Source organism: Pleurodeles waltl, chromosome 9, assembly GCF_031143425.1.
Source record: "Pleurodeles waltl isolate 20211129_DDA chromosome 9, aPleWal1.hap1.20221129, whole genome shotgun sequence".
In the NCBI taxonomy this organism is placed as follows: Eukaryota; Metazoa; Chordata; class Amphibia; order Caudata; family Salamandridae; genus Pleurodeles; species Pleurodeles waltl.
Genome location: NC_090448.1, coordinates 289,484,097 through 289,772,454, shown reverse-complemented (window position 1 = coordinate 289,772,454; position 288,358 = coordinate 289,484,097). Strand labels below are relative to the sequence as shown.

The window sequence follows — 288,358 nt, the reverse complement described above, 5'->3', positions numbered from 1 at the left end:
ACAAGGTGGCCGAAGTATACAACAGTGCCCTGCCCTATCTGGCACTTTGATGCCTTAATGGTGAGGCCTGCTGATTGCAGAGCCTGCAAATCCTTCTCCAGATAGACCAGGTGATCCTGCCATGAGGAGCTAAAGACAGCAATATCATCTAGATATGCTGCACTAAGGCAATCCAAACTAGCAAGGACTTGATTCACCAACCTTTGGAATGTGGCAGGGGCATTCTTTAAGCCAGAGGGCATAACAGTAAACTGATAACGCCCATCAGGTGTAGACAATGCTGTCTTTTCTTTTGCTCCAGGTGCCATTCTAATTTGCCAGTACCCTGCAGTTAAGTTGAAGGTACTGAGGAATTTAGCTGCACACAATTTGTCTATTAAGTTCATCTGCTCTTGGTATCGGGTGAACATCTGTCTTGGTGATAGAGTTGAGACCACACAAAACCTCATCCGTCTCTTCCTATCCTTGGAATGAGGTTTGGGGACCAAAGGCTGTCACATGGTTCAATAACCCTTAAATCCAGCATCTGGTGGACTTTCAATTCGATGCTCTCTTTGACAAGGTCAGACTGTCTATAGATTTTTGTTTTGACAGATAAACTGTTTCCTGTGCCCACATCATAGGTTCACAGGTGGGTCTGTCAAGGGGCCAAAGAGAAAAGCCCAGCAAACTGTTGTAGGAATTGCCTGCAGTCGGCTTGCTGTTGGGCAGTGAGGGTGTCTGAATAGACCACGCCATCAACTGACCCATCTTTAGGGTCATTTGAGAGGTCCGGGAGAGGTTCACTCTCTGCTTCCTGCTCCTCATCAGTAACCATCACCATGGTCACATCTGCCCTGTCACAATAGAGTTTTAGGCCCTTTACATGGATCACCCTCCTGGGTGTCCTACTGGTGCCCAGGTCTACCAAGTAGGTGACCTCACTCTTTTTTCCATGATAGCGTAAAGGCCACTTCATCTGTCCTGAAGTGCCCTGGGAGCCACAGGTTCCAGAGCCCATACCTTATGCCCTGGTTTGAATTCTGCCAGCGCAGCCTTTTGGTCATACGACTGCTGCTGCAGCTGTTGGCTGACCTCACGTTTTTGGATGCCTTTTCCATGTACTCAGCCATCCTTGAGCGGAGGCCAAGTACATAGTCTGCTACATCTTGTTTGAGCTTATGGAGGGGTCTCTCCCAGCCTTCTTTTACAAGTGCAAGTGGTCCCCTTACAGGGTGACCTAACTGAAGTTCAAAGGGGGAAACCCTTACTCCCTTCCGAGGCACCTCTCTGTAGGCAAAAAGCAAGCATGGCAGGAGGACATCACATCTCCTTTTGAGTTTTTCAGGGAGCCCCATGATCATGCCCTTCAATGTCTTGTTGAATTTCTCAACAAGTCCATTGGTTTGTGGATGGTATGGTGTGGTGAACTTATAAGTCACCCCACACTCATTCCACATGTGTTTTAGGTAAGCTGACATAATGTTTGTACCTCTGTCAGAAACCACCTCCTTAGGAAACCCTACCCTGATAAAAATACCAATCAGGGCCTTGGCTACTGCAGGGGCTGTATTAGACCTAAGGGGAATTGCTTCAGGATATCTGGTAGTATGATCCACTACTACCAGTATGTACAGATTTCCTGATGCTGTGGGTGGCTCATGTGGACCAACAATGTCCACACCAACCCTCTCAAAGGGAACTCCCACCACAAGAATTTGAATAAGAGGGGCCTTCGGGTGGCCACCTGCCTTTCTACTGGCTTGGCAGGTAACACAGGAGTTATAAAACTCCTTCACGTTCAGAGACATATTGAGCCAGTAGAAATGGTTGACAAACCTATTCCATGATTTTGTGTGTCCCAGATGCCCAGCTAGGGGGATGTCATGGGCCAAAGTTAGGATAAACTCTCTGAACTGTTGAGGCACTACCACTCTCCTGGCTGCACCAGGTTTGGGGTCTCTGGCCTCAGTGTATAAGAGTCCATCTTCCCAAGGGACCCTCTGAGAGCCACTGACATTTCCCTTTTCCTGTGAAGCTGCTTGCTACCTCAGGCCTTCAAGAGTGGGACAAGTCTTTTGACCCTGGCACAGCTGTTCTCTCGAAGGTCCCCCTGGGCCCAAATGCTCTACCTGATAAGGATCCGGCTCCACTGACTCAGTTCCCTCAGTGGATAAGACTGCTTCCTGAAAAGAGAGGTCTTGTTTCTTTTGCTGCTCAGAAGCTGGTCCCCCAGTCTTCTTGCCTTTTTCTCTTGAAAGGGTGGGACATTATTCCATGCTCCAACACTTCTTGTTCACCCTGTGCTCGGCTTTGTGCTCTTGTTTTTACATACACCATCTCAGGGAATCCCATTATAGTTGCATGGGTTTTGACATCTACCTCAGCCCAAGCTGAGGACTCCAGATCATTCCCTAGCAAGCTTTCCACTGGGATTGCAGACAAGACCACTACCTGTTTCAGGCCAGTAACCCCTCCCCATTAGAAGGACACCATAGCAATTGGGTGGACCTTAGTTACATTGTCAGCATCGGTAACTGGATGAGCTTACTCACCCACATACTGTCCTGGGGAGACCAGTTTTCCTGTCACCATGGTGACACTGGAACCTGTCTCCCTCAGGACTTCTATCTTTGTTCCATTAATCAAGGTGTGCTGTCTGTATGTATGCTTGTTAGGGAGCCATACAGCATGTGTAGCAACATCTACCCCACCCTTAGACACTAAAGTAGCTTCAGTGTGAACCCTGATTTTCTCTGGGCACATTGTTGATCCCACCTGGAGACTGGCTATACCAGTATTAACTGGAGCAGTGCTAAGGGGATTCTTTTTGGGACAGGCCAAGTCTCCAGTTTCATGTCCATTCTGTTTAAAGTTGTGACACCAGGCCTTTTTGGGATCAAAGTTTTACCCTTCTATCCATGTAAGGATTGTGAAAGGGCTCAGGGTCCACCCTCATGTGCAGGTTTTTGGAGCCCTTGAGAAGGCTCTTTACCTTTATCCTTAGGTGTCTCACCACCCATCCCCTGTGGAGGCTTTGTAACCCCTTTCTTTTGGTCACCCCCAGTGGACGTTTTAGTCACCTTTGTCTTGACCCAGTGGTCTGCCTTCTTTCCCAATTCTTGGGGAGAAATTGGATGTAGGTCTACCAGATATTGATGCAACTTGTCATTGCAGCAGTTACTTAAAAGATGTTCTTTCATAAACAGATTATAAAGCCCATCATAGTCGAGCACTCCACTGCCAGTTATCCAACCATCTAATATTTTCACTGAGTAGTCTACAAAATCAACCCAGGACTGGCTTGAGGTTTTGTGAGCCCCCCCCTGAACCTAATTTTATACTCATCAGTGGTGAATCCAAAGTCCTTAACCAGGGTAGACTTCATGAGGTCATAGGATCCAGCATCTGCACCAGTGAGTGTGAGGAGCCTATCCCTACACTTACCAGTAAACAGTTCCCAAAGGAGAGCACCCCAATGAGATGTGTTTAGTTTTCTGGTTGCACAAGCTATCTCAAAAGCTGTGAACCACTTGGTGATGTCATCCCCTTCTGCATATTTAGAGACAATCCCTTTGACCCTATTTAAATTGCTGCCACCATTTATGGGCGCTAGGCCCATTTCTGCTCTCTCCCTCTCTGTAGCTAGGAGCTGTTGCTCTAAAGCTAATCTTTTTGCAATCCTTGCAAAAAGGAAGTTCTCTTCCTTGAGGCTGCCCTCAATGTTCCCAAAGGAACTGGACCCACCTGCGAAAGATCCGAGTCCTGTGAGCACTATCCTTGAAGATATTGGCCTTGGGGTGCTGTTCTCCCTAGTTAGGTGAGGAGAGGAGAGTTAATCCTCTTCATATTTAACGTCTTCCCTATCTGAGGGGAGGTCTTCCTCCAGATCAGGGTGGTACCTTGTATACTCTGCCAACAGTGCCTGGAGCTGGACCTTGGTAGGGTTGGAACCTGTTTTAATCTTTTTCAGTCTGCAGAGGGACCTTAACTCTCCCATCCCTAGACAGAGGTAAGGGGTGAGGCTGAGCTCCACAACTATATCCTCTGAGCAGCTCATTATGTAACTAAAGTTGGTGATTACTTTTAGGAACTAAACCTACTTCTAACTAGAGTAACTTTTAAGTCTGAAAAAGGAATGCTGAAGGAGACTAACCAAGGCCCTAGCAGGGCTTTTAAAAATTTAGAAAAATGTGCCAAATTAAAAAATCAGTTACTGAAGGCAATTTTGGAATCTAGTCATGTGATCAGGTATTGGCTGAGTAGTCCAGCAAATGCAAAGTTGTAGACCCCCACCACTGATCCACCAGTGTAGGAAACTGGCTCTGTATATACTATATCAAGATAAGATATAGGGGGTCATTCTGACTCCCGCCGGGCGCGGTATCCGCAGGGCCGGCGGGAGCCGCCAGAATACCGCTGCGCGGTCACAAGACCGCCGCGGGTATTCTGGGTTTCCCGCTGGGCTGGCGGGCGACCGCCAGAAGGCCGCCCGCCAGCCCAGCGGGAAACACCCTTCCACAAGGATGCCGGCTCCGAATGGAGCCGGCGGAGTGGAAGGGGTGCGACGGGTGCAGTTGCACCCGTCGCGATTTTCAGTGTCTGCATGGCAGACACTGAAAATCATGGTGGGGCCCTGTTACGGGGGCCCCTGCAGTGCCCATGCCATTGGCATGGGCACTGCAGGGGCCCCCAGGGGCCCCACGACACCCCATACCGCCATCCTGTTCCTGGCGGCCAAAACCACCAGGAACAGGATGGCGGTATGGGGGTCGGAATCCCCATGGCGGCGCAGCTGGGCGCGGCTGTACCGCCGCGGTCAGAATGCCCTTGGGAGCACCGCCAGCCTGTTGGCGGTGCTCCCGCGGTCCCCGGCCCTGGCGGTCCATGACCGCCAGGGTCGGAATGACCGCCATAGTGTGCACAGAGTCCAGGGGTTCCTCAGAGGCTAACATGGATAATACTAATGCTCTCTTTAGTGGTAGTGTGGTCGAGCAGTTAGGCTTATCAGAGGATAAGGCATTTGTTGTACACACGCAGGCAATAAATGAACCACACACTCAATAACTAACGCCAGGTCAATTGTTGTATATTGCAAAATGTGTTACTTTATTTCTAGAACCACAAGATTCAGTTTGCAGGTAAGTATGTTTGTAAGTAAGTATCAAACATATGATTCAACACTACTTTGTTTCATTTTGACAAGTTAAAACTAAGTGGTGCTGATACTCTGTGCACACTATGGTCCTTATTACAACCCTGGCGGAAAATTCTGCTGACCGCCATACTGACGGCCGCCAACATACCGTGTCCCTGGTGGAAATCTTCTACGGGTATTATGACCCATACTTAGAAATCCTCCACAAGACAGACACCCAGACAAGTCCGCCACACAAAAGGTCAGGGATAAACTGGCGGTACCAAAACCCACACCGTTAAGCCAAAAGGAATACGCCCACACTATCACGACCCACGAATCAATGTGGCGGTCATTCAACCGCTGTATTCCATTGGCAGTACACACCGCTGGGCTCAAAATACATGCACATTTACAAAACACAACCACATTGGACAATTCAAAATACACTCACCTGATACACATACACACACCACACCCACACACATACACACTATAAAACACCCACCCACATTACCCACGACCCCTTACAACGATGTTTTTGGAAGAAGCAGAGAGACGGAAAAGTTACGACAACACCATCACTCATACACCATCCACGCACATCAAAGAACACACCCCAACACGTCACCCCACACATCACATCAACCATCACCTCACACATCACCCACACCACATCATGGCACCTCAAAGACACCCCAGATTTTCTGAGGAGCTCAGGGTCATGGTGGAGGAAATCATCCGGGTAGAGCCACAGCTATTCAGATCACAGGTGCAGCAGACGTCCATTGCAAGGAAGATGGAGCTATGGCGGAGAATTGTGGACAGGGTAAACGCAGTGGGACAACATCCAAGAACAAAGGATGACATCAGGAAGAGGTGGAACGACCTACGGGGGAAGGTACGTTCCGTGGTATCCAGACACCAGGAAGCCGTACAGAGGACTGGCGGTGGAACCCCACCTCCTCCCCCACAACTGACAACATGGGAGGAGCAAGTCTTGGCGATCATGCATCCTGAGGGCCTCGCAGGAGTAGCAAGAGGACTGGACTCTGGTAAGGCAAACCTTTCTACTGTATCCCACACCCTACCTGCATGCCATCACAAACGTCTAACCCTACCCTCACACCCGTCACCCCAACACCTCACAGATACCCCACTATCACAACCCACACATCCCAATACCAAGCCCTGCATGTGACAACAATGCATGGACACCCATCACAGACCTGCATGGACACCCATCACCACAGCATGTCCAAGGGAGAGACTCACCCAGGGCACACAATCACCACTCACACAAGGGCCACTCACAAAGGATAATGCAAGCACAGAAGTAGAGAGAAACACACCCAGTGCACAAGATGGCACACACAGATATAATAACAATGCATTTACACCCCAACAGGACCCCTACACAATGTCACCAGGCAGGAGGTGCCAGCCATATCCAGTCCCCCCACAGAAGAGGCCCACAGTGACAACAGCAGCTCTCCACGCCTGGATCAAGATGACCAGCCCGGTCCATCATGGACCTCTGGACAGTCGGTTCCCCTGCCACAGTCCCAAACCACCACAGAACCTCCCCCCCTCAGGAAACACTACCACAGCACCCACCCAGCGGGCCAATGCCACTGTCTCCAGGACACGTCAATCAGCAATGTGTCTACCACTACAGGGACCCCAAGCAAACCCACTAACACAGGATGATCAGGGACCTGGGGTCAGTGGCAGTGAGCACACGGTTCAGAGGACAGAGAAACAGGATAACTGGGAAAATGGGAGGACTGCTGTGTGACAGGGGGAGGACAGGCCCAGGGAACCCACTGTCCACGAGGCACTCTCAAACATCATGGGAGCATACCACCATTCCCAGGAGACCATGGGCACGGTACTGGCCAAGTTTCAGGAGACCCAGTGGCTGCAGGAGGAACAGTACCTGGGGATCAGGGAGGACTTGAAGTCCATTAACACCACCCTGGTCACCATTGCAGGGGTGCTGGCAGACATGGCCAACACCATGAGGGAAACAGTGGCATACCACCGCGCCCCTGACACCAGCCCGAACGATGAACAGCCTTCCACGTCTGCCGGCGCTAGTGGACAGGAGGTCCCACCACAGGAACAACAGGCCACCAGCACCCCACACCCTGCAGAAGGAGAACCACACCGCAAACGGTCCCTGCAATCCAGGCACAAGACAGAGAACATTGCCAAGACCCCCGCCAAGAAATAAGACTCTCCTGATTGTCACCCTGCTGTCCCACTATGTCACCCTGACCACCTTGAACTGACATTGCTCCACTTCCTAGGCCCCATTGGACAATGCACCTGTAATACAAAGAGACTGGACTCTACCATGGATATTCCTCCACCATTACCCCAGCCCATTGCACATCCCCCACTACTTATTAGCACTTCAATAAACACCCTTGAATCACAAAACAATCTGGAGTCGGTCTCTACTTTCACCAATGTATTATTACAACCTCTTAGACAAATATCAATGTCAATGTTCATTTGCATATACCAAAGTATGGCAGTTGTTGGGCAGCATAAAAACATGTCAGAAGACAGAATGTGGTACCCAGATCTGTGAAAAGGAAAGCCAAAGTGAACTGTCAGGGTTCATACACGGAGGTAAAAAGACTGACTTATACAATGTCCTACAGTAGTCAGATAAGAGATGAGCAGTGCCAGTCTCTTACCTGTGTCTCATTGGAAGTACTGCATGATGATGTTGTTTCGGTTGTCAATATCTTCTTCCTCTTCCTCCTCTTCCTCACTGTCCACAGGCTCAACAGCTGCCACAAGACCAACATCAGGGCAATCCTCCTGCAGGAAAGGCACTTGGCGTTGCAAAGCCAGGTTGTGCAACATACAGCATGCCACGATGGTCTGGCACACCTTCTTGGGTGAGTAGTATAGGGAGCCACCTGTTAGATGGAGGCACCGGAATCTGGCCTCCAGGAGGCCCAAAGTCCGCTCAATAATCCTCCTAGTTCGCCCATGTGCCTCATTGTAGCATTCCTCTGCCCTTGTCCTGGCATTCCTCACTGGGGTCAGTAGCCATGAGAGATTGGGGTAACCAGAGTCACCTGCAAATATCGAGGGACAACTGTTAGCCACACACTAACCCTTAGGGTCTACCCCATACCCAGACACCTATTCATACTGTGTGGGGATCTTGGGCTCACCTATTAGCCACACACGGTGCCTCTGGAGTTGGCTCATCACATAAGGGATGTTGCTATTCCTCAAAATGTAAGTGTCATGCACAGAGCCAGGATACTTGGCATTCACATGAGAGATGTACTGGTCTGCCAAACACACCATCTGCCCATTCATTGAATGGTAGCTTTTATGATTTCTGTATACCTGTTCAGTCCTGTTGGGGGGGCAAATGCCACATGTGTACCATCAATGGCACCAATGATGTTGGGGATATGTCCCAGGGCATAGAAGTCAGTTTTCACTGTGGGCAAATCCTCCACCTGGGGGAAAGCGATGTGGCTGCGTATCTGTTTCAGCAGGGCAGATAACATTCTGGTCAACACATTAGAGAACATTGGCTGAGACATCCCTGATGCCATAGCCACTGTTGTTTGAAGGGAACCACTGGCCAGGAAATGAAGCACTGACAGGACCTGCACTAGAGGGGGGATACCTGTGGGATGGCGGATAGCTGACATCATGTCTGGTTCCAATTGGGCACACAGTTCTTGGATTGTGGCACGATCAAGTCTGTAGGTGATAATGATGTGTCTGTCTTCCATTGTACACTGGAGGATGACGCCATCTCATCATCTGGCCCAGCAGATGTGCCCTATGGAGGAGAATGGTGAGCAGAGGGTCATGTACCACATAGGTTGCACAAGGGTTTTTGCACTATTGTGATTAAATTGGTGTGTGGCGTTGTCTGTCCGTATTTGTGCCCAAATGTGCTGTGACGCAGTTCGGTGCCCTGCCATTTGCCACCCTGAAATGGCGCCTGCCTGACCTGTAAGGAGGGACAAGGGGAAATGAGGTAACTTCGCTGGCGTTGTGCAGCTTCGCGGTAGGCGGTCGAAGGCCGCCGCACAATTCAGCATTGGTTATCATTGGGCCCTATGGGTTCCAGGAGCCAATGATGATGTACGCCGGCGGTGACGGTACGCACCGCCACGGACGTGACCCCCATTTTCTATTTGTTCACTCACTTGATAACTGACCTTCAACAGGAGAGGACCTACACTGCAAGTGCTGCTGTGACCTCAGTCTGGAAGGAACAATGGCTCGAGTGTCTGGGGATAGGGCCCTGCCTTCACTGTGGAGGAGTTGGAGAGACTAGTGGATGGGGTCCTCCCCCAGTACACGCTACTCTACGGCCCTCCAAACAAACAGGTGAGTAAACTGTGAGCATGATGCGTGGGACATGGAGTGGTGTGGATGGAAGATAAATGTGGGGGGGGGGCTGAGGCCTGCATGTGAGGATGGTGAGTGTATGTGTGTCAGGGAATGGGTGGGAACTGGTGGCCAATAAGTATGACGAACCGGACGGGGGAGTAAGTTCCTTTCATACTTTACCTTTCCTCTAGGTCAGCGCCCACCAGAAGAAAGGTATTTGGCGTGCCATCGCCAAGGAACTGCAGACCCTGGGGGTCTATCATAGACGGAGCACCCACTGCCGCAAGAGATGGGAGAACCTGCGCCGCTGGAGCAAGAAGACGGCGGAGGCCCAGCTGGGGATGGCCTCCCAACGTGAAAGGGGTGCCCGTCGCACCATGACCCCCCCTGATGTTCCGGATCCTGGCGGTGGCATATCCGGAGTTGGATGGGCGCTTGAGGGCATCACAGTAGCCACAAGGGGGTGAGTACAGTCTCATTCAGTTTACTCTGCACGCTTTACCAGGTGTCTGGGTGGGGGATGTGGGCTATGGGTTCCCCTAGACCAGGGCAAACTTGCTAGGGTAGGTCCCTTGTTAGGCAGGCTCTGTGGCACTCCAACCCCAATAGTGGTAGTGGCCATCTACAATTAGTCAGCCTCCTGTGGGTTCCAGGTGTGCAGCAAATGGGGTTAGGCATAGTCCCCCATGGGCAGGTGATTTTCCTACGAACTGTTAGTGCATGGCCTAGTACATAGGGCTGCTCCCTGTGTGTTGTGTCTGCCAACGGTGGTGGTATTACTGGCATTGACCATGTGTCTCCTCTGTCTCCCCCCTCTTTTTGTTTTGTCACCCTGTCCTTGTGGGCATTAGCATCATCTGGTGGAGGAGCAGTGGCACTGGAGCAGGTGGGAGCTGCAACCCACATGGCCCAGGAGGGTGAATGTATGGAGTCTGAAGGCACCAGTGGGACGGAGGGCGAGGGGAGCTCCACGGCGGTGACAGGAGGGGACACCAGCAACAGCAACTCCTCCTCTAATGGGAGCTCCCTTGCGGTGGCGTGCCCCTCTGTGCCCACCGCAACAACAGGTACAGCTGCCACCCTCCCTAGCAGCACCGCCCTCCCAGCAGCCCCTCAGCGTGTTTCCCGTGCCCGCTCACCCAGGAGGGTGGGCATCTCCTTCGCCCCAGGCACCTCAGGCCCTGCCCCAGTCAGCCCTCCTGCCCTCAGTGAGGAGACTATTGACCTCCTGAGATCCCTCACTGTTGGGCAGTCAACCATTTTGAATGCCATTCAGGGTGTCGAGAGGCATTTGCAAACAAATGCATACCTGGAGGGCATTCATTCTGGCGTGGCAGCCCAACAGAGAGCATTTCAGGCTCTGGCATCAGCACTGATGGCAGCCATTGTCCCTGTGTCCAGCCTCCCCCCTCCAACATCCACTACCCAGACCCAATCCCCTCTAACTTAGCCTATCCCAAGCACACCATCAGACCAGCATGCACACACATCAACACACTAAAGTGGCTCAGGCAAACATAAGCAACACACATCCCACAGGCAATCACACAAGCACAGTACCCATGCAGACACACCAACATCCACTGCCTCCACTGTGTCCCCCTCCTCCATGTCCTCCACCTCCCTCCATCCCCAGCACGCCCATCACTCCACACTGTTCACGTGCAATCACCACCCCCACTACCATTCACATGTCCCCTGTGTCCTCTCCCAGTGTGTCTGTAAGCCCTCCTCCCAAAGTATAGAAACGCCGGCACACACCCACTCAACAGCCATCCACCTCACAACAGCCCCCAACCCATGCACCTTCACCCTAACTCAGCAGACGTACACCTCCTACAACCACTACCTCTTCCTCCACTCCCAAACCCCCTCCATCTTCCCGTCCCAGTGTGTCTAAAAAAACCTTTCCTGGCTACCATTGACCTCTTCCCTACACCTCCCCCCCATCCTTCCCCTAGGGCCAGGTTGTCTAGAGCCCAGACCAGCACCTCAGAAACCAAATTGTCGTCCACTGTGGTCCCTGCAAGTCCAGGAGGATTGAAGGGGGCACCCATCAGGGCTGCCAGTGTGCCACCTACTGAGGCCAAGGACCACCCTGTTCCGCCACCTGCCAATGTAAAGAAGGGGCCAGCATGCAGAAGAGAAAAGCCGCAACACCCACCCAGCAAGGCCTCATCCAGAACCAAAGAGGACAGTGCCAAGGTCCCAGCAGCGACTTTGAAGGTGGGGAAGGGACACAAGAGCAAAGGAAAGTCACCTCAGGGCACAGAGTCTCCGGCTGTGCCTTCCTAATGATGTCCATGTATTTAAACATGGCGATGGCCCTGTCCAGATACCTCTCACAGTATATGCTTGCGTAAATTAAAAAGGCAGAGGTCCAGTTATCCATAGTTATTGGAACACGAGGCCTCCTTGCTAATTCCCTCTCCGCTTCCTTAGACCCTTCTTTTGCCTCGATGTCCCTATGCAGTAATTTGAACACATCCACATATTCATGTTTCCATATCTTAGCCTTGGTTTTGTCAGCGACATGTGAGCCCAAGGGCATTGCTAGTCCCATGTAGGGGAGCCTCTTCTTACGTCCTGCCCCACCTTTATCCTCGTCTGACTTTTCCCCACTAACTCCTGCATCTCCGTCTTTACTTCATACCGACGCCCCTCCAGTTCCCATTTGATCCTTTTCACCTGCCTCTACCACACCTGTAGCAGGCCGCACATGCAGTGAATCATCCCCCACACCAATAGATGTATACTGTGCCTCCCCGGCCTTGCCCTTCCGTTCACCCCATGGCGCCCACCAGTCTCCCTTGCCTTGAAAACAACAGCCAGTTGACGTGGCCTCTGGCCTAGGTCTACTCTTGCCACCATCTTTACGGGCAACCTCCTGGCCTTGAGCAGATGTCGAGACCTGCAAAATATGATTAGTAGAGGGTGTTGCGCCGCTCCTGCGCCCCTGACCCTTCTCAGGTCCCCTGCTCACCTCTTTGTCTCACAGGTCCCCCTCTTCCCAATCGTCAAGATCCTCCTCATAGTCTAACTCAATCATCTTGTCCTCATCCACACCCATTCCGTTATCACCACCAGCTGTATCCACCATCCCACATTCCTCATTCAACCTGAAAACCTCCTGGCGCAAACCAGATGTGTGCTTCTCTGGGCCCCACGGTGTAGAGAAGGCCGCTGAAGACCCCTCTATAGCTTCCAACCAACGTCCTGAGGCCGTATTGCGCCCCGTTGGCTTTGCCACCTTCCTCCCACCTCTGACGCTGGCGTTGACTCTCCGCGACGCATCTGGCCGTGTGTGCCAGGTGCTGCTGTCACGCTGCCTGACCCACCGGCCGCACTAGCCTCCTGCCCTGGCTCCTGCTCATGGGGAATCCATACCCAGCTACCCTTATCAGCACTCCGCCCATCTTCCTGGCCCCCACTAAAGCCTACTGATTTTCTTTTAGGCTTTTTTGCCTTCCCCTCAGCCTCCCCCCTCTCCTTGCACAGCCTGGCCCACCTGAATTCCATCTCCACCACCAATTTGCGCTGTTCCTGAATCCTGGCCTCTATATCAACAGACACCCAATCCGCCCTAAGGGGTCGCCCTGTCTCCCAAGACTCCACCCCCCATAACCCACCTCTGACTGCCCCCCCAGCCCAGCCCTAAATGACTCAGCCATGGCCTGTCCTGCCAGGCCAGAGGCCCCTGCCAGAGCGCTACCCTTCTTACCCTTTCCTTTTGTGCCCCCCAGGCTTTGGCCCTTACCACCTTTCCGACTTTTCACTGGGGCCCACCCAGTGTGAGATTTAAGGGCTGTACCAGCCCCCAGGGGTCACCATCCTCCTGTGTGTCCTGTGTGGGCTGCTCCCCCTGCTCAGTATCCTGAGCCAAGGGGCCTGTATCACCCCAGACGGCTCACCTCTCACCAGAACCTCCCACCCCAACTCACCAGACCCTCCCTGGATGCCCTGTGCCCCCCCCCCCATCCATAACCACAGATGGGGGGGTGGACGCGCTGCGTCCCCGCCCCTTTTTTTGCTATTTGGGCATGTCCCTTACTGGGGAAAAGCAAGCGGCAGTTGCAGCTGCCACCCCTTGCGAAGCTGCGTGGGGCGCGTGCATCATGCCTACCCAGGCCTGGTCAAGGACGCCAGGCCTGGGTAGGTCTCCCCTGCCGGCTTCGCCTAAAATGTGAAGCGCGGCACGAACCACGTCTAAATCCTGCCCCGCGGCCATTATTATGGCCGTCAAAAAAACCCTACCGATCGAGCCAAACTTCTCGCAGCGTGACCGCAGGCGATGAAGAGGCCCAATCTCCCACCCCCATAAATACTGCCCCCTAACACCTTCCACTGCCCTGCCCTCAGCCTATCCTAAATCGGGCCTTCTTCTTCCGCCCGAGAGCTCCCGTGGAAAGAATGGACTGCGTCCAGCTTCCCGCGGGCCCCTATTGCCAGATGAGATCCTGTGCTTGAACCACTGGGCACCAACAGCTTCAGCTCTCTTTAACCACTAACCGCCCTAGTGCCCACATCAAGTCACAGGCATCACATATGCAACATCCCTTGGAGGCAACAGAGTGCTGGCACTGAGTTGGGTACATAAATTAGTTTATCTGAACGTAAGCCCACATTGCAAAACACTTACTATTAAGCTCCAAGTGCATCAGTAGTAGTGAAGCTCTCTGTGTGGACGCATCCCTCTGACCCTCGCTGCATCTGAGGTGTGCAGACGCACAGCCAGATGAGGTAGTTGGTGCCTTAACATATCGTTTACGTGAGAGACTCCACTTGCATCTGATGGGTAGAAACGCACTCCAAGGAAATGTTATTAGCGAGGGAGACCTCTCGTTATCGAAAGAAAACCACCTGCCTCGCAGTTGTGCAGACAGAGGGGCATATTTATACTCCGTTTGCGCCGAATTTGCGTCGTTTTTTTCGATGCAAATTCGACGCAAAACTAACTCCATATTTATACTTTGGCGTTAGACGCGTCTAGCGCCAAAGTTCATGGAGTTAGCGTAATTTTTTTGCGTGAACACCTTCCTTGCGTTAATGATATGCAAGGTAGGCGTTCCCGTCTTAAAAAATGACTCCGATGCATATGCGTCGTATTTATACTCCCGGGCAAAAATGACGCCCTGGAGTGGGCGGGTCTAAAAAACCCGCATTAGCGCCGGATTTTAGCGCCTGGGTCAGGGCAGGCGTTAAGGGACCTGTGGGCTCAGAATGAGCCCAGAGGTGCCCTCCCCTGCCCCCAGGGACACCCCCTGCCACCCTTGCCCACCCCAGGAGGACACCCAAGGATGGAGGGACCCACCCCAGGGACATTAAGGTAAGTCCAGGTAAGTATTTTTTTAAAAAAACATTTGTGGCATAGGGGGGCCTGATTTGTGCCCCCCTACATGCCACTATGCCCAATGACCATGCCCAGGGGACAGAAGTCCCCTGGGCATGGCCATTGGGCAAGGGGGCATGACTCCTGTCTTTGCTAAGACAGGAGTCATTTCAATGGGGGATGGGCGTCGTAAAAAAATGGCGCAAATCGGGTTGAGGCGATTTTTTTGCCTCAGCCTGACTTGCACCATTTGTGGACGCCCATACGCCATTTTCCCCCTACGCCGGCGCTGCCTGGTGTACGTCATTTTTTTTAACGCACACCAGACAGCGCCGGCGGCTAACGCTGGTTAACGTCATTGAATAAATACGGCGCCCACATGGTGCTTCAGAATGGCGTTAGCCGGCGCTAATTTTTTTGGCGCAAAACTGCGTTAGCGCAGTTTTGCGTCAAAAAGTATAAATATTGCCCAGACTGTCTTAGGCTGCAGAAAGATTGTTAGTGTTGGAGAGCTCACGACAGGGAACGGGAATCCCCCTGCCTCTCAGTGGTATAGACAGAGTGCATAGAACTCACAACAGGGAACGGGAATCCCCCTGCCTCTCAGTGGTATAGACAGAGTGCATTAGGCTCCGAGTCACTGCGAGGGAAGATAGTTAGCGACGAGTGTCGCACATGAGGTTAAAGGCAGCAGCGCAAGAGGTGTTAGCGCTGAAAATGCCTTTCACTGGCAGCGCTTTCTGTTCAGGGCATCAATCCGCTGGTATTAAAATGTTTGTGAAATATATATTTTAATCCTTGTACTAAACCAACTACTACTGGTAAAAAAAAATCAGATAGAATGAGCTTTCTTTGTCAATCCAGCTCAAAACTAAAGAGAGGGGTCTGGAACATATCTCATACTTGGAAAAGAGATGTTTTTTTGCAGAAATTCGACGGACGCCTATGAATAGCCTCAAAATCTAAATATTTAGTGGCCGTCCATCCTGGCGTTTGAGAGTTTGTTGTGTTTCTGGACGGCTGGCTCCTATTTTTGGCCCCCTTGTCGAAGCACTTACGGATGCGTTGTGTACTTTAGACAAGGCCTGCGGCCCCCTTTGCTCCCTGGAGCAGGAGTCTGGAATCCTAGGTGTTGGGTTAAAGTCAACACACTCTGCAGCAGACACCTAACTTAGTTAACTCTTTCCCCCGCAATGGAAACCGTCCCTCGCCTAGTGGAAGTGAGCACAATGTCTAGGCTGCTTTACCATTGGGTTAAGGGCCTTCTGAGGACTTTTTTTTCTGTGCAAGGGCCTTCACGTGGGGCAACCTTTTTTCCTTGTAGGGACAGTTAGGTGACCTTCGCCCCACAATCCATAGAATGCTTGAGTGTAGAGTTCCACTCCTGGTATAGGTGAAAGAGCTAAGGGATATGAACATATCAGCATCATCTCTAGTAGGTGCATCAATGTCCCCATTCATTCCGAGAATGCACAGCCCAGAGCAAAATATGACTTGGGACTATCTGTCAGCACTTTGATTAGTATCTTGGCATGAGTATTTGCAAATAAATGTGATCTGTAATTTTCATACCTAAAATGACCCATTAGTGGGTAATGGATCACCAATTGTGTTGTTCTGTTGATGTCTCTGTCAGGAGCCATGGATTACCATTCATTACTCGACAGACAGTGGGAACACAATACATCTCATGCTGTTTGGAAACACGTTGGCCATCTTTGATTATAAGTTCTCTCATATTCCACGGCTTCCTTGCCAGACAATGGTGTTACAATGTTGCTGCCGTCAGGACCTTGCTATTTGATTAGACAGTTTGGGAAAACAGAAGTATTCTGAGGATCAAGTTATTTCTGGTAAATCAATTTTTTTAAACGATTTGAACACTGAGCCTAGCAAATTTGGTGTTTAGAGATTGTTTCATACTTATGAACTTTGATTTATTCTTATGAAGTAACAGGAATGAATCTTATACCATGACCACTGAATATTCATGACAGGTATATACGATTATGTGTTAAGGTGAAGGTGATATATAGCAAGTGGTTTGTATATTACTAGTAGCAGAAACTGTTATATATTGCTGACAATTATTAGGCCTGGGAGGTGTTTGCAGAGTTCTGCAATGCAGAACTCCACGAAGTGCAAGAAAAAATCTGCCATGCTATGTGGAGTTCCACGAGCCGCAAAGTTTGGGTAAGCAGCACTGTTTTCTTTGATTTTCAGCATCAGGAGTTTCTCCTGCGCTGTAAAATCAGCACAAACGGCATCACGCAGAGTACAAGAGGGAACTAACTTCTTTCTGCGGCCCTAGTAGATTTTCAACTCAAGCTGCAGCTTTCTCAATGGGAGCAGCAGCTTTCTCAACACGGACGGTCACGACCTGCTGCGACCACCCACATTCAGAAATCTCGCTTGCCAACATATTGATTTCTCTCGCTCGCCAACTTAACGTTGGTGAGCCACGCAAGAGAAAAAACTCAGTTCTGCATCACTTTATGGAGTTTTTCAGAACTTGTGGGCAAAACTCAGTGAACTCACCTGGCAGAGTGGATTTCTTCACCCACCCCTCTTAATTATTGTTCAATTGCACAAAAGACAAGCTAAAAACTAAGCCTACTATAATCAGAGGGCACATATTTAAGAGATGTAAGTTAGTTTCCTAGTCAATAGAGACTTCAGATTCAGGAACAGCTGTCGAAGTGCATAAAGGAATGTATGAGAACTGTGATCTGGGGTGCAATAATGGCGTGGTCAGCAAGTGTAGGGTCAGGGTCAAAGAAGTGGCTAAAAAGAACAAAATATTTGTGGAAATGCCTTTTTTTGGGTAGGACAGCTCTATTGTTGAATACAATCACTTGTCTATAGGTGTAACTGGAAGGTCACTGATTTGAATACTGATCGGTGGACTGGGGAAATGGTAACATATTTTCTGTGCTAAGTGTTCCAAGTCTTGAGAGAAAGCACTGTGAATGAGTGAGTCAGTTTAAAGAATGTATTACTTGCAGTATATGATAGGCTGCACACACTATGAATAAGCTGTAGCAAAATGTGCAAAAAGATTTTTTTTAAATGTATATATTGCTTTCAAAAGTTTTGTTTTTGGTAATATGCTGAAAATATCTTGTGCAAACCCTTTTTGTTGGCTTTCGCTAAAAGAAAAAATTCCAGATTTGATCAATTAAAGCCTATACGACTCCCAAGGAGTCTTTCAATTTGTGGAATAACCAACAGCACATATTTACATTTCCTTCGGCAGCAGGGCACCCTGGAGGGGCTTATTTCTTCTTAAGCGGCCTCTCCCTTCACATTAGAGCAGATCCTTCTTCCACCTTTCAACATGAAAGCAATGTAATTGTTTTCTTAAGAAAAATTACGAGAGCAGTTTTTCGTCAAACAGTTTACTGCCGGCTTGTGTCATTAAAGCACCAGCCGGGCACCAAATATATGGAATGCCGCAAGCCAGAGCTAAGCTTGGGCTAGCGTCGGAAAAAAGACGCTAGCCGGGTGGGGTGGCGGTAGAGGAGATGGAGGTTGAGCGTCAAAAAATGACAGTAGGTTGGTTAGAGGCAAAAAAAAAAATGCTGCTACCCAGCCTAGCGTAATTTCCTGACACACAACCATCCATAACACATGACTCCTGTCTCATAAAAGACAGGAGTCATGCCCCCCACCCAATGGCAAGCTCAGGGGACCAGTGTCCCCTGGGCATGGCCATTGCACCTAGTGCCATGCAGGGGGCCGTGTGTCAGGGACCCTAATGGCACTTAAATTAGTTTTTTACAAATACTTACCTATACTTACCCTACCTACCTGGGATGGGGTCCCCCATCCTCTGGTGTCCCTCTAGTGTGGGTGGGGGTGTTCCTGGGGCGGGCACCTGTGGGCCCATTCCATGGAGTTTAGCCATGGAAATGGGTCCACAGATCCCCTAACACCTGGTCTGACCAAGGTGTTAAATAATGGCACTAAGCAATCTTAGCACCATTATTTGGGTCCGCCTCCCATCCATGCGTCATTTTAGCAAGGGGGATAAATATGACGCTATGGCGTTAGCGTCATTTTTTTGGATGGGAACGCCTACCTTGCATCTCATTGACACAAGGTGGGATCACGCATCCAAAAAATGGCGCTATCTCCAATATTTTGACGCTAGACGGGTCTAGCGTCAAAATATAAATATGGAGTTAAGTTTGCATTGTTTTAGTGCAAAAAAAATTATGCTAAAATGGCACAGAGTATAAATATCTCCCATTGTTCCCTTGTTTCGCTGTATACTTCGCTCTCTGTCCAGGAATATGAGCGTTGCTTCAGAACATTGAGAATTGAAAACACTTGATACTTTTAAGGAATATACTTTTCATTTTAAGGCTAAATTCAGACTTAGGGCCTCATTACAAGTTTGGCGGTCTGACGGTAAGACCGCCACTGTGGTGGCCGCTAAAAGACCTCCAGGTTAGCGGTCATATAGACCACCATATTCCGAGTTAAACAGGCAGGACCACCTAAACCCAGGCAAACTTCTGACACCGCCTCTCTGGAGGGAGTGAAAGTGGTGGTTCCACCACCTGCACTGCCAGCTTGTCAGAAATCCCTTGAACCAATTATGACCCACAAATCATGATAGCGGTTCTCCCATGGTGGGAAACCAATGGCTGTGCAAACGGCATCAGTCAGTGGTCTACACAGAAATACACCTCCGCAGTGGATACTTTGAATTCCACACACCTGACACACATCCACACACCCGACACACCTTCAAACTGCACCATTAAACACACTCCTTCACACCCCACAACCCTTTGCATCAAAAAGGCCATACACAGCAATATAGAGGGTGCACACAGAACTTAGGAACCATAGAATAGGAACCCTGCAGCACACCAGATACCATTCATCCCACACCTGCACATCATCCATATCACACAATTTTTTCACCATACATCAGACATCACCGATCACCCACTCACAACACAGCACCCACACCTCATCACCCATTATTTTTTACCTTATCGTGTTGTATACCACTACTGTGTCCCAACAAAAAACATCTCTGCTTCACAGACAATGAGCTGAGGTTCATGGTGGATGAAATCATCAGAGTAGAGCCACATCTATTTGGAGCCTAAGTCCAACAAACCTCTATTGCCAGGAAAATGGAGATGTGGCAAAAAATAGTCGACAGGGTAAATTCTGTAGGCATCTTTCCACGCACAAGGGAGAATATCAAGAAGAGGTGGAATGACCTAACAGGGAAGATACGTTCCGTAGCCACCAGGCACCAGCTGGCGGTCCTCAAGACTGGCAGTGGACCCCCCTCCTCCCCCAACGTTCACATCATGGGAGGAGGAGGTCTTGGACATCCTGCATCCTGAGGGCTTTACAGAAGAATCTGGGGGAGTGGAGTCTGGTAAGTCACAACACTGAAAATATCACCCTAAACTTCGGTCTTGCATGCTCACTGATCTCCTTTTGACATCTTAACAGTCAACACATTCACCACCCCTGTGTCCAACTGTCCAAATACCCCTCTCTGGCATGCCACATGTCAACTAAACTCACCTGGGGGCACAGTGTCTGTGTAAGGCATCTGTAGTACAGGGACTGACAGCACTACAACTTCCAGCAGGCACTTGTATACCATTAAGAAAACCAGAACAGTGTACCATAATGAAAATAGACTTGCATGTCAACTACACAATCAACTAATCCTACCTGAATGATCCACAATTTTACAGTCTAGGGCAGTGGTTCCCAACCTGTGGTCTGGGGACCCCTGGCGGTCCGCAAAGCCTTCTCAGGAGGTCCGCGAGAGCCTAGAAAATTAAAAAATATTAACAAATATTGACAAATTAGGTCCCCAGCTTCCAGTAATGACTCAGGCGGGGGTCCCCGGATTCCCATGATGATTCAGTGGGGGTCCCTGGGTTCCATTAATGTTAAAGGGGGGGTCCACAGAAATCAAAAGGTTGGGAACCACTGGTCTAGGGCAATGACAGCAATGCTATGGACGTCTGCCAGTACAGTACCACCAACACACAACTACATCTGTGTCTTCTCCTAAAATGGCCCTTTTATCTCCCATCACCCATTGAAAGATACTCACCTGGTGGGAACACACATATCTGCAGTATGCTGTACTAGATGTAACCTGATATATGTGGCCCGGTAGAATCGTTACTCCTATGCTGATGGACAGGTCAGTTTCCACTTTAGATTATGCAGCTGTCTGGGCACTCAATACTGAACTACTGCTCACTGAGAGGTAACATGAACAATATAAAGCTACATAGCAGACAAGATATGAGTCTATCAACAGACATCCAACTGCCAAGCTAATCTGATTTCCTGTACCAAGGTGTATGATATAGGAATTCCCTGTATCCCATATAGCTGTACCACAGATATGAAAACAGGTGTCACTGTCATATAAGGGGATCAAGCAAAGCCTTTCTGTACATGGCTCAAAGCATATCTACCTGTCAAAGTTTGATACCACATGTTGCATTACAATCTTTAACTGTCTGTTCCACTTCTTTAATAGGTCACCTATATGACCATGGAGAGGACACCTGAGACAGCCACTTCCCCTGGATGAAGCCCTCAGTGAGGAGAAAACCCATGGTTGTGAGGACATTGACGATGACTATGGTCCATCTGGGACATATGGTTAGTCTACAACTGTCAGCCTTACCCTGCCTACATCAACCCCTCTCAGCCCTGTTGCATGTACATCCCAAGCAACCATTCATTCCCATAACTGTGTTCCAAGGTCAGTTACAACCATAATGTGCCCCCAGTACAGGTACCGGAGTCAGGACTAGAAAACCTTGACAATGAAGGACCTGGCACTGGGAGTGAGCAAACTGTGCAAAGGGCACCGGCATGTGGGGGTAGGGTGCGTAGGAGGGATGGTGTGGGCCAGCAGATTGAGGTTCATAGGGATAAAACTCACCAAGACACCATCTCCCAAATCTTGGGAGCCTACCAACAGTCACAAGGTGTGATGGGCCAGGTACTTGCCATGATGGGGGAGATAAAGCAGCTGCAGAGGGACAACCACCAGGAAGTCATGCAAAAGTGGGAGGCCCACAATGCTAACAATGCCTCCCTGACAGGGGTGCTGAGAGACATTAATACCACCCTGAGTAGGGTATGTCCACAACAGCAGTCGCCTTCCATTAGCCATGTAACATCAGCCTCTTCTATGTCTGTGGCAGCCAGTGGAATGGAGGCTCTGCAAGGGGAAGGACACGCCTTACCCTGTTGACTGTTTTACAACCGCTTTTCATTTTCCAATGGCACAAGGACACTAGACTTGAGACTCCAAATATTGTAGCAGCTACCCTGATGATTACATCCTTTAATTTTCCTGTGCACTTGTAAATTAACACAACTAAACCACATATCATGTTTGAGAGTCATTTTTCAGCTACATTGAACAGTTAACTGTGAAATTTGTTGCTTAGGCATATACGGACCAAATCTGTTAAGTCCTATCTCACATGTACTATTGAATCTGGGTCATATAAATGTACAGATATACAAATGAACACACTTCTAATCCCATTTATTTCACTTTCCTGCACATAGGTTGACAACATGCCAAATATCACACAGTGCAATACAGCCTCACAATTTAACGTTTCAGCAAAGGTGTGAATAACAAGCACCCCTCAGACTAATGGCATTAGGGACATGTCAGTATTTTTCTATCCAAACAGAGTGGTTCAAAGTGTCATCAGCTAAAGCCTTATCATATACCAATACCATACCTCCCAAATGACCATACCCCATAATACAGACATAGATCAGTACAACTGTCCCCAGTCATGGAACCTTCCACTTATCATGGTCAGGTATCTGCAGGCATGCTACTCACCTATGTCAGTCTTGACACAAATGCACAGTGGCCTGCAATGAGGAAACACAGTGACAGCTGCATGCAAGTTAAATAATATCATCATCAAACCAATGAGAAGGTTGAGGTTATGGATTTCACAGGATGACATGTGTCAGAGAGACATGACCACACATATGACACAATTGAACCCAGATAACATGGCACTCAGGTCTAATGTGTGGAACAGTACACCATAATCCCACTGTCCTGACAGTCTCGGGCACTGAACTCAGACACCGCCAATATGATACCATACAGTACCTGGATCTATCCATGTCACTTCACATGTCAGACCTGAAAATCCCACCTGCCTGTGACACAATTCAGAATTGACCAAATGAGGATGACCTTGTAAAGAAATATGCAAAGAAAAAATGTAATACAAAAGATGTAGGCAGGCAATTGTAATGAACACCGATAAAGACATGTCCCAAATACAATAGTAACACTGATTGTGCAGCATGACAAACATTAACAAAGGAGATCATCACGATAGTCACAACTCCATGTACAATTTTACATGCACACCTGAGCAACTAATGAGCGGCCTGATGGTCATAAAAAGACCCTGTTCAAACATCTCTATGCCCCCAATAACGCATTAAGTCAAGTATTTTACAGAACAACACATACCTGCAGTCAGTTGAAGTACTGATTTATGAGCTCTGCCTGGCTGTCTCCACCTTCATCATCATCACAGTCATCCTCACTTGTCAGTTCTGCATTCTCACCCGCTGAAACTGCTGGCTCCCCTCATCTGGAATATATGGGATCTGACATGTCTGGGCAAGGTTTTGGAGCATGCACAGGCAACAATGATTTGACACACTTTGCCGGGTGAGTAGAGGAGGGCTCCACAAGACTTATAAATGCAACAAAATCTAGCCTTTAGGAGCCCAAAAGTCAGCTCTGCGACATGTCTTGTCCTTCAGTGGGCCTCATTGGAGTGAACATCCCCTGGTGTGTTTGGGTACCTCACTAGTGCCAACAACCAGGGACGATTTGGGTAGCCAGAATCCCCTAAAAGGAATTATTATATATGGGCAAACATAAATCATTGACATCCTCACAGTTGGCTGCAGACATAAGATACTGCCACACATCACATATATAACTTACCAGCCAGCCATGCCCTCTCTGTGTACCATTGTGTCATCAACAGTGGATATTGCTGTTCCACCTCATGGACTGAACTTGGGTACTTTGCACATATATGGGAAATGTAGAGGTCTGCCAAACAGACTACTTGGAAATTTATGGAGTGGAAGTTCTTCCTGTTCTGATACACCTGTTCATTGCCATTTGGGGGAACCAATGCTACATGGGTACCATCAATGGCTCCCACCACATGTGGGAAGTGTGCCAAAGCATAAAAATCAGCTTTCACATGGACCAAATCTTCATGTTGTGGAACTCGGATGTACCTGCCTAGTGTTTCAACAGTGCTGAGAGGACATCCTTCAAGACCAAGCTGAACATAGACTGTGGCATCCCTGCAGTTAGAGCCATGGTATTTTGAAAGGAGCCTGTGGCTAGGAAGTGCAGCACTGAAATGACTTGTACAATAGGTGAAATGCTATTGGGATGACGAATGGCAGGCATCATATCTGGCTCCAAATGATGAGAGAGTCCATGATTGTCTGTTTATCCAGGCAGTAGGTCTGCTAGTGGACGGTACACTGGAGGTTGTCTGACCCTTCTCATTCCAGGGTAGCTAGATAAAGGAATATAAGAAGGTATGTCTTTCAGTCATTGTGTCTATTGTAAGTGTGAAAACACATATGTCATACATGATGCTTGGACATGCATATGAAATAGTAAAAACATGGACAGTGGACATACCTAGGGAAATAATGGCTTATTGCTGCAATGTCATCCCCTTACCTCGATTATGACTTGGAAATAGACAGGCATGTCACTGAAAGTCTCAGTAATAATTACATTCTTACCATGTTTCACGTATAATAGACACTAATGCCTTCTATCCAATTGCCATGAGGTTGCAGACTATGCCACTACTGATACATTACTCACATATCATGAATGGTACAACATGTCTATTATTTCAAGTTTTAAATACATGGTTGCTTAAAGTCAGCACTAAAAACTATGGTGTAGATATATTTCTGACTTCATGACCCATCTGTAATTTAACCTTTCCGACCATCTAAGTACCTTAAAATGGCAACGGCCTGACCTACTGTCCTGGACATTAGGAAATGACCTACTTCTGCCGACGGAAATCATCATGACGGTAGGCGGATACAACTGCGTTGGATATTGCCATTGGAACACATAGCTGCTTTTGGCAGTCTTGGGCCAATGGCGATGTCTGCCGGCAGTGACAGTGTCATACTTCATCTCTCACTTAACTCCTGATACTGCTGGCAACAAGAGCTCCACGACTTGAACTGCTGTAAACGGCCTCTGGAAACAATCATGCCACGTACTACAGGTAAAAGGGCCCTGCTTTCTCACCCAAGAAGCTGGAGAAGATGGTAGAGGAGGTCATACCCCTGTAGCTTTATGGTGCACCAGAGGAGCAGGTAAGTGAACCATGTGCACAAACATTTCATTAGCTCAACTATACTTTGTTATACTAAGCAAAGGCTGATGGGCAATGTTTCTGATGGTGTCTTTAAAGTCTGTAGGGTGATAGAATTGGATGTGTACTTGGTCATGTACTTATGTTTGGTGACAGATTTTGGGTCCTGAGACATTGTGGAGAGTGTTTGATGTAAGTTCTTTGACCCACGTTGTGACTGTTGCACAAGGTTAGTGGAGTTGGTATAACAGACTCCTCCAGAAATACCAGATTTGTAAATGTGTTGGGTGTCTGGTCATATGTGATAACATGACAGCTGGTGGTGGAGATGCATGTTGTCTGCCTGTTTCCACATCACATCTGGCCTGACTGCATATGCTCATCTATCAGTGGATGGGATTTTAAAGACAGTATGTGTTTGTTTCGTTGTACTAACTAGTTAGCAACCCTGCCTGTTTTAATAGGGTACATGTGGACATGACATACTTTTTTATCTATGTCATCTATGCAGGCCAATACCCATCAGAAGAAGAAGGGGCTTTGGTGTGCCATCGTCAAGAAAGTGTGGACCCTGGAGGTCCACAGCCATTAGAGCGCCCACTGTCAGAAGAGGTGGGAGGACCTGAGACGATGGGCTCAGAAGACCGCAGAGGCCTAGCTGGGGATGTCCTCCGAACGAGGACAGGGTGACCATCAGACCATGACCCCACTAAAGGCCCGCATTTTGGCGATGGCCTACCCTGACTTGGATGGGCATTTGAAGGCAGCACAGCAGCCACAAGGGGGTGAGTACAGACCTAACTCATGTTTGTCCCTTTACCAGGTGATTGAGTGAGGGAACAGAATGTGGGCTCTGACAATGTGGTAAGTGCAAAGTGTCACAGATCTCTTGTGTACTCTTGTGTATACAGTAGCCATCTATAGCACACAGCTGTGCACAAACAAATGTATTTAGAGGCTTGTTACTCAACTATGTTGTCCCCTCAGTACAATAGCATACTATAGTGCACGTGACATTGTACCACTATACAGCATTTTATACTCTGGTGATTGTTAATACCCACCAAAAGGTCAATCCTCCCAATGTCATGGTGGTAAGGTGTGTAAGTCCCCGATCTCTATCCTCTGGAATGTCTTAAGACTATATGCAAAATAGAGTCAGACATATTCAAGTCATCTCTAGTTTTCTAAACCTTTCTGATAAGTGACAGCAGCATGTGAGACGGCGATGTCCATCTGACATGTCACATGAATACAAAGTTAACATCTTCACACCTGTTACAGCCCCTTGGTAAGTGAGGAATGTAAATAGACATTTGTGAAGTTTCATCAGAGTAGACAACATCCATGTTGTATACCATTGAGGTGTTCCAACATTTCTACGGGTACACATATATTGGTATCAGAGGCTAGGAATGTTACTACCTTGCTAATGTTCTGTTAGTGGAAAGTGGCCACACAGCATTGTCCTTGGGCATACTGTTGTAGGCATGACACATAGGCAATGGTACCCTATTCACAGGAACTTTCTTGACAGCTAGATATCAGCATCATGTATCAATTGAAAGGTACAGTAATGAATCAGCATTGGAAATAGTTATGTCTACTTGCTGTTGCTACCAAGGTTGTGGCAAATGATTCCTGGCTGTTTGGGAACCTAATTTTGGCAATTACGCCTATGGGGTGCAGGTGTGGTAGTTCAAATACACATGTGAGTAGTATTGTAAGTGTATGTAGGCTTGCATCATGGTAGGTGTACCTGTCATGTTAGCAACACATGTGCTTTGGCCCTGAGAATCCTCCGCAGACAGATGTAAGGCTTGCCATGTCTGATGTATGGGTAGCGATGTACCCACTCAGTCAGTGGCCCATTGATGGACCAATTGCCTGGTAGGTAGGTCTGATTGCCATTTTCTGCACAGTATAGTAGTCCATATGTGAGGTACAACTATGATTTTGAAACTTTACTGGCAGTACCAGGGGTGTTGGTGAACAGGATGTAATAAGACATATGTATACTGTATGATGGAAGTGTTATCTTGTGAATGTGATGATCATACTTGACTTTCTGTTTTTCAGCAATAGCACCGTTAGGTGAAGGAGATGGAGCACAGCTGAGTGGGGAAGCTACTGACCACATCACCTCCAGTCACAAGAACACTGACAGAGAGGGACACAGTGGCCCGGAGGGTGAGGGGAGTGCCATGGGGAGACAGGATCCACTACATCTTCTTTGGAATCCTCCTCCATTGGCCACTCTCTAGTGGTGGAGACCCATCTGGGACTACCCCAGTACCATCTCTGTCTGCCACCCCATTCTATCACCACCCTTCCTGTAGCTCCCCACCCTGTTGACCGTGCCCGTCCTTGCAAGAGGGTGGGCATCTCCTTCACCGCAGGCACCTCTGCCCCAGCCCCTGTTAGCCCTGATGTCCTCAGTGAGGAGGCTATTGACCTCCTGAGGTCAATCTCTGTGGGTCAATTGACCATTGTGAATGCCATCTAGGGACTGGCAACTCAAATCCAACAGAACAATATGTTCCTGGAGGGCATTCATGGTACACTGGCTGGCTTACAGAGATCATTCATTTCAGGCTCTGGCTTCCACACTGAAGGCAGCCAGTCACTTCTTGTCTACCGTCCCCCCTCCAGTTTCCTCTTCCCAGTCCGAATCTCCCCTTCCCTGACCCAGCCAAAGCACACAAACAGACAGCCATGTATCCACCTCAACATCCAGGTGTAGCGCAGACCAACATAAGCACCACAAGACACCCCATTGGCACGCACACAGACAACATCCACCTGCAGACACAGCAACAGTCACAACCTGCCCTGACACCCCAACCACCCCTAGCATCACAATACAAACAACAGACAAACCTATAGACACCACACCAACATTCACTGATCCAGCCACCACACCTATCCTACCCTCAGACAGCACCCCAGCAGACCCTTAAACATCCACCCCAGTCACCACACCTGCAGACACCACTGACACACCTACATGCAGCACATCCACCATACCTGCAATCACCATCCAAACAGACATAACCACGGCATCCCCCAGCACCCCTACCCCTCTCACACCAAGACACATAAACGCCCTTACTCACCCACCCAACAGACACCCACTGCCCACAAGCACACCTCCCACAAACATGCACCCAAGACATCCACATTTAAATGTCACACAACCAATCCCACACCCTCCACACCCAAAACCCCTTCTGATGACTGTCCCCTTCTGTCAAAAACGTTTTCCTTTCCGAGTATGATCTTTTCCCAACTCCCCACCCTCGTGACACCCCTAAAAAAACTGTTTCCCTCTCCCAAGCCTAAGCCCAAACCCCACACCACCACCACCCAAGGATCCCTGAGGTGCCTGCCTGCCCCCTTGATGCCCCTACCTGTGGTGGTTACATGGCAGTCAGGAGTCAAGTAGGGTCATTGTTTGTCACCTTTAGTGCTGTTTTTTGTACAATCGACTGGCCCATGGCCTTGGACAATCTTATTCAATTCCATTATTTTCAAAAAATTAAACCAACCAGTTTTTGGTTTTCTGGTTATATCTTTGTCCTGCATTTCCTTTCCTATGTTTGAGTTGTTCCTGGCTGACATTGTTTGTGTGGCAGTATTTGTGTGTGTGTGCTGCTTGATACTTCCAGTATTGTCTGAGCAGTCTGTGACGTTGTCTGCAGTGCTTTTATCCCCCAGGGATAGGATGTGTTTTGTGTGATGGGTATGTGTATGTAGATGAAATGTTGTCATAGTGGTGTGTTGTTTTAGTGTTGAAATGGGTTTGTTGTAGTGCTGTATGGCTTTGTGTGTTTAGACTGTTTGAGTCTGCGTGTATTGTGCATGGAATAATAGGTTTGGTGTACTGTGTGTGTGTGTGATGTATATGTCGATTGCTAGGTTGTATGATGTTGTAATTGTGCGTGTTTCATCACAGATGGTTGTACATTGTGTTGTATGTGTGTGGAGTCCCTGGCCAGTGTCGGTTGTGAGTGTTTGACATGTGTTTATATTTGTGCGGTTGTGGTGTTGTTGGTACAAGTTTGTATGTTGTATGTGAATTTGTGAGGCTGAGCCTATGCTGTTTTTACATGCATGAATGTGTGTTATTAGCTTCTGGTGCGTGTGTGCTGGCTGGAGTGTGCCTGCTGTGTATGTGTGGGTATATTTGTTGCTGTATGTGAGTGTGTCACTGTACTATTACATGCGAGTATAGCCTAGCACACCCCTCCCTATGTTAAGCTATGTAACAGTTCAAATTTATACATTTTACAAATGTAACAGGTGAGTGTGTGTACTTAAGCGTGTTGTCTTCCTCGTCGATGATGATTCCATTGTCGTTTTGCGAGCAGGAACGGGAGCAGGGGTTGACACCTACTTGTGGTTCCATGGTGGCTCCAGACGAGTATGGCTTCCTGGAGGTGAGTGTCTCATTTTATACTGTTCGTTTCCGCCGGGTGTTCTGCCTGGTGGCGGAAATCTTGGCGGTGTGCAACCTCATAATGAGTCCGGCGGAAACCTGGTCTCTGCCGGACTGGTGGTGGCTTGAATCAACTGCGGCGGTCTGACCGCAATGACAGTGCCGGCAGTGTTTTGGCGGGATTCTGCATGCATCAAGGCCAATGTCATAATTTAGCTTTCTTCTCTGCAAGCCTGTTAATGATAGATCAATATGATTTTTTTTTAAATGTGATTGAAGGAAAGATTTAAAATATATTTGCACCTTTAACTTCATGATTCATGTACAATTACTTAGACTGGAGCTTGATTAGTCCAAGCTTTAATCTAGGCCCTTGCTAACATACTTCAGTAGGGCTACGCATTGGTGCATGCTTCCAGCCTGGTTTTAAAATCCCTTCTCAGAGAAGAGTTGTTCCATGAATAGAGCAATTACACAAGCTTTAAGATAAATTTTAACAGAGCTTTAGAGAATTTTGATTGTAATACTGCTGCGCTTAGGACGAGGACACCTGGGTATCTTCTATTATTTCTCAAAACCCAATCGGTGTGCTTTAGTTACTCGCTGGATATGAACCACTCAGTATCTTTGACATTGTGCTATTTAATATGTTCTGAAATTTCTTTTGGCATGCTCCAGCCTTATCTTTATTTTTGAATTGCACATAATGTCAGATGATTCATGATGTCACTTTGTTTAGGGAAAGTTCCACTGAAGAGTGAAATGGAAAGATGCAGTAACAACCCCCCAGAATCCCCTCTCTGTGATCTCTGTCAAAGAAGCATGCCAAATATATTTAATGTATTGCACTCATGTCCTGCCTTAAGAGAAGTACTATAAAGGTATTTAAGTCAAATTTTAGATAGATACAACAGGGACACACATCATGCCCTGATGCCCTTGCTCATGAATTCTCCTAAAAAACAAATCTGTTTTAGCGTTTGCAAATTATGAAAGTCTTATCTACCTCTATCTTAAAGGAAATGGGATTTTATGAAAAATCAGTTGTCTTAATTATTTATTGCTTTTAACCAATTATTGATGTGCTGGTTCACCAGTAATTGAAGACAAACAACATCATAGACCTCAGAAGAGGTCACAATCAATTTAAAATAAAAAAAAATATATATGTGGTTTCTCATGTTGCCTTTAGATATCTTACTCAACCTGCATATTGCAGAGCTGAGTGGAACAATGAAAGAAAACAACAAGTCATAGTAATGATATCCAGTGTTTGTGTTTCCTCTCATCCCGTTCCACTTTCCCTGCTTCTGTTAATGGCCAGTATATTATTATTGTTGTGGTTAGTGGTGGGTGCAGTGATCGACAGAAGAGTGCATCATTCCCTTTGGATCCAGAGCACAAGGTTTTCACCTCCTCAATTAGGAAAGCCACCAATGTCCCAAAGAGCACATTTAAAATGGATAATCTGCTATTGTATCAATCAGCCTTATTTCCTAAAGTGATCTCTACCCAAGACTTGTGTGTTAATTTTAACGGCTATTTTATGGTAGAGATTAAGACTATCAGAAGGGAGATTTCTGAGTCTTCTATTCTCTTGCCCCATCAGGTTCCACCTGCAACTGTCATCTCAGCTTCTGACTCAATTTCAAGCAGCAGTGAAGTTAGCTTTTCCAAATTTCCCTTGACATCCACCCAGGAGGTTGTGAAGTAAATGCAAGAGGTGCATTCAGGTTCTCCAGCAGACCTACGCATATCAGGTATAGTCACACACTTGGCCCCAGTGTTCACCTCCCCTTCCTGTAAGTAGTTAACCATTCTCTTGTGGTAGGTGTGATTTATCTGCCTTTGTAACAAGCCACTATTATTCCACTTTTGGATACAGAAGTCCTGATTCATCTTTATGTGGGGGCTATTGACCAATTTCCCTTCTTCCTTTTTGGAGTAAGGTTCCTGACAAGCAAGTGGCAAGAAACATAAAGCTTTTACTCCAAACCCAACCAATATTGGCAGACTCATAAGCAGGGTTTGCCATCATGCTTGCCCTTTTAGATGACCTCCATATGCAAATTGACGGGGGAAATACTTCCAACCTGATTTTGCTGGCTCGCTTGGTGGCCTTTAATAAAGAGGACCATGTAGTTCTTCCCTGTTATTTGGAGGCTGCCGTTAGTGGTCTGACTTTAAAAAGGATTAAGTTATTTTAGGCAGATTGAACTCTAGTGGTACTACTTGGGCTTTCACCTTTCAAATAGTTCCTTGCAACTTGGGGGACCTACATGGGTCATCCACCCTACTCTAATTACTATTATATGTGTGTGGCATATAGCTAGAGGGCTATGGGATTAAGGGCTTTATGTACGCAGATGACACCGAGATTCTGTTTAAGCTTGAAAACAACAAGTGATCTTACACATCTTTTCATCAACATAATTGGTTCATCATGGATTGGATGAAATCTGCTTACGCTGAATGAAGATAAAACAGAAGTTGGTGGTCAATTACTGTGGTGATTTCTAGTAGGGCAATTATTGGCCTCTGGATCTGGGTGACTCTTCACCAGCCCATCTGGTAGTAAAATGTGTGGGAGATGCAAACCTGTCAATGATGAAACAAGTATCTGCCACTGTCAGCATATACAGTTACTAACTGCAAATTTTACACAACCTAGCAGGTTACTGGGACATGGACAGCAGAAGTCTGGTTGCTCATGAACTAATTGCCTCCAGAGTTGACTAAGCCAATGTGGTCCTATTCTTATACCCTGTGTATTTAATAACTAAACTTCATGTCATATGAAATGTCACTGCCTGCTTTGTGGATGGTGCAACAATATATAGTCATGCTCAAAATCTGCTGGCCCAACTTCATTGGCTACCCCATCAATCAGCAAATAAAGTTCAAGATCCTCTGCACAGCTCAAGAAGTGTTACTGGAAATAGGCTGACATTTTCTTTTGTAGAACCCCATCTCAAGCTTCATCCCTACGAAGTGCTTGAAATCTTCCAAGAAGAACTACTCCAGATCTCTCATTATTCGAAGGCTAGAAGCAGTGGTTCATCTTTTTCAGTCGCAGCACCGAAGGTTCGAAACTTTTAGCCACAGTTTAAGAAGACTAAGATCATTTTTTTAAATTTTTAGATGACTGCTGAAAACCTGATTCTTTCCCAAGTGCTTGGTTAGGCAATACACTCGCCACAGCACCTTGAGACCTGTCGGTGAAAGCACGTTCTATAGATTCAAAATAGGGTATAAAGCTAGTGTTTCCTGGATTATCTCTAGCTCTTTAGCTCTTCATTGTTCTCAGCTTCTTCACATGTTACGTGTGGGGAATGGTGTTATAAGAGCACAGAATATTGTATATAATTGGTAACTGGACTGGGAAGATCTCCTCTTGTAGCAGAGGTTTTTCACTGCCTAAGATTATTCTCTGCCAAATTTGCCATCCTCAGGTATTGCTGCCTCCCTAACTTGTGGCCGGAAATAACATGTTCTTGTTGTGTTGCATTACCCAGTAGTCTGTGACATAAATGTTTGAAGGAAGATGCTAATTTCTATGTTAAGTTTGTTGGTTGTGAGAAAGTCACTTGCACAGTTCTGACCACCTCTGATACCAGAGATGGCTTCTTCTTGATAGCTGCCCTGCAAGTGGTGGTGGTGATGCAAGTAGTTTGCTCATAGTTTTGCCTTTCATTGTTCAGCTTCCGCTGTATAAATATAAGTTGTCCATGGAAGGTCAGTATTATGTTGTATTCACTGTGGACAGTTAGGCCCTGATTCTAACCCCGGCGGTCTTCGACCGCCGGGGCGAGGGTCGGCGGGAGCACGGCCGACAGGCCGGCGGTGCCCCGCAGGGCATTCTGACCGCGGCGCTTTGGCCGTGGTCAGAAAGGGTAAACCGGCGGTCTCCCGCCGGTTTACCGCTGCCCTCAGAATCCCCCATGGCGGCGCAGCTTCTGACCCCCCCTACCGCGGGAAAGCCGCCATGAACAGGATGGCGGTAGGGGGGGTCGCGGGGCCCCTGGGGGCCCCTGCCGTGCCCATGCCAATGGCATGGGCAGGGCAGGGGCCCCCGTAAGAGGGCCCCGCAAGGTATTTCAGTGTTTGCCTTGCAGACACTGAAATACGCGACGGGTGCTACTGCACCCGTCGCACCTTCTCACTCCGCCGGCTCGATTACGAGCCGGCATCCTCGTGGGAAGGGAGTTTTTCCCTGGGCTGGCGGGCGGTCTTTTGGAGACCGCCCGCCAGCCCAGGGAAAAACTCATAATACCCTCCGCGGTCTTCTGACCGCGGAGCGGTATTATGGGGGCCTCCGCCGCCCGCCAGGATTAGAATCACCCCCTTAATATGCAAGAACAATGGAGGCTCTTCACACATTTCCCCTTAATTCCTCCTTTTTTTTTAGGCTGAAGCTTTTTTGATTGGTGACACTGTCATATATATACTTTACCCACTGTCCTTAAAATTTCCATTGATTCTACTGACCCTTGGTTGGACAGCTAATTTTCATTCACCATTAATTTTCATAATTCATAAATGTAAATTTTGTCTTTGAGCGTGGCTCAGTGTTTGAACTTATGTTCATCTAGTGCCTATTTGCTCAGACCTATCGATCACAGAATTATGGAAAGCAGACAGTGAAGGTTTGCTTTCGGTTCCGGCAGAAAACAGTGGTTGCTTCGTTCCATTAAGTTGGCTATGAATTAATTCTGATCGATGCTAATGTGAAACCCAGCTCAGGAAGTGATGCTAAAACCGGATTGGTATTGATCTGGTTTCACAAAGGAAATTCCCGTTCAAAAAGAAAAAAATATTAGGCAATTTCTTAATGTGCTTCGAGGCAACTGAACAAAAGCTAATAAAATCAAAGCAAGTCAAGGGCAAACATCTTGAGGCAGACGACTGAGCCATAGCAGTAAAGAGGTATGTGTTCAAAGTCCAAGAAGTAAAACAGCTGCCAAGGAAGGCTCAAGTGCGGTTGTGATGCACTTAAATCTTTTGTAGCAGCTCTGCCTGTCATGATGGAAGGGATTAGGTGCCATTTTGGAGTGGGAAAAATGCACACCACAATTACTGGGAGGGAAGGTAGGAAATTGGGTTACTGGTTGGGGAGAAATGCTACTCAAGCAGCAACTAAAATTTCTGCGAGGGTGAAGTCACATGCAAAGCCCAATTAACCTGTGGTTAACCCTCTGGTAGCTTGGCACAAAGCAATCAGGATAAAGTTAGAAGCAATGTGTGAAGTAGTTTTGCAGCATTTGAAACAGTAATAAAGTGGAAACACAAACAAGAAAAGTCCCGCACCAATTCAGAAAAAATAAAGTAACATTTGTTGAGACCAAAGCTGTAAAAATATAATCAGTAGAACTGGAGATATTCAATTTTAAATCTTTAAGTAAAAATGGTGCCAAAATGCACCAAGCGGCAACTGTGGTTATCTGGTCGTGCCGGACCCAGAAAAAGTCACAAGTTCAGGCCGGCTGTGATGGAGCCCAGGCTGGATACAGGGATCAAGTCAGGTCTGCTGGAGAAAGTACCTTAAATCATGGTTGAGGAGCGTTGCAAGATTCCACATCAAGGATGCGTTGCACAGTGGTGGTTCAGACAAAGCTGCAGGATGCGATGTGAGTTCCTGCATCATTATTGAGGATGACATCGACTAGGGGCTTGTGATGTGAAGTCCTGCATTGAGGTTGCATTGCACAGAAGTGGTTCCTATGAGCTTCGGGCTGCAATGCGATGTCCTGCATCACTGTCGGGGATTGTGTTGATAGAGGCATGCATTGCAAAGTCATGTGTTGAGGATGCATGCACAGCGCCAGTTCCAAGGAACTGCAGGCTGCAATGCGATGTATGTCAGGGATGCATCGTGCACTGGTGGTTTCAAAGTGAAGTTGCAATTAGATGCTAGGCAGCGTTGCTTCTGGCGAAAGACCACAGCTGGTTTGGCAGACTACCTTCAGGCCCACTTCCAAGAATGCAGAACTGGGGTGGCACCACTTGGGGGCAAGACTCACAACTGATAGATTGCAGGTGCTGGGTTCAAGGAGGTTGGAGCCTTTTTCTGTCCCTAGGGCTCTAATCAGAAGGCCTGCCAGTATAGCCCTTGGAGTCACTCTGGTGGTCCAGAGTTCCAGATTGAGGTCCAGTCCTTTTAACTCATGCAACAAGGCAGCAGAGTAGTAGGGCAGCAGAGTAGCATTCCTTCGAGGAACAGAGCAACACAGCAGACCTTCTGAATCTCTGGACCCACAGGTCCAGAAGGGTACCGAAGAGTTGGGTTTGATGATCCAATATTTACATCTGGTGCCAGCTTTGAAGTAGGAGAAGGTTCTGGAGGTTTCCACCCCCAAGAGATTTTTGGAATTTTCTGCCTCCCTGCCCTGGCCTCAGCTTGTCTGGGGCACAAAAGACTAGTATCATACCGTTTGTGAGTGTGCTAAATCAGAGCCTTTGTTATGAGCAGGTGTGGTAGATGACAGCTCCGGTCCCCTATCAAGTCAGGGTTGGCCCACCCTACCAACTCCTCTTACCCTTGTGCCGCACTGTCTGGGAACAATACACAACAACCAACTGTTAGCTACATCCAATTATGTGATAGAATGCAGATCCCAAGACAAGAAAATGGCAACTTTCTTAAAAATTGTATTTTCAGAATTGCAACTTAAAATCCGAGTTTACCATTAGGCAGGGATTTAAATTAAAATTCTTTAGACACCAAACTCGACTTTCCTACTTGCTCCCAATTGAAAGTTATCACGTATTAAATGTAATTAGCTAACCCAATTTTATCCTATGGGAGACGTAGGCCTTGCAGTAGTGAAAAACAAATTTAAGAGTTTTTCACTAGGACATGTAAAAGTTATAGCTCAATGTCCAACTTTTTAAATACACTACTTCTTGCCTTATGGGCTGGTTAGGGTCTACCTTAGGGGTTATTTATACGTAATAAAAAGGATGGTCTAGGCCTGGTAAAAGATTTATTTTGTCAGCTTGAAATGGCATTTTGACCCTACACACACTGGCTGCAATTGCAGGCCTGAGCCATTTTTAAAAGGCTACTTAAGTGGGTAGCACAGTCAGTGCTGCAGGCTCATGTTGCATATTTCATTTACAGGCCCTTTGTAGATGTAATACCACCTTACTAGGGACTTACAAGTACATTAAATGTGCCAATTGGGTGTAAGCCAAATGTCCCCACGTTTTACAGTGTGAGCACTCATACTTTAGCGCTGGTTAGCAATGATAAAGTGCATAGATTCCTAAGTCCAACAAAAACTAGATGAGCAAAAATGCAGGGGTAAGGCAAAAAGTTTGTGTGAAGACCACCATAAGGCTGACAGGTCTGACTGTGGACAATATATTTTGATATTAGTAAGACCTCCACTGCCATACTTCTGTACTGTCCATTGACTTGTGGTTACAGGGCAAAAATGAAAATTTGTCCAGCAGAATATGTGTGTTCTATAGGAGAGGTTAGGATAAACATTGTACACACCTTAATCAGCATGATCACAACATGGAATCTGGCTGCTACAAGGGGCAATGTGTTATTGAGAATTAGAGAACCTTGGGCAGCAGGGCTTCCACAGACTTGACAAAGCATGACTGGAAATCCGTGCATTAAGGGGAATGGGGTTGTTGAAGGGATAAGATGCTTAGGGAGATCAGAAGCACAGAGCATGGCTGCCATGTATGACTGAAAGTAGGAGCAATGCAAGGAGAAGAGTTGCAAAAGCCTGTCATAGGCAGCTGGTAGATGCAGCACTTTTAGGGTCAGTTTTGTGGCTGGGAGCATCACAAGGAGTGGGCTGCACCAGAACCTATGCATCTAGCAGGGAAGTGGGATTAAAACCTTCTGCCAAAAGCTGGTGAACCACAAGGGAGAAGGTCTGTAGACACAAACAAACTATGCGACTGGTTTTACTCTTGCTCAATGATAGTTCTAGTTGCATGTGATTTGAGATGTCAGCTTGTAACTTTTTCACATATCTCAGTTTTGGGCACGAGTTTTGATCACCTTCAACTACCATGCACCACAAGATGAACGTGTATTGTCTAACTGTCGGTTTCAGGAGCCTTAATAGTGGAAGTAAAGAGTTCCTAATCAGCATATCTCCTGGTATGCCTTTACCATTTTAACCATCTATACCCATTCCAGAATATCTGTCCAGTATTGGGTCAACTACATTCCAGCCACATATGATCTCCACTTGAGTTCTTTCAACTTGTTCTCTAGACAAACTCTGTTTACTAACATTAAATGCATTGAAAGATTCTACGACAAGGAATTGTATTTTATGCCCAATTTAGACAATGGTGCTCATACTTCACATTGAGTCAAGCACCCTCTAAGACATGTTATTGGGTTTGAGTTCCATCACGCCATGTTGTAGTCCCACTGCTGCATTCGATCGGAGATAACTTTGACTATTTCATCCAAAAGCAGCTCACCACTTTTGTGATCCTACTCCTCTTCAACTTCGCAGTCTGTTTTTTACTTAGCTGTGTTTTTTATATGAAAGCTACATGTTTTGACTCTGACGCTACTTGATGTAGTACCCCCCTCCTTTTCATGTAAGGGTTAATCTACAGAGGTAAAATTGAGATCTCCCATTCTCTATCATTCAACAAATGTTAATATGAAGCTACCAGTTTACTACTATCTAGTTTACTCCCCTTCCATGAAAGTAACTGACAAAAAAGTTCCAGCAACATGTTTTGTCTTAAAAGGAAATAAACTCTGATTGTTATGATGTAATACCAATGACGATTTTTTCCCGCTGATGATACTGAGTGTCTCTAAGAGATGAATCGCTTGGGAAGTATCTCCCTCAACATGCTGTGCAACTAGGTTCTTGTTCAGAGTTACCTAGCTTTCTCTGCCATGTGTGCATTCTTCGCTTACTGCCCTACTTTCAGTGTTGAGCATTGTTGTTTTTTTAACAAGTGCACTTTGTTTAAAAAATCATCTTACAATTACATTATTAATTGTGTTCGGACGTATGCTTGTTGTGTGCAGTTAAGAAAAGTAGCTAACATTACGAAAGAAACCTAACATAAATTAAAAAAACTATCTAACAACTAGGTGGGGAAGTATACATTTCAGGTAAAACGTATGTTAGCATTCTAGCAATGTTCAGCAGTTGGCCTATACAATGATTATAAGTACTGTAGGAAGCTGGGGCCAGATGTAGCAAACGTTTGCGACTCGCAAACGGGCAGAATCGCAATTTGCGACAGTGCAAAATCGGAAATGGGATGCAAAAAGCCCATTTCCGACTCGCAAAAAGTGATGGGACCCGTTTGCGAGTCGCATCCGGTGCAACCCCATTTTGCGACCCGCAAGTCGCAATTTGCGAGTCGCAAACCTTATGCAATTGCAACTCGCAAATTGCGACTAGTCGCAAAAAGCCCAGTTTGCATGTCCCATTTACCACTAACTCAGAGCAGGTGGTAACCATTACCAAAGTATAAAAGGGGACCCAGAAGCCATCTGGGTTACTCAAGATGGCGGAGATATACCTGATAGCAGTGAGGAGGAGAGTCTACGCAGCCCAGCAGAGGAGGAGGAGGGGCCACAGACAGGAGAAGATATATAGAACCAGGCAGACTCTTTTTCAGCAAACTGAAGAGGAGATCTATGACAAATACCGCCTTAGCAGCGCAGCCATCCTAGAATTAATTGATTTACTGAAACCACAGCTAGAACACCAGACTCTGCGTGGCTGCGCCATTCCTACGCATGTGCAAGTACTATGCTCACTGCACCTCTTGGCCTCAGGGAGCTATCAGGGGGTCATTGCTGTGGCAGGTGGGGTATCCCAAAGTGCAGTGTCAAGGTTCCTCAGGGCCTTCCTAGATGCCTTAGTCACGCACATGTCTCACTTCACATACTTACCAAGGAATGAGGCAGAAATCAACAGCACCAAGCTGGACTTTTACCGCATTGCCCACTTTCCCCATGTCATAGGGTGTGTAGATGGGACACACATTCAAATATGCCCCCCTGCTAATCTGGAACACATTTTCCGCAACAGAAAGTGTACCCACTCACTCAACATACAGGTCGTTTGTGATGCCCATTATGTCATCACGGACATCGTAGCTAAGTTTCCAGGCAGTACCCATGACTCATACATTTTTAGGCATAGTGGGATACATCAACGCCTGGAACGTGGGGAATTCGGAGACGGTTACCTCCTAGGTAGAGCCACAGACACTTGCAGACATACACACAGGTCACTGTGCACGACAATCTGGACTTCCTAACAGTGTACTTTTTGTGCCCAACAGGTGACAGTGCATATGCTCTTAGGCCTTGGATCATGACTCTGTTTTTGACACCCAGAACTGAATCTGAGAGGCAATACAACAGTCCGCATAAGAGGACCAGGAACCTGATAGAGCGCACCTTCGGACTCCTGAAGGCAAGATTCAGATGCCTCCACCGCAGTGGAGGTGCACTCCAATACACCCCCATTACCGCATTCAAAATTGTGGTCGCATGCGCCATCCTCCACAACATAGCCACCCGACGTGGGCTACCTCTCACCCCTGCAGACCCAGATCCTGATGATGAAGAGCAAGAACAACCACATCGCCATCATGGGGATAGGAGTCTAGCTAATCAAGGCAGACTGAGACGGGAACACATTGCAACACAATATTTTGGACGGTACGTGTCAACTCCCACCATACTCACCTATTAACCAAAAACTCAATTTGTTAAGTGGAACAAAAATAACTGTTTTATTACTATAATTGAGAAACTATATACAAGTTGAAATTGTCCATGGGCAGGGAAATGCCAACCAGTCATGTGGCACATTAACACCATGTGCCACATTTGTTGGTCCTGGGTGTCATCTATGTTCTCCTGCCCCTCCTGCCAGCCTGGCTGGTCCCTGCTGCGTCCGTGGTGCTGTGCCTACCACTACTCAGCACCCTGCTGTCAGTGGCAGATACACTGCTCACTGTTGAGCCCTCCTCACTGTCTTGGGGTGTTTCCCCGGTGGCCCTTGACATTTCCCGTGTCTCCATAAGTTCAATTATGTGGGTGAGACGTCCCAGGCCCCTGGCAACATCCCCAGCAAAATGGCCCATCTCTATTTGCAGGCCAACTGTCCTCCTCGACAGGCCTGTTGTATTAATGGCCAGCCTGCCGATCGATGTGGCCATCCTGTCCAGTCGTTGCATTGTCTGGCGATCTCTGCGCCGCCCAGCCTCTGCCTGGCCCAGCAGTCCGCCCGCCAGTTCCCTAATGGCAAGGGCAATGTCCCCAGTGTTCTGGCACATCATGTCCATGCGTCTGTTGAGGTGCTGCATGCTTGCATGGTTGTGTCTAACAAAGCGGTGCAGCACACCACTAATCCTGCCCAATATTCTGTTCTGCAGGCGCTGACCCCGCAGCAGATGTGCCTCACTGCTGGTTGGAGGAAGTATCCCGGATCCAGATGGTCTTGCCGTGCGACGCCTGCGCAGTGGTGGCTGCCCTGTGCTCCCACCTGTATCCTCCCTGCCTGTTGCTGGGGCAGCTTCTGGCGTGATTGTTGCAGCAGGCGTTACTAATGCAGGAATGCTGCTGACTGTGCAGGTGGGGGTGCTGGCGGGTCCTGGGGTGTCCTCCTGGGCCTGGGTGGTTGGGGTGTTGGGGGTGTCTTGCTGGAGACCTGTGGGACATGGGGAACACACTGTCAGTGTCTAGTATCTATTGCACAATTCCTAATAAACATTTGCCTATGAACTGCCTATTTGACTACATTTCCCATAATGCATCATTCTGGCTTTTTCTACCCTGTAATGGAGCTATCTTGGTTGTGCATGCACCTGTGTACATGGTGGGTGGGGTATGACATTGATAGGGGTACAGGCTTATCACATGGTACTCACCGGTTGATGTACTGGGCTCTGAGGTGTCCAGGTCCCCAAATCCACACACTGCCTCCTGCTCCAATGTTTCCTCCACCCTTTCTTCCAGGGGTGTGGGTGGTGGCACAGATGATGGTCCCCCTCCAGTGCCTCTCATCTCCCGGAGCCTTTCTGCCACCCTCTCCTTGGTCCGGGAGCGGAGGTCATACCACCTCTTCTTTATGTCCTCAATTGTCCTGTGGCTCACACCCAGGGAATTAATTTTTTCTTGAATGTCCTGCCAGAGTTTCTTTTTGGTGGCCTCAGGAACTGAGGGCTGCTCTCCCAAAAAGCTCATCATGGTGCTGACAGCATTCCTCTGTCAGCACCTCCAGCTCCCTCTCAGAAAATTTGAGTTTTCTTCTTCGTGGGGTTCCCTCCATGGCTGCTGCTGCTTGTTCAGTGTGAAGACTGGCAGTTATAAAAGGGTGTGGCCCAGCCTCCTCCCAGGTGTATTTGTTAACTTCCTGGCTGTGATGTCATCATCATGTGCCAGGAAGTGTTTACAGAGTGTTCTGGTGTGCTTTCTGGAGTGTTCTGCTGCACCTGTAAGCAATTTTGAAGGTAGTCGCAATTTGCGACACCTACTCGCTAATTGCGAGTTCGTTTTTTGCACACTCGCAAACAGCGACCTCGCAATCTGCGGACTCGCACACAGCGTTGCGAGTCCGGCTGCGAGTCGCAAAATTGGATTGTTTTTTTTTCTGGCATTCCAAATTGCGACTCGCATTTCCGTTAATAAGTAAGGGATGATTAATGACATAACATATGCTCTCTGTCCCTATCTGATATACGTCTGTGCCATTCAATAGGATAAGGTAACAATTCACATTCTACCGGTATTGTGTGAAGACATGGATCTGGCACCCGTCCTGTGTGGGTACATACCCACCCCTTAGACCAATCTGCACATCTAGTGGGATCTACAGTTTGATTTGTTCAATCAATCCACTTTTTGTCAGTGTGAGGTATCCACCATTCTTTTACTTATCACTTCGGTGAGCAATATAAAGGGGCACCATATGATAGGAGGAAGATCACTTCTTGCTATATCAAAAAGAGCATAACTCATTTCTTCCTCACAGTGAAACTGTATGGGCTTTACCCATATTTCCTCAGGCAAATGCAATTGTTGTCTGCAATATTCACCCTGAAGCTGTCCCCATTCTTCTTTAAAGTATGAATACTGTTGATTAACAATGCTTTGCCATAGTATGCACTGGATGCCCTTGCACACTGCTTGTGTGTTTTAAAAGCTTTTTATTTCTTCGAATTGTTCAAAAGTGAAATTATGCCATTGCCAAATGCGATACAACCCACGCAGGACTTTCCATACTTCTTGTGAGTGAATTGAGTGAATTGAGAAATTACTCTTATGGCCTCTCCTGTATTATATCCTGTAGAAGATAGCTTATTCCTAATGGCTTCAACATCAAAAGAATTCAGGGCCCCTACCCCGATTCCGGTGGACCTAGCTATCAAGGACCCTAGATCTCTTCTAATGCGTAACTTTGGCAAGGGCCATAACTGTGATGTCCATGGTGCACATAATGGATCATACTTTGAGACATTCCACTTGGCAATATTTATCTGTAACACAATCAAATTAATTATGCTTGAATGCAGAGCTTGCTTACATCCTATTCTATATCGAACTATAGAAACGTTGCTTAAGTTGCTAACCATGCGTCTTTCAGTTACATAAAACATGAAGGCTGGTGGTTTGGAGTATCGAACTCCCTTGGTTTCATTGTTCATTGTAACGACCACCATGTGCCCTGGTCTCACAATATTTACATATCATGTTTAGCATATAACTCAAAGCCTGTACAGTTGCTGGCGCCCCCTGCACCTCGTTCAGTCCGTTGGCATGTCAGATTTGCTGTCCAGTTACCTTCCAGGTCACAGCTTTGGCAGCCATCCACTTGCCTTCAGGTACCTCCACGTTGCAAAGTGAAACATTTCCCTGGTCATCAGATACGTTAGCGGCTTGAGGTGCACAAGTGACATGAAGGTCCGTAATGACATTCTCTGCTATATTCGGTCAGACCCATACACTTTCTCCGGTTATAATCATGATCGCAAACAGGAACCACGTCATCGATGCAGATGTCATCATTTACGACCGTGGAGGAAGTCTCACTGCAGGTACAAATACAGGTACATTAGAATTCTTTAAAAGTACAATATACGTACTCACCACCCCTTGACTCAATATCTCTCCTTTTTCCCTGGATGATGCACCCATACTCTTCTTCCTGTGCTTCAAAATCCTCCCTCACCTCTCTGGGTGTTATTGGGGGGGGGCAGATCTTTCTTCAATGTGGGGGGTATACGTTTGTTCACAAATCAATTGAGCAAGTCTGTCAAGTGCTTGGTACAATACAGTAGCATATCCTTGGTTCAGTAATAGTACTTTAACCTCTCCTCTAAAATCTGGGTGTATGACTCCCCCTAGCACCGACACTCCCTTGATGGCTAGGCTGGATCGAGGGGCAATTCTACCATATGTTCCAGGTGGTACTCTTACTCCTATTCCTAAGGGAACAGTTTTCACCTGTCCTACGGGTATTTCTCCATTCTCTGGAGCAAACAGGTCCAGTCCTATACTGCCAGAAGTAGCCTGTAAAGGTAATCGAGCTCGAGGGTCTGTTTTCCAGACAATCATTGTGTGGGTGATTTCTTTATCATGCCCTGTCATCCGAATGAAAGGAGTCTGCTGCCCAACTGGTCTATTGTTCAATTCGAACAAGGCATTGTCTAAATTACTACTCCATCCTTTTAGAGTCTGATGTGCTGATAACTTTTTTAGCTGTTCTTTCAACAATCTGTTATATCTCTCAATCATGCCTGCAGCTTGTGGATAATAACTAAGGTGTAAAACCCACCGAATTCCCTGTTCCTGCGCCCAATCCTGCACTGTTTTACCTGAAAAGTGTGTGCTCCTATCTGTTTGGATTTCACCAGGTACCCCATAATGTTTTATCAGGTAGTTTAGCCCTCGCAAAGTGGACTTTTGGTCTGCAGACTTACAGGGCATACCCAACATAAGGCCAGTGTAGGTGTCCACCATGGTCAATACATAGCTTTTTCCTCCTTCCTTTGGTAGCGGCCCGATATAGTCCAATTGCCACACTGTAGCAGCTGTGGTTTCTCTTCTGATATGCCCGCTAGGCTTCTTTTGCATGGGCATTTGGCTTATCTGGTTGCATTTGGGGCACTCTTTTACTGCTTGTTGCACCTGTTCTTTAGTAACTGGAATCTGTCATTGCTGTGCCCATTCATAAGTGCCATTCTCTCCTAGATGTCCAGATGTTGCATGGGCCCAGTTTGCTAGAGCAGCTTCAGCCTCCTCATTGATGACCACTGTTCGTGTTTTGGCCATCTGATCTGCGGTGTTGTCGAATGGAGATGCAAGTGAGGTGTCCGATGGGCAATGGGCATCCACATGTCCCACATAGATTTGACATTTTTGCCCTTTCTCCCACATATCTTCCCATAGCTGCTCGCCTCCAGAAATGGGGGTGCCTTTAATTTTCCATCCATCCTTGCGCCAAGTCGGGGCCCAGCTTACTAGTCCTTGGTAAGTGGCCCGACTGTCAGTGTACACAAATGTTTTCTCTCCGATGGGGGCTTGTTCGATCACTGCTGCTATCCCCGGCAGTTCTGCAAGCTGGCTTGATTCATTATCCCCTCCTCGCAGCAACATTGTTTCTGTAGCAGGCTGGAATGCAAATGTTTGCCATTGTCTTTTACCTTGATAGTACCGGGCGTGACCATCTGTGAACCATGCATTTTGCCGTTCTTCTTCGGTGAGTTGTTCAAAAGGCGGGGCTGTCTTAAATGGTGAGGATTCCATTTCAGAGGGTTCTGGCGCAGGGGCCATTGCCTGCAAGTCCACTGCCCCTAGCTTATCTTCTTGTAACTTCGACACTCCTGCTGGTCCCGGTTTTGCCCTCTGCTGCAGATACCATTTCCACTTCACGATGGCAAACTCCTGCGCTCTGCCTACTTTATTGCCAACCCCTCCTTCTCTTGTCCAACCTAGTAAGGGGACCATGTTTTTAAAGTGACCGACCGATCATCAGTTATGCGTTCTATTTCCACTAAGGCCCAATCTTGTGGAACCCTCTTTTTTCCTTGCCTCTGCCATAGGCTCCACATCACTACATCATCTACATCATCCTGTACTATCATTTCCAGCTCAAACGGGTCTCCTTCTGTGATAGGACCTAACGTAAAAGGATTCTGTAATGCATCTTTTGCTTCAGTGTCCCACAACCTCACCAACCATTTAAACAAAGGCTCTGCAGGCATCTGCCTAAACATACGGGTTCTCTCCAACAACTCACTCTGCGTATAATCTCTTACCAGACGAGAATTCTGTATTTGCCCACCATTCACTCCCTTTTCACCTTCAATTTCACCTACACGTCCTTCTCCACTTTCAACTCCACCTAGTTCTGTTACACGTACTTCCACCTCGTCCTCCCAAGTATGTGGATCCCAATTTTCTTTGCGTACCAATGCCCTTACTTGCACAGTTGAGGGTATTTTAGGCTTCTGCCTACTCTTCTGTTTACGTACCAGTGCCCTCACTTGCACAGTTGAGGGCATTTTAGGCTTCTGCCTACTCTTCTGTTTTGCTACACGTACTGCTAATGCGGTGCACCTTGCCTCCATTTGATCACCCCGAGTCACTGCACTTTCTATGGTCTCTTTCATGAGTAACTGCCTTTCCTGCAAGGCTGCAACCTCATCCCGCAGTTTTCTTATCTCTGCATCTTGTGTTAATGTTTTCCTGTATACCGTACGGAGCGCAGACAGGAAAAGCCATCCCACTTGCCCTGCTGCTTTCAGCTCCAGCTTCGCCCCTCTTAGCTTCACGCTCTCAACCGCATCTTCCGATAAGAGAGGAGACACTTTCTCATCTAATGCCTCCCATAACACCGGCACTGCCCACCGGTTCAGGAGTCCTGCCACACCAGAGAACGGGTCAGTTGCTAACCACCCGGGAATGGATCTGGCTTCTGCCCCATGCTGCCTTCCACTCTCTGCCTCACTTTTCTTACATCCCCAAAGAGGCATTATGGACTTATACCCCACTTCTGGTACCAAAATGTCTTATCCAGGTGACTGGTTGACACCTGTTCGGTAGAAGTCAATAGGGACGCTCAATGAAGGACCACACGCCAATTATGAATACAATTTACCTTTACTAGAATTTCAGGTGAATGTAGGCATTTAGCACATTAACAATAGTGGAATAAGAATAGCAATGAAAAGCATCTATTTATATATAAGTACACTACAAAGAGCATCTATGCATATATATAAGCAAAGAGTTCATTGACAGATATAAGTTTTGATTAACTGTATACCAAAATGCATCACACAACGATGTTCAGGAAGCAAAATATAAATGAGTTGAATACTTCGAATAAGCTTCGATTTACTGCACACCAAAATGCATGTTTCAATTACTGCAGCAGTCTCACACTACGATGTTCAGGAAGCAAAATATAAACAAGCTGAATACTTCACATAAGCTTTGATTTACTGCACACCAAAATGCATGTTTCAGTTACTGCAGCAGGCTCACACTACGATGTTTAGAAAGCAAAATATAAACGAGCTGAATACTTCAGGTTATAAACACAGTGCAAGCATAAATAATCAATCATAATAATAGAGCAGAGAAACAAAGGCCTTTCATCCCTGTGTGGAACTTCACTTAGTCCAAGAAATGCTGGGAAGCCCTCTACCGCCTGCTTGGACCTCTCTCCCCCTCAAGCATCACGGTCAGCAAAACAGGGAGGCAGCGCTGGGCCATGGCAGCTTTCACAACTCCATCTGCGAGCTTCAAGTCCCTCACCCACACTTCAGTGCTTAAGTAACTCGAAGCTTGGATTCTATCTCTTTCTGGCATTTTCTAGCTATGTTATCAGCACTTGGGTGCTCTGCCCTTCCCCAGCCTTTGTTTTCATTCCATCTTCTCTGTGTACTCTCGTTCTCAAGGTTGAGACGGAGTCTTCTACACAAACAAGCTTGAAAATAATATCATTAACTTTTCCACGTTGTTCGGAGGTTTTAAGCAGGCATCACGCTCATCTACACTGCTCAAGCTAACTAACCCTTCTCGTCACAATGTCTTCCGCACCTTTTCCTATACTGATCAGAGGCACAATGTGTAAAGAGCCTAAGCGAACACCGAAGGAATTACAGAGGCACAAATGACACCTCAAATGCTCTCTTTTGTGGTAATGAGGGTGAGCAGTTAGGCATATCAGAGGTTAGTGCTAAGCATGTATTGCACACACAAAGGCAGTAAGTGAGACACACACACAATAAATAAATATGATAACACATACTTTAGAATTTAGATACCAAAATCTTTGGAATCAGGTAAGTACTTTTTGAGTTATGAATTTTTACAGTTTTCAAAAGTTGACACACTGCACATTTTGGAGCGGTAATGTGATCGTATGGGTGAAAAACATATACTGCGTACAGGTAGTTAGCAGCGACTTACAGGACCAATATTCTGGATTTAAGGTAAGTATGGGGTAAGGTCCAAGGCAGAACGCACTGGGGCGTCCAGGTGCAGAGGTGCTTTTCAGTGTCGGATGCCCTCATTTTATCATATAGGAAAAGAAGCATATACTGCATACAGGTACTTAGCAACAACTTACAGGACTGTTCTTCGGAACGTGAGGTAAGTATGAGGCATGGCTCAAGGGCACACCAACAGTTCACCTCTGAGGGCTCTGGGGCATCCAGGTGCAGAGGTGTGTTACGGCGTCTGGTGTCCCATTTACTTCAATTGAGAGCCGTCTGGTCAGAAAGAGGCTGCAAGTATGGACTGGTGGTCCAATCCGGGGGAACCCTCAGGGGGGTTCAACCCTTGAGATCTTCAGGCATGTAGGGCACCATTGGCCCACTTCTCCTTGAGCTGTGGGGCTTGGGTGATGTGGTGTCTTTTGACATCAGGTTCCAGGCAGGGGGTAGTTGTGGTTAGAGGGGGCCTGTAAAAAGAGGCTGCAGGCGGCATTGGGAAGTCCACTGTTGACAAACCCAAGATAGGCTTTGGCTCTGAAGGGCCTGGGGACTATGCTGACACTGCTGACCCACTTAAACTTGGGCTAGAGTGCAGGGAAGCAGCTATGCTACTCCAGAGGAGATCTTGGCTACTTCTCAAAGTACTGGCAGTCCTTCCAGGCTTTTGATGGCAGAACAGCTGCAGGATGAGTCGTCTGTGGTGTAATTGCCAAGGGCAGCAGGCAGGCTGGTTGGGCTGGGGCCAAGTCAGTTGCTGCTCTTCAGTTCTTGTTTTTCACGGCTCTTTGGGTCCTTCCACTTCTGTAGTGCAGCAAATTTAAAGTTCTGGTATCAGCTGGACCCCTAATTACTCAATTTAGAGGTGTTAGGGGGAGTGAGGAGTAGTAGCCATTAAGCTACTTACCCCTGAGGTCACTACACCCCCAAGATGACCACTTCATTTGGGGCATGGGCATCACCTGTCCTAGAATTCCTAATTCCACCACACACAAGATGGTGGAATACCTAAGGTTGTGTTCTCTTCAGGCTGATCACCCCAGAGGTGTACCTTGCCTACAAGTGCAACATGCCTCCTGCATAGCTAATTTTACACGCCTGTCCAGGCGCCAAATGTGCCCTGGCCAGGGGTGTCAGCATTTTCTCATTTCTGAGAGAAGCCAGATAGATATGCCAAAGGTGGTGGAATCTTTCAGCCCCCTGCCTTGGAATGCAGATTTAGAGGTCATCTTGTTGGGAGCGGTGTGTAACACCCTTGCCACAGCAGGCTTTGTTCCTGACACCCCGAGAGCAGAGGCCCTCACCTATGGGGGTCAGAAAATCATCTGTTGGTGGCAGACTGGTGGAAACCAGACAGTCAGCACACCAGCAGTTGGTAGTTATTCAGGGGGCCCCTCTAAGGTGCCCTCTGGGTGCATGTGTTAACAAATTCATCGCTGAAATCAGTGAGGGTTTGTTAGTATGAGATGTTTGATACCAAATATCCCTAGTTTCAATGAAGCCATCATGTAGCTGGGGAACTCATATTGACTAGTGTCCAGCACATGTGCTTAAAATTACTTCCCTGATCACTTAGGGCCTCATTATGAGGCTGGCGGTCTTGAGATCGCCAGCCTCGCTGTGGTGGTCAGGACCGCTGCTGCTGTGGCAGTCCGACTACCACATTAGGACCCGGGGTCAAATCGCCAGGGTACCGTCTTCTCTGCAGGGATCGATAATCCCGATGGGCTGACCGTGGCAGAAGTCAGAATCAGCAAGGGTGGCGCTGCATGCAGTGCCACACTGCTGATTATGACCTAGTTCTCCATCAGCCTTTTCATGAAGGTTTCACCACCATGGAAAGGCTGGCAGAGAACAGGTGCAGGGGGCCAAAGAGGGGCCCTTGCAATGCCCCTGCACTTGGCATGGGCAGTGCAGGAGTCCCCCTGCCCAGTTCCCTCGCAATGCTCAGTGTCTGCTGTGAAGGCAGTGAGCATTGTGAAGGTGCTGGTGCTTCCTGTGGCTGAAGCATTGCCACAGGCTCAATTACGAGACAGCGATAATGCTGCCGCCACTTTCCCTCTGGGCTGACGGGTGAAAACCTTGGTTCCGCCCATCAGCCCAGCGGGAAAGTCATAATGGGTCTGGTGGGGAGGTAGCCAGTATGGCGGCAACCTTCCCATCAGAAGTTCAACGGGCAGGAAGACCTAATCAGGCCCTTTATCACTTACTATGTCTAAGAATTGACAAAGACATAGCAGGGTCATGTCTGCTCATGCAGATATGTCCTCACCTGTAATATAATGCACCCTGCCTTAGGGCTGTAAGACCTTATGTAGGGGTGACTTAAATATTACGGGCAGCGTTACGTGACATGGCACACAAGTGTGTGTCATGCTGTGTTTGCACATTTTAGAGCACCTTGCTACACAGCCTGCAGTGGCAGTCCGTATGAATTTGGTGCTGGGACCCTTAGAGTGGCATGAGTTATGCTGCAGCTCTTGGGGGACCCCCTTTAATACCTATGCCCTAGGTAGCAGAGGTACCACTTAGTAGGGACTTACAGAGGTGCTAGAGGCCTGGTCACTTGGGGATCAAGTGACCATTTGTCTCATCTTTGGGGAAGGAACACTGGCACTGGGGAACCCAGTGCACTTCAGTCAAAGTTGCATCAAATACTAGACAAAAAGTGAGGGGACTACTGCAAATAAAACCCAGCTTCCTGCTAGAACACTATTGGGCAGTGGGGTATTTTGATAATTTGTGGATAGACAATACTCAGTCCGCAGTATTGTATTGGGTAATGTCAAATTACTGGGATTGTCACCTGATTTATTACTGCAAAAATAATGTGCCCTAATCTGACTTACCAATGGGCCTCTTCAATTTATAAATCTTCTGATGGTGTCTTCGGGTTATGCCCGCTTTATGACTTTTGATTGCCACTTTGAATGCTCAGTTATTCAGTTTCATTAGTTCTCTTCCTGTTAATTTGTATCAGTTTGTGTAGAAAACATAGAGTGAAGACTACATGTCTCGTATCCCAATGGGATCCAAATGCACTGATCATATTGGTTTGCATGGGAACACCCTCCTCCCCCCCATTTAATGCAAGTGGCTTATTTCTTACATTGGTCTGCATCAGTCCATGTACAGTCCCTTATTTTTCAGACAAGACCTAGAATTTTCCTAGTTTTGCATCTTCAGTGTACTCACTACTGTCCTGCTAACCACATCTCACATGATAATTACAAAGCCTAACCTCCTTGTTGAGAAGGTGATACCTACCCTTATTATTAGAGGTTGTTATGTGCCTGAGTTTTCTCTATTATGTCCAGGTGCCATCTTAGACCATCAGAGTAATGGAAATGTTTAAAATGGACATGATTGACAGAACTTCAGACCTCCAAATGAGAATGCCGGAAAACTGAGAGAGCCTGGCACCAAGAACCATCAGTTAGCAACTTCTCCGCCCACAAATCAGCCATGCGCAAACACCACCAGCTCATCCGGACCACCAAACGATCCTTCTACAAAGAACGCATAGACAACAATGCACACAACAGCAAGGAACTGTTTACCATCATCAAAGAACTCACCAAACCCAAACCCTGTGCCATCGACCCTCCACACTCGCAAGACCTCTGCAACTCCCTTTCCAGCTACTTCCACTGCAAGATCGCAGACATACATGAAAGCTTCATATCGTCACCACCTACCATCACCACCATCGACGCAGCCAACCCCACAGCACCCTGCTGCACCAACGTACTGAGCACCTGGACCCCCACCAATGATGAAGAAAGCAGCAAAACCATGAGCGCCATCCACTCAGGCTCCCCAACAGACCCCTGCCCCCACCACATCTTCAACAAAGCCAGCCAAATCATTGACCGCAACCTTCCCAGATATTTGGAAACACGCCGAAATCAACGCCCTGCTCAAAACAACTAAAGCAGACCCCTAAGACCTCACAAACTACCATACTCAACATCTCCCAGTCTGGATTCCGCAAAAACCACAGCACCGAGACCGCCCTCATCGCCTGTACTGACGACATCAGGACCAGAGTTGACAAGGGAGAAACCGTTGCCCTCATCCTTCTAGACCTCTCCGCTGCATTCGACATCGTAAGCCACCAAACCCTTCGCACACGCCTCTTCGATGCCGGAATTCGCCACAAAGCCCTCTATTGGCTCACCTCCTTCCTCTCCGAAAGAACCCAAAGAGTTTGCCTCCTTCCATTCCGGTCTAAAGCCACCAAGACCATATTTGGAGTCCCCCAAGGATCCTTATTCAGCCACACCCTCTTCAATATCTACTTGGCTCAGCTCGCTAGCATCGTCCGCCCCCACGGCCTCAACATCATTTACTATGCTGACGACACCCAGCTCATCCTCTCCCTCACGAGGAATCCATCTACCACCAAGAACAACCTCCATGCTAGACTCCTCACCATCGCTAATTGGATGACAGCAAACCACCTCAAACTGAACTCTGGAAAAACCGAGATCATCATCTTCGGACCCAAAGACAGCATGGAATGACTCATGGTGGCCTGCTACCCTAGGACCACCCCAACACCCACCACCCAGCCATATCATCCTCTTGCTTCAACACCCTCCGCATGCTACGCAAGACCTTCGAGTGGATTCAAAAAGAAACCAGAAGAACGGTCACCCACGCCCTCGTCAGCAGCAGACTGGACTACGGCAACACCCTCTACGCAGGGACCACAGCCAAGCTTTAGAGAAAACTCCAGCGCATCCAGAACGCCGCCGCAGGTCTCATCCTCAACCTCCCTCACCACATTCACATCTCCGACTACCTCAGATCCCTACACTGGCTTCCCATCAACAAAAGGATCGTCTTCAAAATCCTAATCCACGCTCACAAAGCCCTCCACGAGACCGGACCGGCCTATCTCAATGAACGACTTAACTTCCACATCCCGACCCCGCCCTCGCAACGGTCCCCCGCATACAACGCACCACCTCCGGTGGCAGATCATTCTCCCACCTTGCCACCAAAACCTGGAACTCCCTCCCCAACAACCTACGCAAGACCCAGGACCTCCTAACCTTCAGAAAGCGCCTCAAAACATGGCTCTTCGAGCAGTAACACCCCCTTACCCCTCTGCAGCACAGTGAGACCCTACCAGGTGAGTAGCGCGCTTAAGAAATTATTGATTGATTGATTGACAGTTCCAAGTATGCATTTGGGCCACATTTACTAAGCCTTTGTGTTGTCCCTGACACAAAGACACAAAGACAGTGCAAAGGCTTTGGTAAGATTTACAAATCCCCGCAAGAGGTGGTTTGCACCACCTTCATTTATTTTGTTAAGCAATGTAATGCAATGTAGTGGATTGCGTACATTTTGAGCTAGGAGGCATTCCATGAGTGGAGCATGGATGCTCCTGTGCATCCATCAATGGATTTGATGCAAATTCTAGATTTACAAAGGTTTATAAACCAGGGATTGCGTCAAATCAGTATGCCTCCCAGAGGATGGAGTTACAAGGGGAAAAATATTTTACTGTCTTTATTAGGTGTTACAAGCTCAACAGTGAGTGACTCGGTTTATCAATGTTACATTATTGTCATGTTGTTCCCCACATAAATCATTTATCCCATTAACATTGCAGGAAACATGTAATTCCTCACTAGGTAAACTAGTTATTCACTTAAAAGCACTGTTGTTCAGTTACTCTACTGCTCCATATTCTATATCAGTATTTCCCGTACATATCCTGCACCCTAATGGGGCAGTAAAGTGTTGTAACTATATAAATCAACATTTAACCAACAAACGTCCCCCTTTTTGGTCTTAAGTGCTTCTGCTGTGTCCTATAGGCCATGGAGTGTGCCGCTGTCCTCTGTGTGTGTCTATATAGAACCATTGTTGTGGCTCAGGAGCCATCACACCCGGCTGCCTCAGTGCAGGCCACCTGTCCATGAATCAGAACTGTCCTCTCTTTTAAGCATCAGCCCCCTGCCACCCTACTGTCCCACTTCCTCCATAAACCAGTCACCTCATCAGTCCACTGGTCAGCAAGGGGCTTCTTGTGGAGCCCTCTACGTCCTTCTCTGAGAGTCGTGCCCTTCACCTGCACCCCACAGACAATGTCTGCCCTCCACCTGCTATGCAGTGGGCCTGGGCGGGATTTCCAGTGACGTGCAATATCTCTGTGGTCTACTCCCAAGCATTAGTCCACAAATCTAGTCCCTGCTGTTCTCCAGGAGTACCCAGTTTACAACCTCATAAGGCAGATGTCCGGCTTCTATTGCTGGGTCCTGCCCAATGTGTGCTCTAGTATCTCAGTGATGCACTGACTGGGGCACGGATGGATACAAGAAAGCTACCTGAGAGTCTGACGATGGGAACAGGAGAAAAGGAGCCAATCATCAACGTGTGAAAGACAGTTTAGTTATTTCTTCGATTTGGGGTTTCATTCTTATTGGATTAACCGTAAACATACGATTTTCTGACCAATCGCAACATGGGAAGTTATTAGGTGATTCTAACTTAGTCTGACTGCACCGAAGAGAAGCGCGGAACCAGTACCTTTCATTGTTCTTTGCTGAAGATGACCAGATGGATGTCCAAGTGACAAAGAGAATCATAGCTTGCCGATCCATATTGAGGAAAGATATAACCAAATGCTATTGTCTTGGTTGTAGATTTTAGATTTTGTTTCTATGTACCAACCGCTATTTTTATAGAGCCATAGTTAGACGTTTTCCAAATTAACTTTTGGCTAAAACTGTTTTGCATGACGTCCAAACATGCTATTCTAATCAGAGGGTCAGTTAGGGAGATACAGAAAATGTTAACAAGTTAATACTAAAAGAGAGTTGATGTTGTTTGTTTGCTGAATCGAGATGTATGCTATTTCTAATTCACAGTTATTCTTGCTATTGATTTGTACTTTGATTCTTGAATGCCTAATAGTCAATGCTTTAGTTAAATTGAGATTCTTTAGAAGATTCGTTCAACCAGTGTTGTTTGTGTATATATAGCATTTGGTTTTGAGACTAAGGCCCTCATTACAACCCTGACGGTTGGTGTGAAGGGGAGGTAATACCGCCAACAGGCTGGCGGTAATTACCGCCAAATTATGACCATGGCAGATAGATCTCAGATAGACAGCCACTTTACCACACCGACACCGCCAGGGCAGAAACAACAGGCACCATGGCGGTAGCCGCCTAGAGCCAGGTGGAAGTCAATGTTCCGCCCACCATATTATGACCCTGGAAACCGCCACCTTTTCCGGGGCAGTACCAACGACATCAAAAGCCTGGTGGAAACTGAGCTCAGAAGGGAAAGGACTCACCATTGGAGAAACAGGGATCAACCACGCCTCCATGGAGCCAGAGCTGCATGTCTTCCCAATGCTCTTCTACATGCTGTTCCACCACGAACACCAACGACGGCCAAGACGATGACGGTGAGAACATCCGTCTAGCACACAAGGGAGAGGGGAGGAAAAAGAGAGTGACACACACACGCACAACACACACCCGACATACACTCACCATAAACACAACCAGATGCACAAGAGAACAAGTTATTCCCCCTAAATCGGCTGATTAATGCAAGGACAAAATGAATTTACTAAAGTGAGTGTAATAATATCAACACAGTATAAAAATAACTTAGCCAATGTTACAGATATTTACAATTGTACAGTTCAACAGGCACTGCCCAGTCCTCAGTTTGCGTGGCCCACATAGCCACAGGCCAAAGTCCAAGGCCCCACTTGTCACCTGCATCAACACGGAGAGAACACTGCCTGGGCATCAGTTGGTAAATAGGCAGGCACCACAGGGGGACGGGATGGGGGAGCACCTCAACCGGGAGATGGAACAAGACCACTGGTTCTGGAGGGGGCAACATGCCCTGTGCTTGGTCCTGGGGAGTGCAAGGCCACAGTCTCTTGATTGGGTGACTTGCCCACATGCTCTGGAGGGGGCAACATGCCCTGAGCTTCGTCCTGAGGAGTGGAAGGCCACAGTCTCTCAATTGGGTGACTTGCCCACATGCTCTGGAGGGGGCAACATGCCCTGTGCTTGGTCCCGGGGAGTGGAAGGCCACAGTCTCTCAAGTGGGTGACTTGCCCACATGCTCTGGAGATGGCAATATACCCTGGCTTGGTCCTGGGGAGTGCAAGGCCACAGTCTATCTAGTGGCTGACTTGCCCACATGCTCTGGAGGGGGCATCATGCCCTGTGCTCTTGATCCTGGGGAGGCTGGGGTTGGTGGGTGTCTTACCTACTGGTTCTAGAGGGGGCATCGTGCCCTGTCAACATCAGGGCAGTGCGTGCTCCACGGGTGACTAAAATGCAAAAACCCAGCCTTTATGCAAGAGCATAATTCATGCATTGTGTTTATATGCAGTATGTTAACCTTTTACATTGCAGACTATAACCTTGAAAAACACTATTAATGATGTTTGCAATATCTGTTCTTTTGCAAGGTATTGTTGCAGACTTACTGAGTGTGTTAGGGTGTGGTCCCTTTCTAGGGCCTTCCAGAAGCTTTCTCTGCAGCATGACTGGGTGTGGTTGTGGGCTGGGCCATACTCTATATAAGGGAGCTAGCCCAGCTCCACTTGCTCACTATTCAGAGGTCCCGGTGCAGAGCAGCAGCAACTTCCTGAGCTCCTGTTCCGGAGGCCTACTTTGACCTTCCAGCCCTTGCCCTTCATTGTATTGGTGATCCTTGAACAGGGCGGTAAGACGGAGGTCGGGCTGGGCCCCCGACCGCGTTTTCAAAGGCATTCGAGTTTTTGGGCTTAGCTTTCATGTTGAAAGATTTTCCTTGTGCGTGTGAATGTGCTTGTGGTTTCTGGCATTTACATGTTGGTATTCGAATCGGCAAGACGCGCGATTCATTCTTGGCATTTGACTTTTGAGATTCGGGTCGGCAACAGTGTGCGCGACCATTTCTTGGCATTTGCATGGTGGCATTTGAATCGGCAAGACGTGCGATTCATTCCTAGCATTTAACTCTTGATACTCATTGTGCGTGACCATTTTTTGCCATTTGCATGGTGGCATTCGAATCGGCAAGACGTGCAATTCATTCCTAGCATTAAACTCTTGTTATTCAGTGTGCGCTACCATTTCTTGGCATTTGCATGGTGACATTCGAATCGGCAAGACGCGTGATTCATTCCTGGCATTAAACTCTTGTTATTCAGTGTGCGTGACCATTTCTTGGCATTTGCATGGTGGCATTCGAATCGGCAAGACGCGCGATTCATTCCTTGCATTTAACTCTTGATACTCATTGTGCACGACCATTTCTTGCCATTTGCATGGTGGCATTCGAATCAGCAAGACGTGTGATTCATTCCCGCATTTAAACCTTGATGATCAGATCACTTGCAGGGTGCGTGATCATTTCATGGCATTTGCATATTCCTGTTGGAATAGGCAGTGTGCTTGATTCATTCCAGCATTTAAACCTTGATGTTCAGATCGCTTACAGAGTGCGCAATCATTTCATGCCATTAGCATATTCCTGTTGGAATCGGCAGTGTGCGTGATTCATTCCCGCATTTCAACCTTGATGTTCAGATTGCTTACAGAGTGCACAATCATTTCATGGCATTTGCATATACTTGTTGGAATCGGCAGTGTGCGCGATTCATTTCCCGCATTTAAACCTAGGTGTTCAGATCGCTTACAGTGTGCGTGATCATTTCATGGCAATTAAAACTTTGATGTGTAATGTTTCCTGAAGTGCACACAATTATCCAGGGCTTTTGAATTTTCTGCACAGGTGTTAACTTCAAGATGTAACATTCTACGTGCATATTAAGTCACTAGTACAATTCCTATTGTTTTTCAAGGGAATGTTCAGATTACCTTTTGTCCTCATGTAAAGAGGCAATGTTTGTTCTGAAAACATAATTCTAGAAGGTTCTTATATTCCTAGACAATATGTGACATTTCATGAAAAGTTCATATGAAACGTTGTATTAACCATTCTTGATTGCTTCACAGGTACCCAGACGTCTTGAGGTCTAGTTATAGTCTTTTCTTAAGTTATCCATGGTTACAATATGACAATGCTTAGAATAATAGTCTAGTGAAAATCAAGGTGATAATATCTTGATATTGTGTTGTTTAACCTTTTGCTTCCTACAGGTCTCCTTCCCAGCTGTTCCCATCCTAATCCCCTTTTCCCCCGCTTTTACTCTCTCAGGCTCTGTGATATTTCTATCAGAGTTTTGGAGCTGTCTAGTGGTGGACATGTTGGGAGCGTACGCAGGCCCCGAGGATCTGGTCTCCCTGATACCTGTGCTCTTGATCCTGGGGAGTGCAAGGTCACAGTCTCTCAGGTCGGTGTCATACCCACTGGATTAGCAGGGGGCAGGCCGCACAGCAGCCCATGGAGCCAGGACTAATACCGTCCGCTGGTGACGCCTGCTCAGTGGTTGTAGTGGTGCTGCAGCCACTGGGAGGGGGGAAGCTCCAGCCCATCCCCTGCAGCCTCAGATGGCTGCCTACTGGTTGTGGTGGTGGTGCTGCTGCTGCTGCTAGTGGGGGGAGGCTCCACCCCGTCCCCTGCAGCCTCGGATGGCTTTAGAACCATGGTTGGTGGTGGGGGCTCCGTCAGAGTTCCTGCCTGGGGCCCCTTGCCCTTCCTGCCTGCTGGGGCAGGCTCTTTGGTCTTCCTGGCAGCAGCTGGGGCAGCTCCTTGGTCTTCCTGGCAGCAGCTGGGGCAGGCTCCTTGGTCTTCCTGGCAGCAGCTGGGGCAGGCTCCTTGGTCTTCCTGGCAGCAGCTGGGGGAGGCTCCTTGGTCTTCTGGGCAGCAGCTGGGGCAGGCTCCTTACCCTAGAGGCTGCCTGGTACAGGCTAATTCACTCTCAGGACATGTGCCCTGGATCCTTTCCCATCATGAATAGGTGTGGTGACTACTGGGCCCATGGACTAGGTGGCTGAGGTTCTTGGCTGGGATTTTGCCACCCTGGCCAGACGTGCAGGACGGGGGGTATAGGGAAGAGGTCAATGGTGGATAGAAAAAGCTTTTTAGGGACATTGGAGCGGAAGAGGGAGAAGGTTTGGGAGTGGAGGAAGTGGTTGTAGGAGGTGTCTGTCTGCTGATTTTGGGTGCAGGTGGATGGGCTTGATGCTGTTGTGAGGTGGATGGCTGTTGGGTGTCTGAGGGCTTACGTTTGTGTACTTTAAGAGGGGGGACAGACACAGTGGGCGAGGACAAAGGGGACGTATGCATAGCTGTTGTGGAGGTGTCTGCCAGTGAGGTGTGTGTTCTGCTAGGTGTGGTGGTGATGCAGGTAGTGGATGAGGATGTAGTGCATGTAGGTGTGAGTGTAGACGGAATTGGGAGGGAGATGGAGGAGGAGGAGGAGGGGGAGACAGTGGAAATTGTGGATGTTGGTATGTCTGCATCTGGATGGTGTTTGTGTGAGTGCCTGTGGGATGATGTGTGGTGCTTGTGTTTGCCTGTGCCACTCTTGAGTGTTGTCTTGTGTGCATGCTCGTCTGCCTGTGTGCTTGGAATAGGTTGGGGTTGAGGGGAATGGGATTGGGATGAGAAAGTTGTAGGGTGAAAACAAGGACAATGGCTGCCATCAGAGAGGAGGCCAGAGCCTGGACTGATCTCTGTTGGGCTGCCAAGCCAGTGTGAATGCCCTCCAGGAATGCATTAGTCTGTTGCATCTGGGCTGCCAGCCCCTGGATGGCATTCTCAATGGTTGACTGCCCTACAGAGATGGATCTTAGGAGGTCAATAGCCTCCTCACTCAGGGCAGCAGGGCTAACTGGGACAGGGCCTGAGGTGCCTGGGTTGAAGGAGATGCCCACCCTCCTGGGTGAGCGGGCACGGGCAACTCGATGAGGGGCTGCTGGGAGGGCAGTGCTGGTACGGGGTGGTGGCTGTACCTGAGGCTGGGGTGGTCACAGAGGTGTCCTCCACCACCAGGGAGCTTCCATTGGAGGAGGTATCTGAACTGTCCTCTCCAGTCTCCGCAGTGGTGCTCCCCTCACCCTCCCGTCCCACTGGTGCCCTCAGCGTCGGTGGGTTTCACCTCCTGGGACCTGTGGGATGCAGCGCCCTCCGTCGCCGGTGCCTCTGCTCCTCCGCCAGATGATGCTAATTCACATAAGGAGAGGATGACAAAAAAAAAAGGGGGGGAGACAAAGGATGCACTTGGTCAATGGCTGCACCAACACCACTGTTTGTGTACACAGCACACTCACACACAGGGTACAGGCCTACGCACTATGCATTGCACTACCAGTGATGTTGCTAGCCACCAAGGCATTGGGCGGGGCACACACCAGCAAATCCAGCACACCTGGGACCCAAGCAGCCTTGACCAGTAGTGGATGCCTATGAGGATTATCCCTTCTGGACCCTTGCAACAAGGGGACCTATGCTGCAATGTTAGACCTGGCCTAGGGGAACCCACTGACACAAATCCCCCACCCGGATACCACCCTACCATGCATAAGTTATAATGATGGCCACTGTACTCACCCCTTGTGGCTGCTGTGATGCCCTCAAGCGCCCATCCAGCTCAGGACAGGCCACTGCCAGTATGCAGGCCATCGGGGGGGTCAGAGTTCGACGGGCACCCCTTCCTCATTGGGAGGCTATCCCCAGCTGGGCCTTCGCTGTCTTCCGTGCCCAGCGTCTCAGGTCCTTCCACCGTTTCTGACAGTGGGTGCTCTACCTGCCATAGACCCCCAGGGTCCGCACATCCTTGGCGATGGCACGCCATATACCCTTCTTTTGATGGGCGCTGACCTGCAGAGGGAATACACACAGGAAAATAGTATGAATCAGATCGTCCTGCCTGTTACACTTATGGCCCACTATACCCCTTCACATCACCATTTACACACACATGGCCCAGCACACAACCTGTACTCTGCCCAGGGGTCATCCACCCACCCCCTTGCAAGATGCCTCCGTACACCACTGCATGCATTCATGCCACATGCATTGTGCCAAAAATGTACTCACCTGTTGGTCTGGAGGCCCATACAGCAGTCCGTTCTGGGGTAGGACTCCATCCCCCAGTCTCTCCAACTCCGCCAAAGTGAAGACAGGGGCCCTTTCCCAAGTCACACGGGCCATGGCAGGTTCCAGACACAGGTCACAGCAGCACATGCAGTGTAGGTCTTCTCCTGTTGAAGGTCAGGTAGCAAGTGAGGAATATGATAGAAAATGGTGGTCACGTCCGTGGTGGTGCATATTGTCACAGGCAGCGTAGATCACGATTGGCCACTGTAACCCATAGGGCCCAATGTTAACCAATGAGGAGTTGCACAGCGGTTCCCTACCGCCTACCGCAATGGCGCACAACGTCAGCGGAATGACCTCATTTCCACCTGTCCCTCCACACAAGACAGGCGGATGCCATTTGGGGGGGGGCATGCCCTGCGTCACTGTTTAAATTTGGACATACAGGACAATTCTTACTGACCCATTACAATTTGACAGCATGCATCGTACTGTTGTTGCCAAAAAGTTCTGTTTATGACAGACTCCTCACTCTTTTGTCCCTTAGATTGCTTACGCTGCGGATGAATAGGAGATGGAGACATACCCCCGTGTACAGACCCCTGGTGGACTTGGCAACAATGGAGGACAGGCACATCATCCTCACCTAAAGATTTGACAGGGCCACAGTCACAGAGCTATGTGCCCAATTGGAGCCTGACCTCATATCTTCTATCCGTCACCCCACTGGGATCCCCGCTCTTGTGCTAGTTCTATCAGTGCTCCATTTCCTGGCAACTGGTTCTTTCCAAGTGACAGTGGACATGGCAGCAGGAATGTCACAGCCAATGTTCTAAATTGTGCTGACCAGAGTGTTGTCTGCCCTGATTAAACACATGTGCAGCTACATTGTTTTCCCCCAGGTGGAAGATTTGGCCACAGTGAAGGCTGACTTCTATGCAATGGGACATATCCCCAACATAATTGGTGCGATTGATGGAACACATATTGCATTTGTCCTCCCCCGTCAAAATGAACAGGTGTACAGAAATCGTAAGCGTTTTCACTCAATGAATGTACTGATGGTGTGCTTGGCGGGCCAGTACATCTCCCATGTCAACGCTAAGTATCCTGGGTCGGTGCATGATGCCTTTGTCCTGAGGAATAGCAGCATCCCCAATGTGATGGGCCAACTACAGAGGCACAGGGTGTGGCAAATAGGTGAGCCCTGGTTCCCACCCAGTAGATGTTGGTGTATTGGTATGGTGTGGGCCATATGGGATAGTGTGTGGCTAAATGTTGTCCCTCAATATTTGCAGGTCACTCTACTGACCCCCTGTGAGGAATGCCAGGACAAGGGCAGAAGAATGTTATAATGTGCACATGGGCGAACCAGAAGGATCATTGAAATAACCTTTAGCCTCCTGAAGGCCAGGTTTTGGTGCCTCCATCTAACAGGTGGATCCCTGTGCTACTCACCCAAGAAGGCCTGCTAGATAATAGTGGCATGCTGTATATTGCACAACCTTGCCCTGAGACGCCATGTACCTTTTCTGCAGGAGGAGGAGGCTGGAGATGCCTGTGTGTCAGCAGTTGACCCTGTGGACAGTGAGGAAGAGGAGGCAGAGGATGAGGATGAGGACAACAGAACAGCATTGATAAGACAATATTTCCAATGACACACAGGTAAGACAGTGTTACTTCACATTTCATTGTCATTATTTTGAAATTCTTTGGCATTGGCATGCTGTTATTTCCCACTTCTATGCCCACTTGCCGTACCCTTTGGCAATTAATTTTACAGATGTTGGTGCCTCACAATAGCACCTGGTGTGATCACTGCAACCAACTACAGGTCTTTCATATGTGCTAATTTACTGTACAGTTGGATTGCAATGTTTGTACATGGTTAAACGTATACATGCTTAAAAAATGTGACATACTCCATACTTCTTTTTTTTTCAAGGGTGTTTGATGAAGTGCTAAGATATTGAGGGGCAAGTGCAATGAGATGGGGTGATGATGGAGGAAATTCTAGGGTATAGTTCCAGTCTGTAGCACAGGTGCATTGTCCATGGGGACATAGGAAGGGGAGCAATGGCAGTTCAAGGTGGACAGGGTGACAGAGTAGGACACAAGGGTGACAATAAGGAGAGTCTCATTTCCTGGTGGGGGTCTTGCCAATAGTCTCTGGCTTCTGCCTGGATCTCAGGGAACGTTTGCAGGGTTGTTCTCCTTCTGCAGGCAGAGGGGTGCTAGTGGCCTGTGAGTCCTGTGGTGGGGCCTCCTGTCCACTAGTGGCAGCAGAGGTGGAAGGCAGTTCAGATGTTTGGCTAACGTCAGGGGCCCGCTGTTGTGAGACTGCCTCCCTCGTAATATTGGCCATGTCTGCCAGCACCCCTGCTATGGAGACCAGGGTGGTGTTGATGGCCTGCAAGTCGTCTCTGATCCCCTGGTACTGTCCCTCCTACAGCCGCCTGTTCTCCTGCACATTGTCCAGGATCTGGTCCATTGTGTCCTGGGAATGTTGGTATGCTCCCAGGATCTCTGAAAGTGCCTCCTGGAGAGTCAGTTCCCTGGGCCTGTCCTCCCCCTGGCGCACAGCACTCCTCCCAGTTTCCCTGTTGTCCTGTGCCTCTGTCCCCTGAACCATGTGTCCACTGCCACTGACCCCAGGTCCCTGATTGTCATGGGTTTGAGGTGTTCCCTGTGGTCCCTGTAGAGGTGGACATAATGCTGATTCACGTGTCCTGGGGACAGAGGTGTGGGTACGCTGAGTGGGTGCTGTGGTGGTGTTTCCAGATGGGGGAGGCTCTGTGGTTGTCTGTGACTGGGCTTGGGTAACCAACTGTCCAGAGGTCCCTGATGGGCCAGGTTGGTCATCCAGATCCAAGTGACCAGAGTTGCTGTCATCACTGTGGGCCTCTTCAGTTGGGGGACTGGATATTGCTAGCACCTCCTTTCCGGTGACATTGGCTGGGATACCTGTGGGGATGTAAATTATGTGTTATTGTTTCTGTGTCTGACATATTGTGCATCGGTGGCTTGCCCTCTTTGGTTGGATTTGCCCTGGCAGCTTTCACTTGTGTAAGATGGTATGTGGTGGGCTAGTTGATTCTCGCTAGTGTGCATGCTTTAGTGATAGGTGTCCACTCAGGTCTGTGAGTGGTGTCCATGCATTGGTATGGCATGCAGGGCTTGGTACTGGGATGAGTGAGATGTGATTGCTGGGTGTGTGGGAAGTGGTGGAGTGATGGGAGTGAGGGTGAGGGTGGGGGTATGTGATAGCATGCAGGTAGGGGGTAGTAGTAGTATAGAGTTGACTTACCAGAGTCCAGTCCTCCTCCTACTCCTTCCAGGCCCTCAGGATGCATGATTGCCAAGTCTTGCTCCTCCCATGTTTAGTTGTGGGGGAGGAGGTGGAGATCCACTGCCAGTCCTCTGTACAGCGAGTTGGTGTCTTGCTGCAATGGAACGCACCTTCCCTCATAGGTCGTTCCACCTCTATCTGATGTCATCCCTGGTTCTTGGGTGCTGTCCCACGGCGTTGACCCTGTCCACGATTCTCCGCCATAGCTCCATATTCCTAGTTATAGATATCTGCTGCACCTGTGCTCCAAATAGCGGTGGCTCTACCCTGATGATTTCCTCCACCATGACCCCTACTCCTCCTCCTCTGAGAATCTGGGGTGTCTTTGTGGTGCCATGCATGTTGTGTGAGTAGTGTAGGTGAGGGTGTGTAGGGTGATGTGTTGGTGTGTGTGATGTGGGGTGCGTGGGTGGTGTATTGGTGTAAGTAGTGTGTGGCTCTGCTTTTGTCTGTGATCGTGGTGTCTGTCTCGTGCCAATGGTTTGTAGTCGTAAAGGGTTGTGAGTAATGTGGGTGTGTGTTTTATAGTGGTGTGGGTGTGTGGTGTGTGTATGGGTGTCAGGTGTGTGCTGTTTGAATTGTCCAATGTGGTGTTGTTTTGTTTGAGTGTGTGTATTTTGAGCGTGGCGGTAAGTACCGCTAATGGTTCACTGCCATGGAGTGTCCGCCGTGGTGATTCGTGGATCATAATGTGATGGGCGTTGTTTTGTTGGCGTAACGGTGTGGGTTTGGATACCGGCAGTTTATCACTGACCCTTTTGTGTGGCGGATTTGTGTCTGTGGCTGAATACTGACGTATTGGTGTATGTGTGTCATATTATGGTGAACGGATATCTGCTGTGGCGGCAGTATGTTGGCGGTAAGTGGGATTTACTGCCAATGTAAAAATAAGGGCCTAATTTATGTGATATTAGCATTGTTAATCTAGGGAAATGGTGTGTAAAGAGTATTGACTCCAGATATATTTGTCGATGTTTATTGATTATGATGTTGTATTTGCATTGAAAAAGGACTTATGGTGGAGTCACTCTAAGCGTAGGCAATAGGTCTGTCAAAGCGTCTAACGTGTCCCCTTATAAATTACACAATAAAGGACCAAATAAGGACTGACGCGCTAACACTACACTAGCATCAAAATGTTCATGCTAGTGCAGCAAAACACAAGGAGGTCCCTTGAATATGATGGGTGCATAATTTTGATGCCTGCTTTGTGCAGGCATTAAAAATGATGGGGAAATGGCGCAGTGAAATGTTGTAAATTTCACTGTGCCATTTTTATGGGCCTCCCTATGAGGGAACGCCCCATTGCATACATTATGTCTGACGCAGGAATATTGTGGTGCAAGGTGTTGCAAAGTGGCGTAATGTAAGCATTGTGCCACTTTGTAAATATGGCGGGGCAGAAAAGCCACCTTAGCATAAAAAATATGATGCTATGGCAGTGCTAAGGTGGCACAAGGGGCTTGTAAATATGCCCCTAAAGGCGTAAGATCTTTGCCATGGGGTGAGCCTGCATGTACTGGAACAATCCCATACAAGCAATGAGGCTTGACGCTTCTTGATAGATGATGGGCCTTTGTCCTTAAAACTGATTAGCCTATGAAAATTGCAATAGTTCCACCCTGTATGGAACACAAGGAACAACAATAGAGTCCATCAACTGAAATCCCAGCAGAGAGGTCTGGTTCTCTAAACTTTCCACATAATACTCTTTTTCAGTGATGTTAGTAGGGTGTACTCTAGTTTGTGTTTTCATCTATCCCCCCCTTTGAAGATTTGTTTGAAAAAACTGTTAACCCACGAGATCAAAATGTATTCAGGTCATCTCTCACCTTTTTAGTAGATCCTTCAAGGGGTATGCATCTGTTTCCTCCTTGGCTGCACCCTGTATGGTACATATACTGGCTGTTTAAAAATACGTCCTCAATGTCAATATGACATATTCCCTGTGGACTTCACCTACGTACAGGCAGTGCACTATATGACCATATCAGTGTTATGTAGGCATGGATGCCCCTGTAATCATATTCTCCATAACAACTCATGCTTATGCACAGCGACGTTTGCCCCACATCTCTGATCCCCATGCATCTCAATCAACACCTTTCATAGAGGCCATACTTCATCCACCCACCAATTGACACTACACATCTGAAAGGGCACAAGGGTGTTTTGTATCCATTTATAGCAGCTGCCAGCCATGGCCAGTCATTGGACTCTGTCCATTACGTAAACCAAGGTCGGACAACCACTTATCCTGCGTGGAAGCGGTTAACCAAAGGAAGTGTATTGGCACATCACCTTCAAGTTTAGATCCCAAATGCCTGTTTCTTTAGTTTCAGAGGTAGGACTCCAATAATTATGAATCCTAGCTATTGTGATATTTCTAAAACTAGATATCTTTGTGGGCAGATTTGCCCTTTTATGGCATGTTTATTAGGTGTACAGAAAGTATTATGGCACGGTTCATGATAATTATAGATGGCTCTGCTTGTGTCACCCAATTATAATTGTAAGATTTTTTTTGTGATCAAATGTTTTGCACATACATTACTATTAATATACAACATGCAACTGTTTTTACCGTGTACTGTTTATATTAACGTTAATCATAGCCAAATTAGGCCTCAGTTTAATATAGTTGCTGTCATGTATTTTTCCTTCTTCTTGTTAATGCATACAGGCTGTACCCGTAGATGCTAAATGATGTATCTTTTGTGATATTTCTTATATGAATGTTTATCTTTGACTGTTCTTGGCAGAACGAAATAACGAGTGAGCACCTAGGAATTAGAACATCCCGGAGTGAGTGTATCATCCTGTTAAGAGTTATTCAGCTGAAGGTCATTTAGCAGACACTCCATTGTGTTTTTGTATAGCTATTTTAGCCATATTTTAGACATGCTATTTTAGCAAACTAGGCCTGCTCTTGTGCACTTTAGCCCAGTTACATTTTATCCAGCATCGCTTTATTTTTCTAGTAATAGCCACATTTGTGGTGTTGTTTTATTTCCCCCTACCTAATTGTTCCTTTGCCTAGGAAAGCAGTACGTTCTCAGTAGGACATTCATTTCACTTTGTGCTTTCTTCAGGGCTACAGTCAGATAGGTTGCCGGCAAAAGTGGTACGTTGTGTCTCGAACATTCACAGAAACATATACACTCATACGTGGGGACCATTTCCTAGAATGTCAACTGTTTTATTATAAAATCCCATACATGTTAAAGGAGATTCCAGCCAAATGACCACGACTGCATGCTGATTGCCTTGCTACAGCTATCCGCGTAGACAGCTGAGCCCCTGACCCACCCGGGGACGGTGTCGTTTTAGATTACAGGCTTTCTTACTCAGGTATGACGGATGATGCTTTCCCAGGGGAAAACCTGAAGGGCAGATTAGACTTATTATGCTGTGCTTGAACATAGCATAGATAGGAGAACTGTAACTTCTAGTGACAGTATGGTGGGATTGCTTTTGTGTTTCTCTCGCCTCATTACCCTCTTGCTTTTATTGTGTTTTATCATCCTAGTTATTGCAATACATGCCATTTTATCTAAGATGCAGTTACTTCAATAAATCCTTATTGAACTATATCCTGCATATGTTGTCTTTGCCTGTGTGAGACCAATGTAACTGAGAGAAAGGGATAAGATCTGACCGACCACGATTCCCCTGAGGAGTCTTCTTTGTCATGTGCCCGGTTGCCACAATCATCCCTGTCCTTGGGTGGAGATGAGGCACTGCTAGTTAGCCGGAAAACCCAGATTAGGCCGACAGGTGTCGCATGGTGTGGAATTTTACCTAGTACCCCACAATCCATGCGATTCAGCCACCCAAATCCGGAAGCCTCATTAGCATAATGAGTTAGTAAAAATAACAAAGCTCACACTACCAGAAATGTACTAAACCTGATTGGTCCCCTTCGTGGGAATTGTTTGAAGCTGTATTGAGTTAGTGAAATTGTGTTATTTAAGTAATGCATTGTAGACTTTCAGCAGATTCCTTTTGTGCATACTTTAGTGATGATGCCTTTTTCTCTCACCCAAAGGAGTTACGGCCTCATTATGAGTTTGGCGGTCGGACTGCCGGACTGCCATGGTTGCAGTCTTTTGAACTGCTCCAGGTAGACGGTCCCCAGATCACTGGATTACAAGTTCCCCACTGGGCTGGCATGACTGGCGGGGGAGGTAGGGGGCAGTATAATGGAGCTACTGCTGGCAATGCATCCCTACCTGTCAGCACAATGACCGGACTGTGCCTATGCACCATGTCGTGGACAGGACACAGAGTAACCCTGATCCACACATTTTCTGGGGGGCCACATGGGCCCCCCGCCTCACCCATCATGGGGCCATACACTCTGGGTTCCCCTGTTTTGGGCCCCTTACCTGCTTGACCACCAAGCTTTCTATGCAGGTGGGCTTGCCATTGAAAACTTAGCGGTTCTGTATGTCATAATGAGCATGGCGGTCCCAATGCCGAGATCTCCAACATTGGCCACCACGGTCAGGATTGCCTCGTCCCCTGCCAGAATGCCTATGGTGGTGCTGGAGGTCCACAGGCAGTCGTCTGGTGGTCTGACTGCCAAACTCGTAATCAGGCCCTTAAGCTCTTGGGCACTCATCTTGCCCACTTGATTGACAAATCTCTGTTTGATTCATAGAGACCGCCTCTAGAGGCTATTCACGTTGACATCTTCTGCCTGACATTTCCCAACTTTCCCAACTTCTTTCTTAGCTTAGCTCTGTAGGGTTTTTCCCTTCATTGGTTAATGAGTTTGCTTTGATTTATATTTTGAGACAACTTTATGATATTTAGGGCCACATATATGTACTGTTTTCTCGTTGCAAAGGGCCGATTAGCAGAATCGGGCTGTTTGCAACAAGAAAAAAGCATTTTGGTATGTACAGACTAATTTTTGTGATTCGGTAATCTATTTACCGAATCGCAAAAAGGGTTTGCAAGTGACAATTAGGAAGGGGCGTATCCTTCCTAATTGTGAGTCGCAGTCCGATGCAATCGCAGTTAGCACCAGTCTCAACTTGGTGCTAACCCATTTGCAAAAGGGAAGGGGTTCCTCATGGGACCCCTTCTCCTTTGTGAATGGCAGCGAAAACATTTTTTCAGAGCAGGCAGTGGTCCCACAGACCACTGACTGCTCTGAAAAAATTAAAAGAAAACTATTCATTTTTGTTTTCGAAATGCATTCTGTTTTCCTTTAAGGAAAAGGGGCTGCATTTAAAAAACAAATACTGCTTTATTTAAAAAACGGTCACAGGCATGGTGGTCTGCTGACCCCAGCAGGCCACCATCCCTGTGAGTGCCGCCATACCCAATGGGGTCGCAAATTGTGACCTACCTCATGAATGTTCATGAGGTAGGTCATTTGCGACCCGATTGGGAATCGCACACAGTGTGAAGTACACTGTTGTACATACGGTGTTGCGACTCGCAATTTCTGACTCGCAAATGAGTCGTAAGTTGCGAGTCGCAAAACTCGGGGTCGTACATCTAGCCCTTAGTCTTTGCATTTATTATTTTGTAATGCTTTAAACTATATTTACTAATTTATTCATGTATTAACTACTGATTTATGACTAATTTGACAATTCATATTTACAAGTTTGCTAATCGTTTTTAATAAACCTTCATGGTTCACTCATCTAAACTGTAATTTTTGTCGCGCCAAATGTGCTTCACATTTTTGGAACACACTGGTCTGTTGTGCTGGCCTCAGTCTGAACTAAAAGTCCATCTACTTGAGTGCAGCTTAAGATATTTGCACCAGAGATTTGCACAGTGCAAAGTGCTGCATCATACTCATTATTTTTGTAGACGTAAAGATAGATTTGAGATTCTGCAGAATCAGTTTACATAAAAAGCAAATTATATTTTCTTGTCAAGTTCTTGGGTACACTTGTCAAGCAAGACCTTAGATATCAAGTGTTGCTTGGAAACTGTTATTGATTATACCTAACAAAGAAGCTTGATCTACGTTAGTGATAGTTGCATGTAAGGGCATATTCAGCAAAATTACAAGCATGCGTTTGTTAGGTTTCATGTGTGTGCGTGAGTAGTCAAGTGTGATTATTCTAGATGATTATTCTAGAAGTGTCAAAGCTAGTAGGCCCAGAAAGATGGTAGACCACCATTACCTGCTTAACAGGTATTGATACAATGTACTAAGTGTGTCTTGAGTGTCAGTACCTGCAGGAGGCTCACATTTTGAATCCTCATAGGACAGATCTAAGGTCTGGTCTTTGGCATTATATTTTCTTTGAATTGATTCCTTCTGGGGGACTTCAGACTGGAAAGCCCTCCCCATGAGATTTGGCAGGACCATTAGGAACCCAAGGGCTTGAAGAGTAATAGGCTGTGGGCGATTTCAAAGGGTCCTGAACCTTCTCTGTAATGTAGTACACAGATAAAATGTATACAACCGGGATCCACCTAACTCCTCTGAGCTAGTGAGGGACACTAGGCAGGTCACCACTTATCAGGCCACCAACCCAGGTAAATGAGATTGGTGTAGACAGAACCAGATTCCTAGCACAACTAGTTGTACTTTACCACGGATCTCACACACAACCATATACTGGACCTTAATTTAGACTAGGAAGAAGTTCTACCTGGCTGCCCTATGGGCATGAATAGTCAACTGTACAATGGTTGCAATTGACTAATTAACCACACATCCTAGACATGAGCATTACAGTAAAAAGAAGCTAGTGACAAAAGTATCAAACCAATGTTGTTAGATTGAAGATGATGCTACATTTAAAGGGTGCTACAATCGACAAGCATCGAGTTACTATGATGATGCACTTCAAGCGGAAGCAAGAGAACCCCCACCAGAAACAATGTATATTTAGACTGGACCACACCGTCGAATGGCAATAAATACATGCAAATCAAACAATGAACTATCCAACCCTGAGATCCTATTTTATTACCAAACGTGAAAGACAAGGTTATAGTCCAACTGCTAATAAAACAATATTGCTGTTTGCTTTACAATTACAGAATTCATACAAAGAGTAGGTCAGATGTTGAATGTAATCTCAGAAATTACAAGTGATCCAAGCAATGGTTCAAGTTCATAGCCTGATGAGATTTTTGCTTGCAGTGTCACAAAACGTTCTTGAAAAAAGGAAAAGTTAACTGACATGTTTCATTAATATGGCTTTATCAAGGTTTATGTGCAGTATTATTGAACTCAGATAATCCAAAAATCAAACAAGAAAAATCCGCAGTAGGAATGCCTCAATTGCCAATGATAAAGCTGTACTGGCAATGAGGTATAATTGATATCAAGATTCTCTGTCATGAAACAAAAGCTCGGTCAGTAGATGCTCATGTGTCTATAGACTGAGCATTTGCTTCTGTTACTATGGGTATCCGACGTGCCCTGACAGCTCTGATATTTTGGGATTACACTTCCCATTTGTAGGGAGCTGGGTTCTGATCACTGTAACCCCCCCTTCCCCCACACACACACACTTTTTTCCTGGTTTTTAGATGCAACTGCGACTGAAGTACACTGGATTCCTGCTAACCAGGTCCCCAGTGCCAGTGCTCCTTCCCTAAAACAAGGCACCTGGTCACTTGATCCCCAAGTGACAATGTCCTTCAGCACCTTATACGTCCCTGGTAAATGGTACCCTTGGTACCTAGGGCATGGGTACTGAAGGGAGGCCGTCAGAACAGCAGCACAGCTTGTGCCACTCTGGGGGATGCAGCACCAACCTTATGCAGACTGCCATTGCAGGCAGCGTGACAAGGTGCTCCCAAAATTGAAAGCACAACATGGCACACAGCCTATGTGCCATGTCCCCTGCCCTTTGCATGCAATAAATGTAAGTCACCCCTCTAGCAGGCCTTACAGCCCTAAGACAGGGTGCATTATAACACCTGTGAGGGCATATGTGCTTGACCAGATATGCCCCTGCTATGTCTTTGTCGATTCCCAGAATAGTAAGTGTCCAGGAAGCCATTTTAAACAGTGCTTAATTTGTAAATAAAAATGTGCTGGTACCCAAAGCTCTCCTCTGAAATACACGGCTGCTGCAATTAAATGTGTGAGCAGAGAATACTTAGCAGCGTAATCCTGAAACCATCTCGGGCCTCTTTAATCCATTTACAGCCACTCCATGTCCCTTTAGCTCACTCTTGCTGCTTCCTCATTTCTCCCTTTGTGATTTTTCTTTGTTTTTCTCTTCCTCCGTCTTTCCATATGAGCCTTTCGCTCGAAGTAAAGGCTTGAGGCAGAAAAATAAATGCCAGCCGTCAAAAATAAGTGCCAGTGCTCCACACTGGAAGCCACCAGCACAAATTAAGCACTGATTTTCAATGCATATGCTGGACATTGGTCATTATGAGTTCCCCCATCTACACGATGGGTTCTCTGAATCCTGGGATGTTTGGTATCAATCATCTCAGAATAAACTCTCACTGACCCCAGTGACAGATTTATTAAAACATGCACACAGAGGGCACCTTAGAGGCCCCCTGCGGTGAAGCCCAATAATGTCAAGGGCTCAGAACAAAGGCTTGCTCTAGGAGGAGGTGCTAACACCTGATCCAGGCAGGATAGATATTCCAGGTAGGAAAGCCTCAAAGGTCTTGCTGCCTTTGTAATGCCACCCAGGCCTCTCCAACCGGCAGAGAAGGCCGACCCCCCAGTCCCCGGCTCCACGTTTGGCAGCAGGACAGGTGGGAAAATTTGTGAAATTAGGAGGAGTGCTCACTTCATGCCAGTCTCACCCCTAAGGTAGACGAACTGAAATGGACACAACTTTTCAAATTCCTCCATCTTGTTAGGAAGGAATTAGGCTACTAGGGTTAGGGCTATGCCCACTTCCCAATGGAAGTGGTCATAAAGGTGAGTAGCCCATTGTATACCACCTGGCAGTCCATGTAACACCCCTAAATTCAGTGGCACCCCTGAACCCTAGAACTCTAATTCCTGATGACCAAGAAGAACCGGACACTATAGTGTTGCACCAGCAGAGAAGACTGCAGACACCACCTGACTTGGTGCCAGCCTTACCTGCCTGTCTGCAGCTCTCAACGATCCTGCACCAAAAGGTGACCTGTCTTGCAGCCCAGTGACTCCAAAGCCTTGGGAAGACTGCCTGCCTCCCATAAGGACCAACATCTCCCGAGAACAGCGGATCTGTTCAAAGAGAAACCAACTCCAAAGACAAAGACCTCTGTCCTGAGGAACATCATCCAGGCCCATGTCTGCACCCGACGAACACTGCCAGAGTCCAAGTGGCCCACTGGCCCTGTGAAGGTTCCCAAGCAATTCTGAGCCCGAATCCTCCATGGGTTGACCCCTGCAGGACTCTGCCTCAAAGCCTGCAGCCTCAATCTGAAAACTCCCCCCTGACCGCGACCGCCTGGTAATCTGTTTTCTGACATCAAAGGAGACTCCTGAATCCGGAGTCCCTGGACCTTGGGGAGCTGGACTGACATTGTCCCCGAGTCCTGCAACATCAGAACTTACCTGGGCAACGGTGGGAATTCTTCGTTCAGCCTCCTGGCCTGAGCCTGCAGCCTTTTTCCAAAACTGATCTCTCCCATTGATTTGCATTGGGCGTCCAACGCTGTGTTGGCACTCTGCACCCAGCTGCCCCTGTACCGCTGAAAAAGTAAGTTTGGTGCTGCCTTGTGGCACCTCAGTGCTTGCCTCAAACCCAGGACATCAACACCTGAAACCACTTTATTCACCAGTGAACAGCACATCTTCCATTACCCCCGTGCCCATTGGCTAACATTGGGCGCCCAACGCTGTGTTGGAATTCTGCACCCAGAGGCCAGAGATTGGCCTCTGAGCTTGCTTTACTCACCTGTGAGCAGCACACCTTGATTCAATCCGTCTCTGTTGGGCAGTGGGCTTGGAATTTGACCTCTGCACCTGGCTGCCCCTGTGACACTGGGCACTCTTGGTACCAATCTGAACTTTGCCTGGTGTTGACCTGAAACCCCGAAGACTGGTTTGTAAGCCGAATACATACCTGCAAAACTGCATCCTTGTGTTAACATTGAAGACTCAGAAAATTGCACTGTGTTGATTTTTGAAACTGTGAAGTATTTATCATCTAAAAAGTGCTTACCTGATAACGATGTTCTTTGGTTGATAGCATATATAAAAGCAAACGTTAGTTTGCTAAATTGGTCTTGGATTTATTCATTGAGTGGGTGTCTCATTTACAGCCTTTGTGAGTACAGCAAATGCTTAACACGACTCCTTGATAAGCCTAACTGCTTACTCACACTACCACAAATAAAGCATTACACCTATTTCTGCATCTGCATATCTTTGGGGATCCACAGGACTCTCTGTATAGTGTACTTCATTTTAGTGCACCATATAGAGAAAGCCAGTGTCCTACACCATTGCTTTTTTTGTCTGTGCTCCTGCCTGTCAGCAGGGACAATCTTCAAGCCAGATGCCCAGTTCATCTTCTCAGAGACTTTCTGCTCATAGCACATCTTGAGACTTCTTCTGCAGCACCTTTTCCAACAATTGTCTTGCTTCCTTGAAACTCTTTGACCTCTTCCACTGTTCCAGAGCTGTCTTTGGAGGTCTCAGGTTAGTGATTAGCTAGGGAGAGTTATATTTATTTGTTTGGATTGTGTGAGTACTGTTGGATTCTTTAATAGCCTTGCCTTGTAAGCTATGCTGTAACAACTGTGTTTTGAGCTTTGTCTTGCAAATCCCAAGTGAAGCTTTATTTGTTTTTGAGCCTCAAAATGTGTACCTTTAACAACAGCACATAGGAAAATGGAACAGGACCAGTCTCACGACAATTACCTAGACTCTAGCAAGACAGAGGTACTGTGCCACTGATACGTTTAGCCTTTACCTTAGCTGTTTAGAAGAAAAGAGCCATCACCAGGGAGAGATCACAGAATGCCTGTGAGAGGCTCTATTTGACAAGATGAGCTTTATATCTACAACCTGATGATGTCTTAAGATGCCTTCTCTCATATTGCTATATCTCTTCCAACTCTTTACTATCAATACTGAGCAAAGTCTTGGACATTTTCAGCACTGTCAACATTCAAAGAGATTGGCAGGTTCCACTTGTACCCGCAGCAACATTCGGACACACAGGTTTGTGGCATCTTGACTCAGACAGCATCATAAACTTCAGTCTAGTTTACAGCTTCAAGGGACTTTTTGAGCTTTGGTTTGGCTGAGGAGAACATACTATGTGCTGAAATCACAGAGCCTAATCACAAGTTTGCTTAAAGCTCTTCTACCTTCCTGTTTCAGTCATTGTTCTGCCCTCACCAGTGTCCATCTACTCTGCTCTATGACTTTTGATCTTCATTCAGTTTTTCCCCAGGATTCCTGTGACATCTTATGGTGAAGGGGTTGTCGGCATATGAGCCTTCCTAGAAAATCAGATGTGAAAGAGGGGCCATCTGAAAGGCTTAATTTCTAGGTTTGCTCAATGATCCACTAAACACACAGTTCATTCACTCTGCTGTCCATAAAGGGAAAGCATGGACTCAGTGCAGTTAAATAATGTCTCTGGGGAATATAGCACATCCCAGGACTTCAGGGTTTTAAAAAGTACTATTTCATTTACCTCGATCTTTCCAGGAACCCAGAACTATAAAAGCACATTTTTATTACATGCTGGTTAGACATGTCATGCAAGTTACAAGAGTATGGTCTAGTTTAGAAAAGGCCATCTAGGCTTTAAGGGAGCAGCACTGAAGCACATCTGTTGTGTTGTTGTGACTTAGAGATTGTTTAGTATGTGAGTGAACATGAAATTAATTTTTAAAAAACAGTTACCTGTGCGCCGCTGTGCTGCTCCGCTCCTCCGTCTCCTTTGGTGCAAGCACAGGCTCCCAGCTTGCCTTGCAGCCAATCCTGACGCTGCTTAGAGCAGCGTCAGGATTGGCTGGGAGCACCCAGCCAGGGTGCTCCCAGGCAGACTGGGAGCCTGTGCATACTCTCTCCAGCCCGGCAACTGACGGCTGGCCAAACACACATGCGCTCCGAGGGGGAGTGCTGTGCACTCCCCCTCACTGCTCGTCACCCTGTGACCCCGACCCTATACAAGAAAACGATAATAAACACAGTTTATTATCGTTTTCTTGTAGAGGAGTTGTAGCTGCCGCTGCTGGTAGGGAAGCAAGCCTCCTCCGCCCTAACGGAGTAGCCGCCCCTGATTGCTGCCGCTTGCACTCACATTATGATGACCACATCCTCGCAATGTCCCAAATTATATCAATATTGCTCCACCGCAGACATTTTTAATTTTCCATTTTGTCAAGAGCATGATACATTGTGCTTTAGCTGGTGTGTGATGAGCTTGAACACTGGAATATGAGCTATTTACATGGAATTATGTGAAAAGCACAGATATTTAACCAAAGGGTAAGAACAGCGTCCCTACCTCCCCCTCCCTAAGAAAGCAGCATCAACAAAAATTATTAGCTTCTTGATTTAGAGTACTGCTAATGGTTTACCTGTTTATAGCGCTGGACATCATCACAATGATACAGAACTGAATACTTCCTGCAAAGCCCAGAGCCAGGGCTGTTTTAAGTGTTTCACAAACTTGCACATCATCTATTCACAAACTATGAAGTCATTTCAATACTGCTATTGTATCCCCCTCACCTTGTTTTCGTGTATTCCATTTTGCCTTCTTCACAATGTCCTTAAACAATGACTGGAAAAGCTACAGTTATAAACTAACAAATGTAAAATATCCAATGCGTCACAGCCAAGGTATCGAAAAAATCGCTTTTATTACCGCACAATAACCGGAAGCAAAGATCCATACAAATAAATTATTGTTAAAAAAAGTTTATCATTTGGAATTTTGAACCAGCCCTTAACTTATAGGGAACAGTTCCAAGGGCAACCTCTGTTAGCCGAATGAGACAACCCAAACCTGCCGTGCAAAGCATTGTGGGTGATAGTATACAAATTACTTAAATACGGATAAATATGATGCTATAGGGAATGCTACAAAAAGTCATGTCGTGCAGAAAGTAATCACGGCCTGGGCTTACCCAAAATGCTTTGCAAGAGGAAGGGTGACTCCACTTGAAGGAAAGTGATGAAATGAATACATTTGTATATCTATGTCACAAATGTGAGTGTGGCAAAAACACCAAGTGTGCTCATGACAAGAAACAGTTCACTCTCGATGGGGGACGTAAATTGCTAGATGGTGAAAAGTGTCAGATTACCCCCCACTGTGTGCAGAAAAGGGGCAGGTCACATAAGGGGAGCAGTGCAGCCCATTACCAGTCTGTAATAGAGGGAGCTCTTGGAATTAACTTAACATGCCCCTTGTGGTATGTGAGGGAGGTCTGCTGGTTCAAAGAATGAAAGCAACTCTCTCCCATTGTGGAATGCAAGGATATCAAGAGAAGATGTGATGAACCTCTCTCTTAGTGTGTAGAGAGTGGGCCTTGCAGTGAGGCGATGGAGGCAACACCCTCTCCGTGTTGGATAAATGCAAAGTTCTGGTTTACAGCGACACAAGGGTCATGTCTCTGGTGAGAGGTAGAGTGATGTTCACTTTCATTGTTGGGATGAGGACATATGGTGGTGAAAGGTGTCAAGGCATTTCCCTTTTTATAACAGAGAAGTAAGGACACACTACTTCTCAGTGTGGACAAATGGGGACTACATAGTGAGGTGGAATGTGACACTCACCTCCCAAATGACAGAAAGGGACAGCCCAACTAAACTGACAGGAAGGGTTTACACTCCTCTTCCTCCTGTGGTGGCTGTATTGTGAGAGATTTAAAACTCACCAATCTCAGAATCATAGAAGAGGGTGTGCCCAGAAATATTGAGAACGATAAAGCTCTTATCATAAAAGGAATAACACTGGCCTCTTCCTTTGTGAAGCCAATGAAGTTCTTGGGGTGAAAAGCGCCCAGACGGTCCTTACAGTGTCAGACAGGTGACGAGATGATGACAATAGATGAAGGGATGGAGACAGACCCTCCCAGTGCAACCTCTTTCAGAGCCACATCATCAAGTTATTAACAAACAGCCAGAGATAAATTAGTATGAAACACACACACCTATCCCGGCCCGCCATCTTTTCCGTTCACATCCCCTTCTTCCTGCATAGCTCAGTCATATCCTCATCTATACATTAACATTCATGCCTCTTCTCTGTAGCTCTCTTCAGTCTTTGAGAAACGGTTGTCTGTCGTGGTGGGAGGGATCTTCTTCCTAGTCCTCCTCCCTTTCAGTGCTGAAAGTGTCCTCTGAAAGTTACTGTATGGCTTTCTAGTCCTGAGTCGTCCTTAGAAGGCACGATCTTCAGTGTACAGTTAGGGCAAACCCTCCACTCCTCGTTGTCCCGGATTACCCTTCTCTCCACATGCTTAGTATGGTGAGAACTTCTGTCTCTCGGCTTTCTTTGTTCCGTTGGCAGCACATATCTTCGCCATGTAGGAGGATAGGCCTCCTGCAGCAGGGCTTATGGTTGAAGGGGCCATAGCCAACAGTGGGTAGGGCTTGATCCCCAGGAAGTTGGACAGTGGAAAGGTGTACGGCGTTGTAAGGAAGGACGGAGAGTGCCCAGCCATTGTGGGCATAGTAATCGCCTGAGGCAGGCTAGGTGCTTGGGAAAAGCTCATACCCACTTCCGATGGAGATGATGAAGACGCAGCCTGGGCAGAAGATCTAGCTGTCTCCAAACTGCAGATGGAGAGAGGAAGAAGACACAAAACATATTGTTAGATAGAACAATTAACATAGATATGTCTACTCATTAATGTAGATAGCTAGATCTGCCTACTCGTTCACTTATAATGTTGTCACAAATTCCTGGGAAAGGTTAGGAAGAAAGAAAAAGACAGGTGAAGACCAAAGGCCAGGGACTCAGTAAATGGAAGAAATAGGAAGGAGAAAACTATAATATGAGGCAAAAGCGAAAGCTAAAAAGTCCAGCAGATGGAGGACTAAAGTCACAAGACCAGTACTAAAGAGTAAACATTCCAACATAATTTCCGGAAGAATGACGAAGTAGTAGGAGAAACAGAACAATCACAAATGTAGGCGAATATGGGAAAGAAATAATCGAAGGAGGACCAGAACTCAGAGAAAAAGGATTGTCTAGAGACAGTAAATAAGTAGGCGAACCAGTAATTTAGAAAATAACAGAGAAAACAAATAAGCAGTGGAACCTAGAATAACAGCAACAGAGGACGATTTAAAATTAAGATACAGTTGGGAATTTGAGGAATCGGTGCAAAAGACTGAGATATTCATGGAAAAATCATCACTAGTATCAGGAATGTAGGTGAGATGTTCAGAAAACACACCGCAATTAGCTGAGCAGAATTAGTGCACATGAAAGCAAGACCTCAATGAAAGATTAATACCACCAACAAAAGCCTTTGAAGTCAGAAGATAATAAGGTGTCTTCAAATAGCACGAGATAACGCAGTTTCCAAGTGCTCTACATTGCTGTTACATTTATCTAAGATGTGTATTTATTTTATTTTTCATGTATTTAGAAGATTCGCAATTCAACTCACTTTTTCTCTATTCCCTAGGACAGTCAGACATAAAGAAAGCTCATGAGTGGACAGATTACATAGTCAAATTGTTTACTCTGAAAAGAGAAAATGTTTTACAGTACTGGTGAACAGAGAAGATTTAGGATTTAGGATCGAGCTAATTTCTTGGGGGAGCGTATTCCAACATTTAGAGGGAAAAGAAGAAAATCTCTGCTCGCTTCTCCATTGGAATTTGGGCTTCAGGTTATGAAGAAATGGCAAGACACCACAAAGACCTCTTGTGGACAAAACCAATAGATATATACTGGGGTTTAGGGTCAACCCGTTGGTTACCGCTGATTGTTTTTCTTGTCAGTTTTATTTGTTCCCACCTTATTCGATAGCCTTCCTTCCCCTTATGCATGTCCATCTACTGAAGCATAGTTTCTGCACCATTCATTTAAATTGATGACGCCTGTCCTTCCACAGTTTCACATACCTTTTGCTTTTACTTCCAGCACTCCATGAGAGTGCGTGTATTTTCTTGCTCTGTATCTCCTGTGTCCTACTCCCTTCTCATATCCTCTGTGTTACTTCCCCACTGCCTCAAGTTCGTCTTGCTTCCCCCATCCCTCCTGGTTCTGGTTGCCTTTTTTAAATGTAACCCTCTCCCCCCCCCCCATCCCCACGCAGTATCTCCATAGGACAACAAGATGCTCTTGTCAACTTTTACTTTCCTCCTCCACCCATCCACTGTTACTCCCACTTCCACATCATTTGTCTTTCTATTTTGGAAAGCCCTCCAGCGGCAACTTGGTGCTGGATTGCTCGTTTCTAAGAAAGCTCTCTGTTGCCCACATGTTATATGCTTTTTTAATTTCCCTTTCCAAAATGAGCATTCGCTATCAATAAGTGGTAAATTAAAACAAGAGCTAAATGTTCGTTACATCATGATGTATGCGTACACATACATGGTTATGCATGTATACATGGACGTCATCATGAAACATAGGTGCACATATACTTTTTTTGCCAATGGGTTTTTGCACTGGCAAACAAGTTTTTATTTTCATTTTGACCATGAGGAACAGCTTCAGCAAAAAAACAAATAAAAAAGGTTGGGTAACGCCATTAAAAAGTGAGACCTATTAGCTTTGACTAAGCTTGTTAACGTTGGACTGATGAAAAGCTAATCTTTCCATGTCTAGATCCAAACACACTTCTCTCACAGGAGTCAGCATCAAGCAATTATGCCATCTTGTATACAAACAATAAGAACAGAACAAGGGGCATGAATAAATGACAGACAGAGGGCCTCATTACAAGGCTGCCGGTCTTCAGACCGCCAGCCCTGCGGTGGTGGTAAGGACCGCCACTGCTGTGGTGGTCCGCCCCCACATAAAGACCTGGCGGTCAGACTGCTAGGGTTCTGCCAGCACCGCTGGGATCAGTGATCCCGATGGCCTGGCAGTGGCAGTGATCGTTATCCGCCAGGGCAATGCTGCATGCAGTGCTGCCTTGTGGCTTACGACCTTGTTCTCTGCTATGGAAAGGCTGGTGGAGAACAGGTGCAGGGGGCCGCAGAGGGGCCCCTGGACTGCACATGCACTTGGCATAAGCAGTGCAGAGGTCCCCCTGCCTAGCACCGTTGCAATGCTCACTGTCTGCTCCTAGGTTTCTGCCCACAAGCCTAGCAGGAAACTCTTAATGGGTCCAGCAGGGAGGTAGTCAGTGTGGTGGCAACCTCCCCATCGGAAGTTCGGCGGACGGTGCAAACCATCCACAGAACTCCTAATCAGGCCCAAAGCCAAGAATAAAACAAGGTAAGAAAAGAATAAGGGCCTGATTTTTACCTTGGCAGACTGAATACTCCGTCATAATCGTGACGAATATTCTGCCTGCTGTATTACAATCTCCATAGGATATATTGGGATCATAATACGGGGGATCGTAATACGGAGTATTCCCCTCACCCAAGATCTAAATCAGACCCTAAGAAAAATATACCCAGTGAGAATCAGGATTTGTTACATTAGAGGCTGGGTCAGACTTTTAAAATACACAGCAGAATCAATGAAAAGAGGAGGGAAAATAAAGAAACAGAATGAGTACAATTTGTAATCAACAACCAATGCAAACCCAATATCTACAGGAAACTTGCTGAATTACAAGTAAAGAAAACATGAAAGAGCAACAAACACAGGCCAAATGAAGGAAATGAGAACCAAAAACCTGCCATGAGAACCAAGAGTACAAAAAGCAGAGGGAATGACATGATCTAAAATGCATCAATAGAACGATGAATGAGAGAAGTCGATAGAGCACTAGTCAAGGCAAAGGTAGAAAGGCAGACACAGAATTAGGAGCAAATTGAGGCAGAGATAAGAGTAATAGAACAAGAAGCAGTGGAAGTTGGCTAAGAAAAAGGCAGGAAAACAAGGAATCAATTATGTAACCCCAGGCCTAGTCAAGCAAAAGGCTAGAGAAGCAATGAAAAGAACAGCAGCTGGGAGTAGCAGCCAAGACAAAGAACCAGACAATGCAAAAGAATTGGATCCCAAAATAAGAGCAGCAGAAGGAGGATTAAATAGAGCGAAGATATGGCGTCCTAAAAATAGAGCAGCAGTAGGGGAATCTACTCTGTAAAAAGACATATGAACTATACGTAAGAGCAGCAGAGAAGAGGGTAGTCAAGACAAAGGTAGGACAACCATAAATAAGAGCAGGAAAAAGGGTGGAAGTCAAGAGAAAGGAACAACATTTATAGATTAGAGCAACAGAGGTGGTAGTCAAGACAAAGGAGAGACTTTCATAAGTGAGAGCACCAAAGGAAAGAATAGTTCAAGATGTTAGCAGAATCACAAAACAGCAAGAGGTGGAAAAGAGACATGAAACATGAACAGGTCAATTACAAGAGCAACTGAGAGATGCAAAAGGGCATGATACTGTCATAGGAAAAGTCGTAGAAAGATTAGCAGGAGGCCTAAGGCACCAAGATAGAAACGAGGGATTTAGGAATAAGCCACAGTGTCAAGTGATATGAATGAAATCTAGGACTGAGGTCCAAAGCGGGGTGACTAGGGCCAATACTCTACCAGACATATGGCCACAACTATGAGCACTTTAAAGAAGTCTGGACTCAAGCATGCAAGTGAAGTAGACCTGAGGGCAACTTGATGCATTTCTAACCAAATAAGTACCTTGCGTGAGGAGAGGTTTGAATTGCAGATGGAGTAAAAAAGAAAGTTGAAGAAGAGGCAGAAAACCAAGAAGGAATAATCCCAACAGTAACAGTACAAGTGTCAAAAACAGGAATTTGGAGGTCAAAGTAAAGGATAACATCATCGAAAAATGCAAAAAAGGATTAAGCAGAACTGAAGACTCTCAAAGGACCTACTCAAAGGCAGCAATAGAGCCAGTAGTTGGCCTTCAAAATGTTGCCATGAGTTATGTGCTTGCTACTGATCCCTTCGTGCTGGATAGGTCACCTGTTTAAATACCAACAAATCTATATGCGCCTTTCAACATCGCAACCTTCTTACAGTGCCATTACACTGACTGATAGAAGCCCTTCTGGTACTTATAGTGTCGTAAAATGGCACGACTCTGCCAGCAAGAGCTATATAAAATAGCATTATCATTTGTAAACTTTGGCAGACTACTTTTCATTTAGCTCGATTGTATGATGCCAGGGGCTTTGCACATTGTGCTAGGATTTCAGGGCTCCACGTGGAGCACTTTTTACAAACAAATAATTAGCAACATCACACAACAGAGGATATAATACAACTAGGAAATTGAGAGAAAAATAGAAACAGGAGAAATAAAATATGGAAAAAAGCCATCAAATAGCTAAAACATGAATTCATATAAATGACAGGCCAAGAAGCACAGCCTTGAAACTTTAAGCACTCTTTCCAGTCCCAGGCTGTGGTGGGCACAGTGATACAAGGTGCTCTTTGTGGAATTTCAGCGCCAGTTTGTGATAAGAATGGAGGGAATAGATGTTCGAAGGGCAACATTGGTGCTATACGGAGATGGGTCCTGAGGTGAGAGATGCTCTGAATGTAATAATGGTACCAGGCTGTAATGGGTAAGGAGGTGAGAGATTATCTGTATACACTGCTGGTGCCAAGGTGTGATCACAATGGAAGTGAGAGAAGCGCCGGACACAATGCTGGTGCAAGGCTGTGATAGTCATGGAGAGGAGAGATGCTCATTGGTTAGTTCTCGTCCTAAACTGTGATGGACATGCTCTATATGAAATAGTAGTGCCAGTTCACTATACAGAAGAAGTGAAAATCCAGACTGCAAAAGGCATATCGGTGAGAGATAACTTGCACAAGGTGAAAGATGAACCAGGTAGGTTTACGTATCCCAGTACTTAACTATATCCTTATAAAGATGTTGAGTTCCTCTTTTAAAGTGTTGAAACTTTGCATTTTGAGATAAATGCATCATATCAGCAGTTGTCAACTGACGGAACAGAAAATGGTTTCCAAAGTTTAAGAATTTGCTTTGTGGCTAAAAATCAGGGTGTGTTTCATCGACATTACCTTCATGTCCATCTTCCCCAATCCAGTCCTTACACATGAGATCTCATCTCCTTCTGGCAGACCCTAATCCCTAGCCAACTTAAAATACTTCCCCCAACATGGGTGCCATTACCCAGGGGTCACAACAAAGGGGAAGTAGTCAACCCACACATCCTGTAGTATCAAGCAAACCACATAAAAAAAGAACCACGTTTAATCAATCCCCCCCAACAGGGGACAGGAGGTGGGGAAATCCCAGGACTGTATTGGGGAAGAATTGGACCTGGAGTAATGAACAGAACCGGAAAAAAACGGCGCATTCCTCTCCTCCTGCGGTTATTATCTGACCTTATAAGTAAAATAGCATCTACCACTAGCTGCAAAATAACCTTAGCACAATGGTTTTTACTATAATCGGTATAGCAGGAAAGCCATTTCAGCTTCTAATTTCAAGCAAATTGCCTATTATTGTAAATGGATGCTATATTATATACCAGATAAAGTCAATAAGATGTATATTGGGGTTGATATAGTGGGGTAGCGATATGTTTTAGATGCTGGATGAAAGCAGTGGATTAGCTCCATACAATATTTATCTGTCCCAGACTGTTTACATTCTGGACCAATATTTTATAATGAACTTGGAAAACGGATGGGGCAGGAAATCATTCCTGACCCGCTCGAAGCACCCTTTGGCATTCCGTCAGGGTCGAAAGATCTTTCCACTGAGCAAAAACAACTTTACTTCATAGCTACTTTAGTGGCAAAATCACTTATTCTTGTGAATTGGAAGTCGGCAGCTAATCCAACTGCGGCTCAGTGCAATAGTAAAACGTGTAAGGTTAAAAGCCATGAGAATCTGTACGCAAAAGGAGTGGGTGCAAATAAGCGGTTTAAGAAAATTTGGGAGAACTGGTAGAGAGGAAGTAATGGAGAAATCATCAGGTAACAGGCTCCTTCAGAAAATTGCAAGAGATAAGCGTGGACTTTCTATATACGTACTAACACCAGTGTTATGAATTATGCGAAAGTGGGTTTTTGTGATTTGTCAATGTATGTATTGGTCTCTGTTCTGAGATAAAATGTTCTGCTGCATTTTTGATAAATAAAAGACTAAAATAAATGACATTCGTCTCTCTTTGTATACTTCTTCGGTTTCTCTATATAGTTAAAGATAGCTAAAAAAGGAATCTGTTTAGTTTTTAGACCTAAAATTAGATCGAGTCAGTATAAATTTAACAATTTGTATGTTTAAAGCTAAAGAATGGTTTATCTTTTTTAAGTGCCTGTCTCTTATTTAGCTTGCCTTGTTATGTTTACACCCCCAACCTTATCTTCTAATACTAATAAGTAAAATGGTAGTTTTCCCCATATTGATTGGGTTTGGACAGAAATATATTCAAAACATTTTCATCTCATGTGAATGCTTTTCATGTGAGTGACTCGCCTTATTTTTAAAATATGTTATAAACTGTTAGTGAACATCACTGTTTTTTGATTGAAAAATGCTTACATGGAAAGCTGAAAGAATCTATCTGCCTGCCTGGATACATTTCATAGTTTTTCACACAGATGCCACTCAGTTTCATGTAGCTCAAACGCTGTATGTGGCGTTGACATAGAAAAAGCTTTCATTTTACTGACTTATGGAGAAAGCTTTAAGTTTACTGATTTAGATCAAAAATTTGCTTCTTAAATATTGGTGAGAGCATTCAGAGAGCAATTACTATTTCCACTAAGGGCCTCCTTCCAAGGTCCACGTTATCTCCCTGGTAATTATGTCGTGTCCACCCCCTCACAACCCCAAAGTTTCCGGAGTTAGTGATACCAGGTGCATTGGTAACTCCAGTGGAGCGGAGTTAAAAGAGATTAGAAGTGGGACCCTAAGAGTCAAGTCACCCTAGTAATAAAGATTTACTGGAAAAAAATGATAAGTTAATTCGCAGGTCCCCTGGATATTCTTCATTACTCTCCAATATTTCACCCGAAGATTTTTGTCTTCTTTTAAGACCCAAAATTATTTGGCTAAATGCACAAGATCAGCAGATTTACAGCAGATCACGTAATCCTGACTCGACCTGAAACTCCTATTACCAGCCTAACCTGGATTACCAAGGACCTTGCAATTGGCTACTAACTAGGGAGAAATATGGTCATAATGCCAAGTTGTACGTGGCATGGATAGAAGTGATATGTGCTTGCCATGGACCACATCTTGTTGTGGCAGGTACCAACAGTGAGGGAACTACACTATGAGTTAGAAGAGACACCGCATGGCCTTTCCAAGGAGGTTATGGGTGTGAGATGACTCTCTGATTTGTCTTCTACCAGTGGTCACTGTTCGATGTTGCAGCTTTCTACAGAATCTACTGAATAGCTTCTCAACTAGCATTTCAATGGTTTTGTCTCTGGATCTTTGCACAGCTTTGTTCCTCTCTGCCTGTGGGCCAGTCATAAGTGAACATCATTCCCTTGCTGTAGATTTACTTGTTCATGCCGGGATGTCGCAGTTTAGAGGCCGACCATGAGAGATTTAGATGGCAGACAGGTGCCACCCTGCATTCTTTTTCATTTTACCTATCCCACATAGGTGTTAGCCCCAGGGCAGGAAGTTCCTGGCTTCACTAGGTTCCCCAAGAATCTCTGCCATTTTAGCCCACATTTGGATAGATTCGGGATAACACCTCTTCGATATCACTTTGAATAAAGTTTAAATAGCACCTTAGGGGACATGGGACAAATTAAGCTTTTCCTTGAATTATCAAGCCTTCTATGTTCTACTATCAAACCACTGTTTGTTCTAATTTATATCAGTACCCAGAGCTACTAGGCCAGCCCTCTTTTTTGTTTTACGTGTATGAACAGCAAATTTGGACACAAGAGATCAGATTCTGCAACTGTGAGAAAACTTCAGGCTTTCTCTTGGAGAATTAAGCTGCATGTGGAAGCCCACACTGATAAACTAGAAAATAACGTGAGGACGTAGATTAAGCTGTAGCCAACAATGTGAACACGTAGCTGTTTTGTAGAAAATATTAAAAGAGTGGACATGATGTTGTATCTTTGGGCAACCTGAAGAGGGGAGCTAATCTGTAGTTCCAGGGGTTTCCATCAACTTTCCCTGATGCAGATTTCCAGGCACCTATGGGAGACGTATTGTCAGAATTACATGGTTCAACATCTGAGACCAGAACACCTTCTGTGCAACACAAGCAGGAGTCTGATATCTGATGGTAAAGGAAGTGGGGCACTAATAGCTGTTCCGAAGACGAATCATAGGTTAGACCACGCAGTAGAAATACTGCTTTATGCAAATTGACAATGCTACCATTTCTATATCCACTGTGAAGAGGGCAGATGGGAGGGGGTAATGAGTTCTGAGTCAAATCTAGTGTGCAGTCTAATTAGGTGGCTGTTGGGACCAGTAAACTAGTGTTTTGGAGGTATATCTCTGGGGTGAGGGTGGGTGCTGGACTGGGGAAAGGTCCCTTGCATGGCTCTGGAGAGCACGTGCCAATCACTCAAATTCATCATTGGAAGCTGTTGCTCTTTTGATCCCTACCTTAGCACATACAACGATCGTGTGTGTGGATTGGAGATACCATTTTCACACGGGCTGAGACCCAGAGCAGGTCTCTGTTTTCTAAAGGGGAATGCAATGTGTGCCCCCTCTATTGAGCAGGACTACCATCTGCTCACTGGACTGTAGAGGACTGACAGTGGTGGCAGCAATACAATTTAAAATGGCATGGTAGACCTTTTTCTCTGTCCAATCTAGGAAGAGTTGCTGCTGGGTTGTCCTAACTTTCAAATTAGGCTGCCTGTGTACTACAACAGGATCCTTCACCAATCCGATTGGGGCATGGATGTCACATGTGTGCACCATTTGGAATGTGCAAAGGATGTTCGTATAGAGCATGAATGCCACCAATGGACAGCCACACTGTGATTCATGTTGTATTTGCTGCATTTAAGTGCTTTACTTAGAATGGAGGGGTGGATAGAGAGCCCAGACAATGAATGTGCATTGCATGACTCCCCTCAGAGCATTTTTAGGTTCTTTCGAAGTTGATGAATGTTAAGGAAATGAGTCAAAGGGCCCATTTGAAGCTAGGGAGTTCCCTTCCTGGAATACTGTTCTCTGAAAAGGCCACCCCCAGAGATTAACAGGTAGTTAAGTCCTTTGCTTGTGTCCCTTTGTTTTGTTTCAGCAATCTTAAAGCTCCACACCAGTGGTAACAGGGAAGCTCTTTGTTCTCTAGGGTTGGATTATTCACCACCAACTCCTCTAGCCAGTTTTGGAACCAAATATGTTGGCACTTCACCTAAGAGTACCAAGAAAGGGTAATTCAAATGGGACCATATGTTCAGGAGAGGAACTGGAGATGTCCTTCCACGAGGAAGATGTTACTTAGAACAAGGGCATTGCAAAGCAGCTGAAGTAGGATGAGTTGAAGATGTTCACTGCTGCATTAGGGAAAGACCTGCATTGCTTTATACAGGTGAGGACTAAGGACCCTGAAATGATCTTGCAGTGGGAGTAAAAATTTGCTGAAAAGTAGCCCCTACAGTAATGTAAATAGTCTTCTGCCCTACTTTGCACTATTTGTTGTCATGTGGGCATCCCATGCATGGTACATGGGCATCTCCACGCTACTACCAATAGATTTTGATACAAAGCTTTGTCAATTACAATTGCTAGACAGGGCTTTGCACCAAAAAAATAACACCTGCTTGAAACACACGTGCTGCATTGTACAGCACACATCCAATGTATGAGAAGTTTAAAAGTTAATTTAAGTATAGATTTTGTACTAAAATAATACTCTTCCAGTACAAAACACACTCTAGACATCACACACCTTTGCACTATAGTGTAAAGTTGTGTGCAGGGCACTAGGCAGCCTGTTTGTGCATCACTAGTAGGGAAGTGAGTAGCAGTGCCTTATCTTAGTTGCGATGGCTCTGCAATGCTTTCTCCCCCAGCGCCACGCAGCACATACACTTTTCTTGCTGCACTTCTAATGAGTAAATCTGCTGCTTAGTCTTTCCCAAAGAAAAATCGTTGGCTAGCATTACAATATTAACTTGTGTTGGTTAACTTGTGTCAGGCTGAGTTTCAGTTCACACACCACACGCTTAGTTGGTCTTGGACTGCTTGACTTCGCTACCCTGAGGATCAATTTGCAAAGGGAGATACTTGATGTTCAGTTTTGGGTCCATTCTTAGGGTTAAACACTACAACAGCAATGGTAAATGGTTCTGATTGACATCGTACTAACCTAGTAAATTCGGACTGCCTTGAGACTCCTAAAAAGGACCCCACTGTGGCAAAACCTATTTTGAGCAGTAGTCTTCTTAGTGAAGTGTGTTGTGATGACTTGATTTTCTCTTTTTGTTTTTTCCCCATCTGCATACCTCCCTCTTCATCCAATAGAGGTTCACTCACTCATCCCAGAGCTACTTATACTTTTGCAATTTTGTTTATGTGGTGTGTACATTTACAAAATGTTGATAACCAGGAGCTCTGAATATGGATCGTAATATGGAGGTTGAAGCAATACTGTCATAGGGTTTGGTGTGTTTCTTTTGTTTTTGCACATTTGTACTGGACTAATAAATATGATTGAAAAAGGCATGGCTTGTTCAGCATAAGCTGAGAACTTTCTTACATATTTAGAAATCCAAGATACTTTTGAATCTCCTGGATAGAGTTAACACTCAACATCAAGGACCAATTGGGCTTTGGGGACACCCCTTTTTTTAGTTAGCTTTTCAGATTGTACATACTTAAGCTTTCCTTTTCTGTGAATTATGTAAAAGTCTGCATATTCCCTTCTTCTTTCTATACTGTGCAAAATTCTGCTTACATATTTGATTGTCACATTAACATTTTTTACAAGAAAAGTGCCCTGCCCTCAAACTATTAAAAGTGGGGGTGTAAGGGCCAGTCGGCCATGACACCTTTCTACCTTTCCAGTTTGATCTGCAGGCGAGCTAGCAGAATGCACCCTTAGACTAGACCAAATCTTCTCCTTACCTTATACTTGCACAGTAAAACACAGTTTTCTGTCTATAATGCTGGTGACAGGTTGTGAAGAGCTCAGAGGTGAGAGATACTGTTTGTGTAATGAAGGTGCCAGACTGTTATTAACCTTGAGGGACAGGGATGCTCCAGGTCTGTCTGGATCTACTAGTGCTAGGCCTTGGTAGGCAGTGAGAGAGAGTATTGTTCTATAGGGGTCCTGTAGATGATGGTGCTGGACTGTGATTTCACTGAGAGATTGTCTTGGCTTCTCTTGGTTCAGCCTACGGCAGATATATGTGAAGAGGGAAACATAATCTCAAGCTGAATCTTGTCCCTAGTGGCCCTTGCCATGCTGGGCAGTGGAGTTGGAAGAGAGAGGTTGTGATGATCTTGTGGTATCTTGACCCTTCTGGTGCCAGGGTGTGATGGGTAGTGGATGGGAGATTTGCATTTTTTTCTTCCCTGTGTTGACATCTTACCAGGCTGTGATAAGGTACTGAGCAACAGTGATGCTGTTTGCAGTCCCCGTGATGGTGACAAGTCGTTCCGTGGATCCCTCCTCCTGGCTCCCGATTCGAATAAGAGCCCCAGACATCTGACGGATTTCCCGGATTTTACTTCCTTGTCTTCCAATCACACAACCAATGCACTGTTGGATGTAAACACATGTAGAGATGTGGTGTGAGGGGAAAGTAAAGGAGAGGAAGCAAAAGAAAATGGGAAAAGTGGGAAACCGCAAAGCTAGTGAAAACATGGTTAAAAGCTACAGGTTAGTCAAATATAGGATTAGAGGTGAGTTAAACTAGTACACTGAAGGAACAAATAAAGGTACATGACAGGGTTAAAATACATGGATAGGGACTACAAGGGGATAGGTACATGTCAGAGTTTGAAAGAAGGGTAAAAATGATATGGCAAGGTATTCTATTGACTAATACAATTCGAATGCCTGCAAGATGGCAAAGGAGGCATATACAGTGAAGGGGGTAAATACGTAGGGCAAATTCAGGAAAAGAGCTTTACATAGAGAAGTTGCACAGAAAAAATAGAAAGGGCACCATCATAAAGATTAGCAAACGTACAGTCCATCTTTAACTGAGAAAGTTATTTATGTACAGCAAAACACTGAATCTAGTTTGCGTATACTGCAGAACTTCCATGGTTTCGCCACAGCCCATCCTCATAGCATTGGACACAGGTGTAAGGTGGAAAAAAGAGCACCACTTACGTCATTAGGGATGAGGAACTCCTGAGAGGTGGTGGGGGCACTTGTTTCTAGAGCTGCAGAGAAGAGGGGGAGGAAAGAAAAGAGTAGGAGGCACAAGTAAGGAGAAGATTCAAGGGATGAAAGACGGGGGCACAGGAGATTCGGTTAAAGGAGGTTAGGGAAAAGCAGAAACGGATGGAAGGAGTGAAGGGTGGAGGGAGTAAAGGAGAAAGAACAGAACAATGGAAATTAAATGGAATAAAAATCAGAAAAAGGGGTTTAAGTGAATGGGGAGAGATTGAAGTTTAAAGCGTAATAGCGGATGAAATGTGGTGGGAGATGGAAAAGAATATGTGACAGGGGAGGTAAGAGAGAGAGAGGAGCACAGGTAATAGAAAAGGAAGGAAAAAAGAGTAATAAAGGAGAATAAAAAGTCAGGATGAGGAGGCAGAAGAGAGTTATGGACGTGGAGAAGATAAGGAGATGGCACAAAAGAGAGGGAAGGAAAGGTGCGATAAAAGGACGGGACAAGCAGACGTGGGGATGAGGTAAAAAGAGGGGAGGCAGTAACAGAGCACACGAGAGGGAGAGCAGGAGGATGGGAAGTGAGGGAGTTGGTGGGGGAGACAGAAATAGAGATCATTACTGAACAGAAGTCTCAGTACAATTATATGCTGTGAATGTTATACCCTGATGGTCTGTCTCCCATGACAGACAGACATCTCATACAAACTTGTCTGGGAGGGCCTGGTAGGTGAGGGGTCTGTGCCCAAACTTGTATGAGATGACGTCTGATCATTGTGAGAGGTGCCTCGTAATCTCAAAAAATGACGTAAGAGCAGAGCTTGAAAGTCATACTCTTTCATAGTGCAACATGTAAGGCGTTTTTTTTAAAAAAATGGAGGAAAAAAGGAGTGACTCTCAGTGAATTTTGAAACAACACTTTTGACTGTTCTGACCTTTAGAGTCATGTCTCAGCTAATGAACATGCCCCACATTCTTATGCTTTCTCACGCCCCTTCATAGTATGTTAGCTGACTGTTCAGTGGAGTTATTAGCCAGGCGGCAAAAACTATAAACAATGACAAACTATAGTTTGCCTGAGTGGTAGCTCATTTAAACAATATCAGTTCCAGGTCTGGCCAGCCAGACTCTAAATCACAGAGAGGTGCTACTAAGTTCGAGCTGGTGGTCACCAAAGAAAGTGTGTGCTATAGGCAGCTGCTGGACAAAAGCAGACTATGCATTCAAACATGTGTAAAAGATACTAGTGAGATGGAAGGAGCAACTAGACCAAACTAATCTATGTACTGAGACCTGTGTCATGATCTGAGATAGTCCTCGAGGAAGTGCAAGGATAGGGAGACCAAGGTGCCTAGATATTGAGAGTGTCCTGCATCACACAATTAATGATCTCAGAGAGAAGGTAAGGGTACTTAAACAAAAAAAACAGAAAACGTTACCTACCTGTAACAATAATAGGAATCTTTCCCGAGTTCATAACATCATTAAAATCTATAAAATGGTGGAGAGGGCCACAGAATAGGTTTTTATACATCTACAAGTTTTTAGACAAATCAAAACATAGAAACCTGTTCCTTCTACCTTTAAGACTGAAAGTTCTTTGAAACAAAACATCCCACAGAGCAATAATCCAGTGCTGCTAGTTAGCTCTCGAGTACTTTAAATCTGAAGACATATTGTGAACAATGCATTCCTTTTTCCCATAGGCTCTGAAGATAAATTTGACCAAAACCTAGCACTGCAAACATGAACCTTTCTATTGACTGTCATGGGATATTCTTCACATTCATGACCTATTCAATAGAGCACAGTATGATGGACTGTGAGGAAATAACACTCTTCCATAAAGGCTTTAGCAAAGTCTGACTAACTGAAGCATGTTAACTAGAATGGAATCAGAAATGAATACAAAACGTATGAACTCCTCATATTGTTGCAGCCTGATAGTTGCCAACTCGAGGGATATTTCCTAAATCGTGCTTTGTGACCTGTTTAGGAGCAATTTTCCTTCAACCATCCACATGCAATAAAAGAGATAATCTCTCTCAAAAAATACTTCTTCAAGACAGCCAAATTTCGTTTATTAGTTCCATGTACAACAAAGAACCACCTAGACAATGGTGGTTCATCATGCTTGAAGAGAAAGCCTGGTGAACAGGAAAAGCAGAAAGAAAGTTTGGTAGAAAACAGGAACAGGAATTGTCATTAACTTTGTTGCTGTGAGTGTGTGTTCTTCCATGCACGTGTGCGTATATGTGTGTATAAACTCCTAGCATTTTCCAGTATCTATCTAATCTTCTTCACAAGAAGAAATTACAATAATTATTTAATGTAGTCGATGTTCTAATCCATGGTTAGAGGCGCTGTGTTGCCAAAAATCGAGTATTTAATTGCGTCTTAAACTGTCTATCAAAGATGTGCCTTTCTTACAGCTAGGCAGTTCAGCATTAAGCCATTCGAGTTGTTTTTAAACTGCAGAAATTCAATAACCTGCTGGCTGATCTGATAAATTCACATATGTGTGTGGCATCATCTAGAAACTCCACGAAAAGACTTTCAAAATATCTCACGGATTTGATATTGTGATATACTCACTTTTATGGCTTTTCTGAATCTTGATCTCAAACAAACAAGGAATTACATGGGGCCTGTAAGTTCAAGGACACAAAGTCCACACATCATAGCAAGGAGAATTTGTGAAGAATAGTCCTTCATCGGGCTGCCAGGCCCTTATACTTTCAGAGAATTCAAAGATAAAATCGAAAAGCAGGATATAAATACCAAATGGAAAGACAGGACAATGTTAAGGAGCTACAGAAAGCATGGATTTTCACTCACAGGCTGATGGGACTTCTGGTTGGTCAAGAGATGTGATTCTCTAACCATCAAAAAAATCCACGCTCATAGCAACAAAGGTGTAGAAATTGTTCCCTGTAGCAAGATGAGACTCGAAAAGTTTTTAGGAAACATGGTTTCACACTTGGCTGCTTAACACTGCAGTCATTTCCTCCTGCAAGTTTGCCTGCAAGAAACACACGATGTTTGGGCTACAGAGGTCAGGTTCGGTCTGCAACCATACCACACCACCACGAAGCTCTGCTGACCCAGGCACATTTCTTTTGGGTAATGTCAGAGTGCAAGTTAAGAAATTAATGTACCAGGAAGCCAAGTCAAAATTTTATAGTACATATGATTCATTACATAGGACAGAAAATATCACAAAATTCTGTTTGACTTTACATATTTTAATGCCCTTCATATGATGTTCTTGTTCCTAATTCATTTGTTTATTGGCATAAGGAATCGTTATACAACTTACATAGGGAAAACTGTTAATTTATATGTTTGTAAATAGTACCCCAAAATGCACCGTTTTCTGCCCCAGTGATTTACAGCAAATCGTGCAGCACAGCAATATGTGTTGCTTGGTAAAAGCGAATATCGTGTAGAATTCTGGGGAAAAATCTATGGAAAGATAAATTAAATCTTGTGATTGATTTCAGCTCTAACTTCCATTATAAGCCTCTATTCCTAAAAACGTGGAAGTAGGTCTAATTAGTTATATAGTGCTTAATCGAATTAATTTATCTCATCCAGGAAATATATAAAAGGTATTTTGGGAGGTGTAAGGGAGGTAAGACACCCCCTTTCTTGTTGCGGTTTCTTTTGTGTGCATACTGCATGCTAAGCTCAGAGATGGCAGCACCATCTCACATGGACGGGAAGCAGGGTGTTACCTCCATGTACACAAAAACTGCAGCGAGAAGCAGACATTTTGGTCAGTAGTGGGTATTCCTTTGTAGGACGTTCACAAAACTCATTCTTAGCCCTACAGTCATTTTCCGAGGCAGTGTCAGGGGTAGTGACTTGTTTGTCTAACCTCCAATACCATTCCACCTCCAGAACAGCAAAGATGCCAGCAAAGACTCCCATGTCCTAATCAGGAGGGCAACAATACCCAGTGTATACACTCTCCGATGACTAGAGATCATCTCTATGGAATCTAAGAAGCCCACCTATTGTGTAATTAATATACACCAGTTGTAGTGAGAAATCTGCAAAATAACCCACTTGATGCAGTAAAACACTTAAACTATCAAGACCTTAGAAACAAATGCCACAGAAAAATCTCAACTGAAGTGGCCGCCGAAGAGCATAGCTTTAGCGAAATGTTCCAGTCTGAAGTGCTCTCAGCCTTTAGTGCTTAGGATCTCTAATTTCTAAAGAGGTGTCTTTGCTTGCTTTTTAAAAATTATGGGGGTTATTCCAACTTTGGAGGAAGTGGTAATCCGTCCCAAAAGTGACGGTAAAGTGACGGATATACCACCAGCCGTATTACGAGTCCATTATATCCTATGGAACTCGTAATACGGCTGGTGGTAAATCCGTCACATTTGGGACGGATTACCACCTCCTCCAAAGTTGGAATAACCCCCTATATGTCTAAAACGGTTTTCCTAGATGTCCCTGGACTTGTGGGAAGTGATCTTGAGGTTATGAAAATGAGGGACATCCCACGATAAGAATAAGCTTGTTATTGAGACTTGCAAGGGCACCAAGGAGAAGACAGTGACATGTGGAGTGAAATGTAGAGGTAGCATAGACACTGAGAAAAGCAGCTTCACAACAGCCTACCCTGCAGCACATCCACAATTTCCACAGAGGAGAGTGCTCTGGAATGAGGGAATAGCAATAGGCAGATTAACACAGTTTAGGTACTGAGGCATGCTTCATTGTCATTGATTTGAGGGACTCAAACGGAAAGGAGGAGGCAAGGAAAGCAATTAGATCGGCAGGTCAGCCTGCCTAGTTAGCCTTGGAAATGAGACCTGTGCCATCATCAAAGATGGGATGATCCTACAGCGAGTATGGATAAACGTGCATGCATGAGCCAACATGACACCAAGGGAAGGCAGATGTTTGCCAGCCCAGATCAGAGTGGGTATGCGCCCTACTAGATACAGCAAATGGCCTTGGCATATGGTGCAGAGAAATCTTTATTTTTATGCCCCAATCAGGAGGCAGATAATTTTCTTACCTGAAATCATGGCAGGCACCTGTGGTAGTGCAGAAAATGGGTTCTGATGCAGGGAATACTGCTGCAGTTTATTCACCTATAGGATTCAAAGAGAGACAAGGGGTAATATCACTACTGAGATTCATCAGCCATGCACAGAATGTACAGGACCAAGAGAGTCCTGGAAGGTGGGAGGTCAGGCCTCCCAGAAAGGACGAACTGGGAGAGGTACGAGTGGAGGGCCTAAGGGGACTTGGGCACGGCTACTGGGTGGAAGTGTCAGACTTCTCAGTGAGGGAAAGGCATCTCTCTTGGAGGCATTGGATCTGTACAGCCTATGTGGCTAATTGTCTAGAGAAGACAGCAGGGAAGGTGCTCACAGGGTGGTGGGTGATATGGTGGGGATGAAAAGGAACTATAGAAGGCACCTGTGAGAGTGCAGAAAACGGATTCTGAACGGTGGCACACTGCTGCAGCTTTTTTACCTAGACAGCCGAGAAAGAAAGAGAAGACAGAGCTTCAGAACTCCTCCCGAAGCAGAGAACATGTAAGGAAACCACAGGCAGGACTGAAGAATAATGGGGGGTGTAGGCTACATGTAGGCTACAGCTGACAACTCATCCACAGGCAATGCTAGTGCTCAATCCTGAGAGGATCTGCTGGGATGGAAGAACAAAGCAAAGGGAGATTAGCTGTGTAGGTGGAAACATCATGGGAATTTGGGAAGCTTTCAGAAAAGTGTAATTGGGGTACACAATCCGTGGCCTGATTTACAGCCTTAACAACAGAACTTGAATGTGTCATTTCTTGTTACTTTAAAATGTTCTTTTGTGACAGAGATGTCACAGGTTTTGTGTATCGTATATATTAGCGAAGGTCTCGTGGTTGGACCTCAGAGTGGGTGGGGTAACCAAAACACGGCTTTCAAACCATACATGGAACTTGCAGGAGATCTTATTATGATTTATCAGGGATATCAGGAGAAAACACAATATACCAAAAGAACAAACGCAGATCTTACCTCTGCATGAGTCACTGGGAATTGACCATGAACTGGAAACCCCTACAAAGTAAAACAAACAATACAGTCAGCACCTTTTAGACACTTCTGGCTACCTTTCACCAGTTTAATGATTATTACACTTTCTGTCCTCCTTCACTAGACTATTGATAACATTCCTACCCCAAGTGGGGGATAGCTTTCTGACTGGTCAAGAATAACATTTACTGACCATGCAATCATCGGAGGTCCCATAGTGTCCCAAAGAAAACTATCCGAAACAATGGTAAGGACAGACATTCCCAAACACCATTAACTAAAATTTAGGTAGCCCAAGTAATAAATAATGATTAGGGAAACCGTACCTCATATTATACAAATCGTTACCTGATTGGCTGAGAGGAGAGCCATTCCCAGGGACATGTTTGGGCAATAGGGAATGGATGGTCCCTTTGGACTGGTCTAAAATGAAAGAAACGAGTTGTTAACACCTGCCACTCAAAAGACATTCTTTATGGTAAAATAGAGCGCACTCCTGGCTACAGGAAAAAGCGGCTTTGCCAACGTATGATTGAAGTTATGGAGAGCAAAAAATGACCAGAGAAGTATTTATCATTAAAAACAGCATTCTTCATTCGAGGCCGTAACTACACCTAGGAAAATACATGTCAAGCGTTTCTCCGTTGCTGCGTCACTCCTGTGTGCTCCTTGGTTGTTTTCCATCTCACCATCCTTAGCTCCTCGCTATCCTTTCCCAACCCTCCCATTCCCATTTTTTATTTTTCTCCTAAAGGTATTCTCTTTTTAGAGGGCCTGGCAGTTGCATAATGCTACTAGGATGCTCACACCTTTATTTTGTACTCCTTCACTTAATTATTTATAATTTAATATACTGTTCAAAACTGTTTACTTGCCGTCTTGGAATCGTAAACTGCCATACAATAAAAACAAAAATTCCCACTGATAAATTACGATGTATGCACCTGCACTGCGATGTCATTGCGCTTAGGCGTCCGGTGGTGCCTGTCTTGGAATGCACCTCTTTCATAAAACCTGTTTCAAAATGGCTGCCTATGTATGTAAATATGTCGTGTTGGGCTGGCGGAATCTAGGAGCATATTTTTCCCATTTAAGACAAAATGTATTGGATGGTGACCGGTGACACTGTGTTGGCTATTTCGATTTTGTTTCTGTATTTGTCACTATGCTTTACAAACAAGCACTGGCAAAGCCAATAACCTAGCTCTCGCATTTTAAAGGCAAGACATATTGATTTGCTAGTAATCATTGAACTCAAATGTGCAATAGATGGTAGTAGCAAAGGTGACAAGTAAAGGGAAAACAATAAGATGTCTGTGGTGGAAAAGTGGGTCATTTTGAGTGTTAAGGGTCATGATGGGCTAAATGTCCAATAAAGCAAAGCTGTTTTTACTTGCAATTATTATTTTCTTCCCTGGAAGTCAGGAAATCAGAGGCAAATAGATACATCAGCCCAATTATACAAACCATATGTGACAATGATGCAGTGGCATAATGCACAATGATAATGCCTCCGCCTGCAGAATGGGAAGAGGGGTTCCTACTTCTCCCATATCTCACAGATATTTATTGGCCTTTGGCTGAATGGGGCCCCTGAAGGATTGGTAGGGCCCTGAACAGTTGAGGGCCCACCTGCGCCACAGGGGTGCAGGGGCATGCTTTAAGCCCCTTCAATGATGGTGGATCAGCATTAACAAATACTTAACTATCATGGTGTGCCAGTGATGGGAATATTTTCAAAAAATTAGGCAAAACGCAATAACCCTTAGACCTGGGTAAATAAACATTAAGAACAATATCTGGTCAAAAAAAGGAGGAAGTGGATGCCTTCACTTTCACTGCAAAATTAATTTCTCAAACAAAGGAACCACATGTATTCAATCCGGTATCCTTAAATTAATTCATATTTTATTTATTTACCAAATCATCCACTATAATCTTTTGGTTTAATCACAAATTTCTTATGGTTTTTGATAAGTACTAGGTGCTCCTAAAAATAAAAACACAGTGAAGGTGAATATTGTGATGCATAAAAGTGCCAGTGTTTTACACAATATAGACAGAAAACGTGGTTAAAAATAGAACGTGAGCTTCCAAAAGGCTCCTTCAATCCAGGAGTCCTGAAGTCACTAAGTTATTTACATCAATCCACAATCAATTTTTTGTCGACGTTTTGACCTTTTATACAGATAAAAATCAGCAGCGGGTCATCATCAGGGATGGAAATCTCTCTATTTTGGTAGGCTGTGTATCCTAAGTCTCAAAAATCTCTCTATTCTGATGGGAATAGGCTGTGGATCCTAAAGAGTTGCAACTCAAGCATGCACAACAATGCCTGTGCTTCTCTTGCTGAGAAAAGTTGCTCTCAGGCTGTGTCTGTTGGTAAACGTTCAATATTTTTATTTGAAGGTGCTAAACACATAGGGGAAACCAGCAATGGCTGTTATTTTTTCCTCCATTGAGACAGAAACCTAAACACAAAATACTACAACATGTCCAAGAGCTTATTTAAAATTAAGTACTACAGAGAAGGCCAAGTCTGACCACCTTGATCTGATTTGGGGCTGCTGTTTTATCCCAATTTAGCATTTTGTGGGAAAAAAATTATCATTACATGTTCAAATAGTTTTGCTGCACACCATTTTGTAGCAAGACAATACTTGGTGGTTTAATGTACTGCAAAATCTGATAGAGCACAATTACTGCCCCCTTGGTACCCAATGTGGTGGAGTCCCCCCGTGTCTTGGTCTAAATGAGACCCCTGGAGGATTTGGAGAAGTTTAAACAACCATGGGCCTGATTCAGATCTTGGCGGTAATGGTCCCGCCCTTGATCTTTTCCGACTGAAAACGAGTCCACCGCCTTGAAGGTCGACCCGCCTGATTTAGATGTTGGCAGTCCCATAGGCGAAAGCTCACCCAAATCCCGCTGACTCAGCCAAGGATTCACATCCGTGTTGACGGCGCCATAGGAAATAGTGGCTGATGGTGGGACTGCAGTCACCATTACCACCATGCAGATTTGTATGTGCCTTACCGCCAAGCCATCTGTGGTGGTCTGACCTCCACATGTGGGTTGACAGATTAGGGAGGAAATAGGGTGAAAACGTACCTTTTTTCTAGAATCTACTTCTGTTTTCAACTTAACACGACTGGACAACACTTTCCATTGCTGCTGCCACTGGACCACAGAGAAAACAAACCCCCCACCCCTGTAGCTGGACTCGAAGGTTGGGAACCCGCATTGCCAGTGTATGTTGTTCTTGGTCACAGCATATGAGCTTCGGACCGCTGCATTCATACATGTCACAGTCATTTCTTTATGTTATAGTGACATGCACATGTTGGAGAAACAATTGGGTTAGACATGGATGGGGATACACTGATACATCGCACATATCGCAACACATACACAACTGTCATTTTGGAATCAGTATTCATTGCCAAATGAATGATGGCACCACAATGACAGTACAATCACACTTGTCAACAGTGTCCATGTGTGCACATTGAAAGGGGACCTGTATCTGTCATGATGTGCTTTCAGTTGTGTATGTGAGTCAGTACGTGTATGTGTGTGTGCAATGTGATTGGCTGGTCGATGTGGAGGGAGCTGAAGTGGGTGATGTGGTTGTGTCAGTATTGTGCCACTTGCACCTGGGTTTGATGTTGTGTATGCTGTGTTGTGTTGCTGCATGCAACATTCATATGTGTTGTTGTGCGGCAGTCATTGTCGTGATGTGTGTAGTTGTGCCTTTGTGTAAGTGTGTTTGTGTAGATGAGTGTGTAGTTTTCTTGGTTGTTGTGGTTGTGTCGTGTGTGGGTGCAATGCAAATGGTGTGTGTATGTAGTGTCATGGATGCACGTCAATGTGTGTTTGCGGCATGTACGTGGTGTGTTGTTATGCAATAGTAATGGATATGAGTGTGTATGTGGTTTGTTGTGTCATGCATGATGCAGGTGTACACATATGGGCTAGGTACACTGTGTGTGTGTGTGTGTGTGTGTGTGACTTACCTGTATTCCATAGCCACTGCCATTTTCCAATGTCCAGTGGGTCCAGTGATGGTCTCCATCCATCAGCAATCCGCTGGCAGTACACTGCCTGCTGGATTGTAACATCTAAATATGGTCGGCGAGAACCCGCCCGCCCGATGGCTAGGAAGAATAATCCATCGTGGAGGTCAAATATGCCACAGCAGATTGGCGGTAAAACCACGAAGTTCAAAATCAGGCCCTATGTCTACTGTGAATTTTATAGAGGCACGACTTTCATGGTAAAACTAAATAACTGGCAATGGAATTAACAGAAATTCGTTTGAAAGAATTAGGCCTACCCCTTTCAGAATTTCAAAATGTAAACAAGTGGCCAGTACTTTTAGCTGTGGACAGCCCAATCTTTGTTGATATGTAGCGTTACGAAAATATTATTTTGAGTATTTTTAAGAAAAGGATTATTTATCTGTAACAATAGTTTTAAATCTTGAGGCTTTTCTCGATTCACTTATTGCACCATCCGGCTATCTAGTGTCTGGATTCAAGAAACACCTCTTGTTTACATGTCTACTTTTATGTCTTTAATCATAGGTAGAGGCAGAGACATTATAGGGCATGAGAAGAGTGTGTCATTGCCCAGGGCCTCCACTTCCAAGTTGCCACCTGGCAAAGTGATCTTTCACTCACTCTAACTTACCTCCGTTGATTTATCTATCAGAGCATCTCTCTGTTACCATAACCTCTGACTCTGTGTCTCTATTTTTCTACCCAGTGTAATTTTAAGGATTTTGGGGCCATGGGGCTGTTTTTGTGTGAAAGTTCAATATTGTTTAACATCCTTCAGGCTTAATTTAGCAGTAAACTTGCAAAATATTCAAAGTTGTTCTGAACAGGAGGCCGGAAATATATACACTAGGTAAAGAATCAGGAGAACTTGTTGAAATGTCAACCAGAGCTCCCATACTGTAGATGTAATCTTCAGAGTGATAGAACATCAATTAAGTTCTTGGTTATTGTCAAGAAGAAAAATAGATCACATCAGAGAAGTGGGTATAGCCTATTTATGCTTTGTGAAAAAGTGTGAGGGTTAAAACTGGTGTTCTCTTTTTAGTATGAGGTTGCTGAAGATGCCTCAAGCCTGGCATTATATGGCCCTGTTGACGTAAAATAGACATTATTATTGCAGATTGGTTTTGGAGAACTTGCAGTTTCTTGATCACATTAGTGTTACAGATTACTAAGATGTCTCTTCACTAGTCCAATGTTGGTTCAAATAGTATTTGAGTAGCGGTTCTAAAGCTGGAGCTGGAAAGGTATTTCCAGTTTAAGGTGTTTATGGATCCAGTTCTAGCCAGATATCTGGGTGTTAATGTGGAACTCAGAAGAGAAGCAGGGATAAGAATAACTTTATAACGTTTAGCTTTCTAGATATGGAAGATATTGTAGGCCAGTGTGTCTGGACAGGTTTCTTGGAATCAGGGGGTGGTTATTGCTCAGGGAAATCCCTGAGCTATGAACTCTGCTTTATGAACAATGATTTTGGGCAAACCACATAAACTCTTTTGGCCATATTTATACTTTTTTAGCGCCACATTTGTGTCATTTTTTTAGGCAAAATCGGCGCAAACTTACAAAATACAATTGTATTTTGTAAGTTTGTGCCTATTTTGCGTCAAAAAGCGGCGCAAACGCAGCGCTAAAAAAGTATAAATATGGGCCTTTGTGTCTAAGCAAATGAATGTAACCTTGTGTAATGTAACTGGCTCTCAATTAAAGCGCTCCAATAGCTTTGGGTCGAGTTTGTACTACATAAGACTGCCAAAAAGGAAGCTAATTGATCCTTGAAAGACCAAAGGACTGAAAGTGACACAATGGTCAACTTCTATGGTTTCACTTACATTGCCTCCTTTAGCACTAGAGACTTAAACAATCTGAGAATTGTACAGTATTTCTGGAATGCACACGACTACCTTTATTGTAAAGTGGACACATTTTGCATAGCTTTCTCAGTTATGGCTCAGTTGCAGTACTTTAGCAAGGAAGGTATTTAGTCATTATTATTAATATTCAGCGAGGTGGAGTTCCTGCTTCCAAACTACCTCTCACTCCTTTTTTAATAGTGCTTGCGAACTCTACAACTTACTACAAAGAGTCCTCTACCTCACAAAAATTTCAAACCAAATAAAAGACTGTGGTTGGAGGCTCTACTACAAATTGTAAGCATGACTACACACAGCTTCAGCTGTCATGTACAGTTACGCCACAACACACGGAATAGGAGCAACAGATCAGCTCCCCTCTGCCATTAAATGTCCTCCTCTTATTGATCAGCCAACAAGACAACCATTGATTGTTGTAATTGGCATTCTTTATGTTTGAAGTACTGTCTGTTCTGGCCATTTCATTGGTACTGTACAAGTGTGACACATATTTTTGGTTTATACTTTGTAGCAGAGCTGACCACCAGTCCAGAACGTCCCTGGAAAGTATGACATCTGAGAGTGAAACCTTTGTCCTTAATTTCTTTATTTAAGGTTGACTTCGGTTAATTAATTATGGTGAAAAGACTCTTCACCATGGCCGTGGTTAGATTCTGAGTGTGTACCACAGCACCTTCAAGGTTGACTTTCAGACCCAGTGCTACTCAACGTGCAAGGAATTCATTTGTATGGAATAATGCGTTTCACACTTCAGCACTTTGTCTCAGCTTCATATCCCTGCAAAGCATCAGTATTGTCCCACACAAATTAATTGAGAAACAATGTGCTGGTTGAAGTAAAATTTACATTATGTTTCCTTCAAAAAGTCTACCTTCCTGACTACTTTGTTGGCTTTGTAACCTGCTGCTAACACAAGTGCAAGGTGGAATCTGGACAACTCTCCAGGTCATTAACCACTAAAGTAATTAACTCCCTAACATGTCATCCATCTTTGACTTGTAGATCATTCTAAGACCATGAGTTTGCATAAACAGTTCTATGACTATTGGAGCAAATACCAATAATTTGTATGTTTATATCTCTCATCGTATGCTTTAAATACACTGCTGCTGAACCGATCTGCCGGATTGATGTTTAAATAGGGTGATCCAATTTATAAAATTTAAAACCAAGATGTTCCACAAACATAGATGTATGACTACAGGCTGAGTGAATTTACAATACAGAAAACACAGATTGCTAGCCACTAACGGGTGATTAAATGCAACTTTTACACACAATATCATCTCTGTTCACTAACTGGTTTCTGATCAGGGCTGCCAACTAATCCTGCACCAGAATGCATGGAAACTTGGATTACACTTAGTGTTCAGTCGACCCTCTATGAAAGCTGGGACATTTGCTACATTTACTGATGCCCGGCTCAAAAAATGCTGGAAAACTATGACTGCCCTGGCAAATCCAAGAATCAATATTCTGGTTTATGGAGAAGCATTTTGAAATCAGTCTACAAGAGTCACTGTGCCTGTTGTCTTGTATTCACTGAAGTGCGATGACTGGAGTGTAGCGCCGGCTGGAGTCAGTAAGCAAAATGTGACCAATTACTGTGCCATGGCTAAAGAGCAGCACCATACACAATCCATGCAGCGTGGTGGAACTGGTGAACATTGTAAAAGGTCTCTGGTAAGCATGCACCATAGTTATGTGCCATATGTGTGCCTTATGCCTGCTTCCTTTTCATTTACGCCAGCAATATAAGTGACATAGCAGGACCCTCTCGTTTTATCTCCTAATACATTTTATAGTTAGTGAATGTCTAGATGAACTAACGGAAGGGAATGTTTGGAACGAACACTAGGTACCCTAATGTTACCTAGAGTGCGCCACACGTACCTGGCTTAACTTTCACATGATTTGCGGACATTTAACCCCGTGGCAAACACTGACTCATTCTCAGCGCCAGTGTTTGCCCCCAAGGTGATTGCTGCTTTTTTTTTTTTGTGGAGGGTGCCCTCCGTACCCCTGGTCCCCTTTCCACCTTGCCCACGGATATTTTGCCACTACAGCTGCAGCACTGTTTAATTAAGGTCTGCAGTGCAGGAGGCAAATGTCAGTCGGTAAGACTGGTGCAGAACAAAGTCTGCAAACCCTTTCACATATGCATTATTGTTTCATGAATCATTGTGCATAGTCTGAAGGTATTTATTGTTAAATTTGGTGTACCCAATGTCAGTGGCGGCCCATAATGTGCAGTGGGGCGGGGCAGACACGTGCATACTCTCTTTCACTCAAGCACACATATACTCACACCCATCACATACACACCTATACACACACATTGATACATACACACACGCACCCAACATAAAAAAAAAACACTTGCAATGCTGCTGTGCTGATCTAGGGTGGCAGGAGAGAGGCCTAGGTGGTTCCTGGAGTATTGCGTCCAGGTCCGAGTCTATCAGTGACGCTCGCCCTTGTCACGAGGGGAGGCTCTCAGAAGACTTTGCTGAGCTGAGGATGTCAGGCCCACTGAGCTGTGAAATTTTCAGCCCTGGCAAATTGTGGCTAGGTAGCCAGGTGCCTGCTTATTTAGCACATGTACAGTGCCCGGCTGCCCGACCGGACCATTAGAGAGGGTCTGTCAGGCTGACCTTTACTCAGCCTGACAGACACTCTATCTGCTCGTAAAAAAGGTGTCCCCTCCGCCGTTAATGATGGGCTGGCGCTGTCCAATATACCTACATGAACTGGATAATAAATACCAAAATAATATACAGCACCACTGGGGTGGTCTTGATTTAAATCTGTAGCTTTTCAAACACCTACTGCGGCGCCTCGTCAGGGGTAGTAAGCGCTATATAAATACTATTATAATACTATTACAACACTACAAAAAATAGTAATTATTTTAACAACCCTGTCTGGTGTAAATAATCAGAATCCCATACATTCTTGTTATGGGGCTACTAATAATTAGATTAACTAGAATGATCATCAAAAAAATATCGCTATATATTTAATTTCATTGCCAATTAGCCATTCAGGAAATGTGACATAATTACTATTTTGACGTTTAGTTATTGATTGCCCCTAAAAAACTATGTTTAAGTTGCTGATTGGCTACACTAGACCGGGAGGGAAGCTATAATAATATTTTTTTTGTATAAGATAGATATTGATTTGAAATTATGCCCGAGGGGTGCTCTATGTTGCTACGATGTTACTTGAAGGCATGGCCTCCCTCCGGACAGCTTTAATTTACATCATGAACAATGCTGAGGAGTATGCTCCTGTGTGAGTGTTCAAGATGAAACCGAGAAACGTTTGATGGGGAAAAAATCCATATAACCTCTTAATACTCTTGATTTAAATAGTTTGTTTGAAAATGTTTGATTTGCGATTCAGCTAATATCTCCTCCCCCAGCAACATTCAGGGACTGGACAACTCTAGTCCTAGATTATTTAGGGCGGAATGCTTGTCAAAGAGGCTAGGCCTCGTACATACAGTATTACATATGGTTATGCATCTCAACATAGTTTCATTAAAACATGATTTCAAAGATGGCTCTATTCTTTCCTCTGGTTTTGTGTTTTGGTACGTGTAACTCAGCATAATGGATGAGCGGCCATTTTTAAATCTGGGACACTGAAAGGCCACTTGTTTTTTAGGTATTGGTATTTTTTAACAACCTGGGCTGTCAGGATTGTCACAGCGCTGCTTTGGATATTTGCAAACAGGAGTAAGGCTGAAGGCCTGCATGCCTGGGTGGTGAGAACAGTACAACAGTGGTAAATGATCCTGCTAATGATATAGAATAGATATTATAATAGAGGTATCAATTGGGAGCCTAAATTTGTGTGGGTGTGGGTGTGTGGTGGTATGTGTTGGGGGTGATAGTGGTTTTAGCACCACAGTGAATTGTGTCTTGATAAAGCAAAAGGTAAAAAGGGACAAGGCATGCACCTCTAGTATCACAAAACTGATTTGTTTGACGCTCTCGATGACTGCCTCTGGTGTGCCGGTGAGAGTGACAGTTCTCTCTGTAGAGTTGGGAAGCATCTCTCCTGCAACCTGGACTTGGGCTCCAGTGCTCTAAAGAGAAGAAAATAAAGATGTTCTTGAGGAATCTGCTAGAACAAGTATACAAAGAAAGAAAGAAAAGTCATAGTATAAATTATCCACGGGAAAATGCCAATTCTCTGCATCTTTCCATCCTTTCCTTCTTTTGCAGCACCTAAGCATGAAATGAGCAAGGAAGTCATATTGAGTTCAGAGAGTGTGGGAATCAAGGATTCTCAATGACATGCCTTTAATTTGAGAGTCATTTTGTTTTGAGTTATCATTGAGAAATATTTGTTATGGCAAAACATCATTGAAAGTTGGCTAGAGTTTGAGGAATGCAATATTATTCTTGACAGCCGCAATGGACTAGGCAGGTAGAGATGCCTAGGATAATGCTGCACTTAAACATCACTAAGAGCACTAAGAGATTTTTGGACAGGTTGTGATGATCTGGTACCAAACTATACTAAGAGACACTTCACATTGAGACACACTGTGAGTAGACCCCAAAAAGGAATACATGGAGTGGTTGAGTGACTCCATGCTTAGATTGTACTTAGACAAAAGAGTAAAGTAATTTAGACACTCTGTATAGACAATACATAAATTGGCTTGCACGTTCTGTGTTTAGGCATGGAAAATAGATACTGAGAGCAGTCAGGCCACCCTGTGGTTGAACAACACTAAAATGCCTGGAAGCAGCTGGGACACTCTCAGGGCAGACAGCACTAGATGTTTCCAGTGGGTGGACACTGGTTGGTTAGAGAACACTAAGAGATGCTTGGAGTGGTTGGAACATTCTAGTTAGGCAGCACTCTAAGGTGTGTGGATTGGATGGGTAACTGGGTGGTTAGGCAGCACAGGGAGATGGGTGGAGAGGTTGGAACACTCTGTGGTTAGATGTCACCAGGAAAGGCTTGGATTGGTTGGGACACTCTGTGGTTAAAGAGCACTGAGATATGATTGGAATGGGAGGAAGTTGTTCGTATTAGCCAGCACCAAGAGTTACCTGAATTGAGAGGGGTGCACTGTGGTGAGACAGAAACAGAAATTGAAGTCAGATACCATCTGCCAGGCACTTCTCTTTGCCTTTTTGTTCTCCCCGACCTTCTTCATTCTTTTACATTCCCTTTCATTCATTCCTAAAGTTAAAGATCCTCTCCGCCTCATACTTTGATTAATTATTACTAAGAATCTGACCCAAGCATCTTTGCTGCGAGGCTGTTCTAGCACCCACCACTCTTTCTGTAAAAAATGTCTTTATACATTCAACCATTTTCGGTTCAGGTGACCCCAGGCAGAATTACAATTAACCCAATGAATGGAGCTTTACTTCATTTGCACTCTCATGCAGCCCATAACCTGCATCAATCACTCACCTCTCGAATCTCCTTGATTCTTGAACCAGCTTTTCCAATGATGGAGCCACACTGGCTGGAACGTACAACCAACCTCAGAGTAGCAGATGGTGTAACACTCTCTGTGCCATTATCATTTACATGACTAATGTCCTGAAACAGAAGGAGCAGGAGATTGTTAAACTGCAACAACGGATGAACAAATCATGAGGTGGCTTCATTTTGAGACCATATTTGTATTTACTCAGTCAATGGACACCCTAACAACGGAGGCTAATGGTTTTGACACTGCTAGAAGTTGTTTGCTGACATTTTGACTACATAAACATCATGCTACCACTAAAAAATATTCTGCAAACTAACGAGGCCCAAAATATCGAGAAGGTGAGTGCAGTTAAGCATATATTTACTTTTCTTAACCTCACATCTGTGTACCTTGGCGATATCTATAATGTCAAGGTACATACAGGTGTTTGTGTTTCTCAGCTACAGCTGCTCAAGAGAAGTCTTACCTTACCCAAACTGGACGGCCATCTCACTTCAGTGATGGATTCCACCTCTTTATGGCAATCTACTTTACCATGGCCTAACTAAGGTTTTGAAGGGCAGGATTCACATTATTTAAAATGCAGCAGCCAGACTACTGGGCCAAGTTTCTAAATTCTGTCATGCAAATAAAAATACATGATACGCCCATTAGAGCAGGGTAAATTGTCAAGGCTATGTGCATGACCCTCCGCTTTGTCCTGGGGCTGGCTCTAATGTTTCTTACATTTTTAACACATCTATGTTTCCAAACATCCTCCCTGCTTACCTAACTAGTGGCATCTCTTGATTCAGAAGCGTCGAAGAGCAGAAAAGGTGGCCAGGCTTTCTCAGCCCTGATCCTCTTACTTTGGAATCTACTCCTTCTGTCCTTTCAGGCAATTCCCTATCTGCCGCTCTGCTAAAAATGCTCAAGGGTTGGATACTTCATCCAACATATGTGAACAGCTTCACAATGTGAACAGCTATTCGTTTTGTTTCGCTTCAAGCACCATATATGTATGACACTCTTCGTAAATGCTTCCAAATGGACACATTAATTGATTGATTGATTGATTACTTCAGTGCTTAATGTGTGCTTGTTGTTTCCGGTACTGAGCACCGGCACTTATTTTTGAGGGCCGGGGCTTATTCTTCTGCCTCAAGCATTTGCTACGAGCAAAAGACACATATGGGAAAGACGGAAGAAGGGAAAAACAACAAGTCCAAGGGGAGGATTTATATCTCAAAGCAAATGATGGGAATTAGGTACTGGAAGGAGATTTCTGATCTCACTCTTTTGGATGGCAGGCTTTCAATGACGATGAATATCCTACTTCAGTCACAGACATTGTTCCTGGAGCCACAGGAGGGAAATTATTGGTTGATCATGTGGGACCCTTCTGTCATGTTTTATACGGGCATTATGCTAGATTCAGTGAAGTGCTTCTTTTTTATGTGGTGTTAGCATAACCTCTCAGGTTTTGATGAAATGAAAGAACGCGGTGCAGTCTCCGCGTGTATAACCAGGTGAGGACAGGTCGAGTAGAGAGAGAACTGCTATAAAAGGAACCTGAAACGAGCACAGCCTTATTTCTCTGGTACCTTTCAATGCGACATTTAAACAATTATTTTCACACAGAAAATTATTATTTTGCTTCACTGACATACCAGCCAGTCAGCGTAATGGTGACACCCCCTGATTTCTGCATTCTGGCAAGTGATTGGGCAAAGTTAGCTATAACACAAACGTACACAGGCCAGAACAGAAAAACGGAGCAAGATTTGTGGATCCTGACACTTGGGTGCGGGTCAATTTTAACTATCTTTCAGAAAGCTTAGTTATAGCAGCAAAACATCTTTTACCACTAGACACTGAACATATAGGGCGCGACATACGAGGTAAAAAAGTAAAAATACGGGTGGAGATTTACATCGCCAGCTGAACATACTTTTACTTTTTTCAAATAAAGGGCATTGCCAGAAGAATCCCTGGAAAGATGTGCCAGGCATGGTATTCCAATAGTACTTCATACGCCATTTCCCTATCTTTATATTCCCGGTGTGCATACTTCGACTTAGACCAGAATTTCACCCATGTCCAAGGTGTGAAGGGGTCAGATCACAGCATGAAAATGCCCACAGGAGTACAGTTATTGGCATTCACAAGCTTAGAAGCCAAATCATGTCTTGTAATGCCACCTCCCAAATCAAGCATAGGATTAACTACTTGGATTTCTCTAAACTCAAGGCTGAGAAATCTGCAGTAGTAAATGTATTTACACCTGCAAGAAGCCCTTTTGTGATTTTTCTGAAGAGCATAAAATCAGGTATTTTCAGCCATAAACTTATATTTATAGATGGAAGTACCTCTTTTAACAGGGCCCATATCCAGTACCACATAGACTGCAGTTATCATCAACTTTAGGGACCTATACTGATAAGCCATGGGCTTTACTTGAAGATCATTGCTAAGTGCCATCTTTCAGGCCTCTTTTCCTTCTGATGTAACCACCCTATTTCTTTATTCACTGCAATAAGGAGTCATATATTGCCTCCATTTTGATTTTATTTGCTTTCCCTATTTCTCTGGGTAGAGTTATGTGAGAACTGTACAACTAAATCTTGTATTGTTTAAATTTAGGTAAACGGTATTACATGTATTACATGTTATTGCTATATGGCACCACTTCTGATTCATAGGTACTGTTCAGAAATTGGGGCCTGATTTAGAACTTGGCAGATTGAATACTCTGTCACAAACATGACAGATATCCCGTCTGCCATATTACGATCTCCATAGAATACAATGGGATTGTAATACGGCGGACAGGATATCCGCCATGTTTGTGACAGAGTATTCCCCTCTGCCAAGTTGTAAATCAGGCCCTTAGTCTGAAATATGTCTACGTATCAGGGAAAAGCACATCAGAAATCTGCTTGCTTGCCTGTTAGAGTTGATTATGTGTGACAGCACACCAGTGCTTGGATTCAATGTAATGTAGGGTGCAGCCTGTTCATCTTCATAGACATATTTCTGGTGGAAGGAATGATGTGTCAGAAACTTTTCCAGGTGTTTCTTAAAGCCCCTCCTTTACTCACAGAAGGACATGAACAACATAGCATAGCTCAAAGAATAATAGTGTAATGTCTAGGAAAAGGATGCAATACAAAATATCTGCTGTGCGAAGTACATGTCAAGAAGCTAATTGCTAGGGGGTGAGCAAGCTCCTAGAGGGCGTATGTTCACATTCTTTTATATCCTGAACATTACAATTTTAGTGTTCTACATGGTAAAGAGTTCCACTAGTAGCCCAAGTAGGAAAAGATGATTACACTTGTGGAAATCACAAGGTAAACTGCATTCTTCCGCAACCTGAAAGTAAACCATTAAAGAGAGAAAAGCTGTGTAGCTCCCCAAGCTTAGAGAGAGTACAGGAGATCTGTCCCATACAACAGTGATGAAAAACAACCTTCTGACTCTCTTAACTTAACCAAGCTTCTTCAGGAAGAACCTAGCTGTCTGACTTCAATAGAAAGCAGTATAAAACCACAGGTAAACTCTGTCATTATTATCACAGATTACCATCTCGGACCAAGCATTGACAATCCAAGGTAAAGACATTCTACTGGCTTCAAAACAAACATAGGCCCCACTTTACAGCATTTATCCCTGTACGAACAACCTGTAACTCAATCAACTCATCTTGTCTGCATGTATGTCTGCTCCGGTATTTATAGAGTGCAAACCTAGCTGTGGAAGCGCCCAAGTATTGTGCAACTGAGAAGGTACGATGACAGAGAACACTTCAGAATTAGAAAAGTGTGGAAAAGGAGATCGTTGAAGCTCTGCTGGGTGATTGGTCAAGTGCTACCGAGGGCCAGGTTTAAGTTTATTCTGAATCTTATTTAGGCAGCAGGTTTGTCAGATTCATCCCTATATTCCTTGTATTACCCCACAGCCCCAGCAGTGAATTACCTCTCATTAGGCCAGAGGCCCACCATAGGCCTCTTTCATGGGGTCTTGACCACTAAGTGGTCTCTCAGGATCCCTCTGCTAAACCGAGAATCCGTTCTGATAAAAAACAGAATCCCTAAAATACACTTCTTCCCGAGCAAAGTGTATTTTTCAGATGTCGATGCTTTCATTCATCAAGGTTCAGCTACAACCATTCCCCAGCCTGCACATGTGAAGTATGCTTTACCTCTGCGAGTTTGAAGGTGATCATTGAGACAGCTTCAAAGACAGCGTCAGTGGGTCCTGTGATGGTGGTGATCCTGGAAGGAGAGGGACCCTCAGAGATGGAGACCCGTGCACTGCTCTGAAACAGAAAAGCAAAGTTGAGTCTGCCCATTAAAGCTTCAAGGATTATCACGTCATAATGAAACTCGCTCCAAGAATAAAAATAAAAAAAACACTGCCCTCGAAACCATTCATGAAAAATCTCTACCAGAAGGATAAACAAGCTAGATGCACATGTTGCACGGTGAAGTCAAATGTGCTCATTTCATCATCTCTTTGTTCATGATAAAAATTACTTATAGCTGACACGTTTCAAGGGCATGCATTTTTAAGGCTTCTAGAATTCAATTCTTGTTGGTTCGGGTTTCTTCATGTCATTTTCATAGCTTCTAGACCTGATTCAGCTATGGTTGATCATTGCACTTGAATCACTCAAATCACACCTTCAGCGCAATTGTTGAAAATGTAACAACAATATAACAAAGCCTTCCATGATATCAAAATTCATAATTATCCAACTTCTAATAAGAAATCATTTAAAATTCTATGTGAATGCAAGTTGATGCCACGTTAAGCCCTTAAATGCCCTTATTTATAGGAAGATGTCAGCATATTCAATAACTTGTTTATTCTAAAGCATTCAACATCTGAAAGAGTCTCATCAGGGTAAAGTGATGTGACACTCAATCTCCTTCAGCGACCAACACGCCTGTGAAAGTAAACAAAGTACTCAGCTTAACTTATATCCCCCTGCCAACCTCAACAGTTTCCTACCATCAAAACCATGAAATTCACAAACTCAACCTTTTAGAATCATAATGGAGTGTCCTTTCTTTGAAGCACCTTCAATGGCAGCCATCATCAGTTGCAAGTTCCCACAGTCCTAATTCTCTGGCTGCCTAGGGCACTCTTGACACATAAAACTGTGTAAAAAGCTCATCGTTTAGCCTAATGATTCTTAGATTCATCACGCAATACCAAAAATGTAATTTCAATGGTAAACTTGTTTCCACTGTCATACTGTTGCATATATCACCCAGTTGAAGTCAAGGTCTCCACAGACCCACTTTGGATGCTGTTTACCTTGCCAGACAATCCACGAAAATTAAATCAGAAAGGAGTTCAACCAGCTAAGACCAAACAGTCAAAATGTGAGATCATCGAAAACAGCAAAAAGCGTAGAATCTTCAGGCTTACTGCTGACTATGATACCATAACATTACTAAAGTAACTGGGTCCTCCTCAAGTTAAGGTGAAATCTCCCCAAGACATTGATGGGACCCTAACATGGAAGCAAAACAATAACCTAAATGAGAAGTGGTGGCAAAATAAAAAAAAAATGTCGCTCTTAGGAGCCTGGCGATGAGCAACTTGGGCCAGGGTTAGCATCGCAGTAGGATGGGAAATGGTAAGGAAGGAGAAAAATAACTATGGACAGCAATAGAGAGGGACACAGAGAGAAAAAGTGACTCAGAAGCTCGCAGCTGACCTCAGGTGTGACACACTGGTCACCCATTTAAACGCTGCCACAGGGAAAATAGAGCCTTTTTCTGTCCAAGGTTGATACATTTAGGCCCTCATTATGATCATGGTGGTGTGGGCCGCCATGCCAGCGGTGGCAGGAAATCCAGCCATCCGGCATGGCGGCCCACACCACCACATAATGGTGACAGGGAGGGCTGCCATGGGTGGCCCTCCTCAACCGCCAGGCTGCGTCGGACAGGCAGCCTGGCGGTGGACAGCATCATTATCCGACAGCATCATTATCCAACAGCATCATTATCCGACAGGGCAGCGCTGCTGCCCTGTCGGATAATGATCCCAATTCTCCCAGCCTTTCCCTGGTGGGCTTCCCTGCCAGGGAAAGGCTGGCGGAAGGGGTGTTCCGGGCCCCCCTCAGGGCCCCTGCACTGCCCATGCACTTGGAATGGGCATTGCAGGGGCCCCTGTGCAGTGCCCCTTCGCGCAGGTCACTGCCCGATTTACGGGCAGTGATCTGCGCGACGGGTGCAGCTGCACCCGCCACCCAGAGGCATTGACGGCAGCTCCATGTGGAGCCGCCGGCAATGTCCCGGCCAGGCATTCTGCTGGGCCGGCGGGCAGAAACAATGTTTCTGCCCGCCGGCCCAGCAGGCTGTTCATAATACCGCCGGTGGGGTTCTAGGGGGGGCTGGCAGTCAATAGAAAGACTGCCAGCATGAACACGGCGGTGTAAACCGCTGTGTTCATAATGAGGGCCTTAGTCCTGTAACGTGACCAATAATGAAACCTGTTCTTTTATAGCACTTAGAAACATAAAAAAACTGGTATTAACAAAGAGCTGTATAAAACAATGTTTTACTATTATTTCAAGAGAGAAAAGTGCATAAGAAATCTAACCGGTTAGAATAAAAGAATAAAAGAAGTAACTAGATAAAGATAAAGTGGTAATCACGAAAGTCATACAGACAGAAATGAATTGAAGGAACGGAAGCGAAAAAGAGCGCTGCATGAAGGAGTACGACACGGCTAGAACAGACATTGGAGGTGGAGGAGAGAGCAGCATAGGCACACATATCCTTACTTGTTCGCGGATTCCTTTGATTGTTTCTCCTTTCTGAAAGAATTAAAAGGGAAAGGAAATTGATCAAACTGTGATGAGGCCAACAATCTAAACTATAACTTGAGAAAAGATACGTTACCTTTCCAATGATGCTCCCCACTTCCTGCAACGAGAGAGAAAGACAGAAATCAGACACAATGAAATAAGTGTACTTGGCGATTCGGAGGGGGAGGGGGAGATGAGGGGGATGCTGCGGCGTACACTTGAGAAAAATACATCCCTATTTGTGATATGGATTGCCTCTCGGGATATATGCCAACATGGATCTAGGAATAAGATGGGGGATGGATCATTGCTGACGTAAATGTCTGCCTTGATAAATGCTGATCTGCTACTGCTCCCAATGCCACCATTGGAAAAGAGAGCTGAAGGGGATGGGTGGGGGGGAGGGGAGCACTGAATCATTTCAGTGATTTTTTTTAAGTCACTCGCTTGTCAGCTGTTGGTTTTCCATGGAATTCGATGTCTGGCGATTTATTCATGCTAATATGTACACAATGTTGTCATTCTTTTAAAACTCAAAGAAACTGAAGCCATCTATTTTGCAACATTGCTGACCCTATGGGAAAGAGTTCAGTGCCTTGCTGCTTTATAGGCCCCTGGCTCTCCGAAGAAGCCACCTTTAGGAGTGAGGGCGACACTGATTATCCATGCCTTTTCTCAGCTTGTGGCTGCGTACGGCAGTGAAGGTAACATTGAGTCACTTCTGCTTATTCTGGCAGTCTCACCCCTAGAAGTGAGTGTTTCACTCTATTCCCTTGGCCATACAGTAGTGGGCTTCTTTTCGAATGTGTCACCTCTAAGGCCCTCATTACAAGTTCTCTGTATCGGGTTTTGTCTGGTAACGAGAACTACCGAGCCTATGGCAATTAACAATTCAGCCGAAACAGTGTTTCTCAGTGGTATTCACCTAGATATTTCATCTTCTTCAAGAAGGCAAAGTCTCTAGGTACAATATCGGGAAAAACATGTGAAAATCACTACAGTAAATCATATTTCCAGATAGTACGTCCTATTTCCCAAAAAAACATAATCAGTATTATGCCCCCTCACAAAACTATCGGCTGGATAGGAATAACATGGATTTTTATTGGTCATTCCTAATGACGGCTTAAGCGTCATGTCACATGACTCTTCGGTTAATGTCCTCTCTCTTTCATGCTCTAAAGGTGGATGACTTGTACAGGGCAGAGTAGAATGTTCTTTAATATCCATTCACTACCTGGTATCTCTTTGGATAGTCACCTTTAGAAGGGGCCATGTGGTTCTGCCACCTCCCGGTTCAATCCCTAGCCCCTTTCTTGAAGAAGTACCTGTCCATGAGCACCTTCAGATTTATTCAGAATTTTTCACAAACTGTGGATTGAGACTCCCTGGTGGGACTTGAGCCACTTTTTGATAGGCAGTGAAAATCCTGGTTTACATGTAAGTAATATTAAAAATGACTTAGCACTGCTTGTGCACCAGAGCAAAGGTGTTGAACAATGCTCCTAAGTCCACTTTTAAGACAAACACTTACAAGTCTTCCCACGCAAGACTGGGGTCGAACCTTTTAGTATTTGTTGCTATTGTTTTTTTTACTTCACAAAGCCATTTCAACATAGAATGTGCTCACTATACGCCATCATGCACAACCATACCACTTGTATATCACTTTCGCTCATAGACTGAGAAATATGGATGTTGCCAACTTTGGATCTGGTGGAAGAAATCAAAGGTTAAAGGGACTTTATAGGGAAAATGTCAGCTAGAACATAGCATTGTAAACAAACAAAACCACAGTCACAGTGTGATATCAATGGGCATGGTCAAGGTTCAGAGGTTTACAAGCAGTTCATGTTATTACGTTAAAAAATCTCCCAGCCTCCTGTCCCTTAAAGCTAGGTGAGTCACAAAAGTTTGTCATTTTCAAAATTGAGTTGTGGTTCTAAATATTTGGGAAGCACTGATCCTTCTAACAATAGGATAGAAATTGTTCTTAGTGCTTCACTTTCTTGCATTTGTACATCTTCACAAGGTCTTTATTCTAGATAGTTGATCTACCCACGTAAATAAGATGTTAAAACAAAGAAAACAATTTCTGTACGTGTTCACTGCAGTGAAGTGTTTTCCCACAAGGTTTCACGTTAATAACAATCAACGGTGGTGTCTCTGGAGTTAGCTTTTATGTCCCTGACTTGGACAGCCGTGACTCTGCCAGTTTTGGCCGAGAATTCCACAATCTTCAGCACTGGACTCTGGCTGCTGATAGGATCATACACTTTATTGGATTTTCTTCAGTATGAGAGGACTTGGTCTTGAAGTTCTACAAAAATGCCTAAAGACAACAAAAAAATACAACTGAAATTGGATACTAAGAAGAAGCCTGTGGAAGTGCTAGACAGAAACCAGCAGGTAAAACTGAAGAGCACCTAGCAAATTACTATATGAACAAAACTGATGGGCTGCAAGGGCCCAGGACACAGTGGACTTCAGGAACCAGCAAGGCAAGCGGCAGGAAGGCCACCGGCAACAGCCAACATCATTCCTGCACCTGGAGGCACGTAAATTGGTCCGGAATACCCACGCCCCAGGACGCGCTGCATGGGCCCAGGACACAGCGGACTTCAGGGACCAGCAGGGCAAGCAGCAGGAAGGCAACCGGTGACAACCCAACGTCATCCGTGCACCTGGAGGTGCTCAAATTGTGGTGGGATACCCACAGTGCGGGACGTGCGCATGACGCGCATGGGCACGTGCCCGGGTAAGGACTGGGCCAAGACTGGGCCACTCTATGCCCAGATGAGGCTGGGCTGGGCCACGTCCCTTGGTCCTCGAGCTAACCTCTTCTTGAAGGTACTGTTGGGAGTTTGCTTTGTGGGTTAAGTTGTATTGTTTGTTTCTGCACGTAACTGCTAGATGCCAACTGGAGCACGCAAAAGTGCGGAAGAAAAAGGCGAATGGGGCAGTACACTATTCTGGCTCTTTAGCGCCCCTGGCCAAACCAACCACAATTGATCACACGCTAGAACGCGCTGTCGGTGTAATAAATACTGAAATCTCGCTAGCTGAATGAAGACTCTTGCTGAACGCTGGCCAGGAGATCAGGCCTAGGTCCGGAGAGGGATCTGAATGTGCTGTGTTCAGTGTGTCGTGTGAGGTCCTGGAGGTCCTGGATGACAGACCCAGATTGTTGGGACTGAGTGATTCTATCTCTTCGTCCGCAGATGGTCTTATCCAGTGTAAAGCAGTGGCCTTATTACTAGCAGATGGTAGTACTCAGTCATCTGCAAAGAGACCTAATTTTGGGAATCACAGGGGTGGGCCACAGAATGCAGGAACCAAAGTAACACTCACTTCTAGATGCGCCTGGATTGGCCCGGTCCTCATGGTATTGAGGGTGATTGTATTATTGTCAATTTCAGATTTCCGTTCCTGGTACACAACATCTTGTTTGCCCCGAATGTCCACGTTTCAAGGAGCAGTAACATCACCTCCGTTACCCTGGGTTACCTTTATAAATCTCTTGTCCCCCCTCCTTTTAAGGGGACTTCCAGCAAACACAGTTTGTGAATCCTGCCTTGGGGGCAGGGTTTTCAGATGGGTATACCTTGTGTTCTTCTGTTATTCCCCGAAGGAAGGTTAGCAGCAGATATCTGCTGGCCTATAAGCTGGTCCATTGGTCAGTCCAGATTTTTCTCCTGCTATTCCCACATTTAAAAGATTTGAAGCACTTTCTGGTGTAGATTGACACCGGACAGAACGCTATAGTAGCCCAAGCCCCACCTCATCAATAGAGGTATTTACTTCTGAGACAGATGTTTAGGGTAGTCAGGTGGGACATAGTGGTAGCCCTAGTTATGGTAAGACTCGCCCTTTCTCAATATTAAGCTGGAATGTTGCTGGGCTCAAGGGGAAAAACAGAAATAAAGAATGGCAAGCTTATATATCAAAATATGATATTGTTGCCCTTCAGGAAACGTGGGCCATTGATCCTATCTGTTGCAAGGGGTTTGCATGTAATTGTACCCCAGCATTGCCCTCTGCAAGAGGTGGGGCAGAGGGAAAAATAAACTGTCATGATTTTCCTTTTATATGTTGAATTTTTATAATAATGGCTTTGCAATTGGCCCTTGTATGCATTTTATTGCTCTGTTTAATTTTTTAGGCAGATTGTTGTCTGCCGGGGATGTTAGTAACGTTCAGCCTTTTTTATTTTTGTGTGGAGAGTTTAACGCCAAGCTGGGGGACAGTAATGTGGATATTGGAACCCCATTTGAGCGATTAACTGGCCTAAGTAAAGATGTTAGGGGCAAAGAATTAGCAGTTCACATCTCTGTATTCAATCTTGTTGATCATTTTAACAACTTCAGAGAAGATACACTTATTAGACCGTCTTTTAGAGGCCGGGGGGAGAGTTCAGTCATAGATTACATATTTGTAAATCGTAATTTTGTGCCATTTTTTTTAAGGGATAGTGGTTCTGACAGAGTGGGGGGGTCATAATATCCTCTTAGTTAGGGGCTCACTCCTGGTGCACAGGACCCGGGAAATCAGTGGGAGTTAAAGAACACTCCGCTGACGGCCTAAGGTTGATTTGCCATCTTAAAGCATCGGAAAGGACTATGGATCGCATTCTCAAGACCCACACAGAGCAATTCTTAAACTGTTTAAGTAGTGCTAGTGAAGAGGGTATGTTTAATGGGTATGTTGGTTTGATGCAGGGCATTAGATATGTTCTTCTTAAACCAACCAGATCCAGTATGGGAGGCCCCCGTAGGTTTGGTGCTCAGCGTTCTTTGGCCAACCGCAGATTAACAGCTACTTTTTTTTTTGCTCTTGATACTTGCACAATTATCACTATTGCCTCATGTAATGTAACGTTTGTTTTTGTAACAGGCTCACTTGTAATTCTTCTCCTCTTGTATCTTTACTTTGCCTATTGTGAAGCGCTCTGACACCTTCGGGTAAAGTCCGCGCTATATAAAAACGCATTAAATAAAATAAAATTAAATAAAATAAATACCCCGAGGGTGGAGGATGAAGTACGGGCAGCCCATTTGAAGTATAAGAGCGCATTAAAGGAAAGAAAAAGGATCTTATTAGAGTAGGATTAGAAATGCTTAGAGTTAGCTGTAAAAACGAAGCATAGTTATATCTTTTGGGACATTGTGAAGAGGATTAAGGAAAGGTATGCACCTGATAACCCGCCCCTGCAGAATAATGTCCCTAGGACAGACTGGGTCTCCCACTTTAGCTCAATTTACCATCTGGAGGAGGACCTGACTATGTGTCATTCCTTGGTCTCCCGACTTCCAGCCCCTTTCAGACTCGCTTGGCGAAGTGGAGGATGCAATACAGCGTTGTTCTGGCGGTAAATCCTGAGTTCCTGATGGGGTCCCAATGGACTTAATAAAATGTAACTTTGATTTGTGGGGCCCTCTGATCACCAACGTATTTAATAGCTCCTTGAATCAGAAGATCCCTCATTCTTGGGCCTTGTCTACTATTGTTACCATATTTAAAAAGGGCGACTGTGTCTCACCCAAATGTTATAGGCCAATATCTTTAATAGAGAGCGTTGTAAAGATAATAGGTATGGTGGTTTTTAATTGTCCTACATCTTGGGCTGGTGAGAATAGCATTCTTTGTCCTAACCAGTTTGGGTTTCGGTCTGGGCTGGGTACAGTGGAGCAATGTTTGAATTTGAGTTTGTTGGTTGAGAAATATACATTGGTTGGGAAAGGCCCATTGTACCTGGCCTTTATGGACCTTTCAACAGCTTTCGACCATGTGAATCGAACCAAACTGTGGATAATGTAATTACACATGGGGTTGGATTAATCCATAGTAAAATCTTTGCATACGCTCCATTTCGACCTTACTGCCAGAATACAGTTGTACGCCCATCGGGACAAGTCTGCGGAATTCCCTTTGAAACGTGGGATCCGGCAGGGGTGTATTATGGTCCTGTTGCTTTTTTCTTTTTACATAAATAAGCTGTGTTCTGCACTAAGGCTTCAGTGGATGTCCCAGGGATTGCCCACACTCAGGTTCTGGTGCTTTGATAGGCGGACGATGCAGTGTTTTGGCACATACCCCAAAAGCGCTGCTGATGTTGGTAGGATGTTTTGTGGATTCTATGAGTAGTCCTAGGTCATGGCATGTAGGCCTGGTAAGTGTAATATCTCTAGGCTTAAAATCAAGGGGCAGTTTTTGTAGTGCGTTCATTATTCTAGTTATTTACAAGTTAATTTCAACTCCAGGGTTTTGTGATTGCCCCTGGTACATCTTGCCCGCTTAAGGTTAAGCTGAGCCCCTAGTTCACTATTTAGTTTGCCTAGGGATGGGACGAAGGGTTCAGTCCTTCCCCTGGTAAATACCTATACCGCTCAATGCGTTCCTGCGGCTACTTATGGGGCTGCAGTTGTGGGCCTTTGCAATATTAGGTCCCTACTAAGAGAGGAATCCTGCATTTGTCACAGGCTTCTTCAAGTTCCCCCCAATAGCTCGAGTTATGTAATGCACTCTGAGCTTAGCCGTAAGTACATCACTGATGGGGTGAGTTTGGCTCCTTCATTGATGTGGGTAAGAGTGTGGTACAATCCAGTGGCATCTTTGTGTAGGAGTATAATAAAGGATTGCCTCAGTTTAAAAAAGGGGCCCTCCATCCCTTGTAACAATTACATATTTAGAATTTTTAGCGTATTAGGATTGGAGAACTTTATATTGTCCCCAACATCTATTAGCAAGAACGACAGGTTGATTGCTAGGTGTTGTTACCTTGAATATTGCACTGAAAATGGACTTAAAGAAAAATTGAGTAAAGTGTCAGGTTTGTATTATTTTAGATCATTTGAAACTCGAGAGACAGCTTTTTATAAATCTCTACCCTTTACAAATTGGGCGGGGTCCATCTTGTTTCGTTTTAGAGCAGGCACGGTGTGGAGGCTATTGTGTTTTTTGGGTGAAGGCAGTCTGATCGGATTTCCCTACCTCCATGTCCATGTGATGGTTGAGGGGAGCGGTATTTGCTGCATTTTGTGTACTTATGTAGATTTTTTACTTTACAATTCTGAACTTTTCTTAAGCCGCTTTTGAATAAATTGGGAGCATCGCAAATGTAGAGAAGCGCTTTTCCACTTGCAACTGCTGTGTGAAGTGGAGACGCGCGTTAGAGCTAACTCTTTCCTTCCATGTAGAACATCTATGGAAGGTTAGGCTGATAGTTACCGTTTAGTAACAAGGACACACTTTTCTCTCCATCATCGACCTAGGTTGCCTATTCCCTCTGAAGCTCATAAATATGCAGTTATTAAGGCAATGATGTCTTATCAGACAAGTTTGTTTTTAACATAGCACATATGCACTTTATTTTTAACCGGAAGCATTAATTTTTTTGTGCATCGTCTTGGTATTTTTCCATATTGTTCTTGAGTATTTTACTCTTTCATAGTTATATAGCCTTAGAGGCTTCGAGATAATTAAGACAGTTTTACTTTACTCTGTGGCACAATTGGAATTTTTTTTTACGAACTGTGAATATTTTATACGATTCCGTCGTGTGGTGTTTTTAGATCCTACTTGTATGGTATAATATAATGTTGGTTTGTCCTCAAGTTTCTTGTGCTTATATGGTTGAGCAATTAACTGAATAAAGGTTATATTGATTGAACAAAAACAATTCTGTAGAAGGTGCAACCACGCCATTTACTAGAAAGAAACATAATTAATTTCAGGCTAAACTAAGGAAGTTATTTGCTATTTGGTGGGAAGCCTGCCGTCCATCCAAGGTGGAGGTCATAACCTGCCATATTAAGAGAGACAGCCATATTTAGAGATGGTTCTCTGGAAGAGATCTTTGTGTCTACTGAGATGCTGCCATTATAGCATCTCCTATGAAGGCACTGTATGTTTGCTGAGTGGCCACCATTCTTCATGTGGCACCTGAGCACGCAAACGTTTTTTTTTTTTTTAAACAATAAACTAAAGGCCATGACGCCCTAGGAGCTGATGCCTAGGGTGGGGGGTTCTGGGAGCACCAAACAAGAATAAAGTACATCAGAACGTCCACCCTAAATAGGGTAGACCGTCTGAGGTACCTAGATCGAAGGCCTGATGTATGTGGTGCCTTCGTTTTAGGATTTCCACTGGCAGAGCCAAGGGAGGAACTGTTGGTAAAAACAGGACAGTTCATCCGATTCTAAATAAAGAAGGCAACCTTACAGTGCGGTGGGTGGGAAGGTTACTCTGCCACATCTGTGGTGGAGTACCCTGTTCACCAAACACTACATAATTCCCTAAATTATTATTTTGGAACTAATGTGTAAAGAAAGGGGTCTGAAATTAACCACACGGATATTATTCTCCTGGGATAAATGACAACGTAATTAACAGGCCTGAAAAAATCACATGGAACCATAGGTTTAGACACGAATTAATGTACATTGTGTTTGGACCACAAATAAATTTGTCTTAAGTTTTTTCACATGTTCATGAATTGTTTTTTTGTTTTTTTACTTTACCCCTGACCCAAAGGGGACAGATGTACCTCCTGGCAGTAAGACATCAAAAGCAATCAGGAAATTAATTCAAAAAGGTCTGCCACAATCCTGTAATGTTTGAAGCAGAGACTAAGCGGGGGACGAAAAGGGCCTTCTTTCAACCACACAGGCAAACCGAGAAACAAGAAGAGCGTGGTTGTCCTCGTGTGACATTACACAAAAGGAGCGTCTTTTCACAAAAGGAGCTTCTTTAAATCAGCATGATTGTGTGGAAAACCTGATGGGTACATTCACTTTAGATCTCGGCAATGGAAGCTGTCTGATAGGGAATTTAATTCTCATGAACAGTGATGGGAGCTGACGGACCGGGGCATTTATAATAATGCACGGTGATGAAAGTTGCCCACGAGTTTATTCATTTTTACTCATAGCAATGGAAGCTGCTTGATTGGTGCACTCATGCTTGTGGACAGAAGTGGGGGTTGCCTGGTGGGTGCATTAAGTTTTTACAAGGATACTTCAGCTCTAGAATGCTAATTTGCTCCCCGAGGATGGGAGTTGGATCACTGATCACACAAAAGGCTATTGAAGTGTTTGCAGGGCAACTTTGAGTTTTGAACAAGCCTCTCACCTTTCCAAGCATGAGCATGCGCAGTGTCAGCGTTATCTTCTGACCGATGTCTTCCAGGACGCTGTCCTCCTCGCTCATTCTGTCTGGGGACGCCATGATGTGAAAGGGGATCAAACCTCTTTAGTCACTACAGCACCTGCTGCCACTGGCCGAGAAAAGTGACCTAAAAGATCAGCAGAAAAAGAGAGAACATGAGACATTTGAAGGAGTGTCATATGAGTTGGAGAAGTGCAACACAAAAAAGGAGGTATCTGAAGAAGGGGATGTTCAAACTGCGGCAAAAAGTTAGAAATATGTAATAGATGAAAGAAGGGACAGAGACATGGAAGGAGTGAGGCAGAATTAAATGAAAATAACTAAAATGTAGAGATGAGTGAGGAAAGAAAGGACAATACATCAACAGCAGCTGGTCTATAAGCATGGACTTATTTCCCCCAGGGCCTTAAAGGCACACACTTAGGGAGCCAGCGCCCAGGGTGGCACATGTCACCGCAACCCAATTCAAGACACTCATTTCAGCCAGTGCGTCAGTGTCACTGTGAAGCATGTGCTTTAATTTAATGAACAGGCGACAGCAGCTCACCACAAAGGATTCATGGCAAACTATGACACCTTTTGTTGTCAGGGGGCTAAAAGTCGTAGGTGTTCCAGATCCGAAGGTAAAGTGCCAAAGGTCAAAAAGTAGAGCGTAGAAAGGACGCAGGGGGCACGCGACACAGTGTGCATTGTAGTGCTTGACCAACATTTTAGTCCCGTTAATCATGTAGGACAGTGATTCCCAACCTGTGGTCCGGGGACCCTGGGGGTCCGTGAAGCCTCCTCAGGGGTCTGCGACGGCTTACAAAATTAAATATTATTAGCTGATTAGGTCCCCAGCATTCAGGATTGACTCTGTAGGGGCATCCCCAGATTCGAATAATGATTCAGTAGGGGTCCCCGGGTTCCAGTAATGATAAAGTGGGGGTCCACAGATGACAAAAGGTTGGGAACCACTAACATAGGAGAAAGTAACAAACCACGAAACCTGCTTCAATTTTGTGCTCTTGACCCCAGGCACCGTCAAGTGATGCCTGTGGTCTTTGCAAACCTGGCAGCACACTCATTTCTGAGCATTACCCCCAGCGATATTGTGGTCAATATGTATCGATCTGCAAGATGAACAATCCATTTTGGCTCTTGTTACCTTCTCACATTTCCTTACCAGGCAGCATGTAAAAATCCCTGCCCTTTTAGTGAAAATACCATCCACTGGTTAACTCCCATCCCATTTGTAAACTGATGAGACCATTTACAGACAGCGTGTCTCAGTTCAGGCCTTGTTTGACTGTGTAATTATCTCAGACGGTTCAAAGACCCTGCAACTGGGAGGCCTCAGAGAATTCTTCAGGTGGAGAAGGAGACAAGATGGGGTCAGCGCAGCCCCACAAATCCCACAGCTAGCATCAGACGCGAAGGACAAAACAAGCGTCTCAGGGTTGTAGGATAGAGGGAGGGAGAGAAAAGGAAGGGGATGGTGCAATGATTTGCAGAGTGGGCTGGCCTACTGGGAAGGTACAAGCAAGTGTTCCTGAAAGACTTTACAAGGTTGGAGCAGAGCCAATCAAGGATCAGGCCTTTCAAAGGACTTTCGGAGGCACAGACTTCAACGAGTGCAGATGTCTGCAGGATGAAGGGAACTATTTTGTTCTTTAAGAAAGAGAACGATGTTTGAACCAGGCATAAATATGAGGAGGGTGCATGTCTTGAATATATGTAATCTCTTTCCACACCAGTGATCTTTTATTTTTTCTAGACATGAGTGGTCTGTATTTTATGTTTCCTTTGAGAATTATATGTAAAGATTATAGTTGTCCTTTACTTTACGGACGGCAATGGTTGCTTGAATCAGTCACAGCATTGGAGAGAATATCTAGAACCCACTGGAAAGGGCAAATGCCAGGACGTGTATCCTGATGTGGCTTTATTAATTTCTAGTACGTGATTGCTGTGCACTTTTTTAAATACCTCAGTTATTGTTGGCTGAAAAGACTGTGAGGAGATTCAGATAGCCTGTTGATAATAATGGGGTAGGGTCTATGTGTCAGGCAGTTAAGATTCTGCTGTGAGAGGCAAGGATTGAGGTTAAAAGCAGACAGACAGAAGAGAAAGTTTATGCACGTCCCTCGAACGAGAAGCAGATAAGCACATACGTGTGTGAAGATACAGTTCACGGTCTCTAGAACCTGTGAATCGATCCTCTGTCCAATGGTAGGTATCAGAAGTATTGCAACTTGTCCTGTATATGGAGGTCAACAATATTAACCTACAAATTATTGCACCAACTATCACACCTCCTACTAAAATAATCATGACAAGTATATATTGACTCAACTTCACATCTAGCAGTGGATGCAATATTTTTGTTATGCAGTATATCTCATGCAATATGACCCCCCCCCCCCGACCACACTTGCCTGGACATGTTAACATGACCTCATAGAGTACATGTATGCCACTGAATGCTGGTGGTGTCATACCAAAATATGTATTTTTAACATCGACCTACCATTATATAGATGCCACAATATTGACTTCTAGCATTTCATCAAAGTAAGTAGATGTGTACTTAGGAATAGTATATTTATGCTTCTCTATATTGGCTTACATTGATGATATGATATGTCAATATTATTATTGATCATGGTATTTTGAAATACATTCCCTCTAATGCATTATATTTTAACATGAACAAATGGTTAAAACTCATAATGGTCTAAAGACAGATGTCGCTACAGTTTTTCAATAAGACGTCCACTAGACGCTAAGACTATCACATCCTGTGCATAACTGAGTTGGCTCCAGTTCAAAACTAAAGTAGAACAGCAGCAAGGAAATCTTCACCATCATCAAAGATTTCACCACGCCTTCAGCAACATCACCCCCACACAACACCTTTGCAACAATCTCTCTGAATACTTCTGTAACAAAATCACCTCCGTATACAGCAACTTCAACCCTCAACCGGATCCCATCACCATCACAACTCAACTCCCCATTACAGCTGATGAATGAACCCTGACCTTGTGGCCTGCTATCACCACCATTGAAATTGCTGCTACCATGAGAACCATCCACTCAAGGGCCCCATCGGTCCCTTGCCCCTAACACACCTTCACCAAAGGACTCCTACCGATCAGTGAAGCACTAACACCCATTCTCAGTGCCTCCACCAATTCAGCCACATTCCCAGACACCTGAAAACATGCCACCATCCTGCTCCTGCTCAAAAAACCATTCAGTGACCCAACCACGCTTTCCAACTACAGATGTATTTCCCTCCATCAAACATGGCAAAGGTCTTAGAGTAACTAATCAACTAACACCTCACTGACCACCTCAGCAACCACTGAGTCCTCGATGCCACGCTGTCCAGATTCAGGTCCAACTGCAGTACAGAAACAACACTCATTGCCACCACAGATGACATCCTTGCTGGAGGAGACATGTCAGTCTCATTCTCCTGGACCTCTCTGTAGCATTTGTCATGGTCTCTCACTCCATCCTCATCAGGCATCTGCATGCGATTGGTATCCAAAGACCCGCAATCCTCTGGATCTGCTCCTTTCTAATGGATAGAAGACAAGCTGGTATGCCTGGTACCTTATTCCTCGGCAGCCTGCATACTCATATGTTGAATGCCTCAAGGTACATCACTCACCTCCACTATCTTCAGTGCATATATGATACCTCTGGGCAACATTCTCTTGACACCCCAAATCAGCATCCTCTCCTATGCAGACAACATACAACTCATATTCCTCCTCTCGGACAAGACCTCAGCTCAGAAAACAAGTTCACTGCCTGCATGTCTGACGTCGCTAAATGAATGAAAGCAACTGTGCCAAGCTCAACACCAACATGACAGATGTAGTGACCTTCAGCAACAACACCCCACCATTGGACACCGACTGATAGCCAGCCGAACTCAGACCCACACTCAAATCCAAATCCCAAGCCAGGAACCACAGAATAATCATTTACAGCAAACTGTACATGACCGCACAAGTCAACGCTGTAACTGCATCCTGCTTCCACACCCAGAAGATGCTGAGGAAGATCTGTAAATGACTCCCAAGCAACACTAGAAAAACTGTCCCTCATGCCGTAGTCACCAGAAAATTGGACTATGGGAACACCCTCTACACCAGGGTCACCGTGCATCTTACTAGAAGACTACAAACCATCCAGAACTCAGCAGCCAGACTCATCCACAATCTCTCACACAGGACCCAGATCATACCACACCTTAGGGAACTACACTGGCTTCAATACACAAATGTGCTCAATTCAAATTCCTCAAACACACATTCAAGGTGCTGCACAAATCAATCCCCACCTACCTGAACAGGTGCATCTCCTTCCACCAACTACATAGACACCTCTGCTCTAAAGGTCTACCACTTGCATACATCCCTAATTATACACAGAACCAGATCAGGAGGACAGGTGTTCTCTTACGTCAGTCATAAAGCTTGAAACGGCTTCCCACTCCATATCCAAGTGTCCTCTCTTCTTGAATCCCACAAGAAGCTGAAGAGCCGGCTTTTTAATTAACCAACTTACCTTAGGCAGGGCAAGGCACTCACACCAGCTCATCTCCAGGATATCTTTGCAGGAGATAGTGCACTTTACAAAAACAGATAACATAACCTAATAATATCACACAGGGCCAACTGATATATAGGTCAACTATATGTCCACACCCAGCAGATCCTATATCAGCCAACCATAAACATTTATTATACCAACAGGTACTCTGTTGGCCACTATGGGCTTCAAGTAAAGGAGGTCAGGTAGTTCAAGAGGAAACCATACTTATAGACAATCACGTGAGGGTTATTTAGAGTTTGATGGATGCAGATACCTGCAGAAAATAGGTAGATCTCTCCTCCACCATATTTTAAGAGTATGGCAAGGTATGTACTGGAAACAGAGTGGAAAATGATATCTGACAATTGTTGGCAGTTGTTCTGCTTCAGTAAAGCTCCGCCCTCCCCCCTACCTTATTTTTCGGAAAAAACTTGAAAGTGATGTTGTCTGAGAAGATATAAATGCCTTTCAAAATTCGACCTACACTTCAAATTCTAGCTCCTGTTCATACTTCCATCCTATGGAGTGATACTTCTCACAGATAGATATGTAGTGCAGAATCAAAAAGCAGCATAACACCACAAAATATGTTCTTCGTTCACCAGCTCCTGAAGAATATGCAGAAGCAGAGATGGTCATTGTATACATTTGATTGGCTGACTCCTTTTGGATGTGAAGTGTGACAGCATTTGTGGTTATTTCGGAAGGTGCTGTATTTTTGAACAATGACTCAATTGTGAAAGCTAAGAGAATGCTGGTTCAACACAAAAAGGATTTCATTTCTGTGCACCCCAATTAATTTGCTCGAGTTTTCCAGTTTTCCAGGAAGGATCTCAAAATGCATCTCTTCGCGATCTTATACTAGCCTGGAAAAACTTTTTTGTCTTTGCTGCTCAACCCTTTTCCTCTCCGTCAAACATAATTTACATGCCTCTACTTGTAAAAGTCCACTGCATGCATCTAGAGCATGCATTCCTGTTGCTAAGTAAAGCTCTCTTCTGTCCCCCTAAGGCTAGGTGTGTGCAATTTAAATGCCCCGTTAAAACAAATAAAACATTAAATGAACGGTGAAAGGGGCTTGAATACAAGTAAAGCCAGTCTCGGGGCAAAGGAGAGAAGATGAATAATCAAGTTGTTTCGAGCTGGGTATTTTTGTGTGTTAACGAAGCTTAGTCACTTAATCGTGATAAAGGCAGCAAGCTGGTGTCTCACCAGACAAATTGGTCTAGAGCGATGCCATCAAAAGTGCAGCGAGTGCTTGGAAATGGAGGCCCAATTTCACTGTCTGCATCGGGGCGCATGGACCCATGCTGCGCCACTGTCACTAGTCGAGTTGGAACTGGGGTTGATAAGTTTACAATTTGAAATTGCCTGATGACTCGGAATTTGTAGTCCTCCAACCTCTTAAGGCTTTTTTACGCCTTACTGTTTATTGTCTTTATTACTGAGCAGATATCCACTTGTCTAATTGAAGCATGATTTTAGTTTGGAAGTGCCATGCAGCTTATTATCTTCAATAAAAGGTTTCGTCAAAACTAGTTTAAATACAAAATAAAAAGAAATTGAATGTGTTTGGAGATAGTTCGGAAGTTAGCTTAGTATGCTGGGTTCTGCCAAAAATAAAATATTTTTGAGACATGCACTTGCAGTTAATATGCATTTCCACAAGATGGCGGCAGATACACAGTTTTAGCATGTGTCGGTCATGACGTCTTTAAAATTGTGTACTTGATTTGGCTTCCTGATTGAGTAATCGCTGTGCAAGCATCGTCGGGACTTTTTCACTACAGAAACAGGGATACATTAATATGCACGTAGTCACCGCAGAACGAATGTTTTCAAACTCAAAGGCATATAGTTACTGCAGACGCAGGGATCCACCCGTGTTCTTTTAGAAGCACAGAGACACCAGGGTCACAGCCTGCATTTCCGACTCGTGTCCAGGAGTCTATTTTTTTCAAAAGATTAAAAACATGGCTGGTCTAAATCTAAGGTCTCTTTTTGGTCTAGATGGTCTGTTTTCGTCTACACCCTTGAGAATCACGCCTTATCTCCCTCCTGGCCCGCCCTCAACAGGCCCTTGAATCTGCACCCCAAGGAGTACTATTTTTATGGCTGCAACACAGTTCAAATTATTTTTTTTCCAACAAGCTGTGGTTCCATGCTATTATACTAAGCCAATTCTGTTGTTCTGCGCTTTTCTGTTGACAATTGTATTGCATCTATACATGAAATGCTTGAGCAAATCCCCTTGAAGCTTTATAATTCTGCCAGTAAGGATGTTTGGACCCTTATGGCCACTTTGTGATGGATTTACCCTGGTTTGGTGGGCTGTTTAAACTTGTGCTGCTCTGATTGTAATCAAACTTTCCACTAAGAGCTGACCAAAAAACACACACTCTTCAACACTTGTCCCCCTTCTGGCAGAAAAAGAGGTCGTGATCCTCTGGTTGATGTACTGAGCGGCTCCTTTTCTTCATGGTTTCAGCGGCGCAATTTTGCTTTGATGGTAGTGAGGAAGGAGTGTGGGACAGAGGTCATGCCTTGTAGACAATTGGACTCCTGCTTCTCCCCAAAGATAGACTTTAATTGGATCCGGATAGCGCCCTGATGTCCTCACAATACACAGCGCCACATAAAACTTCCACAATAAATACAAATACTGTATGAGTTGCTGCACTTGCTGGAACGCTCAGTTTATCTCACTGACTACAGAACTCATCAATGGCAAGCGGAGTTGATAGCACAAGCATGGGAGATTATAGTTCTGACCCTGTTTGTACCTCACCTCACTATCATAAGCCGTGTGACAAAAGATCTGGAGACCTCCCAGAGTATGAAGAAAGTAAGATCGACAGGGACTGAACAGTTGGCACTTGAATTACGAAACCAGGCCTGCATGGAGAACAGCGCATTTCTGAAAGATGGACACCCTCTTTGAAGTTCCTGGTCCATCTTTTGCTGTGTAAGCAGCAAATGCGCACTCATTTCAATCCGGGAGCAGAGATTCGAGTGTAGACGGGTGCAATATGTGACTGCATCTGCCTTGAGGGATATGTGGGAGGGATCCAAGGGACCCTTTTTCCCCTTTCAAAGGGATCTCTGCTTATCTGACTTTACACCACCTCAATGAGCTGCAGATTCAGTGTGTCTCTCGACAGCTCCCTTGTCTCTATGCTTGTAATACGATGTGGTCTGTTATGATGTGTATCTATATAGCACACTATTTACCTGTGAGGGCATCCAGATGCTTTGCAGGCGACAGGAATCTGTTTCCTGGTGAGGTTTGTAAAAGAGCCAGGTCTTCAGCTTCTTGTGGAACTTGAGAATTGGTGAGGAGGCTCTAATGTAAAGGGGGAGGTCATTCTATGCTTTGGGGAAGAGGTATGAGAAGGCGTGGCCCCCAGCTTTGGTTTTGCATATGCAGATTATTCGTGCGAGTGAGAGTCTGGCTGAGCACAGTTGCCTGAGGGGTGTGTTGAAGTGTTTGCAGGTGTTGAGGTATGCGGGGCCTATGTACTGTGCTTTGAATGTTGTCTGAGAGGTTTGAATTGTGTGTATTTGTGGACTGGGAGCCAGTGCAGTACTCTGATGTGTGGGTGCAATGAGGTAGGTTGAGAATGAGTATTTCTGCAGGGTTTTGGATTATCTGGAACCGGTTCAGGAGTTTCTCAGTGATTCATGCATAGAGTGTGTTGCTGTAATGAAATCTGCTGGGGATCAGGGCCTGTGTGACCGTTTTCTTGGAGTTGTCAGGAAGCCATTTGAGGATTCTTCATAGCATCCTAAGGATGTGGAAGCAGGTGGAGGTCACTGTATTTACCTGGGCTGTCATGTTGCGGTTGTCGTCCAGGAAGATACCAAGACTTCTTGTGTGGGTGATGGGGGTGTAGGAGGGTTCGAGGTAAGTAAGCCACCAGGTAGAGCCCTAGGCAGAAGTTTTCTATCCAAAAATCACTACTTCAGTTTTGTCCGTACTCAGTCTAAGACAGCTTTTTTTTCATCCATGTGGCTACCACGGTCATGAAGGTGGTGCAGTTGTTTGTAGTAGTGGGGGGTCTTGTCTGAGAGGGAGAGGATCAGTTGAGTATCTTCTGCGTAGGAGAGTTATTTGATGTAGTAGGATCTGAAGAGGTCCGCTAGTGGAGTCATGTTGAATAACGTAGGGCTAAGGGATGATCCTTGGGGGACTCCACATATGAGGCTCTTTGACTTTGTGTAGAATGGCAGGTTGACTCTTTGTTTTCTTCCTGTGAGGAAGGAGCAAAGCCATTCAGGACTGTTTCGTGCAGTCTTCTTACCACGGTGGCTAGGGAGACTGTGTGGAAAGCCACGGAGAGGTTGAGTAGTATAGAAGCTGCTGTGTATCCATGGTCTATGATCAGCCTGATGTCATCAGTTGTTGTGATGGGGACAGTTTTGGTGCTGTGGTTTGCACAGAAACTGGACTGCATGTTGTCCAGGAGCTGGAGTGCATTGAGATGGTGAGAGGGCTGCTTGTCTATGGCTTTTCCCATCACTTTCTATGGTAAAATGGAGATCAGGCAGTAGTTTTATAGCTGCATGGGTGTCTGCTGAGGGATTTTTTAGCAGTGTATTTACCATCATGTGTTTCCAAGTCTCTGAGAGGATCTCAGAAGTGATGGGGGTGTTTATAAGGTGGGTGAGGACTTCAATTATAGTGGCTGCTCCCATGTTGTAAAAGTAGTGGGGATAGGGGTCTGTAGGTGCCGCCTGAGTGGATGGTTCTCATGATCCAGGGTGTTTCCTCTGTGGTGAGAGTTTCCCAGGCGAACACGGTTGTTTCTTGGGTGTTTTTGGGTAGGCTGCTGGCAAGGTTGTAAGGTAGCAGTTGGGGGTCGAAGCTGGTGTACATGGCTCTGATTTTGTTGCTGAAGAATTCTAAAAGGCTGTCACATGGTTCCTGTATATGTTCATAAGTGATAAAAGGAATGGTTGAGTTGATATCAATCAGTTACTTCTGAGCTGCAAAGCTTCGTCATAGCCTTTGTCGTCAAACACTCCCTACAACAGCAGGTAATGCTTTGGTGAAACTTTACAGTTCAGAAGTCATTTGTCTGTGCCCTCTGTGAATTCTTCAATTTACCACATGGATGACTTATGTTCTACTCATAAGTGATGCAACTTATTTTCCCACCATTAGGGTCAAGCTGACTGACCTGCAGTAGGCCATTTCCTTTCTGCACAAAGGTTTGTGTTATTTCATTCCTCAGTAATGCTTCCTGTGTCTAGCAAACATTGTTAGATGCCTGGCCGCCTCCTATCAAAGACCCTTTATTAGTCTAGCACAGGGTCTATTTATATGTCCCTACAGACATGCTTGTGTACTGAGATTGTATAGTACTGCACTGATTTAACCACTTGAGCTGACAATTTACCATGTATCGGTCAATCGGCAGCACTGTATGTAGAATCAAAGAAATATTTCATTAGTCCTGTTACCTTATACCACTAACTGTATATGTTGAAAGCTCCTGCTGCAACTTCTTTCCTTGCAATTGTTTTCCATTGACTTTGACTGTTAATTTACATAGATAGTATTGGTTGAAGTTGGTGGTGGCAGCTGTTGAAGTGAAGTCTCGATGATTGCAAAGATTTCCTTTCTGCTCTTAGAGCAGATGTCTATGTGCTCTGCTAGGGCTTTCTTTTTTGTTCCTTTTGGTTGTTGGTGGTAGCATCTCGGTGTGTTTTTTATATCAATCTGTCATTTTCTATATGGTTTTGTTCTCAATTTCTTTCCAGTTATTTGCAATGTTGTTTTGATGAGTGAGTTCCCCTGTGTACCAACTGGCCTGCTTCTGTGTACTTCTCAATGCATTGAGTTCCTGGGGTGCCAGGGAATCTGCGCATTTAATGATCCAGTTGTCCAGGAGTTTGATGTCACTGTTGAGATCCTTGTTGAAGATTGATTGACTGAGGTGCACTGTGCCTGCCCGGTTGGGGTCTTGAATGCTGCTCCAGCTTTGTTTGATCATGTTTGTGGTGGCAGGTCTCGTTGGGAGGGGTATGCTGATGAGGAACTGGCTAAGGGTTGGTTGGTGCAGGTGAGTAGCATGGTTGTTATGATTTCAGTGTTGTTGATAGTGGTGAAAATCTGGTCAATGGTGTGTCTGGCGGAGTGTGTAGTTTCGAAGGCTCTCGAGGAGAAAGGTAATGTTCGGGTTGTTTTTTACTTTGAGGTAGAAATTGAAGTCTCCTAGAAGGATGTAGTTGCTGGAGTCATTGGTGAAGAGGGCTATGAATTTGGCCATATTGTCTGCAAAGTTGGCTCTGGGTCCTTGTGGCGGGCACATAAGGGTTCCACTTACAATGTATGTTGCCAACGTCTGCAGCTTGAAGTGCAGGAGCTTCATGTAGGGGGCTGCAGCTTCTATGATTGTAGCGCAGTTGAAGGATTACTTGTATATGATTGTGATTCCTCCCCCTAGTATATGTTGGCATTCTCAGTGTGCAAGTCTGTTTCTTGCTGGGATAGCTGTGGCAATGTCAAGTACTGCTTTGTAGGCCAGCCATGTTTTCATAAGAACGAGGGGATCTGGGGCATCTCTGTGTCAGATATCCCAGATTTCCATGATGTGTTTGCTGAGAGAGACAATGTTAAGCAGCATGCATGGCAGCTTGTCTTGTGGGTGTGTTCGTGGGGGGTGCAGAAGAAATGCTGTTGGTGGGTGGAGTGGGTGTGATAGGTGATGATGTGCAAGTGAAGTGGCAGTGGGTGCGTGTAAGAGCTCCTTCTGTGTAGCACAGCATGGTAGTAGCATGTTTATGTATACCCCTGGTTCAGAGACCAGAGGAGCTCTGCATTTTAGCAAGCAGTGGTGGGCAGACCAGGGTGTGTGGCACTCGGTGTATTCCAGGATCAGACAGGTGCAGTCAGGCTTGCTTTTGGCGTGGGAACGCCACACCTGCTGTGTGTGTCAGCTGCACACCTGTGCTTCTGCCACCATTACGTAGGCCCTTGAAGAGAGGAGGTGGGTAGGGGTGGAGGGCGGGGCTAGTGTTGAGTCACAGTAGGAGCGGCAGCCAGGGAAGACCAGGGAAGAAGCAGGGGGAACCAGGGAAGATGTTTAGAAGGTGGGAGATGGAAAATAAGGGAGCACTGGGGGAGGCCCAGATAACCACAGAAAAGACAAAAAATTGTGAAAAAGCACAAAAGGGGAAGAAAGGCACAAAAAGGTAAGAAAAATCATGAAAGAAGCTCAAAAGGGTGAAAGAAGCACAAAAAGGGTGAAAGACAGAAAGGCACAGAAGGTTGAAAAATATGCAACAAGGTGGAAAACAGAAAGGCACAGAAGGATGAAAAAGAGCACAAGCAAATGGAAAGGCAGACAGAGAGTAGAAGGATGAAAGATAGAGTGTGAGCGAATAGCAAAAGAGCAACAGAGGGAAGAGAAAGACTCTGAAGAGACGGCAACGGAAGGATGAGCAAAGAAGGCAAAAGGCAAGAAAGCCAAAAATCAAGAGATGGCAAGTTTGAAGACAGAGGTGTCCCAGGCACGAAAGAGAGTGTGGGCAGGAGAGGAAGTGGGAACCTCAAGGTGCTGGAGCCAGGTCAGTGAGTATTTGACTAGTCGGAGGACTGGTCCATGTAGGTCAGGCTGCAGGGGCCTGTACAACTGCTTAGTGGACACAAAAGCAAAGTATCGCTCATCTGGATGGTGCCACTCCATGAAATTGCAGGAAATCCCCATTGATATTGCACCGGCGAACATTTAGCCCCAACACAATCTGAATTACAGAAGTGACTGCCCAAGTGTCTGCATCTTCTGTAATACCGGTGCACCATGGGTGCATCAATTGGGGGCACAAGTCTGTATGGCCCTCGGGGCACTTCGAATCATACAGCCCTTGATGTTCATTGTTGCTCAACTCAATGGTATTTGTTTCGTTGGCCTCAGAAGGATGAAAGGTTGAATGTGTCCTCTGAGAATTGATCCTTTGGCCATGTGTGTCCAATACAGACCTCTGCAGTGAATGCATTAGTACAGTGAACCACCAGACACAGCTAGTTAAAAAGTTAAACCGTGGAACCAAAGCTTTTCTGTCAGTGCTCTGGATGTCCGGAATTCTCTTTCTTCAAATTCTTGCTAACTGGTTTAAAGAGTGAACTGTGAGTGTTTTACAAAAGTTGATTCTCTGCAAGCATCAATTTAATATCAAGTTATATAATTGAAATTTCTCAACTAAAGTATTTTTAGTCAGAAACCAGCAGTTCAAGAAAAGCGTTTTTACATTTCTCACTTCTAAAAAAGGAAATTTTAAACATTTAAGATGAAATTGAGCTCAATATCTAGTAAAAACTAAACTTCATCACATTACCTGTAAATAGAAAAGTGATAAACGTGCAGTGATATGTTAAAAGCAGATTCAAAAAAAGACCCGAAGCTCTCTAAATGAGGGCTATAGCGGTTAATTCTTTGGTGAAGCTTTACAGTTCAGAAATCACTGCGCTGTGCCCTCTATGAATTTTTCAATTTACCACATGGATGACAGATTTTCTATTCATACAATTCTTTTCCCCACCGCTAAGGCCAAGCTGACTGACCTATAGCAGGCCATTTCTCTTCCGCACACAGGTTTGTGACGGGAGGTTACGTCAGTCCTCTGGAACGCTTCCTGTCTCTAGCAAACATTGCTAGATGTCTCACCACTCGCTATGAAAGATCCATGAATAGTCTAGGACAGGGTCTATTTAGATGTCCCTACTGATAGGCGTGTGTACTGAGATTGTATCTCACTGCATGGATTTATCCTCTTCTGCTGAGCATTTACCATGAATCGGCCAATTACGCAGCACTGTATTTGGAATCAAAGAAAGATTTAATGGGTTCTGTTCCCTTGTACCACTAACTGCATGTTTTGAGAGCTCCTGCCGCAACTACTTTCCTGGCAATTGTTTTCCATTCACTTCCGCTGTGAATCTCGATCGAAAGTATTGGTTGAAACAATGTAACTTTGTTTGGTCACTTTCTACTTTAATTTCCACATTCTACTTTCAGCCTCGCAAGCCCACCGTGCGCATTCTCCCGCCACTAACAAACCAAACAAATATTTGCAATACAATTGGTCGCTTTTGCGAGAGTCAGGGCTATTGACGTCGTAAAGGACAATGGGGGTCATTCCGACCCCGGCGCGGGAGCACCGCCAACAGGCTGGCGGTGCTCCTCAGGACATTCTGACCGCGGCGGTTCAGCCGCGGTCAGAAGAGGAAAACCGGTGGTCTCCCGCCGGTTTTCCGCTGTCCTGCAGAATCCTCCATGGCGGCGCAGCTTGCTGCGCCGCCATGGGGATTCTGACACCCCATACCGCCATCCTGTTCCTGGCGGGTCGCCCGCCAGGAACAGGATGGCGGTATGGGGTGTTGTGGGGCCCCTGGGGGCCCCTGCAGTGCCCATGCCAATGGCATGGGCACTGCAGGGGCCCCTGTAAGAGGGCCCCACTTTGTATTTCAGTGTCTGCTTTGCAGACACTGAAAACGCGACGGGTGCCACTGCACCCGTCGCACATACCCACTCCGCCGGCTCTATTCGGAGCCGGCTTCCTCGTGGGGAGGGGTTTCCCGCTGGGCTGGCGGGCGGCCTTCTGGCGGTCGCCCGCCAGCCCAGCGGGAAAGCCAGAATGGCCTCTGCGGTCTTTCGACCGCGGAGCGGCCATATGGCGGCTCCCTCCAGGCGGGCGGCTCCCGCCGCCCGCGGGGGTCAGAGTGACCCCCAATGTCTTTTACCCATGTGTTTTGGTTTGGAGTGGAGTGGATGTATTTGGTTTGGAATGGAATTATGTGGGTTGAATTGGAATTGTTGTGGAATAGTGTGGGATGGAATTGTGTGGTGTGTGGTGTATTTGTGTACTGGAATTATGTGGCATGGTGAATAGGTAGGGGTGAGAGCTGCACAGAATAGTCAGAAAGGAAGATAGAGAGGGATAAGTAGTTTGTGCATGAAGTGGTGAATGAACTCCAGACAGAAGAGCAGAAAGAGGGATGCGAGGGCTGGACTAGTACACAGTGTGAGGAGGTACAGGAAGGTGGCATGTCTGAGCAGGCAGTATAGCGATGAGATAGGAAGTGTGAGGGAGGGATGAGGGGTGGCAGTGGAATTGCGAGATGAGAGGCGGTAGTGGGAGCATGAGGGAGAGATGAGCGGGGCAGTGAGTGTGTGGGGGAAAAATGACAGGCTTGGTGGAAGTAAAGTGCATCTTCATCCCGTGAGCCGAGCCCATTTCCTCATACCTGGAGGCATGAGGAGCAGCGAAGACTGTGCCCACATAACCTCCATTGCTTTCAGGTTGGAATAGTAAGACTGATAACAAAAATTAGGCTTAGTGGCAGCTGTGGTGGAGAGTGCCCCACGCCATGCAACTGCAAACTCTGTCCAGCAAAAGTAACTCAGCGTGTCAGAGTGGCTCAGTGCTCCCAGGATGATGGACATAGTGGTTCAAGCACTCAAGTACTGCCAATCCATCATCAGAGGGTGGTGATGAGGAACAACTCAATCTGAGAAGATCACTTCTTTTCACAAAGCTCAGTGTACAGCAGCACCTATGCCGTACCAAAATAAAGGGGGCTAGAGCAATTGACCACCACAAGCATGCTAATGCAACTACCTTGAGGTTTAGTATTGCATAACTCTGCTGATGAATAGAAATGCCTCTTGCCGGTATTGCAATGGGCAGTATGTCTGGCGCTGGCGCCGGCCCGGCTTCCTGTTCACTCCTCTTAAGAGGAGTAGTTATATTCCATGGTTGACAAGAGTGCAGCTGTACCCAAAAAATGGTATTAAGAAGTCAAAATGGCCACCCTATTCCAAGCTCTCCCTACAAAGAAAACAGTGGCCCAGAGATGCAACTAATAAAGAAAAAGAAAAATACAAGAAAACTTGGTGGCAAAGAAGAAAGATGAACCACAACAAATGAAGCGGCTGTGTGCATTTCTTTTATGTACAGGGCACCCAAAGTAAGCAAAACATAAACACTGCTTTGACCAGCCCCAACAAGTCTGACTATGCTGCTTGTCATCTCTGCCAACAATATCATAATTCACATTATTTGCACAAAAGACTGTCTGAGAACGTGGCTGTAATGGGGAGCTGAGTAAACAAAACATGAACACATATTAACCCCTTCGCTGCCAGGCCTTTTCCCCCTCAGGTGCCAAGCCTTTTTTTGGCTATTTGGGGCAGTTCGCGCTTAGGCCCTCATAACTTTTTGTCCACATAAGCTAGCCAAGCCAAATTTGCGTCCTTTTTTTCCAACATCCTAGGGATTCTAGAGGTACCCAGACTTTGTGGGTTCCCCAGAAGGAAGCCAAGAAATTAGCCAAAATACAGTGAAAATTTCGTTTTTTTCAAAAAAATGGGAAAAAGGGGCTGCAGAAGAAGGCTTGTGGTTTTTTCCCTGAAAAGGGCATCAACAAAGGGTTTGCGGTGCTAAAATCACCAGCTTCCCAGCTTTCAGGAACAGGCAGACTTGAATCAGAAAACCCAATTTTTCAACACAATTTTGGCATTTTACTGGGACATACCCCATTTTTGTGATTTTTTGTGCTTTCAACCTCCTTCCAGTCAGTGACAGAAATGGGCATGAAACCAACGCTGGATCCCAGAAACCGCAACATTTCTGAAAAGTAGACACAATTGTGAATTCAGCAAGGGGTAATTCGTTTAGATCCTACAGGGCTTCCTACAGAAAATAACAACTGAAAAAGAAAAATATTGAAATTGAGGTGAAAAAAACATCAATTTTTCTCTACGTTTTACTCTGTAACCTTTTCCTGCAATGTCAGATTTTCGAAAGCAATATACCGTTACGTCTGCTGGACTCTTCTGGTTGCGGTGATATATAGGGCTTGTAGGTTCATCAAGAACTCTAGGTACCCAGAGCCAATAAATGACCTGCACCCTGCAGTGGGTTTTCATTCTATACCGGGTATACAGCAATTCATTTGCTGAAATATAAAGAGTAAAAAATAGCTATCAAGAAAACCTTTGTATTTCCAAAATGGGCACAAGATAAGGTGTTGAGAAGCAGTGGTTATTTGCACATCTCTGAATTCCGGGGTGCCCATACTAGCATGTGAATTACAGGGCATTTCTCAAATAGACGTCTTTTTTACACACTGTCTTACATTTGAAAGGGAAAAATGTAGAGAAAGACAAGGGGCAATAACACTAGTTTTGCTATTCTATATTCCCCCAAGTCTCCCGATAAAATTGATACCTCACTTGTGTGGGTAGACCTAGCGCCCGCGACAGGATATGCCCCAAAACACAACGTGGACACATCACAGAAAACAGAGCTGTTTTTTGCAAAGTGCCTACCTGTAGATTTTGGCCTCTAGCTCAGCCGGCACCTAGGGAAACCTACCAAACCTGTGCATTTTTTAAAACTAGAGACCTAGGGGAATCCAAGATGGGGTGACTTGTGGGGCTCTGACCAGGTTCTGTTACCCAGAATCCTTTGCAAACCTCAAATTTTGGCTAAAAAAACACATTTTCCTCACATTTCGGTGACAGAAAGTTCTGGAATCTGAGAGGAGCCACAAATGTCCTTCCACCTAGCGTTCCCCCAAGTCTCCTGATAAAAATGATACCTCACTTGTGTGGGTAGGCCTAGCGCCCGCGACAGGAAATGCCCCAAAACGCAACGTGGACACATCCCTTTTTTTGAAAGAAAACAGAGCTGTTTTTTGCAAAGTGCCTACCTGTAGATTTTGGCCTCTAGCTCAGCCGGCACCTAGGGAAACCTACCAAACCTGTGCATTTTTTAAAACTAGAGACCTAGGGGAATCCAAGATGGGGTGACTTGTGGGGCTCTGACCAGGTTCTGTTACCCAGAATCCTTTGCAAACCTCAAATTTTGGCTGAAAAAACACATTTTCCTCACATTTCGGTGACAGAAAGTTCTGGAATCTGAGAGGAGCCACAAATTTCCTTCCACCCAGCGTTCCCCCAAGTCTCCCGATAAAAATGATACCTCACTTGTGTGGGTAGGCCTAGCGCCGCGACAGGAAATGGCCCAAAACACAACGTGGACACATCACATTTTTTCATAGAAAACAGTGCCTACCTGTGGATTTTGGCCTCTAGCTCTGCCGGCACCTGGGAAAACCTAGCAAACCAGTGCATTTTTGAAAACTAGAAACCCAGGGGAATCCAAGATGGGGTGAATTGTGGGGCTCTGACCAGGTTCTGTTACCCAGAATCCTTTGCAAACCTCAAAATTTGGCTAAAAAAACACGTTTTCCTCACATTTCGGTGACAGAAAGTTCTGGAATCCGAGAGGAGCTACAAATTTCCTTCCACCTAGTGTTCCCCCAAGTCTCCCGATAAAAATTATACCTCACTTGTGTGAGTAGGCCTAGCGCCCGCGACAGGAAATGGCCCAAAACACAACGTGGACACATCACATTTTTTCATAGAAAACAGTGCCTACCTGTGGATTTTGGCCTCTAGCTCAGCCGGCCCCAGGGCGGGCAGAAATGGCCTAAAATAAATTTGTCCCCCACCCCCCCGGGAGCGACCCTTGCCTATGGGGTCGCTTCCCCTGTGTGACATTGGCGCCAAAAAATAAAATCCCCGGTGCCTAGTGGTTTCTGCCCCCTTGGGGGCAGATTGACCCACAATCGGCCAATCTGCCCCCAAGGGGGGCAGAAATGGTCTAAATACAATTTGGTCCCCGGGGGAGCAACCCTTGCCTAATGGGTCGCTCCCCATCTCTAAAAAAACAAACAAAAAAAAACACAAAAAACTATTTGCCCTGGCACCTAGAGGTTTCTGCCCCCCCTGGGGTCAGATCGGCCTAATACCAATAGGCCGATCTGCCCCCAGGGGGGGGGCAGAAATGGCCTAAAATAAATTCCCCCCCCCCCGGGGAGCGACCCTTGCTACAAGGTCACTTCCTTGCGTGACGGCGCAAAAAAAAAGATCCCTGGTGCCTAGTGTTTTCTGCCCCCCTTGGGGGCAGATTGACCTACAATCGGCCAATCTGCCCCCAAGGGGGGCAGAAATGGTCTAAATACAATTTGCCCCCCAGGGGAGCGACCCTTGCCTAATGGGTCGCTCCCCATCTCTAAAAAAACAAACAAAAAAAAACACAAAAAAAAATTTGCCCTGGCGCCTAGAGGTTTCTGCCCCCCTGGGGGCAGATCGGCCTAATACAAATAGGCCGATCTGCCCCCAGGGGGAGCAGATATGGCCTAAAATAAATTTCTCCCCCCCCACCCCCCCCGGGGAGCGACCCTTGCCTACAAGGTCGCTCCCCTTGCGTGACGGCGCAAAAAAAAAAGATCCCTGGTGCCTAGTGGTTTCTGCCCCCCTTGGGGGCAGATTGACCTACAATCGGCCAAACTGCCCCCGAGGGGGGCAGAAATGGTCTAAATACAATTTGACCCCCAGGGGATCCATCCTTGCCTAATGGGTCGCTCCCCATCTCTAAAAAAACAACAAAAAAAAAAAAAAACACAAAAAAACTATTTGCCCTGGCGCCCAGAGGTTTCTGCCCCCCCTGGGGGCAGATCGGCCTAATACCAATAGGCCGATCTGCACCCAGGGGGGGCAGAAATGGCCTAAAATAAATTTGCCATCCCCACCTCCCCCGGGGAGCGACCCTTGCCTACAAGGTCGCTCCCCTAGCGTGACGGCGCAAAAAAAAGCTCCCTGGTGCCTAGTGGTTTCTGCACCCCTTGGGGGCAGATTGACCTACAATCGGCCAATCTGCCCCCAAGGGGGGCAGAAATGGTCTAAATACAATTTGCCCCCCAGGGGAGCGACCCTTGCCTAATGGGTCGCTCCCCATCTCTAAAAAAACAAACAAACAAAAAAAAAACCACAAAAAAACAATTTGCCCTGGCGCCTAGAGGTTTCTGCCCCCCCGGGGGCAGATCTGCCTAATACCAATAGGCCGATCTGCCCCAAGGGGGGGCAGAAAGGCCTCAAATAAATTTGCCTCCCCCACCCCCCCGGGGAGCGACCCTTGCTTACAAGGTCGCTCCCCTTGCGTGACGGCGCAAAAAAAAAGATCCCTGGTGCCAAGTGGTTTCTGCCCCCTTTGGGGGCAGATTGACCTACAATCGGCCAATGGGGGCAGATATGGTCTAAATACAATTTGCCCCCAGGGGAGCGACCCTTGCCTGATGGGTCGCTCCCCATCTCTAAAAAAAAAATAAAAAAAAAAAAAAACACAAACAAACAATTTTCCCTGGCGCCTAGAGGTTTCTGCCCCCCCTGGGGGCAGATCGGCCTAATACCAATAGGCCGATCTGCCCCCAGGGGGGGCAGAAAGGCCTCAAATAAATTTGCCTCCCCCACCCCCCCGGGGAGCGACCCTTGCCTACAAGGTCGCTCCCCTTGCGTGACGGCGCAAAAAAAAAGATCCCTGGTGCCGAGTGGTTTCTGCCCCCCTTGGGGGCAGATTGACCTAAAATCGGCCGATCTGCCCCCGAAGCAGGCAGAAATGGCCTAAATACAATTTGCCCCTCCAGGGGAGCGAGCCTTGCCTAAGGGGACGCTCCCCATCTGTAAAACACAACAAAAACAAAAATCCCTGGTGCCTAGTGGTTTCTGCCCCCCGTGGGGGCAGATCGGCCTAATAAAAATAGGCTGATCTGCCCCCATGAGGGGCAGAAATGGCCTAAAATAAATTTGCCGTCCACTCCCCCCGGGGAGCGACCCTTGCCTACAAGGTCGCTCCCCTTGCGTGACGGCGCAAAAAAAAGCTCCCTGGTGCCTAGTGGTTTCTGCCCCCCTTGGGGGCAGATTGACCTACAATCGGCCAATCTGCCCCCAAGTGGGGCAGAAATGGTCTAAATACAATTTGCCCCCCAGGGGAGCGACCCTTGCCTAATGGGTCGCACCTCATCTCTAAAAAAACAAACAAACAAAAAAAAAAACACAAAAAAACAATTTGCCCTGGCGCCTAGAGGTTTCTGCCCCCCCGGGGGCAGATCTGCCTAATACCAATAGGCCGATCTGCCCCCAGGGGGGCAGAAAGGCCTCAAATAAATTTGCTTCCCCCACCCCCCCGGGGAGCGACCCTTGCTTACAAGGTCGCTCCCCTTGCGTGACGGCGCAAAAAAAAAGATCCCTGGTGCCAAGTGGTTTCTGCCCCCTTTGGGGGCAGATTGACCTACAATCGGCCAATCTGCCCCCAAGGGGGGCAGATATGGTCTAAATACAATTTGCCCCCAGGGGTGCGACCCTTGCCTAATGGGTCGCTCCCCACCTCTAAAAAAAAAAAAAAAAAAAAAAAAAAACACAAACAAACAATTTTCCCTGGCGCCTAGAGGTTTCTGCCCCCCGTGGGGGCAGATCGGCCTAATACCAATAGGCCGATCTGCCCCCAGGGGGGGCAGAAAGGCCTCAAATAAATTTGCCTCCCCCACCCCCCCGGGGAGCGACCCTTGCCTACAAGGTCGCTCCCCTTGCGTGACGGCGCAAAAAAAAAGATCCCTGGTGCCGAGTGGTTTCTGCCCCCCTTGGGGGCAGATTGACCTACAATCGGCCAATCTGCCCCCAAGGGGGGCAGATATGGTCTAAATACAATTTGCCCCCCAGGGGAGCGACCCTTGCCTAATGGGTCGCTCCCCATCTCTAAAAAAAACAAACAAACAAAAAAAAAACACAAAGAAACAATTTTCCCTGGCGCCTAGAGGTTTCCTCCCCCCCTGGGGGCAGATCGGCCTAATACCAATAGGCCGATCTGCCCCCAGGGGGGGGCAGAAATGGCCTAAAATAAATGTCCCCCCCCCGGGGAGCGACCCTTGCCTACAAGGTCGCTCCCCTTGCGTGACGGCGCAAAAAAAAGATCCCTGGTGCCTAGTGGTTTCTGCCCCCCTTGGTGGCAGATTGACCTAAAATCGGCCGATCTGCCCCCAAAGCAGGCAGAAATGGCCTAAATACAATTTGCCCCTCCAGGGGAGCGAGCCTTGCCTAAGGGGACGCTCCCCATCTGTAAAACACAACAAAAACAAAAATCCCTGGTGCCTAGTGGTTTCTGCCCCCCGTGGGGGCAGATCGGCCTAATAAAAATAGGCTGATCTGCCCCCATGAGGGGCAGAAATGGACTAAAATAAATTTGCCCCCCAGGGGAACGACCCTTGCCTAAGGGGTCGCTCCCCTTACGTGAAAAACAAACAAAAAAAAAAAACTCCCTGGTGTCTAGTGGTTTCTGACCCCCTTGGGGGCAGATTGGCCTCATAAAAATAGGCCAATCTGCCCCCAAGGGGGGCAGAAATGGCCTAAATATAATTTGCCCCTATGGGAGCGACCCTTGCCTAAGGGGTCGCTCCCCACCCCTAAAACACAAAAGAAAACAAAAAAAAAAGTATCCCTGGTGTCTAGAGGTTTCTGCCCCCCATGGGGGCAGAAAAGGCTTTAAAAAAAATGCCCCCCTAGGAGCGACCCTTGCCCAAGGGGTCGCTCCCTTTTTGTCACTTTCCCCCCCAAAAAAAAACATCCCTGGTGTCTAGTGGGGTTTCAAAAGCCGGATTGCAAGCAATCCGGCTTTTGAAACCCTGGGAGAGACTTCAAAGGGAAGGAAATACATTTCCTTCCCTTTGAAGCCTCTCCTTGCCTCACCCACCTGATCGAAACAGAAATGCTGAGCATTTCTCTTTCGATCGCGCTGGAAATGGGGGAGGTTGTGTGATTGTCAGCGCGCGCCCGCGCGCTGACGTCACAGGGGGGGTGGGGGGGTCGGGGGTTGAAGGGAAAGGGATTCCCCTTTCAGCCCTGACCTGGGGTGTGGGGGGGCGGCCCTTGGGGGGAGCGCTAGCGCTTCTCCCGAGCGCAGCATGTAGGACGTAATGGTTACGTCCATGGCGCAACACGGGCGCTGCCATGGACGTAACCATTACGTCCTTGGCGGGGAAGGGGTTAACAAGGCACCCAAAGTAAATAAAACTAGATGTGATGTGGAGTAGGAGGGAGGAGAAGAAATAGAACCTCAATCACATTGCGAGCAGCGGATGGGCACTAATTAAGTTTGGTTAATGCATGCTTGGTCCCTGCTCCACTGAAAGAACCGGAAGTGACATTTGGTCAGCACTGGCTAACTAAGAAGGCTGCAGAAAAGAGGGACACTGCAGCCAACAAATAGTAAGCCACAGGTGGGCTGCAAGCACTTTTCTAACTACAACAGCGTCTCGCTCACTGCCATGGGAGCACAGGCCACACCCCTCCTTTCTCACAGAGCCTACTATGTTTCATTTGAAGGGATAGGGGCGCAGGATGAGTAGAGATGCGGACAGCAAAGAGAGAGTGGCGCACTGGGGTGACAGAGATCAGTCGGGGAATGTAATTAAAAACAAGCTAACACAACAGGGGAAGCAACAACAACAAATTAAAACAAGAACAGCGTGCGCCGAGGGCCTCCTGGTTCCAAAGTCCACACAGGGGTGTTTTTAAACTGCAACAACAGCATGACAACAGCATGACTTGAATTCGGATGGTATTGTCTTGTCCCTACAAGCTTTTGCAAGGGCAGCACCAGCTGTTTAAATATGGCAGCTTCGAGGCTGCACCCTCGAAGCTGGACACAGAAGGGTGGTGAGGTACACATGTCCAGCGAGTAGTAAAAATAAACAAACAACATGGAAATGTAACACCTTGTTCAGGTCACCCTGAGTGTAGTTCAGTGTTCCTGTCCTACGAGAGGCTCCTGCATGCAGGAAGAGCACAGAAAATACTGTGTGAGGGTTCAAACACACACTGAGCATGTATGAGCACGAGGTGTAATTTCAACGTAGGCGATTTACTTTAAAAAAAAAAAACATCAACACAAGACATTTTGTAGAAAAGGACATAGTACCCATTTTGAGAAAATAAATAGAAAGTTCCCAACTTCAACATGGATGTCCATTAACTGCGCACGGAGTTCAGCGACAAAAGAAAACAAACAGTGAAGTGGAAAGCTGCATTCTGTCTGTTGCGAACGGAACTAAAATTTATCGAAATAAATGAATAAAATAACACACCATAAATCGCAGAGCCGTCTAAACAGCACCCCGGGCTACAATCACCGGTGGAATGTCCACAAAGCTGAGCGTCAGGAAAGAAACAGTAATGGCGTCGCGGCATTAGACTGGTGCGAAAAGGGCACGTTAAGCTCCAACTACACAGACCTCTAACATTGTACGCTATATCAGGAACAAAGACTGTCCTCAATCTCATCGCTGTCAGACACATCTCCTCTCTCAGGGACAGACTCAGTTTTTGAATGCACAGAGAAATGGCGCTAGGAACGAGCATCGTCAAAGTGCTAAAAAATTAAATTAAAAAAGTAGTCTCAAGGACAGTTGCTTTAATGGGACCTGTGGGTGATTAGTAGTAATTGGTCCCTGCTCTCGGGAAGGCTAAACACACATGGAGCATGCATGCCATGCACTAATGGAGATGAAGAATTGAAGAGTGAATGTTGTGCCAGCAAATGGAAAGCCTGTGGGCGGGCTTCATGCCCTTTTCTAACTACAACAGCATCTTGCTAGTGATACCCACGTGATAGCGCGTGCTATTGCAGTCTCGACCCTATGAACATTTTTCCTTCCAGGTTCTTTGGTATTTATTATTTTGATATTTCCATCTGTGTTTATCCACATTTATTCTTGTCTGATTTCATTTGTCTGTACCCCCAACCTTTTTTATAATATCAAATATTATAGTGGCAAGGAGACGTTTCCAACAATAGTTATATGAAAAATTAACATTGGTGCCTGGTTACTTATAATATTTCTATAACATATCAAGTAGTCACCTACATTACAAACATATATTTTCTTCCTATTGTCTTGTTAAGCAGACATCACAGTGTACAATGAACTTCTATAAAATTTATATCCAATTGCATCCGAAGCACTTTAAATGTATTTATGTGAAAATTGCTTGATTGTGTGCACTTGAAACACACGTCCTAAAGCCGTGGTAATTAATCTTCAAGGTAAATTGACATTTTGGTAAGGTAATCGAAATAATGATTTTGCATTTTTGTCTGTATTTATAAGTAAATACAGGGAGGGGGCAGATTGATTTCCATCTGTGTTTATGTGTAAAAACTGGAAAACTTGGAACTTTGTTATTATATTCTTGTTTGGGTAATTACTCTACAGACCAGTTTCCCTGCTTCTGTCTACATTTCTAAAAACATTTTGGGATAGATTCACAAAAGCATTTATGAATAAGGATCTTAGGGGCATATTTAGGAGCCACTAGCGCCATTCCAACGCCACAGTAGCATCATTTTTTGATGCTGTTGTGGTGTTAGAAGGGCAAAAACACTGTGCCATATTTACAAAGTGGTGCATTGCATGCATTGTGCCACTTTGTAACCCTTTGTGCTGCATTATGCCTGCGCCAGGCATAATGTATGCGAAGGGGACATTCCCCCATTAGGGGGGGGGCAAAAAAATGGCACGAGGAAATCTAAGAGATTTCCTTGTGCCATTTTTTGGCACTTTTAACCTGATAGGTGCGGGCGTCGGCCACTGGCCGACGCCCACACACCCTCCCTGGTGCGGGTCACGACCAAAGGTTTTTTTTTTTAAACCCCCCCGGGAGACACGGAAGCTTCCGTGTCTCCCCCCGCCCCCCCACCCGCCCCTTTGTGACGTCAGCGCGCCTCGCGGCGCGCTGACGTTGCAAAGGTGTTTTCCCCATCAAAGCAGGAAGCAGCCTTGCGGCCGCTTCCTGCTTTGATGGGGAAAACGGCCTTTCTCACGTTCGGGAAGGCCTCGTAAGAAAGGGGAGTGTCTCCCCTTTCTTACGAGGCCTTCCTGAAAGTGTTTCCTGGCCCCCGATCGCAGCTGTGCTGCGATCGGGGGCCAGGAAACACTTTCAGGTTTCCTGTGCTGCGATCGGGGGCCAGGAAACACTTTCAGGAAGGCCTCGTAAGAAAGGGGAGACACTCCCCTTTCTTACGAGGCCTTCCTGAAAGTGTTTCCTGGCCCCCCGGTCGCAGCTGTGCTGCGATCGGGGGCCAGGAAACACTTTCAGGTTTCCTGGCCCCCCGATCGCAGCACAGCTGCGATCGGGGGGCCAGGAAACACTTTGAAAAGGCCTCGTAAGAAAGGGGAGACTCTCCCCTTTCTTACGAGGCCTTCTCAAACTGTTTCTGGCCCCCGATCGCAGCTGTGCTGCGATCGGGGGCCAGAAACAGTTTGAGAAGGCCTCGTAAGAAAGGGGGAGAGTCTCCCCTTTCTTACGAGGCCTTCTCAAAGTGTTTCCTGGCCCCCGATCGCAGCACAGCTGCGATCGGGGGCCAGGAAACACCACTAGACGCCAGGGATTTCACTTTGGGGGGCGGCCCCCTCGGAAAACGGGCCGCCCCCCCCCCGGGGGCATAATTAATAAAAATAAAAAAAGGTAGGTTGCTCCCCCAGGGGATTTTTTTTTTTTTTTTTTTTTAAATAATGAAAAAAAAAAAAAAAATGACAGGGGGTCGCCCATCGGCAGGGTGACCCCCTGTGGGGGCATTTTTTTTTTTAGATGTTGTAGGGTTTCCCTGGGGGCCATTTTGGCCCCCAAGGAAACTATACAACAACTAAAAAAAATAGATCTATATATAGATCTATATTTATATATCTATGTAGATAGATATATCTATGTACATGGATATATCTATAGATATATCTATGTACATAGATATATATATATATATAGAGGTAGATCTATATATACCAAAGAGATTTATAAAGTGTGCTACTCACCTGTGAGGGTCTCAAGGCGCTTGGGGGGGGGCGGGGGGAGGGAAAGGGGCTGGGAGGTTCACTGTTCGAAAAGCCAGGTTTTGAGGCCCTTCCTGAAAAGAAGTAGGTTTTGGGTCTTGCGAAGGTGGGTTGTGAGGGCGTTCCAGGTTTTGGGTGCAAGGTAGGAGAAGGATCTGCCCCCGGTGGTGGTGTGTTTGATGCGGGGGACAGAGGCGAGAGAGAGGTCAGCTGAGCGGACGTTTCGTGTGGGGGTGTGGAAGGTGACTCTCGTTGAGGTAGGCAGGGCCTGTGTTGTGGAGTGATTTGTGTGCGAGGATGAGGATCTTGAAGGTGATCCTTTTGTCAATGGGGAGCCAGTGGAGGGATTTGAGGTGTGGAGAGATGTGTTCGTGTCGGCGGAGGTCGAGGATGAGTCGTGCTGCTGAGTTCTAGATGCGTGTAGTTTGCGCTTGAGTTTTAGAGTGGTGCCGGCGTAGAGGGCGTTTCCGTAATCAAGCCTGCTGCTGATGTGTGCGTGAGTGACAGTTTTTCTGGTCTCTGTGGGGATCCATTTGAATGTTTTTCAGTATACGGAGTGTGTTGAAGCATGAGGAGGTGAGAGCGTTGATTTGTTGGGTCATCGAGAGGGAGGAGTCTAGGATGATGCTGAGGTTGCGTGCGTGGTTGGCGGGGGTGGGTGCAGGGCCTAGCGTGGTGGGCCACCATGAGGGGTCCCAGGTGTTTTTGTGTGGGCCAAAGAGGATTATTTCGGTTTTGCTTGAGTTGAGTTTCAGGTGATTGGCTGTCATATATATATCACTTTTGTCAATATGTGTGTGGTTTCCCTGGGGGGAAAAGGGTCCGACTTGTCTAGTGGCAGTTTTAGTGCCATAAAGAAGCGCAGAAGGTTTATATGCCTACTGCAAAGAGCAAATCTGTATTTTATGTAAATAGCTGAGTACATTAGCAAAGTCTATGGAGAGATGAAGGGCACTTTTGCTGGGTGGTAATGAGGGAATCCGAGGAGGAGGGAGTGGGAGCACCAATAATGATTGTTGGACTGGGCGCAGGAGGTGCTAAAGACTGTGACGAATGGTATGTGACAAGGTGTTTTTTGAGTGTCTTGAAAGTACGTGCTGATTGAGGGAAGAAGCGCAGGTAAGGTGGCCTCTACTGTTGCACGTATCTCACACACCATCGATTTTGTGACTGTCTACGTAGGCTAGTGTTTTAGAGCAACAGTTTAGCCAATAGCAGAGATGGCATCTTGATGGATGACTGCTGCCTACACTCGGGTTATAGAGGACCGCTCTGACATAGGATCAGAGACTGAGACATCAGATACTGAGACAGCATCTGAGGGATAGGACAATGGCGCAGACTCTGGGAGTGATTTTTCAGTCAGAGGAGTCCCATTCGATAACTCCTCTTCCAGTACATTATGAGGGAGGTGATGAGGACAGTCCTGCTGTCCCTTCGCAAGCTGTTTGTGCAACTGGGTAATAGTGGGTTAGGTCAACCCAGAGAGCAGGTGAATGTGGCGGCAAGCAGAGAGAGAGTGCTCTCTTGGGAGCTCCCCAATTTAGTTCAGCCCCAAATTCCACCACCCAAATCATATTGTGGAGACATCAAAATTATCCATGGCAAAACAAACTGGTTTTGTAAGGCAGGCACCTGTGTTTTTGGTCCTGGATTCGGCGGCCATATAGAGAAACACACTAAACCCAAACATTTCTGGAAACTAGACATTCGGGGGAGTCCACAGAGGTGTGACTTGTGTGGCTTCCCCAAAGTTTTCTTACCCAGAATACCCTGCAAAGCTGAAATGTTGAAAAAAAACTAAATGTTTCTCGCATTTCTGTCACACAAACTACAGGAATATGCTGGGATCCACAATATTCCTACCACCCAGTGACTCCTCACCTGTCCTGATAAAAACACTACCCCACTTGAGTGCCTACACCTAGTGTCTGTGTCAGGAATGGATCACCCCAGGGTCAACAGCTGCCTCACGTAAGGACCAACATTGACCGTTGTGTGATCTATTCCTGTCGCAGGCACCAGGCCTAACCACACAAGTGAGGTATCATTTTTATCGGGAGGCTTGGGGGAACGCTGGGTGGAAGGAAATTTGTGGCTCCTCTCAGATTCCAGAACTTTCTGTCACCGAAATGTGAGGAAAACTTGTTTTTTTAGCCACTTTTTGAGGTTTGCAAAGGATTCTGGGTAACAGAACCTGGTCCGAGCCCCGCAAGTCACCCCTCCTTGGATTCCCCTAGGTCTCTAGTTTTCAGAAATGCACAGGTTTGGTAGGTTTCCCTAGGTGCCGGCTGAGCTAGAGGCCAAAATCTACAGGTAGGCACTTTGCAAAAAACAGCTCTGTTTTCTGTGATGTGTCCACGTTGTGTTTTGGGGCATTTCCTGTCGCGGGCGCTAGGCCTACCCACACAAGTGAGGTATCATTTTTATCGAGAGACTTGGGGGGACGCTGGGTGGAAGGAAATTTGAGGCTCCTCTCCGATTCCAGAACTTTCTGTCACCGAAATGTGAGGAAAACTTGTTTTTTTAGCCACTTTTTGAGGTTTGCAAAGGATTCTGGGTAACAGAACCTGGTCCGAGCCCCGCGAGTCACCCCATCTTGGATTCCCCTAGGTCTCTAGTTTTCAGAAATGTACAGGTTTGGTAGTTTTCCCTAGGTGCCGGCTGAGCTAGAGGCCAAAATCTACAGGTAGGCACTTTGCAAAAAACAGCTCTGTTTTCTGTGATGTGTCCACGTTGTGTTTTGGGGCATTTCCTGTCGTGTGCGCTAGGCCTACCCACACAAGTGAGGTATCATTTTTATCGGGAGACTTGGGGGGACGCTGCGTGGAAGGAAATTTGAGGCTCCTCTCCGATTCCAGAACTTTCTTTCACCGAAATGTGAGGAAAACTTTTTTTTTTAGCCACTTTTTGAGGTTTGCAAAGGATTCTGGGTAACAGAACCTGGTCAGAGCCCCGCGAGTCACCCCATCTTGGATTCCCCTAGGTCTCTAGTTTTCAAAAATGTACAGGTTTGGTAGGTTTCCCTAGGTGCCGGCTGAGCTAGAGGCCAAAATCTACAGGTAGGCACTTTGCAAAAAACAGCTCTGTTTTCTGTGATGTGTCCACGTTGTGTTTTGGGGCATTTCCTGTCGCGGGCGCTAGGCCTACCCACACAAGTGAGGTATCATTTTTATCGGGAGACTTGGGGGGACGCTGGGTGGAAGGAAATTTGAGGCTCCTCTCCGATTCCAGAACTTTCTGTCACCGAAATGTGAGGAAAACTTGTTTTTTTAGCCACTTTTTGAGGTTTGCAAAGGATTCTGGGTAACAGAACCTGGTCAGAGCCCCGCGAGTCACCCCATCTTGGATTCCCCTAGGTCTCTAGTTTTCAAAAATGTACAGGTTTGGTAGGTTTCCCTAGGTGCCGGCTGAGCTAGAGGCCAAAATCTACAGGTAGGCACTTTGCAAAAAACAGCTCTGTTTTCTGTGATGTGTCCACGTTGTGTTTTGGGGCATTTCCTGTTGCGGGCGCTAGGCCTACCCACACAAGTGAGGTATCATTTTTATCGGGAGACTTGGGGGGACGCTGGGTGGAAGGAAATTTGAGGCTCCTCTCTGATTCCAGAACTTTCTGTCACCGAAATGTGAGGAAAACTTGTTTTTTTAGCCACTTTTTGAGGTTTGCAAAGGATTCTGGGTAACAGAACCTGGTCAGAGCCCCGCGAGTCACCCCATCTTGGATTCCCCTAGGTCTCTAGTTTTCAAAAATGTACAGGTTTGGTAGGTTTCCCTAGGTGCCGGCTGAGCTAGAGGCCAAAATCTACAGGTAGGCACTTTGCAAAAAACAGCTCTGTTTTCTGTGATGTGTCCACGTTGTGTTTTGGGGCATTTCCTGTCGCGGGCGCTAGGCCTACCTACACAAGTGAGGTATCATTTTTATCGGGAGACTTGGGGGGACGCTGGGTGGAAGGAAATTTGAGGCTCCTCTCAGATTCCAGAACTTTCTGTCACCGAAATGTGAGGAAAACTTGTTTTTTTAGCCACTTTTTGAGGTTTGCAAAGGATTCTGGGTAACAGAACCTGGTCAGAGCCCCGCGAGTCACCCCATCTTGGATTCCCCTAGGTCTCTAGTTTCCAAAAATGTACAGGTTTGGTAGGTTTCCCTATGTGCCGGCTGAGCTAGAGGCCATAATCCACAGGTAGGCACTTTGCAAAAAAACAGCTCTGTATTTTGTGAAAAAATGGGATGTGTCCACGTTGTGTTTTGGGGCATTTCCTGTCGCGGGCGCTAGGCCTACCCACACAAGTGAGGCATCATTTTTTTCGGGAGACTTGGGGGAACATAGAATAGCAAAACAAGTGTTATTGCCCCTTATCTTTCTCTACATTTTTTCCTTCCAAATATAAGAGAGTGTGTAAAAAAGACGTCTATTTGAGAAATGCCCTGCAATTCACATGCTAGTATGGGCACCTCGGAATTCAAAGATGTGCAAATAACCACTGCTCCTCAAAACCTTATCTTGATCCCATTTTGGAAATGCAAAGGTTTTCTTGATACCTCTTTTTCACTCCTCATATTTCAGCAAATGAATTGCTGTATACCCAGTATAGAATGAAAACCAACTGCAGGGTGCACCTCATTTATTGGCTCTGGGTACCTAGGGTTCTTGATGAACCTATAAGCCCTTTATATCCCCGCAACCAGAAGAGTCCAGCAGACAAAACGGTATATTGCTTTCAGAAATCTGACATCGCAGGAAAAAGTTACAGAGTAAAACATAAAGAAAAATGGCTGTTGTTTTCAGCTCAATTTCAATATTTTTTTATTTCAGCTGTTATTTTCTGTAGGAAAACCTTGTAGGATCTACACAAATGACCCCTTGCTGAATTCAGAATGTTGTCTAGTTTTCAGAAATGTTTAGCTTTCCGGGATCCAGCATTGGTTTCACACCCATTCCTGTCACTAACTGGAAGGAGGTTGAAAGCACCAAAAATAGTAAAAATGGGGTATGTCCCAGTAAAATGCCAAATTTGTGTTGGAAAATTTGGTTTTCTGATTCAAGTCTGCCCGTTCCTGAAAGGTGGGGAGATAGTGATTTCAGCACCAGAAACCCTTTGTTGATGGCATTTTCAGGGAAAAAACCACAAGCCTTCTTCGGCGGCCCTTTTTTCCCATTTTTTTGGAAAAAACTAAATTTTCACTGTATTTTGGCTATTTTCTTGGTCTCCTCCAGGGTAAACCACAAACTCTGGGTACCATTAGAATCCCTAGGATGTTGGAAAAAAAGGACGCAAATTTGGCGTGGTTAGCTTATGTGGACAAAAAGTTATGAAGCCCTAAGCGCGAACTACCCCAAATAGCCAAAAAAGGGCTCAGCACTGGGGGGGAAAAGGCCCAGCAGCTAAGGGGTTAATGCCTGCTCAGAGCAGGAGTTAAAAGGAGGCTTCCATTGCTTACAGTGGGCCTTTAAGGGCCACATGTAGCAAACTCCGAGATTGCGACTCGGAAATTGCGAGTCTGTCCGACTCGCAATTTCCGAGTCGCAATCTCAGATGCAGAACGGTGTCTCAGACACCGTCTGCGGCTCGCTATTGGGCCGCAAAGACCCACCTCATCAATATTAATGAGGTGGGTCGCATTTTGCGACCCCATAGCGAGTCCCTGCACTCACAGGGACGGTGGCCTGCTGAAGTCAGCAGACCCCCATGTCTGCGACTGCTTTTTAAATAAAGCAGTTTTTTTTTTCACTTTTGCAGAGTTGCAAAATGAAAAAAATACCGAAACCATTTGTTTTTGTTTTTTCAGTGTAGGCAGTGGTCTGCCTGCTCTGAAAAAACATTCTGGGCAACATTCACAAAGGGGAAGGGGCCCCATGGGGACCCCTTCCCTTTTGCGAATGAGTTACCCCAAGTGTGACACTGGTGGTAACTGCGAGTTGCTTTGCGACCGCATTCGCGGTCACAAAGCAATTCTGAATTGCGATGCGAGTCGCAAATAGGAAGGGAACACCCCTTCCTATTTGCGAGTCGCATTCACAAATTGCGAGTCGGTACCGACTTGCAATTGTGAATGTGCATCGCGTTAGGCCGTTTGCATGGCGCAAACTGCGATTTTCGCTGTTTGCACCATGCAAACGGCGTCCTACATCTGGCCCTAGGTGCTTTGCAGGATTAGAGTCAGAAGTTTTTACGCTAACCCTGCAAAGTGCTGGACTACTGCAAAAAATTCAGACGCTAGTGCCCTAACTACTGCCATGGTGCGCTGAATTTAAATACGGCACACACGTGGTGGCGTTAGGGGGCGCTATGGGGTGCAAGAAAAGTACAGCACAACTTCTCTTAAATAGGCCCCTTCGTATTGCTAAAGGAGTACTCCTTAACTTATCTTACTTTCCTGAAACGTCTAACTCCCTATTAATAAAAGTGAATCAGGGCACAGACTCTGTGGTAATTGTATATGCATGCGTGTTATTCCTGTTTTAGATGTTGTGGAGCCAGTTCACAAAGGTACGTCAGAGTACGTAAAATACCACTACATAAGTACTTCAACCACTCTCATGAGTTCCTTCGAGCAGAAGACTCTTACCACTGTGCCCCCCTTGCAACCTAGTCATGCAGGACTAAAAGTCATATTTTATTCACGTGCACACTGCATGCCCGCTGATAACTTTCTGCCTGGCAGCTCTCACAATTTATTCTGTTTCGAACACAGAAAGGCATTGAAAGTTCAACAAAGAAATTCATTGAGCTGCATTCACCATGTACATGCATGTCATATGTCTCAGATTCCTCACGCCAAAGGAAACCCCCAGATTCTTGGCAACTAAATGGAGAATAGGGCGTCGCACGAAATTTTGTTTGACAGCATTTTTTTTTTCAAAGAAACAAAAATAGAATAGCCTTATAGCCTGCCCTCCCTTCCATTGCAAATCAACATCCTAGTTTGTAATGGGAATTACTCTAATTCGGTGCACGATGGGCTCCCCCATGTGAAAATAAAGAAACTTGTTACCTGGGTAACTTAACCAATAAAGCATTATCAGTTTTCTTGTACTTTGTCTGGTAGAGCTGTGAATAAATACATCCACTATATGGCTCTGTGTCGGACGCATGGCGGCAGGTTTAAATTCCAGCTGGTAGCTTTATCCGTCCATGGTTGAGCAAATGAGGCCCGCTGAGTCGGACGACAACATACAAGTATTTTTTATTTGTTATTTATTAAAGTTGCAAAACATCCCTTCTGATCAACATGTTCTGTCCTCCTCTTCCAATTATTGGTGGAAAATCCTCAAGCTTTGTGCTCCCATCCCTCCATCACATACTCAGGCAGGCCACATATGGTTCATTCCCTCTTCCAAAATTTGTGGTCATGGGTTTCTTGGTATTTTTATTTTAGATTATCGGTTTTCCGATTTGTGATTATGGATCTGTGGTTACAGGTTAGATATTGTCACATAAGGGCATTATCTTATTAGGTAGAGAAGGCAATTAAGTGCTTTTTTGTCTTTTAGGGGAATTAATTTTACTAGAAAAATAAACATTACAAATGTTCTGGCTTGGTCGCGACATATACATTTGCCTAGAACAGCAGCGACAGGGAGGCAGCGGCCACAGGCACATAGGATCCCTGCAATTGAATCCTCCCTAAGGAGCCCTGTGTGATCTCAGATCTCACGGTAACAGTGATACCAGGGAGAGCAGCGGGAGCTAAGAGGGCGCATTAATGAGCAGCTTCTGAATAATTAACATGCAGCCTCTTTTTCCATCCCCGTTTTTACCAAAAATGAGTTTACAGACGGCCATCTTCTGGTGGTCTCTAATTCAGCTGACAGCGGCAATTCTGTCAAATCGCTCGTTCTTGCAGTTTTAGATGTATTGCTTGTGGGTCCGGTCCTATGGCAGGGCGGTTTTAGACAGATGAGGCCTTGGGATGTGCTTGAGAATGGGCACCATACATTTAGCCCTCTTTACCTCGATAGGGGGTGATTACATGTCACTTCTACCAAGGGCATTAAAAATACTTACACCGGCCAGGATCACAGTAGGCCCTCTCTTGGCAAACAGTGAATTAAAGATGATACTGCACTGTAAGCTGGTGCACGTAGGTTTTCTACACATATAAACCACAATGGACTGTGGCGACACCCAAAGATCTGTGAGTCTCCCAGACTCATGAACTCTGTGCGAGTTCACAGCAGCTGCTCTGTTATTTATGTTCATAGTCAACATTGGGGGCGGTGGCTTGTCTGTAAGGTCTGTACTTTCCAATGGATATTAATCGTGAATGGATCAAATGAAAAAAAAAAAACTCTCATTCACTACCACCGCAAATTCGCATTTAAAATGTAATTTTAAACATAAATGTCTGTTGTTTAAAATTCAAAAGCACATTTACAAAATGACAAACGTCATTATAAGAATGTTAAAAAATACGATAACGAAAGCTAAATACTGTAGATTAAGGTCTCATATAACCATAATATCTTGCTTGATTTATTTTAAAGGGATATTATTTTGTTTTGATGTTATTTAAAGAGACGCAAAAAAACGTAAAAGCTATCTTTCCTTGGAAATTAGTGTCACATTTCAATAAGTCTGTGTAAGAAAATGGTATCACAAAGCTACTGCTATTACTTAGCTGTCGTACGCTTCAAATATTTAGGTGCACTCCTCCAATTCTTACGCAGACTATGACAAAAAGGTACAACACATTGTATGCAGTTGTAAACCAAGGATGTTTCAGATTTATAGGGTGAACATCAGCAGGTACTAAAAGGAATAAGGTAACCCCATGTTTGCAAATAACCTAGTACTAAAAGCCCCTTCAGAGGAGGTATCTATGATGGGTGTGCAGTTCCTCAGATTTGTTAGATAGAATTGCCAGACCATTTCTCCACTTACTATTGCATCACAATAATACCAATACGTATTTGGAGAAGAATGAAGACGTGGACCGCAGAGCCTCTGAAAATTGTCTATCTAAACTATTTTCTTACTTTAGGTTTATCTAACTAGATTGAGGTCTTGTCTGAAAATTCTGCTTTCTTAAATGTCTCCTCCATTTGACTAGACGTCTACCAGCTTCACTGGTGAGAACCAGCAGAAAACATTTGCCCTTGTGTCCTTAGATGTTGTGATCTGCTCCCTTTGTGTTTTCTCAAAAAGACTCCAAAAGGTAAAATGAACGTACTCCCCTTCAAATAAGCTACAACGAAATTCTGGATATTTAAACAAATTTATAATTGTGTTTTGGGGGCATTGGGCTAGAATGGAGAATGACTTCCCAGATAACAACTGCTTGGACTTCAGAATTAGTTGGAAAAGAAGGAAGTGCTTCTTATGTGGGATCAACACTGTTGCATTCATTTGATATGTAACATTAGCTTGTCACAGTAGCAGAAAGAATGGAAATGGATTCTATCTTGGAGATTGACTCTCCTAGAGGAAATGGGGGCTGACAATTACCTTTGGTTAACTATGGTCCATGGATTGTTGTTTATCATTATAAGGGCACACATAAATTATGTATCAAATTCATGTTGTTGTGGTCTTGTGTATGCTCTGTGTAGTTTGTTCAGCAACTATACGTTGCTATACGAGTGCTTCTACAATATTGTATATATGTGGCATAAAATAAATAAATACAAAGTTGGATACTTTTTACTCCGGTTGAAGGCCAAGAAGAAGAAGAGTCAATCTTATCATCAGAACTACCAAGGATGTATTTTAGATGGTAGGTCTTGACGACATGAACTATGACTTTATAGTAGTTGGATTGTTACCATCATCTGACAATATTCACCACCATGTGCAGTTACATCAACTGAACAGTACACGAGCCAGCAGAAGGTGCCACATGAACGTGGTTTAGGTGCTTCCATTTACTAGGATCTTGATAGAGGAGATTCATTCCCTTTTTCTCATCAGGCAGTTGTAACTTTTAGTGTATTAAGCAGGTTTCACTTTTCGCCTTTGTCATTCATGAATGTCTTTTTCTAAAACTGCTAACTCAACTTTTCTCTTGTGTAAAAGGGTCCTATCTATATTGGCCAAACACTGACATGCAATCAAATTGATGCTTAGTCATAGAAGGGTTGCACATTGCCTCAATGTATGATAGAAATTCCCAACATGATGAAGAATTAGCTTTTTAGAACTTTGTCACACTGAATGAGAGATCATAATCCAAGGTGTGCCCAAGTTCCAGCCTGGTATATCTGCAGCGTTCTACTGTGGGGCATGTTTGTGCTCCTTAACACAAAGCAAGGGTTCTGGAAGTTCTATTAGACACCACATTCTCTTGGACTAGTTACAAAAACACTTTGATTTCAGTATTATATTTCAGTATTATTGATGTTTATGCTACATTACTGAAATGCAGCTCAATGTTGCTTTTGACAATGTTGACATTCTGAATGCTGTCGGTAGATTTGAACTCTCCGGAAGATTAATTGGCTTGGCTTTTAGATCACTTTTAGGCCCCTGCGTTCTTTTATGTTTTCCCCGTAGCTACATTACATTTGTTAGGAACCAATGGACTTTTGAATTTAATTGCATTATGGTAGCTAATTGTGGGCCTAGAATTTGGAATTTGAAATGCTGACAGACTAAATTCATCTTTGCTCTTTATCTTCACATAGAGCCCACGGTTTTCTCACTGGTGACAGTGTTCATTGCACTTTTTATCAGCATTTATATATTATTTTGTCACTTATGAATTGTCTTTGCTATTTATGTATGTCTTCCTGTTAGTCATTGTATTGATCTTGCCCATATGCACGCCACATGCGGAATGTTTTGCATTTCAATATAAATTATAATAAAATGAATTAGAAGTAATAGATGCTACATTTCTGGCTGGAATATCTGTGATTTATTCATGTTACATATTACTCTTTCTAAATACACATTATGGCGGTACTCTTCTCAATGCATTAGATCACTCTATTGCCTCCAAATACGCAAGCATGTGTAGTATGATTCCAGACAGCATTTTTTTTATTCTTTCTGCAAGCAAAGCCCTCTCTATCAACAATCTTTGTATGTAACCTTGTGAGAGAATGAGGCTCTAAATCATAGTTGATACCCATTCAAACATTTCTGGGTTGGGGTTATAGGATTGGGATTGCTTTGATTCCCACTCTTTGGCATAAATTGAAGGCTTAGAGTTTCCAGTATCCTTGCAGAGCTGCTAACAGTTTAAGTAGGCTGTTTATGTGGTGGGTGATGTTTTTGAATTTCTTAGTTGAAACGCTATATTTTGCCCCACAAGAATACAATGTGTCTGCTATAAAGTTTGATATAGGCAGCTTTTGTTGTTTGGGGGACATCATCTTTCCTTCAATTCTTCAAAAAAAGTACAATATGAAATAATTCAGAGAGAGAGAGTAGAGTTTGGTTCAGCATCTTTCAGCCATTGACTTTCATGGTTGGATATTGCTTAGATGAGCTGTCGTGCAAGGATGCCGAATTTTGGGCACTGTTACACTTTCTCAATTGCGCTCCCATGGTTTTGGTGGTGGAGTATCAAGTAATACTTTTGTTAGACTACAGAGGTGACGTAAGTTGTAGCTTGTCCTTGACAGCTGGTGTGTGTTCTTTGATGTATTTACTTAGCTGACACAAATGTATTTTAATTGGTGATTTATGGCGTTTTTGTTTAGAATGCATGTGCTGTTTGATGCCTTAACAGTTATAAAGACTTCCTACTAGTCACAAATTGCCCCCGGGGCATTCATTTGTTTTACTTTGCTTTCATGATAACATGTTGCTGGATTTCAATTTTTTTCTCTGTTCACAAAGTAAACACATACCCACAGATGGACTTCCTTAAAGATGCAGCTAAAGCACTTGGACTTTGCCAAATATTTGGTGTGTATACAATTTATGATTTAAATATTTTTATTAGGAAAAAGTAAGAAACATGCCAGCAAATCAAGCTTCTGTCAAAGGCTGAAGTCAAGCATTGGTCAACAATTTAAAGAAACATGCAAAACATACCTCCCTCCCACCCCCACCCCCAGGGACACTCGAGCCTATGACTGAGAAAAGGATAACGTGTCTATGCAATCTAAGTCTCAGTGTGGTGGGCTCCATTTGCTGGATTTATTTCCAAGAGTCGCAGTAGCCTTAGATATTTGGGGCACATAAGTTCCCGATATTCCTGAGACAATAGTGTGAAAAATGGTTTCCATAGTTCCCCGTAAGTGTTTCCCTGTTGTATAAGAACCAAGGAACGTTTCTCCATTCCTAAAACGTTCCAGAGTATGTGAAGCCAGACTAAGTGAGTGGGTATCGTGGCTGTGCCCCAGTGTGTTAAGATCACTTGATCACTCCCAAGGCCAAACCATTGCACCGATCCTTGTGGGATTTCAGTGGAAATGTAAGTGGAGTGGGCAAGCCTAAGACCGTGTAGGCTGGGAAGAGGGGGAGTTGTGTCTCCAATTGTGTATCAATGTCTTGGAGTACCTGGTCCCAGAATTGTGAGATTTTGGGGCACTCCCAAAGTATTATGGAGCAATATGCCTTTGTGGCCAAGCTGTTTCCAGCAGTCAGCTGAGCGTGTTGGGTAACATTTGCGCAGATGAAGGGGTGTGTGATACTACTATGTGGTGATTTTTACCGCAGTTTCGATGCTCGTTACATTACAAGCCATCTTCTTGGCTCTGTAATGGATCTCCTCGCAGTCTATAGGGCTCAATACCCTACTATTTCTCACTCCAACAGCACATCTCCCAACCGTTTTGGGGGAATGGGAGTGCCGTAAGTAATATGCGGCAGGGATCTGAAATCATGCCTTTGTCCGTAAGCCTTATGAGCAACCATTTTTCAAATGGCATTAATGCCCTCTGGGCCCCAGGCTTCATCGTGGGAGGTGTCACCCAGTGCCTAACTTGCAAGTGTTGATGGCTTTAGTACTCTGGCAGAGTGAAGCTCTCTCACAACTCTTTATAAGGGAGAACACCCTCAACCGTGAAAAGATGGCCAATGGATTGACATCCGCTCTCCTGCCAACGATGATATGCTGTCTGGTTCAACCCAGGCATAAAATCTGGGTTGTCTAGGATGGGTGTCAAGGGTGAGGGAAAGGTAGTGAGATCTGCAGCTGTTGCCATCTCATCCTAGACCAAAAGCAGAGACCTTGTGAATGGGGAGGAGTCCAGTCCCCAAGATTGTTACGGCTTAGGAAGGAACGGCACCTTCCATAAGTGCATACTGGCAATCGCCCTGTCCATAAAGAACCACGGTTTTTCAGAGTCCGCCAGCGACCATTCAACCAGGTGGCAGAGTTGTGTGGCTTGAAACTATAGTTTATGGTTTGGGACTCCCAACCCTCCCTCCTTTAGGGGTCTGTAGGTCTGTTGGTAATGCATTCACTGGCATTTATCTGCTCACACGAATCAGGAGAGCAATCGCTGCGGGGTGTTGATCACACCTGATGGTGGATCCAGCGGTAGGGTTTGAAACAGGAATAGAATCCTGGGAAGAAAAGTCATCTTGAGCACCGCTACTTGGCCAAGCCAGGAGAGCGGATACAAATACCAGCAGGCAAGGTTCTGCATAATTTGAGTCTGTAGGGTGCCATAGTTCAGTCTGACTGTCTCAGTCACTGTCCCTAGATATGGTATGGCAGTCCTGGTCCATTGGACCGGAAGGCTACCGGATAGCATTGCCTCCGTTTGTGGAGACACTGTGAAATAAAGTGCTTGGGACTTAGCAATATTTATCTGAAATCCTGCCACTGTACTAGAGAGCTCCGCTTCCCCCAGAAATGCCATTAAAGATGATTGCGGGTTGTCTAAGGCAACAGGACGCTCTCTGTGTAGAGACATATGGTATGGTCTTCTCCTCCGAAACGGACACCCGCAATGTTCGGATAGTCCCGCCCTCTGGTCAAAGGGCTCCATATAGAGCGCAAATAGTAAGGGTGACAGCGTGCACCCCTGTAAAGTCCCTCTGCCTATCGGGAAAGGAGCTGAAGTTGTCCGGTTGACTCCGACTGTGGCTTTGGGATGCCTATAGTACAATACAATGTATTATATTTGGGATGCATCCAGGTACAAAATCGAGGTACGAAACCAAAGGTGGTGAGTGTGGCTGATAGGTAAGGTCAAATAACCTGATCTAAAGCCTTTTTGGCATCAACTGTGAGTAACATAACTTTGCGCTTAGATCGGCCAGCTTTATCAATGATGTGCAGAGCCCGCTTTGTGTTGTCGCTGCATTGTCTTGAGGGAATTAATCCAACCTGGTCTGGATGATCAGTCTGGGCATCAGCAGACTCAGGTGGGCTGCTAAAACCCTAGTGAACAGTTTTACATCAATGTTAAGAAGTGATATCGGCCTGTAGGACGGGCACTTCCCAGGGTCTTTACCCTGTTTAGGGATTACCACTCTGCGTGAGTCGCTCGTAGATGAGGGAAGGGCGTGAGTGTCATCTACTGAGTTAAACACTCGGGTCAAAAGGTTTTATAAAAGCTTTCTGGGAAGCTATTCAGGCCTAGGGACTTGTGCACTTTCAGACGTGCAATAGCAGCTATAACTTCCTCGATGCGGATAGGCTTATCAATTTCATCTGCTTGTGTCTGAGTTAGCTAGGTAAGGTACTCTGTCTGAATACACCTCTCTACCACACTCCTGGGTGTAGTCTGTGCAGTGTATAGATTGCTGTAGAAATCCCTAAATTGGGCTGCAGTAAGTTCATTGTTTCGAATCTCGGAGCCATCTTCACGGGTTAGCATCGTGACCCTCGAGGCCTGCCGTTGGGCTCGGAGCCTGTTAGCCAAGAGTCACTCATACTCATTCCCTCCCACATAAAAGGTATACCGGGCAGAGTAGAGAATATTCTGCCCTTTCTAGATCCAGGTGTGCTAGTTGTTTTTGCACTGCCTCTAACTGCCTCCATATTCCGGGCGCACGGATGCATTGATGATTGCGCTCCAATTCTGCGGCTTGCTGTTGTACAAGTTCCCTTTTTTCCCAGCACAATTTATTATCACCTGTGGAAATTGCTATGAAGGCACCTCTGACCACCGCTTTCAGTACATCCCACAAGACTGTGACAGATGTGTCAGCTGTGTCCTTAGTCAGTAGGTAAGAGTGGACAATCTGCTCAATTTGTTGGACTATGTCAGGTCTATTCCGAGACATTTCCGAGACATCGCCGGGAGGGTGAGATTGATTACCACCGCTTTGTGGTCGGACAGCAAGCAGGGTTCGATCTTCACGTTGGTAACGAGCCTCTGCAAGTATTTGGTGCCCAAGAAGTGATCCAGTCTGGCATAAGATTTTTTGTGAGTAAAATGTGTATACCCGTGTATGTGTATACCTTTTAGATGCACCACTTGTAATATTCTTCTGACTCCTTTTCAGCAGAGTCTTCATGAGGATACATCATAAGACTGCAAATTGGGCTGGCCATCAGCTTTTACTTTGTCGCAGTACAAGATGTTGCTTCATTATGAGATTTTCGTTTTATGATAGCATAGGAAATTTTCTCCTAGCAGAAAGACAGACCAATTGGCTTGGCAAAGGGTTGTTTAAAATGCCATTCCTAGCTAGCAATTGCACCGTACTATTACGATTAGGCCACAAGGCTATAATAAAGATCCAGCACAACATTTTTGTAACCTTATCTATTCAGAATTGAGGTAAATGTAGAATAACGGGGGACCAGAGCCAGTGAGTTGCCCTGCCCTGCACTCTCAATCCTATCACGCATCCACCCAAAAAGGCATCATTGTAGATCCAACATCTTCTTAATGATCTTTTCTCAAATTCTGGTATATATTGAAAAAAAAATACCTCATAGAAGTTGATTCAAGAATGTGGACGTTTATTGACGCACAGTACCCGATTTGTGAAGTAACCTATGCATGAGCATAGCTTTTCCCTACTATGTTACCTACATTTACTTACTACACACATGCCAGGTATACAAACTGGAGCATATGCCTCTACATGAAAGGTACTCACATGCATCAGAGACTTACCCTATGTATATTAATCCTAAGCATGTGAAGGGGTGGGGGATGCTGTGCATATTTTGTACATGTGCTGTGAACAGTTTAATGATAATAACTTGTCTTTATAAAGCTTTTGCAACCAGCATTGCCTTGTAGCACTGTCAATTACAGATGATGCAATAACCACTTTTGTGCTCCGTCTGTCAATCTCATTCTGATGAAGGGCAAAGTTGGTCATGCCGGAATACCAACTAATAATCTTCAGGTCACACACAGATCTCTGCAATAAGCACTGAACTCACTGAATTACCCGGCATCACTTACGGTTGTTTTATATGATAGTGGGAAGTCCATTTCCAAACCTTAGTGAATAATGACAGAATTACAGATTTATAGGGGGGGTCCAACTAAATTAGATCTCATATCCTTAGTGAGTCATGTAGATACAACCACTTTTCAGCAACCACAAGTATATTATGAGTGTGTACTATATGTTTGCATTGCATCTAGTATCCGCAATTAGATTACGCATCTGCATATCCATTTGTCCATTATGAATCAGGAGTACAGTATGCTATCATTCCAGTTTTGTGACTCTGCCACACTGTAAATTAAGTAGCATCAACGCCATTCACATAAGAGGTCTCCTAGTTTGGACAACCGAGCTATTTTACCAGCAACTCATGCATTATCCAAAGGAAAGCGCCTGAAGTGTTCCAAAAAAGCATGCAACTAATGAAGTAATAATTTATAACACTATTGTTTTTTATTTCTCTTACTTCTGCTCCTCTCCTCGCTCAGTCTTCATTCAAAGGGAATAACACCTCCTCAAAGAGGTCAAAACCTGGTGCCAGCAGGGGGATGAAAGACCTAAATCCTCTGTGTTCCCTTACCAGAGGCACCCCACAGGGATCCTTCAAAACCGAATGAGAGAGGACTCACTTGAGCTGGGAGATGGTTGCCTCACTTTTCTCAGTACCATAGTAAAGGAAGCCCACACCCTAAATGCCATGTGACCTGTAATTTTACAGGTCATTTTGAGGTTAAGAAGACCCACCCACTTCCCATGTATCTCCGCCCATCGAGAAACCCTCAATCTGCAGAACATAGTGTTCGCCCGAGGCTTCCAATGGCCCAAGAAGATCAAGCAATCAGCATATGCTGTGTTATCCAAACACCGGGTAGCATAACACACCACATGCAAAATATGTTCAATGCCCATCAATCACACTATGGTTAGTCACAATTAACCTAACTGTGACATGAAATATAGCAGCAGACATCAATAAAACAAACTGAGTCAAACCTCAATGTAACATTGAGAATGATAACAGCATATATTGGTTCAGAATGATCACAACTCTTAAGATGGTGTTTTACCTTTAGTAGGCACCAGCAGCAGAAAAAAGCTGACATTGACCAGAAACGCAATCCAGGAACAGAGCTCTCAGATCAAATCCTAAACTGGAACAAAGTTATGGACAAAGTCCCACTGACTTTCAAAGACATGTAGGCTGAAGCAAGAGTCAACAACTGTCTGGTCAGTCATTTAAGAGGTGTGTGTGTTCCTTTCAATAGGGTGGCACTTTGACAAACAGTGCATGCATAGACAACTCTAGCAACACCAATCCCTGTGCAGTTGTATGCATCCATACAGTGAGTGAAGGCATGGCTTAATGTGAACTCACAGTTCCTTAGCCTGCTCTTCATGAATATCTCCCAGATATTCAATTGCCCCCTTCTTCTTTTCTGCCCCACAGCTGAACTAAAATAAGGGTACAGGCTTGTGGAAAACCGATTAAAGTGGGGATAAAAAGATATGAGCTGACAGTTCTTTCAAAACACAAACAATTTTATTTTCGTAAGTTAACACCACTAGTGTAAAAGTTCAAATTAATAAGTGTCTCCAAAATTTGACCAGCCATCTATATTTCTAATACATAAATTAAAACCAGGGGTATTTATATAGAGCCTTCTCTTTAATAACAAGCCATGAAAATGCACAAATATAAATCAGTCCAAACTTTCTGTATTAAGAGCTACTTGTGTTCAATGAAAATCCTTCTGAACTACTAATACTATTAGAGATGAAGTAGTAACCACATCAAACAAGATTACATTAATGCCCATCATATTCAAGTTTACTAGCAGCGATCATCTCTGTGCTTTAGGTACGGTTGCCAGCAGTAATGTAAAAAATGCTTTGTCAATGTGCAATGCCTGTTCATGGGTAATGCATAACAGCCATAGTGCACTGACCATAGCACCAAGTTAATTTTCATATTAATAGTATCCCCAACACCGTTAAATGTTTATCACTCATATATCAGCTTTAAGCATATTTTGGAAATTCAACCTTTTTTCTCCAACCATCAGCTTATGAATTCCGAAATTACACACATTTTTGTTTCAAATACACACTTTGAATTTTGTTAAATATATATATATATATATATATATATATATATATATATATATATATATATTAATTCAACTAAGCAAAGGCTAATAATTTAGTTCACTGTTCTGCACACAGGAGAGCTACTTGCTGGGTAGCTACCAGTAACCAGTAGCTACTCGTTGGTAAAGCCTCTTCTAGAAGATATGAGAATCAGCTAATATTTTGCTGCCTCTGCAGCCTTGGCAAGCCACTGGATTGCATATTCCCGAACTGCTGGGCTGGTAAAAGAAATCAGGAGGGTTATGGAATCAGGTAGATTTGTAAAGTTTAGTTACAAAAATAGATACTGATAGGGCTTATAGCTCTTACTCTGATGTCCTTACTAGCCTAATATCTAGTTTGTATCAACAGCACAAATATTATAATCACAATGTATTGATCACCCTGGAATTATACAAATGTAACACAAGCGGACCTGTAATACACAGTACACACTATAGTGTACAAAGATCTTGGTTGATCTTTGTCATGCTGTTTTGGGTCGATAGCTGGATGGCCCCTTGTTAATAGGACATCATGTTTTCATTCTGGGATTTCTTTTACAAACCATTGAAATAGAGTATGCAGGTATAAAAGATTCAATCGTATGCAGTGTTTTATTCAGTGAAAACCCAGGACTGGGAACATGCCATTATGCCAAATTGAATCACCAAGCTATCTTAGGGTAGTAAATAAGGTAACTCTCTCATCTAACAAAACACAAAAAAAATTATGAAAAAAATCAGGCATTCCATCCCACATTATCTTTTGCTCCTAAACACCCTTGCGCCCTATGACCGATGTCAGGATAAGAGCATTGCTCTGTTTAAAACACACAACAGCAAAATGATGCCCATGTAGGCAACACCGGAACTTAAAGTTCTTCTAACCAAACACTTCCTACTGTATAGCACGTTGCTCATTCATTAGGCATCTCATCATGGCTATGATGTACTATATCCAATGCAAATACACTATTTTCAATTTTTAGTTAAAGCATGGGAACTTTATAAAAAAACTGATTGATTCCAAAGAAAAAGGGAGGCTTAACATCCCAGCTGCACAGAAGAAAAAATAAAATTCTGACAGCCTGCAATAACACGACAAGCATTCTACTTTTTGAGCGGTCAAACGAGTTAGAAGATGTCACATTCCTAGCTTAAGCAGTCAGAAATCTCTGGATTTGTTTTTGAGAAAGATCTCTCATTTATACATGAGATTGCAATTGATGCCAAAGACACCAGTCAACATCTTACGTTGTTCAGTACAATCGCCACTCTTCTCCCGTTTTTGGATTGAACTCACTAGGGCTTTATACTACATGTCTTGACTACAACATACTTTACAAGGGGACACAAAAAAGAACATACTCATGCAACAGGAGTTACAAAAACAAGTGCCTAATACCCCACCTCAGTATGAAGAGTTGTGATCTAATCGCTCCAGCTCTAAAACAACCCCACTTGCTCCCAGCCATCCATATTTAGACATATTTAGACATGCGAGAAAATAGGTCAGAACTACCTACAAAACCTAACTGTACCATACACACCCACTTTAAACCTCAGTTCCTGCAAAGCAACTGTGATTGGTCAAACCAGATTTATGATGGAGGACGAACAATCAAAACAACACATGCACACTTATAGAATTTGCTAAGCCCAGGCCTGAGAAACTATACACATTTCCTGTATTTCAAAAATAAATCTGACAGAATCTGTTCAGGAACGTTTTCCCTACTTGCTAGATTCCCAGGGAACCACTACTCCCTCGCTGCATAGGAAATGGCCCCATGTAGGCCATTTCTCCGAGGAAGCTAGCAGTATATGCCCACAGGAAGAACACCAAACCTTGGTGATCCTCAGTTACCACTGACAATGTATTACAAGTCATAATTGGAATCATTGACTCTGAAAGATCTAGCGCAATGAAGTTGCTGTTTTTCACAAGCCAGCACTTTACAAATCAATAAAATACATAAACTATAAAACCAATCTCCTCTCAACCCCCCCCCCCCCCCCCCCCGTCCCGTCTCTTGGCAACACTGCTGTGTTTTTTGGGCCACACCAACACATGTAAAGAACTAACCATCTTACTAAAACCATGCTATTATCCAGTACAGAACACCTTGGATTACACATTTAATCTGGTAAAACGAATACTTCATATGGAAAAAGACAGGGACCTCCTGTTTCATTTCAACTGCCTCATTTTCAGAAGAGCTATGTCTGTCTCCTTCAACCAAAGCACACTTATTCTGTCTTTGGAAAGTAATACAGCCACACAGTGTCGATCAAGGCCTTTCCATTAGGCACACTGTGCAAAGCGTTAGTTTTTCCCTAACTTCTCCCCCGCCCTGTCCTTGCAGCATTCAATATGCCATCATTCATCATTCATCAAGGTGGCCATGTCACACCCTATTTCTGTTGAAGATAACTTGTGTAATACCCAAAGTAACTTGGTTGCTGATAAGTTATTTGATGAGCAGTAGTAGCAAGCAGAGTGTTTTTTATGGATTCTGGAAAGGATAATAGCAGCGTTGTGTGTAGGTGGGCAGCAGTAGCTAGTTTATATTTTTGTGAGAACAGTGGAGGTGACCAATGCAGATAAAGGGCAGGTAGAATAGACCACTATTTGTTATACTTTCACATAAAGGAGAATATCTGCTCAAATGTGGCCATGCCTCCTGCTTCTGAGGACGACCAGAGAAGATGTTGCTGCTGGTCCTTATGAGTGTCTCTGCCCCACATGCATGACCAAGTGGGCATAGTACCCTGCATCTCACAGCAGCTCCATGGCCCTCATCGCTTCTCCTGCTCCACAGGCATGGCCAAGAGGATACTGCCACAGGCCCTCAACACTGATTCTGCCCCATCAGACCACAGAAGCTTAACATCTACAGAGCTCTCATCAAGGGCAGAGATGCACTTTTGCTGCCTGGGTGTTGCTCTCCACACAAAGCATTACTAAGCTGTGCTTGTGTGGTAGATCTCATAAGTAAGGGCTTGCTGCGCTGACTTTCACCACCTGCAAAAACTTCGGAAACAATTGCCCACTTCCCAAGTACATGGAAAAAGGTTGCCTAATTTTGCCCCTGCAGCACTGCAGCCATATGATGGTAAATAAATAGAGCATCGCTCCCAGGGTGGGCTGCCTGGTCACAGGCTGGCTCTGCACACCGAGAGCATTATGACCACAGCCGACCTGCATTTTCAATGTTTACTCCTTGGTCAAAATTCACAATCGCGATAAATGGGGTGGGTTATATAGAAATGCAAAATAGCAATGAAATGTAAACTACATAACATCTGCACCCCTTTTACACAGACATGTAAAACCGAACAGGTTTGACTCAACAAGCAGAACGAATGCAGCAGTACCCATGCCTTTTATTGTCCAACCCTCTACCCATTCCACTCGGCCATGTAGTGGAATTACCAAAAATAAGGCACACATAGGGAAAAAAATATCTACAATGAAAGGAATTAAGTTTCCTCAAAAACAGGGCGAAAATATATTAGAACATGAGGACGTTCACAGCTCCATTAAAGACAATGATCTAGGTCAGGGCTAATAATGGTTAAGGCTATATTAATAGTCACTCGACAAGGATTAAAAAAACACACATGTAGGAAATGAGACGAACAGTCGTCATCACTGATAACGATGCCTACATCACTGTCTCTTATCATCACACTGAGCCGAAAGACCCTTCTGCCACCTTAAAATCTCCATCGGTGCTGGAAGGAGGGAGACATTTCACCACTTTCTCATGTACAGTATGTTGAGACTCAGTCCACGCGCTCATCTTACACTTTCGACAGGAACATATTACTCAGGGGATTGCGCTTCTCAGATACAGGATGAAAACATATTACTTGTGCAGTCTTACTTAGCTGACCCCGTTTCACCAAGGACACAATTCTCTAGAGCTGAGCTTTTCTTCCTACAAATTATTGATTTCAGGTGCACACATTCAATCGTATCAACTAAGCTACGATAGGACTACAACTCCCAAAATGCACAAGGTTGTTAAACGAAAATCCATTACCAAAACACGGTGTGTGTGGTGATATGGAGCCATCTGGTAACCTTAGTTACATGCAAGAAGATCTACAGTGTATTAGAACATTGGAATGTTGAGAGCTCTATTGGAGACAATGGAGCGCTCTGGGCTTTTACTGGCTGGTAAAGGCCGGATTGTCAACATTCCAATGTCCTTTGTTTACAGCAACAGCTGTGAACAGAGGCCTCACAGAGGCCGAGGGGATTTTTATCCCCTCGGCTTCCTGAGGACTTTGTTTTACTTATTAGAACATTCTGCCCTCTAGTGACAGAATGCTCTAATAGCCTTATAGTCAGCCGTAGCTGGGCATTAAAGTCCCGCTCCCTTGTTAAAGGCCCTCACCTTTGGCTCTGCCTTTAATGGCTGTTATAGCCCACTACGGCAGTCTACATTAGGAGCTACACGAGCTGCGGCAGGCCGTTTATTGTTTACATTAATGGCTGCGCCCATATTAAAAGCGCATTCCTGAGACCATCTTTGTTATCTAGAAAGCCACTTTCAGAAAGACCTCCAAATCGTCCTCTTCAACTGAATGTTTATTAACATCGGGGGCAGCAGCTGCTGGTCGATGCACCACGTTTTCAAGCCAGGGGGTACTGGTGTAAAGATGGGGCATTTACTGAGGGGTGTTAGAGTTCTAATTAGGTCTGATTAGGATTCTGACCTGATGAGACTTTAATAGGAACGCGCAGATAGAAACATTCGTTTTATATGACACACATCTCAGTGAGCCCTTCCTCAACGCCAATAATTGCTAGCTGGATAACACGTCAGCTTTCAGCAGGCTCATTTAAGAGATAAATGTATGTTTCGTAGACGAGACAAAAATAAGTAGGAACGTGGTGTTTGTGAATTCAAAGAGACACCCTTAAAACAACAAGTCTTTTTTGCTCGGGATTCCTCTTTAAATGCTTTTGGGTCTTATTGAGAGTGTGTTAATAAAGCAAAATCCTTTGATTTCTGGGGAAAGTGCTAGATTCAGAGAATTCGGATCAGTGGAATTTTCTCTGCCAGATGTTATAGGGTGAAGAAAATTCCACATGTTATTCACGTCTTCTGGATTTCCATTCCCACACAACTTTAAATAAGTCCTTTTATATATTTCTGTCAGATCCCGCTTCAGGTGCCACAGGACAAGCAGGGCCTACAGGGTCGTACAACTCCCTCACAACTGACTCTGTTTAATAGTGATTCTTCACAGGCTTCTCAGGGAGATAGCGTGGGGATGCTCGAGCTCAGCACTAAAAATGTCATAACAGCAACATATTGTGCAAACCAGTACTTTATTTACAGGAAAGAAACATACCTTAATGCACACTAGATCAGAATACTACACACACAGTATATGCAATGTACAATTTTGTGTCTTGGGTGCTGAGGTCGAGCTGCATCTCTATCCACTAACTCTGCAGTTCCCCCTAGTCTATGCGGTTTTCCCATTGCTTTAGGGGTGCTGTGGCGTGATTATAGCTCAGAATCAGATCATCACCTCTGACATAACTAGTGCTCAGACTCTCACAGTCCAGTTGTTCAGATATTACTCAAATCAGCTGTTCAGTTTTTCCCACCCTTGGTGGATCAGTAGGTCCGGCAGTCGACCAAGTTTATCTCTGTGTGCCCCACTTCGCTCCACTACGGGGAAAAAAACTGCATGAACCAGCAGCTGTGTTGGGGTCTCATCATTGACTGTAGGCACCTGCCTGACAAACATTTCATCAATGATGCTGTGTCTGTACATCTCTGATGAGCGTAGGCAGTGTTCACGCACGTATGAACCCCAGTCTGCGCAGAAGACAGGAAAACACATAAAATAGATGGCTAGGTGCTCTGGGATCGGTACAGCCCCCCATAGGCCGATCCTCTCCTGGCTATGTGGCACATACAGGCCGATCTCAGACTGGCAGCGGGGACACATGCAGACCAATATATGACTAGCAGTACAGCTACACAATAATAGATCTCCTCTCTGCAACAAGGCCACACATGTTTTTGCCACTGCCCCTTAGTACGGGCAATGATCATTCATAGCAGCACAACTTCATACTTGCTACCCTGACTCAGCTCACAGCCCAGCTTGGCTTCGGTGGTCTTTAGGTCAAGCTGGGTCCTGCCAGGAACCGCTGTTGTGGAAACTGTTACACACTGATACTAGAGCACAATGCTTACCCTCTACAGTCCTGTTATGGAAGCCCCACCAGCTCCAGGTTTTCTACATCTCATGTGTGATTGTCAGGATGGATTCTAGGTGTTTCAGCACAGGTCTACAACTCTTCCAGCTGGGAACAGATTGCCACCCCACCTCTAGGAGCTGGATGTCAGATAGACCCCAGCTCAGGTTGCATACCAGCCCTCTGAGCACTCTGCAGAGCACTCAGTTCCTTGGTCATAGAGAACTTGGAAATGAAACAAGTGGGCTAGTGGTGTTCTACAGTAACAGTAGATGTGTATCCACTTTCTGAGCTTTCAAAACTAGTTTCGAGGTTTTTCCTTTCCAATAGTCCTCTCCAGGCTGCTCACCTGACACAGCCTTTTATGTGGAGTAATGCTTCTCACAAGTTGGTTTTCCGAAGCTTGGTGCACCACCAACAGTGGAATCAGCTTTCTGCGTCTGTCTGTTATCAGCCGAATGGAAGGAGTGATCAGGAATAGAGAAAAGGCTGGGCTTCATCTAAGGGGTCTTGCTATGTAGTGGTATCCAAGATGAATCCTACAGGTCTCCATTACTCTGGTTCACCTTCATACACCGTGCATGTACCTCATAGGTTACACCAACAGACATGCACCACTTACACTTGGTATGCTAGAGCTAGGAGTCGGGAAAGTGCATGGAGGCAGAACTTTAAACAAATGGTCCAGTAGGCTACCAGTCCAGTGACAGAAATAAAAAGGCCTGGTCATAATTATGGATTCACATAACATGGTACAGTGACACCCGCATTCTATGTGCTCAACCTATGACATGTACAGTAGACCACTGTCTGTCAATAAGGGTGCACTTGGTCCAGGTCACAGACATGTTCAGGACCTTACTCATGCCAAGGGACAGGCCTAGGCATGTGTGCATATTATAGAGTAGTGTGACACTAGGGCCAAAATAAAAAAAAACCACAGGATATCACGATGCAGGATATCAGAAACATACAGTTGGGACTAAAGCAGGGAACAACACTGTACAGCATGCAAGGACATTCCCATCACAACAATTTCAGTGCAGCAGATGTGACTTTCCTGGCTCACTCCCTTGCAAAGAGCTAGAAATAATTAACATCTATGTAACACCACTCTTCGGAAGTGTACAGTCAAACTACTACTATCAAGCTGGTAGCACACAACTTTAACTTTAGCAAAAACAGTAGCCCAAATCGGTGCAAAAACCTGGAACCAACCATCATTCTCTCAAGCGACGCACCTACCAAACTTCTCCACCTATCATAGGTCCCAGACCTTAAATTAACCTCAGCAAAAAGTTCAAAGTAAGGGAATAGGGCACTCAATGCAACGTAAAGGTCATTGGTCAGCATATCCCTCTGAATACTCCAAACACTCTTCATCATAAATTCTCTATGGATCCACCACTAGTTGTGAATGCTCTAATTCATGTTCACCTCAACTACATCAAATCCCTATTCCCTTGTCTGCCGAGATAACACACCTTGGACCTCCAAGAGGTCCAGACAGTGGGTCCAAAAAGGCAGGCAGAAAGAAGCCACACGATTTTATCTCCACAATTGTTAAGCCTTTAGTGGCTCACAGACACTGAACCACCTTCAAACCCCTCTAACTCTTACACAAATGCATTAACCTGAGAGAAACTATCACCTCAGCGACCAAATAAAATACTGCACCAAAACACAGCCATCTCCAAATCCTTGGACATGGATCCAAAAACCCCAGTCACTGAACACAAGCGCTATGGACATCTGGACGTGGAATAAACATCCTCCATTGAGTAAGACATACAATCACCCATTCTCAGCTCACCGACTCTGTTTCTCAGAATGCGTCTTAAGGTTGTTCTGTTCTCAAAGCTGCACTGATTAAATTCATTCATGAATTCATGAAATGGCTTTACACGGATTTATAATTTTATTAGAGGATTCAAGTGTTACGGCTTCCTGGTTTGATGCACACCACTGTGCTTAATAATATGTGTCTGAAGAAGGTTGGAATGCTAGAAGGCTCACAGAAAGCGGGCGCCTTGTCAATGGATATGTTATCTCCTCCCATCTGCCACAGTTTGAAGCCCCTACGCCCCCCACCGCCATTAATCTGCCTCCTGTGTGACTGTTCAAGGACACAGCATGCGCCTGCACCGGTCATTCTAGAAGGAAACGAGGATTGCGTCTGGTACTTCATAAATGGATTACATTTCGGGCTTTTGCAGGCAGAAAGGCCAATGACATGGCCTTGCCGCTCCTTTTTATGCCAATTGTAGAGTATTTATTTATTTTCACCATTACCCCGTCATTGCTCCATTTGCTGTGTTTTTTTGTGTGTTTTGTTACACATTGAGATTTGTTGGTAATAGTCTTTTCACGAATGGGTGACGGAGGAAAAATGAAAACAAATATGAGTATGACAGTTCCATTACGTGGAGACCATTTTGCACATGTGCATACTGTAACGTTTCTGTCTATAATAATAATTGGTCCTTGATGAAAACATTATATTTTTCCCACAATAGAAAGTGGGTTTGCAGCCTGAACAAAATATACTGCATTGCGTGTCAGGGCGAACTGAGACTCCAGCATGTGTGTCGTCATTTCAGTTATTGTAGCCCACACGTCCCTCCGTAACTGTAGTCTGATTTAGACGTGAGTGTTTTGTTTTGTGCCCCATGTATTTTTCCTTACATGAAGGCAATTGTGCAAAGTTTAAATCTCCACAAACATGCTGTTCCTGAGTTGGAATGGAAACCCACACGTTGACGTAGTTCCACTCCCTCCAGCCATGCGATAAATAGAAGTTTTAACTTGGTGTGTGAATGGAGATATGTTAAAAGTCTGGTTCAGTAATGATTGGTGTTGATTAATGCAAAAGTGAAATGAGTTTCCCCTGCTCGAGATCTCGGGACAGTATTATGTTTCTGGGTGTGCCAGAGGACTTTGCCAATGTTTGTTGAGCTGTGTGCTTGCTTGTGCCAGGGGTAGGTAGCCTGAAATGCGATTATAACGTGGTATTGAGCACACAAAGCTGTTGCATGTTTACACTGATTTTATCTGACTGCGTGACAGGTCTCTGTAGCCGACGTTCTGGAGCAGCCAAGATCTGGTATGTGAAAAAATTAGTTGCATAAAATCGTCAAGATAATTTTCTGTTTGTTTTTGTTCTAATAATAATTCTGAAACGAAAATACAGGCGGTCGCTGCTTTTCCCAATATTGTTACTGCCCTGGACTTAGAAATATACGCCGGTAAAAAAAGGTCATTCTTCTCTGCTAGGCCATGATAAGTGGCATCAATTTACAAGCCATACTCTTTAACTGCATGACAATTTACCACTGCTAAGGAAGAAAAAGATACCCTTCCCTGGGCACATGCCTGTTACGAGTGGTAAACTCAGCAAGGCAACGTTTCTCGGTTGGTATGAATAGTAGTGTTTCTACTACAGGGCAGAGACCCAGTACCTATGGGTTTTATTATTGGGAATAATAAGTCTAAACAATGGAGGCTTTTAATAAACCCTGCAGGGCAGAGAGCCATGCCTCACTTCATATACTTTTATAAATTATTTTGGGGGCACATTTGTTTGCTCTACCGAGGGTAACCTTGGTAGGCTGAGGACCAGGATGCTGATGGGCAGAGGTGGTTGGATGGAGGGAAGGACACACAGTAATCGTGGCAAAAAAAGCTTGAGAAGATGAATACAATTTTCTTGTAGATGTGTATATAATTTCTCCCTCCCAAATCTTCCTGGAGACAGTCAGATTTACTCCAGACACTAAGGGCTGGTAAGACAACATTTCCAAGGCTGCTTTTAGCTTCTTCTACACCTATATACTAGGATGACATAATCTTCCCTCTGTTTGTAGGGTGTTTGTAACTATGAGGTCTACAGGGCAAGCAGGAAGCTCATTTTGTTACAAACAGTGTGTGCAGCTTGCATACACGCCCGCTATGCCGACCATAGAGCTGGAGACGCGCCTACATCACAGTGACTGAATGGTGTTGTGTTAATCAAATCTCTTGTAGACTGGAATCCCATACTTCCTCCAATGCTCTGATTAATCTACACATTGCACGAACACTCATTCATGCACGTCTCTAACACTAATGTCAATAATAAGCTTGATGGGGCATGACATCTCCTCTCACTCAACATGCATGTATGCCATATTCCTTTCTGATGGTTCCTATTGTTTTCCCTGAATCAATACCTTTTATACTAACCCTGCAAAGAACATTGTCAAAACTGTCTTTACATAAAACATATATAGAGAAACATTCAGCCCCACCTGTAACACAGCCGACTCACGCAGGTCGCAGCTAGTTTTTTCATAGGCCCAGGGTTTTCACACGTCGTAATGCTAGTCAAGCTTGCTCCAAAGCCTAGTGGATGGTTACTCCTCAGTAGTCCAGCCTTATGTGCTGCCCCGGGGATAAAATCATGAAAGGATCGAATGAGAAGGTGATGTAATCCAGAAGAACGGAGCATGAACGTAGTCCCTCTTTCAGTTGACGAGAAGGATGTTAATATTGTCGAAGCACTGTCTAGGGAGTGTCCATCAGCAGAGCGACATCCAGACCTTGGCAGTTCCTGCCAGCATGTGTGCCAGTTGGATGCTCGGTTCCGGCCACTGAGGCTGGTCAGTGATTCAAGATGACACCTCCTGCACAGGAGAGGCTGTTTGGAAGGCAGACGATATACGGAGTACAGAAAATGGACTGTAGGTCTCTCCACTAACGTCCAGCATCAAACCTCGACTCCACCAAGCTCATACATAAATATTGACGTCATTTACCATCACTAATGACACACCACCTCCTTCCCTCTCTTCTACTCCACTCTCCATCCGTTTCTCTGCTCGACCCTTCTTCTCCCCTCCCCCAAGCTACTGCTCATCTTCCTGAGGACTTATCCGGCTTGTAGACAGAGTAAAATCAATTAATGGAGAGGAGCAGATGGGAACATTATCCCTGAGCACTTAGTGAGAAAGCTTTCGTGTAACACCACCCCAGTGCGGCAAACAGTCCACAGCTTATACAGTAGATGGCGCATCCAGAGCTGTGCATAGGGTGGGGCCGCGTCCGGGGCGGTGACCATTTTATGATCAGGGAAAAACGTCAGCATTTTTTAAAGGTAGTATAAGCGAAGGAGTGTATGGCCTGACTGTAATCCTCCAATAGAATATTCCTAAAATGGCGACCTATTGCATGACCCTAACACAGCTGCCACTTGGACATGGTCCAAAGCAGTCCGCGATCTGTTAATGTTTCTGCATTGTGATGCTATTTGCCTTTCGAACTACAGGAGGGATCTCCAAATCCCTGCTGTTTTTGCTGATGTCCTGCACCTCTTTGTCTCAAAATGTGATGAGTGCCCACAGTGATCTGAGTATTAATAGGTTATTTTTTTTAATTGTTGCTCCACAATTTATCTTATCATACAAAGTTTAAATTCATCATGCTTTTGGCCACTTTTTGCCTTATCAGCATCTCTAATATATGCATTAGGGTAATGTTGGCTCTTGTTTCATAGCTTCATAACAAAAGGAGGGGGAATCCCTCTTGGATTTATCTTCTCCTAGTTGTGTTGCCTATCTTCAGAGTTAAAATCAAGAAGAGGACATCACAAGACATGAAAGTGTGCTACAGATAAAGAGACAACGTATTTGCATGTATTTGGTATTTATGTAGCGCACACCTATCTCGGCAGCAATCGAGCGATATATTACCATTATGTACCGATGAGGGGTTTACATGCAAAAAGTGGCCAAAAACAAAAGGCATTTAAACTCGCTACAATTAAATAAATGGTGGTGCAATAATTTAAAAAGAAAATTATTACGATAAATATAAAGGGGATAAGAATAATAATATAAATGAAGAACTAACAAACAGAGATCAATAAGGACTCTCTAAATGCAGCGAAAATTAATAGTGAAGGAAACAAGTCAATGTACAATCTTCAGGTTGGCAAGTTTATTTACTGGATCTTAAAGGAAAACCAAGTAAAGATACTACGCTGGGAGCTTCTATTAATAATTTAGGACTTGCAACTCCTCCCGAAGAAAGACTGAAGAGCCACAATTAGCCAAAAAGCATCAACCATAAACTGGCAGCTGTCATCGTATAGATGCATTTTAGGTTTGCTAATAAATAATGTTATTAATATACTGGATGTAACCTACGTATTCATTGTCTCTCAGTGTTAGAAAGGCATTAATATATGACTATAAAAAAAGCATTCGCTCCCTTGAAAAATACATCTTAGGAAAGTGTGAGTCAATTTTTTAATGTGCAGATTGTTTTTCTACTAACTGTAACTTGAGCAACTGCATTTATTGAAACTGACGAATTATGGAAATATTTGTCTACCTTTTCCATCCAAAATAAATAAATGTGAATCCTAATTTGCAGGCATACTTTTTCCATATTTTGTGTTCAGCCTTTGTCACCTACTCAGAGCATGTAATGGTTGGAAGTGATTGGGTTAAAAGCGTAACTAATTTCATACTATTAAGGAAACTATTAATTTATCCAGTTCAGGGAAGCAGATAATATGAGTCTTTACAACTGAATGACAGATGAGAGGGAGAAGTCACATCTTACTGGTCAAGGAGCACAATCAGCTGGGAGTCATCAATGTATGTCAGGGCATAGCAACCATAAGATCAGAAGAACCTGGCAAAAGGTTTGATGTAAACATTGTCCAGCGTGGGGTGCAGTAACACGCCTTGTGGGACACCACACTGTAATGCATAGCAGCATGACTGGAATGGTGGGAGGTATAAAGATTGCAAGTGATCCTTCAGATACAAGGACAATCCTATAGCCAGGGATTCTGTGATTCCTATCTCCTTGAGCCTTGTTTTGAATCGGGCGTGATCCCCTGAGTCAAACATACCAGATAGCTTGAACAGAATCGTGCCCACACTGTCCTATCCTTCCATGATGATCCTCAACTCATCTAAGTGCTACTGCCATTAATGCCTTGCTGGAAGCTAGCAGACCAGAGTCCAGCAGGCGGTGCTCCTCCAGATAGTCTTAGATCTGTTTTCCAATGATTTTCTCCAGGACTTTAGAGACAGAAGATAGGAAAGTGATATGGTGGCAATTCTCTACTATAGCACATTCCATTGTCTCTTTTTTAACAGAGAGCTAACTGTTCAAGCATTCCACTGTGTGGAAAAAGATCCACGTCCGTCAGAATAGAATCATAATTTGTGTATGATGTGGAGTAATAGTGGTTGCTAGAGGCTAAAAGATGGACACCAGACAAAAATCATCTTGTGAATCAGATTTATCTTTTTTTATAGGTGTAAGCAGCTCTACTGTGGATGTGTTGATAAAAGATGACCACCAGGATGCAGCCACTGAATGTGTTGCTGTTTATATGTCTTTCATGTCCTAGTATATTTTTGGGAGTTTAGTGATGAAAAAATATGAAATGCTGAAATATAGCCTCATAGGATAGCCAGCAGCTGACTTTAATTCAAGCATGCCTTCCATCACCCAGCCATTGGTTGCAATAGACGCAAGAGGTATGTCCAAATTTGGGTTCCATGTTCACTGTGTAACAGCACTCAAGCTATACCTCACTGATGAGGCCTAAGTAGGCTAAAACTGGACTTGTGTTCTTCAGTTCATTTCTGGAGGGGACATGATGTAGCAGTTGAGGATCAAATGTTTCTACTGGGGCAAGATCAGAGTTGATTGGCATATGGATGGTTTCTGTCTAAAGTGGCATATAGTGTAAAGTGGCATATTGAGCAAATAATGATGGACTGAAATGTACACTAAAACTACAACTTCTCACTTACCTCACTGGAAACCATCAAACATCTTCTCAGTATAATCAAACTCCTCAATTGCAGAGCCTATTTCAATTTTTATAATTAGAGGCAACAGATGCGAGCCCTTCTTCCACACGGTCATCGGCTCCCCCTTGGTTCACAGCTTGTTATTGGGTTCTAATAGCAGAGAGCTAGGAAAACAACTTTAGGATCTGAAATACATTTTCAGGCATATTAAGAGGGCCACTGGAATTAAGTGATTCTGCTGCTGTAAAATTTTCCGTACCATTATGGATTTGCCACGGGTACAGCATAATCTATAAACTGCTGCATAATTTGCAGATTGCACCAACACATTTTTCTAGCATAAAGTGATGGAAAGTTACTAACAAAAACATCAATTTGTGATTCTGCTAAATAACAGCACCTTGGCAAAAGTTATGAAAAACTGCAGTTGCGATTGCTGTATTCAAGTGCTAAACTGGCATTAATGGGCTGCCACTTTGTCCAGACAGTTTTAATTGGTACATAATTTCCATTTTCTTGCCACATAATTTTGTTAATCCTGCCATTTATGTCTCCTTTGTCGCACCATTTTATTGGCCCTACTTAGTACAAAGCTAGTTCTGCTGGCTAAATTAAGCAAAAAGTTTGTTAGCTCCTTGTCTCAGGACCATATGGAATCCAGACTGGTGCTCAATCCCTTCTAGTTGTTTTTTCTACCTAACGAGGACAGTCAGGGATCAGCGGCAAGAGACTGTGCCTAAAATCAAGCAATTCATCATTTATTTTCCAGCTCACTTTATCGCCATTAATCCTGTGGACAAAAAGTTACATAGAACAGGGTGCATAGAGGTCAACGCTGTCAGGCCCAACTTTATTGTGCCTCTGGGTAGATCTGTGCACTGAGTTTCATCTCACTGAGCAGACCGAACCCCCTCTGAACATATTTTCTTATTTTTAATGGCCAGTAAAGTTTAGTCATCAGAATGAAGTGTTTTTTTTACCAAGGAAAGTGTTTGATGGATTGACTCACTTACATCACAGAATGCACGCAATGTACATTTTCAACAGTGCAGGCTTTGAGATTGGTCGAGAAAGTTGAAGTCAAAAGAGGGATTGTACTACTGGATATCGAGTTCAAGGATTTCGACATACAAGAATATCCTGGACAGAATATTGAGGGACAAGATATTGAAATGTAAGTGGATTGTTGAGGGACAAAATATTGAAAGGTGAGTGCACATAGGAAACTATAGATTTACTATTCCTAATTCCACATTTATGTATCATGAAGATATATATATATCTCTGCGGTCTGGGAGATAGAGGAAATCTCTCCTTGCAGCGAGGGAGAGCTGTTTGTCAGCTTTCCCTCGCTGCGAGCAGAGTGTTTGGTGTGACTTGGCGGGCAGCTGTAAAGCTGCAGCCAAGTCACAACAAACATCTATGTCCGGGGGATGGGCACCCTGGGATATAGCAGGAGCCGGCTCTGGGGGGTGGTGACCCCAATGGGCCATCAGTGACTCCTCGAGGGCCCCCTTCACCATAAATAGCCCCAGGGAGGTGGTGTTCCCCAGGGCTGCAGGGGGTCCAAAATGGAACCCCTTTTCTTTTTTTAATGTTTTCCCAGGGGAGGTGGTGGTCCCCAGGGCTTGCTTGTTTGCTACGCTCCCCCCACACATAATTACAGAAATGCCCAGGGGAGGTTGTGGTGCCCAGGGCTGAGGGGGGGCAGGTGGCCTCCCTGCATTACTTTAGTGTTTGTGCCCCCTGGGAGGTGGTGGTCCATGGGGCTGTGTAGGGGGGGCAGGCATCACTCCAAATTACTTTATTGTTTGTGCCCTGGGAAGGTGGCGGTCCCCAGGTCTCCGGTGGGGGGCGGGCAGCCCCTGCATTACTTTAGCATTTGTGCCCTGGGGAAGTGGTGGTCGCTGGTGCTGTGGGGAGGGTGGCCCCCCGCATTACTTTAGTGTTCGTGTCCTGGGGAGGTGGCAGTCCCCAGGGTTGCAGGGGGGCAGACGCCTCTCGCATTACTTTCACATTCTGTCCCAGGGTGAAGGTCACGGGGCTGCGAGTGGGCCAGGTGCCACCCCTGCATTCAAATATTAAGTGCCCACGGGACTTGGCCCACCTAGGGGCTTCAGAGCTTGGAGCTCACACTTTTTAAAAAAATGTTTGCCAGATCAGCATATCTGCCGCAGATCACCGCAAAATCTTTAAAAAAAAAGCTTTTTATCTCTGGAGGGGGTCCCTCTGAGACCACAGCATCAGAGCAAAGGTGTCAGGGTGACTCTACCCTGGCCCCTTTTCTTTTGCTTTTTTTTCTGGGACTTGCCTGAAGCCGAGTCCCAAGATGGCTGCCAGCACTTCCTGGTTTGAAGTTTCGGCAGCCAATCAGAGCTGTGCATTTGCCGTGCGCAAACTCTTGGGCCCATATTTATACTTTTTTAGCGCAGCATTTGCGTCATTTTTTGACGTAAAAACGGCGCAAACTTACAAAATACAATTGTATTTTGTAAGTTTGCGCCATTTTTGCGTTAAAAAGCAGCACAAATGCGGAGCTAAACAAGTAAAAATATGGTTCTTAATCTTCACGTAGTTGTGGCCAGAGATATACAAATTAATTTTCTCTTTAATATCTCCAGAGATACTGGACAGATTTACACCAAATAAACTAAAGCGTAATCTGCATACTTAAAGCTAGCTTTCTGCTAAATATGGTGTAATTCGGCGCAGTGGTTCAGGCTGTAGCCTTGTGCAAAGGTCCTATGGGAATTAACATGTTAAATGCAACTTTTTGACCCCCTCTTTTTCTCGCCCCCCTGCTTGATGGATCACCCTGAAACTTTCAGTGCGCACAAGCATCACTGGGGCACTATTTTTGGAAAATTTCGGGAACGTTCGTCAGGTAGTACCTAAGATATAGGCAAGTCAAAAAAACTTAGCTACACTTATGTGGTGTTAAGTATAGAAAATCTACACTTATTTATCTTTCGATATTTCGGATTTAATATTTTATCCTCGACATTTGCATGTCTCAATATTCTGATTCGATATTCAGGATAGACACTCACCGCAAGGGGTGGCAGGAGAGGACTGCATCAAAGTTGTATTGGCTTCCTTTAGCACTGTCAGTTGAATGCGGGAGCAATAGCGCACTCTAGACTAAAAGAACAAGCATTTGCAATGCAACAGGTCTCGCATTTTCTCAAGTTAGAGCTATTAGTGCTGTGAACCGGACTTTTCTTGCCACACAAATTGAAAGGAAAAAAAACGGGTGTGATTGCGCTATGTAAAACGCAGCGCGACTGCACTGAAATTGAAAACCAAGAAACGAGCGTGATCGTGCAATGTAAAACGCAGCGAGATCGAGCTGCGTGGAAAATAAAAAGATAAAGTAGTCCAGAAATCATGCTGAAAATATGGAGCCTCGTATGTTTTCAGTAGTTGGAATGTGCACTCGAGGAGGGCTAAACACAGGAAAAGGCATGATGTATGCATGCCTTCCACTAACGAAATCAAGCGGATTTTAAAAGGCAAGCCCACGAACCAATGAAAGTGACAGACGTGACATGGGCGTGGTTAAAAGCCCAAAGAGAGTACAACAGGGACTGTTTGGATGAGGAGAGCAGACGGTCCTTTTGTTTTTTACTGCTTTCTAGGTATTATAAGATTGATCTGAGTTACATTTGAAATAAAGACAATATGGCACTATTCACTGGTTGCTTAGACGGTAAATACTATTGTAAAATAATCGAAATGTATTGCTGTTGGAATTTTCTCTTTTATGGTTTACAGGTTACTTCAAATAAGGTTTTGTTGTTGATTCGGTATGTGTGAGCACGTGTGCATTCAGCAGACTCGTGTTTCCCTCAGCCAGTGTGAACCAAAGATCTTCCTCAGGCCATTTCAAATCATTTGTGGCGTCAGTGTGCCGCGCTAGACAGATAGTTGCCCTAAAAATCCCTTCAATCTGTGAATACATTTTAGTGAATTTGTGAACGTACACTCTCAGGATTCAGACCTCTCAGTCTAACTTTAGCAGCCCTTTACTGCAACCTGAAGTAGAGCTTTGCAGGCAGTTAGGTGTGTAGTGCTTTCCATGTATGACGACTGACTGTTGGCAAGGTATCAAGGAATGAAAATAAAGATGGTCAGAGCAGAAGGTGACACCTGCACAGGGGCCCATTTTCCCCGTCCGTTCCAGGCCCTTGTGGCGTTCCTCTCTATCCCTCATTCTCTTTAACGTAGTTCCTTGTTCCCTTCTTCATTGCATTTGTAGCGTGTGAGTGCCCTTTCAATCTCATGCGCTGAAACACAACTGTGCCTTCATTGCTCTGGTCGCACGATCGATACACAAAAGTCAATAACTGTCTGATTAGGATGAATGTTGGATGTTGGTTCCAACTACATCAGCCTTAAACTAAAACTCCTTTTCTACTATTTAGAAGTGTTCTGTCTAAACTCCCGTCGTGCCTACCATAATTCATGGACGTCGATTCAGCGATATGCCAGGGGTAGCGGAAGTGACATCACATGCCCTTTGACTTACACATGCACAGTTACACACGCTATCTCTCACATAAACACAGTCTCACCCACACACACACACAAACAACATCCTTTTAAAAGCATTTTTTACTTACCTCAACTGCCATGGAAGGGCATATTGCAGCTAAATTTACTCTATTAATGCCATCAAGAATTGACAGAATACAAAGAAAGTGGAGCTGCAACTGACTTTCATAAGGATGAGCTGCCACTGTGTTTCTGGGACTGAATTTGCCACCTCTGAGGCCAGGGATCGCAAAGGCAGTGCCAGGGGTTACAAAGGGCAAGCCTGTGGTTGCAGCTGAGACCCCTGGCAACCCCTAAATGACGTCCAGGCCATTACTAGGTTGTGTTAAGCTCTGGTCACCCTGTCAAAAACTGCAGGGAATTTTGGAGAAACTTTTTCACCCTGACTGTCCCTCTCACCGCAAACCAATACAGTTTCGACATTATTCCTGCTCACGCTGCATCGCCATCCTTTGATTTTCATTTCCAACGACGAGAGGGCTCTAGCACTTGGTACATTGCCAAACCCATTTATAAATTGTAAAAATAAAAAATAAACAGAATGCTGTGGTGCGCTTGATTCAATGCTTCTAGAAAATAAATTGAGGCCCTCATTATAAGTCTGGCAGTCTTCAGACCGCCAGTCTCACAGTGGCGGTCCCTCTGCATACAGGCCGGCGGTGTGGACCGCCAAATTACGAGTGTGGCGGTTTGGCCTGTGCCAACCTGCCACTTTCCTGTGCTTACTACCAGGGCGATTGGACCGGCGGGCCGGAGATAAGCATCTCCGACCCGGTGGTCCACCCAATAATGCCGGTGGTATCACGAGTCCCCTTTCCGCAGGGATATCCTGGCGGTAGCACCGCCACAAAATCCCTGGTGGAAAGGCTACCAGTGACAGGAATTTGCAACTCCCCCCGCCCCATCTATCCAAGAACCCTCCACTCCCTTCCCTTACAACATTCCCATCCCCACCTTCCCAAACCCCCAGCAACCCCCTGCTCCCAGTATTGACCCCCTACCCCTGCATACACGTACTTACTCCCCACCCCGATCCCCGTACTTAGCCCCCACCCCCTGCATACACGCATGCACATGCACCCACAGCCATGCACACCTTGACACTCACCCACTCACACTCACAACACCCTTACACTCACGTGCACACACACGCAACACCCCCCCAAATCCATACAACCATACACGCACACACACACAAAACCCCCAGTCGCACATGCACTAACCCCCATTGCCACGCATACACACTCCATCCCACCACCCCCTCATTTCCTCAACATACATACACACACAACCCCTACCCCATCTACATGCATGCACACACGCACCCCGACCCAGCATTATCATTTACCAACCCACGTATCGCCATTACCATATTTATACACAGACACACACTCACCCTTCTTTCCCCCATTCATGACACACATACACACACTCACACACATCTATTCATACACCCCACCCACCTCCCCTTGCGGAGGACACTTACCTCGTCCGATGAGGTGCTCCTTCCTGAGGGGGCGGGACCCGGTGCTCCCACAGCCAGGAAACCACCAGGTCGTATTACAGGTCGTAATATGGCTGGTGGAGTCCTTTTGGTGGAGTGGGGCCTGTGGTGGAAACGCCTCTGCACCTCCGACCGCCAGCACAACTACTGGAGGATTTCTGCCCAAATTGTAGCGGAAATCCTTCAGTACTAATAATATGATGGTCAGAACACCACCAGCACTGGCGGTCTTCTGGTGCCTGTGGCGGTCTTAGGAAAGGACCGCCGAAGTCATAATGAGGGCCTGAGTCTCTAACTCATTCTCAGCTTTACAGTGGCTAAAGGTACTGCTCATATCAAGTCTAAAGTGCTGACATGCCCCTAAAAATATTTATGGGAGAAAGTCCAGAAACAGTTCTCTGTGCATCCACTTGCTCAACAATTATGCTCTACTTCCTAGAGTAAGGTGAACTACTCAAAACATAAACTTGGGACATCGGTTCACTAAAGTGTCAGAGGAAAAGAAAATTACATCACACACACTCTTTGATCCAGATGACATTACGTAGCCCTTGATCCCGAGACATCACTGGACTCCCCCCTTGACCCACCCCTAGTTCCACCACATTAAGGTAAGGGCACGGCATGGCAACCACACAAATTAAACAGGACCCAGTGATTGAGGAAAAATATGCAGTGACAGCTGCAGGCCCGGTTCTAGCGGGTGGGCCAGGTCCACCCAGATATGACCTTTGGCCCTTCCAGTAATAGATAAAAAGGCCACAGGGAAAGCACCTGTTAAGTGCTTCCTCCATGTCGACAAATGTGATTTTTTTTAAATACATTTTATAGTGCAATAGCTGTTTTATTTGCATTCTGATAGGGAGAAAAATACCACCTTTAGATGCTTTTCCCTATTTTTCTACTGTCTGAGACAAAACTCTGGGCATGCCCGTAAAAAGATAAACAACACGGTGCTGACCTTAGCTCCTGTCTGAGGCAAACTGTAGTGGGAAGGTGTGTGTTGGGGAAGAGGAGACAGGGGTTTGCCTGACGATGATGCAGCAGGTGCAGTGGCACCAGAGCCCAGGTTGTAGACTACCTCCACAACTTTCGAAAATTGGGCACACATTGGCCCACTCAAACGCACCCTTGGTCCATCGAGATACAAATTTGTGAAACTGGGTCTGGCCAGCAACACAAAATGGAAAGCCAGTGACAGAAGTTGCTACCCCTGGCACCAACCTTCAACACCTTGTCAAAAAATATAAGGTGACAATAGTGCTCAAAATGTCCTGCTATAATGTGAGGAGTAAAATGTGTATAGCAAATATATATCTCATATACCTTATATAGCAGTATCTTGCAGCTCTTCAGAAGCGCAATGTTCTTCGAAGGCTGCTGTCATTGACTTTGGACATTCCATTAATTACCTAAGAGCCTTCAAAAAGATAACATTACCTTCAAAAAACAAACATGAGTATTTTTATTTTGTAACTCACCTAGTTGTATTTGTGATTTTCAGCAGGTGATTACCAAGGTCAAAAGGTGATTTGTTGCACATTGTGAGGTAGAGTACATAAAGAATGTCACCCACTCCCGCTCTCAGAGGATTAATTATTTGCATTATTGCATGATTTCACTCATGAAACGTAACTTGGAAACACTGACAACAAAGTGGACAACACTATGCATTGATGGGAAAGCCAAGAGAGCTCCCTGGTCTTTGTGCCACCACTGACCCCAAGCAAAGTACCTTATTGTCCTACACTGCACGTTGCAAGCTTCACGAAATATGCAGGAGCACCTCGCTGCTAGGTGAAGAGGCAGGGCGGCGAATGGGGGAGCGGGTGTAGGGGGGTAATTCAAATAAAATGTAAAAAAAAAAAAACTTACCTCCTCTGCTGTGCGGCGCTCCTCTGTCCCTCATCGACTGCAGGCACAGGCTCGCAGCCTGCCCTGTGGCCAATCCTTACTCTGCTCAAAGTACCAGACTGGGAGCCTGTGCAAGCTCTCTTCAGCCCCGCAACATGTTGCTGGGCTGGAGGGAGCCTACAGCGCATGTGTGTTTGGCTGGCCCGAGATGGCCAGCCAGACACACATGCGCTTTGGGGGAGAGTGCTGAGCACTCCCCCTCACTACTCATCACCCCCAAATGCCCCGCCCCTTTTACCAAACAACGCTAATAAACACAGTTTATTAGCGTTGTTTGGTAAAAGTTTTGCATCTGTCGCTGCTGGTGGGGGGGGGGGGGGTGTAACGCTCTTACACCCCCATGGAGGAGCCGCCCCTGGAAATATGTGGTATCATTTTCTACACACACTGCGGCCAGTTAGACGGATAGATGCTGCACAGGTCCTGGGTTGCAAAAGTGCTTCGAGTCCCGGTTTGTGGGCAATGTGTTGGCTCTGTCTGCAATGGTGTAGCACGTTGGGGTTTCATTTTCAAGAACAGCAATGCTTAATTTCAGCCAGTGGTTGCAGATAGGTCCCATAGGCGCTCATTTTTGGAAACCAGCAGTTATTTTCCTCATCAGACTTTGTCCCAGAGGAAGAGGATGAGAAATACACAAGAGGAAAGAACGAAGAAGAGAAAGACACAATACCTGTGACAAATGGAGACAGCAGGAATCTTCACGAGTAAGAAAAAGTGTCAGGGAGGGTGGTTGATGGATTGAAGACGCATGAGGTGGAATAAAGTCTAGGCAGACTTGGTAGTCAGTACGTTGACATTCAAAAACATCGGATGCAGGCTTCTGATCAAAACTTTGTGCCTCAGCACTTATTTTACAAATTAAACACTGAGAAACAAGGATGTGTGCTTATGTGCTGTAAAGTTCTGCAGCCAGACTTTGAATTATTTTCTTTCCAATAAAGGGCCAGATTTAGATATTGGCAGATGAGTTACTCCGTCACAACAGTGACCTAAATCCTATAGGATATAATTGGATTTAGATATTGGTGGATGGGAAATTGGTCATTGCTGTGACAGAGTAACTCATCCACCAATATCTAAATCTGGCCCTAAACTTGTAAAATCCAATGTGGTAAAGCTTGGTTCAAGCAATTGAGGTGACAGGAATTCAGGTTCTATGAAAGTTCCTGTATATGTCTGTCGGTTTGTGTACACTTTTAGTATATGTTTTCACGATTTTCTTACAGATTGGAATACACACAGGTACAAAGTATTTGAGCATTTAAAATTATAACAAACAATACAGTGTATGTTGTAGGTGTCACATACAATTATTTTGCAAATACTTGGTGATGCATTTTGGGAGCTGTTTCCTGCTTCATATTTCTGGCCTCCACTAAGAGCTGAGAGCCAGATGTATGAAGCAATTTAGCAGCTGCAAAGCCTGTGATTGACTAAATGACAGAGTTTACAGGGTTTGTGAACGCTAAATGGCCTTTACAAATATACTAAACCTATTTTGCGATTTGCTAACTGGTTACCGAATTGCAAAATGTATTTAGAAATGCATTACGAATCATAATTTGGAAAGGACACGTTCAAGGCGCCCCCATCAGATTTTATTTTGCAATGCTGGGTATCAATGGCTTGCAGCCGCTACTTCGGTCACAAACCATTCATACATTACCTACTCCTCAAAGGAGGTAGTAAACTATTTGCAAAAAGGTAAGGGGTTCTGAATGAAAGATAGTTTGTATGGGAGAGGTCGGTGGTGGTCCACAGGATGATTGCCAACTCCTAAAATTTTAAAAAAATATTTTGTATTTACATGCAGCCCCATTTCCTTCCAGGAACCCCAGCAGGCCACCATCTCTGTGATGGCATCCAAACAGAGTAAATTGCAATTTAACACCAACCTCATTAGGTTTTATGGGGTAGGACGGCTTGTCACCCACTACCAATGGTGATTTTGTGAAATGACCTATTTGTCCATAGGTTGGTTTACAAAATCTGATTTAATTTGCAAAAAGTCAGTGTGCAATTTAAAACCACTTTTTGCAAAATAAATCAACTCTGAATCCTCTAATTTTGCACAAAGAGCTTCTCTTTAATGCACAGATATCTGCATGATAGAATGGCCACGTTGCTAACAAAAGTAAGGCATAAAGTCAGATAGGCCTTCTAGTTTCTAAACAGAGATATCATTGTGTTAGAAGTGTGCCCTAAAAACGATTGTGCTTATGTGTGAAGGAGCCCATGTGCCACTTTTTAAGTAGCACTGAGGAGACGTGCTAATTTGTTCTTTTGTGTCTTGTTCAGGCATGTTGCGGGGTCCCTCCTGCATGTACACGCATACATGCCTATATTTGCGTATTGATAGAAAAGGTTAGAGATTCCAAGTAGCCCAGATTCTACTAGACCTCCCTGAAGCCTTCAGCAGCACTGACCTCAAACTTCTCCTACCCCATCTTGAAACAGAGATAGGTGTTAGAGTCTCTGCAGTACAATGGTACAGCTCTTTCCTCTTGGTCAAACATAAAAGTTCTAATTCTCTTCTTCTGAATGGGCTAAAAGAAATCTGACTGGTAGGATGTCGAAAGACCGTGTAGCCAATATCCATCAATGACTAGCATCATTCTTTTCAACAGGCCATTACAATTAGGTTCCCTTTTCACACAAGCAGAACAATGGCAATGTGTGTGTTTCACGCAGTCCCACTTTAATCCTTAACCCCAAATTAACAGTGGAACAAATAATGCATTCTACCACTGGTGCGTTATGTGAGGAATTCTTCCCCGTCAGCTCCTGCCACAGTAAATTTCACTATTTATGGTCTAGCTTCGATATCCTACTTAAAGCATTAGGCGACTGTGTATCCAGGTATTTAACTAGGCTGTTCACATCTCACTAATTGAACAAACAACTAAGGTCAACCTAAACTCCCAAAACAAACTGTGCTTTGTCACTGTGAAGTACAACCATTTCTGGAGAGAAACCCTGAATACGCCAAGGTCCTTTTTCTGGAAATCCCTTTTCACATACCGCAAACAGAATCAAGACTTTCTGAAGTTCAGGTGAGAATTAAAGGTTACCCTCTTCTGTTCCACCAGTGGCTTGTGATTGCAAGAAGACTCAACAGAAGCAATGGTCAGGTGAGGACCCCTTACAGAGAAGCAGATTTTAAACCAGTGCCCTTTAATGTCCATACATAATACGCCCAGTAACCTTCCCCATCTTATCTTTCTCATGAAAGTACTTGGAATTGGTCGGGTAGCAATATCAGGCCTTTACTCAGAGTTTATAACCGACAAAGAAATCTCAGAGTAAGAAAGGTCTTGTTGGTGATAATTCTTCCTTACTATAAGGCCATCACAGGGTGAAGCTGTTTCTCGGTACAGATGTGCACATTATGGAATAAACTGACAAAGAAAATTACATCTATCAACAATCATTTGTAATTTCAGAAGTGCTATAAAGTCCAGGCCTTTCCTAAATTGAAGCCCAGATTTTGTGTTGGGGGTTCTGTAACATCAAAATCTCACTCGTTAAATCTCGTAATGCACTCAAATATATTTGTGATACATCTGCTAAACATATGAGGTGTTAAGATCTGACTCCATTTCTTCTGATGTCAGGGGTTGTTATACATACTGTCTAACTTGGTTAGTTCCCCCACTTCTTTCTTCAGGACTTGCACCTTGGGTGTATGTATGAAAGACTTTCTTCGAGCTTGAGTTTGTGTTGTGTTTCGTGAATGCTGTTTGTATGAGAGGTCCTGTGCTTTGTGAATGTTATGGAAGCGCACTGACTTGCGCAATTACCTCTGCGTCACATGTAATCACCGACAGCTCCTCTGCCCTCTTATGCACGGAGTGGAGGGGGTTTAAGAGAGGTTGTGCTATCTCTGGGGCAGCAGGCGAATTCTGTGTAGGACTGGTTGCATTAGTGGGATGCCAGCAGTGGGCAGCGTCCCTTCAAGAGGCCAGTGGCCGCTCTTTGTGGGCACGCAAGTGACCGCGGCCCGACCATGACATTGTTCCCTAGCACAAAGGTGGCCTCGCGCAGCCGGTCCGCTTTTCTTCTTGATCACCCGGGACAAAAATAGATCTAAAGGCGCTTGGCTTCTCCTTTCGTGGAATCCGCAGGAAAACTAGCTGGAAGGTCTCGCTAAATCCGGGGACACGTGGCGAGGAGGCGGCTGTGTCAATGATGGCATACCTTCCGTGTGACCCTGCCCCCTCCCTCCTGGCGCAGGTTTCTCTCAGTAATGCCTGCTCCGGGCCTTCTCTCTGGGCGTACCCGCGCTATATGACGAGAGATGAAAAGAGAAATGTGGAGCATTTTGTATTCCATTGGCAGGACGGTAGGAGCAGAACACTGGAGCTGTCATGCTGTCCTCACAAATAATCACGCACATATTAAGGAAAGCATAAGCTAGCTTATTTATTTGGGTGTTTATGTGTTTAGGAGTTTTGTAAAGCACTTCACAGCATGCTGGCCTCTTCAGTGTTAGAGATTAGCCAGAAGCTTGACTGACACCTGACTTTCTTTCAAGTCTGTCTGAGAAGTTCGGTTTTTGGGAGTTTCCTGAATTGAGGGTGATAAGCTTCTTTATGGGGTCTACGGGTGAGGTTGTTCTACAGTGCCAGGCTCTGGTTCCCCAGCGATCTCCCCCTAGTTTAATCTATGAAAAGAACCATGATGTTAAAGAATGACACTGGAGCACATATTGCACAAGATCTCCCTCACAGATAAGAAATTCCTATTACTCTGGCAACCCCTCCTGGATTAGTTGTCGAGACTGGAATAACTGCTTCTAGCTGCCCAAGCTTTGCGCTGTGCACCTTTTTGATTCATCTGTCAGGGCACCCACCCTTTTATCACTTGTCGCCTACTGCTCCCGCCCTGACATCGGAGATCTTCAATGCTATCCCTGATGCCCCTGCAGGGTGACCCTCTACCTCTGGGTCCCGGACTCATGCAACTCACCTTGTCCCTAATGCCATAACGGTTGACAGTAGAGTCCTCCCTCTAGCTTTAGCAACAGCGGGTGTCCCCCCTCTTGGTTTTCTGTTGAGTTCTTTAAAGTCACGGCTCCAGGCATGAGGAAGAGGCAGCGCGGGCACATGGAGGTGTGGGGAGAGGAATAAAAAGTTGAATTAATAAAGATAAAAATATACACTTACCTCGATGGCCGCCGCCGCCCCGCTCCATCCGCTTCTCTGCCGCAGGCACAGGCTCCCAGCCTGCCCTGCGGCCAATCCTGACGCTGCTCAGAGCAGCATCAGGATTGGCTGGGAGCGCCCAGCCAGGGCACTCCCAGGCAGACTGGGAGCCTGGGCATGCTCTCTACAGCCCAGCAACTATGTTGCTGGGCTGGAGCGAGCCTACTGCACATGTGTGTTGGGCCGGCCCGAGACAGTCGGCCAAACATACATGCGCGATGAGGGGGAGTGCTGTGCACTCCCCCTCACTGCTCGTGACCCCGTGGCCCTGCCCCTTTACAAGAAAATGATAATTATAATTTCCTTGTAAAGGTTTTGCAGTTGCTGCTGTTGGTTTGGGGGCAACGCTCCTCCGCCCTAATGAAGGAGCTGCCCCTGGTTGTTTATGGTTTCATTATTCTATGACAATAGTGAGATGGAGCTTTGGAATACTGAGGCAATAGTCACATTTGCTTACAAATATGCTGCCCACCATGGGCCTATTGGTCAACAATACCTACAGTCAAATCTTTTTGTCCCCAGGTACCCCTTTCATAGGGGCATCAGGTTTTGATGTACTGTACTATTAAGCTTGATGTTTGATGAGACTTCCATATGCCTTACCCTGTGCCTTCCTAATCCTTGTCTCATCTGACCTAGCTAGATCACATTGATTTCATGCTTTTGATCTTTTTATGGTCCCCATGTCTCGTGCTGCACTCCAGATTTGTGAGCTTCTTATACGAAATCTGTCATAGACTTGTTTATTTTTTTGACTGAGTGCACTCACTCCTAATACGTACACAACTGAAATCAACAGATTTTGAGTAAAAAAGAGCTATGTTTGATCTGATAAGCGGTGTGCCATGGAGGATCTTAGTACTGGGAAGGAGGATGGTGGCTGCCAGCTTTTTGAGCTTTGCCAGCTTTGTTGCAGAACATTTACACATACATGAAGAGTTAACATTAGGAACAAAGCAGGAATCAAGCTAAAACACACAACCACACCTAATAACCTTCCAGTTTTGGTGTGGAGACCAATGGATGACTTACATTTTCCTATATCTAGTGTCCAATTATGGTCTGAAAGCTCCAGATTTTCAGGCCACAGTTAGCAGTAGTAGATGGCCCCATCCTCCCTAACATAACTACCTAACTCCGGCATCAGAGAGTTCACAGGCCCTGGCATAGGCCTCCAAATGTAGAGACATATGCATTCCTTACCCCAGCCAACAGCAAATTATAGGAAGAGAATGGTGACTGTTGGAAAAAATACGGGTAAACTGCGCAATGTGTACTAACAGGACATTTTTATAAAAACTGTGAAATGTGTAATTACTGGGGTTTTTAGAAAATCTAGGAATGTGTAACTGAACATAGTAGAATCCCTGGTATTGTGTGATTAGTTGCATTGAGGAAAGCTTGCCACTGTTTGTGTTCAAGGGGGATTCATTTTTACAGTATCTACAAGCAAATTTGTGTAATGGGTGAATTTAGCATTTTTACTTGTAAGATGTAGTAAGAGTTTGTTTTTCAGATTGTGCCATGGCTATGGGTACATCTGTGGCAAAGTCAAAACACGAGCAATGTGTACTTACGGGGCATTGTGAAAACTAGAACACTGTGTACACTCTCATAATTGCCTCTGGAGCAGGTACTGCTTCTCTATGCCTCATTTACCTTGGGTGAAATTAGGAATATTATCAGATAGATGGCCAGAAATTAAGTTCTTGGCTCTGACTACAAGAGGGAGAAGTCTATGTTGAATACAAGGCTCTACTTGCACCTAGAATAGTAGAGTTGTGCATTGTGGAGAGAGAGAGATGATTGGGCTTCAACCTACTGCACACAAAGCCGCATTCGTGGTCTTACTGAAACCAGAGCTTCACCCTAGGGCTTCAACAGTCCGATGTCGATGCTCATCCTCGACTAGACAATACTAGCAAAACATGTGAAAGCCAGACTCCTAATGGTTCTTGGTCACCTATTTCACTCAAATGAAAGAGGTGGATTACCTCTACTAATTTGATGAAGCTGTTACAGTTGATGGATGTTTTGCCAGATGTTGGTTTGTCATTGTGGGTCGCTTCTCTAGATACAATGAAAGTGTTCATCAACTTGTACTTGGACTTTTTATATACAGCCGTGGGTTGAATGAACTTTGGCCAGGAAATGATGTAGTGTATTAGGCTTCTGCAGAGCCTCTGCTAGGATTGCATGAGAAGGACTGTGTTCCCTCAGTGACAGGGAGAGAGGTGGGCCCATCAAGAGTGCCCATTCTATACACTCTTTATGGTTCTATCAGTGGAGCCTCTGGCCTGCATCATTCAACACTAAGGTTACTACAGCATTTCAGTGTGTGCAGATGGTGTTGTCTTTTAAGTGTGTGATCCATTCAGGATTTAGCCCCACTAATGGAAATACTTGATTGTTTCGGGCATTTGTCTGGATTAGAATTGAATTGTAGGAAGTCCTGCATTTTCAAACTATGGCCCATTGAAGATTTGCTGCTGTCAACAGTATGCAATACTCTGATGAAGTTGGTGCCCGCTATGCTTCAGTACCTGGTATATGGAGTTCATATTTATCACTCCAAACCCAACAATGTAGCTGGAAATGTTTCCAGAATTCCGCCCCGGCTAGAGTGGTCAATTGGCGTTTGGCAGACTCCTGTTTCCAGTTATCATTGTTATGCCTGTGGTGGTGCCTCAGAACCGATTAAAATTGCTCAAACCGTTGTTGGCTGAGGTGATCTGGAATACAGACAGGAGGCAGGGGGTTCTGATATGATGTGTGGTTCGGTGCAGCAGATTTTGCATTGCTTTATATATTATATCTCAGCTCCAGTGAGTGGCCAAGGGGTGGGCAGTGGAAGAAACATGGTAACTGGAAAAGGTGATTGGGCTGCGATCCACATCCAATGTCATATGCGGTTATACGGACTAGGACAATCCTCCGCTCTTATTTTTAAGGCTACTCAAGAAAATATTGCATCCATATGATTTGATCTGTGCACATGTATTATAAAACAAGACAATGTGGTTGGCTGGCGTGTATGTGCATAGGAAAGGAGCATTATAAGCATGAAGTGAGAAGACAATGAAGTAGGTTGATAAAGAGGGAAAGACTGCAATTAGACTGGTCCTATTTAAAAATTGCTTCTAGAGTGAAATCCCTCTTTCGTTCTGAATGATCCACTTTCCTGAAACGTACTTCTCTAATCTCTAGCAACGCTTGATCATAAACACACATTGAGGGTACGGCCTCTGCGCAGACTGCAAAATCTGGTACTGACTGCCAGCAAAGATAATGAATAATCTGTATCACATGGAAATCAGCAAGTCAGTAAAGACTTGATATTTCAATACGGAAGAGTCCTTTCTCACAGCCACTGTCAAAACCAGTGCAAGAGGACCACGATTTCCCTGTGAGCATAAAATAAAATCAATAACTCAGACAAAAATGGGTATTTACCAGTACGTATGACTGTATATGCTATTCAAGCAGCACGTTTGTGTAGACGTGAAAGGAGCACCCGTCCGGTTCTCACACATGGCACCAAACCTCTCACCATCTAGGCCACCTTATAACCCACACATTAGCAACCATGTATGACGAATTTAGTAGATGCACAAAGAAGCACTTTAGGTTTCTTCGAGGGTCTGCAGATCTATACAAAGGCTACTACCATATAATATCACTCCTGAATTGGCTAAACAGGTTTACAGCATTCAGTAGCTGGTCGGTTAACTTCTGTTGGTTTGAGTCAAGAATTCTGACTTCTGACAGTCTGCTAAAATTGACAAGTATATGATGGGAACGGGCAGCATATGTGAGACCTCACAAATTTGGTATATATTTTTAGAGTGACAAATCTTACCTGTTTGAGGTAATGCCATTTGTTCCTATTTTCAGTTACTAAAAATGCCCAGAGACCAAACACATGGCAAAGTCTGGTTATATAAAAATCACACAACATAACATGAGCAAAGGATGTTTTTGGTGAATGTGTGTCCTTTGAATTATTCTAACTCAAGGCGAATTAATGTAAATGTAGTTCCCTTATCTTTTAATGTGGCTGTCCTTCTGGACTGTCTCCTGGTTCTTATGTTCTAGTTGGAGTGTATCTTAAATTCCACATGTTTTTTTCTCCAATTATCGGTCTTTTCTGTAAGGGCTGTTGTTCAAAGTCACTGGGATAACAATTTGTCCTCGGGAAAGGAATTTGCTGATGCAGTGTGGTTTACTTAGACTGGTCAGAGCACTCTGCCACAGATGATCTAAGATCTTGGTTCACGTACCATAGGATTTGATGACTGTTCCCTTGGTGTTCATCTGGTATGAGATGTGTTTAAATCATGCATTCTAACAATATGTATTAAATTAATTTTACATTAATTTTCAATGTGGATCATTCAGCAATGCAGGTGAGGTAGATCCGTGTTCCAATGTATTTATACGTTTTTCTGATTTCCCACATATGACATTTTAGCGTGAGGACGCCTTGAAGGTGAATAAAATAAAACACAGGAACTCGAAGTGACAGTCCCTTCCATCCAAGAATCAGGGACTTGAAGTTAAAAGCTACTCTGGTGCCAGATGACCATAAGAGGGTCTGGCCTTGTACCCATGAAATAGGCATTGGCCTTAATTTCAGGATACATTGTGAGTCTACCTTAGCACAGAAGAAACTGCATGAGCCTGGCTCGCTCGTGGAGACACTGTGAGCCTATCTTCACCTCCGAGAGACAGAGAGAGCTATCTGTCCTCACAACCAGGAGCGAGTGGGAGCCTGCCCTGAGATGCTAGAGATTGTCCAATTTTGTCTTCACGTCCAAGACACAGTGAGACCTGTCCTTAGTTTCAAGACACATTCAGAGCAGCCTGTTTTCACATCCTAGAAACTGTCAGTCTGTCTTCACGTCCAAGACACAGTGAGGCCTGATGTTACATTCAGGATACGTTGTGAGCCTGTCCTCACAGTCCAGGAGACGGAGTGAGCCTCTCTTCACAATCTGGAGGCAGTGTAAGTCTTAAATTACATCCCGTAGACAGTATCTGCCTGTCTTCAACCATTAGACACAGTCTGTATTCACAGTCAGAAGACTAAGAATTCTTTGTCATGCACAGGAGACATTGAGGCCTGTCCTCACGCTCGAGTGAGATGTGATGCTTTGCTCAGAGCCTGTCCTCACATCCGTGTCAGTACAGCTTGCCCATACACCCAGGGAAAAGGTACGGGCAGTGAAAAAGGGGATGGTAGCGAAGGGGGCCTAGAAGCGACCGACAAAGGGGAGATCCTGAGGTGGAGGGGGCCGAGGGGTGAACAGGATAAGGGAAGGAAACAGCGACGCAGAGGGAACGTGAAGCAGTCTCTGGGCACAAAGTAATCCTTTCTAGTGAATTGTTGCCCCTTATTCCCTGATAACAAAGACATGCTCAGATCTCGTGACACAAATGCAGGGCCAGCCACATACAAGCCGCAGCACAGGGGTGGGCGGCGGGCCCACTGTCACATCTTTGCCTCATTCATCGCTGCCCCGAGGGAGCATGTTCGGGTCAGAGGCTGCTGTCACCAGCTCCCAGGACAATCCACAGTGTGTTGTGCATTAGCTGGGCGGAGGAGGAGGCGGCGGTGGGAGGCACTGAAAGGCTCACAGGTCACAAGCCATTCTTGTTCTCCGGAGCTAGTCTGAGATGTATTTCCTATTATACGAGAGGAGTTTGGGTGTCTGCTTGTCTTTCTGAAGTATGAGACGTCAGAACGGCTGGGAGGGCGAGGGGACAGGCATGGAGTGATGTTAGATATTAATGAAGGAAGGGGAGGGGGAAGGAGAGATCGGGATAGATATTCCTCAACAAAAATGGGTCAGCGCGCTGCAGCAAAGAAGACTCTCTCTCCCTTGCAAAGGATGTAGACAGAAAGCTAGAGAATGCCAACTGCAAGGGCTCCTGTTCTAGGAAACAGTAATCTTGTGTAATGCCAAGTTAAACAGAGGCAGCTTAAATAGGTTCATTGTGGAAACTTCAATAGGGTTAATTTGCGTCTTATTAGTGTCACCTTCTGATTTTGGGCTGGGCTTTCCTACATTACTTCATTAAACGACCACCTTATTTTTTATTCAAACTATAGAGTAACATTTAAATGGTGGCCAGTAGCTAGGCCTTTTGCAGCCAGACGACAGATATAGAGCATCACGTTTTCTCGAGCACATCACCTATTGCCAACCCCGTTTATCTCCACCAAAGCAGTCTTTCCGGCATACTTTATCTTTAAGGACTGTACCACCCATTTCCTCTGAACTACAATGTAGGTGATATTGGCGTGAGTTGCTGTAGCGCAGTACACCCATCCACACCTTCTGCTTCTCTGGCACACAATCCTGTTCTGCCACTCTCCTCTTCCCTTGAAAGCAGATTTTCTGACCCACTTGGGTTGCTGCCTCAGCTTCCCCTCCTCACTACAGGCCATGCAGGCTCCTGGTCCATCTGCCATTTCTGCCATCCACCACTTGGGTGGTGGTATATGATTCCCTATTCCCAGGCGCATTGTTTCCAGACCCCGGTTCCAAGTGATAACCTAATGCATTTTGGGATATTGTCGTGTTGGTTTCCTTCCATTGAGGTAATGAATCTGAGGCAATGATAGAAATGACTTAGAGCTTAAAAGCCGAGAACTGGAAAAGTGCTCTTGATGACATAGAGTGAAGTGGATATTCCATCCACAGATCATCCCACCATCTAGCGCCAACACCGGAAACATCATACCTGGTTTGTGAGACAGCCCTTCAAAGCTGTCCTTTACATGCTCAGGTCACCACCAAATACCAAAGGGGCCTTGTGACACGTGTGACATCTTTATCTAGTCCTGATTTTCTAAACATTAAAAGTTTGCCTTCTGGAGGTTTTAGTTATGATTTTAAGATTAGATGTGTGGGATACAAAATCCCAGCATGCATTGTGTTGCTGGTAACAAACTAAGGACTGGCAAAATTGTCCTACATCGCAATCGACCATGAGGCAGACTTGTAAACTCCTTTAATCATAAGACAGTTGTTCACCTTGTTTGTTGTTGCTTCCAGTTGACATTTCTTTCCAGGTTCTCCTCCTCAGCCTGCACTCTTCCTTTCACTTCGTATAAGCTTGTGGGCTGCTTTGTTACTCATGCTGTCTGACCTGCTCTACCTATCGGGCCTGGCCAGGCCAGCTTTTGGCTTACCTCAGACAAATAGGCTATTGTCTGGGGGTTTTTCAGAGCTCGGCCCAATTGGAGACATGACCCTAGTGCTCTTTGTTTGCTGAGAGCTGCAGGTGGTGGGCATGAGCATTCATGTTAAGGGACATGGACTGATTTTCATCATCAAACTTTGACCAAGAAAAAAGGAAGGAATCACTGAAAAGGAAAAAGACGAGGAAGAGAATACAAGAAAGCGGTGAAAAGAAGCTGCAAGATTGAAATAGAAAGACAGGCTGTGTAGAATAGTGAGAGAAAGAGGCATGGCATAGGGAAAAGAGTAAGCAGCCTTGATACTGAGCAACCCTGACTTTCAGCAGTGCTGGTGGAGGGCTCCTAAAATGTTTTTGGCCCTTGCAGCTAATTTATTATTTTAAAAATGATGACCTGCAGACTCGGTAAGGTCGCTCCTACCCCACTTTTCCCTATCTCCCCTCGTAGAAAATGTAGTTATTTTCTGTGGCTCAATTAGAGCAGCAGAGAAGAGGATACAGTGTCCCACATGGGGATGGAGGAGGTCGACTTAGCAGCAGCTGCAGCCTGCAGTTTCAGAAGGTATTCATTAGTCACCTAGAAAGTAGAGCAGGCTGGCTCTGGCAGCAAAGGTAGCAGAGGCACAGGGGAAGATAGGATTTTAAAAGAACAGGTGAAACACACACTAAGCAAACACCAACAGCAGCACAATCATGAGAGGACTGAAAAAGTGTTGTGGAAGAGCAGATGCAAGCAATGTCCAGGAGGAATTCAAACCCAGTTGTTATATCTAAGATCACCCATCAAGCCAGGAGATGCTAACGCCAACTGTGTGGTTTTCCCAAGGCCCCAGATAAAGTCGCTTCTGCGGTTACAAATACAATAGATATGTTTTGGGGCATACTGACTAGTTAATATCTTCTCAATGTCTTTCATTATGTCTGCAATGTGTAAAATGCTTTGACGCTATCACTAACTTGGTCTAAACTATATAAAAACACGAAAATAAAATAAATATGTAACAAAATGAATATTATAGATGGGGTCACGTCAGCTAGGTAAAGAAAAGCAGTGGGCCGAAGAGTAGTGCAGATTCAATTATTTGTTTATACATTCTTCAGCTAAAATTGCATTGATTGTAACCAAAGCTAAACAACCAACATGTTTCATTCTCTTAGGACTTCTTCAGGGCTCATATGTTCAAATCCTTACACTGCATGGCTCAAAATTTCTTAGATAGGTTTAAAAAGCGAATTTTGTGAAGGATTGGATGCCTAGTAAATGTATATTTTTTGCCACACGTGGACGTTCACCAAACTCCAAGTACTGCAAAGTAGCTGAATGATTCCATTTGTTAGAGGGCTTCTTGCAGTCTTTATCGTGTTCAGTGTGCTCGTGCCTTTCTTGGCACCAATTAATGCAATTTAGCTAAAGCATTGGATAAAGAATTGAATGAACACTACACTTCAGGCCACTGCTTTTCTTTATCTCAAACGGATGTGTTCAACGCATAGAGACTACTGATGGACTAAATTAACATACATATAGAGAGTGCTGAGCAACTATATTTTTTAGTCTTAAGACAAGAGCCCCTCCCCCCCCCTTTGCAGGGGCAAACAACCCAATGGTCCAATGGTGTACTAAAGATTAAAGAGCAGTTACTAACACCACAACCAGCATTTCCCCAGCTCTAACTGTAAGTCCTAGGCACTTGAGTCATTATCATCACGGACAGACTGACCATAAAGTCAACAGGGCAATTGACGAGAGGGGCCAGGCTGCATTGAAACTTTGGGACAAGTCCTGGCTACTTCAGACTTCTTTCTCTGCCCCTGAGCCCTGATTAAACCTCAGAGGGTATCAGAGATAGGCAGACTCAAGAACTGAACATTTCTAGTTTAGAGTCTAAGTTCAAATTAAAACCAGGTTGTGTTTTTACACTTTGGCCTAGTGGGGCTTTGGTTTTGTAATGGGGATGTCCCCTAGGGTTCACCTGGGGTAGCAGTTGCTAAATGTGTGCATTTACTTGCACCCCACCCCTCGCCTTCTCCTAGGGGCCCCTGGCTACCTGATTTTCAATCAATATTTCCTTCTGCTGTGAAGTTGTGAAAGTGATACAAAAGTAAACAGAAAGCTGGAAGGCTTTCAGTGATAATTGGATTTTGAATCAATATTAAACTAGAAACCTCTTGTCAAGTAACAGCCAAGTAAGCACATTCTGCATACTTCTAAGCAGCTGCCCCTCACAGTGAAGCACAAAACAATGTAACTCACTGCACAGTGAAGCACCAAACAATATCGCTGCATGCGGTTAGTGTCATGAGTTACAGCGAGTGCTAGAGTATGATTGCTATAGTAAATAGGAAATAAGGTCTCAATTCATACTACTACTGTCTTGTAGCTAGTATTTTGTATTCCTTGAATTTTGAGCGGAATAATGGGTTATAAAGACTATTAAGGAACATTTTCAGATGTGGACCTCTTTTGTAGCCACATTCATTTATTGCAGACCTCACCAAGTGAACAGCCAGATGCTGTACAATCACCGGGTGACTATGTCTCAAACGCCATCTGTCCTCTTTTGTCCTGTTGAGCACATAAAAATTGTTTTTCAAAGTTTGAAGAGGAAAGTTGTAATTTCTTTAAACAACACAAAGTTTGCGGATTCCCTCTAAATATTTGGATATAAATTATAATTCTACATTTTGCATCTATCAACAAATATCTCCCTGACTCAGGAAAAAAAAGATCACAACAACACATTACAACTGGAGGCTCAAAATATCCTGCAGGGGCTTCAAAAATGACTTTAAATAATTCCGCCTGGGTCGAAGGTCACGAGACAGCGATTCCTGGGATGCCATCTTTTTTCTGGCTAATCATGGATCTTCTCATGCCAGTTCTTGAGACCCTCCACAAAGTCTAAAGTGGAATGAGCGAGAAGATGTATGTAGCTCAGCCGTCAGAGAGACTGCCTCAGGAGCCAGAAATCTGGGTTCAATCCTCAGCGTGGGCACCACCTCCTGTGACTCTCACTTAATCTCCTTGTGCCCGGGGACAGCTTCATGGGTGATAAGTTGCACTATATAAATCTATATTTCATTTCATTTTCAAGGGTGTGGTGCTGCATCTTCTGCTACACCTGACATCATGTTAGTGAAGTGAGCCATGCCATCTTCCATAAGGAGATTTTGAAAAACAGGGGCAGGCATTGCATGTTTTACCTCAGATTCTGCACCAGAACGTTATTCTTCGCTTGCAGCAACACCACTCTACATTGCAGCAAGACACTAGGAAACGGGTTCTCTCCTCATCACCCACAACCCTGACTCCACACCCATCTCTGATCCCCACACAGTCTCTTTCACTTCAACACTTACCAAACCATCAGGCAGATATGAATATCCGTGACTCTCACATACATCCTTGTTACTCTCACAATCCCTTTCCGTCCCATGCATCCCTATCCATGAGACATACCATAGACTCCCACTTACATCCCCGCTTCTCACGTAGTCACTCAGCCTAAAACACATCCTTACCCATCAAGACGATCCCAGACTCCCACACAAAGCCCTTTTTCTCACACAATTACTTCCCCTCACACATACCTGTACCCATCATCAGACCCCCGAGTCCCACACACATCGCCCCTTTCCCTTCCACTCATCTCTGCTTCTCACACACCTCCTTTCCCTCACACACACCCATGGCCCTCGCACACTCACGCGCCTGCACGCACACACGCACACGCATGCACAGTGACCCTCCCACAGATTCTCGCTCCATCCTTATTTCCGTGGCCTACAAAAAAACAACGCATCATTTAACAAAAGTGAGTTCGACAGACATCAGGGGGAGGATGGGAATGCCCAAACAAAAAAAATCTTCAGAAATAGGAGAAGAGGTGAATTGTTTTCTGTCTGCCCCTGTGCTGCAACACATGATCCATCAGAGAAAGGGTGCGTAACAACGAGCCCTCCTGAATGCCCTCCCACAAGGCTGTGTCTCACCGAGCCCCACAGACACCAGCTGCTGGTCCCTACTGTGGGCAGGGGCGGCACAGATCTGCTTATAGAAATGGCATTGGATTAGCGTGGCTTTCAAGCTGCAGCTGAAGCATCATAGACCGAAGCCTGGACTTCAAAGAGCTGCTTGGCTCGTGCCCAGCAATGCTTTATACTGAAGAGAGACGCGGGCAAAGGCAGCAAAGAACAAATGCAGCCGCGTTCATTCTCACCCTAACTGCACCGAGTGACACCTTACTGCACCTAGGCGCAAACAACTCCACGAAGTGACGCACAGTTCCACCGACTGATGCACTTACTAACTTAACTGTACTGTGTGGCCCGCGGCTACACCGAGAGGTACCCAAGTGGAATTCAGTGGCACATATCTGTCGTAAGTGGAATTCAAGCGCAGAGAGCGGCATTCAAGTGTACCGAGAGACACGCACTACCAAGGGGTGGCCCACATTGCCGGTACTGTACCACAGAGGAGGGGGTGGGGCAGCCTCTACTGAGCTGATTAGAGACTCTTAGCTCCAGACCCTCTGCACAGCTGGTAGATTGCATTGCACTGAGCTGCTTAACTCCTCTCAGCTATTAATCAGTGCTGCTCTCGGACACCCATTTTCCACTTCATCTAAATGCACGCAAACCTCCTTTTAACGACCCTCCCCCGCACTAATTGAGGTCGGACTGTCAGCTGCTTATCTACGTTCTCACCAACGTCCTATCATTATATATAGGATGAAGTACACTCCAACTGCCATTACAAATATAATGCAAGTCACAGATTCGCCATACAGAGGAACGAGACCCAAGGCCGAGTCCCTGTATAAAGTCAAATAATTTCAGGGTGACTTGTGATATGCTTAATATGTAGGACAGTGGGTGTTTTATTTCATATAATACATGGTCACACCATCACTCTTCTCCCAAGCCTCGTTTAAATCATTGGTGCCTTGGTAATTCTTATAATTATAAAAAAAAAGATGCTATGGTTGAACCAATGTGGAAAATCTGCACTATGAAAAACATCGACGTACATTTATTTGGTTGCCATAAATACTTTAAGCAGTTTAATATCTTGTCTGAAAAGCAGCTGAAGTTCTGAATATGTCATAAGATAAAACAAATAAACGAGTCCTTATATGAATAGAGTCCCGCAAGGCAATACATCTACTACCATTTGTATCTGAACATCAGCTAATTACAGTGAATATTTAGGGAAAATAGTTTAGAAGAAAAAGCTGAATTTATCTCAGGCATTGTTAAACGGCAGTTGTAATTCCGTTTGGGACCTGTCTCCGACACTGTTTATTCGTTTTGCCAAAAGTGTTATAAGGTCACAACCTAACTGTAATAAATAATTACAGTAGAGTAGTGATGTCTATTTCTTTTGAGTAGTGCTGTCACACAACTAAATCACAATGAGAAAATTAGAGAAATGTTTTAAACAGTTATTACAGGCTTCCCTGTTTTAGATATGTAGTACTTCACCATTCTCTGAACATCAAAATATAAGAGAATATTATATACTACAATTTCACAACATTTTATATCACATTCATATTGCAAGCTTTCATTGAACTTTGCAGTATAAAATTTCGTAAAAGCTTTTATTTTAGTGGGCCTACAGAATTTCATTATGGAAACTGTAGAGCATGCTCTCCAGCGCGCAAGATTCTTGTGTCAATAGCTGTTGTTCTACTTTACAACAAAAAATCACATTTGGTTATACATACTAATATATTGGTAGATACTGCAAAAAAATCCAAGCACATTTATGTACCCTAAGCATTTATAACGTCTGTGGAATAATGACAGAGCACTTATACCAAAATACAGGACCATCGTATCAACCACAGCTTGGAGGATATACTTACATGGTGTAAGAGCCCTTTGGAGATTATTATCACAAAGTACCATTTATTTTTACATCTCACACGATCTTATATATAGACTATAATCTTATTTCACATTAAACAACACAGTAAACTAATTCAAAATGCTTTATCCCAAAATCTCGTGACGGTATAGATTTAAGATAGGAGAATGCATCATAATAACCATATAGTTCTTAGTGGTATAGGCTCTAATATACCTGACCTTAAGTCATATCCAAATAGCTAATAGTGCAATATTGCTATGATGTACACTCTAACCTAGAAGAACACATGCCATATCATGACATATCAAAGCATCTCATATTGCAATAAACTCTAAGATGGAAGACCATGTCATCTGAAAATATCTCATGGTACTACAGGCTTTACGATTAGAAATTGTGTGTTTTAATGCAACATCTTATTGTTGTTCTGGGCCCTGATAGGATACTGCATTTGGTTTCAAAATATCTCAAAGCTACATTGATTTGATGGGAGATTGTATGTTATATTCAGATAGCTCAAAACAACATAGAAGCAAAGATACGAGGCCACATGTCATATCTCATGGTGTTGTAGGCTGTAAGACAGGAGATGGCATGTGCTTTTCAAATATAGTGCTACATACTGTAACACAGATAACCACATATCCTATGCTAGTACCAGAGCCTCTAACAAAGGAGACCACATGACAAATCCAAATATCAAAGAGTGTTTTAGGGTGCAACACAGGTGACGCCATGGTAAATTGAAATATGTCAAAGTGCTACACACACTGAGATTTGGAAAACCTTACAGCCCGATTGATATCTTATCGAAGTTTTGTAGTACCCTTTGTGCACCAGAGTAATCCTTCAGGCTGTACGCATCTTACACAGGCAATGGACAACAGTGGTATCCTTCATGTCGTACACATCTCACAATCCTAGATGGTGAACACCAGACCTGTGCTTCAGACTGCAGACATCTCACATACCCAAGCCATAGTCAGAAGGGCTATCCTTTAGGCTGTCCAGTGTTATGTTCTCTGGCCACAGACACCAAATCTATCCCTAAGGTGCACATATCTTAGTCTCAGGTGTCAGACACCAGGTGTGTCCCTTGGGTTCACACATCTTACATTCCCAGGCACCGGGGCTATACTTCAAACGGAGTAAATAGGTAGATATCATCATCAACCCTGTGCACAGCAAGGCTATCCGTCGGCCATACCTTATAGTCTCGGCCCCTACAGGGAAGAATTTTCTCTTACCCTGTGGAGCACGTACACTCCCTGGCCTTGGGCAGCAAGCCTATCCCGAGTCCCCGCCATTAAACATCAGTGCATGCATCCGCCCCTGCTGGGACGTGCAGTGTCGAATCACAGTATTGATCTGGGCTTTGGCACTGAGTGATAAAGAACCCGAAAGGGGAAGACAATCTGAAAACAACAAAAAATGCAAGGAGGGAAGGCAGCCTAGCGGGTGAGTGAGGAGAGGAGGAAGAGAAGCAAAAAAAGTAGGAAGGAGGGTCCGACGAATTTATGGAGAAAGGACGGAAGCAACGAAGGGGGAGACAAGGGTTGAAACCAAAGAAGAAAGCACATGAGAAAGGTAGGAAGGAAGTGATATTGGTGAGGATGAAGAGAATCAGAAAGAGTGCTGCCATTGATGAGGGCCATGAGTTGACAATATGTGGGAAGGGCGCTAAGCAGCTATGAATAAATGAGTGATGAAAGGTAAGAACTAAGATGCGATAAGGTGCCAAGTAGAGGGAGCGACAAGGAGGGCGCCGGAATGATAGAGAAGGCCCAAAGTGAACTTTAGAGGAGCAGCTTGTTATGTAAATAAAAGGGACAGATAGAAGGGGGTAGAGCTGGTGAGTCAGAATGAGGAAGAGGTTGGGGAAATGAGGCAGAAGCTGAACGGGTGGGAGGAGAGGACGCTGCGAGGCTCTCTGAAACACCCAAGACTCGTCACTTAGGCGACAATGACAACACTGCCGATGCCAGGCGACCACCACGACGAGCGCGCGCTCTCAAACTTCGCAGGTTTCCCAAAGGACAACCTACGCCAGGGGACACTCCCTCCACACGTCTTCTGCGTCCGGGGGCGCTCTTTCCACGCACCGGACATCCCCTCCACATATACCTCGTCCTACACGCAACAAATCACTCAGGGTGGCTAACGTCTCTTTCTCTGGAAGTGGGAGAAAGGTCGCCGAACACCAACTCCCTCCCTCATAAATCACAGAGTACCACCAGCCTATCCCAGCTCTGCCTCCGCCGCCCTCCTCCACGGGGCACCCACTGTCCTCTCACCCAGTCGGTCACCCTGCGCCAGGCTCCTCACTTACCTCCCGCCGCGCCCTGCACCCGACGCGCGCACAGCCAGCTCGCTCCTCCGTCCCTCTCAGTGCGCCCTGCGTCCTGTACGCACGCTGTCACCGAAGGAGGACAAGTGTCTGTGTGTTTGTGACATCAGCCGAGAACAATGAAATGCCAGAGAGAGGAGGCTGAGGGAGACCCCCTCCAGCTCGCCCCTCCCGCCGGCTCTGATTACAGAGGACATATAACAGGCTCTCTAGTGCACCCTGGGTAAGGCCATCTGCCAAGGACAGGGGCACATTGTCCCTCCCTCTCACGGACTACACACGGACACCCTTAGCCTGGGAGCGTCCGGGGCAGTATGTCCAGCAATGCCCCCTTCGCAGGTGCAGCGACACGGACAAGGGTGCTCAGGCCATTGGCTCTAATGAGCCTGTCTCTAGGGACGTAGCTTCAGGGAGTGTTTGGTAAACTACACTCTCCTAATAAATGTATGTTGTGGTAAATCGTTGGGTACTGGTGCCTTCAGTCGGATAAAGTAAGGTGTCTTTCGGATTTCACCAGTATTTTTACCCACACAGACAAAAACGCACACACACTTTCTTCTTAATTCTGTTTGTAAAGGCTTCTAAATGTTGGATATTTCACAAACTAATGTGCTTTCTCTCATTTAGTGACCCAATGAATGCATATGCCTCTCCCTTTAAGCTGCCACCCAAGCCCCTCTTGTGTTCCCTGCTTGTTGTATAATATTTTTATTATTATGAGAAAGCATGGATGTTGAGAAATCTGAAGCTCACCCCACCAAATGTTACTGACCAAGCTACTCCCCTGTTGATTTCAGTTGCTGGTGCTAGTGTGCATGCCTCAATTGCCTGTGTGTGGGAATTTAGCATTGCTTCTGCTGATCAGAACACTTTACACCTGCCTGTCGGAGAGACGCTTGCACAGCTGGGCAATTTGCATCTGTCTATTAGAGGGACGCTTGCACTGATGATGGACATTCCATACTTGAGTATGTGAGGAGAAGTTTCTCTGCTGCTGGACAGTCTACGCCTATGTTTAGGATGCTAGTGCTGGACATTCAAAACTTGTTTTTTGAGTGAAGCTTGCTCCACTGCTGAATGCAAAATGTATGTGAACGAAGCTGGCACTGCTGCTGTATATTCAGATATATGGCCGGGAAGGTGAGAATGGTGCAGGGCAACTATGCCTAGGCATCTAGCGGGGGTGGGTGAGTGGGAGTGGTGAGGCGCTTCTGGGCATTTCACAGATGTCCATGCGAGGGAAGCTTTCACTGCTGCTGGGCATTCAAACATGTCGGTGAGAGGGAAGCTTGCTCCCAGAAGGACATTCTACACTTGTAAGCTTGAGTGGAGATTTCAGTCCAAACTCCAATAATCATCTGACCCCCAATATTAAATCATCCCGATATTTTAACAAATTAATTCGTCTCCAGTGTCTCCATTTGCTCTGGCTGTTAAAGACTACTCTCCTCATCAGGTAAATACAATTTAACGGAGCTAAATGGAATAAAACATTGGAAGCATTCAAGCAACAAAAATAATGCAAAAAGTTAATCTAATACTGAGTAATTAATTTGCGGTACAGAGAAAATAATACACTGATGTGCCATAAAGGCCCAATGTCATACTCATACCAGTGTGACTGCTGTTCAGCATGGCTAAAAGTTAATGGAGTAAAAGAGAGTGGAGAGTGGTGTGTCATAGAGTGGCATGTAGTGTCGCTGAGTGCAGTGGCATGTAGTATCATGGAGGGAATAGAAAGTTATAGAGTGGAAGGGTATAGAGTGAAGTACAGTGGCATAGAGTGGCATGGCATAGAGTGTCATAGAGTGGCCTGTTATAAAGTGGCATGGCATAGACTGTCTTAGAGTTGTGTGGCGTAGAGTGTTGTAGAGTGCTGTGTCGTGGAGTGTCATGGAGGGAGTAGTGTCTTAGGGTGGAGTGGCACAGAGTGCTGTAGAGCAGGGAGGGATTAAGCAGAGTAGAGTGGTGTAGAGTGGAGTAAAGTAATGTGGCATGGCGTGTAGCATTGCATAGAGTGGAGTGGAGTGTTGTAGAGTGGGGTAGAGTAGATTGTCATAGAGTGGAGTGGCATCGAGTGTAGTAATGTAGTAGAGTGGAATGGCATAGAGTGGAGTATAGTGTTGTAGAATGGAGTGGCGTAAATTGGAGTCTAGTATCATAGAGTACAGTGGTGTATAGTAGTTTGGCATAGAGTGCACTGGCATATAGTGCACTGGCACAGAATAGAGTGGCGTAGAATGCAGTGGTGCAGAGAAGAGTGGCATAGATTACAGTGGTGCAGAGTAGAATAGAGTGGAATATAGTGCAGTCGTGCAGAGTAGATTAGCATAGAGTGCAGTCACATAGAGTGCATTGGATTTGTGTAAAGTGGTGTAGAGTGCATTGGCATAGAGTGCAGTGGTGCAGAATGCAGTGGTTAGAGTACAGTGGCATGGAGTGCAGTAGTGTAGTGTAAAGCGGTGCAGAGTAGAGTGGTATATAGTGGAGTGATGCAGCATAGATTGCAGTGGCATAGAGTGCAGTGGCATATTGTAGAATGGCGTAGACTGGAATGGTGTGGAGTGAAATAGAATGGCGTAGAGTGCACTGGTGTAGTGTAGAACAGTGCAGAGTAGAGTGGCGATGAGTGGAATGGTGCAGTGTAGTTTGCAGTGGCATTGTGTGCAGTGGCGTAGAGTAGAGTGGCATATAGCGGAATGGCGCAAAATGGAGTAGAATGGCATAGAGTGCAGTGGCATATATTCGATTATTTGAGAGTAGAGTGAAGTGCCATAGAGTTGAGTGGCGCAGGATAGAGTTGAGTGGCGCAGGGTAGAGTGATCTACAGTGCAATGTTGCAGAGTAGAGTAGAGTGATGTAGAGTGAATTGACGTAGAGTGCACTGGTGTAGAGTGAAGTGTTGCAAAGAAGAGTACATTGGTGTAGAGGCCATAGTATTGAGTGCAGTGTTGCAGAGGCATAGGGCCAGATGTAGCAAAGTTGGAAATTGCGACTGGCAATTTGCGAGTCGGAGCGACTCGCAAATTGCAAGTCGCAATTTCCAATGCAGAACGGTGTCTCAGACACCGTCTGCAACTCGCTATGGAGTCGCAATGACCCACCTCATTAATATTCATGAGGTGGGTCGCAAATTGCGGCCCCATAGCGAGTCTAGGCAGTCGCAAACATGGAGGCCTGCTGTAGTCAGCAGACCTCCATGTTCGTGACCGCTTTTAAATAAAGCAGTTTTTTTTTTTTAAGTGTAGCCCGTTTTCCTTAAAGGAAAACGAGCTGCACTTAAAAAAAAAAACGAAACCTTTAGTTTCGGTATTTTTTCAGGGCAGGGAGTGGTCCCTTGGACCACTCCCTGCCCTGAAAAAATATTTGTGGTTCCATTCACAAAGTGGAAGGGGTCCCATGGGGACCCCTTCCAATTTGCGAGTGGGTTACCATCCACTTCAAGTGGATGGTAACTGCGACTCCATTTGCGATCGCATATGCGGTCGCAAATGGAATTGCATTCCACTCCGAATCGCAAATAGGAAGGGAACACCCCTTCCTATTTGCGATTCTAAAATGCATATTGCGAGTCGGTCCCGACTCGCAATATGCATTTCTGAATAGCAAAGAGGCTTTTGCGCCTCGCAAACGGCGATTTTCGCAGTTTGCGAGGTGCAAACCCTTTGCTACATCTGGCCCATAGTGTGGTGTGGTGCAGAATAGAGTGGAGTGGCCTAGACTGGAGTGGTATAGAGTACAGTGGCAAAGAGTGCAAAGGTGCAGAGTAGAGTGGCGTGCAGTGCATTGGCATAGAGTAGAGTGGTGTAGAGTTGAGAGGCATAGAATGTAGTGGGGAAGAGTGGAGTGGCACAGAGTGGAGTGGCACAGTGTACAGTGGAGTGGCATAAAGTGGAGTATGCATGATGTGGCAGTGCACCGCCATTACTGACAACAAGTCTTGAATTGAAATGGCCATTACCTTTGCAAAGAAAACAGTTTTATTGATAAAAGTATACAACACACAAACAATAATTTGTGGAAATTTAATTCCTTAGTGTATTGATTTGCTTTGATCATATTAAAATATTTGTTTCCACCACACTTCAGAATTACCATAAAATGTGCTCCTTTTCTGATTTCCTAATGGTGATATGGTCTTAAATACAGATGCAGTTTATTTACAGACATTTAAGTTTTATTGTGTGCTAGAAAAAAACTAACATCCTACAGCCTTCCTCCAGCACAACCCCAAGAGCCATCATGATTGTCACATAAATCATCTCAATTTGGAGTCGGAGAAAGAAAGGTAAACATCAAGCTCCACCAGAAGACAGAGCCTAATATTTGACTTATGTCTCTGAATGCACAGAAAATGTGACAAGATAAAAATAAGATTTAAAGATCTGTTTACAGAAATCGAACACTGGTGGAAGGATATAAGGGGCCTTTGTAAAAAGGCTACGCACCACGAAAGGGAAGAACTCAAGATGGGCAACCTAAAACAAATAAAGCCAGCAAATAGAATCCAAGCAAATGTGAGTTACAATCCAAAAAGCCAATGGTCAACAGTGGGCAGAATACCTTCCCAACGAAGCTTTCTGAATTTCCCCAGATGTGTTTAGCAACTCAGACAGCTTTGTCTTAAAAAGAAAAATATCTCCAATCTAAGTAGAAATAAAAGAAAAACTCTCTCGAAAAATAGAACCTAAATGTTTTCTAGAAAAATCACACAAGCTATTAATAGTTTCCACAAATTCAGTATGGTATGATCATGGTTAGGGTCGCATTTGCAAATCAGAAACAATGTAATTTGCTACTAACTCATTTCTTAAGGTAAGAACACGTTTCTGCTTGCTCCCCCATCAACCGCTCTCAGGAGGTGTACTTCACAAATGAAACATTTCTTAAACAATAGCTCATAGAAAATGGCATTATTATGAGACAATGGAAGCTCCATTTACAATACACATTTTCGAACTATGTTGTATATTGCTAATATATTGACGTCATTCACCTGATGCTCCGCAGGAATAAGGGGAGAGATGGCCTTGCAACGGGACACTGATTGGGAGGGGGAATTAGCAGGAGCAAGTTGAGTAGAACAGCAGAAACTGCATCCATTTTTAAAATAATGGTGCATTACATGAAAATGCGGCACAACTATTTATTGCATTATTTTACATTTTCAAGTGTAAAATCGTTAGTTCATCAGTTACAGCTCTATGCCTCATTGAAGACATTATTTATCAGAGATAATTTCCACACAATATTTGCATATTTTGCATGGTTTGCATATTTTGAGAAACGCTACAACACTTCAACATTCAAATCTATGTTGGGGAGCTGAAAGTGCTGCTGAATATTTAAATCTATGGATGGGAAGCTAACACGGGTGCAGAACAAACTAAATCTATCTATGGGGTGGGAGGCCGCAGGCACTTCTGGTCATGTCACACATTTCTATGCACAGGAAGTGTGCACTACTGCTGGGCATTCTTACGTGTCATTGTGAGTAAGTTTGCTCCGTAGATTAACATTCTGTACATGTTGCATCCTGCTGATGAACATCCTGTACCTGTGTATTTGAGAAGAGAGTTCACTGCTACTGGACGGTCTACACCTATACGTGAGATGCTGGCACTGATGCTAAACATTGAACACTTCCCTTTTACAGGAAGCTTCCCATGTCAAATATTCAAATCTATGCAAGGGAAGCTGGCACTTCTGGACATTCTACACCTATGTGAGGAGGGGTGATGGCACTTCTGGATATTGTATACCTGGGAAGCTGGCACCTCTGTACATTCTATACCTTTCTCTGTAAGGGATGCTCGCAGTTTTGGACATTTTACACCTGTCTATATGAGGGACGTTGGCAGTTCCAGACATTTTACACCTGTCTATGTGAGAGACACTGGCACTTCTGTACATTCTACACCTGCCTATGTTAGGGACTCTGGCACTTCTGAACAGTCTATACCTACGTGAGTGACGCAGGCATTTCTGGACATTCTATACTTGTCAATGTAAGGGAAGCTGGAACGTCTGGACATTATACACCAATATGAGGGATGCTGGCACTTCTGGATATTCTATACCTGTCTCTGTAGGGGAAGCTGGCACTTCTGCACATTCTACACCTGCCTATATGAGGGACGCTGGCACTTCGGTACATTCTAAACCTATGTGAAGGACGCTGGCACCTCTGTACATTCTATACCTGTATATGTAAAGGATGCTCGCACTTTTGGACATTTTACACCTGTCTATATGAGGTACGTTGGCAGTTCCAGACATTTTACATCTGTCTATGTGAGAGACGCTGGCACTTCTGGGCATTCTACACCTGCCTATGTTAGGCACTCTGGCACTTCTGAACATTCTATACCTACGTGAGTGACGCAGGATTTTCTGGACATTCTATACTTGTTTATGTAAGGGAAGCTGGCACTTCTGGACATTATACACCAATGTGATGGATGCTGTCACTTCTGGATATTCTATACCTATCTCTGTAAGGGAAGCTGGCACTTCTGCAAATTCAATACCTGCCTATATGAGGGACGCTGGCACTTCTGGACATTCTACACCTGCCTATGTGAGGGACGCTGGCACTTCTGGACAATCTATACCTATGTGAGTGATGCTAGTACATCTGGACAGTCTATACCTGTCAATGTCAGGGAAGCTGGCACTTTAGCACATTCTACACCTGTCTATATGAGGTACCCTGGCACTTCTGGACATTTTACACCTAAATGAGGGACGCAGCACTTCCAGACATTCTACACCTGTCTATGTGAGGGATGCTGGCACTTCCGGACATTCTACGCCTATGTGAAGGACTGTGGTACTTCTGGACATTCTGAACCTATGTGAGGGACAGTGGCACTTCTTGACATTCTACACCTGCCTACTATAGGGAAGCTGGCCCTTCTGGATATTCTGCACCTATGTGAGGGACACTGACATTTCTGGACAATTTGTGCCTGTATATATGAGGGAAGCTGGCACTTCTGGGCACTCTACGCCCGTCTATTTACGGGACGCTGGCAATTCTGGACATTCATCACCTGTCTATATGGGGGAAGCTGGCATGTCCAGAGGAGGGAATCTTGCCTTGCTGCTGCGCATACGCTGCTCTGCCAGCCTAGCTTGCATTGTGCGAAGAAATGGTGCAAGACCGTTCTGCCGATTATAACTCGGCAGTTTCAGAAGGACTCCTCTCGTGCTGTTACATTGCTGAACCCGTATGTGCACATGAGTGAAACTCACGGCTACTGTCTGTTGTGCATGCTAGGGAAACGTACACTTCGCACACGCCTGTGTCTGTGTACGTGTGCAGCACAGGCACCTCACTTCCACCTTCTATGCACCAGAGAGGGGAGCTTCAATCCATGATGCGTATGGCACGCCTGTCCTGCCTGTGAAAATAGCATGCACTGCTTATGGAAGAACAATAGATGTACTGCATCTGTGAGAGGCATTTGCACTTTGGTAGCTGCCTTTCCTGCAGCAGTAAAGCACCTATTGTTTATTTGAGGACGCTTGAATTAGGGGTGTCTGAGCTGCAGCGGTTCTGTATGTGAGGGAAGCTTGCTTTGATGTCTATTTCTCAACTCATCGCTCATGTAGAACCGATCGAAAAGTCTGTGGCTAATCTGTGCTATCACCAAGTGTGTAACCAGCATAGAACTCACTTCAATTGTGCATTAATTGTGTGTGAGTCAGGGAAGCTGGAATTATGAGGCAGAAGAGGACCACATTAAGCTGCAGGGAAGGACCAAATTATGTGACAAGAAAAACAATTATGCGGCATAATGCAGTACATTTTGTGATAGCATTAATTCATGATTTTGTCATTTTTACACATGTTTCACTGTCTGGGCAAAGTTTTTATTTCGTTGGCACTGTCAGCTCCATGAGGCTATACGAACTGCAGAGTGTGTCTTTTACTGATATCACTGACATTACATTATTCTTTCCTTACAAGGTTGTAATTATTATTGTTTTAGATAGGCTTCATAGGCAGCCTTAAAACCTAAGAAGAAGTGAGGATAGGTCTACAGTAATAGGATTTGAACCAATGAGAAAAAGACATGTCATTTTCCACAGCACACGACAATGGAGCATGTTTTGCAGGCCCTAGCCCACTTCTAAGTTCATAAATCGAGAGATCCAAACAAAAAAAGAACCGGGAAATATGCAAAGGTAGATAGACTTCATCACAGTTAGCTTTGGGCTAAAGCTCTCTCAATGAACCCTTGATGAATCTAATGAAATCACTCTAGACTTCCATTTCACTGCAACTGCTTCATATGTTATGAGCGAGAACTTGTAGATGTATCCCTCAGTGGTTCGTAGTAAATAATTTCATCCTTTTGAATTGGATTCTAATAAACAAATCAGAATTTTTTAAATTTCTTATTGTTGATGTGGTAACAGGAACCACTGAAAAATCATTTTCTACCCTCCATAAGCTCGGGGAAGCTTGTTCATCACCGTTTAGTTGTTTTGCAGGCACATTCTGATGGGCAGTGAGAGGGGTATGGGAACTACCCAGGAGTCCTCATGGTCTACTGTGAAGGACTGGCCACATGGTGTAACCTGACATTGTCAATTGAAACAAAGTAGTTGTCTTTAGAACCAGGCAGCGGTGGTAAGATGACAGTTCTGGTACTGTGTATTCCCAGGACTGGGAATACACTCTATTAACTGGGCCAAATTCCTACTCTACAGCAATTGTTTCACACACTAGATCCCCAACGTTAGGAATCCAGCCAATAGATGTTGTTGGTAAATCCCTCATTACCAAGGTGGCGGCATATGAATTTTCATCACGGAACTGGTGTAATTCATGCAAGGCAGTGACACATTCATTTATATCAAAAGGTGTTTCTGCCGCCACCGCTCCAGTGCCATCGAGATCTGGGACAAACACAGGCATTCTGGACAGGACTTTGTATGGTGTCCGTTCTGCCAAAGACCTTCTGGGCAGATTATTTAGTGCTGCCTGGACTCTATACAGGTGGTGCAGTCAACTATAGCCTGTATCTAATACTCTAGCTGTTAAGGATTGCTTTAAATCTTGGTTTTTCCGCCCCACAATCGTGTTTCCCTCAGGATGATATGGGTGAGAGAAATGCAGTTGAACCCCCAACATCGCCATGGTGTCCTTGAATGCTCTGGAGGTGAAGACATGGCCCAGATTTGGGTGGAACGCTCCAACAGCATATGTCCCAATGAAGACTTGCAAATCTTTAATAACAGTTCGATGATCAACCAATCATTGTATCCATACCCATAGGAATCTAAAACATGAATCAACAGCGACTAACATGTATGTGTATGCACCATCAGGTTGTAAGGGACCACAATGGTCTAGGTACACACACTGATTTGGTTTATTGGAAATCAAGAGAGGTGTTTGCGGTGGGCGCTTGATGGAGGACTCTCTAATTTGTTGACTCATGTCACAACAAAGGACATACTCTTTGGTCGGTTTGTATATACCTGGCCACCAGTAGCATTTTTGAAGTATTGAAATAGTAGCCGACACACCTGCACGGGCAGAAGCAGCCCCCGCATGTGCTGCTTTGATTAGATCTGGTCTTGGTTGGGGATTACACGATCACCCACTCCTGATACTGTTGCAAATGCAATGTTTTGGGCACTTAAGTGGTAGGAATATTTGGCAAAATATGCCTTTGGTAAGTGCTTGCAGTTGGCTGAAGCCTTCACAGCAGCTAGTGTTTCATCTTCCAGTCGCGTATGAGAATGAGTAATCGCAGAAACAGAAGCTGTGGCTACTGCTTATTTGTCTCCCTCATCAGCCAAATTGTTTCCTACATCATGTACTCCAACACGCTGGTGACCTAAGGTATGGACTACTTTAGCCTTTGGTAGCTTGTCTTTAAGGTCCTCTACCCTCTCCCACAAAAACTTCTGCTGTTTGATGGTGTTCCCTTTGGAATCTCAGAACCCTTTTTGGTTGCAATAATGCAGATATTCAATGAAGGACTAGCCACCGTAGTACAAATCACACTATCAATGTAGACAGTTCAGGATCCGTGTGTTCCAGTGCCAAAATCAGAACCTTAAGCTCTGCTAATTGTACAGTGCAGTCCCCCAGGGTCTGCATGTAGGTATTCTGAGGGAGGAAAGTATCATCCCTTATTCCTCCGCTCACAGCTGAGCAAGCGAGGAGTATTGATGTTTAGCACCTACTGCTGGTTGGTCTGAACCATCAGTGTAAATAATAATCTGGTATTGCTCAAGACACAAAGGCCCTCATTACAACATTAGCAGTAAATGCCGCTTACCACCGTGCTGACAGCCGTCAACATACCATAACCGTGGTGGTATACCGCTATGGGTATTTTGACCCACACAGAGAAATCCGCCACTATACAAACACCCACACAAGTCCGCAAGACCAAAGGTCAGTGATAAACTGGCGGTACCAAAACCAACACTGTTACATCAACAGAAATTCACCCACAGCATCATGACCCACGAATCACCGCGGCGGTCATTCAACCGCGTTAAACCATTGGCGGTACACACCGCCGCGCTCAAAATACACATACACTAACAAAACTACATGAACATTGGACAATTCAAACTACACACACCTGACACACATACACACACCACACACACTCACACCCAATCCAATATAAAACACACACCCACAATACCCAAAACCCCTTACAATGAAAACAAATATTGCCAACTGAGAGAGAGACAAGTCACGAGCACCCACTGAATCTGAGCCACATAACACCATCACCCATACACCATCCACGCACCTCACAGCACACACCCCAACACATCACCCCACACACCCTCACACATACCACTCACACTACACCCATGGCACCACAAAGACACCCCAGGTTCTCAGAGGAGGAGCTAAGGGTCATGGTGGATGAAATCATCTGGGTAGAGCCACAGCTATTTGGATCACAGGTGCAGCAGACATCTATTGCTAGGAAGATGGAGCTATGGCGGAGAGTCGTGGACAGGGTCAATGCCGTGGGACAGCACCCAAGAACAAGGGATGACATCAGGAAGAGGAGGAACAACCTACGGGGGAAGGTGCGTTCCGTGGTTACAAGACACCAGGTAGCTGTACAGAGGCCTGCAGTGGACACCCATCTCCTCCCCCACAACTAACAACATGGGAGGAGCAAGTCTTGGTGATCATGCATCCTGAGGGCCTTGCAGGAGTAGCAGGAGAACTGGACTCTGGTAAGTCAAATCTTTACCACTTTCCCCCCACACTTGCATGCCATCACAAACTCCTACCCCTACCCTCACCCCCATCACTCCACCACCTCACATATACCCCACCATCACCACCCACCCATCCCAAAACCAAGCCCTGCATGCAACACCAGTGCAGGGACACCCATCACAGACCTGAATGGACACCCATCACCACAGCATGCACACTAGTGACAATCACTTAGCCAAACCAAGCACAACTCACACAAGCCAAAGGTAATAACAACCATCGAGGGAAACATACCCATGCAGAAGATGGCACACGCAGATACAATAACATTGCATTTACATCCCCACAGGACCCCCACTCGACGTCACCGGTGAGGAGGTGCCAGCAACATCCAGTCCCCCCCAAGAAGTGGCCCACAGTGATGACAGCAGCTCTGCACGCCTGGATCACAATGACGAACCTGGCCCATCAGGGACCTCTGGACAGTTGGTTACCCAGCCACAGTCCCAACCCACCACAGAGCCTCCCCCCTCAGGAAACACCACCACAGCACCCACCCAGCGGGCCCATACCTTTGTTCCCAGGACACGTCAATCAGCAGTGTGTCCACCACTATAGGGACCGCAGGCAACCCCACAAACACAGCATGATCAGGGACCTAGGGTCAGTGGCAGTGGGCACACAGTTCAGGGGACAGAGGCACAGGACAACAGGGAAGCTGGGAGGACTGCTGTGTGACAGGGGGAACAGGCCCAGGGAACTCACTCTCCACGAGGCACTTGCAGGGATCCTGGAAGCATACCACCATTCCCAGGAGACAATGGGCCAGATACTGTACAAGTTGCATGAGACCCAGCGGCTGCAGGGGGACAGTACCTGGGATCAGGGAGGACCTGAAAGACATCGACACCACCCTGGTCACCATTGCAGGGGTGCTGGCAGACATGGATAACACCATGAGGGAGGCAGTGGTACACCAACGGGCCCCTGACACTAGCCACACTGATGAACAGCCCTCCACCTCTGCCGGCGCTAGTGGGCAGGAGGCCCCCCCCACAGGACCAAGAGGACACCAGCACCCCACCCCTGCAGAAGGAGAACCACCACGCAAACGGACCCCGCGATACATGCAGAAGCCAGAGAACTCGGCCAAGACCCCGACCAGGAAATAAGACTCTCCTGAATGTCACTCTTGTGTCCCACTCTGTCACCCTGTCCACCTTAAACTGCCATTGCTCCCCTTCCTATACCCCCTTGGGCAATGCACCTGTGACACAAATAGGCTGGACTCTAACCTGGACTTTCCTCCATCAGCAAGCCAGCCCATTGCAATACCCCCTACATTTATTAGCACCTAAATAAACACCCCTTGAACAAATTCAAGTATGGAGTCTGTGGATTATATGACAAATGTATTACGTTTCACAAACTGTAAACATTGCAATTCTAATCAACTGTAATATTAACATAGGTATGACCTGTAGTGGGTAGCAGTAAACACACCAGGAGCCAGAGTGGGACACAGAGATCTGAAAATAGAGAGGGTACGGTAAGTGGCCATAGACTTAGGAAAATCAGGTTGCCATGTTCAATGTCAAACACAATACTGCAACGGACGGTGAAGTTACAGTGTCTTACCTGTGTGTCACTGGAAGTACTGTTGAATGAGTGTACTTCTGTTGTCCACATCTTCTTCCTCTGCCTCCTGTTCGTCATTGTCCACAGGCTCCACCGCTGCCACACGACTATCTCCAGGCTCATCCTCCTGCAGAAAAGGAACCTGGCATCTCAAGGCCAGGTTGTGCAAGATGCAACGATGATCTGGCACCCCTTGTTGGGTGAATAGTACAGTGATCTACCTGTCAAATGGAGGCACCAGAATCTGGCCTTCAGGAGTCCAAACGTTCTCTCAATGATCCTCCTTGTTCGCCCATGTGCCTCATTGTAACGTTCCTGTGCCCTTGTCGTGGCATTCCTCACTGGGGTCAGTAGCCATGAGAGGGTGGGGTAACTAGAGTCACCTGTAAATATCGAGGGATACCTGTTAGCCACACACTCACCCTTAGGGCCAAACCCACACCCATATACCTACATCAACTGGGTGGGGACCAGGGGCTCATCTATTAGCCACACCCGGTGCATCTGGAGTTGAGACATCACATATGGGATGCTGCTATTTCTCAAGATAAAGGCATCATGCACAGAGCCAGGATACTTGGCATTAACATGGGAGATGTACTGGTCTGCCAAACACACCATCTGCACATTCAGAGAGTGAAAGCTTTTTCTATTCCTGAACACTTGTTCATTTCTCAGGGGGGAGGACAAATGCAATATGTGGACCATCAATTGCACCAATGATGTTGGGGATATGTCCCAGGGCATAAAAGTCAGCCTTCACTGTGGCCAAATTCTCCACCTGGGGAAATACGATGTAGCTGCGCATGTGTTTCAGCAGGGCAGACAACACTCTGGCCAGCACGTTTGAGAACATTGGCTGAGACATCCCTGGTGCCATAGCCACTGTCGCTTGGAAGGAACCACTTGCCAGGAAATGGAGCACTGACAGGACCTGTACCAGAGAGGCGATACCTGTGGGCTGGCTGAAATCAGGTCTGGCTCCAATTGGGCACACAGCTCTTGGATTGTGGCCCTATCAAGTCTGTAGGTCAGGATAATGTACCTGTCCTCCATTGTCGCCAGGCCCACCAGGGGTCTGTACACGGGGGATGTCTCCATCTCCTATTTATCCTCAGCGGTTGAACTCTAGGGTGAAAAACAGTGAGCAGAGGGTCATATTCACAAATATTTTAAAATATATATGCATTTCTTCCTTTGCAGAAACAGTATGTGAACTAGAGTGTCAGTTGATGTGCCAATGTCTGTTGTGACGCAGTTAGGTGCCATGCCCTGTGCCCCCTGAAATGGCAGCCTGACCTGTGAGGAGAGAAAGTGGAAATTAGGTAATTGCGCTGCCGTTATGCACCGTTGCGGTCGGTGGTCGACAACCACCGCGCAACTTCGCTTTGGTTATCATTGGGCCCTATGGGTTCCAGGAGCCAATGGCGATGTACGCCGGCGGTGACGGTACGCACCGCCACGGACGGGCCGCAATTTTCTATCTGTTCACTCACTTGCTACCTGACCTTCAACAGGAGAGGACCTACACTGCAAGTGCTGCTGTGACCTGTATCTGGAAGCGACAATGGCTCGACTGTCTGGGAAAAGGGTCCCCGCCTTTAACTTCGGAGGAGTTGCAGAGACTGGTGGCTGGGGTCCTACCCCAGTACACTTTACTCTATGTTCCTCCAGACAAACAGGTGAGTACACTGTGAGCATGATGCGTGGGCCATGAATGTAGGGATTGCTGCGTGTGTAAGCCTCGTGTAGGGGGGTGGCTGAGGAGTCCTGGCCAGAGTGCCGCATGTCTGGTGGTCAATGTCTGTGCGTAAGGGGATGGGAGGTATATGGTGGGCCATGAGTGTAACAGGCCGGACGGTATGACTCATACGTTTTTCTATGCATATTTTCCTGCAGGTCAGCGCCCATCAGAAAAAGGGTATTTGGCGTGCCATCGCCAAGGAGGTGCAGACCCTGGGGGTCTGTGACAGGCATAGCACCCACTGTCGCAAACGGTGGGAGGACCTCTGCCGCTGGGCAAGGAAGACGGCAGAGGCCCAGTTTCGACTGGCCTCCCAACGAGGAAGGGGCACCTGTCGTACCCTGATCCCCCTGATGTTCCGCATCCTGGCGGTGGCCTTTCCAGAGTTGGATGGGCGCTTGAAGGCATCACAGCAGCCACAATGGGGTGAGTACAGATTCAGAATCATGACTTAGTGGGTTTTAATGTTTTACCTGGGTGGGGGATGTGGGTGCCCCTAGGCCAGGGCGAACATGGCAGGGTAGGTCCCATGTCTGAAGCACTCCAACCCCAATAGTGTTAGTGGGCATCTACTACTGGGCAGGGTCCTGTGGGTTTCAGGTGTGCAGCTAATGGCATTAGGCATTGTACCCCATGGGCTGGTGACTAGCATTGTAACTGGTAGTGCATGGCCTAGTGCATAGGGCTGTTCCCTGTGTGTTATGTACGCCAACGGTAGTGTTGTTGCTGGCATTGAATCAAGTGTATCCTCTGTCTCTGTCCCCCCCTTTTGTTTTGTCACCCTGTCCTTGTGTGCATTAGCATCATCTGGCGGAGGAGCAGTGGCACCGGTGACGGTGGGAGCTGCATCTCACATGGGCCTGTAGGTCGAATCCACCGAGGGTGAGGGCACCTGTGGGACGGAGGGTGAGGGGAGCACCACGATGGACATAGGCGGGGACACTACTGACAGCGAGTCCTCCTCCAATGGAAGCTTCCTGGCAGTGGCGGACACCTCTGTGCCCACCCCAACAACAGGTACAGCCGCCACCCTGTACCAGCACCACCCTCCCAGGAGCACCTCAACGTGTTTCCCGTGCCCGCTCACCCAGGAGGGTTGGGCATCTCCTTTGCCCCAGGCACCTCAGGCCCTGCCCCAGTCACCCCTGCTGCCCTCAGTGAGGAGGCTATTGACCTCCTGAGATCCCTCACTGTTGGGCAGTCAACCATACTGAATGCCATCCAGGGTGTAGCAGGGCATTTGCAACAAACAAATGCATACCTGGATGGCATTCACTCTGGCATGGCGGCCCAACAGAGAGCATTCCAGGCTCTGGCCTCCGCACTGATGGCAGCTATTGTCCCTGTCTCCAGCCTCCCCCTCCAACTTCCTCTACCCAGTCCCAATCCCCTCAACCCCAGCCTATCCCAAGCACACCTTCAGACCAGCAATCACCCAAATCAACACACAGAAGTGGCTCAGGCAAACACAAGCACCACACTTCATCTCACAGGCACTCACACAAGCACCATCCCCATGCAGACACACCAACATCCACTGCCTCCACTGTGTCCCCCTCGTCATCCACCTCCCTCCCAGTAGCGTCTCCACTCACACCTGCATGCACTGCATCCTCATCCACTACCTTCATGACCAGTACGCCTATCACTACACGCCCTTCACTAGCAGTCACCACCCCCACATCCATGCACACATCCCCTGTGTCCTCTCCCATTGTGTCTGTGACCCCTCCTCGCAAAGTACACAAACGCAAGCACACACCCACCTAACAGGCATCCACCTCACAACAGCATCCAGCCCATGCACCTGCACCCAAACACAGCAGACTGACCCCTCCTACAACCACTCCCTCTTCCTCCACTCCCAAACCTTCACCCTCTTCCCGCCCCAGTGTCCCTAAGATGCTTTTCTTCGCCACCCTTGACCTATTCCCTATCATTCACCTCGGGCCAGGGTGGCCAGATCCCAGCCCAGCACCTCAGCCACCCAGTCCACAGCCACTGTCGTTTCTGCGGCCGTGAGAGGCTCCAAGGAGGCACCCGTCAGCGCAGCCAGTGTGCCAGCAACACCTGCCAAGGTCAAGAAGGGTCCGCCACCTGGCAAGGGCCAGAAGGGGACAGCGGCCAGCAAGGGGAAGGAGGCACAACCAGCCAGCAAGCCCAAGTCAAAAACTCCAGCTGGCAGAAGCAGGGAGACACCACCATCTGCCAAGGGCAGGAAGGGGCACAGAACACCAGCCATGGCACTTCAGCCATCCGAAGCTGCAGGTGAAGGCCTGGAGGATACCACCACAACCGCCAGCACCTCCACCTGCCCTGCCGCAAGCAGCACCACTGCCAGCAGCAGCAGCCCCAGTGGGCAGCCATCCAAGGCTGCAGGTGAAGGCCTGGAGGCTACCACCACAGCCGCCAGTATCGTCATCTGCACCGCGGCCAGCACCGCCACCTGCACCACCACCTGCACGCGGCCAGCACCGCGACCTGCCCCACCGCAAGCAGCACCACTGCCAGCAGCAGCAGCAGCCCCAGTGGGTGACTGTCAGAGGCTGCAGGTGAAGGCCTGGAGGCTACCACCACAACTGCCAGCACCGCCACCTGCATCGCAACTGGCATACACTGAGCAGACGTCACCGCTGGAGAGCAGTGTGTAGTGGTGACTACATGGGCTGCAGTGCGTCTTGGCCCCTGCAGAAAGCTGTTGTTGTGACACCCAGATTAGAGGCTGTGACCTTGCACTCCAAAACATCTGCATCACAGGGCGCAATGCCCCTTCCAGCCCCAGTGAAAGAATGCATCCACTCAGACCCTCCTTGGCAGGATGAAGCACACTGGGCACAGGGCCCCCTCCAGAACCAGTGGAAGAAGGTATCCACTCCCCTCCATGCCAGGATGAAGCACACTGGGCACAAGGCCCCCTCCAGAACCAGTGGAAGAAGGCAACCACTCAGTCCCTCCTTGCCAGGATGAAGCACACTGGGCACAAGCCCACCCCAGAACCAGTGGAAGAAGGCATCCACTCAGCCCCTCCTTGCCAGGATGAAGCACACTGGGCACAAGGCCCCTCCAGAGCCAGTGGCAAACCACCCACTAGAGAGACTGTGGCTTTGCACTCCCCAGGACCAAGCAGTGGGCAAACCACCCACTAGAGATACTGTGGCTGCACACTCCCTAGGACCAAGCAGTGGGCAAACCACCCACTAGAGAGAGTGTGGCTTTGCACTCCCCAGGACCAAGCAGTGGGCAAACCACCCACTTGAGAGACTGTGGCTCTGCATGCCCCAGGACCAAGCAGTGGGCAAACCACCCACTTGAGAGACTATGGCTTTGCACTCCCCAGGACCAAGCAGTGGGCATGGAGCCCCCTGCAGGAGCAGTGGCATTGTCCCATCTTCTGTCTGAGTTGCCCACCATTCCCCATCCCCCAGAGGTGCCTGTGTGTTTTTGCCCCTGCAGTGTTCTCTCCGTATTGAGGCAGGAGTCAAGTGTGGCCTTGGACTGTGTGGTTTGGCCCAGTGGGCTACGGACAATGTTTTAGTGGGCATCGTCCCGCCTTTTGTATATATTGTATATATTGTACATACTGTTTTATCTTTATGAACGTATTTCTACGTATTACTAATATTACTCTCATTTTACTCCATTCCTTTTGTCCTTTCGTTATTCCAGAGGGTTACAGGGTATTTATGTAATGTTGTTGCATGTGTTTGTGTGTATGGTGTTGGGGGTGGGGGTGTTGCGTGTGTGTGTCACTCTTTTTTGCCTCCCCCCCCTCCCCGTTGAGCTAGGTGCAGTTCTCACTGTGGTCCTCGTCGCCGGCGTTCATGTTCCTGGTATATAAGAAGATACACCAGCATGGGAACACCTGCACCTGGGGCTCCATGGCATCCTGGTTCTTCCCTGAGTGTCGAGAGTTGACTGGTTTCCCTTTTGTGTTCTGGTTCTGCCGTGCTTTTGATGGCGTTGGTACCGCCCCAAAAAGCTGGCGGATGGGCATGTTGTAATGCAGTGGGCGGTACATTGTCTTCCGCCTGGCTGTTGGCAGTTACCACCGTGGTGTTTGTTGCTAGCGCCGTGGCGGTTGGAGTGTTAAAGTGCCTGTCTGTGTTGGCGGTTTCCGCTGTGGTCATAATTCAATTTTTTTTACCGCCAGCCTGTTGGCGGTGTTACCGCCGCTTTATCACCGACTCTCAGGGTTGTAATAAGGGCCAAAATATTTGTATGGTTTGGTCACAGCTTAAAGGGCTGGTATTGGGGTAACAACAATAATCTGTTTGCCCTGGGCCAAAGGTCTCTCCTTTATGACAGCAATCTGCATAGGAGTCAGACTTTTTTCAGGGGGAGCAAAACGTTGTCCAGCATTAGAATATAAGTGTGATTAGTATGCTATAGGAACAGTTTCACCTTCATTGAATGTTACATAGGTGAACCTGATGGCACTAGCAATTATTCTGATGGCCAAATTTGTTTTGTTGTCACGTGTGTACATGTTTTGCTTCAAGCATGCCCTGTTGTAGTGCTCTAAGAATGCATGTGTGTTCAGGTGTCGAATGTTTGCATGAAAAATCTGGATGTAAGTCTTAAGGTGGTTTTATGCATTGTGCATAATCTGGAATATAAATTCTTCCAAAATTGAAAAATCGCAGCAATGACTGTGGCTTTTTGATGGTATTAGGTGGGTGTAACTGTGCATTTTTCTAGAAAGTTGCGCGTCAGACTATTTTCTTCATTTGACAACTTGTATCCAAAAAATAGGACACTGAGAAAGGCATTTTTTGTTTTCTTGAAAATAAATTTGTAGCCCAATTTGGCATATCTCACAACAATGTGGTCCACACGTTTTAGGTTTGTTCTGAGGTCATCATCTTTGAGGTAAATATCACCTACATAAGACAACGCCCCAGAGCGAATATCATGTAATATTTATATTACATGAGCTGAGAACAATCCTGGACTGTTCTTCTCCCATGTGGGAGACATCAAAATTTGCTTTCAGAGCCAAGCACACTGAAGGCACTCAAATCCCAACTTTCAGGCTCTAGATTTTGGCAGAAAAATACATTGGAAATATCCAAGGTTGTTTTGTACTTTTTTGCGCACTAAGCACCACCTTGTGCCACATTAACGTCATTTATTTTGACATTAATGTGGCCCAACGAGGCCAAAATCCTGTAACCTTTTGTGCTACATTATGCCTGCACCAGGCATAATGTATGCAAAGGGGGCATTCCCCCGTTAGGGGAGCCAGTAAAATGGTGCAAGGAAATCTATGGGATTTATTACGGCACTTTGGGCAGGCGTTAAAAGGCAGCTTCCATTCTTTAAAATAGGCCACTATGTACTCTGCAGGAGTAGCGCCACCAGTTTGGCGCTACTCCTGCAGAGTACATCAATAGAGTCATTAAAAATGACTCTATCGCCCCCTACCCTGCGCCATGGTGCGCTGTAGTTTAAATATGACACAAACATGGTGGTGGTATGGGAGTGCTAAGAGGTGCAGGGAAGTGGCACTGACCTCAGTGCAGCACCACTTTCCACAAATCTGTCCCCAAGCTGTTAATAAGTGCTGTGTGCATTCTGTATTGCAAATGTGCATGTATGACTGTTAAGGTGTCTGTAATCTATGACTATTCTATATGAATGGTCTGGCTTAGCTACGGGAAACAAAGGGTTATTCATTGGAGATATACAGGGTTCAATTACCCCCTGATACTTGAGTTGTGGAAGTATTTCTGTCACTGTTTTTTTAACCTCATGTGTAATGGCGCGTTATGGTTGAACCTGTGGTGTTGACCTAATTGGTATTAGACGGTACAGGGAATATTTATCCCACCCAACGTAGTTGCAGTACAGTGTTGGAGCTCGTGCTAATGCCCAATCTACAGCGTGAACTTCTTTTAGTGTATCTGGAACAATGACTGAGAAAGAAGACATACCATCCTCCTCTTCCCCTCAAGGGACATTACAGACAAATTCAGGTAGCCAATCTTGTTCTGCCAGGAGACTGTCATTACTGTTAATCTTCCTGAAAATATAACTTTAATTGTGCACTCTATGTCTCCCTCTATTTGTATTTTCAGTTTGTAAACATTGTCGGTGGGGAGACACTGCTGTACGCAGTTTCGACTTCAAAAAAGTTGTTAGTTGCTGTCACATCCAGAAGCTCTTGACGATTCTGGCAAACTATTGTGACCTCTGTTGGGCTGTCAGAGACACTGACAACGTCCTTTTCTTCAATAAAGGTATCAATATGTGCTGCATTTTTCTCTGAGATGGCTGCAACCTTTTTCTTTTTGAATTTGGGTTTCTGCTATGGAAGTTTCACTCCCTTTTTTGTTGAAACTGCAGATGGGTGTTGTGAATCTTTTCTCTGTTTCACAGACTCGTTTCAGTAATCTGACCGCACGCTTCTCTCACTGTATTTTTCTGGTGAGTCCTGAAAGAATGAGATTGGTGCTTGTCAGTAAATTTCCCTATTTCTAAGATTGTATCATTTCTCTGAGGTCTCCAGACACAGACATTCTTCTCTTTCTTTTTTATTATCTTGCTTTTTTTTAGATTCCTCCTGTGCTTGTTTTGTAGAATCCTTATTGGATTTATCTTGTAGTTGCGGTTTACCTGGTCTGGCTCCCAGACTATCCGTACTTAAACTAGTATGGGTTTTGGCGATAGTCATTGGCAGCTAGTGTTCTTGATCCTGTGCAGGAATGTCCCAGAGCTGCTGGCATACTGCCAATGCAGCAGTTTCCCATTTTAAATTGCTTAATATAATTGAGGACACTATGGCAAATTGCCTGTTGATTGCATCCCCAAATCCAGGGCTGGAGCTGCCCCTTACTCATCTGAAATCTGTTTTAAAATTTCAGGAAGATTCACACGTGTTGGTATACCATGTGCTGTAGTATAGATTGCAGCAAAAACTGCACCCCAAGTGGCACAGTTGTCCACTGAGGGAGCCATCCCAAAGGGCAAGCACATTGTGAGAATTCTATGTTTATCTTGGGGTCCTGTATGGGAAAACTTTGCTTCCAAAGTACATATTTTCTTGTGCTAACCAAAAGAGAATTTCTTTGTGTTTGTGGGTATCTTACCCATTATTGAATGCACAGTCGCAGGATTTATTCCTGCTGTATCCAAATGTGGTTGCGCTGGAGCAGCCCTCGCTGGGATGGTGTTTAAAGTCTGCATTACAAATTGTATTAAGCCTCTATATATTTCTACTAAATCATTATATAAGCATCATACCACGGCCATGGTACCCACATCATGGTGTGGTGTGTAAGTGGCAATTCTGGCCATGTAGGACCTTTGCTACTTAAAGGACCTAGTCTTACTTCATGTGCAATGTGTTGTAGGGCACCATAAAGCTGATTATGGTGTTCTTAATAAGATAGTGGTATTTCTAAATACGGGCGTATGGTCTGTATTGTGCAGGTACTTCTGCTCTTGTGTAGTGATGAAATGTGTTTGTGTTCCAATCTGCTGCTGAAAAAGTGACTCAAGATTAGAAAAGTTCAGGTCTGTAAGCTGCATTAGCTTCTACTCCAAATGTGGCCTCCCCGCCCTCAATGAGTTGTGAGAGGTTGTTTCATGTTTGCTACAATTGCTACCCGTTCAAAATCCACCATAATTAAAAAATGGTCAGTTCAGAGATAAAAACACCAACTTGGAGAAATCCTTTTTAAGGTTCAAGCCTGAACAACCTACAGCTCAAAATAGGTAGTACCTATCTAGCTTAGGAGAATATTCCCTAATACCACAGACATCTCTGTATAAAGTTAGTAGGGTACCTTTAGCAAAGTACCTTTGTTCAGAGATACTTGGGAGAACTGTAAAGTTAGTGCCTAACCAACATTGGTGGTGCCATGTCCTAGGACTCTTGAGATGAGGACAAGACTGCTGGATTTGGGTGGCAGTACCACCTTGTATAGGGACTGAGTCTTATCGCAAACCGTCAGGCAATGGTCAGTCTAACCCTTTCAGCTAGCTAGCAACACCTCGCCAAAACCTAGAAGTAAAGGTGATTTGTGACAGCCTGATACATGACCTCTGTGACTTCTCAGGGAGGTTCTGGTGGAACAGATCTTACCCCTTTTTCTCTGTTGCATATGTCTCATACATGCAGAAGACAAAGAGAAGCAGGATTTGGTTCTATATATTTTGTAGAAGCAACTGCATTCCTCGCAATGAGGCATGAATTTTGATTATTAGGACATTGTCTTAATTAGATAAAATGCAACAGTATTATCATTGTGATGAAAAATGAGAAAAAGAGAAAAAGTCCTAACATTATGTCATACTTTTAAATCTAAAATACCTACCTGTACTACTGAAATCTGCATGACAGCAATAGCAGTGTTAGCCCTAATCTGCCCATACCTGGTCTCTGCAATGAAGACCCACCCCCATACCTGGATAATGAATAGGGGGGGGGTTGCCTGTTGGTCAGCTAGCAGTCCCCCTAGGTGTTTGGAGTGAAAAGGCCAAGTCTTCGCAGCCACGCAAAGACATGGTAGAGAATAGGATGGCTGGCTGGCTGGAATGTTCCCCACTCACCTGGTAGGGGCATCTGGTGTTTTACAATAATATGTGTTGTTGTTCTGAGAACTGCACTGACACGATAAAATGTCTTTCCTGTGTAGGGTAGGTACTGTACTCTTTGGACCGTCAATACACGGTAAATTATCATGCACAGCTTCGTTCAGCCTTGAGCTGAGCACAAGATGAAATGATGTGCAAAATAACTAATAACAAATTCTGCATGGTGGGGCAGCTGATAAAAATAGTAAAACAGCACAGCTAAAATAAAGATTTTGCTAAAATAATAAAAGTAATAAAATAGAATGTAACTAGGTGAGGGGGCACAGGCCTCAAGCCCAGAGCTAAAATAAGTATGCCAATGCAAAGTGCTAAAATAACCCCACAATACTATCTTGTCCACTCACCTACACAACAGTTACACTAGACCAATCTCACATACACAAAACATGCAAGCCATTATGGCAAATAAGACACACGTAGATAGAAGAAATGTATTGAAGTCCAAGAGTTGCTTGACTACCGGCTCGTTGATCCACGTTGATCTTTAAGAACTACAGGGGCTGTTTCAAACGTTCAACACACTTTCCTTGTTTGCGCCATGGCACATCTTTCAAATGGTTAGGGCTAAATTGTGTCATGCCTTGGATATGTGTGTGAGAAGGTTGAAATTAACACATTTGTGTATTGGAAGCCAGTGGAGCTCCCTGAGGTGTTGTGTGTCATGAGTTCTGTGTGGAAGGTTGAGGATGAATATGGCTGCCGAGTTCTGGATGGTGTATAGTCTTCTAGTGAGACACTTGGTGATTTTGTTGTGTTGGCTCTCATTATAACAATGAGACTCCTGGATTTGGGTGGCAGCTCCCCTGGATTGTTGGGAACTGAGTCCAATCCCACATCGTGTGACAACTATCAGCCTAACCCTTCTGCCCGGTAGCAGTACCTCACCAGTTCCCAGAGTAAAGGACGATTTGTGGCAGCCATACGCATGTCATTCTTATTTCTCAGGGAACCGTGGTGGAACAAATCTTACACTTTTCTCTCAGTTACATTTGTCTCACACATGCGAAGACAAACAGAAGCAGGATTCGGTTCAATAAATTTTATTAAATCAACTGCATCCTAGATAGACAGGCATGTGCTGCAATGATTAGGATAATGACACATGATAATAGCAGAGCAGTGACAAAAAAAGTGAAACATAAGAGAAGTCCCACCATAATTTTACAATGCTAGGTCTTACAATTCCTACCTACACCACTAAGGTTCTATACTATGGGCACAGCTGTGTTAGCCCTAATCTGCCCTTCAGGACCCTTGGGAAGACATCATACCCATACCTGAATATGGTAGAAGTGAAGAGGGCTGTTGGTCTACCGAGAGTCTTCTTCCATGTGGGTGGAAAAGATGTTCACTCTCAGCAAACAGATGCAATGAAGCGAACAGCATGCAATGGCAACTTCTGGCTGGAATTTCCCTACAACGTTTAGGGAGCAGAGAGGTGTTTTTATAATAAAACAACTGATGTTCTGAGAATACTGCCCTAGCTTAAGAATACTTACGTTTCCATGAAACAACAGGGAATGTGATGTTCTACTCTGTACTGACATTATTGTGTACAGCACAGATTGAAGATGTCGTGTTAAGTAATGAATACAATTTCTAAGCAGAGCAAACAACAGATAAAAGAATAAAAACATTACAACAGTATAAGGCTTCTGCTAAAATAATAAAATTAATTGTTTTCCAGGCTAAAAGACACAAGCTACAGGCCTATGCTAAAATAAGGAGCCCATAAAATGATGCTAAAATAACCTCACAACAATCTCGGCATAGAGGGTGTTCTCACAAACCAATTTGCTGGTAACTAAGGCATGAGTGATAGTTTTTCTAGTGCTGCTTGAGAGCCATTTGAAGATCTTCTTCAGCATCTCCAAGGTGTGGAAGCAAAATGTAGTGACGGCGTTGACTTGGGCAGCTGTGCCCTGTTTGTTTTTGATTATTTCAATGTTCCCCCTATGGGTACTGGATGTGGGTCACTACACTTAGGCCTACAAAGTCCAGTAAGAAATCAATCTGGGGTAAAACATTCAGGGCTAAGTGGAGTGAAACTGTAACTTAGGGTAGATATTGCCTATAATGTGTACACAGTAAAAACACCACAGCCCTCAATAAGGACTAAAAGACCAATATTATGAATGCCCACTCACATTGTAAGGCCTATACTAGGTCAGTACCAACCCATGAAGAATCCCTGCATGTGCACATGTGGTAATGTGTAACCAGCCCAGAGTCTCTTACCCTAGCTTTGCGAAGGTAACCTTATCTTAAAAGAAGAACAATGGCAGTTAGCATATTCAGTCCAATTACAGTGAATATATGTTGAGTGTGACTCAGGCATCGAGACTCACTCACAGCAAAAGTGCAAGAACCATGTATTCAACTGCAAAATATCCTGGTGGACTAAATGTGAGAACCCATTTTGTTAAATGGTCATATAAATAAAGGCACTCTGTGATGTTAATTCCATACACAAAAAGTTTAATATGAAAGTGCTCTGGGAGGAATTATTCTAACAATTATGATGTGAATTGAGATTTCTGTGATACAGAATCCAGACTACAGGCACTTAACATATTGTTATTTTGCACTAGCCAGGTACAGAGTGCATAATCATTGTAAAGTGTACGCTTAAGTCAGGTGTTTTTTCTTTGGAAGAAGAAAATTAAATTTATTACACACACATTCCTAAATACTAGGCAGTGATGGCCGGCAACTTTAGGAGGGGGGAGGGCAGGCGGGAAGCACACACACGCTCATTTTTTCACACACGCAGGCACGCACATCCATTAACAATACTCATAACATTCAAACATGCACGCACCAAACATTCATTTTAAAAGATCACACACACACACACACTTACCTTCAGTCTCGGAGGTCCCAGGAGGGTTGGGACTGCTGCCTTCCCAATGAGGGAAGGCAGCAGTCCCAGCCTCGTTACAGAGTGGGATGGGGTCAGTGAGACTGCTAACCTCACCCCACTACATGACGAAGTGTCACTGATTGACACTCGCCCTGGGCGTTTCAGGGCTTTCAACCTGAAGCGCCCAGGTCAAAGTCAATGGGTGCTGCTTTCCTTGTCACCCAGGGGAGGGCTTCGAGGCACCTTTGCTGAGCCGAGGAGGTCACGCCCATAGCCCAGCAAAGTTAAGCTCAGGCAGCTAGGAGTCTGCACAAATCGCACATGTCTGCTCCTGGCTGCCTGACCTGAACATGAAGAATGTCTGTCAGGCTGACTTTTGTTCAGCCTGACAGACACTCTTCATGAGGGGCAAATGGTGGGGGGGCGTGGCCCCTCCCGTAAAGGATGGGCCACACCTGATACTAGGCATTCATTTATAAATATACACACAATGCTGATAGAAATGCCTGGGTGACACTCTGAAACCACATTTGACCCATAAGGTTAATGATCCCCAAATTCACAGTACACCACACCCACCTATATCAGATTGTATATCACAATATAGGGGGTGTCACTTTAAATAAAAGAGGTCTATTAGCTTTTTTAAGGGGGTCATAAGAATAATATATATGGCAAGCTCATTTGCTTTGCCAGAAGTCACTACATCAATAAAGCCTATTGGCTTTGTCCTGGGTTATCACATTAAAAAGACTAATAGATGTTAAAAATCATCATTATATCACCGTAATTAAAAAAACATGTTTAAATGCAACCATTCAAGCCAATGAAGCGTTTCAATGTTTATCATAAACCACTGTCAGTCATATATTGTTATAAAAGCATTTATAATCAACATAATGTGCTGAGATTTTTTATACAACTTCAGACCACATAATATACTGCCTTACAACCACCCCCTAGAGGGTGCTACATTCACAGATTATAGAAGAAAAGTTCCAGCCTTAATAATGGTTAATCAGATGAAGAAACATTTCTCCATGTCATGTATTTTAACACCTGGGAAACATAGGGTAAATATTTCAAATATTAAGCAAGTGGGGCTGTGGCACTCCTGCAGGCCTCAAGCACATTTTACAAATGTTTGTGATGCTCCAGCTCGTTTAGGGGCCACCATAAAGCAAGAAAAAGAGACATATTCAGCCCACAGGGTATTATGTGGTGCTCCTTTGAGAAGCAATGAATATTTAATTAGCTGCTCTCTCGCTGCTTGTGGGAGAGTTGAGGTGCTGGCAAGTGGCCTTGGCCGTGCTTTTTCTTATTTTGTTGGGGGTGTTTGGCCCCACCTGGGCACCCCAACATCTCCATTGTTTGGGGTGATGCGGGGAGTCCACTCCAGCAATGCCAACATAGGAGCCAGACACTGCCCACTCCATGCTGGCAGTGAATATTACTTGCCCAGATACGGGTACAGGGTGCAGGGTCAACATGCTGTGCAGGAGAGCCCGGCCACATCCCCCCTTGGCATTCTCTTATCAGGGGATGGGGTCCCGGGCTCCTCCATTTCATAAGTTGGCGTGGTAATGGTGTCCCCGGGCCTCGTAGAGCTCTGGGGGGTGGGGGTGGGTGGTGTAAGGGGGTCGAGGGAGCTTGTATGTCTCTCTCCCAAAGCATGAATAATAGATGAGTGTGCTCTGATCCCCGGGCACCAGCCAACCCACGGGGTAATTTATAAAAATGCAGCAGCGCATCCAATGCTTGTTTTGGCAAGAGGGGGGTTCAAAGGTCAAATCCTTTAAATGAGCATACCGTGAGTCCTGATGGGCCAATTTAAAAGATGTGGCTTAATGTTTCTCCTGGTGATGAGTCTGAGTCATATGGAGTCTCTGCAACAGGCCCCCTGGCCTCAGAGCAGGGTACTGTGCAGGGATCTGGTTCCCCTGGCATCTCCATATCTTTGTTTCTGGTGCTCCTCTCCTCCTACTGGGGCACAGAAGTCCAGATCTTTCCCCAGTGGTCCTTACGGAGTGTAAGGAAACCACCTTCACTGGTCACAGAAATATCCACTGATCTTGGGGTCAGCTGTGGGTGTGAGTCCTTATCCATTAGGGAATCAGGAGGCTTGTCCTTACAGCTTTCCATGGTGCTGCTGTCTATTTCCCGTGTCCAATTCTCTTTCTATCCCTTCTGCAAGCATTTTTAAATGGTGGTGGAAGATTTTAGATGTCGGGCACCCCTGGCCAATCCTAGAGTGCAACATCACCCGTCCACCCCATCCCAACTCTTTTGCACAGCATGCTGGGACAAATCAAGATGGCTCCATGAAGGGGTCTCAGTTTACATCTCCTCTGGGGGCCTCAGGTCCGTCTCTAGCTAACATCACTGTTAGGGACTTTCCCACCAAAACTGCAAAGGTGGGCCCCTTCGGTGTTGGCGCCAGAGGTCTTTTGCTCCCTCCTTTCTTCAGTGGGCCTGGGCTGTCTGAACACTGGTACATTGTTACAGATGATTAACATATGCAGATTTCCTTCTTCATCCATTCCTCCTCAGGGGCTGAGTGAAGCACTGTTAATAACTCTTTTGTGTTTTGATCAGCTCCCAGATAATTCTACTACTGCCGCACTGACACAGAAGAGGCACCAGCATTGGCATAGGTACAGAATACACTCTGTGCATACTGGCTTGCCGGCACACTTTGTAGCCCCTTCTGCAGTGTTGGGCTTATCAGAGAAGTGGGCCTTGGCTGTTCATCCTGTGGAAACTTGTTGTTGCTCCGGATCAGAAGGGCTTGCACTGTAGTCTCCCCCTCTCCTACTTGGAGGCCCTTTAGACCTAACCGCTTGCTGCCTGTGACCTGAACATTGTGGGGCTTGCCAAACTGCTTGTGCTGCCTCTGGGGACCTTGAGGGCAGATTGGTTCCCTCTGACGGTAAGTAGAATAATTAACTTGCCCAGCAGGGTGACAGAAAGCCTGGAATCTCATCCTGAGCTGAGCCAGAGAAATATGTAAATTCTGGATGACCTGTAACATGTAGGTTATCACGACCTGCGAATTCAAACTTGGCACACATATCACCCAAGTTTGATACCTCACTGGACTTAGTAGGTCAAAGGGAAGTGAAATTGAACTTTAAGGCAGATTTCCCTCTATGTGTATGTTAGCAATGGGGTCTCTCGTTGGCAGAGATATACACCCTTGTCCAAGTAGGGATCGCAATCCTAATTGGGATAAGTCACACAAGCCAAATTATCCCTTGCCCACCCTCTGGTAGCTTGGCACTGAACAGTCAGACTTAACTTAGAAGGCAATATGTAAAGTATTTGTTCAATAAACCATACAGTAACACAGTGAAAACACCACAAAAATACACCACACAGGTTTAGAAAAATATAATATATTTATCTGGTTAAATTAGGATCAAAACAATAAAGATTCAATAAGCATAAGTTAAGATATCTTTTTTGTAAGTTTAAAAAGAGTCGTAAATGTTAGAAAAGAACATTTGTCCTCGTTTGCACAAAGTACCTGCTTTGCGTCCAAATTACCACGCACAGAGACCGCAGAGGAGGAGATGCGTGAAAAAAATAAGGTGTGCAGTGGATTTTCTGTTGCACGGCAGGTGTTGCGTCAATTCTTCACTCAGGAAGTTGGGCTGCGTCGTTCCGGCTCGGCTGTACATCGATCCGGTAGGGTTGTGCGTCGAATTTCCAGGTCGCAACACAGGCGCTACGTTGACCTTCACTCGGCAAGTCGGCTACATCGCTCCAGTTTGGCTGTGCAGCGATTTTCTCATTGCCAGGCAGGCTGTGCGGCGATTTTCGGCACACAAGGAGTTTCCTTGAAGAGATGAAGTCTTTTTGGCCCTGAGACTTTAGAAAACAGGAGACAAGCTCAATCTAAGCCCTTGGAGAGCACTTCTCAGCAAAGTCAGAGGCCAGCAAGGCAGCAGGGCAACAGCAAAGCAGTCCAGGTGAGTCCTTTGGGCAGCCAGGCAGCTCCTCTTGGCAGGTTGCAGGATCTGATCCAGAAGTGTCTGATTTAGTGGGGTCAAGGACTCAGCTTATATACCCAAAAATGCCTTTGAAGTGATGGAGACTTCAAAGAGTGATTTTGAACTGCACAAGTTCCCCTTTCAGTACAGGTCTGTCTACCAGGGTCCCAGTAGTGGGTTGTGCAGTCCATTGTGTGAGGGAAGGCCACTAGCCTTTGAAATGTAAGTGTCAGGTTCTTCCCCCCCAGCAGCCCAGGAAGACCCATTCAGTATGCAGATGAGTGTAGGTGTGACTGAGTATCCTGTGTTTGTGGTTGTCTGGGTGAAATGCACAAGGGAGCTGTCAACCAGCACAGCCAGATGTGGATTGGAGAAAGGCTGTAAGGCACAGATGGATTTTAAGTGCAGACAAATGCTAACTTTCTAAAAGTGGCATTTCTAAAATAGTAATATAAAATCCAGCTTCGCCAATAAGTAGGATTTTGTATTACCATTCGGGCCATACCAAGTATGACCTGGTTACCCCTTTCTGATCAGAATCCAACACTCAAACAGTATATGAGGTTTGCCCTAATGTTATCTTATGAAAGGAGCAGGACTCACAGTAGTGGAAAATGATTGTAGAAGTTTTCCACTACCAGGACATGTAAAACACACATGTACATGTCCTGCCTTTTACCTACATAGCACCCTGCCCTAGGGGTTACCTAAGGCCTACCTTAGGGATGACTTATATGTAGAAAAAAGTTTTTTTTTTGGCTTGGCACGTACTTTTAAATGCCAAGTCAAAGTGGCAGTGAAACTGCACCCACAGGCATTGCAATGGCAGGCCTTGACATGGTTCAGGGGCTACTTATGTGGGTGGCACAACCAGTGCTGCAGGCCCACTAGTAGCATTCAACCTACAGGCCCTGGGCACATGTAGTGCACTTTACTAGGGACTTCCAAGTAGATCAAATATGCCAATTGGGTATGAACCAATGTTACCATGTTTAAGGGAGAGAGCATATGCACTTTAGCACTGATTAGCAGTGGTAAAGTACACAGAGTCCTAAAACCAGCAAAAACTGTATCAGAAAAGCAGAGGGAGGCAGGCAAAACGTTGGGGGATGACCACCCTAAGGCTGTCAGGTCCAACAGTGTATAACACAGTGACATAGCAGATAAAACAGTATACACTATTGACCTCATCTATGAATATTCACTAATATTATAAAGTCTCAGACTCTAGCCTGGGCATCTAAGAAGGCAGCTGCAAGCTAACTCAGTTACATGCTCCTGAATTCTGCCTACTAGCACCACTAAATGATTGGTGCAGCTCTCTAGGTGAGGAGTGGGCTCAGCATCTGTACTTCGCAGCCAGGAGGTGGACCACACGGGACATGGGAGATGTGAGGCCTAGTATTAGCCAAAACTGGAAGCAACGGAGTGGGGCCCAGACTAGATGCACATACAGTTAAAAGAGCAACTTTACTGGCTGGCACTTGGGAGTTTGCACATGCACAGAGATTGAAGCAACTGCTCCCAAGGAGAGAACTGGAGCATGTGCATGTGGCAGTGCTCATGTGGCCTGGGCTGCCTGGATCTTGGGGATCTGCATACCAGTGAGCATCGCCTGGGCCATGGGTGATGGTGTCGGTGAGCTGGGCCTGTGTGGCCACAGCACCTCAGGAGACAGTGGAGTGAGACACAAGATCGTCCCTCCAGGTGCTTGGCCCAGGAGGGATGGGAAATGCCAAAGCTCCCGAATAATTCTACTGCTCCCGCTCTGAACACAGGTGATAAGCCTCCTTTGGTGTAAGGGCAGAATACTCTCTGTGGGTCTTCGCTTGCCGGCCCACCTTTTGTCCCCTTCTGCAGTGTTGGGTTTATCAGAGCAGTAGGCCTTGGCTGGTTATCCTGTGAACACTAACTGTTACACTCAGACAAGGAGGGCTTGCACTGTAATCTCCCCCTCTTAACTTCCTACTTGGAGGCCCTTGAGACCTAATTGCTCGCTGCCTTTGGCCTGACTGTTGTGAGGCTCGCTAGACTGTTTGTGTTGTCTTTGGGGACCCTAAAGGCAGGTGGGTCTGGCCTGCCATGGCCGTTAAGAATTTCAGATGCCCCTCTCACCATGGCCAAAGGCAAAATGAAACATACCAGCAGACAAAATGACAGCAGATAGCCACCATGGGAATGGAGATGGATCAGACTCCAAGGGCCTGATACCACCATTGCCCAATCATGCAATGCCCTAGCCACCAAAATCGGGGCAGTCAGTACAGATGTCACAACTCTCAGGCAAGACTTATGCAGAGCTGAGGATAGAAGAGCTGAGGTTCGTGGATCAATGGCTGCACTCCTTCTTAGCAATGGAGGACCTCTCACCCTGATTTTTTGTACCCAAGGAGTAACAGTGTTCCAATCCCTTAGAATCATGATTCTCCGAAATTACAAAAAACTGGTCGAGGACCAATGGAAATCCTTCAATACACCAGAAAAATACTATGGGATTTGAACATCCGTTATATGTTGTTATATCCGGCAACACTCAAGGTTATTTATCAGGATAAGATCATCTTCTTTGACACCCTGAAGAGTTTTTCCAGTGGATGAACAAGAATATACAACCCCTCCCACACATACTTGTACATGTTGGCACAGCCTTCCCCCTATGGAAAGGACAGCAGTCACCTCTTTGGCGGTCCACTGACCGGAGGCAATGTAAACATCGCTTTGGTTTATCCTGGTGGTATAGACTTGAACGTCCTGACAATCTACTGCAGACCTATGTAGTCAAGGCCATGGCGGGACCACGGGGTGGGGGGGAGGGTTCCAACAAGGCTCCTTCCTCATTTGCACAGCCAGAAGAATGATAACTGCCTCACTATTACCACCGTCCAGATGTAGTGGTACACAATCCAAACACCCTGAGGACTCCCCTGGTACTACAATATTGAACCAGATAAAAAGGCACACAATAGGCATGTATACACCATCGACATGAAGCAGGATTGCACAAAAGCAACATCTTGCCTCTAATCAGTGCCGGAGAACCCCAGTTCCTGCACCACAAAAGGCACTGCACTTGAACACGGTCAGTGACATTAGTTTCTGTTGGGTAGGGATACATTGGGGCACAATGGCAGAAGCCCCTTTTGGCGTTGTGGGTCACTCTGCCCGCAACATATGCTTCACTGTTCCGAAGTATAGGGAGGGAAGGGGGAATGTTGTTGGTTTCTACCTTTGTTTGTTGTTCTGATTGTGGCATGATAAACACTATCAGCGGTCACTGTGCACCTACCTTTCACATATACTTACCCCTCCTTGATGACCACTAGCAGGAATGCAGAACTAGACACCTAGACATGCCTTGTGTCCTTGAATGTCAGTAGTCTGTTGGACAAGATTAAAAGAACTGCGGTCCTTTGCACAGCTAAGCGACTACATGCAGACATCCTTTTTCTTCAAGAGATGCATCTATTAGATGACAAAACACACTTCCTAGCTAGATAAGGCTACAATATGTTTTTTTCCTCTTGGTTTGTGAGAGGCCCTAGAGCAGTGGTTCCCAACCTTTTGACTTCTGTGGACCCCCCCCACTTCATCAATACTAGAACCTGGGGACCCCCACTGAATCATTATTGGAATCCGGGGACCCCCTATTGAGTCATTACTGAAAGCTGGGGACCTAATCTGTTAAAATTATGAAATTTTCCAGGCAGTAGCGGACCACCTGAGGATGCTTCGCGGACTCCCAGGGGTCTCCGGACCACAGGTTGGGAACCACTGCCCTAGAGGGGTGGCAATATTACTGAAACACCACCTCTGATATGACATTGCAAAATTGTGGTCCGACCCACAGAGTAGATATGTGGCAATAACAGGTCTCCTACATAGTGAACCACTGTTGCTGATAACCAACTATGCCCCATCCTCTATATCCTTCCCAGAAATGATCACGAGACTCATGGGTGAACTTCCTATAGGCCCCATGATACTGTGAGGGGAATGGATTAAAGTAGTGGACGAAGAGCTGGACAGACTTCTGATCCACTGAGGAGCCAGTTGTAGTCCCTCCTTGTTGCAGCCATTTGGGAAATCACTGGGACTCTCAGATGTATGGCACTTGTTTTACTAAAGTGAGAGAAGATACACCTTTCATTCCAGGACAGAGGGCACTTTATCCCACCTTGATCATTTCTTTATTGCAAAAACAGACACGCATAAAGTGCTAGATGCACAAATCCTTCCTTGGAGCCTTTCCGACCACTCCTCTATAATACTTAACCCACAATCAGGTCCACACAAATCCCTCCCAACCGTAGTGACTGTTGGCTTGGTCCTTCTGCGACACTAATCTTACCTCACACATAGGAGATACAATAAATCAATACTTCACACACAACCAAGGTACCGTGGTGTCCCTGGGTGCCCTATTAGAAGTCTAATGGCGACCACAAGAGGAGAAATTACCAGTAACTTAAACACAGATTCAACAACTGGAAAGACAGTATGTGGACAACCCCAACCATTGGCTGCACAGCAACACTGACCTAGCCCAAGTGAGATTGTGCAGCACTCTACTTAGTAAGGCCAAAAAAGTCTGGCTAGCTCCTTAATCTTACATCTACCAAAGGGGAGCCAAGGCCAGAAAACTGCTCTAATATCTCGCATCATGGCCATTTCCCATATCTTCATGACTGAACTGGCCAAAAAATCACTTGGGACATAGCCATCGCCACCAATTTGCACAGTACTCTACGCGAGTATACGCACATAGCAATCTTTTACCTGAGACATGAATTTATAGCTCCATAACTGGTTTACCCCGCCGGATACTCTCTGCCTCTGAGAGACAATCACTGGAAGAGGACCTATCGGGTGGGTAGCTTGCTGCTGCCTTGAGCTGTCTCTAATCCAGTGTGACAAAAGGACCCAATGGATTTCCTAGTGAATTTTTCAAATTGGTCATGAACAAATTAAAAGAATGTTTAGATGATAACATCAAAGATGCAGCCAAACTCAGCAAACTTCCCTCTAAATTCCATAGGGATGAAATTGTGGTGATCCAAAAGCCAGGAAAAACCCAGACACATGCTCCTTCTACTGCCCATTCTCTCTCCTGAATGCAGAAGTTAAAATTATGGCCAAGGCGCTGGCTGATTGCTTAGTCAAAATTATCCGCTCACTGATTCACCCAGACCAAGCAGGCATCATGGCCCAACAAGCTACTTGCCACAATATTAGGTGACTAAACAATGCCATAGTCCTGGCAGACGGGCCAAATCGACCTACAACAGTACTGCTGGCAGACATTCAGAAAGCATTTGCCTCTTTCAGCTGGACCTATTTATTCTTCCTCCTACCACCTAGTGAAGATGGACAAATTTGTGACGGGTGGAGTGTTGTGGGAAGGCTGAGAATACAGCACGTGTATTGTATTGTTAATGTATTATTTATTTTCTATCTCAAGCATAACTCAATAAATTGTGATATGTAAAAAATTATAAGGCCCACCCAAGGTCAACATTTAACCTTGCAGCGTCTTCCCTGCACCAGGCTACCTGTGCGCAGTTACCAGGTTGCGAATAGAGGTAATCTCACACACGCATCCCACAAATGTGTGCACATGCATGGGCACACATGTTGAAGTGTAACCAGACAACACTTGCTATGTCACAGCAGCTTTATCTTAAAAGATGGATACTGGCAGTAAACAGAGGCAGTCCATTTACCATGTGATTACCATGTGAGAGACACAAGTAGTGAAGCTCACCCATGGTAAAAAATCCCAAACTGGATGATCAAAAAGTAAAACACCTGGGCAGAATAAAGGGGCAGAACCAGTTGGCAACACCTCTGGACTGTAATATGGGTTTGGAGCAATTCGTTTTTAAATATAGAAAAGCAGGTTTTCTGGATTCTTGCGGATTAGCTAATGAAGCCTAAAATGGCTCTAAGATTAAGGGGGGTCTTTTATCCCCATTATTTTCCCTTCTTAGGGTTTTATTAAGCCTAGATAGGTATCCTAGATAGTTAGCTTGTTTTGCTGCAAATTGTCTTTTCTCAGAATGTGTAACCTTGCCATGCAGCACCGAAAGGGAGTACTGTGAGCTGATATAGTCCTTTGGGGTGGAAAAGGCTCCTTATCCTTTTGGTTTAAGGGCCATTGCAAATACTCTTTGCTTCTATCTATGGTAATTATGCAGTAAAGGATCGATTACGTGGTTCGGCGGACTGGAAGACGGGGAGGTTGAGGCCTTATTGACGACCTCCTCGCCAGCCCCAATACGACTTTCCCACTGGCCAGACGGGCATTGTCGTCGGCTTGTAATCGAGCTGGCAGCAATGCTGCCACCCGCAGGGCGCACGCACTATGAGGGTGCTGGGCAGGGGGACCCCTGCACCTGTTCTCCGCCTGCCTTTTCATGGTGAAACCACCAGTAAAAGGCTGGTGGAGAACCAGGTTGTAATCAGCAGAGTGGTGTTGAGTTCAGCGCCACCCTGGCAGATTCCAACCTGCACTGCCATCAGCCAATCCGGAACAATGTTTCAGGCGGAGAGGGCAGTCGTTTGGCAGTCCGGCCAAACTCTTAATTTGGCGGTGGACCGTCAAACCCTCAGCGGTCATGACCGCCACCACAAGTCTGTACCAGTGTCTATATTCTTATATGACCCTTCCATCAAAATATACTTTGTAGAAAACAGATAACAGCTTCAGTACTAAACGTGGGCCTTGCGCAGTCCATTTCCACAGAATTTACAGTGAGTTAAACTCAGGTAGTGAGAATCACCCACAGCAAAAGTCCAAAACCGGGGAGCGAGCAAGCAAAAAATCCAGTGGGACTAAACGGACAGAACTCATTTTCTACAAATTTCCTATGCAGTTTTCAGTAGTTGTAGTCTGCCTCTTTGTTGTAAGAACCTAAACTTGTATGGACATATTATACAAATGCATCCTTATGTTATGTTCCTTCCTTATATAATGTGCCCAAAAAGTGTAACTTTTAAATTTGGATTGGGCATTTTGATATTATTTTATGTTCAAATGCAGCTGATGGAATATGTCTAATACTTTGGCTGATTTCTGATCATGTTCCTATTCTCTATCTGCATTCACCACTATGTCCCTTGAATCCCGAATAAATGTCAAAGGCTTCACAATAGCTTGTTCATTGATAAGCTGCCCATGATGAATGCCAAAATGACTGACAAATGAGTGCAATGGTTGACAAAAATGGTGTAAAAAATATTGGATAATAACGAGAGCCTGACTCATAAAGGTGAAATGACTTTCACAATATTACGCACACCTAGACGTTCGTGCTAGTCTGAACATAAGATATTTACAAAAATCATTCATGTGCAGATGTACATATTTAAACTCTGGTACGTAAATATGTAAACCTGCTAAAATACCAAAATAAGTTTTTGGATAAACATATAAGGCACCCCTCGTTTCCTGTGCAGTGGTGTGTCTACACGGAGCTATAGGCCAGATGTAGCAAAGGGTTTTACCCATTCTGTGTCTATGGGAAAATGTGTTCGTACATATGGCCCTATATGTGGCTTGTATGGTAATATTTGCAAAAAGTATGGGCATAGGCAAACCACTTTGAAGAAACTACTGTCACACCAACATCAACAGGCATTTTAGCACAAGACGCATCTAAGGAGTGCCTAAACAAGGCTCAAGCATGTTTTAAAAATAATGTATGTAAAAATATAGTTAGGGGTTGGAGGGTATGGGAGCATAGAATATGGGATGTGGAGCAAAGGCAATAAACGGCCTGTGCAAAAAGATCAATTCATGAAAAAACGAACAAAATATTGCTAGAGTCCAATGAGTGTCCATCGTCCTGGAGGGGGCGAATTTTCCAAAAAAGACCACATTAAAAAAATATTAAAACAGAAGTCCACAAATGAAATGTCATAAATTAATATTCAAAATCCACCACAAAATCCAAAGGTGGAAGCACAACTAATATCAAAGGCGACAAATTCACTACTCCAACCCAGACATGGTGCGGTCCTGGGTTGGGGCAGCAGTTCCTGGCAACCCTGCTCTGTGTCTGACTAGACTGTGAATGGACTCTCAGGTCCAGGAATGGTGGTAAGAGGTACATAACGAAATATTTCTGGAAGAGGAAGACGCCAGGGGCACAGCTAAGGATGGTAGGATGGGTAAATTGACAAAAACAACAGCTGGGAAGATATGAGGTGATCAGAGAGATGACATGGCAGCAGTCCAGCAGGAGACGAGGTCAGCTTTCTCCCTGTAGTTGTCAACTTGGGTATCCGCAGGGACTCAAAAAGATTATCATTAAAACACATCTCCAGACCTACTGTATGGCATTCTGCCCAGCCATCACCTCTGGGAATAGCTTCAAGGAGACAACAGGTTGGGACGGGGGAGGAAAGACATAAGAGGGCTCAAGGGTTTGTCGGACCAAAAGGACACTTGGCTGCTGTTACATAGTTGGGTAGGCACTGGCTGTGATAGGAGGAAACGGAGATGTGGGCTTAAGATGTGATAATGGGACTAGGTGATCCCTACATACTATGTAATAATCCTGGCGAGGAACACATCTTTCCTTTCCTTATGTATATGATGGTTGCAGGACCACCACCTCTTGCCTGTTGTGGACTCGTCTTCTAGAGATGTCTACATGATAACCATGTGTGTCTACAGGTGGCTAATGAATCTCCTTCAGAGGAGACATTTTCAGTGAAGGAGGTTGTGGAAAGCCCTCCCTACACGGGGTCCTGTGCTACTGCACTTGAATAGGTACGGCCTACTGTCAAGACTGTAGGAGAAATAGAAAGAATATGGGTCATCAGTCTAACGTAATATGTCACTATATGATACAAAGCATACAGTGACACTGACTGTCATTCATTAGACAGTTGGACATTAAACTACATTTATGTATCACACAGCATTGCAAGGGTCAAGGAACAGATGCCACATTGTCTGAGAGACTACAGAGTCCAATTATAAACATGGCCTTCCCAGGACATGTATCACTCCTCTACTACATTTATATACATGTCCTTCCCAGGACATGTATCACTCTACTACTACACCTTCAGCCTACCTTATCAATGATTTAGATGCAAAGGTAAAAACCCTGATAGCTTCACTTGCCTGAGCCCTGTGAGAGTAACATTTTATTATTGTTCTGTACTTGAAAGAATGTTCACCTCTAAAGTAGCTATGTAGACATTGATGAGTGTGGTCTGCCTATCTACCTCTATGACATTGAACACATAACAGCACATATATCATATAGCTATCAACACAAAACATTAAATCACAGTCCTTGACTGCTCGACATGAACTTTAGTATATTTGGCGATAAAAGAAATGTACTCATCCCTGTGCTGCTACTTATGAACCACCAGCTGAGCTTCCAGGTCCAACCAGACTTTAACCAGGCCTCTCGGCTGCGGAGTAGTGAGCCTCAGAGATGTTTGGTTCAGTGCTGGTGAAACCCCCTCTTGAAATCCTTCACCTTAATGCCTAGCCACCAGCAGAGTTTTCCCAGTGTTTACGGACTTCTCTTGCTGTTTGTTTGGCAATCTGCACTGCTGTGTTCTTCCTGTCAATAGGCAGTGAGATCACCACGAGTACCCTCTTGTTCGGCTTGATCTCAAGTCCTCTATAAGGCTGAAGGAAACTTACTTCATCCCCATGAACCATGGTCTCAAATTCCTCTTGTGTAAATTTGAGGGTCATCTCAAGGACAGTCTACCACAGAGGAACAGGAGGCTAGAGGTCCATGTTGCTTAGTTCTTATGATGACACATACGTGACTCATTTTGCAATTCGGCATTGTTCATTACTCACAAGAGGTGCATGCACTTACACCGTATAGGACCGGAAAAATGGGTGATAGAATATAGGGAAAGGACAGTCCTTGATGCAGAGAGAAGTCCCTATAGCTGCAATCCAAAAATGTAACCCTGTAAAGATTCATGTTACCCACAGTTACATGATTAGGCAGGTCACACAGAGTAAGAATATGCATACGCACAGTAAGTGTGTGATTCTGCAGAAATCAAATGGGAGAAGATATTGTGCACAGAAATCGCATTTCATGAAGAGAATTACACACAATGTGCGTATCACAATTCGCCACTTGTGTTGTTTGTTCACATGACCATGAATGGCTGATGCATCAAGGTGTAGCTGCCAATGGTGTTTTTCAGGATACTAGGGGTGGATAGGTGTATGTCACACATTTGATGACTAACACTTCATTAGAGTTCATTCCCCATCATCCATCACCACAAGAAGTGACGTCACTGCATTTTCCAGCATCCATCTGTAAAGTGCAAAAGAAAACACTACACTCTGGACAGCGCATAGAATTCTAACATGCATTTAACGCAGAACAGCTGGAAAGCATTCCAAAATTAAGCAAGTCAGTGGTTGTTTCACCCTTGATCAGTTGGAGCATTTAATTCCAAACATTTGAGGTTACATTTATACAATATTTCTCAAGCCAAGTCAATGGAAGTGGGAACATGTGATAGGAGTGAAACTTGTAGAAATTCCCTAATTAGCAGGTAACAGGATTTACTTTTGAGAGGGGATATGAGAAGACTTAGAGATGCTATTAAGAATAACAAGAGATGACTGTACTATTTTCTATCATCTTTAATTTGTTGTGCCGCAATTCAGAATTAAGCTACGCTTTGCTAATATGGTGCAGCAGAATTTTAAGTGAACAACATGAAATAGCAGAACTATTGTTCATTCAAACTGTGTGTAAATGTGCAACAATTCTAACACTTTAGTGGTCTTCAAGCAGGGGAAAAAATGAAATCATAATTGATTAATAATACATGACTGTGCAAGTTAAGGCACACATGAGCATTTATGCAGGTGAATTAACTTTCTCCACAGTAAGTGACAACACTGGTTTCCCACCAAAACTATATTTAAAAGAAGAAGCTCTGCAAGTGGACTTCATTCCTCAACATCCATTTATTTAGGAGGTTATACCAATGTATTACCCAACGTCCATCCGTACAGAAAGTGACATCAGTGCTTGCCTTTTCCCTTCTTCTGTCAAGTACTCAGTATATACTATCATCTGGGCATCCCCAGCAAAGGCATACATAGACATGGCATTGCTTGTTTAAGCCTGCTAGGGTGTTGGACCAGAGCCCTGTGCCACCGAACATAAAAGATAAGATATAATTATGTGCTTCACCCAGCACCCCATACAGCAGGTGCCCACAATTACAGTTAGACCTAGATCAGATAAACCCTCATGTAGCATCTTCCCAAGACACAGCCCCAACCTCATACACATTCTACATATTCACACTTCACAGGCATCCTTCTTCACACAGGTTAGAGCATCCAGTATGTGGACTGAACACATAAGAAAGAAGGAGGTCTTGCTGCCTTCATCATGGTTCTGCTCCCTAGGAAAGCACCATTCAACTCCATGAACATGCCACTTCCCACTCTCTGCAACTCACACTGCCACAGTCTGTCTGATCTACAGGCAGAAAAAAGAATTAATTGATGAATTCTTGTATCTTCTCCCCACCTAATCCATTCAACAAGCCTATGCCAGACTCATAGTGATTTCACCATCCCAAACAACATAAGCTCAAAAAACAAGAAATGCTCGCATCAACATTATCGACACACTGAATGTGGTGCAGCACACCCCTCAACTGACCAAGGTCAAACCAAAGAGAAGACCACACCTCAGATCTTTCAAAAGGCTTCTCTATTGATACCCTAATGCTTGAACTCACCTTTAACCCTGGCAGTTCTACTTCCACCACCAACACCCTTTTGCACACTTTTTCAGAAAATTATATGAATATCCACACTCTAACTAAAACATGCAAGTGGAGGACAAAACTTTCAGTCCCCCCAGAATTCTAAGGACCTTGCTGAAAAGAAAGGAAATGGAAATGGAAATGAAATAGAACTCCCAGTGATTTCATGATTCTGAAGTTCCCCTGTACAACACACAGAAGGTTCATCATATCAGCAAAGGCATAGCAGTATTCCAGTGCCATCGCTGAAACAACCATTGGGAGCAAAATGCTCTTCAAGACAATTAAGCACTTCATCTACCCACTGCCTGATCCATCTATTCTACACTTCACAAACAAGTGAAATGCAATTAACCTCTTCTGTGAAAAACTGCAGAAGATTTGACACTACATCATCAACACCGTCAGTAGCAACCATGAGTCTCCACTTGCACCAATCCTTTCTCATAGAATTCCATAACGATCATCCTTCAAAGGCTTAGCTCCCGCAGATCTTGCCAACATACTCCACTGCATCAAAGCAACTTCATATGAAGTTCATGACCTACCCTCATCTTTAATCAAGGCTTTCTCCAAAGAAGCTCTCTAACCTCTACTCATCATTGTTAATGCCTCCTTCATTCAAGGCATCTTCCTAGAAGCTTTTAAGCACTTCTAAAGAAACCTACTCTAGACCCTGATGACCTTACCTGCTACCTGTCACTCACCTACCCTTTATCAGCAAGATCATTGAAAAAGCAATTTAGGCCCTCATTATGACACTGGCGATCTAGAGATCGCCAGGGTCACAGTCGCGGTAGACCGCCGCCAAAGCACTACTTTTCAGCCGTCCAACTGCCTGGAGGTGCCGGCGGTCTCAATCCGCCAGGGCAGCACTGCAAGCAACACTGCTGTGGGGATTACGACCCCTCTCTCCGCCAGCGTTGTTAAGGCTGGCGGGACGGGGTGCATTTTGCATGGGCAGTGCAGGGCCCCCCTGGCCAGCCCTGTCACGCAAATCACTGTCTGCTTTGCAGACAGTGATTTGCGCGACAGGTGCTGGTGCACCCGATGCACAACAGCATTGCTGGCGTCAATATTGTTGTGCTTTTCAAGATGGGTGAGCGTGCGGAAACTGTGTTTCCGCCCGCTGACCTAGCGGGAATCTCATAATAGGGCTGGTGGGAAGGAGACTGGCTGCCTCCTGACCGCAGGAGTTTGGCGGGCAGCCATTTCTGCCCGCCAAACTCATAATTAGGGCCTTAGGCGCCAGATGTAGGAACCAGTTTGCGACTCGCAAATGGCAAAAATTGCCGTTTGCGAGTCGCAAACCGGAGTTTCCTATGCAGAAATGCATTTTGCGAGTCGGGTGTTCCCTTCCTATTTGCGACTCGCAGTGGAATGCAATTCCATACGCGGTCGCAAATGGAGTCGCAGTTACCATCCACTTGAAGTGGATGGTAACCCACTCGCAAATTGGAAGGGGTCCCCATGGGACCCCTTCCCCTTTGTGAATGGACCCCAAAATATTTTTTCAGGGCAGGTAGTGGTCCAAAGGACCACTACCTGCCCTGAAAAAATTCCGAAACAAAAGGTTTCGGATTTTTTTTTAAGTGCAGCTCGTTTTCCTTTAAGGAAAACGGGCTACAATTGAAAAAAAAAACTGCTTTATTTACAAGCAGTCATGGACATGGAGGTCTGCTGACTACAGCAGGCCTCCATGTCAGTGAGTGCCCTGAGTCGCTATGGGGCCGCAATTTGCGACCCACCTCATTAATATTAATGAGGTGGGTCTTTGCGACCCCATAGCGAATCGCAGACGGTGTCTGAGACACCGTTCTGCAGAGCGAATTGCGAGTTGCAATTTGCGAGTCGCTCGGACTCGCAAATTGCAAGTCGCAATTTGCTTTGTACCTACATCTGGCCCTTAGTCTCTATCTCCAAGATCACATCAGTTCAAACCATCTGCTGTACAACCATCAATCTGGCTTCAGATCATGCTGTTTAATGCTACTTTACATATCATAGACAACTCTCTTTTGACCACAGATGAAGCTGACCCCTACATCTTGATACTGCTGGACATCTCACCTGTCTTCAGCACAGATGACCATCCCACACTCATCCACACCCTTGAGTGTCAAATGGAATTCAATGGCAATGTCCTTTACTAGTTCTTCTCTTACCTTTTGAGCTGACACCAATCAATTCAAATGGGCACCTCTAGGCCCCAAAAGATCCCTCTCACCTGACATGTCCCCAGGATTCCATCCTGTCACCTGTCATCTCCAACCTGTACATGGAGCCCATCAGGACTCTACTCACAGATAACAGTATTAAAATCTACTTATGTGCCTGTGATACACAACTGTACTTAAAGGTCTCCACCACTCCACACATCCAAGGCCTTAACCACTCCCTGCTCCTCATCCAGATGTGAATGTCTAGGCACCAAAGAGAAGCTCAACCCCACCAAGACCAAATTCTTGTTATTTGCCAAGAACAGACAGCAAGTATGAAATAGTACAAACGTGGCACAATGCCATGAACCTTGATGGTGTGAAGCCCAGTTTTCGCTGAACTGCACGCCAATTCATAATTCGTATTTTGCTTTTAAATGTTTACCACCCATCTCCTGTATCTACATGACAAAATGGCTCAAAGATTTACCATGTGTTTTATGAAAACAACTTGTGAAAATAATACAATACAAAAATCATTGGACATCTGAGTTCAGCTATTCTTCTTTTCTGCTAAGTATTAAAACATGCTTGTGAGGGTATTGTTCTAGTTATTTCATGGACAATGTTTAGACACAACTTTTCCATGGTTGTCACACTTAATATCCCGTCCTCACCTGTTATTTCTTCACCCTTTGCAGCTTGTTTTAAAACTGTGCTGTTTGAGATCTGGATGCCTACACCACAACAAAGGGTCTATTTCTTCATTATATACATTTTCTTCTGCACTGCTCTCTCTTTACCCTGCATGTTTTTAAGCAAACTTAATTGAGTGTTTTGATATTTGACATCATAGTACCCTCATCATATGAAATAGTCAACCTGTGGCACAATAGTTCAGCTCATTTCAGTTTGGACCTTCGTTGGAAGATCACACAGGGCGTGGCTCATTTTAAAATTGCAATTATCCTGAAACATGCACCCTGTTTGAATTATGCCTCCTGTAACCAAAAAGTAGGTTGATGTTTCTGTAGCTAGGATTTTTTTATATGATGGGGTAGATAGTTTTCTGTATGAAGCATGAACTAGGACGACAACAGTCACCACCACCGACTAAGTCCAGACCTTCATCAACACCTGTCTGAGGAAAATCCTCCAAATCCGTTGGCCAAACACCATCAGCAACAACGATCTATGGCAGTAGACTTTCCAACTCCCTGCTCATGAAGAAATCATGACAAAATGCTGGGGCTGGTTAGGTCACTGTTGGAAATGGCCTTTTTTACAGGGTTATCCCCAAATGTTTTGCCTTCTTCCTCCTATTTTTTCAGATCTGGTTTTCTGGTTTATTGTCTCTGTGCACTACCACTGCTAACCAGTGCTAAAGGTCAAGTGCTCCCTGTGTAAATTGTACTGGTGATTGGTTTATCCATGATTGGCATATTTGATTTCTGAATAAGTCCCTAGTAAAGTGCACTTGAGGTGCCCAGGGACTGTAAATCAAATTCTACTAGTAGGCCTGCAGCACTAATTGTGCCACCCACATGCGTAGCCCTGTAAACATATAACCGACACTGCCACTGCAGTGTCTGTGTGGGTAGTTTTGAACTTCCATGTCGACCTGGCGAGTGCACCCACTTGCCAGGGCCAACTCTTCCCTTTTTAAACATGTAGGACACACCTAAGGTAGGTACCTAGGCGGCCCCATGGGCAGGGTGCAGTGTATTTAAAAGGTAGGACATGTGCTGATGTGTTTTACATGTCCTGATAGTGCAATACTGCCAAATTCATTTTTCACTATTGCAAGGCCTATCCCTCCCATTGTAACGCCGCGCTCTGACGCGGCATCTCTTTCTGTCCTCGTGGGTGGAACGCGCTACCCCGCGTTTTTTGACTAATCTTTCTGGGAAGCATATATTTCACTCCCGGTCGCGCTACACTTACTTGTAGCCTTTTTTCTTCTTTTATTGTTGGTGGTGGGTTTTTTGTTGGGCCTTTTGCCTGTCTCTATCCATGTTGTGTCCATCTTGTCTTCTTCATGTTTTTGTCCCAGCATGCTCTGTTTTTCTTTTATACTACTTCCTTTTTCCTATACTGGTCTATGGGCTTTTCCCAATCCAAGATGGTGTTACTTCCCTTTCCTGTGATGTCACTTCCCTTTTCTCAGTATATAAGTCAGTCAGTCTTGTTCCTCCTTGCGTTGCAAACACTTCCTTCTGGTTGTGCTGTTCGCTCCTGTTCTTTGTTTCTGCTTTTTTGCCTTGGGAGATATTTGCCTGTTCTCTGTTCCTGCTTTTGCCTTGGGAGATTTTTGCCTGTTCTTTGTTCCTGTTTTTGCCTTGGGAGAATTTTGCCTGTTCCTTTTTTCCTGCCTTGTACCCTGGATATTGCCTATTTTTGTTTCCTGTTGTCAAGTCCTGTTTTTTCTTGTTTTCCTTCTGGAGTTCCTGTGAGAGGTTTTTTCCCCAGTGTTGGGACTTTTTCCCTCTGGGACTCCTTCTGGAGGGAACGGTCTGCTTTGGCGTAGCCTGTCAAGCGGCACCATGGCTACTAGAAGGGGTCGCCCTTATCTGGGAGCATCCAGGACCTGTAGAAGACTTGGGGGGTGATTCTAACCCTGACGGGCGGCGGAGGCCGCCCGCCAGAGTTTCCCCCCTCCAGAACACCGCTCCGCGGTCATAAGACCGCTGCGGTGATTCTGGGTTTTCCACTGGGCTGGCGGGCGACCGCCAAAAGGCCGCCCGCCAGCCCAGTGGAAAACAACCTTCCCACGAGGACGCCGGCTCTGAATGGAGCCGGCGGAGTGGGAAGGTGCGACGGGTGCAGTTGCACCCGTCGCGAATTTCACTGTCTGCAATGCAGACAGTGAAATTCAAAGTGGGGCCCTCTTACGGGGGCCCCTGCAGTGCCCATGCCATTGGCATGGGCACTGCAGGGGCCCCCAGGGGCCCAACGACACCCCATACCGCCATCCTCTGCCGCCAGGAACAGGATGGCCGTATGGGGTGTCAGAATCCCCATGGCGGTGCAGCGAGCTGCGCCGCCATGGAGGATTCTTTTGGGCAGCGGAAAACCGGCGGGAGACCGCCGGTTTTCCTCTTCTGACCGCGGCCAAACCGCCGCGGTCAGAATGCCCTGCGGGGCACCGCCAACCCTGGCCCCGGCGGTCCATGACCGCCGGGGTCAGAATGACCCCCTTGGTGTATTCGCCAATCCGAAATCCAGAGGTGAGAAGTCCAGCGCAGTACGTGACAGATTGCAACGCCAAAAGATTCTGCGTTGCGAGAGTGCCATGGAAGATCCACAGGGAGAGGTGTCAGAAAATGCTCAAGCTATGTTACAGACTGTCCAACAACAAGCCCAAGAGTTACAACAGTTACGGGCAGAGAACACTGCGCTACGACAGGTCTTGTCTTCCCGATCAATGGACATACCACCCGTATCTGCTACTATTCCTCGATATTCCGGAGATCCTTTAAAGATGAAGGAATTTTTGGACGCCCTGACGTTTTTTTTTGCCTTTCGTCCACTCCAATTTTCTTCGGATAAGACTAAGGTGGGCTATCTGATCAGTGCCTTGTCTGGTCCAGCGCTTGCTTGGGCGACTCCTCTGGTTTCTGCGGATGACCCAGTCCTGGCTAACTATTCCGCTTTCCTGACTGTTTTCAAACAAATGTTTGAGAGACCTGGGGTAGAAGCAGCAGCTGAAGAAGCCTTATGTGACATTCAGCAAGGTAATCAGGATGTACTACAGTATATAACCCGCTTCAAACAGCTGGCACCTGAAACCTCCTGGGTAGAACGCACCTTTGTAACCCTTTTCCGCCGAGGCCTGCGTGAAGAAATTAAAGATGAGCTTGTACACTCTTCCCCAGCTTGTTCTTTGAAAGAATTAATGGATCAATCTATGAACATCGAGTATAGACTTCGAGAGCGCAAGATGGAAAGACGTAGAAGTAGAGCTCCATACCAGCCCGGTACCTTCCGTGCTAGCAGTCGGCGAACGGAAGATAGTCCATCTGAAGCCTCTCCACCTCCCCGTGAAGAGCCCATGCAGATAGATCTGGTTCGTGGGCCATTGACGGAGTCAGAAAGGGAGGAACGACGACGAAGGGGACTTTGCCTATACTGTGGTAAGGCTGGCCACCTGATCCGTAGTTGTCCGGTACGTCCCTCAAGGCCTGCGGGAAACGCCAGCTCCCGTCCCCTGTATGGAGGAAGGAGACGGGAGGAGCTGAAGTACCATCAATATGTTACTCCAAAGAAAGCATGTCCACCCTGTTTATTCTCTCGGTCAAGTTACAGAGTTCACAAGATCAAGAAGAACATCTTCTGGCTCTCCTTGATTGTGGAGCCAGTGGACTCTATCTGGATGAGACCTGGGCTACTAGTAAAGGAATTCCCCGCATTCCTAAAGAAACCCCTGAGCAGGTTCACACAGTGGATGGCTCTCCGTTAACCTCAGGACCTGTGGTGGCCTCAACTCCTACTCTTTGTTTGACATTTGGGGGCATCAAGAACACGTTGCCTTTGATCTCATAGCCTCACCAAATCACATCATGATTTTGGGAATTCCCTGGTTAGCTCGACACAACCCCTATATCAATTGGGAAACACGAACTATATCCCTAACGTCTTCATTTTGTCAACAGAATTGTTATTCTACTACTTATTATTGGACTCCAAAAAGGTCCTGTCAGTCAACTAAGGATAACACTAACTCTATCAATATTATCCAGGGGGTTCCAGATTGTTATCAGGAATATATCGGGATTTTTCAGAAACCTAGTAATCCTATTTTGCCACCTCATCGCAGTTATGACTGTGCTATTCCTTTAATTCCTGATGAAGTCGTTCCCTTCGGTCGAATGTATTCTCTGACAGACCAAGAAAAGAAGGTGTTAAGGTAATATTTAGACGACAACTTACACAACGGTTTGATTGCTCCTTCCACGTCCCTCGCTGGGGCTCCTCTCTTCTTCATCCCAAAGAAGACTAAGGATATGCGTCCTTGTGTGGACTTTCGTGAACTCAACAGAATAACGATTAAGGATCGATATCCACTGCCTTTAATCAGAGATATACTGGATGCCATTCAAGGAGCCAAGATATTTACTAAATTAGACTTACGGGGTGCCTATCATCTCCTTCGGATCAAGGAAGGAGATGAATGGAAGACTGCTTTCCGTACCCCTTTTGGGCACTATGAGTATCGTGTTATGCCCTTTGGACTGACCAACGCCCCTTCTGTTTTTCAACGATTTATGGATTCAGTGTTCTCTGATGTACTCAATCAATATGTAGTCATTTATTTGGATGATATCTTGATATATTCCCGTGATCCTGAGCACCATGTAGATCATGTCCTGCAAGTCCTGGAAAGACTCAAGAAAAAACAATTGTTTTGTAAACCTGAGAAGTGCGAGTTCCATAAATCTGAAGTAAGGTATCTCGGGTTTTGTATTAATCAACACGGAATATCCATGGATCCTGACAAGGTCAGTGCCATATTAGATTGGCCTTCTCCAACGTCCATTAAAGAAACGCAATGTTTTCTTGGGTTATCAAACTTTTATTGTCAGTTTATTCAGAACTTTGCCCACCTACAAAGTTTCATAACACAAACAATTAAGAAAGAGAACCTGAAGAAGGGTTTCATTTAGACCAAGGAGGCTGAACACGCGTTTCAAGAATTAAAGACAGCCTTTAACCAAGCACCCGTGTTGCGTCATCCTGACAATACCAAGAAATTTATCGTCGTGACTGATGCCTCAGACAGAGCTATTGGAGCAGTTTTGCTGCAGAAGCAAGACAATGATGGATTGGAACATCCAATCTTTTATCTATCCCATATTCTATCAGAGGCTGAACAAAATTATTCTGTACTGGAACGAGAACTACTCGCTCTCAAAGTAGCTTGTAAGGAATGGAGGCATTTCCTGATGGGTTCCAGAGAGCCTTTTGAAGCTAGGACTGATCACCGTAATCTCCAGTGTCTTCGGAGCTTTCAGTGTCGCAACAGTCGTCAGGCTCGATGGGCTTTCTTCTTTAGCCAGTACGATTTCGTGATCACGTACATACCTGGTTCCCAGAATTTAGTGGCAGATGCCTTATCCCGCAGATATCCTGACATAGCCCAGAACTCCTCTCCACATCTTATTGAGTCTAGCAGGATCATCAGAGCTACTCAATCTTTTCAAGAACGCATTCAATCCGAGTACCAGTTTCTGTCTGCTTCAGAATGGGATAAAGTGACTCCTTTTTTGCAGAAGAAGGACAACTACTTCTATCATCAACATGCTCTCTTCCTACCTACCAAGAAAGTGCAGACAGAAGCCCTGCAAATGTGACATGATTCTCCTATAGCCGGTCATCGAGGTATCAGGAAGACCCAGGAACTGCTTCAGCGATCTTTTTGGTGGCCTTCACTAAAGACAGACACTGAAACCTATGTGTCAGCATGCCCAGTCTGTGCCCAGACTAAGACACCCCGAACTAAGGTGGCAGGTTTATTAAGACCTTTACCGGTTCCTTCCGCTCCTTGGTGTACTCTATCCACTGATTTCATATGCTCTCTACCTACTTCCTCTGGTAACCAAGTAATCATGGTAACCGTAGATTCATTCACCAAGATGGCCCATTTTTCAGCCTTGAAGAAACTACCAACGGCCCCAGAAATGAGTCGCATTTTTCTACGAGATATTTTTCGCCTCCATGGTCTTCCTCTAGAGGTAATTTCGGACAGAGGGCCTCAATATGTTTCACGTTTCTGGAGAGCCTTTTGTGCCTTCTTTAACATTGAGATTTCTTTATCCTCGGGTTCCATCCACAAACGAATGGGCAAACTGAACGAGTGAATCAAGAACTTCAGCAGTATCTGAGATGTTACTGTAATGCCACACAAAGCAATCGGTCAGAATATCTTGCTCTTGCCGAGTTCTCCTATAACAACACAATACATAGTGCGACCAAGACCACACCCTTTTATTGTACCTATGGATTTCATCCAAGGACTTTCACTACTGTTTCCCAAACATCCTCTTCTGTGCCTGCTGTCACTTCTTTTTCACGACAGATCCGTCGAATCCTGGGCCTACTTCACACTAATCTCCTAGCTTCGAAACAAGCTATGAAGCGAAAGGCGGATCGTTATCGGCAAGCCGCACCTTTGTATCAAGTGGGCCACAAGGTATGGCTTTCTTCCAGATTTCTACCATCCCGGTTTTCCACCAATAAGTTCAAACCACGTTTTTATGGACCCTTTCGAATTTCGCACATCCTGAATCCTGTAGTTGTGCCTCTCCGCTTACCTCATACCTGGAGGGTTCATCCTGTTTTCCATGTGTCCCAGTTAAAACCCTTTGTTCCTGATCCTTACCATCGCCAGTTCCAACGTCCACCTCCTCTTTCTATCAACGGACAGCCTGAGTATGAAGTCCAGGAGATCTGTGATTCCAGAATTTTTCGACGCAAACTACAGTTTTTGGTCCACTGGAAGGGATACCCCCTCAGTGACTGTTCGTGGGAAGATGCTTCCTCCGTCCATGCTCCCAGTTTGGTTCGCCTGTTTTTTGTCAATCATCCTGACAAACCTGGAGCCTCGGGGAGGGGACCTACTGTAACGCCGCGCTCTGACGCGGCATCTCTTTCTGTCCTCGCGGGTGGAACGCGCTACCGATATTCGGAGCGCCGTTCCCCGCGTTTTTTGACCAATCTTTCTGGGAAGCATATATGTCGCTCCCGGTCGCGCTACACTTACTTGTAGCCTTTTTTCTTCTTTTATTGTTGGTGGTGGGTTTTTTGTTGGGCCTTTTGCCTGTCTCTATCCATGTTGTGTCCATCTTGTCTTCTTCGTGTTTTTGTCCCAGCATGCTCTGTTTTTCTTTTATACTACTTCCTTTTTCCTATACTGGTCTATGGGTTTTTCCCAATCCAAGATGGTGTTACTTCCCTTTCCTGTGATGTCACTTCCCTTTTCTCAGTATATAAGTCAGTCAGTCTTGTTCCTCCTTGCGTTGCAAACACTTCCTTCTGGTTGTGCTGTTCGCTCCTGTTCTTTGTTTCTGCTTTTTTGCCTTGGGAGATTTTTGCCTGTTCTTTCTTCCTGCTTTTGCCTTGGGAGATTTTTGCCTGTTCTTTGTTCCTGTTTTTGCCTTGGGAGAATTTTGCCTGTTCCTTTTTTCCTGCCTTGTACCCTGGATATTGCCTATTTTTGTTTCCTGTTGTCAAGTCCTGTTTTTTCTTGTTTTCCTTCTGGAGTTCCTGTTAGAGGTTTTTTCCCCAGTGTTGGGGTTTTTTCCCTCTGGGATTCCTTCTGGAGGGTACGGTCTGCTTTGGCGTAGCCTATCAAGCGGCACCGTGGCTACTAGAAGGGGTCGCCCTTATCTGGGAGCATCCAGGACCTGTAGAAGACTTGGTGTATTCGCCAATCCGAAATCCAGAGGTGAGAAGTCCAGCGCAGTACGTGACACCCATGGGTTAACATGGGGATAGCCTTTAAATATCGTTTAAGTGCAGTTTTCCATTGGGAACAGATAACAATATGGTGTTTAGGGTCTCTGAACTCACAATTTAAAAATACTTCTTTTGGTGGAGTTGGATTTTTAGATTGTCTGTTTGAAAATGGCACTTTTAGAAAGTGGGCATTTTTTTGCTTAACCATTCTGTGTCTCTGCCTGCCTGTGGAATCCACATCTGAGTCAGACTGACAGTTGGGCTGTTTGTCAATTCCCTCTAGACAGTGATAAAATTGAGCTGAGGTGTGTCCTGCATTTCCTGATCAGTCTCCTGGGCTACAGTGGGGAGGGAGGAGCTGACACTTGCACCTGAAAGGGCTGTGCCGGTCCTCACACAATGCACTCTTGAGCTCCTGGACTGTGTCTGGGGCCAGGCCAGAGCAAGGCAGGATCTTGTGAACAACAGAGACTTTCCTTTGAAGTTTGCCTGCTTCAAAGGCAGAACTGAGTATAAGTAGTGGACCCAAAATCCCAGACGTTTATAACACTTCTGGATCAAGAGGAACTTCTGCCAATGAGAAAAGCTGAATAGCTGGAGGAGGAGTACTGCCCCTTTGCTGTGTGTGCTTTGCTGGGCTGGCCTGCAGTTGCAGCTTCTGCCCTAAAGAGGACAAAGACTGGACTTTGCTGTGTATCCTGCTTGTGAAGTTTCTCCAAGGGCTTGAAGTAGAGCTTCCCTCCAGTTGGAAGTTTCAGGGATACCAAAGACTTCAGATTCATCTGCCTACAGCACTGGGAACTGTGTGTTTTGTGCTGCAACAGAAGCAAAAAAAAAACACCACACATTGTCAACAACACTGCTGCCAGCACCGTGACCTGATGACGCTGCATGGAGCCGTATCTCACTTCACACCACAACCCTGGTCTCACTGTTTGCGCCACCTGACGCTGTCACCAAGTCGCTTCTTGCACTGTGACCTGAGGGCTGCACATCGCCTTGCTCACACCACAACCTTGGTTTCCCCGATGATGACGCTTATGACAGACACTGCTTCTAGCATCATGGCCTGAGGACATCATTTGTGAGGTACATGAAGCACTGTCCTGTCCAGCACCGCAGCCCGATCCACCGCCGTCAGCCCCATCGACCCCAGCATCGTCAACAGACGCCCCTGTCTGCATCACGACCCTTGGGTGCCGCACAAAGCCCAGCCCTCATCGTACCGCCACCTTGGGCCTAGCGACGATGCTGCCTGCTCCGCGAGCTGGAGACACCACACGTCGCACTGCCCCGCTTCACACCGCAGCCGTGGTCTCACAAACACTGCAGAACGCCGTCACCGAGCTGCTGCCTGCCCAATGACCTGTGGGCTCCGCACATCGCATCGTCCCACTTTGTTCTGTAGTCCGGACGCCATCAACACCTGTGCTCCTAACTTCATCATCAGCCCGGAGTTTGATCTGCAATGTATGTGAATTCAAGGGCCCGACAACAGCTGCACCGTCCTCCGGAACCGTCGCCCATCGATTCCTGCTGACGCCAGCGACGCTGCACTCCGGATCTCATTGTGAGGATCACAACTCCCTAAATTTCCAAGGTTACTGTTTGTGGGTCTTCCTGACACCATAGCTGGGCCATGACTCTACTGTCGGCCTGAACTGTTGGATTTGTTGTTCACGGTGCTGGGATAGCCCCAGACAGAGCTATCGAATTCAAGGAACTGTATTTTTAGGCTAATTCTTACAAAATTCATATCTTTATTGCTGTATGTTGGATTTACTTGTTTTGGTCTTGTTTTATACGGATAAATAGTGGCTGTTTTTCTAAAACTGGTGCTGTGTCCTTTTGTAATGTTTTCACTGTATTACTGTGCGTTATGTGCAAATGGTTTACACATTGCGTCTGAGATAAGCCTGACTGCTCATGCCAAGCTACTAAGTGGGCGAGTAGGGGTTATCTGAGCTGGGTATCTCCCTTACCATGACTAGAGTTAGGGTCCCTACTTAGACAGGGTGTAAACTGACAACCGGAGACCCCATTTTTAACAGTCACACCCTCCGAAAGCCTACATGAAACACCATCAGGCACGCATTGACATGGAACCCTCAAGGGAAAATGAAAGGAGGAAATCCACGAAAACCTGGTGCCAAGGCGTCAAGGTTGACTACAGGGACTTGGGTTACACGAGGAGTCAGACTGAAAAACAAGCCAAGGACAGAGAAGGCTGGGGAGACTTGGTTGATGGCCTATACTTGAGGAGAGGTACTAGGTATAAGTAAGTAACCAGAAAGTACTTCCCTCTTGTTTCTTCTGTGTTAGGTCCTTTCACATTGCTGCACATGACCTGATAGGATATTTCAGAATGTGTGATACATCCCATCTTTGTTCCATCCCACCCAATAGTGCAATCCTCATACAACAAAGGATATGTTGCTTATCCTATTCCTACCTTCCTTCTCTGCAGTCAGGGGAGTAATATCAGCAGCTGATTATCTACACTCAACCTTCTCTATTCAGACAGTTTTTTGGGCCAGCAGCAGTTTCCAGTTCATTATTGTCATGCATTTTATTAACTTGATAGCTAGGTCTGTAAGCTGCCACCCTGTTTTATACAGTGGACTTGCCCAAGGAGGCCTAGCAGGTAGCCACAGGTGTATTTGGTATCAGTCAGTCACTTGTCACCCTAACACAATCCCTTCCAAAATTACCATAGTACCTTCACTTCTAGACAATGTGTATAAATTCAGCGTCGTCTGAGTGGGGGTAGGGGGATCAATGCAAAGGTAAGCCAAATATCCTACGCGCTCAGGTTGGAGCTAGCTGTTGTTAGTGCAGGAAATGTAATTGGTTTATCTTGAAACGTGTTTATATATACAGTAGTCACATATCTCCTTGTCCTCAAACATTCCTCTATTTCCCCACATTTTCTGGCCATTTGTATAAAAAAACTGTAAGTGGTAGCCTAAGCGCCCTCAGCACCAGGTTAAATAAACTAGAAACTAATCACTCCCTGGGATAATATTACAGCTGTCACCTAATGGAACTCAGGGCCCTTGGTATCCAAATTCCACGGACCCTGAGCCTGAAGGTACTTTGGCTTCATGATCACTGATTATTGCTTTACAAATGAATGTCCTGAATTGACCTCCATTCTGCAAGTTGTTCTCCACTATCCTCAACAACTCACTCTTTCCTGATTTGTAGCCATACATATCCTAGGAGAATGGCCCTTTTTCCACATCATGTACACTCACACCTCATTGATGGGCAATGGTAATATTCCCTCTTTCATCACATGTACAACATACAATTTTTCCTGAGACACCACCTCATAACTTGGACTGCAGAACATATTGAGATGCATTTCTCTTCCTTTTTGGGTTATAAGTCACTTTTTTCTATCTTTTTATTAACAATCCTATCCCATTGAACAAATAATTCACACAATATCAATTGTTTTGGGGGGTTGGGTTGTGTGTAAGCTACAACCTCTTCTGCACTTTCACATTCCCTAATTGTTAATAATTAGTCTCTTATGCTGGGACATCTTAAGGACTTAGGGGGCCCTGGGCCAAATTTATTGTGGGCGCCCCTGTTCGGAACAGCTTAGATGATCCAAAAACAGTTCTTTCATGACCTCTTTCTCCAGGTCACTGAAAGTGCATAGACACACTCTATGTGTTCCCTCATAATTTTCAGGGATAGTGAAGTGTATTTTCAATATTGTAACACAGCACAGCTCACTAATATGACTGCAAATAGTCTCTGTGACACCCTTCCATTTCTCATATGTGAGCTACTGTTTTGATCTAAAAGAAACATTTGTATGGCTGTTGCATCAAACATAAACACAACATTTCTCTGCAAAATGTCTGTAAAACATTCTCACACGTCACCCACTTTAAAAATAGAGTAAAGGAAAATTATATTTAAAATAATCTGTTTAAACATTATTGTAGGTATTCAGGGCGAGACTTTGCAGAATAGAGCTGGCTGTATAAAGGGGGAGGGGCCCTGAAATGCCTGCGGCCATGGGCAAGAGCCGACTTTGTCCATGTTTTAAAACGCCTCTGCTGTTATATACTCTTTAATAATGAGAGTGAATCTGTAAGATTCTATGGTGGGTGCAGTGCTTAATTTGTGCTTGTTGTTTCCGGTGCGGAGCACCAGCACTTATTTCTCAGGGCCAGTGCTTATTCTTCTGCCTCAAGCACTTGCTGAGAGCAAAAGACACATATGGAAAGACGAAGGAAGAGAAAAACGAAAAAGCGTCACAATAGGAGAAAGCAGAAAGCTGGAAGAGTGAGCTGAAGGGGCAGGGAGTGGGTGTACATGGATTAAAGAGGCCAGAGATGGCTTCAGGATTACGCTGCCTCAGTATTCCGTGTTCACACATTTAACTGCAGTAGCCGCGTGTTAAGAGGAGGGCTTTGAGCACCGGCACGTTTTTATTTACAAATTAAGCACTGGGTGGGTGGCAGATCAGTAGCCAACTGACCCCATGGTTCATTGTGTTCTAGAAAAAAAAAACACTGTTACATTGTAGGACTAGGTCCATCACCAGAAACAGAGTGATTGAGAGATGAGGTGGGGTAGCCATAATCTACATACAGCTGTACTAACGAGACAAAGTCCAAAATACATTTTAGCAGATTAATCTCGATACAAACCAACAGTGATGGACGACTTTTCAAGTGTTTTTCTACATGCAATCATTCACCGAGATATCGAGATCATCTTTGACTCTCATCTTTGGCTCACCCACATTTTTAACAAAGCCAATATATCAGTCCAACTACAGACAGTCTGCTTCTTCTTTTCATTTGGCTTTTCTATCTGAAACCGCCCCAATTTCACAACAGAAATACTTTTTTCGCACCCCAGTCGGACGCCATAGAACCAGCACCACTTAACTGTTTGAGGAACCTTACAGTGCTGTCAAAATGCATATTCTTAGCACAGATTACCTTGAAACTTTACTGGGCAACATATATCACTCAACGACTGCTATCCTAGATTTATTGGCACCAAATAAACATAAGAAAATCCAAACATGGAATTAAATCCACCTAAAAGTGGTCCAGCGAGGAACTAGTGGAGATGAAGCAAACTAGTAAAAGCCTCTGGAGATAAACTCCGATGGAGGAGGTGCGGGAAAGGAAACCACAAAACTATTAAGAGACCCAAGAAGCCTCCTTTTATAAAATGCATTCCTTCAACCAAAGAAGAGACACCTTCAGTACCTTCCAAGAGTGTGCAACCCAGATGCCATGCACATCCCACAACTTTGCAACAAATTGTTACATTGAGTCTAAAATACAAAAGTCTGTAACTCTAACAATCCCCTCCTAATCAGGTCTGGCTTTAGTGCTTGCGGCGTATGATGCCACAATCGTTTTTGCCACCCCGCCCATGACCTCCTTCTCTGTGGATTCTCTGACTACCACCCCTCAAGAGTGCCCCTCGACTCTCCAAAGCCCCTCTCACATGCATTTCATTTGTTTTCTAGTGCTACTCATACCGCTGTAGGGTGTTACAGCACTTTATCTCACACTCACATTATACAGAGACAAGGAGTCATGTGTGTGTAAACCAGTCTATAAGAAACATTACATAAGACAGTGAGGGTTACAAGGTGTAGGAATAGGCAGTGTATTTTTATGAGTGTTTATCAGGATTTAAAACGTACCACAGTTGTTGGGGGTCTGCTTTGTTAGTAAGATATATTTCTATCTAGTCAAACACTTTATAGCAACATTAGGATAATGAAAGACTGGAGGAAAAAATATAACTTTCTTACCTATAATGTAGTTTGCTTGCAGTTCTTTGATGACAGTTCATAAGGCACTGTGCTATGTTAGGATCGTAACTTATTAACTGAAAGCAACAAAAGGATCTCTGTGATAAAAGCAATAATCCACTGAGCTTTCCTCTTAAAATACAGTTCTGTGATCTGCAGAGTACACATTCTTTGCAGCAGGCATATTAACCCCCTGCGCTACTTTATGATGAGTCATAGTTGCCATTAGACAATATTGTGCTCTGCTTCAGTAGGAACATTACTTACCAGTTATCTTGACGTTTTTATTGTTGCCTGAAAACTGCAGGACAGACAACAAAGCCTGCTGCTGGTGATCTTAAATTCATGTTAATTCTTAAAACAGCGCTCCCAGACCTTCACTCGAGCTCAGCACCAGGTGGGGCTGGACTGGTCGAACCGCCCTAGAGTAAACCCTGCTCCTAACTATCCACAACCCCTTCATGTCATTCCTTTTTCATGACATCATATCTACTGGATATCATAGAGGTGATTAAACCAACCTCTGAATGGAATGCATCCAAATACCAAAGGTAGAGTGCTCATCTGCATGCATCAAACAGCTATTTCCCTATATCACTGAGGATTTCAGAAAAATGGCAAACACATCCTTGGCTACCCATCATTTTGGCACTCCTCAAAAGAGCATAAGCAAACCTGAAGATAACAGCGACTTGTCAATGAATATCTAAAATACCCTTCACAGCAAGATCATGGAAATGGAAGTTGTCTATAATCTTTTGACCATAATCCTTCGTGAAGGGGTCGGTAAACTTTGCAGGCATATTTGGAACTGACCTGGAATTAATCCAGTCATACATTTCCAGCAGTACCCAACAAGCATTGGCAAAGTCAATATGCCTCGCCTATACAAGAAGTAATGGCTTTGGCAATGTGTTTTCGCCATGTTGTACACCAGTGTGGCTGCTGTTCAGCATGGTTAAAAGTTAGTGGCGTGGCATGTCCTGGAGTGGAGTAGGAGGAGTAGAGTGTTGTAGACTGGATTTGTTGGAGTAAGGTGTCATAGAATGCAGCAGGGGAGTAGAGTGTTGTAGAGTTGAGTAGAGAGGAGTAGAATTCAATGGTTTAGTGATTGTGTCATAGAGTGGAGTGTCCTAGAGTGCAGTGTCAAAGAGAGCAGTGTTGTAGAGTGGAGTGTTGTAGACTGGAGTGGGTTGGAAATGGGTGGACTGGATTGAGGTAGTGGGATGGATTGGATTGCAGTACATTGGGTTGGACTGGATTGGGGTAGAGTGGATTGGATTGAGTGGGATAGATTGGAGTGGGTGGACTAGATTGTAGTTGGGTGGATTTAAATAGGGTGAGGTGAAGTAAATTGGGGTGCAGTGGGGTGCATGTGGTGGGTTGGAATGGGGTGGATTCGATTGGTTTGGAGCAACTGGAGTGATAGGCATGGGTTGGGAGGATTAGATGAGAGTAGGGTGGTTTAAAATGTGGTGAATTAGAGTGGAGTGGGGTGGATAACACTGGACTGGAGTGGGGTGGGTTATTTGGATTGGAATGGGTGGGGTGGTTGGAATGGAGTGGGGTGCATTAGATTGGAGTGAGGTGGATTGGAGTGAGGTGGGATGGATTAAGTTTGTGGGCTGGTTAGATTGATTGAGTGGGTGGATTACAGTGGGGTAGAGTGGGGTGGATTGGAGTAGAGTGGCGTGGATCCACCTGGAGTGGGGTGGATTAGATTGGAGTGGGGTGTATTAGATTGGTGTAGGGTGGGTTGAAATGGGGTGGGGTGGGGTTGATTGGATTGGGTTGGGATGGACTGAATTGGGGTTAATTGGAGTGAGGTAGGTGGGTTGGATTAGATTGGGGTGAAGTGGAGTGGAATGGAATGGGGAGAGGTGTGGTGATCCGGAGTCCGGTGAAATGGATTGGGTAGGTGGAGTGGACTGGAGTGGGGTGGAATGGAGTGGGGTGGATTAGAATGGGGTGGAATGGAGTGGGTTGAACTGAAGTGAGGTGGACTGGATTGGCGTGGAGGTGGATTGGAGAGGATTAGATTGAATTGCAGTGGGGTGTGTTGGATTGGAGTGAGGTGGATTTGATTGAGTGCAGTGGATTGGATTGGGGTGGATAAGATTGAGGTGGACTGGATTGGGGTGGATTTGACTGGTGTGGGGTGGAGTGTCATGAGGTGGTTTGGAGTAGGGTGAGGTGAGGTGAGGTCGATTGGAGTGGTGTAGATTGGATTTGACTGGAATGGGGTGGAATGGATTGGTGTAGGGTTGATTGGATTGGAGTGGAGTGGATTGGTTTGGGCTGAGGTGGATTGGATTGGAGTCAGTGAGAGTGCATTGGGGTGGTGTGGATTGGAGTGGGGCAGATTGGAGTGGGAAGATTGTTTTTTTATTGGAATCTGGGCAAAGTAGGGTGGGATGGACTGGAGTGGGGCCAACTGTTTTGGATTGAGTGGGGCATATTGTTTTTTATTAGAGTGAGGCAGATAGGAGTAGGGCATATTGTTTTGGATTGAGTGGGGCAGATTATAGTGGGGTGGATTGGAGTGGGTAAATTGTTTTGGATTGGAGTGGAGCAGATTGTTTGGGATTGGAGTGGAGCAGATTGTTTTGGATTGGAATGGGGAAGATTGTTTTCGATTAGAGTGGGCAGACTGTTTTCGATTGAAGTGGGGCAGATTCTTTTGGATTGGAGTGGGGCAGATTGAAGTGGGGCGGATTGATTTGCATTTGAGTTGGGCAGATTGTTTTCGAGTGGGGAAGATTGATTTGGATTGGTGTGAGCAGACTGGTGTGAAGCAAATTGGAATGTGGCAGGTTGGTTTGAATTTGAGTGTGGCAGATTGGAGTGGGATGGGTTGCAGTGGGGTAGATTGTTTTGGAATGGAGTGGGGCAGATTAGAATGGCTAGATTGTTTTGGATTGGAGTGGGACAGACTGGAGTGGGTGGATTGGAGTGGGGCAGATTGGAGTGGGGCAGATTGTTTTGGATTGAAGGGGGCAGATTGTTTTGGATTCCAGTAGGGGGAGGTTGTTTTGGATTGGAGTGGTGCACATTGTTATGGTTTGGTGCGGGCAGACTGTCTTGGATTGGAGTGGGGCAGATTGGAGTGGGGCAGACTGTCTTGGATTGGAGTGGGGTAGATTGTTTTAGATTGGAGTTGGCCAGATTGGAGTGGGGCAGAATATTTTGGATTGGTGTGGGGCAGATTGTTTAGGATTTTAGTGGGGAAGATTGTTCTGGGTTCGAGTAGGAGAGATTGGAATAGAGCAGATTGTTTTAGAGAGGGGCATACTGGAGTGTGGAAGATTAGAGTGGAGCAGATTGTTTTGGATTGGAGTGGGGCAAATTGTTTTGATTTGGAGTGGTGTAGACTGGAGTGGGTCATATTGGAGTTGGTGGGCTGGGAGGATTGTAGTGTGGTGGACTGGAGTCGATTGGAGTTGGGTCGATTGGATTGGTCTGGAGTGAACTGAATTGAGTGGGGCTGATTGGAGTGGGGTGGATTTGGGTGTACTGCATGATTATGTGTTATAGCATCATTACAGAAATTACACATAAGAAAGAAACAATGTTGCTTTGCAATATTTAGAACATGATAATCCTCATCATTTGAGAACAGTGCCAACAAGCACAAGCAAAAGAAAACATGAGTGCAAAGTGAGAAAAGAAGACTTGGCAAAATAAAAGAAAGTTAATTATAGAAAAATATCTTTGCAATGTTGTGTGTCCTGCTGGGCAATCAGTGCTTGGTCCCTGCTCCACAGAGAGGAACAGAAATGGTACTAGGCCTGCAGTGATGATTTACGAGGCTGTAAAGACGAGTGCCAGGCAAGTCAACAAATGGCAAGTGACAGGCGAGCGCCAAGCCCTTATTGTTAACAACAGAGTCTTGCAAGCAAGAGGCTGCCCTAGCTCATGCCCTCCCAGGCCCGACCATAAAAGCAGTTAGAGGTCAGGGTGCCATTAGTCGCACCACGAGCAGGAGCCTGCCCTAGAAGCACATAGTTTGTTTTGCCGCCAGGAGCTTAAAATCAATGAAGTGCGCCAGGGGGCATTAAAGGTGGGGTGCATCTGGAGCGGCCCTCTTTCCTCTTCACCGTGTTCTGGAGTCACCCGAATTGGTCATCGCTGGATCCTCCGATCGGCAGCAGCATTTTTGAAGGTGGATTCGGGGGAGATTGGGTGTGGGCGTGATGGAGGGGGTCACCAGTTGTGTAGCCATTCGTAGTTGTATCTTCTATGTGTAATTTCTGTGCATGCTTTCTATTGTTTCTCATGCTTTTTTATGTCGTCTGCACAACCGGGAGCTGGTGAGTCAGGATGAGAGCCACGACAATGGTAAGTCTCAAAGAGTTGCGGCTGCAACATTTTGAATGTGGCCAGTTGCATCAGCAGAAAGGCGAGGAGCTGTCGCATCTTGTGCCAATGGAGGGCCCCGTGGAGAGCAGACGTAGTCTAGTCTCTCCACGGGAGCTTTCTGAAGGGAAGTGACGAAGGGAGGGCAGGATTGGTTGGGGACTGCGTGGGGGTGGCATATGGGAGGAGAATATATAGGGGAAAAGGGCATGGGACTGGCCTCTTCCATGCTAGCCCATATGCGCGGTGGAAAGTTTGGCCGGTCCCCAGAGGTAGGCAGGGAAAGTTTTTTGTGGTATTTAACTATTTTTAGGCAGCGCCATGGCTCAGAGCCACAACGCTGCTACTATCAGGGCCGCGCTTCGCCTTCTCAGCGAAGCCGGCCGGTCCGACCTCCTCAGGCCTGGTGTATTAGACCAGACTGGGGTCAGAATCACGTGTCCATCGCGCACGGCCTCCAGCAGCATGGCGGCCAAGGTGGCTGTGTGTGGTTCACCCGACAGGGCGAAAAAAAGGAAGTCTGTTGGAGGCCAGTTAATAAGGAAGCACTGCGGGGGTCGGGTCAGACTCGGCAGGCATTGGGAGCAAGGCCCTCTAGCGAGGCTCCCTCGGAGGGGGTGGGGGCGGGGCCCCCCCAAAGATGCATCTTCGTTGGGGGGATTGAAGGGCCCCACTGGAGAAGTACCAGGAGCAGGCCCACTGGCAGAAAGCAGGATGACAAAGGAGGGAAGCCCCACAGGCAGCATGGCAGGCCAGGTTGCTGGGTCCTGTAGCCTGGCCAGTCTACCCCCAGTGGTGCAGGCAGGCAAGGTGGGGACCAAGAAGGTTTGGGTCAAAGGGGCCCCTAATAAGCAGAAGGCCAATAGTGCAGGTAGGCTGGGCACTGGGGGCCATGGGAAGGCACCCAGGAGACTGGGGCAGGGGGAGCTGGTGAGGAGCGGCAAGGGAATTTGAGGGCTCCTCAGGGCCCATGCAGGGAGACATTTCTGGCTGGCCAACCGGGCAGCCGGCGGCACAGGACTGGCCCATGGTGGACATTGAGGCCAGGATCAGGGAATAAAGGAAGGTGGTCAAGGAGATGGAGAAGAGATGGGCCCAGCCATGTAGTGGCAGGGAGGAGGCCCTAGAAAGAGAACAACACCCAAAAAGGAAGGCAGGCAAGGAGGAGGTGGGGGATCGAAGGTCCCAGGGTCTGGGTTGGGCACTTGGGTGTGGGTTCCACGGGAGGATAGTCAAGAGGCTTGTGCGGCCGAGGGGTCCAGCCGGGCGACAGGTACGAGTGGCACATACGGCCAAGGGTGGCGCGAAGAGTCAATGTCAGTGAAAGAGACTGGCAGAAAGAAGGTGGTGACAACGGGGTGCAACACAGCCCCGGGACGTTGGTCTGGCACCATGAGGACACGCTCGTGATAAGTGGAGTGAGATGTTGGCTGGGAAGGGTGTGGATGACGAGTGTGAGATGGACGAAAAAGTCGAGGTGGATCTGGATTATGAGGATGAGTCGGAAGAATGGGAAGAGGGGGAGATTCGCGAAAGCGAGGCGAGAAGCAAAGGTGGGAGGGGGAAGGGCGCAAGAGTGGTACAACCCCTACTTCGATTTTTGGTATTACAGGAGCAGGCAGTCAGAGGAAAGGCGAAGACTACCACACACGAGGAGGAACAGGTTTGCCCAGTTTTGACATCGGCCGAGGGGAAGGTTCCCCGGGTTCAAGGTAAGGGAGATGAATGGTCAGTGTGGGGCGATGGTCAAGGGAAGGTTGGGACCAATACACGCAAGTCAGTAGGTGTGAGCGATCATTCTATTCATGACTTACCTGGAGTTAGTGCGGCCCAGGTACGGGACGGTACGCAGGCAGTACAGGTTGCGGCTTCTGCGAGTGACATGCTCAACACCTTGAAGAGTGACGGTAAGGATGGTGAGGACAAGGTCAGAGTGGGGCTTAGGAAGCGGCTCCCATATATGGGTCTTGCGATGCCTTTGGGTTCTCACGTGGCAGAAAAGACTAAATCTAGGATTTGGCGACACGTATATGTAGATGTGTTCATATTACTTCATAGGGACACACAGGCTAAGGAGGGTTCCAAGGAGGAGGAATGGGAGCTAACACACAGACCCAGGGTGCCGATTACAATTGACAACTGGACATCTGCATTTTTTATATATGCCAGTATCTATTGTGAAAAATGTCCTGACAGGGCCATTGTGCTTTTTAAATACATGGATATTATACACAAGGCACAAATGCATGATGGGGGTTTCGCATGGTTGAACTAGGACGAAGAGTTTAGGGCACGCATCAGCGTGAATCCGGAGAAACCCTGGGGGGATGTTGACTCAGAATTGTGGATGCAGTGGATGGCTTCCTCACAATCTGCTGTATCCACACATACCGCCAGTGGCTTACTGGTGGTGTGCAAGCCCTTTCAGGCTCGTCCCGCCCAAGGGGGGGCTTTACAGCGACCGCGACCACAGTTGTCTACTTCTGGGGCATGCTGGAGCTTTAACAAGGGGTTCTGTTCGAGACATCCCTGTAAGTTCAAACACGAGTGTTCCAAATGCGGGAGACGGCACCCGGTCATGCAGTGTTATTCCCTCACAAGTCCAGCAGAACAGTGGAGGTCAGCCAGCGGTAGAGGGATGCAGGGTGCTCCTGCGCCAAAGGGCACCTATGCCAATTAAGCTTGACTTCTTGTTGCTATGGTTGCGTATGTACCCGGACAGGGACATAGCGTGCAAATTGGAGTGGGGTTTCAAAGAAGGGTTTCGATATTTTTCAAGGACCGAGACAGAGGAGGTGGGCAGACAATTTGCATTCTACTAAAGCAATGCCACTGGTGGTAGCGGACAAATTGGTGAAAGAAGTCATTGAGGGCAGAATTGCAGGTCCATTCCTTGACTGGCCCCTGGGCACATTGATGATTTCACCTCTCGGTGTGGTGCCCAAGAAAAATAAGGGTGAGTTTCGCCTTATCCATCACTTGTCCTGGCCAGAGGGGGCGTAGGTGAATGATTTCATAGCGTAGGAAGAAACGAAGGTGGTGTATGCTTCCGTGGACGATACCATTCGGCTCCTTTGGGGGGTGTGGCAGGGGGGCGGGGCTGGCTAAATGTGACATTAAGGTAGCCTTTCGGCTCTTGCCCATCCATCCTGAGGGTTTTTTGTTACTAGGGATGCAGCTGGATGGGGCAATCTATGTGGACAGGGTTCTTCCAATGGGCTGTGCCATTCCCTGTGCACATTTTGAGGCTTTCAGTACGTTCCTGCAGTGGGATTTTGTAAAAGTGTGCGGGCATCGAGAAGTGACGCATTATTTAGACAATTTCCTTTTTGTGGGACGCGCTGGGTCCCAGTCTTGTAGTATGACCTTGGTGGAGTTTGAAGGGCTGGCCAGGGAGATAGGGGTTCCCTTGGCTCCCGAAAAGACCGAAGGCCCGAGTTCTGTTTTGACATTTCTGGGAATTGAGTTGGATACAGAGGCACTGGTGGCACGACTGCCGGCAGGTAAGGTGACAGAGATTTTGGACTTCTTGAGACAGGTGAGGTGCTTGCATAAGATTGATTGCGCACGGCTCCGCAGCTCTTAGGTTTTTTCAATTTTGCATGTACGGTGGTAAGAGGGGGTACGACATTCTGTAGGCACCTGTGGCTCGCTATGTCAGGTGCCTCCCTCCCTCACCACAGGATCCAGGTGCCGGTGGGGCTGCGAGAGGACATCAGAGTATGGGAGATTTTCTTGGCAAGTTTCAATGGGGTTTCAATGAATTTTCAGGAGAAGGACATAATCTGGCAGGTACAAATCTTCTCGGATGCAGCCGGGCCTCTGGGTTTGGCCTTTCTTTGGGAGAGCTGGTGGTGTGCGGTGCAGTGGCCAGCACGTCGGTTGACACAAGGCAGGAGTATTGCTTTTTTGGAATTCTTTCCTCTGTTGTTAGCATTGACTATTTGGGGAGATGAACTCACTAACAGGACGGTAGTTTTTCATATGGACAACATGATGGTAGTGGAACTGGTAAACAGACAAAGAGCCAAGCACCTGAGGGTGTTGCATTTGTTGAGATGTTTTATGCTTTGATGTTTATCGTTAAATGTTATATTTAAAGCAACGCACATTCCTGGGGTGAACAATGCCATTGCAGATTCCCTGTCTCGTTCACAGTGGCATTGTTTTCGCAGCTTGGTGCCAAGAGCAGAGCAACTCAAGACAGCGGTCCCTGCAAACATTTGGGAATGGGGGGCGTGATGGTCATTGGGCTGGTGGTGATGTCTTTAGCAGAATCAACTAGGAGGAGTTAACAACTGGCATAGTTGGAATTTCAGAGTTTTGAATGTTGAGAGGGGGATTTTTGGGTACAGACTAATGACATGCTGCAGTCTCGCATTTTTCTTTTTGTTTTGTTTTTGATTCCAAAGGGGTTGTCGCCTGCAACAATTGGGGGCAAGCTGGCCGGCGTATCTTTTTATGGGAAATTGTTTTTCGGTTGCGACCAGACATAGGATGATATCTTGGGTGGGATGTTGAAGGGGTGGGGACATGGGCTAGGCGACAAGGGAACCCATTACGTTTGAGTTGTGGAATTGTTGCATGTGTTGCCGGTTAGTTGTGCTGACCCTCACGAGCTGGCTTTGTTTCGATTGTGCATGGTGTGGATGTTTTTTGGAGCATTTTGGGTGTCCGAGCTTTTGGGTGTGGGTAAAGGTGTAGGTGTGAGGAAGGGTGAAATTTGCCTGAGAGGGGAGCACTTGGGCATATGGCTCAGAAAGTCCAAGACGGATCAGCTGGGGAGAGGAAAGTGTGTGTGGCTGAAGAAGGGGTGGAGGATGCAGCTGCTTGTCCTATTGTCGAGTGGAGCAGTTTTCGGGCTACGTGGCTGACTGGTGAGGCTGACGTTTTTAGCTATGCGAGTGGCAAAAAGCTCACTGCGTTCCAGTTGCTGGCTGTTTTGCAAATGGCGCTGCGGAGGATTGGGAGGCAGGCACAGTGCTAACTGACTCACTCTTTTAGGATTGGGGAGGCTACTGCTGCAGAGCATTTGGGCTGGGATTGGGCGGCAATCAGGCGAATTGGTAGGTGGCAATTGCGGTGCTGCAAGTGTTATGTGAGGGTGTGAGTGGGGGGTAGGTATTGAAGAGTAGGTCGTGACAAGGGGGCTTGGGTATAGCGGGGGAGCAGTGAATGTTGCATTAAAAGTTATTCTCGTTGCAGGTTTTGTGGCCGGCCCCAGGAGTGGGAAGATGGTCACTTGGATGGTCGGTCATTCATTCATCCATTGGGTGGCGAAATATGTGGAAAGGTAGATATATGGACGCTCATTGGGATTGTCAAGTGGCCGCCATGACGTGTTGTGGTGGCGGAAGAGCGGAATGAGGTGGGGCAATTTGCTTCCTTTTCTAACATCGATGATGCCCAATTGGGGTTGTCCGGATATGCTTTTATTGCATTTAGGGTAAAATGACTTGGTAAAACTTTCAGGGCTCACCCTACTGCAACATCTGCAACGAGATCTGGAGTTACTCTGCCAAAAGATGCATTGTACCTATATAGTATGGACTGAGTTTGTACCTCAGAGGAAGTGGAGAGGGGCACTGAAACATGGAGCTGTGGAGAGGGCTCGGAGGAAGCTCAACAGAGCAATGAGGGTTTTTTGCTGGGTGCATGGTATAAAGGTGTTGAAACACGAGGACATTGAGTAAGAAGAGGCAGGGCTGTTCGGGTCGGATGGTGTGCACCTCTCCGGGGTGGGTAATGCATATTACATCATGGAGCTCCGATTACCATTGTGGGCTTTGTGGGGAGAGAAGATGTGGCTCTAGGAGAGAGCGTAAATGTGCAATATTGCAGTGGGTTCACTGGTGGGGCAGCAAAACACCTATTGGTTTGTGCTGAGTGGCAGTAGATGGAGAAGGGTGGAGAGTCAGATGCGGTTTTGGCCACCCTGTCAGAGGGAGAAAGGAACAGGTGAAGGATGATAGCGTGAGGGATGCCCGAAGCAGGCAGGGAGTGTAAGGAAAAGGAAGGGTGTGTGGGTGAATTGAAGTGGAAGACAGGTGAACAGAGGCAAATGGAGTGGATGAGTGAAAAGAGGACTGGGGAGAGGTCTTAAAGGGGTGGGGGTTTTTGAAGTTGGTTTAAAGTTTAGTTGTACAATGTTATTTATATGAGGCAATCCTGTCCTAAATAAATGGCCTTTTGCACTTTATGAACACTGTGTCACTGACTATGTCCCGATATCACATAGCATGGGCAATATTTCTGAACTATATTGTGCAGCTAAATTTTTTCAGGGTATTATCCTGAATATTAGTCTACGGTTCTAAACTATTTATAAATTACAAGATTGGGGAAATTTTGCTAATCCTTATATTTTTGCAGCTCAACGCCTGTCGAGTCTGGATATTCTCTGCATGTGCTTCCATATCTTTGGGTCGCGCTCGCTTGTTTTCAGTGGCGGCTTAGCTCGCTTTTGGCATATTGCACAATACCATCTAGTTTGTGGGTTCAATCCCTGGATGGGTCTTGTTGCATTTCTAGCACCTTTTCTGTGTTGTTACTAGTGAGTTGCTGCATGAGATGCAATAAGTTGACAATCTTCTCTACTGGCACATTTTATGAATAATTGTGTTCAATACACAACATCCGTATTACACGTCGTTATATTGAGAGCCTATAAAAAAGAATTCACCCTTATATGCTTTAAACTCTAACTCTTTTGTTTGTGCTTGGCCCCCTTGGTTGTGCCTTAGCCTATGTATACAACGCTATAGGAGGTGGGCGACTGTATGTTTAGCCTTCTGGTGTTCGCCCTGAGCGTGTCAGGACAGGGATGCAAGTTTAAAAAAAAAAAATATATATATATATATATATATATATATATATATATATATATATATATATATATATATATATTTTTTTTTTCTTTTTTCCGGGCTGTCTAAAGGTTAAGACTGCATGGTGGCTTGGGGCCCTTCTAATTTGGTAAGTTCTTGGGGTGCCCAGCACACTTTTGGCACCAATTATCCAAGGAACCGGTGGCCAGGCAATGCTGCATGCTGCATCTATTATATTTTTGAGTCTTTCGCCTACTCTAACATGTCTTTATTTCTGTCCCTAGCATAGTAATCGTGCCTGCCTGTTTTGCGCTCCTCGCAGTAGTCCTTGGTTTGTTGGATTGGAAGGTAAGAGCTTGGCGCTCAACATAAGGACGCTGGTGCACCCACCTGTAATGGTCTGGGGGGGTGGGCAGCAGTCGTGCTGAGTCATGCAGCCGCACCGGCACAGTACCGCAAGGTAATAGGGAGGCCCCGTCCTTTCATGTTTTAGGCCATGGTTTCGTCACACCTCACCCACCTTTTTCCTTTCTTTCTCTTAGTATGGCCCTAAAATGCACATGCCTGACTGCGGATACCCCCGCTACACAAGAAGAACTTCTCTCCTTCAGCAAGCTCTGGAAAGCTGCAAAAACACATGGCATCGATTGGGCCCTCAAGATGGAGTCTGAAGGACTGGGAAAAGATTAGCAGCCATCTACCCCTCACCCCACGTGACAGATGAAAGTGCCTACATGCTACAGGGACGCGCTCCCTACACCGATGAGCAAGGCCAGTTCTCAGACACAGGTTTTACCCACAGAGTAAGGTGAGTCCCCGGGGTAATTGACTGCTTCCATTTGACCAGTTTATAGTGCTAAAGTGGGAGCAGTGAGTCAGAGTAAGGTGGTAATTTCTCCAGGATCTGAGGGTGATGGCCTCCCCTCGACCAGGTTGGCCCCTACTCTTGTGCAGGCATCAGTGATGGCCCCGTCCCCACATCCCTCAACTTCAACAGTGGAGACGCAACTCACCCGCCCTTACTCTCAGCCACACCCACAGTAGGGGTTGTGGCAGCATCTACACCTAGAGAGGTGCTCCGGGGTGTGGGCAAAGCAGCACAGCTGCTCAGGTCTGGGAAGAACTAGGGGCTGCTGCCCCCACTAGAATTGTCAGCACAGGGCAGTCACCACTCTCCACCAGTCTCATGCTCCTTGGCACAACATTGCCCACTTTGGCCCCTCCTTGGCAATAGCCTGGCATATGCCAGCTGAAACCGGGAAAACGATTCATAAAGGGAAATACCATGATGTATTTGACTTGATAATTGCGGAAGTGGTTACAGGGAAGACCAGGTCCGGGAAGGAGGGCAAGCACAAACCAACAAAGTTTTGGGTTGAGTGGTTCCTGAAGAACTGGGTGACAGGTTTTTCCATTTACAGAGAGAAAAGTTCCCTGCTTTAGCTCCCCAGTCGTTTGGGCATATGTCTAATGCACAGTAAAGCATCTGAATTCCAGGGCTCAGCTTGGTTACAATATGACATCAGATTTAGGCAGATAAAGGAGATCAGGCCCGAGATAGCATGGGATCAAATTGAGATTAACATTTGGCACTCCAAATTCAAAATGGCTCCCTGCTCGTCAAAGTAGTCTCAGTTCTTTCAGATGGAAAAGGGGTTTAGGGACAAAAAGCCAGCCTGCTGGCAGTACAACAATAAAGAATGTTACAGAGGTGCAGCTTGCAAGTTCAAGCACCTCTGTTCCTTCTGCGGAGCCCAAGGGCATCGCAAGATCAAGTGCTTCAAAAACATGGGAAACCAAAGGAGCAGCCTGCTTTCAAAAGTCATTGACCCTCTCCAGTCATCTATCAAGCTCCCATCACCCATTTGTTTGCATGTGTTAGCTCACATTCTAAGCAAATACAAAAACAAGCAAAATGCTCACCTTCTGTACTATGGCTTTAGGGATGATTTTCGCATTCCCTCTAACGCCATTCCAACCCCAGCGCCACCTAAGAATCAAATATCTGTGGTGCACCAACCTGAAATTGTTAGGGAGAAGATACAGAAGGAAGTGCGGTCTGAGAGGGTGGCAAGTCCTTTTGATTCCCCTCCATATGCATCTCTGGTCTGCTCGCCTTTAGGGCTGGTCCCGAAGAAAGAGCCATACAAGTTTCTGCTGATCCACAACTTGCCCTTTACCCCCGGGTTGTCTGTTAATGATGGTCTGGACCAGGATCCATGCGCAGTGTGTTACACTTCCTTTGATTATGTGATCTCCGAGCTGCAGAAGCTGGGGCGAGGGGCATTGATGTCCAAATCTGATATGGAGACAGCTTTTCACCTTTAGCTAGTACACCTGGATGACACCCGCCTGCTGGGTTTCCCTTTTGAGGGGCAATTCTACCATGGGGTGTGCCATTGCTTGCTCCCTATTAGAGACCTTTAGTAGGTTCTTGAAGTAGGCGTCAGAGACTTGGTGGCCTCCAATGATGTAAAACATTACCTGGATGACATTTTGTTTGTGGGGGCCCCCGAGTTCCCCGGCTTGCAGGAAGGCCATGCTGGGGTTCTGCAAACTGATGCAAGCACTGGGAGTACCACTGGCTGAGGATAAGACACAGGGCCCAACAACCTGTATTTCATTCCTTGGCATAGAATTAGACTCAGTAGCAGGGGTGTGTAGCAAAGCAAAGTGTCTGCTTTCAGGGCCTCCATTGAGTCATGAATATCAGTCAAAAAAGTCACGCTTCAATTGCAGGTTTTGGTGGGTCAATTAAACTTTGCTCTAAAGGTGATCCCCATGGTGAGGGTGTTCTCAAGGAATATAGCCAGGACCATGTCCAGTCTCTGGGCCAAACACCACCACAGTAAGCTATCACCTGAGGTCCAGTATGATTTGTACATATGGAGGTACTTCCTTTCAAACTTTAACGGGATGCTCTTGTAGCACCAACCAGTGCAGTCCAACACAGAATTGGCTCTCTACACAGACGCTGCAGATGGCGTGGGCTTCCTGTGGTGTTCGGCAACAAGTGGTGCATGCGTCATTGGCGAGTTGAGTGGGTATCATCTGGTCTCACCTGCAACATCACATTTTTAGAACTGTTCCCAGTTGTAGTTGCCATGCATATCTAGTGTGTTTTGCTAGCCAATGGAAGTATCATCTTCTGGTCCGACAGCATGTCAGCAGTGGTGGCAACTAACAATCAGAGCATTAGATGCCCTTTTGTGTTGAGGCTGCTCTAAGCCCTCATCTGCGGTTGCCTTGTGTCAAACGTGTATTTCTCTGCCAAGCATGTTCCTGGGGTAAATATGACAGTAGCTGATGCCCTATCCCACTTTAAGTTTGCAGAGTTCAGAAAGCTATGGCCGCAGGTGGACAAAGTGATGACGGACTTCCTAAAGGAATTCTGGAGGCTTGGTGCACTATTGTCCCAGAATTAGTTGCAGCATCCTTGGTCCCCAGGACAAACCCTGCATATGAGGCTTCATGGTGAAAGGTGTTAGGGGGTCCAACCAAGGACATTAGAGTGCTGAGAGCCATCAAGGGATGGGAGTGCCTGCTCCCAGTGGCACACAACAGTAGGAGACCTATTGATTTAACTCGGCAGTCGCGTATTGTAGGCATTTTGCCTCGGGTCTGCATGTCCCAGCATGAAGTGCGGTTATTTAGTGTGGCTTATTCACTCACTTTCTTTGGGTCATTCAGGATCTCAGAGTTGGTAGTGACGTTCAAGGAGGGACAGGGTTCCAGGATTCATGTTGCTGATATAGGGGGTCATTACAACATTGGCGGTAAAAGCCGCTTACCGCCGTGCAGAAGACCGCCAACACACCGCCGCCACCGCAGAATTCCGCCACAGCTATTATGACCCACATCTCTGAATCCGACAAAATTCAGACACCCACACAAGTCTGCCACACCAAAGGTCAGTGATGAACTGGCGAAAACAAAACCTCCACCGTCACGCCAACAGAAATACGCCCACAATATCACGACACACGAATCCATGTGGCGGTCTTTCAACCGCGGTATTCCATTGGCTGTACACACCGCCGCGCTCAAAATACGCACACACTTACAAAACACAGCCACATTGGACAATTCCAAATCCACACACCTGATACACATACACACACCACTCCCACACACACAATACAATATAAAACACACACCCACATCACCCACAAACCCCTATGACCAAAATCACAGAGAGAAAGCCAGAGAGAGACACCAGCATCCACAAACTACCATCCACAGGCACTCAACACCATCACCCACACAACTTCCACTCACAAAACACCACACACCACTACATATCAGCACACTTATCACCACACACACCGCCCCACACATCACCTACACCACCCCATGGCACGGCAAAGACACCCCTGGTTCTCGGAGGAGGAGCTCAGGGTCATGGTGGAGGAAATCGTCCGGGTAGAGCCACAGCTATTTGGAGCACAGGTGCAGCACACCTCAATTGCAAAGAAGAGGGAGCTATGGCGAAGAATAGTCGACAGGGTCAACGCAGTGGGACAACACCCAAGAAATCGGGACAACATCAGGAAGAGGTGGAACGACCTACGGGGGAAGGTGCATTCTGTGGTCTCAAGACACCACCTGGCGGTACAGCGGACTGGCGGCGGACCCCCACCACCTCCCCCACAACTAACAACATCGGAGGAGCAGGTCTTGACGATTCTGCATCCTGAGGGCCTCGCAGGAGTCGGTGGAGGAATGGACTCTGGTAAGTCAAACCTCTAACTACCATATCTCCCACCCTACCTTCATGCTATCACAGACCCCCACCCTCACCCCCTCCCCTATCACTCCAACTCCTCACAAATGTACTAATTTCACAAACCACACATCCCAACACCAAGCCCTGCATGCAACACCAACGCATGGACACCCATCACTAAAGCATGCACACTGCACATACCCATACACCCCCCTAAACCATTATCACACAAGCCCCCACCCAGGAATGCCAGCACTGGGGTACACGCTCACCCACCCATTGCACACCATGTCACACACAGATGCAATAATCATGCTTTTCCACCCCTGCAGGACCACTACCCAACGTCACCAGACAGGAGGGTCCAGACATCTCCACCCCACCCACAGAAGAGGCCCACAGTGATGACAGCAGCTCTGTCCAACTGGATCCAGATGACCAGCCCGGACCATCCTGGGCCTCGGGACAGTCCGTTCCCCTCACACAGGCACAGGCCACACCAGACCTTCCACCCTCTGGTAACACCAGCACAGCACCCACCCAGCGGGCCCATACCTCCGTCCCCAGGACAAGTCAATCAGCTGTGTGTCCACCACTACAGGGAACCCAGGATAACACACCACCCCAACAACAACAGGGACCTGGGAGCAGTGGGCACACGGTCCAGGGGACAGAAGCACAGGAACACAGGGGAACTGGGAGGGCTGCTGTGCGACAGGGGGCGGACAGGCCAAGGGAACCCACTCTCCACGAGGCCCTCTCCTCCATCATGGGAGCATACCACCACTCCCAGGAGACAATGGCAACGGTCCTGGCCAAGTTTCAGGAGACCCAGCGCATGCAGGAGGAACAGTATTTGGGCTTCAGGGAGGAACTCAGAACCATCAGCTCCGCCCTGAGCACCATCGTAGGGGTGCTGAAGGAAATACTCAACACCAGGAGGGACACTGTGGCACTCCAAGGGGCCCCTGACACTAGCATGGACGATGAACTGCCCACCACCTCCGCCGGCGCTAGTGGACAGGAGGCACCGCCACAGGACCACCAAACCAGCACCCCTCCCCCTGCAGATGGAGAACCCCCCGCAAGCGGTCCCTGAGATCCAGGAACAAGACAGAGCACAATGCCAAGACCCCCGCCAAGAAATGAGACCACCCTGATTGTCAACCCACTGTCCCACTTTGTCACCCTGTCCATATTGGACCTGCCACAGCTCCACTTCCTATGCCCATATAGGCAATGCATCTATGAGACAAATAGACTGAACTCTGCCATGGACACTCCTCCGTCATCACCCCTCACCATTTAACTCCCCCCACCAATATTTTGTATGTAATTAAACACACCTAAAGCGCAAAATGATCTGGAGTCTGTCTTAGATTTAGAAATAGTGTATTTGCAATTACAGTGACAAAATTTCCAGGAAATAGTAATGCCAACATACCAATGTCACACAGCTCTAGTCCATGAGGAATCTAAGCAGATGACACACGTTGGAAACCACACCTGTGAAACCGTAAGGGAAAGTGACAACTCAGTGACCATACACAGGGTGAAATCGACAGACAGGATAGA

At 45.7% G+C, this 288,358-nt stretch overlaps 1 protein-coding gene across 4 annotated transcripts; it reads right to left on the bottom strand.

Moving 5' to 3' along the window:
* Positions 1 to 77,276: 77,276 nt before the first annotated feature.
* Positions 77,277 to 212,830, bottom strand: PCBP4 (poly(rC) binding protein 4). 4 transcript variants are annotated; one of them, XM_069206745.1, is made up of 14 exons: positions 212,592 to 212,712; positions 125,212 to 125,374; positions 116,177 to 116,200; positions 116,059 to 116,091; positions 113,458 to 113,574; positions 109,250 to 109,381; positions 107,772 to 107,900; positions 98,218 to 98,292; positions 97,852 to 97,893; positions 97,259 to 97,315; positions 96,852 to 96,927; positions 91,811 to 91,863; positions 91,062 to 91,231; positions 77,277 to 79,216 (listed from the first exon to the last, which is right to left on the bottom strand). In XM_069206745.1, the coding sequence occupies exons 2-14, from the start codon at positions 125,305 to 125,307 to the stop codon at positions 78,901 to 78,903; spliced, it is 1,320 nt and encodes a 439-aa protein (XP_069062846.1). In that variant the 5' UTR covers positions 125,308 to 125,374; positions 212,592 to 212,712; the 3' UTR covers positions 77,277 to 78,900. The 4 variants fall into 4 exon arrangements, with proteins under 4 accessions (XP_069062846.1, XP_069062847.1, XP_069062848.1 ...); XM_069206746.1 differs by lacking the exon at positions 212,592 to 212,712 and adding an exon at positions 180,478 to 180,614; XM_069206747.1 differs by lacking the exon at positions 97,259 to 97,315 and having other exon boundaries at positions 212,592 to 212,830.
* Between the last annotated feature and the right edge of the window lie 75,528 nt (positions 212,831 to 288,358).

What these genes read in the sequence shown, in the direction of transcription:
- PCBP4 (XM_069206745.1), bottom strand. Translation starts at nt 125,307, where the DNA reads ATGGCGTCCCCAGACAGAATGAGCGAGGAGGACAGCGTCCTGGAAGAC. An exon ending in CGTTTTCTGCACTCTCACAG is followed by an intron (nt 96,928 to 97,258) that starts GTGCCTTCTATA and finishes TGAATCCTATAG; the next exon opens with GTGAATAAACTGCAGCAGTA. An exon ending in AGTTCCTCATCCCTAATGAC is followed by an intron (nt 91,232 to 91,810) that starts GTAAGTGGTGCT and finishes TACATCCAACAG; the next exon opens with TGCATTGGTTGTGTGATTGG.